This window comes from Nelusetta ayraudi, unplaced genomic scaffold (assembly GCF_046127955.1).
Source record: "Nelusetta ayraudi isolate G7.1 ecotype Tasmania unplaced genomic scaffold, CSIRO-AGI_Nayr_v1 ptg000027l, whole genome shotgun sequence".
Classification (NCBI taxonomy): Eukaryota; Metazoa; Chordata; class Actinopteri; order Tetraodontiformes; family Monacanthidae; genus Nelusetta; species Nelusetta ayraudi.
Genome location: NW_027466077.1, coordinates 2,960,110 through 3,236,830, shown reverse-complemented (window position 1 = coordinate 3,236,830; position 276,721 = coordinate 2,960,110). Strand labels below are relative to the sequence as shown.

The window sequence follows — 276,721 nt, the reverse complement described above, 5'->3', positions numbered from 1 at the left end:
TAAAACGCCTCTTTTATTTACCTTGCTTCCTAAAAGCACTCTCGTCAAATATTCCCAGCTGCAGTTTGCAAGTGAAAATTGATGAAAATTATTATTATTATTATTGTTATTATTATTTACTTTTTCAGTTACCAAACGCAACATTAGCATCATCCTGTGTTCAAGTACGAGAAACCTGCTGTGTGTGGGGGGTCTCCCACAGTTCCACACTGGGAAGTCTTGTGCAGTTCCATGTTTACACCATGTTTAATTACGCTGCCGTGGTTCTGTGGCCTCATTGAGGCCAACTCTCCATTTCTCAGCCGCCATACCATGTGGTGCCTGTTTGCACTGCGTTGTCGCCATACAGGCCGGCTGTTTGCCTTTGATGCAGGACCCCTCTGCTTTGTTTCCCCCAGATTCTTGTAAATAATCTGGAGCAGCTCCTCCGGATGACTTACAAGACACCCTGCGAGTTCAGAGTCATCCGTCATTGTCACCCACTTTAGGAAAAAAGTAGAACGTTTTTGGAAGCTCTCCGGCTTTTTTTTTCTTTTTTTTCTGGGTCTCGGCGTGCCCCTCGGAGTCTGTCAGCCCTTTGTCTTCATCAGCTGCAGATGGGTGGCTCTCATTTCCTGCAAGTGTCCCGCACATCAGATTGCAGAAAAACTGAGAATTGCGTGCTGCAGTCGGAGGTCGCAAACGTCTGTGTATACCCGCGAGGCAGAGCTTGAAGCATCTGGACGTCTGACTTTCTCACACGGCTTCAGAGGTCGCTTTAAATCACACGCGTCCAACTTAACGGAGGGCTGATAATTCAGTGGCACCGAGCAGGATGTGGTCCGAGAACGCATGTTGCAATCTTGTCTGTGGACGCGGAGTTGCATGTGCAGAGGGAATGTCTCTGAAATAAACACGATACCAGTGGAGCTTTTATTAAATACAAGTTGTCTGGTAGCTGCAGCACCGTTTGAATCGTAGGTCACAACAGTTTTTGCACTGTTGTAAAATTTAATTCTGACTGTATTCAAGGTCCTGCTAGATGCTCACTTTCCTCTTGAAATTTCTGGTAACTGACCTTTTGTGACATCACAAAGAGCATTCATTTCTCTTCCTGGCCAGGTTATTGTTGTTTGCACGACACCTACATTTGCTTCTGTACCAAAGAAGTGGAAGGTGCAACAAAGCTTTGACTTTTGACAGATAGCTATCGCCCAGCAATTTTTTTTTTTTGTTTGTTTTGCAGGCGGCTGTAAACACAGGGCTTAATGTGCTATTTGCTGGAGATTTCTGGCGTGATAAATTATGCTCCACTGGAATGAAAGATCAGAGTGGAATGAAAATGAAAGATCCAAAAATGGGTTTAAGTGTATGTGAGACCTTTTCCTTTAACAACTTGGAAGGTCCTCGCAGTTACAAACACTGCTGATGTAAAGGCTGGGTGGGATTATGTTGAGTCTGTTTGCACTTGTGTGTCATTAGAGAGTCTGATTGGCAAAACTGTTTTTATAAACAATCTGCAGGTGCACACAGTCCCAGAAACCAGACCCAAAATGATGCAACACTTGAAAAACTGTTGCATAAACGCAAACGAAGAGCATGTGAAGGAGAAACCGTCCTTTTCACTAAAACTGAACAAATTCTGTGGGAGATTTGGTCCAGATCAGACCGGACACGGTCTGCGTGTGTAGACGCCATACCGTACCTCCTTCCCATCTTCTGGCTCTGACTCACCTCTCGATACACCGGCCTGCAACACATTAAGCACGAGCCGAAAGTGTGTTTGGCAGGTTTCTCCCATTATCAAAGGCGTGGGGAAGGCTCATGGCGTGTGTGGAGCTTGGCTGTGGACGTCAGAGCCCAAGGGGCAGCATGCCAACCGGTTGAAACCCAATATTGTTGTTGAAAGAAGGGGAAAAAAGCGAAATGTTTCAGATACAGCAGCAATATGGAAGCCATCGTCCTCCAGGTGTGCGGGTTTTTTTTTTTCATATCCTTGTGGATTTTGTTCTTTTGAAGACCTTTTGGCTTCAGTTTTCCCTGTAAATGAATCTAATTTTAGAATCCTCCCTTCAGAATATCAATCCTGACCTTCCTGTCTGTTCCAACAACAGGTTGAGAGGAAATGGAAAGAACAGTTTGTCTGAATTCTTGAATAACTCAAACAACTAAGCGAGCCACCCTTCACTTGTTTATAGGAATGTGATAGATGTGAATCAGCTGTTGGTGACATTGAAATCAAACCCGGCTCGGACATAATGCAAAAAATAGTTTGCTCCCCCAGCTGTTTTCAGCCGTTTTGTGGCAGTGTCGGCTGTTTTCAGCCTGCTGGTGCCACGTCTGATAAGCCCGATGTTTCAACAGCGGCGTGATTGACGGCATGTTATGGTGCTGATACACAAATACTCGGGCCCTCTGTTGTTGGAATTGAGGCCTTGGGAGTCCGCCGGGACCCCTCTGTGTTTCTCACTGGCTTCCCACTCTTCCCCACAGTTGAGATTACTGCGGTTGTGCGAGGTATGCGCGTTCCTCGTCAACAGTGGCGTGTGGGAGGGTTCTTTTGTTCGTGGGAAAAAGGGGCCGAGATGAAAACAAGAAACTATCGGTGGGGGGGGGAAAGTGTTTCAAGACGGCGCCTCGCAAACACAGTCTCGCGGGCTGATAATGATGATGATGATGATGAGTGTCGCGTTGGCGAGGGCGCCGACTGATGCCGAACAGATGGACCCCCTCGTGATGTACCGCGCTTCCCGGGTGCAGGTAGCAGAGTGGCAACTGGAGAAGGTCTGACGGAGCAGGAGTTTGGATGGGGGTGGTGTTGCTGTAGAACAACCAACTTCAACACAAACCCCGTTGCCGTCTGAATCCTGTACAGACTGTTGGCAATCTTCCCAGAATTGTCCCATATTCAACAGCGAAATGGTGCTTCCCATCTTGAATCAATACGGGAAGGGGGTTTTGTCCGGTATTTTTGAGTTGTCTTGGACAGAAAAAATTATTTTCGATGCAAATTCACGTTCGTTTTGATAGAGTTTGCGTTCAAAACTGTAATCTACGTAGCTGCAGGCAAAACAATTGCGCAACCCATTCACAACAACTGCGTACTGGCTGCGTTGCTTGCGTAGAGTAGGCTATGAATCAGGATCACTTGTTATTTTCAGCTTTATTCATTTAATTGCTTTGTAAAAAGCCATCCATTATAAACAACTAAAAGACCATAACTGAAAAATGTACAATTGCAAGATTTGATATGAATCACTTTTCAGGTCACAGTCGTCCTGTCAGCCATTTTAAGGGCATTTATTTTTGTAATACAGTCCATGGGAAAAATGCTTTTTGGGCCCATGGGAATTTTTTTGCTGCAGTACCTCGAGTTGTCACTGGGAAAAATCAGCTCGTCGCCGTATTGCCAATCTGGTATCCAATTCTTATAATGTATCCACAGAGGCAGATTGGCCAGCTGAGGTCTGAGGGGCCCTAAATTGGACGGAAAATGTTACTGCATTTTCTCCGAAGGAAAATGCATTTTTAAAAATGTCAAACTATTACGCACCCAATTGGGCAGACGTGTGCTACATTTAGCCAGTGGGGTTAATTGTTTACTTTTCTCCGGGTTTGTCAGTGTGAGCACACTTCACGCACTTGTGCACTCAAAACATTCTGTGTTCTGGCGCAAGAAAAAAAAAAGAAAAAGCGTCTCGCCTGGAAACACGGCATCAGAGTGTGGGCCGATTTCCTTTTTGTGCATTTGATCAGCAATGGGCCGCTTTGATGGATCCCGACGGCTGAACTCGGCATGCTTACACAAAGTCAGGCCTCGTGTTTATCGCTGTGTTTGTGTTTCTGCTCGATATATCACCGTGCCCGTGATTTGTGGTCCGCGATCATATTTGCTTACTTTATTCCGCCCAGTCTGAGTCAGAGCGGGGAAAGATGTGACTCTCAGGTTTGAGGAATGCACCTCCGAGCGATGGACGACTCGTTTTGGGTCTTTCTTTCCTTTTTTTTGACTGCTGGGGTTCTACAGGGCCAGTTCGCAACAAAGGTGATGCTCCTCGCTGGCATTCGCCGACGGGCGGTCGTTACCCCGTCGTTTATAGAAGTGTTGCGTCCATTTAAAGCCGGCGAAGTGGAGTCTGTAAACTTTTACAAGGTGGCTGCAGTCAGTCTTTGCCGCCAGTGGACCGTTCTGTTAGTCAGCTGGCGTGCGCAAAGTCGAACAAGTGTGCAACTTTGTGGAGTGTTGCGCGTTTAAAAGATAAAAAAAAAAAATAGCAACCACTCACCCCTGAAAATAAACTGCGGAGAGAGTTTTACGCTAGGCGTGCGTCTTGCGCACCTGACGCACACATGAGGCCTTGAGCTTGCGGGAGAAGCGCATGTGATTTCGATCACATGCGTGCACCTTCCCGGGTAACGCAAAACACGACACAAAAGTTTATTGTTGTTTTCTTCTTCTTCTTCGAGCAATCGAGATAAAGAGGCTCAGCGTTTGATGGGATGTGAGGTTCTGTGTATGAAATGATCGCTCACGTCGACCCGTGTTTGCTTGTTATCTTCTGGCGGACGCACACGGCAGCAGCAGCAGAAAGCGGATGTGATATCTGGAAGGACGTCGTATTCATCATCTGCGTTGGGATTGGGCGGCGGAAAACGCATCGCGTGAGACGCAGGAAGTTTCTGCTCTCCCCCCACCCCGCCCCTGAGATTGATGGCACGGAGGAGAGCATGGGAGCGACCTTGACCTCGGTCCGTGAGAGTGGCTCGGCGAGCTTTGCGGAGGGAGAAGGAGATGGAGAGAAAAAGGGGGAGATTTGAGCAATCAGTAAACAGGCTCTCTGGCGCCCTCCGGGAAGTAAACAGTGAAACAAAGAGGCGCTGTGGCCCGCCCGCGGCTCTCGGTCGGCCTTGAGAGGTGGAGGAGAAAGAAGGGGAGGCAGATGGCAAATGGCCCCCTTCGGAAGGGCGGGTGAGGGAGGAGCGGGGAGGAAAGATGGAGCGGCTTTTTGAAATGTGCAAAATCCATTAGAGGATTTTTTTTTTTTTTTTTAGTGAGAAAGACGAGCAGAGGCGTCAAACTGGGAGGCGGAGAGGAAGCTCGTCTGCCGGGTGGCTAACGAGTCGACAAAGATCCTCTGTTCCTGCTTCAACGCGCAAACTCCAGCTGATGGTTGTTTGAGCGATCCTGCGAGATGCTTCCTAAAGGTCAAAGGTCACGTTCACGTTACAGCAGAGCTTCCCCTGCTCATTAAGGACAGCATCTGTGATCTTGCTCTTTGAAAAATATCAGAAAAAAGGCCCCGTGATCTAAGGCTCCATGTTTTTCCAGATTTCAACCTTTTTTTGTGCGTCGGACTCCAGCGAAGGAGCCTGATACGATAAATCACCCAAAAAAATCTCCCTACATTTCCAGAAAACGTCATATTTAACCCCCTGTTTACAGCCTCCTGATAGAACAGGCTATCTGTTGGACTTGCGCACTGAGCGGCTGAACTGAAGGGTGGTAATCTCAGCCGCCTCTCGGCGCTCTGCCCTAATACAGATGTTAGCGGCGACGTTGCAGCGTTGAGACACATCTATTTCGTTTCCCTCTTTTCCGGCATCTGTCGTCGCTCATCTCACTCATCTCTGCGGAACTGATCCTTTTAGCCCGCGCAGCCGTGAGTGCCGCCGCAGTCAACGGAATGTAAACCGGGTGGACAGATCTGCTCACGCCACGGCTCACCAAGAAACCGTGTGTTTACAGGAACTAATGCCATAATTGCCGCTGCCGTTCTCTCCATCTCGGCCCTTGATGCCGCCGTAGATTTTGACTTCCTGTGGACCTGCGAGGCAGATTTTGGAACCACGAAAGGCCTTTTGTTGCGAGATGTTTATGCATCGAGCCTGATTCGTTTTTTTTTTGTGCTCCGCGGGCAGGAAGGTGCATGTCTGGCCTCAAGGTGCGCAGCTGTGGGAGCTTTGTGGTGGCTGAGCTGTAATGTGTTGCTCCGACTTGCTATTTATCCAATAATGGTGTTTTTTTTTTCTTCTAACGCTGTGGTCCATCTGTTAAATGTCTGCAAATAAACGGATCACAGCTGGACGCGTCTCGCAAACAAAGACGGCTTATTGTTTTAGTTCCAGAATGGAAATATTGTGCAAAAAAATGACTAGTTTACATCTGTCCGGAAACTTTGTTTGGTAATTAAATCCTCCGAATGTGCAACATCACACTTCCTGCAGGTGAGTTCAATCGGCAGTGAAGTGAAAAAAAAGAGGCAATTTGGGCTGCCTGTTGTTCGCAGTCGCAGACAAGCTGTTCGTCGTTAAGAGTTTTGTTAATTTTTTTCCGCAGTTTTTATAGTTTATCATAAAATGTCCACCTGCTAACTCGGTTTGAATGGAAGAAGAGGCAGCGAGGACACTAGCAGCAGCTAATCCGCTCTGTGTGGCTGTGCTGAAAGGTTTCTTTTCTCTCTGTGGATTGTTGTTATTATATTATTTTACATGTGCTGATTTTTTTCCCCCTGACTTGCTCTGCGGTCTGTGTTTGCAAACCAAACAGTCTTTTTAGCTGGTTTCGATTCATTTAATGGACTGATTTGCAGGGTTTTCTACAGGCTCGACGTCTCTGCTGTTGGTTGAAGATTGCGCGTAATTCAAACACCTTGTTCTTTGTTTTTCTAGTGCAATTGAAGTCGGCAAACCAAATTCGAACTTCATTCTTGTGTGTTGTGCCCGTTTGTACGTGAAACACTCACGCTTTGACAATGTGTACATTTATAGTCTTGTTTTGAAATATGCACCTTACATTATCTTAAGCACTTACCTCACCTTTAAAGTTGATAGTATTCTGCTGACATGAGTTAGATTTAAAAAAAAAAAGAAAAATTGTTTGAATTATAGTTGGTGTAAAATGATGAAAATCTGGCCAAATTAGCAGCAAATGTAACCTGCATGCAGTTCTTCTTTCCCTCCACCGGATGGAGTCAGTGCTCCAAACGACCTCTTTGGTCACGGGCCAACTGGTTCTCTGTCTTCGCCACAAAACCTTCAACTTGGACTGATGACTGTTATTTTTCCCAATACAAGTGATAGGTTTGAGGTTTTCCTCGGTTCTTAGCGAGAAGGGGATGAGCACAAAACATTCTTTTTTACATTTTTTATTCCCCTTCGCGCCAACGCCTCGTGCGACTGTGACCAGTTGGTCCTTTATTGGGAAACGTGTGGAAGAATGCCGTCGACTGACTGACTGGCTGGTTATGAAAGAGCCATTTTTTTTTTAATGTCATTGTTCTTTGCTTCACCTCGGGGTAACAAACAGAGACAGATGCAGGGGGTGCAAGTTCACACGGGCACTAAAACAATCACCATGGAGACCAGGATTCAAGTGTGTGTGTGTGTGTGTGTGTGTGTGTGTGTGTGTGTGTGTGTGTGTGTGTGTGTGTGTGTGTGTGTGTGTGTGTGTGTGTGTGTGTGTGAGAGGGCCCAAACATGCCTCCATTTGGCGAGCTCCATCCAAGCATGTCCATCTCTGGCCAACTGGTGCTGAGTGGCGACGGAGCAGAGGAGAAGCAGGGAAGGTGTTACCGGCGGAAATCTCTCTGTCATTAGCAACCCGCATCCCCTATCACTCTCCCCCCCCAAGTCCTCCAGGACCTCTGGCCCGGCCCGGCCTGGCCCGGACACCTTTAACTTGATACGAGCCCTGAAGAGCTCTCTCTGCCGGCGGCGTCATTACGCAATCCTGAGCTTTGATAATCCCTCCGGTCGGCCGTTTAATTAGGAACACATGGCCTCAGCCAGGAGGAGCTGGGCGCTCCTGGTGTCTGCGCCGCCTGCGCCATGAGTAATTGTTTCTCCCTCACTAGTGCCGAGCCATTTTTTAACCTGCTGACAGCCCGCAAACAGGAGGGGGTGGAGGTGGTGGGGGAGGTGGAGGAGGTAGAGGAGGTGGAGGAGGAGGAGGAGGAGGAGGAGGAGGAGGAGGAAGGTCTGGAAAGATGTGGCTTTAATGAAGAGTCTGCGCTATTATCAAGCTTAAGTCAGGGGAAAGTATGAGAGGACAGGAATTTAAACGTGCAATATTATGCAAAGTCAACTTTCATGTCTATGGTCTGTTAATAATAAAGGGACTGGTTCCTTCTCTGGTGCTGCAATCAGTCACTGAACGCCCCACAAACAAACCGTCCTTCACCTCCTTCACTCGCTCTACTTTTCAGGGACTGTGCGTGGCGACGGTTGTGGGTCCACAGTTCCTCCGCAAGGCTCTAGAAATTACTTGTGGCTGTTTTCCAGCATTTGTTTTTTTTATCCTCGGATTAATAATAATTACTGTGAAGGCAGTTGTTGCGATGGAAATAAAGTTGCCAAAACCTCCAGCTCCACATTTCCTGGAATTATTAAACGGGAGAGAGCGGAGAGCGCTGGCTTTTTGTAGGGCAACGTCACTTTATCAGAGCTGCACAATTGTGCTTTATTGACAAATGTTGGAAAAATAGCTCAAGATTTGGGCTAAATCCATTAATCAAACCCAGCTTCGTGCAGCTCACTCACTCCCGCCTCGCCCTCGAAGTTGATTTTACCTCAGCCGCATCTTGCAGGAAGCTGCAAACAGAGGGCTAAGCATGTCTGTTTTCTGGAGATATTTAACTCTGCGAGGCTGGGGTAAATACCCCTCCCGCCCTTCTTCATTTATTCCCCATCCGCCAGTAGTAGTTACGTGCAGCGTGGGCGGTCCCAGGTGAGAGGTCGCAGAGCAGCGGAAGAGTGACCTCATGACAGGACACTTCATCACGGCCTCGCCAGTGCTGTTTGGACACCTGCCCGGCCGCAGGAAGAGCCTGTTACGGCTTCTGCTTCTCTGCTGCCTGGTGCTGTGCGAACTCCGTCCACCTCTGTGGCTCGTGCTGCCGTTTTCCTTTTATTATTTGACTGTGGATGACATCTCGCAGGCTTTTAATCTCTCCTCATCAGCCCGTTTGCATGGTTGTTCCCATGGCTGTGGTCTTGACTTTCCGTCCCGCTTTTCCTTTTACGTACTGCTCGTTCGGGGTATTGGCACACACACACACACACACACACACACACACACACACACACACACACACACACGGCAGTAGTCCTCCATAGTGAATGAAGAAGACTGATTTAGTGTGAGTTTTAAATCTTGTCAAAAAAGCAGCGCTTGAGTAAGACTTAAGATGAAAACATCTGTATTTCCGCAGCGCTCCTTGCGTTTGAAATTATGATAAACTGCCGTTTCAGCCATCCAAAATGAAAGATGGAGACATTTTTTTGTCTGAGGCTCGATTGATGGTTGGTTCAAAAGTGTTAAAACTTGAACCAGTTTATTGACAGAAAAGCTATAAGAATCCAATATATTCTGATTTTGGGATCCACACCATAGGGCCGAGGTTTTTATGGCACGTTCAAACGAGGCATTTCCACCTTCCAAGGGATCAAGTGACTCCTAACTTTCCCCTTCTCTCTGCCCCCCCGTTGGTCTCTCCGTCAGCTGTCAGCCGACCGGGGCGGTGGCGGTGGCGGCCCTGCAGCGCCAGCTGTTCTCACTCATGTTGGCCGGAAGGATGAAAGGAAGCCAAAAAAAAAGGGGGAAGACGGTGGCGAGTACGACTCCACAGAGTCGAGTCTGGACAAACGTTCCCGCCTCCCCCGACCCGACGCGGCGTCTCTCGAGAGAAAAAAACCCACCAGTCCGTGTCCCAGCTGGTCGTCACCTCTCAGCCGAGGGGTCGCCGACGTCACTGTTGGGGGGGGGGGGACCAGCCTCTCGTCAGGCGGACGCAGCTTTGACGGACAGCTTGGCGTGTTTACGTGGCACAGATGGCTCGGGGGCGGGGTTGGCTGCCAACGCTGAAGGTGGCGCCTTATCGCGGCGCGCCACATGCCGCCTCCGATGCGCCCGCGCCGACGGGACGCTTGCTCTCCTTTTATTCCCTCGCGCTCATTGTTGGACTCTCAGAAATCGCTAATTAATTTCTCAACCCTCTCTTTTTTTCCCTCCCTTTCATTCCTCACGCCCGCTCCCTCTTTGTCTCACCCTCCTTTTGTCCCGCCTCCCCGCGGCTCGCTATCTCTTCTCTATCTGTTTCAATTTGCTGGCTCTTTATCTGCCTCGCTCATCGCCGCTCTGTCCCGCGACCGCTGCATCCTCCTCCGCTTTCTAATTGGACAGCTCTCTAATCCCTCCTCTCCCTCTTCTCCTCTGTCCTTCCCTCCATCTATCCCCTTAATTCTTTCTTGGTTATTATGTCTTTTTTTTATTTTTTTTTCTTAGCCCTCCTTCCCCTTTTGTGCGCTCTGACAGGCCTCTTCCTCTCATTGATAGCTGGTGGCAGGCCGGACCCCCCGACTCTATAATGCCTCAGATATTTTTCCCACTGGAGACCCCGCTGCACTGCGTGCTTTAAAGAAAGGCGGATGGGGGTGGGAGAAAAAAAATGGACAGAGACGGCCCTTCTACCCTCCGTGCTCCTCTGTTTCCTCTGGCTCTGCCAAGTGGTGAAGGGGGGGCTTCAACAAGACCGGTTTGTTTTGGCCAGTGGTTGGGCCCCGGCCTCACAGAGATTAATGTTCAGATGGACTGGGATGACATTTATGAGGTATTGGCCGTAGTTTGGGGGGGATAGAAGAAGAAGAAGAAGAAGAAGAAGAAGAAAAAGAAGATGAAGGAGTTGGAGAAGTAGAGTAATGGGTGTTGGGTCAAATGTGACCTTTAGCCGACACTCAAGCCTTTGAGAGGAAGAACCAGCACCAGAATTGCGTTTGCAGTCCCAGAGAAGGAAGCCATAGAGAAGAAGAAGAAGAAGAAGAAGTCGCCGCCGGGCCGGTCGCTTGGTCCCAATCGATGGCAACAAACTCTGAGGCGGCCGAGCGTTGAAGCAACAGAATCAGATAACTCTCTCCTCAGCCGTTCAGCCTCGGAGTGACCATTAATACACGTATCGATGCAGCCTTCAGCTCGGTTGGAAGTGATCACTGCCCACAAAGGCGGTGGCGGCAGCAAGTGCATCTATAAGCATCATCCGCTGGCGTCACCCTCGTCCTGCTCGATACCTTCACACAGAGGTTTGCTCTCCCGCGGACCCTTTTGCAGTGCTTTGCTTGTGAAGGTTGTTGGGGGAGAGGAATTATCAATACGGGGCTAAATTAGAATGGATCCGAGAAAAATTAGAGGACGGCGGCATCGCTCTTTGCCGCCGCGTGATCAATGGGGACAAGGCGCCGCATCCGACCCGCTATCCATTCTCATTAATGACGTGGCTGCACAACACCACCACCACCACCACCGCCACTGCTGCTTCCTGTGTAGACTGCTGTAGAGGCAATGGAGAAGATTTGTTGTGTTGCACAGGCGAAGCTCTGCCCGCTGGCTCCTCTGCAGTGGATCGCCGTCTCACTGGTTTCACTTTCACTAATCGTTTAAGGTCCCATTAGTGAGCAGAATTCACTTTAGCATGTTCTCTAACAATAAAGTGTCCTTAGGCTTCCAGCGAAGTCCACAGGCAACAGACAAGTCCAGATGCTGCTTCTTCTGTTTGAATATTCTAAGTCAAAATGATTTGTGATGTCACAAAGGGCACTCTCAGGTCAGTGACATCCTCAGCCAGCTGTTGACCCCTCCCTCTGTGACCGCCTTCATTTTTGTCCCCTTCCCAACTTTCACGGGAGGTCCAACAAAGCAGCTTAAACCTGCTGTTTTAGCAGGAGGCTGTAAACGGAGGGCTAAGTATGCGGCTCTGTCTGGGGTAACTACATGTGCGAGGCCGACCCCAAAATGAAGTGTGAAAATGGACAGAATATGAGACTTGAGCCTCTGTCAAGATATTAATGTCTACTTTTACTTGATTTATTTTCTACCTCCTGTCTGCAAGAAAGTCTCCCTGTGTTAACGTCTGAATGAATGAATGAATGAATGAATGAATGAATGACTGAATGAATGGGTGCATGCATGCCTCCAAACTGGGTCGAGCGTGTTCCGTCCAATCCGTGCGTGAGAATGAATGCCGTGGCTTGGGTCTGCCGGCCGGCCCTTTTGTGCTTCTCTCCCGCGAAGTTCCGATTAGCATCAGCCCTTCCAGAACAAACATTCCTGCCTGCTAATCTGAGGCCGCCAGGGAGGCCGAGTCGCACCGATTAAACTCCGTTTAACAGATCCGGCAAAGTCACCTGTCTCACGTCGCAGGGTAATTGCTTCCTGAGCTTTCAGTAAAAAAACAAAAAAAAAACAAATGCTCTAAACGGAAGCACAGCAGGTTTTTGGTCCAAAGGAGTCAGTTTGTACCCGAGTTGTTCATCTGTAGATCAGACGCCAAGCGCCCGCTGTTTACCAGCTTGGATCCGTAAAAATTTTCAAGCAGCGGACAAAGCGAACATTGTCGTGTCGTAATTAGTTTAAATGAAAGAGGAACATCTTGAACAATCGCATCCGTTTGTCTTGGCTGACTGACTCGCTCTGTCTCTCCTCCATGAGCGGCCCCGTCGCGCGTCGCATGGCTTTGGAGATCAGGCGTAATTAGATTGAGCGGGTAAATTATTTTCCCCCGCAAACACATCAGAGTGCCGTCGTCATTTAGGGAAGCTAATTGCGCTGGGGGCTCGAGACCGGCGTGCTCGCTTACAAGAAGGGCCTTTTGTCGTTGAAGCCGGCGCTGATTAAAACAGCGACAACGACGACGTTTGATTTGACTGTGGAGCCGCCAGTGCGACATGAATCGCTATTGTTCAGGGTCTGTGGCTCATTCGGTCACGCTGGAGAGTTGCCGTTGACATACATTGTGTGTACAACCTATGTTTTTTAGTTTGGAAAGCAGCGGGCTGACCTTGCAAGCTCTGCTGAACTGGTGAGTCCAAGAGAAGAAAAAGAGGCGAATGAAAGTCCTCCATCTCGACTTTCTGTCTCAAAACAGAAAACGCTGCGCCCAACCTGGTGTTGTCACGTAAATATATATTTCCAAGAAACTCTCCACTGTCTACTTTATTGTTATGGCTCCCAGTCGAGTAGTTTTCCGACCAAGAACCCCGACAACGAGCAGCGTGCGCTAGCGAGGCGCTATCAATTCTGACCAACGCTAGAAAAGGAGCCTGCTGGAAGTGGGAGCAATTTCACCGCGGCTGAGGTCTCAGAGAGGAGGGAAGTGTTTCATTCCCTCAATTTGTCGTCTGGCAGACAGGCGCAGGTTAGCGATGGCGGCGGCGGCTGACAGGTGTGACAGTAATGCAGACTGTAGCCGCTAATGGGGCCGCCGGGACTGTGTGCCGTGTGTGACATCAATCAGGCTTCTTCGGCTCGGCTCGGCTCGCTTGCTCAAATGGCCCTCCTCGCTCACTCAACACGTAGCAGATGTGCCAGTCTGATCCTCCAGCCAGCCGCCACTGCCACCGCCGCCGTAAATAATGGCTGGTGCATGCTAATGATATTGTTCTGTTGCCCTGACAAAAACAAATTCCCCTTATGGCCCCACAGGGGGAGGGGTAGCAGCGTCGGTCTGCAGAGTCTTGCGTCCAGCTCGGGCTGCTGTTCATGAATAAGTGCATGTCTTTTATTGGTCTATTAAAATCATAGAAAAGAAAGAACTCTGCAAACTCCTCCTCACTGTTGGCTTTTGCGTGCTGCTGCAACGCTTGGGTTACTCCGATGGGATCTCGCTCATCCATCTTGCTCATGACCTAAAAAAAAGTGTTGGTTTGCCTGAATTCCTGAACCTATTGGATAAAGAGGCAGGTGGCACACAGAGGAAGATGCTGCCTGCTGGAGTTGCAAACTACAGCTGCTGCTGAAGACATTAGCATAGATGCTTCAATAACAGCATAAATTGTTACATTTTCAGATAAATTGCCACCGAAGGCACCAAGTCTTGCTCTACTATTGCTAGTGTTGTAGTCAAGACCGCACCAACCGAGACCAAGACATTATCAAGACTAGAGACTATCGAGATCGAGACCAAGACATTTGGGGTTCAAGACCAAGAATTTGTATATGAAAGAAAAATAACAAGAAAACAGGAAAAAATGACCAGTATCTTTTTTAAATTCAAGTTTGCTTCTAAATGGAACATCTCTTTTCAGAAAGGTATCTTTGAATAAATTTCTAACATTTTACTGCTTTGCCAACTATTTAGAACCCTTTTCAAAAAACATCTTCAGCTTCATGAAATTGAAAAATAAATTAAATAGGAATAAGGGGGCCGGGTGTCTGGGTGTCACAAGCGTAAAACGGCAGGAGCTGGATTTTTTTTCTCATTATCTGTCATTGTGAGTGAGACAAGAAATGTCTCAGAGACTGAGACCCTTGAACAGTGGTCTCCACACTGGTCTTGAGACCAAGAAACCAATCTCGAGTACTACAACACTACCTATTGCACGTTGAGACTAGATATGATCTGTTGATATGGTCATTGGTTACCAGTAAAAAGCTTTCAGCAATGACTTTGATTTGTCCACTTTAATTGAAATGGACCAATGCAACAGGGTCGTCAATCACCCTTGAGCAATAAATCCAACTGGAGTGCTGAGATTTTCCCATATGTCCTCTCCTGATCTGCATGGCAACAATAGCAGAAATTGTCGCCACGCAAAGTATGTAAAGCATCCCCCCTCTCCATTTGCAAGGGAGTGCGTTTCGCAGCCAGTCGTGGGGTTGGCGATGACGTCAACATCATTCCTGCATGCAGCTGCCGCCGAAACAAAACAAAAACAAAACCCCGCTGAAGTTCCCAGCGACATTCACAGCAGCTCCCCTTTGCTTCTTTCCCCTGCGACACATATCACCTTCCCTGCACTGCCCATATCCTCCCACACCACCCACCTCGGCGTCACTCGTCCCCCCTTGGGTCCACCTGAGCCCCACAATGACTCACCTTCCCTCACGGCAAAGTTCTCCAGAGGTAGTTGAGATGTCACTTTGCTCGTCTTCTCCCTCCCCGCGTCCCTGCGGCCGTGGGTGCTGAATCTGCTGGAGGCGAGCATCGATCAGAGTGATGTGCTTAGAGCAGCATCGCTGCTAGAAAAAAAGTGCTGAGACGGAGATTGAGGAGGCGCGCTGATGTGTGTAAGATACACTCCCGAGCCGAGCCGAATCGGAGAGCGTTTGGCAAAGTTTCAAGGTGCTGCGTGCGTCGGCGTGAGCGTCTGTCTCTTAGTGTGATCCCAATCAAGTCGCCCTTCCAGTGGCGTCGACCTTTGTTTACCAGGGTGCCACCGCCGAAGATCACATATTCTTTTCCTCCTTCACATTTTGACGCTGGATTACTAAAGGCCTACGATTTCAGACTGTGAGGGGAGTTGTTGCCGTCGGGCCCCCCCACCCCACCCCACCCCACCCCGCCCCCACAACCGTAGGCTGTAATGGCGCTGAGATTGGGGTAATTAGGGCCACTGTAAGGGTAATTACTGGAGCGCCAGTTGTTTAATTGCAGCCTTCTTCTCCGGCGCTGCCTGGTGACATTGACGGCGGCTGATGGAGTGATTTCATCCTCTTGACTGTGGGGAGGGAGGGCACGAGGCGGTTTAGAGGGGTGCGGTTTGATGGGAGAAGAAGTGTAGGAGATAAAAGAAAAATCTGCTGTGTATTGAGTAAAAGAAGGTGACAGATTGTAAAAAAAAAAAAAAAGATAAAGCCATGTAATTTTGAGGATGATTGGACCGATGGTGGGTAAAAATGAAAGCTGTGTTGATTCGGAAGGAGGTACAGTTTTTATAATATTTGTTCAATTACGTAGTTTTCTGTGATCCAGAAAAGAAACTGTCAGCCGTTCTTTTCTTTTCTACACAGTTATATATAGTTATAGACACTTCCAATGAGAAGAAATCCGACAGACAGATTGATCCCTGCCGTCCCTCACAGTGGCCATTAGAGGGCGACCTGACCAACAGGTGCTCCCACTGGCAGGTTACAGTTTAAATAACCCCTCGTGACCAAACCAGCGCCTCCCCCTTTTCGCCTCGTCTAATGGGTCGTAACGCCGTCAGAGGCCCCGACATGCCCCCCCGCCCCCGCTGCCGTTAAAGACCCGAGTCGCTGAAGATTTGTGGGGCAGGGTGCAAGGGGTGAGGAGAGGGGAGCAGGGGTGACGGGGAAGGAATTCACCCGGGCTGGTCCCGACATTCCCACCGCTGGGAAGACGACTCTGTCTGCCGGCGTCTGACACACTGATCTCAAAATAGTTTCCCGCCACCTACAGACATGCGTGTCCTCGTACGGCCAATCAGAGAGCGGCATCACTGCTTGCATTTATCTCAGTGTGATGGCGTAGGGGGGAGCCCATTTGCCTGCCTGCCTGATCGCTAATTGAAAGGGTACGGCTGGACATGTTTCGCGCACGTGTTTGCCAAACATCGGCGTTTTTCCAGCTTTCTGATGTCTGACGGCCAGTTTCAGTTGAGTCTCGGCCCTTTGTTCACCATCCAGAGGGCGTGCCTCTTGCGTTCCTTTGCTCTCTGTTTGTTATTGCCGTCGTGCCCGCCAGATGAAGACGTAAAGAGCGGGAATACTTGCACGCGGTGGAAGTGTCGACTGATGGCGTCCGTTCGCCCCCCCTACCCCTTTGAACCCTGACCTCCCTCATCCCGGAGTTTAGCACCGGCCGCTATTTTTGGCCCTCGGCTGCAAGAAGTGCTCGCAGAAGCGGCGTTTGAGCCCGACTGTAACTCACCTCCTCCTCCTCTCACGATCTCCTCTCGACAGACGTGCGGTTCATATTGCGATCTTCAAACGGACGACTTACGGTTGTTGTTAAACGCCGCAGATGTGGCGCCCGTTCCTTCTTCCACATATTGGCCGCTTTTGCTGCTTGACAGATGTTTGCAGCGAGCCGGTCTGTGCGGGGACGGGCCGGTGATGTATGGACTGAAACCCCTGCTCCCCAGCGCTCCCCCGCTGACGAGCCGTAGAATTGCAATGCAAGGCAATCAAGATGACTAACCATAGCCCCACATGCTGAGGACAAAGGAAGAAAATAAAAACAAAAAAAACGTAGAACACCCCCCCCCGAAAGGTCCACGACCGTTCAATACCTTGTTGGGACCTTTTATTTGTTTTTGGGGTTGAAGGCACATTAACAGGCTGCAGACGTCCGTCAGGTGGAACCATCTGTCAGACGAGTGTAAAGAGAGGAGACACCAAAGGCTTGTCGGAAAATGCTATTTCCAGATGGCCTCGCCTTCCTTGGTGGTAACGACCGCGGGGTCACATGGGCAGCGCCGAGCGCTCCGCTCCCTGCAACTCACTGCCTCTGTCACCAAGTCGACTAGTGTTTCCTCTCGGCTGCAGAGAACGTCACCGCTTGGCCCAGGTACGCTCGCTGGCCTTTTTTTAGTTCCTGCTTTTTTCAGGCTTCGGAAAGCGGCTCTTTCTTCCTATGACGGTGGAGAAGTTGTCTTTAAGTCAAACAATCCCAAGTGCCCAACAAAACAAGCACTTTGTTCGCTGTTAGTCTGCTTTTATGGGCTGACGACTGATCCCCCTCCCCACACCAACATTTGATCGCTCACTTCCAGCATAATTAATCTCTCGGTGTCAGAGTTCCGATACAGAAATAGCTACGTTTGGAACGTCTCGTTTCGCCAACGTGTTTACACCTTACGCGTTGGTCACCTGGCGCATTTCCTCCAGTCCGCTAATGCTTTTTGCTCCCCTCCCCCGGTGGGATTTATTTATATCCCGGCCTTCCCACCGCTTTTGAAATCCATTTCAAAGGCGCTCAAATGAAGAAGAGGAACTTTATATCAGTGACCTTCCCTCAGTTCCGAGCCATCTCCGGCATCCGCCTGTTAGTCTCCTCTCCAATTAGCGGGAGAAAAACAGCCTAACTCAGAGAACTGAGACAAATTTGCTCGCAGAGTGTGTGTGTGTTGGGGGGAGAAAGAGAAAAAAGAAGAAGAAAAAGCAGTGCCTGTGTTTGATCTCTGCAAGGCAAGTGTACAAAGGAAGCTCCCCCCCACCCCCGGAAACACTTTATATCTGAGAATAGGCTGCAGCCTCACCTCCTCCACCTCGCTGACCTCCTCATTCTGGTTATTCAGCATGTCGGAGGGCCGTTCGGCCATTCCTTCCTGCCAATGTAACGAAAGGGGGAGGGGAGGAAGAAATAAGTTAGAAATAATTAAAGAAGTCAAGGCTGTGCGAGATTTAGCAGGAGACCCCTGGATCGATACGAGCCTCTGGTGCCAAGGCTGGAGATACTGCTGAGGTTCGTGCGAGAGGTAAAACTAAAATAGGGAAGAAAAAAAATGTGTCTCCACGGATTCTGATGTGTTTCCAGCATCACATGAGGGTCGGCATGATGCAGTTTTGCTGCCAAAGTCTGTTTTTTAATTGGCTCCCTTGTGTTGATCATTGGACTGTTCTCCACTGGACTGCCGAGGCTGCAGCAGCAGCAGCAGCAGAAGCAGCATCGCTGCCGTTTCCCGTCTCGCTGCCTATTAGACCTGACAGTTTAGCATCCGTCACATAACAGCCACAATTTCTCAAATCCAGCCTCGTGGCGGAACTTTGGGCGCTTCTCTCTGTTGCTTTGTCGGCACTTTTGTTCAGGCTGCACGTTTTCACGCATAATAGTATTAAGCCGGTTCTCCGCCGTCTGTCAATCAGCGCAGTGGCTGTCCTTTGTGGGCTGCGTCACTTTTTTTCAACATCTGACCCCCCGCACTCTCTCCCCCTTTTTCTTTTTTTCAAACATGAAACTCTGCCTTCTGCCCCTGTGATCGGTCTACCATTTGCAGCCCCTCCCCACCGTTCACGTTTGCCTCCGCATTTCACGGCTGGAGACGCTCTTGCTGAGAGCAGTGACCCTGTTTGTGTCGGAGGAGGAGGAGGAGGAGGACGGAGGCTCTTCTTCCCCCGGACAACCCCGGCAAGACCTCTCCGACTTTCCCCTGATGGCTTTGCCACTTGTGCCTCACTTCAAAAAACCCTAAACTGCCTTAGAAGGGGGTGAAGGGCTGTTGAACTTTCACTGTAGGTCAGCGCGTTTGGTGGGAGCAGGGCAACAGACGAGGCCAACACCTGCTGGACTGGCTGAGGACACAAGTGCAGACGCGTCACAAAGCGTCACAAAGGTCCCGCTGTGTTCACATCAATGTTTTCTAGCCGTAATCTGTGGTCAAAATCCTGCAGGATTCCTTGTTCTGTACCTTGTTCAAGTGTGTGCGTAAATGCTTTTGGGACATCATGTAGGGCCCTTACACAGTCGACCATTCGGCCCGATTGTGTTTGTGTGCGTCCCCTTCCAAATATTTAAAAGGTCTGGCAAAACATCCAGGGTCATTGTTTTAACGGGAGGCTGTAAACAGAGGGCTAAATTTGTTCTCTAGAGATCTGCACAAAAAAGGGCAAGAAAACAGGACCTTTAAAACAGAATAAACATCAGGAGTTTAAGTTGTTGCGTTTTGTGGATAATAGATTGTGCAACGTCCCTCCAGGGGAGTCTGGAATTAAAAGTAAATCTGAAAATGACTGTAACATGGGACCTTTTTAATATTATTTTTTTATATACTCCACGGTATTTGATTTGGAAACTCCGCACTGTGGCAGTTTGATGCACCCGCAGGGACCTGAGCGCACTCGGTAGGAGGACTATTAAAAGTCAGTTGCTGGCTGCAAGTCCGATCCTCAACCTGAAAGTAAATCAAACGGCCGGGTGTAAATCCGCACTCAATCACAACACGACAAAAGAGCAGCTGCGTAATATCCATCTGGCTGCGCTTCAGTAACACGAGCAATGCGTGGAATCCGATATGGGAGCCGCAGGCCGGGGATCCGGTGTTTTGCAGCGATGCGTCTTTCCTCTGTGTCAGCGTTTGGGATCGCGACGAGAGAAAAAAAAAAAGACCATCTGATGCGCTGATGATGCTTCCTTGGGCGTGCACCAACTCTACATTATCCCCGGACCCGCCTCCTCCAGCTCTGGGTTTCAGATTACCACCAGCCCACAAAGTAATTTGTAGACAGATAATTTCAATGACCTCTGACAGCAACAAGACATTGTTGGCTGTTGTCCTTGTTTGGCTGAATTTACCCTTAAGGGCTCAGCTTGTTTCTGGTGTTCAGGAGGGGGAAAGAAAAGACAAACTGGCAACAGTGTCTGCGGGAGCCCAATTAGTGGTTTTGGCTAATGATACGGGGGATCAGTGTTAGTGGAACACAGTAATGTGCTTGGATGGATCAACATATTATAAAGACACAGGGAGAAGGTTTTGAAATTGAATGTATTTTACTAGACTTAAAGAAAAATAGATTTGTGGCACTTAAATCTTCTGGAATAAGAACAACAGCCCAGATTTAAAGGAAGAGTTCACTCAGAATTGGGGTTCTATCAATCTCTATTGAGGCCTTGGTGACACTTTTAAATCCACATAATCATTCTAGATTCACGGATAAAAGAAAACAAAAAAAACGACACCAGAGAACGAATAGCCCAAATGGTGAACTGAGCAAGCTATCCCTTTAAGACCATAATCCTCAGGGTCCGTGCAGTTCGCACTCCTTCAGTAAAACACATGTGGGCATCTTTCAAGGCCGCACTGTCAACTCTCAGCTCGGAGTGTAAAGGAAGTTTAAAGGGTTGTGACTGTAAAGGGCGTCAGGCACCCGGCTTTTCTCCGGTAATGGGAAAATCCAACCTTCACTGTGAATCGGCTGGTAGCGCATATGGTCACTATTATTTTTCAGTCGGTGTCACTGGAATGAATCTGCGCTATTCCCTTCAGGCTGTTTTTTTTTTTTTTTTAGCACTAAGTGCAGGTTTTTACGACAAGCCCTCTTTCTTGAGGTGCACTAATTCTTCTGAACACGGAGAATTCCAGAACAGGAAGAACTCGTCTGTCTTTAATTTTTATGACCACTCTGACAGTGATTTAAAAAAAAATAAAAATAAAAAGCGACACAGTGGTCTTATTGTTAGAGCAGATTCTAGGTGGAATTATGACACATCATTAGGCAGGAGGACTTGGAATCTGGAGGCTGTTTCCTCTAATTAGCTGATGCTGGTTTTTAAAATGCGAAATTGACAAAACCCAGAATTTATTCCACTTCAGTTGGATGATTCTTTGAGTTGCATCATGGTTCTTGGTGCAGCCAACTTTGCAATTGTGAGTTTTTGCTGACATTGTCATCACCGGCTGTTCATTTAATTGTGTATTTATTATTTTACACAGGATACATTCTTTTTTTTTTTAGTTAGAAGCCTAAACCAGAAGCAAACTGTTCACTCTTTTATTGTGATATATCTGAGACTTGATCGAAAGACGACCAGATCAATGAAACATCCTTCCATAAAATGACTCGCCTCACACTTTTGCAGGTATTTTTTTATGCGTGGGTCGAGCTGCTCTGGAAAAGTCATCTGTTTTTATTAGCTCTCCCTCGGCAGGGTGAAGTAGACACATTTCCATTCATTTCAACTTTGCTCAAGATGCACGAGCAGGCTTTATTCTATGCACAAACTTTAGATCAAGATAAATCAGAGGCCTTGTTCAACAACCTCAGCGGGGACTTCATTTCTCTGCCGCCACCTGTGAGAAAGCCGCTGACTCCCCAACTCTGATTAGTCTGAGGGATTTTGGGCTAAGAGCACTGGATGCTTGTGGGTTTTTCTTCCAATGTAAAGACTTGACAATCATCCAGAAAGTCTTCTGTGGTTGACGAGACCTCCAGCGGTTTATTTCATGCCCCTTGTACAATTAACTGACGAGCCATGGGTGGAAAAAACAAAAAACAAAAACAAATAATTGCTCTTCATGCAGTATGGAGACCATTGGGAGCCAAAGTTGTAGCTTTTTCCCTTGCTGTCAGGTTCTGCTTAGAGCGTCCCCTCACCATTTATTTTATGGTTGTACTACTACTGAGCTACCCAGATAGACTGTTAGTAGAAATAAAATAAACCCTCTTAGATATAAACAAAATGTGGACCTGCAAAGCAAAGTTCCCCAAATTAGTACAAATAGTCCACCATACTGTTGCATCGCTATGGATAATGGAGTAAATCTAACACAATAAGTCCCACTCTGGGTAGAGGTGTATCACAGCTGGATGGACATGCTTTCCTTCTCAATGCATGAATAGATGATCCCAGGCGCTACGGCACAGCGAGAAGGGCTGTAAAAGTGCCAGTGTTCTGTAATTACTCTTCAGGATGGGAAAAAAGGTGCCAGTGTAAAAAAAAAAAAAAAAATTGGTCACACTTGCCAGCCACCCGACGTGCTGGATTAACTGGTCAGTGATGTGCTTGTTCAGAACAAATCGCCCAAAGACTCAATTAATTAAAGACCTGATTCTCTTTGGTGAGTGACTCATATGAACTTGAGTCAGTAAAAAAAATTGTGCTGAGAGGCTTGGAAGTGGACAGCGGAGCTGCTAAACTGACCTTGCTGTACAGCATTTATAAAAGGGACCAACGTTTGATTTCTACTTGTCGGTGTCCCTGCTACTTGTTTTCGGTCTGAGATCCGTGCGCGCGGAAAAGAAAACGCATCAGCCGATTCTGAATCCGCGTTTGGCTCTGAGATGCTCTTTTTCCTCTCGTTTGCTATTATTCTTGATTAAAATCCAAAGAGGTTGAAGGATGATTACACAATGGGCCATTCGTCATTAACTCCCTTCCCCACATGTGCAGGCATGCGGGGGATGTTGTCAGAAAACATTTTTTTGGCTTTGGCCATCGGTGCTCAGTGCCACATATCTGTTTCGCAACAAGACGACGTCACAGTTCAAGTGTTTTTTCCCCCCCCCCTTTTTTTTGAAATAATGGAACCCGGCAACATGAGCGTGACGGCCAAGCGCAGCCACAGGAATCCATTACACTGGAGGAGAGGCTGATCTCAGACCCCGCTTCCACCACGCATGGAGAGAATGGGGGTGGGGGTGTGGGGGGTGGGAACCCTTTTCAGAGGCTGTGCATGTCATCCGCCGGATCCTCTGGGACCGACTCCAAGGCTCCCATTGTGCACATATGGGATATTGTTAGGTGAAAGGAATCAAAACTCAATTTTGTGCTTCACCGGACCCTTTCCTGGAGGTCCGGGCCTCCGCTCACTGCGAATCAAGTAGCCGTGCCATTGGTGCACGACAGTAAACTGTATCTCACAGGAGACGGTGATTGAACTTGAAGTGCGCCAGGATCAGACCTGATCAGAACAGCTTTAATAGACCTGCAGGATCCTCCCCTGAGGATCACGGGTCGCCCCGGGGTTGTGTTTATTTACTGCTCCGAGCTTCATGGTTCCTCTTTGTCCCTCTCGTTTGCCTGTTCTGTATTCAGGCCTGGTTGACCGTGAGCCAGACCCAGACTCAGGCCACATCTGGATGCAATTCCCCCGCTGAAGCCGATGCCAAAATACCCCTTTAGATATTCCTCAGCCTCGGGGAAGCGGGGGGGGGTTTAATACAACCTAAAATGAAAGAAGGATGAAATTGTAAAACGGAACTGCTGTTTTTATTTTCTTTCTTTTCTTTCACCCGCTGAAATATGCCATCTGTCAGCCCTAAACGATTGCTTAAACTGTAGGGGCCGACTGGTCCGCCCCATGTAGACAAACGTGACATATTTATATGGATATTCATGGCCTTGCGGGATTAGGCGGAGGAAAAACAGTTTCGAATTTGAGGCCTGGTTAAAATAGGCCGTCAGATTTCATTAAGTGCAACCAGGTTTTGGGGAGAAGCTGCCAATAGTCACCCCGGCTTTTTCTCAGGGAATGATGCAATGGGGGAAGCGGAGCGTGCATGTGACGAGTTGCGCATGGCACCGAGCGTCTGGCAGGTTTGATTGGTTTTCTCCCTGCAGCCCGAACAGTGGCTTCCTCACAATAAAAGCAGTGTGTGGCTCTCGGTAAAATGTTGGCACCCATCTGTTGTCAGGCACGTTGTGTTTTCATCAGTGGCTGAAGGAAAAGCTGGCGGAAAGACACGGGGATTGGCTTTGCCGTTGAAAACATTGGGGTCCAAACACAGTGGATGAAGTGGTAATTGGTAGAATAGTTGACCCTTCCCTTCCCTTCGGTCTATTTTATGTTCAGTGCAAACCGATTGGATTTGCCAATCCACATGGAAAAGAGTACAAAGGAAAACATTTTGACAGGAAAAGCAAAAAATAAATAAATAAATTCAGCTTTGAAAAGCACCATTTTAGCTTACTGTTACCGCCATGAGGCTACCTCCTATTGTTCAACAAAACTGTTGCCAAAGCCGGTTGGGTTTGAAAGTGAAACAGTTGTGTCCGCCGAGAAAAGTTTTCTGTGCTAATCTATTACTCTTTAGTTGCAGTCACTTTTAATCTTTTATGAAGAACCCTGAAACATTGTACTCGCTGTCTCATTGTCCATAAAGCTGGCCACAGAATCAGCTGTGTCTTGAGGAGCTGATTGAAAACGTTGTGTATTTGAGGTTGGCCAGATGGATGAGCTGATTTCCAGACTGAAATCTGAGCCACCCTGTTGTAAATCAGATGTTATTGCACAGCGCTATGATCGACCCTGTCAGCTTGATGGAATTATCCCACTAACTTGTTATTCTATGCTCAGAAACGGGTCAAACTGATTGGGCCAAGTTAGCTCGACTCCAGAAGCTTGTTTACAACTCCTCGTACTTTCATCCAAAGTCTTCTTCTGGCGGTTATGCTTTATGTAATCCACTCTTATTTTGAAACTGATGTGTTATTACACAAGGCTTAAGTCCCTGTCAAGTACACGGAATCATCCCCGCTAACGTGTTATTTTCTGCCCAGAAACGGGCCAAGCTGATTGTGCCAAATTAGCTGCAGTCCAGGAGCTCTGCGGCGAGGTGTAGGCTCGGTTCAAACTGGCTCCAGAGATCCTTTCAGTTGCATTGACGGGCCGTGAACTCCTCCTAACCCCCGGAACAGTAGAGCTTAGGAGTGTTACTCGCATTGGCCTCAAATCGAGCCACAGACTCAGGGGTGAAAATCCCTTGTATGTGCTAAAGAAAACACTCCGAACACCTGTCATGTCACGTAACGCAGAGCAACCAAAGTTACGATACGATTCTATTCCCCGACGACGTCGACTCTCCACGTTATGATTTTTTCGTCATTGCTCGTTTTAAGCCATCTGCTCATAATTACTTTCACTTTTGCCGCCGGGCCGTGAACGCGTGTGAGTGTTTTTGTGTGCATAGGTGCACACACACCAGCGGTCAAACCTCAGCGGTCTGCCGGGATTTGCAGAGGTATCATGTTCTGGTTTTGTGATCCGGTGTAAGATGCTGACTGACCCGACAGAAGGGAGGAAAAAAAAACCCAACCCCAAACCAGCTGGGAGACGTCACTCGCTGTTTACCCACGTTTATCTCTGCTTATGGCGATAGCTTTAGCGCTATCAAGACATCGCAAGCTGGTGATGGGAAAGGAGGGAAGGCGGGGAGTTTTGTGAAATAAACAGCGGAGGAGGACTGGATTGTGGCTAAAAATGAAAGGTAATGGGTTCAGGATGGTCATTTCATCCAAATTACCGATGCAGTTTTTGTTTTAGTAGTTTTCTTTTCTTTTTTTTGTTGCAATATTGCAACTTATTGACATGTGTGCCACAATCCAAATACAACTGAGGCAAATGACATGCCTGGGTGGCCTGGAACCAGCCAAGAATTGTACTTTTTAGAACTACTAAAATTTTATTGAGCATATCGAAGAAAATGTTTTCCCTCTTTGTTGTTTTTGGATTTTAGCAGAGTTTTTAAAATCCCCCACAAAAACTTTTTTTTTTCATTCGTTACAATTGATTGGAACACTCAGGTGTTGTATCATACCATCATTCAAATAATTTTGCCTCATTTTTAATGTTTCATACGACAAATCTGAGGTGTTTTTAAGCGTGAGAAACCCCTCAGATTTGTCTCTTGGTCTTGGAGAAACAAAGTAGCGACTGGACCGCCTCCTCGTTTTGACTTCTCAGCCTCACTTTGTCATCAGATCACAGGCACAAGGGTCAGGAGGTGTCTTGTATTTGAAAAGAAAGCCCCTCGTCCAGCCCACATCCCTTCCTTCTCCCCCGGTCCTGTCCAGACGTCAACCTTATCGGCTCTGTCAGATCCCAGACAGCGGAGGTCCTGGACCCTCTTCCTGACCTGCCCATCAGCTCCCGGAGGAATTCCGCTAATGAGTCACTATGGGGAACAGATGCAGCCAGGGCAGCCGGGAGGAAAACAACCTGCCACACTCACTTAATGATAACACACACAAAGGCAGTTATGTCACGCGGCGCTTTTGTTTGTGCCTGTTTGTGTATTCTGGAAAGTCACTGTGTCGGATACTGCAAAGGTTTCTAGTGAGTGTGTGGTTGGATCTCTAAACGGCGTTTACTCATACACGCATGTGCTGTTCTCGTTGACGACTCACGCGATTCACTGAACATTTCCAGCAGAAACGACTGTTTATTCCTCTTTTGGTCAAACCTCGTCTTTGTTTGAGACTATTTTAGGATGTTGGCAGGATCCAAACGTGTGTATATCGCAGCTAAATAGATAATGTCTTCAATAGGCGCGTGCACGAAATGCATTCAAAGCAGTACGAAAAAATTCACTCTGTCAATATAAACCACATTGGTAGTGTTTCAGGACTGGCATATTAGTGTTGGCATGCTGGGTAAAGCAACTGCCTCAATGGCACAGCTGACAAGTAGACATTAATGTTTGGTTTATATGTAAAATGTTGACTGTGCCTTAATCTACAAAATAAGATGCAACATTTCTGGTAATAGCAAAACACATTTTTTTTTTTTTCATTTTTTTCTTTTTCTTTTTTATACAACATGACATAATTGTACTGTGTTTTACTTTACCAACAGGAGAACATGATGTGGTGCGCTGTTCTTATCAGTCGATGCGTGAAGGAGAGAATATTCATTTTTTTATTGCCTTTAGCAGCCTGTTTATTCTTTGTTTACCAGGTAGGACGGGCGCCCTGCACACCTGGTGTTTAACTTGAAGAGCAGCTTTGCCTTTTAGAACACTCGCTCCGTCCGTCCGTCCGTCCGTCCACCCGTCCACCCGTCCTGCTCCGCTGTGGCAAGGCAGGTTTATTATTATAGTGCGGGAGTAATATTAGACGCACTGTGTCTCTACGCCAAGAATAATGCCTCGGCCGCGCCTGCCTCCAATCACACACAGTCCCACTGTTCAGCCCCGCACATATGCAACCCACCTGCCTCCTCTGCGAGGGTTGCACCCCCTCTTTTGTTGGTGTAACCACTGCGAACATTCTCCCGTACCCGCCAGTGCTCGCGTCACTTGCAGTTAGGTGGGTTTGTGAAAACAGGACAGGGCTGTGTGACTGAACAGCCGTTCTCACAGAGCCAAAGCCGCGTTTCTTCTGTTTTTTGTTCTCTTTGGTAACGAGATATGACAACACCCGTATCAATTGTGTTCCTAAAAAAAAGCTGAACATTTTAATGGAATCACTGTGCATCAGAAGGAATGTGGAAGAGGGAGAGGAGTCAGTTCGGTAACCGAGAGGAGGCGGCGTCTGCGCTCCAGATGTGTGCGTCGGCACTCTGTCAAGATGCTCCATCAGGTACCCGCAGGGCCCCGCCTCCCTTTGCATGCCGCTCCCTGATTGGTCCCCTCTCCCCTCCTGTCTGTATAATTCACCATCGGCCTTCACACTCAAACGACAAAGCGGTTTCGTCCGCCCTATTAGTCGCAATATTTCTCCCTCTGCCCGAGCCCAAAGAGAAAGGCGATCCAGACAATAGAAATGAGCGCACGCCAGCTGTTGGTAGCGATCAGCTCGCGCTTACCTCAGCTCCGGATCGGACCACAGAGTAAATACGGAGCAGGAAGCCATGCGCGCCGCATGTGGATGCCGAGACCCGATTGCTTTTGGCGAGGCAGAAGCAGTGGGCCCCTCTTTCATGTGCACATGGAGATTTATGAAGCTCGAAAACACGCTAAAGGCTGATATATGGACTTGTGCAGGTATAGCTTGTGGGCAGAGGAGAGTTACCATCAGAAAACGGTTTTGCATTTTGTCTCCTCGACAGTCCACTCGTAAGAAGATATATGTAGCTGACCGCATGTGTAGCACCTCATCCTCTCTTGTATTGACTTTCAATACAATATCGCACTACAATATGAATGAGAAAAGTCTGCAACAAAGCATCGTAAAGCTAACGGCTGGTAATTTTGCTGGATGCTCCAAACAGAAGGCTAAACAGATTTTTTTCTGGAGGTTATAAAGTTTGTTTGATAATATACAACCTTGAACTAGAATTTTTTTGGACTTTGTCTCCCTTGTTACAATATTCCTTTTTGTCTTGCATAGCTCTTTCACACTTTCAACTTTTTCACACTCTTTCAACTGCAACGGAAAACTCATTCAACTCACCCAGTACATCACAGGCTTGAATTTCTCATGTTTGCACAGCCATGCGTTTTCTGCCTCAACGGCCCACTTTATGTGTCTGGACACATTCTGGACAGGCAGTGAAAGTCTCCTGGCAGGAAAACACAAGTCCAAATGCCCTCCAGTCCACCCGAAACAACTGGGTCCCACCCCGAAGCCGGGCCAGTTTTTAACGACGCGTGAATTAGAACGTAACGCGATATCGGAGTGTGAGTGTGACAACTGCTTCTCAATGTCTCGTGGGAAAACAACGATTGTGAGTTACTGGAGTCGACTCTTTTGGAAGGATTTTTTTTTTTTCTGGTTCAACATGGACGTTACGACAAGATCTTCATGACTGACAGCCTTCCCTAGCGGCCCCGTCAGCACTATTGAAAGTGAACTTGACCCGTCTTTACGGCTCCGTAATTATATTGATTGCCCCTCCAGGTCCTAGCGGGTGAATTGATTGAGCCGTAAACAAGAGGTATGTTTTGACTGAAGAGGTATTATCCGACAAAACGTCAGACGCTTTGAAATTGGTGCGGCGGGTTCCGACCCGGGGCTAGAAGTTAAGCGTCTGAAATCAGAAACTCTAATCTTCCTCGCCAGCCGCCGAGGGATTCGGAACCCTGACTGACACATTCGGAGATTCACTGAGAGGAAATGAGGGAACGTGATTGAGGGGATCAGCTTATCTGAGGAGAAAATTACACTATTGATTTTCATTATTGCTCTGCCACTTGTGAAAGCAAATTCATTAATGAGAAAATAAACTCCTCTAGTCAGTCTCTGGGCTCTGGCACTCTCTGCCTGTGCTGTCATATTTGTTTTTCTGTCTGGGCTTAGCAACGCTATCGGGAAATGTCATCATTTTTGCCCTTTATAATAATCCTTGCGGGAGGCCATTGACAAATTGTTTCGATCCTCGCCTGTCTTGAGCCACCATCAGCTCATTGTCCAGATGTATTAGCCTTGAGAAATCTGTGAGAGAGTTGGTGAAACTGCTGTCTGATGATGAATAGAAACAATTTGGTTGGACTTGCAGCAACCAAATTGTACCTGCTGTGATGCTCAAAGTTCAGTTTCAAGTCTTTGTTTCATAAAATGGGAGTAAATATCGGACAATGAGTAGAATATTTGATGACTTCACCTGTACACTTTCTATACCAACCTCTTTCTGGGAAGCAAGTCCTTGAGATCGACAGTGCGCAAAAGTGTGAAATTTCAGTTCTGCACAGCAAATAGGATTGCGAGAGTGTAAAAAAGGCCTTTAAAAAAGTCAACTCCTAATACCAGAGGGGATTATCAGCCGCTCCTGCGTGGTTTACTTTTCGAGATGCGGGGATAAAAGAGCCATCTATGCACTTCACCCCTCACCCCTCTAAGTGCTTCCTTACAAACACTGATAAGGCGAGTCGAGCCCCAGTGATGGATCCCCTTGGCGAGGTTGATGAAACAGCAACCTGGTGACCTACGGAACTCTTCAAGCTGCTCTCTGTTTTGACCGAGGCAGCAGGGTGTAAGTCAAGATGTCAGCCGCTCCACCCCACCCTTTTCGGCCCATGCGTCCTCTGCCAGCTAATGAACTGTCTGATCTCCAACCCGTTGACCCCTGCTCCGATACAGGTAATACCGCCATGGATAGCTAGAGCGCTCGGGGTTAGCTGTGGTTGTTGGTATTGGGAAGAGAAGCAAACAGAGAGAGGGGGGAAAAAGTGCTTGGCTGGGTTTGTGGGAATCGATAGCGTGGCGGACAGGAGGCCAATGCAATCAGCGGAGCCGAATGAAGCGGACTGCGAAGCCTGCTGAGCCAGCACCGGCGAGGCCCACAGAGTCATTTGGAATCGGGTGCCTGGTCCTCCTCGTCCTCGGGGGCAACAAACACCGTCCCGCAACAACACGACCGGGCTACACAACATCACAGGCTGCTCGACAAGGCCTTTCATTTGCACAGGCCCTGCACTTAATCTCCTCCGCGCACGCACCTCAATGCAAGTGCAGGCTCAGACCCGGCAGGATGTATTAATAGGGGCCCCTCAGACAGAGATGGATGAATTCCATTTTGATTTCAGTGCAGTTTTTTTTATTTTTTTTATCTTAGAGCGAAGTGGGGGGAAAACGGCTGAAGAAGGAAAATAATTATTTTTTTTCCTTATATGAATGTTTATAGAGCTGCTGCTGTTGTTGCAGGTGGAGGTGACTCCACTCGGGCTGAGGTGCAGCGTCATCGTTTCTGTAAGTTGCGAGTGTGTTTGCTCGCGGATATGTCGCCTTCCTCTTTTGCACCTGCGCCGTGTTCTGCAAAGACTTGCTAAAAGTAATGACAGAACTGTGCAGGGCACTGTTTTTCTCACGGGTAAAGTTGGGTCAGGTCACACCCTGCTATTTTGCACTTACAAGAAGTGGCAAGTGTTTTTTAAATGCTGCTTTTTTTTTTAAATCAAAGGACGAAATGCAAACAGACAGAGAACGCAGGTTTGGGCTGTTGCAGATCATTGTGAGCTTGCTTATGCAAATGTTTCTTTTGCATCTGCGCAGCGTTCTGTGCGGACTTGTTGAAAGCAATGACAGAACTTGCACTGGATTCCCTACACCAGCAGCTGTGCAGCTTCCCCACCTTGACACGGAGGAAAGAGGGTAAAAAGTGTTGCGTTGTCGGGGGAAATCTCAACATTGGCTCCCGATGGGAAAATCTGACACTTTTCATTCTTTTGTCTCCGGGTTTCTGTTGCCAGGGTGGTCCAGCGGTGAGGTCATTGCTTTTTCATTCGGGTCCAACCAAAGTAATGGGCGATGCATGTGGTAGCCGAAGGCCGCAGACAGTAGTAGTTACAACAAAACACGGCAAAAGACAAAACAGAGCTCAGAACAGGCGGAGTGGCCAGCACTCGGGTGTTTTTCTTCCCGAGGGCTCCGCTGGGCTGGCCAGAGTCGCTGGCGTGCTGCTCTCTCACTTGAGTATCGCTCCTCTGGCTCCAGTGTGTACTCAACCCCGTGTGTGCACAGTGGGAGTTTTCTTTAAGCAATGTGTGCGCGCTGTGTAAGATCTCTGGAGCGCCGGTGGATGACCTTAAAAATGTACGACGTGAAGGGAAAAGTAGGCCGAGGCCCCGACCCCTGCCAAGGAAGAGCTATTGTTGTTCTGACATTTTGGCAGAAATTGTCAAATTAATGAGATACACTCTGAGCGCGATAACCTAGTGATATCAAGAGTCCCGGTCTAATTTTATCCTCAAGGGCGTTTCCCATCACTCTTGACACTTTGGTGGGAGGAAATCTGAGGTCAACGGCACATTCTTTTGATTATTCCCTTCCTGTAAGAGTTTCCTATTTCTGCAGTGCCTCATTGTCCTCACTGGGTTTTGTTGGCATTTATGCTAAAGAAAAAGGTTCTTTTAACATTCTGCTGAGTCAACAAATTGCAGAAATTTAAAATGCCGTGTGGCGAAGGAGGACAATTGTTTTGTCAAAATGAATAATTGCCCTTTGTAGAGTCGTGCTTGTATCTCGGGCACGTGAGGCTAACTGTGCACTGGTTTGACTCTCTGTGTGGCCCTGCGATAAACTTGCGACTTGTCTTGGGGTGTAACCCCGCCTTCAGCCCATGATAACCGTGATAGGCTCCACTGGTCTGCGGCCCTGAAATAGATTAGTCTCTGCAAGATATTTTCTGCTTTAACAACCTTCCCAAGTCTTTAAAACTCAAGTTTTGTGAGTTTAAGCCCAACATGAGCCGAATTTTCTTCATTCTCTTGTAAAGCTGCGTCCCGAGACACATTCTTTTCTCAGTTGACCCAAATCACTCTGCACCTACAGGAAGTGTTAAGTCCTCAGTCCTTTGAGTTCTGCTTCTGTTCTTTTATATGATGCAATGAAAACAGATGGTAAAGGCAGCAGAAATGACATCTTATTACCAACTCAAAAAATGGGCCATTATCGGTAATTAGTATGTGCCGTTATAGGTATTTTTTAAATTTTTTTTTGCAAACACTATTTCTAAAAATCGCAAATTCTTTGATTTTCGGATATGTCTTCTAATTAATCATATCAATGTTAAACTGATTCAGGTTCAGAGCAGTTGGTGTATGTGTGTCTGCGCTTGCTTCTGTGTTTGTCATACGGAGCGGCGAGTGCGACCGCGAGGGGCCTGAATGACCGAGTCGTCAGGCGTGAGAGCACATTGCGGTAACTCCACTCGGGTCAAGCGGTCTCCGGGGACCGCAAGTGGAAAGTGAATGCTGCCAGTTTGGACGTCAGGCTCTGACAACTGCTCTCAGCGGCAGCTCGTCTGACAGACCTATTAGCTCCGACGCCAAACCCCGCGCGCACAGAAACTGCAAAGCGAAGCCGCGGCGGAGAGGCCGAGCTTCTTCAAACAAAGGCTGGAAGCGAGGCACCTCCTCTGTATCACCCCAATGGGCAGCATGGAGCTCGTTTCATTGCATTCCTCTTTGAACACGAAAGGCCAAAAGACATTTGCCTTTCATATCCGCCCCATTCCTGTTTTCCAGCAGCTGTGTCTCGTCCGCAAAGAGGAAATTGAAGCATCAAACTCTTTTGATTATGCGACGTGGACTTGTTGTTTTCTTTTTTCGACGGATGTTCGGCATGGAGCGAGCGGTCTTGCCTCGGCTGAAAGATCTCTCAAGTTTTGAAAACAAGGCAAACAGGATTTAGTTACGTACAAAGAGAAGCTAAGAAAACAGAAAACAACTTTTTGGCCTGTCGCTGTGTTTGCACAGGGAGCCTTGAAACCCTTGTTTTTCCAAAACCCACCTCTTGTCGCATAAATATTTAATTTGCCAGTGTTCGATTGTTTTAAATATTGGGGAAAAAGACTTTTACTTAGGAGCCCGCTGGTGCTTCAAGCATCTTGTGTTGTGTTGTGTTTGTTTGCGTTGCGGAGCAGAAAGTGGATCTTGGTATGTCCGCGGTCTCTCGGTTGTTTATTACAGTTTATTGACAGTCGTGTCGTCGTTGATTGTGTTCGCTGTGTCACCGCTGGTATTTAGTTTTAGCCGTGTTTAGAATTTCTCAGTTTTGATTGCTGTTTAATGTTCTTGATTTGCGCTGCCTCCACCCACCAAATTGTCTATTTTTTGCTTTGATTCATCAGACTGATGTCGTTGCTCAGACACCCAGGTGTTTCTCATCAGGACGGTAGGCGGTGGCGGAAGGGAATTTACTGCTCACCTAAACCTTTCCATACGCAGCGGTGCCCTTTTCCCTCCGCTCGGGTTTCAGCTGGCTGGCGCTGATGAGGCCTTGACGCGAAAGATCATTTGCTCAGAGACGCAGAGTTTCACGCTGCTTTTATATAGAAAAGCAACGGAAAAGAAGGAGTGGTGGTGATCTATTGGCTTCCAATACGTCAGGTCCTGCCCTGCCTGAACTGCTCGGCTAGACCCTCACGCAGGGTGGTGGCTGGTTTGAGGTTCGAGTCGCAGCTAGCCACTGTAGCAACAGGCTGTGTTTGTTAATAGAAAAAAGCCCTTGTTGTATATCCAAAGCTGACCTGGTTTATGACTTCTCCAGAACAACGCCGGCAGTAGAGCGCGTTACTGCCACATCCACACAACCAAAACGGACAGAAAATCAAGTGTGTGATTAAAAAGCTCAATCCGGCTCGACCTTTCTGGGATCGTTCAGTCGACGGTCTGGTGCCACTCTGGCCGTTTGATGGATCGTTCACTGATTGCACTCAGAGCGGTCCTGAATCAATCCACTCCTGACGTGTAGCTTGCAGTAGCCTCCAGCTTCCCTTCTTCAAGTCAAAGGAACAGTTTGCCATTTCTCAAAAAATTAATTGTAGTGTCACCCATTTTCTACTGAACACTTTCTCGGTGGATTCTCATATGACATGTTCTGATCCATGACAGCATTCTCATAGCAACTAAGTAGGAACCACATTCATGTGAGTGAAAAGGCAACACAGTGAGCATCCCTCCTCCATGCTCAGGAGGTTTGTTCCCCGTTTTTGCCTGGGTGGGTTACGCCCTCTCCACCTTGCCACATTCTGGCGTTGTCGGCATGATCCATGTAGCACTGGCAGTGGGTCCTTGGATTCCTCATGTGTGACAGCCTGTGCGAAACACGAGGACGTGCTTGTGAAAAGAGGGAGAGAGATGTGACAGTTGAGGGTCCCGTCACTATGCCTCCAATTGATCGTGCGGCCTGGCTACTTGGCCAAGGGGATGTCCCTTTGGCTGACTGGTTAGTGCGGATGACTATTACCCTGGAGTCTGGGGTTCGAAGCTCCTCTGGGCCCTCTCCACCAAACACAGGCAGCCTTCCATCTCCGTCTACCTCCATCAACCTCTGGGAGCATGTTAACAACAGGCAGCTGCGTCAGGCGAAATTTATTCTTTCTGTGAAACTCCAGAACTGTTGCATGGATTTGAAAATGTTGCCAAATTTAAATTTTTGCACTCCTTTTAAACTTAATAGCCCACCTCTTTGTACCCCCAAAGCTATCTTTACACTTATAATAGCATCATTTTTATTTTTAATAATTCACTGTGACAAGTTTGAAATAAGATCCTGGCATACATCACAGCATTAAGTCAATAAACACCCTTATTTTTCCTCATGTGTCATGGGGCTATATCACTCTGCCATGTGGCGTAATGGTTAACAGACACCTGTCAGTATAACACGACTCTGCTTTATGAGCGAGGACACCCGACCCTGACAGGGGTTGGGGAGAGAGTGTTGGGAGGGGGGTGCTGTGAAGCCATTACAAAGGCCCGGCTGGATTCACGCCTCTCAGTTTTTTTTTAAAAGGCGCTTGGCCACACTTTTAGGAAATCGGGCCGGTCGTTTTCATTGGCGCACCTGGAACGGTTTTATTTGGCGTGGCTGGAAGTGTTCAACATTCAAGTCAAGGGGACATTTGTTCCACGGTGTGGAATGAGTCTCTTGGCTTACATTGTCCCAGCCAGTGCCAGAGCCTTTCCCTCAACCAGAATTTCGTCTTTTTTTTCCCTGGGTTTGGCTGTAACACTGACAACGCACACAGAGCAGGTAGACAGTAGCTTCGTTTGGCCAAGTCCAGATAGTGTTCTTGCATTGATTCTCAACCTTCTTACCCGATACAGCAAACCTTTGACCTTTCAAATACGCATTGCTGTGCTATCCGTTTTATTCTTTCATTTAATGGTATCCAAAAAACTTTATCGAAACCATAAAGTCTTAAAAACATCGCCGGGTAAAGAGTAGCATGCATGGTAGTCTCCAGCCAAATTACACACGCACACACACACACACACACACACACACACACACACACACAAAGTCACTCACATACATCTGGTTCCAGTTTCACATGCCTTTCTTTATATATATTCCTGAGTCCATCCTCACATACACACACTCATACTCACACAATAGTCTTCTTATCCCTTCTAAATGTGGCCCTTTGCTTTTGACCACAGTCACCGTCTCCAAATAGGATCTCAACATGTCATCAGGCTAATTAAACCATTTAGCACTAAACGTGTCGGTCGTTTTATTTGCTGCAAACCGAGCTTCCACATTTAGATCAAATGAAGTATTTTAGCTGTTCTTATAAAAAAAAAAATCAGAGGGAACAAACTAACAAAAAAACAGTCAGAGCAGCCGCCGCATTTCACACGGGACAATGGCTATCAATCATGCAGGATTCTTGCTTGTGCGGTGGGGGGTGGAGGGGTTTATTTTCGAACTGTGGCGAGAGATTTTTGACAATGACACAGGATCCACTCGTATCTGCAATGAGCTGAAATGTCCAAGGTGAAAGATCCCATTGACCCTAATGTGTTGGGTAGTTACGGTCTGAAATGTAACGTGTCCATTTGGCCCAATTATACTCTTGAAAAGCCAATAAAGCATTTGTAGGACAGAGTCCATTAGGCGCCATTACAGCCAAACAGATGAGAATGCATACGGCAAATAGCAGGGAGTATTTCAGATCGTATTGGAGCTTGTTCAGTAAAAAACGTAGCGACTGTATTAACGCACGTATACAGTACATGCTAAATGTAAATGTCTGATATTATGTAAAACAAACTTTGTGAAAACAATCCTCCCTTGACATCGTCATAGCTCGCTAAACACCTAAAACATCCGGTGCCATTCCCATTATCAGTCTTCCGTGTTTGCAGCAGGCTGTAAACAGAGGGCTACATAGGGAGCTTATTGGATAATTAACAATGCAAGACTTCTCAGCTGGAGGGTCTGGGATTAAAAATAAAATGAAAATAACTGGCTTGACCATTAACCTTTGACCGGACTTCATTCCTGTCCTGTCATCTTCCTCGCACCTTCGCTCTACTGGTACACAGTAAGGATGATTGGGCACATGCAGTAATCCGCCGTGTACCTGGGATCCCTAAGAAAACCAATCATCAGATCCCGTCCTGTGCCTCTTCCTGCCCCTCGGAATGCAGCATTCCAAAGCTCCGCAGAGGTGTCAGCTAATTAGCCACGTGACCTCTGGGGTCGAAGGTCGGCCGTGCACCCAGCCTCGGGGGAGCCCGCTGATATTTTAAGGAGTTTTCACTGTGGCCACTTGAAACAGAGAATAAAAGAATATCCTCGAGGCTAGAATGGCCACTTTAAGAGCATGCCAGGGTGATACAGTGACAGGTGACGGCTCTGCAGCATCTCTTGACCCTTTCTTTTCATCTCCTGCTGAGCTGTAGGGTTAAAAACAGGGAGATGTTGCAGTGGATGGAGATGCTAGGAGACTTGAGGCCGTCCTTTTAAAGGCTGTAGAGTTCCTTGTTTTTGAGCGCGACCTTATTTTTTTCCCCAATTGCTTGGTGAAAATGTGCATATTTGATGATTCGGCACTAAACTGACTTACAACCGGGTAGCTGCATGCGACAGTTTTGCCACGGCTGCACTGTGGTTGTGGCAAATAAATGAGTTATGGGTTGGTTTTGGCGAGTGGAGGTCACAACTCTCATTACCGACAGCAGTTCCTTCGCTGAGCGAGAGGCAGATTTTGACGTGAATGGTGGGAGCTCAAACACACTGTGGGGTAAATCCGAGCAGTCTCCCAAGTTCTACCAAGTGCAGACATTAAATACTGGTTTGTGAGCACTTTCCAGTTTCTCTTAATGGCTGCTACTGCTGGAAAAACAAACAGCAGAAGAAGAAAAGAACAAAAAGTCAATTCTGGTGTGCACAAAACACCATTTTTGCGCACACGTGCCAAGTTTGTGCACCGCAACATAAGTTTGCTGTATTATGAGATTTGGAACATCGTTGATGAGTAAAACGCAGCTTTTCCAACAACCTTAACGCTAGACAAGAGGACGGAAGGAGTAATCAACCACCTACAATGTCCTTCCAAGGTGTTGAAAGTATCCAAATTTATCATTGAAAAAGCAGGGGGAAAACAACAACAGAATGCTGCAGGTGAGGTCTTGGGGTTCAAGCGCAGGCAGTGACAAAGTGAACGGGCAAACAGGTGAGGCGGAACAAGAGCAAAGCGCTTTAGCCCACAAACCTGGAAACCTCGTTTACAAACTCCGGCCTCTTGACGATAAATCTCCCGCCTGTATATCTTCACCTCCTCTTGACAGGTGATGCCTGACGTGTGTAAATCCACACACATTCCTTCCCACTGTAAACTCTCTCTCTCTCTCTCTCCCTCTCGCTCGCTCACTCTCCGGCTTGCCACCCAGGTGGAACGCATGGCCGCGCATATTGGAGGTCTTTGATGAGGGCTCTGCTGGGGCCCCTCGAGGGGGATTTGAACACAGTGCAGATGACCTGCCGCGCTGTTACAGTCAGCGGTGGGGGGAAAAAAAACAAAAAAAAAACAGTGTTCTGGTGCGAGAGGTGATTTACTGGAGCCTGTCGGATGGATGTGGCTTTTGAGGCGTTAACTGCCTGCAGAATAATTTAGTTATTTTCCATGTCACTTGCGGAATTTGCTGCTGTTTTTCCTGCTTCCACCCCTCCGTGATTTAATAACGTAGTTTCTTGCTCTTGAGTTTCTTGTTTGGAGAGGAAGAGGAAAAAGAAAAGCCTGAGCGAGTGCGGGGTCCTCGCGTGCAGCGGACGCTGTTGTTTTCCCCCGTTCGCACAATTTGTTTGCCCGCCGACCTCCGGCTCGATTTTGTTTTTTTTTCATCCAACTTAAAATGAAATCGGTGCAAAGCGGAGGAGTTGCGCCCTGCGGACGAGGTCTCGACTCAATTCATCGCTGCCTTCATTATTAATGAGTCTATAAAAGTTAAACACGGCACCGAAGCCTCCATTTTTTTCTTAACTTTCGCTTTTTAATATCTTTCGCCGCCTCTGCAATTTAAAAAAAAATTGTCGCCACCAGCTGCTCTCCCATAAATAAGTTTACCTCCCCCGGTGCGTGTGGCGGGGGGGCGGGGTCGCCTCCCTCCGTCCGTCTTCCCAGCCAGGGTGTTATTGCACAGTGAGCGCGAGCAGCGGGAGGTTTACAGGGTGTGCGGAGCCTCGGCGAGGCCACACAGATTGTAATAAGTCAGTGGCGCTCCTGACTGATGGCTGCCGTTTATTACGAGAGACCCCCCCCCCACACACACACACACACACACACACACACACACACACACACACACACACACACCCCACCGCTCCTCACCCCGGAGGGACGCATACCTATCGGCGTGATGGATGGAGATCGGGATAGCTGCAGGAGAGTCCCCCTTCGTTTCAGAAAGGGCGTGGGGTAAGGGAAGGGGGGGCTGAGTTTCTCACTTTTTTTTTTTAACATGTGCTAGAGTTGGGGAGGTCAAGCCGATAAGATATAAAGGATCATGCTGCTGTGGAGGAGGAGGAGGAGGAGGAGGAGGGAAGACGGGCTTTTCTGCCGAGGATTCGAGCGAATGAGCTGGACAGCCGTGGGGGAGGGTTGGTAGGTGTTGGGGGGGTGGGGGACAGGGGTGGGGGGCAGTGGTGGGGACTTTAGAAAGTTTGGGAAGTGTGAAAGTTAGTGGAGGGTGCTAAGTTGTCAAGCAGCCATCAGGCAGCACTGTGGATGTAATGAGCTCAGTGTGTGTGTGTGTGTGTTGTGTGTGTGTGTGTGTGTGTGTGTGTGTCTGTCTGGATGCTACAGAAAGATCTTTTTTTTTCCTGTTTCTCTTCGACACGCTTTTCACTCCACCGCCGATTCTAATGAGAAGGCGGCACAGACAAATCCCCTGCACGTCCCATGTTTGGTTTGCCCAGTTTCAATCTCAACACCCGCAAGCACCGTTTCTGGATTTCATTTTCGTTTGCCAGAATTTTGCACGGTTTTAAGCACAATAGTTTTTTTGTGTATTTTTTTTTTGTTTGTTTGTTTGTTTTCCCCCTGAATTGAGGCCACGGTCAGCATCCGGATGCAGCGTTCTGCATTGCAAAGGGGAAAAAAAACATGAGTTATTGATTCATTTTAGGTCATTAGGTTTATGAAAGTCAGCCGCTGATGGATGGCAGCGCCGGCCTCAGAAACGTTTCAAGCCGCCCCTGATGGATGTTGGGCCCCGTGTAACATGTCAGTATTGACAAGGAGGCCGTGGAGGGACTCTGGGCTGGAACTCGCGTGCCTATCGATCGGTTTATGCAGATGTGAGGGTCAGCGCGTACCCGGCGGCGGCGGGGTGGGACAGCGGATGTGTTGATGTGAATGTCAACCAAGGTTGGATCCTGGTCGGCAACATGTGGATCCGCTCTGGCCTCGTTCAGCCGTGCAAAACAGTGGGGGAGCATAATTCAACAGTTGTTTTTGCTTAAAAGTGATTTGAAATAGACAAAATAATGCATTTCATTCTTCTGTCTTGAGTTTGAGTCCAACAAAGGGGTTTTTCTCTTTTGCACGACGCTGAAATCCAACTAAAGTCACGCGCAAATCTGCAGCCACCAATTGGCTTCCTTTTTGAAGCATCTGCAGTTAGTGTAAAAACAAGTGCTGATCTGCTCTTTAAATGCTTGTTATTAACAAATAGGGGGCCAGTTGTTAATTTGAAGGGACTATTTGATCAAAAAACATGCTCTTCACAGCTTACAGCAGTTTAAGAAGATAAACAGGAAGTGTTAGCTGTTTTAGGCTTTTATATTGTTTTTTTATCGTAATGTTTCATATTGAAAGAAAACAACTTTTTGAAAACAACTGTTGCCCGGCACACGCAGCGTGTGAACGTCGACACTGGGAACACGCATCAGCTCTTGTCGTCCCTTATTAGTATTTCTGCTGCATGCACACATTTCCCTGCTGCCCTTGAGAAACTCCGACCACCGCACGCTGCGGAGGTTCTGCCGCTCCGGAGCCAGTGCTGCGCTGAAAATGTAGCCGCATCGGTGGGATGGCTCGCAGCCACACCAACGTGGACTTGCGGCGAGATGTTTTTCATATGGTTCCACTCAGTTGTATCTGCAACGCGGCTGGAGTGCAGCCGCCAAAGGCCCGACTGCTTTCGCTTTATTTTTCACACAACCCAATACGAAACAAGACCAAAAAAAAGAAAAAATATTTATTTGAGATAGCGGTTAGCCTCGCGGAGTCTTTTTTTAATTTGCTTATGCTGGGAGAAAAATAGAAAACAGAAACAAATAAACGATCAGCAGGGCAGAAGATGATTGATGGTGACGGAGAAAACGGAAGCAGAAGGAAGGGCTTTGTGGGCGTTGAGAGGCATTTCCTCTCTGCCGAGACCTCGGTTTTCATTCCTCTAGACTACATTATACTACATAAATGGACTACTCACACTGGTCAGGAAAAAAACATTTGTTAGTGTGTATAACTGTGACAACCTTCTTCTTCATTCCCATCCTTTGAACTGTTTGCCAAAGCTCTTATGCACGATGAAAATCCAGACGTTGCTCATCAGACGATTAGATTTCAACAGTTATCGTTGTCGGTCCCACTGAAATGCCTTTTCTTGTTTTCCCAAAGAGCCCACTTGTGCTTTGGCGACAGCGACACCTGCGTCCTTGTTCCAGCACTATCAGTGTCTGACCATCTCGGGCGTGGTGCCGATGCCCTCGGATATCGCCATGCTAATTGAGAACAGTCGCCTTCGCCCTCGATAGCATCTTTCCAGTGAGACGGCGTCCTGTTTGGTTTACCCAGGTGATCCGGATCATATTGTCACTGTCTGTGCTAGTAAATTGGTGTGGGGGTTGGGGAGGTCAGGGGGTGAATTTTTACACCACTCCAAAGCTCACACACTTCAGAGAGCAGCCTCTCCAGGGTGCATTCTGGGGCTACATCCTGGACCGTGTCATTTCCTCTCCACGCTAAGTTAACCCTTCAACTTTAGCACCGTTGCATGCCCTTTCGTTTTTTCCCATCCCACTAAAAGAGATAAAGCTTCTGTCTCTGTCATCCCCACACCTGCGCCAGCGGCAGGGATGGAAGGCGGCCGCAGCGGCAGATCACGTGTCTTCACGGCTGTCCAGCACCAAATTAAAAACGAGGAGCAATTTCCTGAGGCCCAATTAGCAGAAAATTGGTCCTGTCTGTTGAAGTGGCTCTCCTGGGAGGGGGAGGGGGAGGGGGCTGGGGGAGGAGCGGGAGGAGGCCAGTGGGTAGGGGGAGAGAGGTTGGCGGGGGAGGGAGGGGAGCCTGTTGCTGAGAGGAACCAAGAGGGAGAGAAAGGGTGTAAACTGTAAATGTGGTGTGAACCAGAGATAAGTCTCTCATTAAGGACACAAGGCGATGATAGGAGGGTGAAACACCTGAGGAGTGTGTGTTAGTGTGTGTGTGTGTGTCGCCGCAGGAGGATCAGTGAGCTGCCATGAATGAATAAATGAATGCATGGCCAAATATTTCTTCTTTTTTATCTTTATTCACTTTGTTTTCAAACTACAGTGTCTGAACTGCAAAGGTCTCGTGAAAGAAACAAAATATATATATGAGAGGTAATTATTTTCTAAGGGGATCTTAACTGAAAATGTCACGTCTAGTTTTTACTGTTATCTACAGTATGTTCCTGTCTATTTTTTTTAAAGGGCCAGTGAGATTAATTGGATCTGCTCCTTAACTGCTTATTTTTAAGAAATGGAAACACAGCAGTTGTTTGAAATGACTGTATTCAAACTAAAAACAGTTGCAGCAGTGAGTTTCCTTCTTTCTCCGCTTTTTGTATCAGTGAAAGCGCTGGCTCCTCATTTTGCAGTCAGTGGTTTGGAATCTTGTCATGTTCGTAATGGATGAAATGGTGACCGAGTTTATTTCTACCTCGACAGACGCTTCTTTCCCTGCCGTTTTTTACGTCGGCGCTGCTGTACTGTTGTTCTCCAGATTTCCCTCAATCACGAAGCGGCCACACAGTTTGTGCAGCCTTTCAGCAGGAATCTGCTGAGCTTCAGCTAAGCCATGATGGAGGATTGATAACACAGGCAGGGGCGTGATGGATGAGTGTGTGTGTGTGTGTGTGTGTGTGTGTGTGTTGGATGAGGTCCACCGCCCCTGCAGCTAACACTCTGCATGTGCCTCTCTGCGATCAATTCACACACATTTGGCTCCCCTGCAGGGTCGGGGTGGTATTGATGGCGGCGATGATGGACTTTGAGAGGGGTGTTGTGGGGGATGGGAGGCCAGCGGGGGGCCGTGCACGAGGAGGGGCCGGGGCCGGGGGAGGTGGGGAGGAACTGGGTCAATATCGTCCTGGCTGGGGATCGACCCGTCCCAGTTGACAGTCGCTCGTTAATCAAAGTGTCCTGCATCGATTGTGTGGCTAAAACTTATCAAGCTGCTATCGCCCACCGTCATTGGGGCCTTGTTAAAACATCGTCTCTTGGTGTGTGTTAATTCCGTCAGCACGTCCTCGGGGTCGATAAGGAGAATTTGGGCTTTGATTGTTGTGATTAATCTCCTCCTGTTTGTTGTAAAAACACATCTTAATGAGTTTGTTGTCAACAGAGTCGCAAGACCTGGGTGGTAATAACCCGTACGTTGACTTTTCAACCAGGTGTTTGCAACTCAGAGGTCGTGTTTTACATCGACCTTCAGAACTTCATGCAAAACAACTGTAAAAATCTTGCTAAAACTGCGTATTTAGCCCTCTGTTTGCCTCCCTTCAGAGAAAGGCAAAAACAAAAGGGACCCGTGTCGCGCACATTTCAGACATTCTGCCGAGTCCTAGTTAACAGCGAGAGATGGGACGGAGCAGAGCAGCTTCGGCTGCGCGACGATGAGTCACCGCCTCCTGTTTCATTCATCCCCTTTAAATTAAACAGAAGGACGGCGTGTCCCTGTTAATATGAGTTTCAGCATTCATCCAAGAAGTCATCCCGGTCCGCTCCACTTTCAATTCATTCACCGCCTCCCACGTTCAGGCGTCGGCAGCAGAACAAAACAAAACAAAAAAAAAAAGCAAACAACTTAAGAAAGACAAGAAAGTCGTCAATAATTGAGGTCCTGTTGTGTGCAAATACTGTATTATGCATGGCTGAGAGAGCAAAACAAGAAGCACCCCTGTAGTCGTGTGTGTCTGTGCATGCGTGTGTGTGTGTGGCTTTTTTGTTTTCAGTCACGACAACACAAAGTTCCGACATCTGCAGCCAAGCTCACTTCACACACGCACACACACACACACACACACACACACACTGAGCACATTTTGCTTTCTGCCTCCTTCTTTTCTCCGCCGTCAACTGTTCGGTCCCCACCGCGCCGGAAATCTGGGACAAAACTTTTTTTTTTTTTTAACGAGCCCCGACAAAAGAGACTCGGCCCCCGCCATTGCTCCGGGCTGAACCGCCCACCCCCACCCACAGCCGGCTCGTCCATCTAATGATCCGTCTACCTGCCGGCCGCTCCGTCCGTCGCCGCCCTCCTCTGTTGTCTTTCACTCCAGGCAGCGCAAACACGGCTCGCATGACCTCCCGGCCATTAGAGACCTTTGCAGTGAAGAAAAGAAGCCGTGACCCCCCTGTTTTTGTTTTTTTGCCCCCCCCCCCCACACACACACACCCTCCCTCCTCTTGTTTTTACCTGCGAGGCTGCGGGTCATCGGTCGCCACAGTTGCGCTGCCACATGCCATTACAGCTCTTGATTAGCAGATAAAGGCCTGTTTGCTTTTGTTCCGCCGCCGCGGCCGGCTGAAATATGGCCTCTAAGTGGGTGCGGGGTAGGGTGGTGGTGGTGGTGGGGGCGGTGTGGGAGGGGGGGGGGGGCACCCAGCACTGCCACGGAGCTCCTCTTGCACTTGGAGGAGGTGTTAATGTATAATCACTCGCTCAAAGGCGGCTTCAGAGGATCCCTGGAGACACAAAGGGAGCCTGGTTACCTGGATTTCTTCTTATGTTTTTATTCCGTGGACACCACCACCCCCACCCCCGGCCACCCCACCCTCACCACCACCCCCGACCACCTATTGCCAACTATGGGCCTTAGTTCTCTCTCGGGGGGGTTGAGGTGCGAGGCTTTAAGCGGCGGCGCTAATTTCACGGCTGCTTCCCCGCAGACAAGAATCAGACACGAGAGCTCCTCCATTATGGAGCCCCGGATGATATGAGGCAGGTAGGGGAGGTGGAGGGGCTGGTGGGTGGGTTGGGGGGCTGGGGGGGGTTGGCGGTATTAAAGTGCTGCAAAAGAAATGTGTGTGCACGTTCAGGGGGAGCGTATGTGGTCTTCATAAAGCGGGGAGGCTGAGTGGGGGGTGGGGGGGTCATGGTGTATCGAGTTGCCCGCTGGCTGCTGCCGCCGTCGCATCAGAGAACAAAAGGAGTGTTTAAGTCAAGCCTGACTGATTTAGTTTTTATTAATGTCACACCACCGACCCCCCCCTGCCACACACACACACACACACACAACCTCCCCGAGAGCATTCGGCCTCCATACATCACTGACCTCCCCCCTACACACACACACACACACACACACACACACACACACACACACACACTCACGTACATATTAACTCCAAAAAGGTGCTTTTCCCCCCAGACCACACACTTCTCATTTCTTTTTCACCCCCCACCACCATCACCTCTCCCCCCGCCCCCCACCCCCCACCTCCCACTCACACACACACACCACCACCACAATTTCTGACTTTGGCCTTCCTCCCATGCACATGCGTGCAGTGTGCGGCGTCGTTGTTTTCCGCCCCAAGTGGTTCGAAAAAATCAGACGTCCCTGTTTCCGCCCCCTCCCCACCTCCATGTGTGTGCGCCAGCGGTGGAGAAAAAGGTTAATTGCTGGCGAGGCCGGCGGTGTTATTTCCAGCAGAATCCAGAAGCACCAGGCTTGACATTAAACAGGACGGGAGTTTTTACTCATTAATTTATTTATTTGCAGTCAGATTGTCTCACTTTTCAAGTGCACGTCCCCAGGACTTGTTCAGGATGGCCAATAATGAAGCTGTAGCTCTGCCCAGATGGCTCAAGTTTCTCTCCCAAGTGTGGGAGAGAAAATTGTAGGTGTTCAAATAATTCAAATTTAACTGTGAAACATTCCTCCTTCTCATTGCCACATTCATCTCTCAGGAATATCTCTCTTCCATGAACAATCATCAGTTCAACTCAGTTTTCTTTTTTAGTTTTCAGTTTTTCTTCTTCTGTGTGACACAGTAGCGGTAACAGGGGTATCGGGAAGAGCCTCGGCCATTTTCGTTTGCTGTTGAACAGAACAAGCAATCCCGATTCATAGCGTACTCTACGGAAGCTATATCCAGGACGTGGTTGTTGTGAATGGGTTGTGCAATGCTGTTGCCTACTGCTATGTAGATTATGGTTCCGAACACAAACTCGAACTTGAGTTTGCGTCGAAAATAAATTTCCGTTCAAGACAACTCAGAAATATGAGACAAACCCCATCCCGTATCCTTTCAAAATGGGACGCACCATTTCATTGTCAAATACGGGACAATTCTGTTTTTTAAGGGACGGTTGGCGACTCTGTATCTGGCCGTCAACTGACGCTCATAGTTCAAATGATGTAATGCTGTTTATGCATTGCTTGGACGCATTTAAAAGGAAATGGCCAAGCTAATTAGCTCTGTTTTGAATCAACTTCACCAAGTACCACCACACACAACATGTTGTCCACTGAAGTGCATTGAATTGGAAAGTATAATGACAGAATGGCTTAGCTGGTTAGTTTGCTCGATACTAAACACTTTTGACAGCGTAGCCACTTTTTTTCTTGTTGCTGGGCTGAGAACAAAACCAAGAGCTAAAAGTGAACCTTTGGACCACGTCATATATCTTTTTTTTTTTTTTTTTTAAATATCCGCCATACTTCAGTGAAACCACGTACCACCGAAAATAGACAGCGTCGACTTTTCCCCAACGTTGTTTAATGGTTTTTCAGCCAACGCGGCCTTCTACTCCCAGCTGTCCTCGCGCCTGACTGATGGCTCCATGTGCAGAGCGCCGAGCTAATCCCACCCGTGAGCATAACGTGCACAGTGTCGCTGGCCCTTGAAGGCCATTAGCATCATAGCAGTGGGTGGTACCCTTTCTGAAAAAGAAAAAAAAAAAAGAAAAGAAAAGAAAAACAGCTCGAGGTCAGCGTTTGGTTTACTTTGACGTCGAACCAGAAGAAAGAAGGACGCGGATCAAAGTCGCCAGGATTTTCCAGGAGACAGACGGACAGACTGAGACAGCGGGAGTGGGGTGGGGGGGAGCTGGTTGGGGTGAGCGAGAGACACATCTGATTTGACAAAGCGGAAAAATGTTGTCAAGAAGGATCTGACCCACAAAACACACAACTGTGATCTGGCCCAAAAACCAATTAGTCGACTTATCAGCTGTGTATTTACGACTCGGGTCCCGAGTTCCACCTCCGCGTACTGGGGTTTCTCATTCCATCCCCAATGGGCTGTGGATTATTTATGCAAGAAAAAAAAGTTTATGTCTCAAGAAAACAGCACATTTAGCCCTTTGTTTACAGCCAAGTGGAAAAAATTGCAGTTTTAGCGAAGTTTTCGAGTTTTTTAATATCTTTATGCCGGAACTTCTGTCAGTCGGTGTCATGTTGTCAGTGATCCAGGAATATTAAAATAGCATATTTAGCCCTCTGTTTACAGCCTCATGTAAAAAGAAAAACCAACGATTTGTCGGAGCTTTTACGTGTTTGCGACGAGAAGAAAAATGAAACGTGTGTTTAAAAAACAAAACAAAAAAAAAAACATGCACACATTAAAAGCTTGTAAGTGGCGTCGCTGAGGCTGCCAACGTCAAACAAAAGAGACGGAGGAGAGCCGGGACCTGTGGCGGTGATTGAGCTGCGCAGCCACAGTGTGCCATTCTTTAAAGAGGCGGCTGTTCGGGGGATGGGTGGCGGGGGGGGGGGGGTGAGCGAAGTGCATTACAGCGTCAGGGAAGTTGAGAGAGTGCAACGTTTTGTAAACACATTATGGCCGTGGCAGCGTGCTGCAGGCTTCACCCGCGACTGTTGATGGAGGGAGAGGGGGAATGGTGGGGGTGGCGGTGGGCGGGGGACGGCGGAGTTTCTGTTTTATTTCGTCGAGCTGCGTCGCACTTCAGCCCCCCGCCCCCCCTCGCCCCAGCGCTGATGGAGGTTTTGACAGCCTGGATACACAGACGGGGCCGAGGCGGCTCGGCTCGCTGCAGGGTGCGTCGGCCACTTCGCACGGACAGCACGGGTCGGTTTAAGAAGAAAAAAAAAAAGATAGAAAAAAAGCTGGAATGCGTGCGAGCACACACACACACACACACACACACACACGCACACACACACACACACACACACACACACACACACAGCGCGTCTTTGTTTCCCCCGCCCCCCCCGACCTCTCTGGATAGGGGCCCGTCATGAAAGATTAACCTCCAGATGCAGCAAAACACTCGAGGACGCCGCCCCCACCCTTCCACCTCCCCCCTCCCTCGCCCTCCGCCTTGGCACCGAGTCCGAGGCCCAATTAACCTTACAAGCAGCGCCTCCTCTCCTCTCCTCGAACCCTGGCAACGGCGGCAGAAACCCCGGGATGCGGGGGGCAAAAAACAAACAAACCGGAAAAAAGAAAAAAAAAATGCTCCTTCCACTCCTCCGCCCCGATCTTTTCAATTAGCCAGGTTGACTCTGCCAGGCTAATTAAGTCCTCATCCTCCATGAGCTGTCTGACTTCTCCTCCAAGCCTCTTACGGGGGGCTTACAGCCCAGGCGGGGGCCACCGGCCAGACGGCTTGTTGTCCAGCTGGAATGGGATTAGCAGAGCACCCCCCCACCCCCCCAAACCCCCAAAGCCTTTTGTTTGACTCTCAAGTGTCGATTGGGTTGGGATGAAGCAGGCAGAGGGGATTGAGGTAATCCCTCCCCCTCGCCCCTCCAGCTTCCCCTTACAGGAGAGGATCCCTGTGCAGACCACCAACCGAACCTCTACCAGAGCCACCATTTGCTCTGCCGCAGGTTGAGCGCCTGTGATCAAAACACGACCCCCCGACACGGCGGGAAATACGGCAGTTTTGTAGTTCTCTAGAGGGATCAGAGGAGTCCCACTGTGGGCCGGCAGATTGAGATACACACCAATGACAATGACCAAGAACAAAAACTAAAAGTAGCCTGTAACACAATAATTAAAGGTCCCACATTCAAGAAAAATCCCTCACATCAGTGGATGAATGAGAAGATCTCATCCCTTCCTTTTGCTTGCACCGCCCCCCCGATCAGTGAAACACACAGGTCTGGATGTGATGTCACAAAGGGTGATGAACCCCCTCCCAGCCAGGTGTTGGCCCCACCCTCTTAGACGGTCTTGTCCCCCTGGTCCGACAAAGCGTCATTGAGCTTTAGCCAAAGTCTCAAGCTGGGCTTTTTCAAACCGGGGGCTGCAAACAGAGGGCTAAACATGCTGTTTCCTGAAGATCAACAGGTTTTTGATGTTTTTTGTTGTTGTTTTTTTCACCATACACAGGACTGTAAAGGAATAGCACAGACATCATTGTGCTGGTTGTGAAAAGCACTGACGGCGTGCAGGTGTGTCTGCGTGTGATTCGTGATTAGAATTAGAGTCCGCGATTCAAAAGGTCCCGTCAAAAGGACGCAGAGCGTCTCTGTGCGTGCGATGACAGCCTTTTACCTGTTTCCCACCGAGGGCTGTTGTGTTAAGATAATCCCAGGCGCAGAACAAAAACAAAAAAAAACGAAGACGAGGCTTTACCTGCCGAGGCTGAACTTCAGGTGCGCTGAAGAAAAAGAGAACGACCGAGCAGTTTGTGTTTTTTCAAGAAAAAGAAAAGACGGGGGGGGGGGGTGAGAGAAGAGCAGATGTCAGGTGGGTTCGACAAGTTCAAACGGGTGTGTGTGTGTGTGTGTGTGTGTGTGTGTGTGTGTGTGTGTGTGTGTGGCCCCAGGATCTTCCTTTTATCGGTTTGTTCCCTGCGTCATCTTTGGATGGATTCGGTTCATCAGTTTGCAGATTTTTTTTTTTTCCTACATTTCGGAACGATTCGACCAAGAACTCGGATCACGCCGCAGGGGCTCAGCCGGTCGCACCTGTGGCCCCGCTGCCTCGGCCCAACGCCAGCGGGCCGCCTTTCATCACGGCGGCGTCAGAAGCCCGGCCAGATTAGAGCAGCGGAATCCACCCAAAACAAGCGCGCCGTGGGCGGAGGGATAATCCCGAGCACCAAAACATCAGAGGAGCACGGTGGAGGACGACCACTCGGCCCATCATCCGACAAGAATCCACCCCGGAGAAAAACGCGGAGGGGAGGCGGGGAGGGGGGGGCAGCATCATTGTCCGACCTCTTTCTGGCACACGGAAAAAAACAGGATGTGATGACTTTTGTGACCGCCTTTGAAACTTGTGGAGCAAACAGTGGCCGCATTTGTTTCAAAGTCCTCGGCCGCGGCCGCCACTTTTGGTTTTGCCGGCTTTGTCGAAGCTGGGAGCTCCGGGCTCGAGGGCATCTGGCAAAAACACGGCAGTCCAGTCCGGGAAGGGAGAAGTGCTCGTCTGACACAGAGCTCGGCTTTGTGTTCGTTCAGGTGACTGATGTGGTTTGTCGCCGCGTCACGAAAGATCCTGTTTCAATACACAACTGGGCCACCTTAAAGCAGTGGTTCTCAGACTTTGTCTGTCATGGCCCCCTTAGGAGAAAGAACATTTTTCAACTTTATTGAAACGACATTAAAAACATTTCTCTCACCTGCTTTCGTCATTTCTTTCAACATTTATTTCACTTTTCTCTTCGTCATTTAGGTTGTGCAAATAAACAACAGCAAACCCCACCTCATGTTTCGCGCCTCCCCCGACATGACTCTGCGCCCCCCGGTGGGGGGTGGGGGGTCGGGGGCGGGGAGCCCGCCACCCACTTTTAGAAACACTGCCTTAAAGGAAAACAAGGATCCAGATTTCAGATTATTTGCAGCAAAAACCGAAGCAAACCTAACCGGCGCTGACTCGCCCACAATGCAGATGAAGGTAGAAAAAGATCTAAGGAATATATTTTCAAAATACTATTATGAGTGTCCAGAAGATACACACGAAGTCTAATGTGATTTACACCTGTGATGCTAGCACCATGTTTTTCATCCAAAGTTAGTATTGGCTTACACACCTGCCACAAACGCAGGAGAGAAACATGAACGTGCTCCTCGCCAAGAGGTTACAGTGGCCACGACTGCAGCGTTTGGTCTCTTGTCACGCTAGCTGCATTCACACTACCGTTAGAATGGCACAAAACCTAAATATCGCAATAAAGAAACTGGAAACACCTTAACTTCGAAAGACCTCTCATATGTCGCTGAAAGGTTTTGACGCTCTCATGAGGTGGTTTTTCAGACGTATCCATATGGAGGTGTATTGCAAAAGTGTCACTTTATTTACACATCCACGGACGTGACGTACGGGGTCACGTGACCAGTTCACTTCAAGTGAAAATGGCCGGTCGGAGGAGGAGATGGAATACATACTACAAGTTATCAAAAAGAAAAATTTAACAACCATTCTTGAATTACAGCTTATCCACTTCACACATTCAGCGCAAACACCTGCAAATCGCAATTGTTCTTTGTCAAATTTTTAGAAATAGCGCTTTCATTTTGCAAAAACACAGCTACTGTCGCACAAGGACTTAACACAAGGATCCTGTAATTTTCCTTTTATCATCAACAACGAACCAATTCACCGCACAGACACCCTCCTCCTCCTCTTCCTCCTCTCCCTCCTCCCTCTCCTCCTCGACTCATGCGCGCCATCGGGCCACCGCGGCACAATGCACGTGTCATTCCGAGGCGCAGGCCGTGAGTGTCAGAAGAATGCATGCCGCCCTGCCACCCCCCCACTCCCCCACCCAGTTCTCACCAGCAGGACCAGAGGCTGTTTTCATAGCTGCAGCTCTGTTGCGTCACTTCCCCCCCGAGACATGACTGACGGGTCAGAGGGAGAAGAATGAGACTGATCCTGTGCCAGACAGTCTCAGCTGGAGGCCACCATCCAACCATCCATCCAGGCCATTTATTTATTTATTAATAGTCCTCCACCCTCCTTCTTCTCCTTCTCCTCCTCCTCACACCGTCCGCACTGCCGGCATTTATTTCTGGACGTGCGCTGATAACAGAATTTTCGGGGGAAAGAGTCCAAGCAGGCTGCCCGTCCGTCAGCGAGTGCCGTTTTCCATAGAAATAAATCCTCATTTGTGAAGACGAGTGATGGAACAAACCACAGCTTGATAATTTCCCCCCGCCCCCTTTTTTTTTTGTTTTGCTGTCTGGTTTGTTTGCTTGTCTCCTAATTTGCCAGATGCCAGGCGGCTTTTCAGAATCCCGCTCCCGATTTTCTCTGCAAAAGGCCCCAGATGGACTGTGGCGTGCCGGTCGAGCGCTGCGCACAAATGACACACTGACTTATTTATTTTTAACAAGGCTGCTGACATTTATATTCTCCTCCTCCTCTTTCTTGCTCTGTGGAGGAGGAGGAAGAGGAGGAGAGGAGAGGAGAGGAAAAAAAAAAAAGCTTCACAGTCATTCTTCTTGATCTTTCGTCTTGTCCTCGAAGCTCGGTCTTTTACGGGCATTTATTAAAATACGGTAAAGAGTAATGGGGTGTTTCATTTGCCATAATGAAACCTAGTCGCCCTGCGGACGACGCTTTGACTCCATCTGTTTGGTGGTTTAACGGACCGGGCCGAGCGGCAGGGGGAGGAGTTTCTTTTTTTTTTACGTTTCGCTGGATGAAAGTTGGTGGAGTTTGACGGGTAGCTGCAAGTTCAAAGGTGGATTCGGTCTCTACGACCTTTGTTGCTTTGGGGACATAAAAGTTTAATCAGAAACCACGGGAAGGAATGGTCCGAATGCATGGAATACGCAGGACTTGCAAATGTTGCGAAAATATAATATCTAATATCTGAATAATTTATGTTTTGTACTTTAGGTAATGTTAGATGGAAAATCTAAGCCTGATCTGTCCTGGTTTCTGCCAACCCTCTTATTTCCATCCACTCGTTTCCCTGCTAACTGACCTAGAAGAGAAAACTATAGATTGCCGTTGTAGTAGTAGTACTAGTAGTAGTAGTAGACCAGAGGACTTGCAAACATATTACATGCGTAGATTTTATCGAACTTGTGCTAAGCGTACACCAACTTTAAAATGTCGATTATACACCTTAGCTGGCCTGCTAATGCAATAATTCTGCTACAGTGCCAGGAGTGGGTTTTGTTAAGGGCATCGAGTGTAAAACACTTGAATTTGCAGTTACCCCAATCATATTTTCACCTCCTCAGTGCAAAAGCACACTCAAAACACAAAGTAGTTTTTGCAGAGATATGCAGTTTCATCTCATAAGAAACACATTTACCAGGGAATCCTTCCTGCCATGAGATTATTCACTAGAAACTAACGGGAGCTGTTTTTTCCCCCTCTGTTCTGTTTTATCCCTGTTTTTTACCCGCTGTCATGCCCGCCGCTAATAGCCGGCCAAGTCTGGGAGATAATTGGTCGCCTCTCAGGAGTTTTTAATGGAGCCGCTCTGATGGAGTCATTTAGTCGCACCTCCCCGGATTTCATCACCTCCGTCCGTCAATTACGGCTGATTTACAAGGCAGTCTGAGGCAGAGGGAATGTGAGGCATCAATTTGAGAGCGGGCGATTACGCCGGGACGTATCACTCGCCCTCGTGGCAGGATGCCCTTCAATTATCCCCCCGCCGTTGGAGTGGAGTGAAACCGTTCCAGTCATTCACTCACTCACTCACTCACTCACTCACTCACCTCACTCCCCTTGCCGGGGGCGACCAAGTAACACGCACGGGCAGGGTAGGTTACCAAACTTCTATACATTTGAAGCACCAACTGAAATTCTTCGATCCTGTGGAATATCGAAAAATGAATTATTTTTCGGTGCTGAACATCAATATCCAAAACAGTAAATCTTAACGTCTGAGAGTCTGGTTTGAATGACCAGTAAAATGTAAAATGAAAGTTTTATAAGGGCTCTAATTGCAATGCAACTTTAGCGTTCAAATCGGTTTTAAAGTATTTGGTATGAAAAAAAAAAAGTATGGTCCAGGAACCAATATCGAAACTGGCTTCAAATCAAATCAAAAGATTTTGAATAGTACCCAGCCCTTGTGTGCGTGTGTTTTGTGTTGTTGTTTTTTTTTGTTGCTCTGGGGCCATTGTGCCATCGCACAGGTGCGGCTCATCGCTCAGCGAGCCCCGCCCCTTTTCAGGAGCCCTGTTGACACAGATGGTTTGTGTTCACCCAAGGCCTTATATGAAACACCGTAAAGCTGCGAGCGCTCTGTCCGAGTGAACCCAGTACATTACGGCATTTTTTCTCCCCTCGAGGTTGCGTGACGGACGCCGGGGGTCTCGTAAAATAAAGTTGTGGTGCAACAGACGCCCCCTCGGAGGTTCGGGAGGTTGCCGGGAGTTCACCGAGGTTGCGACACGAGCTTGGATCGTTTTAAACTGATAATATTATGCTAATGGCTTGGAGACGGGGCCAGGAAAATAAATAAGAGGGGTAATGATGTTGTTGAAGAGGGCCGGCACCGCCCGCTCCGTTACTCTCTTGATGACTTTTCTGGGTCTTTTATCTGAAAGGAAAACAGCGTCCGGTAATGAGAGGTGATGAGTTTTCTCTTTTTTTTTCTTTGTTTTTTTTTTTTTTTCTTTCTCGGTGCCAGTCGAGTTAGGGCCCGCCGCATATCAGCGATGAGTTTGGCCCTGATAAAACACAGGAGGGTTTTCTGCCTGGCCGTATTCGCACAGCTGGGCCCAATCACGGCGGCGGCCCGCATGAGTCACCCGCCACGCCACAACCCATCCAGTACATTGAGGAGACATTTACCAACCGGGGCTCGCCCTTAAGGAAAAAAAAAAAAAAAAGGAAAAAAAAACAACAAAAAGCAAAAGTGCGCTTTCGGCTCGGTCGACCCGGTAGCTCACGTTTGCGAATCACATGGTTGCCATCAATGTTGGTTCCACTTTGAAAAAAAATAAAACCGCTCATTCATCGTCCTTGTATCACTTTACCTGGTGAGCTTCATGTTATTTTTAGAGATGTTTCATAAAACGTCCTCTTCCACACCCCGGACGCCGCAATAACGCCGCCTGCCCTCCCCTCTTTTCCCGGTAAAACGCTGCAAATAATAAAAGAGATGAAAGGCGATAGTGCGGTGTTGTGTTTAGCCAATATTCCAGGAATGACGAGTGGCCGAGGAGCGTTTTCCCTCCCCGCTGCTAAAGATAAAGCCTCTCTTTTTTCTTTTTTCTGAATGTGAGGACACCTGATAGCTGTGAAGGTTTAGGACTTTGTCTCATCGTCGGCGAACAGTGAAGCAGCGTCAACACAGAATTTATTTAGCCCTCTGTTTGCAGTCTGCTGACACACAAAACCATCAACGATGAAGTACCTAATAACTGATTTTTGGCAGTTGAGGCGCTATTCAAAGCTCATCACATTTTTATTACTATGTTTTTGTCCTGTCACTAGTGCTGCAGCATTATAAATAAATGGAACAAAGCTCTGCAGAAAACAGTCTGTTAAGCCCTCTGTTTACAGCCTGCAGGGGAAAAAAAATTGTTTCACTTCTTGCTCACACCAACGCCTTGGTTGGACCAAACAGAAGTATAAAAGGAATCATATCAGGGCGGAGCTCACACCTGACCGGTGTTGTCGCCAATCTGGGGTAGACCTTGGTGCCTTCAGTGACATCACAAAGGGCTTTTTTTTCTCCATAGCTTTCTGTAAAAAATTGTCAAATGAGTAATATTTTTTTTAGATTGGATTTTGCACAATATCTTGGGATCTTGCAAAGTTTTTCTCATCTAATCTTAGCAAGCAGTGGAAGACAATGAGTGTGAGTCAGTGTGAAACGACACAATAATCATGTGTCCAGCTGTGCAGCTCCTCCCTGAACAACATTGCTGTGTATTCTGTTACATCTCCACCCTAAAAGCCGACGCCCATCAGGAGATAGAGTTGAGTTCCTCTGCTGACATCTTTGCCTCCATTTCAATAGATGGAGGAGAAAATTAGCAGTTTTTTTTTTCAGGGCCTCACAGATTTTTGGAAGTCGGCGGGTTAGTTTTACACGTTTCACAAGTGTGTAAATATTTAGGAGGAGAGCGCGAGGCCACGTCGCTGCTCCTGTTCCCTCTGTCGGTCGCAGAAACATTGCGAGGGAACGTCTTCCCTGCCAGCGGTGATTTACGGAGAGCGTCCCTCCGTCTGCAGCCTGGATCGTGTGACACAGACACGGCCGACGTACACGATGTTTGCCGCCACGAGCGGGAGGTGTCACTGTGCATTGAGGCTCGGGCATAACTTGATCTGTGTGGAACATGACGGCGACAAACGGCCTCCCAGCCCGTCTTTGAGGTGCCCGTCCCGGATCTCCGGTTACCGCAGACGTCCGGGATGTGAGCAGGAGCAGAAACCTCCTCTGACACTGCGGCTTGAGCAGATTATGGATAATTTCAACGGATGAACAGCAGTGCAAACTGCCTTTCATCAGTCGTCACTCTCATGGCAAAAATCTAAACTTAAACTCAAAATCACAATTTATGCCTGTATGAACAAAAATAAATTACAGTTGAAGGACTGAAATAATGGAAAGACAGAAAGAGGTACGAAGCAAAATAGTGACCTTTGTTTCCAGCGATATGTCATGCAGCAGTCGGTCGTGTTTTATTTTAAGCAACCGCTGTCAACAGGGTGTGTAAAACTTTATTGCTCTTTATGGCCGTAAATACCGCCTGTCATCACGGCCGACGGAAAAAAAATTCTCCCTTCGATCTCGCGAGATATTGAGCTGTTTGGTTTTGTTTATCACCGCTTATGCTAACAAGGGTTAAAACCCGCCGAATGCATTCATGAGGGAGATTCCAGGAAGTGGTTCCTCCATTTTCAGCTCCTTGTCCTTGAATCAGATGATCCATTAGCCCCAAAGTCCACGATGTGAAAATAAAAAGAAATTTGCTCGTATTTAGACAACATTAAAGGTGTCGTTTTATGCAAAGTTAACTTAATTAGTGTCTCTGGCCTGTGAAACAAAGAAAGTCGACACTTTAATTCTTTTGCTTGGTTCACTTTTCTAGAAAATTAGCAAAACCACTCAGTGCTATAACAAAAAAAGATCCCTTTATGATGTCATGAAAAGTGCTGCCACTTCATCCTCGTTTTCTTTTAGCCGTCACCCAAAAAAGCAAATGTTTTTCCTGCAGGCTGTGAACAGAGGGCTAAATGTGTTGCGAGAGATTTATGTGGTGCGAGCTTTGAGAAGTTCAGACACAACGATGAGGTAGAACATTGATCTCCATCCCAGCAAGGCCCTACGTAACTCCCTCTCTCTTTCTGATTCCCCCTCCCCCCGCTAACAGATCCTCATTTTAAGGCTCCACCTTGTTTCTGTGATATGTTAATGGCCTTTGAGGGATCACTCGGAGCTCCCTTTCAACATGGTCTGGGGGAGAAGGATGAGAGGGAAATCAGATTTCTTGGGGGGGGGGGGGTAATGAGCCCCGGCATTTACATATACATGCTATTCGCAAAAGCCAATCCTCCGGCTCCGGGGATTAGATCACGCCCCCTTCCAGCTTGTTTCATGCTCTCTATTGGCTCTTTTTACGCCTGAGCGGTACCCCACGACGTGCTGGTCCAACCCTCCTCCCCCCCAAAAAAGAAAACCCAAACTCGTTTGGGAAGCTTTCATCTCAAAGCTGGGAGTCGCTCGGCCGTTCATCTAGAACTACAATATTCCCACAAAGTCTCCTACGGGGAGCAGATGACACCTCCCCCGTTGGCGCCGTTGGGCAACAGTTGCTGGTCAGCCGGGCCGTCCTCGGCCTCCTCCGCTCGGACGTCAGTGGCGAGTCACTGCGGGAAAAGCGTCAGATTTGATGAATCACCGTTTTTTTGCGTGTCGCTCGGACTTCCTCCTCTTCCTGTAAACTGCCTCTCCTCTCTCTCGACACATCTGCGCGTGCAAACGTCATCAGCGATGATGAATACATACACACCACTTCCCATCATCACGACAGATGTTCCAGTGCTCCCATGTGTGTGACTGTTTTTCTTTTTTTTTTGCCTTTTCTCCCATGGTGCAATTTGCTTCCACTTTTGTTTATTTACCCTCCTGCTGCTTCGAGTGGATCAGGAAGCTGCGTGCACGGAGCCGGCGGGTGCACGCAGGTGGAAGGTCCTTGGCTAAAAGAGATTAACCCCCCCCCCCCGTCCCCGTCCCCAACCTCCGCTGTTCTGTCATGCACACGATGGGGTCCTTTTACCCTCCCATTGTAAGGCCGGAGGATGACCCCTGACCTTTAGAGAAGTGATGAAACAGAGGGAAACCTCCCATTTCCCTTCGACCGGAGCCTTGATGGCCCTTCGTCTGCTGCAGGGGGACCGTTTTTTAATGAGTTCAGAGGTTGTTTTTTTTTTTCTAAAACGCCATTTGTTTTTGAAGAGGGAAACTCAGGGCAAAAAGAGCAAAGTGGAAACAGAAACAGGTGGAACTGAACTGGACATGTGACCAAATCCAGCGGGGGTGGGGCGTTCTATCACTAGCTGCATTTCCATGACAGTTTTTCCTAAAATAAAAGCGATAGTTCTAAAATTTCAACAAAGTGCAATTGTGATTTGCAGGTGTTTCCATTGAGTGATGTAAAGCGCAAAAGCCGTAATTCTCGGAAAATCTTGTCCCGCAAAAATTCTCATGATTCCCCTAAAATTGCGCAAAACCTAAATATCGCCATAAAAAACGGGTAATGAAAACATCAAAACTTCAAAAAACCACTGGACATGACATAGGGGGTCTCGTGACCACTTCACTTCAAGGGAAAAAGGCGCGTCATGTTTGGACGGAGGAGGAGATGGAATATTTTTTACAAGTAATCAAAGGGAAAAATAAAACAACCGTTCTTGACAGCAAACAAATGTAAACAAACAAAAGCAAACGTAATTCTCGTAAATCTTGGGGGACGAGATTTTACGTGAATTACATCTTATGCGCTTCACACCATTCAATGGAAACCCCTGATATCGCTTTTGTTTTTACGAAAAACTGTAATGACACGCAGCTACTGTGACATATTACAGTTGCATAACTGGTGACACATTAGCTGCTCGTCCCCTATTTTTTTTTTTCTTTTTACAGCCGTCAGTGTCTTGTGAAAAAGTCCAGCGTTGCGCCGTTAACACTCCCACAACTCATTGGCCTCCTCTGTCACGCCCACTGGCAGTGAATGTTGTCATTACTGCGTCATACCGGTGTACCTTTGGCTTCTGAAAAACCTCTGCCCGGCCTGGTTCAGCAGACAAAGCCCACTACCTGCTACCGTTCTCCCCCCTAACCGCCCCCCCGCCCCGCCAAACTCCCATTTCCTCCCTGCTCGTCCACTTGCTGAGTAAGAAGACCAAGCCCTGACCTGACCTCCTGTCACCGGCAGCAGGAAGGGGCGTTTTGGCTGCTGAGGAACCGGCGAGGAAAGAAGGAAGTGATGATGGCTGTTCCCTGCCTTGAACTTTTCCTGTGTCATTTTCTGCAGAGTTTCGCTGCTGCCGGATCGGCGTTTGGTGGCGGCTGCGTCAAAAGGCGGAGGTGGGGAAGTTGGAAGGGCATCGTGGGTGAAGTCCGGCAGGGTGGGACGTTTTCCGATGTTCCCCGTAAAACAGACGTGTGTCACGTTACCGTAATCATTTTCTGGCCCTTACGCATGCACGCGCACACACACTCACACAGGACGTTAACAGCACCTCCCATAGCGCCGGGATGAAGACACACTGTCATATCAGTAACAGCACATTGACACTTATGCCACAAAACCACACACACACATGCGGTGTGCTCATAAGCAGGGTGTCCTGTGTCCCTACCGTCCTCTATTTTTACCTCCAGGCGCTGAAAGCTCCTCGTCAATGTGCGTCTCACTCGTCCGGCCAGCTCCGTGTCACCGTTTATTAAGCTGTCGTTACTCAGAGCCGCCCGCCCGCCGCCGCCTGCCGCCCTCGGTCCTCTGCCCGTAGGTGTCACAAATAGATCGGGCCGGACCTGCCTTAAAAGAGGTGCGAGAGTGAGATCGATGCCGCCGAGGACACCATTAGTTTGGCTGATGCAGATAAATGCCTGTGGCAGGAGGTGGGGGCGGAGGGGTCAGAGGGTGGGTGTGTAGGGGTCGATGGAGAGTGCTGCGGATGAGAGGAAGGAAGGCCACTCTCATGTCCGTCCGCACATCTTTTTGTTTGGGGTAAATAGCCAAAAAGGCTTCTCTCGCTCTTTCTCTCTCTCCTTGTCTCTCTCTCTCTCCCTCTCTCTCTCTCTTTAGTGTGGCAGCAGGGTTGATGAGATACGAGGAGGTGTTGGCCGATATGGTGCTGCTAGTGAATGTCTGCGGTGAAGCAGACGTGTCGGACAGATGTAGGCCGGGCTGCAGATTTACAAAAGGTTCTGGTGGAGAGGCTGCAGGTGGAAAGACGGAGGACTAAAGGTTAAACTTGGCAAAAAGACTCAGAGTGACGTGACACAGTAAGCAGGGCTCTTTTGAATATTATTTTGTTTTACTGCAACAGTTTTAAATCAATAAGTGGCCTCGGGAATCAGTCAAAGCGCTGACAAAAACATGTTTTTCATGGAGGTGACTTGAGAGGAGTTACAGAGAGAAAGTGTATATTATTTGCCACACTCCTCTTCGCTCGATGCCCATGTCTCACCAAACGTTTTCAGTTTTAAGATTTTTATTTTTCATTCAGGACTCTTCAGTAATTTGGTCATAAGTCGTTATGTGTTTTGTGTGACAAAAAAAACAAACATGAATACATTTAAATTAAGATGTAATTATTCTTAGGAGAATCTTTGAAAGTGCGTTGCAGGCTGAGTGGAGGTGCCAGGCTGAGAGCCGCTCCGCTGGCGGCCAGTCCTCTCAGGATGTTGTCTTTAGTGTCCCGAGGTGTGTGAGTCCACACATCAGCACCCGTGTTTATCAAAGCTTTTATCACCTCGCCGCCGCTGTGTCACCCTCTGGAAAGAGGAAGCAGGACGCGGCGCGCTCGCACACAAACACCTGCAGGGGTCCTGGAAGGTGGGTGGTGGCGGGGGTGAACGATTTAAGCAGATCCAGGATCCGTCCCAGACTGTAAAAGGTTCAATTTCAGCAGATGTTTTCCTGCAGTTTCTGCTCTGCAAAAGAGATGCAGCGTGGGAAAGAAAAAAAACTAAACAAAAACAAAAAGAAACACTTTACGTATTTTGCAGGGAATATTGCTCATATCTGGAAAAAAAACACTTTCTGGATAAATATCCTGCTGGCTAAAGACAACAAATATGTGAAATGAGTATCGGGGCTATTTTAACTGGAGGCAGACGTCCTCGTGGAGGAGCTGCTCAGTCTATATGATACGGCTGTTATGGAAATCAGACACTGTTGTTCCGTCTTTTTCCAGCCCTGATTTATCTCTCCCAAAACTTTTTTTTTTCCCCCAGTGGAATGTGAATGTTTTTCCTCACCCGCTTACATCCGGCCCACCTTGTTTCCATCTCTTTTCCGTCCCTGACACACCAATGAAATATCATTAATGCCTTTCAGATTTGTATGAAGAAACAGTTCTTTATTCTTGGGAAAAATAATCCAAAATGTCTTCAGGGTTTTTCTTGCTTGCTTTGAAATTACATAAACGCCCCTTCTGATCATTGGGAGCAGACTCAGCTGCAGCTTGAGTGATTAAATGAGGCGAAATAGTATAACTTTGTTGCTTTTATCAAACTGCCAAATAAAAACAAGAAAGCATATACCATATGAACTAAAAGTTAACGATAACAGAGAATTAGAATCTATTTGAAAGCAACTTAAAACAGATTCCAATAACTCTGGATTTGTCTTTTTTTTCAACATTAAAGGGCCAGTGTGTGGGGATTAGCACCCTCTAATGGTCAGAAGGCATACTGCAAACAACATTGCACCAGTGAAAATTAGCAAATGAAAACACAGCTGTTGTTTTTTTTTAAGTGACATTAACTAAAAATATCAGATGTATTTTTTGATGCTATTTTATGTCAGTAGATTCCTTCAAATGTTCCACAGTGGCCATTCAAATATCATATTGTTATTCAATTTAACTTAATTTGAACGAAAATGATCATTTGATTTGAGTTCTATAAACTTTTCAGACAACAACCTGCTCATCAGCTCATTTTGTCTTTTCTCCTTGCGGAGTCAAAGTGAAAGATACATGTTTTTTTTTTGTTTTGTTTTTTAAAAGGTTTTTATTGTCATTATTGGTAAAGTTTCATATAAAAGGGGATGCAGGCAGCAGTGAAGTCCGACGATCTGCTGCTCTCACGTCCTCGCGCTTCCCCTCCCACCCTCCCTCTCTCTTTCTCTCTCTCTCTCTCTCTCTCTCCCTCCTCGCTCGCTCGCTCACTCAGCTGCTCTCTCTCCCCTCCCCGCTCTTCCCATGGCTGTCGTATCTCTCTCTTTCTCTCTCTCTCTCTCTCTCTCTCTCTCTCCCACTCGCGCTCCCTCTGTCTCTCCCAGCCGCCTCTCGCAGTCTGGTGGAGCCGCACGCGGGGATTAGAGGGTTTGCCGTGAGTTGTCTTGCTCACACAGGAGGAAGAGGAAGAAGCTGGAGGAGACGCCCACAGAAAGAGATATAAAACCTGCTGGGAGGTCGGATGAGATGCACCTTTGATTTAAAAAAAAGGGGGGGGGAAAGGAGCTTGAGGTTGCTGCGGCGGCTTCACCTGAGCCGGAGCTGAGAGCAGAGCAGGGAGCAGCTGGGACCTCGGAGAGCCATGTGAGCGGCAGAAGTCCACCTCACAGTCTGGACTGAAGAGCACAACTAGGATTTATAACCCTCCTCTCTCTCTCATACACACACACACACACACACACACACACACACTCACACTCACACTCACACTCGCACACACACTCACACGCTGCCCGGACCGTCTACTTTGCTTGGAGTGGGACCCTCTGGCTGGCTGGGCTGGCTGGCCGCTGCCCCCAGCCGCCCGCAGGTCGCAGCAGCTCCGCCATGGATTACCTGTTTGGGATTGTAGTGCTGCTGTGCGGGACGGTGGCGCCGTGCAGGGGCGGCCCACCGCGCCACGACGTTCCCAGGCTGAAGCTGACCTACAGAGGTGAGTCCACTCTAACCCCCACCACCATCACCACCACCACCACTCCAACCCCACCGCCTGCCCTGGGTTAGAAGGAGAGAAAAGACACGGCAGCGCCGGTGCTTTTAGCCGAGCTCGTCCTGCCCGGAGCTGCTTCTCCCTCTTTTATGCCCACCATCTCTTTTCTTTTTTTTTTTCTATTTCTTTGAATTCATTCATTTCTGTATTTATTCATTCATTTATTTATTTATTTCCCCCGGCCTCTCTCTGCTGTCCCCTTCTGCATCCCGCATCGGCGGGCAGCATCTGACTGCACCTTCGTGCCCGTCTCTCTCTCTCTCTCTCTCTCTCTCTCACTCTCTCTCTCTCGCAGTTCACTCTTCCTCTGCCAGATTGGTTCCATATGCCAAGCTGAAGGGCCCTTTCGCCCCGGAGTTAAATGTATACATTGGCCCTCGTGCCCGTTTTTTTCCCCTTCCTCCCACTGCCTGTGCTGTACCTTTCCCCTCTGCTCTGCTAAGTGCTTTAAACTGGCACTGCCTCTGTTTTAATGGCTCCCGGCCCAACAGAGAGAGAGAGAGGGAAAAAAAGAAAGAAAATGAAAAAGAAATTCACTTTGGGTCATGACATGGAACGTTTAATTTTTTTGAGTTTTTCTGCAGACTTCTCATTAGCATGTCCCGACTGGGGGAGTTTTGCCGTAGATTCCGTGAGTGTGCGGGGCAGTTGAGTGCGCTGGCACCGGCGGTGGGAGTCTCGTGGCCTTTTTTAAACGTGCCCGTGTAAGTTTTTCGACGTGCACGGCAAACATGTTATTCTCCCTCCCTGTGTGTTATTTTGAGGGGAGACTGCGGAGCGCCGTTTCTATCCTCCTCCTCCTCTTCGCCTCGCTCTCTGTCTGGTCTCCTCTCTCACACCCGGCACTAAATCAGGCTCTTTGTAATAGCAGACTTTTCATCTTGGCTCAAAATAACCGGCAACATTTTTCTCATATTTTGAGGGATGTGTTTTCTCTCTCGCTCCCTCCTTCCTTCTTTTTAATGTGAGTGAAGGAGGCTATTATGGTTCTTTGTCCTCCAACATGACTTAAAGTACATGCCTGGGAACGAATGCGGTGCGTGACCCTCTTCTGCCTTCTCCCGACTGTCAAACGTGTCCCTGGGAACGAGGATGACTTGGCGTCAACTGAGAAGACGAAGGTGTGGCCGGCGGCCTGCCAGTGCGCCTCTCCTCCTCTTCCTCCTCCTCCTCCTCTTCCTCCACCCCGACTCTGTGCCGAGCGAGAGCCTGGGAGTCCTGGCGAAAGGAGGGGGGTGGGCGACAGCGGCGGCAATGTTTGTCACTCTCATTCATTTTCTATCTATAGCCCAGACGCCGGCCGCAGCGTGTGTTTAGAGGGCGGACCATGTGACGTCCTTCATTCTATAGACGGAGGTGCAACTTGTAATTTCAGACTGTATTTTGCTTTTATCGCCCCGGGCCGTCCGTCCGGCCAGCCGAGCCTGAAGCATCGGCTGAGTCGCTTTATGTTGTTTGCGTGGCCCCCATCGTGCCCCCCCCACACACACACACACACACACACACACACACACACACACACGCACCGACCACCAGCAGGACTGGAGAGAAAATCTGGAAGGGATCATGCTTGAACTTACCTGCTTCCCCGCCGTCCCCGGGGCTCCATCATGTCAGCTCACACCGCCCCTCCACCGAGGCCCGGTGGGAAAACGACCCCCCCCCTCCTCCATCCAAGGCTGACAAGTGAGCAACACGCTGCCGGCCAACAGCACGAGACGGGAGACGCGGCAGTGGGAATACGCCGAGGGCGCCTGAGCGCCTCCTTTGTTGCTCGCTTTGCGCCGAACCTTCCTCGCCACCACCACGTTTCTCTGGCGTGAGGACCCGCACGCCTTCCTCCGTCTCTCGGGGATTGGACTGTAAACGCGGCGTCGCGCTGTGTGGAGTAATTAGACACCTGGGTGGCGCGACGTCGCAGGCGCACGCACACGGCGCCAAGTCATTGTTCGCCTCTTAATTTATGTGCGATGGCAAAATGAGGTGCGCGCCCGCTGCATTTTTGTGTTTCACGCGCACGTCTGGAGGTGTGAAGGAAGCCGAGGGTGCCATCGTTTGTCTCTCAGGCGCCAAAGTGAAATTTGAAGATTGTTTGCCTGATGGAGTTTTGTCAATTTTTGAAATAACGCTACATAAAGTGCAAGAGTTTTCGATGCTAGCATCTGTAAAGGTGGTTTGTAAAGGTAGTGGTAACAGTTTCATTGCAATTGCATGTCACAGAGTTGTGTGGGTGGTCAATGAGGAAGCTGAGATATTTTTTCTATTTACTGGATTATTTGACTTGAAACAGCAGAGAACTACAGTTTTGTGTGTGTGTGTGTGTGTGTGTGTGTGTGTGTGTGTGTGTGTGTTTGTGCGGGTGGAGGGGGGGGGGGGCTTCCAAAATATTAAACCTGAAATATTGGGAAAATCCCCCACAGACAGACGAGCGAGAGAAAAGAAACCCCTGTAAGAGTGTCGACAGCTCGATGACGGCGAGCGCAGTTGTTACAGTGGAAAACGAAGCTGCCAAAATTCAGAACATCCACCGCAGCGCTTCATGCTTCCTGGAAAGGCTCAACACAAGAGGAGAAAACACTTTTTTTTTGGTCAGTCAGTCAAGAAACGCAGCCGGGTTTCATCAAGCTTGATTTTTTTTTTTGTTTTAGCACAAATGTGCCGAGGAAGCCGGTGTGTCCCAGTCCCGCAGGTGCCTCATGGCCCTCTGGATGCCTGTCGGTGGAAGGAGGGGTAAAATTTCCACTTAACAGCCACTCTGCCGTGGACGGAGGGGCAAAGAGGAGGAGGAGGAGGAGGAGGAGGAGGAGGAGGAGGAGGAGGAGGCTGGCAAGTGGTGAAGCACATTTGTGGTTAATGAAGGAAAAAATCTGGCAGACGAGGCAAAAGGAAGGAAGGAAGGACACTTGTTAAGTGACGCGTCAGTCAATCCTCCCCCTCCCCTGTCCTCCCCCCGCACCCGCTCCTTCCACCCAGCGCGGGATAGTAATTAAGACAAATAAACGACATGTAGGAATCCTCCGGGGAAGGACACTCAAAGGAGCTGCTTACTGGCGACGTCCGGGGCCTCCAGTGACCGACCGGCTGCAAGTCGAGTAATTATGAAGCGTACGAGCGAGAGTTTCTGTCAAATCATCACGAAAAACGGATGACGCACCTAACGGCAGTCCTGAGTGGTGGCGGTGGTGGCGCGGGGGGGGGGGCGAAGGATGTTCTTCTGGCGGAAAGGACGAGCGAACGACCTCGCAGCCGAGGCCGTTTGAGAGGCTGAGAAATGGCGGCAGGTAGATAAAATGACCTCTCGCGGGACGGGCGGCGCGGCGAGCGCCGGGTAAATCATTTCCCCAATGGGCCCCCGTCAGACGTCGAGCTGAAAGGATCCGGCGTTGATGGGTGGGGGCAAGGTGGGGGTGCTGCGATCACAGGAGTTAATGATTTTCTCCTCCTTGAGCACTGGAATAGCTCTCACTTTCCTGGTCGGCACTCGTAACTTTAGAAGTGAAGACGCCCGGAGGAAACTCAAGCTCTGCCCCAAGTTAAAATAATCTTGCTGAGCAAGGCTGCGACGGCTCTTGATATCGCAATAGGGTGATTTGGCATCGACGGGGCATCATCGTGAGTAATGTGAAACTTGCAGAGTCATGTCGCCAGAAAAAAGCAGCAAGATGACGTTGACTAGTTTAGAATATAACAAAACTAGAAATATTGTTCCACCTGACCCCACGGATCAATGCGTAGCTCTCACATTCCCTCTTTCATCGCATCCATCAGGAGGAACACTGACCCCTACAGGTCACTTGATGCGCACGCATCCTGCAGGGATGCACAATCTTTGCCACTGCGTGGTTGTCGGAGAATCTGCGCCGTCGCCTCTGCAGCAAAACGTGACCCTGTCGTCGTCGGTCCCTTTACGAGTCCTGAAACATCCAACATCTGGTGGAACAACCCGCTAATTAAGTGCATGGCGCCGCAATTACGGAGCTGATGCCACGGTGGCCGCCCCACGCTGGCTGCTTGGCCGGGTGGGCGGAGCCGAGCCTCCTGAGAAAGAGGCGAAGGATCCGAAAAAACGGGGCTCACAACAAGTCTTCAAAATAGACGCTTGTCTGGGGCACATGATGAAGCTCCGGTACGTGTGAGGGTGCCCAACCTCTTGTCCATCGGTGTCCCTTCCTTCTGCAGGGTGGAGCTGACCCATAAATTCAATGCCATCATGACAATTCGAGGCACGGTACAATTGTATCGCGATACTCCGTTATCCTCAGGATCACAATACGCTGAATATCTTAACGATGTTCACCCTGTTTCACCTCCACAGAGTTGCAGATTTTATCAGTGCAAAGACGCTAGCATGAGATGATGTCTCTTGTAATTACAGGTCGCATGACAGATAAATGCAGCTGTGTGTCAAGACCTTCAAGTGTAATTGAAATTTCCCACAACTTTTCACCTCATTTCTTCCAACTTCCTGCCCCATATCTCTCAGCCAACCAGAACTACTGTAGATGGCAAAGCGTGAGACTCTATGTTACTCGCGAAATTTTCATGCCCTCCTCCTTTGCTTGGTACCTTTCCAGTTCCAACAAACCTCCGGGTGAGTTGTGCCCTCACGCTTTCCTCGCTGCCACGTTCCAAAAGGTGAAAGCCGGAGTTCCGCAGCGGTTTGCCCCCCATGCGACGTCCGAGAGCACGGCATTGCTTCACGCTGACTCACACACCTGACCACATCTAGTGTGTCAAGCTCATATCATCACCAAGGGTGTGTGTGTGTGTGTTTTAATGCCTTGCAAATTGCGCAATGGCTTCAACTGCACACCACAAAGGATCCATTTATAAAGATCTAACAAAATGTTTGCGCAACATTTGCATCCAATGACGCGCGGTGGGCAGCGTGATGATCCGTCTTGCGCTTTATCTGACCTGTCTGTGCACAATATGTGTGCGTATGTTGCGTTTAGTTGTCGCATCGCCCCTGTTTGCGCAGAGATTTTAAGAATGTGCGCGCATTCAACAATTGTGCCCCTTTTTTTTCTCCATATGTGTGCATGAGAAGTGCACGGACACGCACGCGCCTCATTGTGCGTCTGTGTTTGGGGCCTGGGGGTTTGGGTTACAACGCGCCGTGGATCGGCGGACGGCGGGTATGAACGGGTCACTGCCACCTGCTAAGTCTCGTCAGTCACACAGAGGAAGGTTTGCTGCGTTCGGTCCGAGGGAGGAGTCGAGTTACCAACGGCGGGGAACATCTCTGCGGACAGACAGACAGACAGACAGACAGACAGACAGGAAGTGACAAAAGTCGGGAGAGTTGAGCGGGCGATGAGTTTCAGCGGTGTTTTCCCGCCGGGGTTTGTCAATTCCAGCGATTTCGTCCCGACTTCAGCTCGTCGTCGGGCGTCTCGCCTCCTCTCAAAATCCCACGTTTCCATTTTGCCAAATGTGGGAATTTGCAAACGTGAATAAATCCCCCTAAATTAAAAAAAAAAAAACATAATTGCAGCAGCACAAAATCGACTTCCTGAAATACAGTGGCTGCTTTCATTTATCTCGCAGCAGCAGCAGCGACGACGACGACACAACAACAACAAAAAAAACAACTTGTTTCCTCGACAAATAATTGTGTGCCGCTGAGCTCAATCCGTGCATCTGTGCTCCGGCTCATTCCAGCATTTGTCTTTTTTTTTTTCTTTTTCCTCCCTCCCTGCATTGTGGCATCGGTGCGTTGTGGTTTTTTTTTATTTATTTTTTTCCGTCTCGCTGTCACTGTTTGTCCTGGGTGTGCAAGCGCGCTCAGATCTGCTGTGAGCCGTGCCTCATTAATTCCTAATAAAAATCGGCCGCGGCGGCGACGCTCGCTCGCTCGCTGCCGCCTTTGACAGGCGGCGCTAACAGGCGGCGGCTCCAGACACGACCGCGGTAACCACAGCCCGGTCGGTTCTTCCCAGAGTCCATCCATCAGAGCTGCCTGGCCGCCTCGCTGGGTCACCATTGCTGCGATTTGGTGCGCGCCCGGGCTGCACGAGGCCCCGTTTCTGCAACGTTTGCGCGTCTCAAGTTCACGCCCACACGTTTTGCACGTGTATTTGCATTTTTTTTTTTTTTTTTGCATTTTTTTTTTTCTCTGTTCTCCACAGCCTGGTTGCACATATATACGCACACACTTTTAGCAGCAGTGGTGTGTGCCCGTGTGTCTGAGTGTCTGTGTGTATCTGTGTCTGTGTCTGTGTGTGTGTGAGGCCCTTCAGTCGTCTGTGGCGGAAAACCGCTCTCCTGCGGTCCAGCCGTCCAATGGCGGGAGGAGGAGACGCGCGCTAATCAAACGGTTCCGACCGCTCTTTGCTGCTACTCGATTCGCTCTCGTTTTCCGCACCCGGCTTTTTTGCGGTGCGCGTCTCCATTTCCTGTCTCCTCTTTCTCTCTCTTTCACAGCTCTCCTCCTCCCATTGAGCCCTTCCAGCCTCCCGCGCTCCCGCTGCTCTCCCTCCGACTTCCTCTCTTTCTCTCTCTCTCTCTCTCTCTCTCTCTCTCTCTCTCTCTCTCTCTCTCGGGCGAGCAGGAATGCCGCGGCGGTGACAAGTCTAGCATTTGGGTCGGGGAGGAGCGACTGGTGCCGGCCGGCGGGGTTCAACACATACTTAGGCTACTTATATAGATTTGGTGTGGCTGGGCGTGCGGTCACGTTCTGCTTGTTAGGCCCTCTGATACACTCACTGTGGTCGGGCGCGCTCGCATTCATGGGAAAAGTAATATGGCATTTAAATGTCCCGTATGATACAGCACTTGGCTATGAATTATAGGTGTGAGTCACCTCAGCTGAGAAATGGAATATTCACTTTCGACTGTATTAGAAAGTGTGTCATCTGTGTTTGTGTGTGTGTGTGTGTGTGTGTGTGTGTGTGTGTGTGTGCGTGCGTGTGCGTGTGCGTTTGCGAGAGAAGCAGAAAAGCCACATTTCTTTACAACTTCCACTGGGTGAGATTTAGCCCCATCGCGTGGGCAGAAAGGGAGGCTTTTAATGTCAATCCCTGTTTTCGTGAAAACAGAAAAGGCTCTTGAGCAACTTCACTGGACGCGCCTCACACATTAAAGGGAGATTTAGTGCCATCAAAACAACGTCGACGCCGTTGATGCTTTGCTTTTGTGATGCAGCTCTTGACCTCACGTCGGGATGTCAAGGTGGAATCACTGAGCCTGAGGCTGATCAAGGCTGCTGAACAATACAAGCTTAAAGAGTAGACCCGCCCACTATGTTAATTCATTCATTCATTCATTCATTGTCTATACCCGCTTTCTCCTGCACTCAGGCTGGTGGGGGTCTGCTGGAGCCTTACATACTGGTTGCACACTGGACAAGTCCCATTGTGCAAATATAAATGCTAATTGTTAGCAAATGAAAGCACAGAAGCATTTTGCCATTGTTTTTCAGTGTTTATCTGAATAGAAGCATAGATCCCTTTGATGTTTTTTTTACACATGGGTCCTTTAAATTCCACTCCCCGATTCACAAAACGCACAAAAGCTTTCTAATTAACACTAGCGCGCTTCAAGCACGCTCTGTCACTCGGCCGCACCTGAGAGAGTGTAGTTCGACTGTCGCCATGGAAACCAACCCACACCTGCCTGTGTGCTCAGCGCTGAGGAGGAAAAAGAAGAAGAGAGGGGAGGTTAACTTTTCAGGCGGCGCATCGTTGATATCCTTGAGCTTAAGATAATATTTAAAGGCGCTTTGTTAAGCAAAGCGCTGCGCAAATTCCCAACTGCCGCTTCTCCCATTTATTCGGTCCTCTCCTCCTCCTCCTCCTCCTCCTCCTCCACCTCTTCGTCCACCTCCACCGCCTCCTTCCCTCAGCACCTGTGTTTTGTGACCGCAGCTAAAAGGAGACCTCGGCACGCCACACACGCTCAGAAGGGCGGAACAAAAAGGAAAGTATTCACATGTAGGCCAGGTTCATTTTCTCAAGTCGACCTTGTGTGTCAAAAGATAAACATGTGTAATTTCACCTCCTGACACACTGACGAACCGCAGAAACTGCACCTCCAAGTCCTGAATCATGGCAAACGGGCGGGTAACAAAAAAAAAAAACACTTGAGCCAATTCCAGGAAATTAACAACCAAAATGTGTCATTCATGACATTTTTTCCCTGTTTTTTCCTTCCACATTAAATTAAAACCCCCTTTCAAGCCCTCGCTGTAAATGTGTTAACATCACGAGTGCTGCATTAGTTTAGTGGAATATTACACATCTGTTGAGTCTCAGTCAAGTGTTTTCCTCTGTCGGGCTTTTTGTGTTTAATGTCACTCAAGCGCACACGCACGCACGCACGCACGCACACACACACACACACACACACACACACTGGGATAAACATCACTTTAATGCCCTGTCGTCTTCCTTTCACGCCGTTTCATTATTCTGCTTTTGCGGGCTGCGTGGGCGTCTGCGAACGCCTGGCTGTTCCCGAGGACGGGGGAGTGAAGGGTGCTCCACACACAATTGTGCGCTTGAGTTTTGAATGTAACGCGCATGTTTTGTTTGTTTTTTTTTTTGGTTTTTTTGGGGTTTTTTTTATCCTTGGCTTTTAAAAACAGGATGCAGGTTATTTTTCATAATGGAAAGTGGCAGAGGAACTGAAAACAATTGTTTTCAATGAATTACTTTAAAGAGCCGCCGTCGAGTGCGCAGTATTCCTGCACGCAGCGGCTGTGGCAGCCAAGCATTAGACAAGCAGTGTAGCCATTAATTATACACATTATCAGAAATTCCCTGTGTTGCATTATGATGAATCCCTTCATTAACATGCATTCACATTTTTAACACTGTGTTAAACTAAAACTACATACTGAGCAGACAAAACGTTTTTTTTAATCAATATACTCGTGCGTGCTTGTGTTTCTCTGTGAGCTTTGTGTGTGCGTGTGTGTGTGCGCGTGCGTGTGTGTGCATGCGTGGGCGTGCACGCCAGCATGACCACAGTCTTTGAAGTGTAAAAGCCAGAATGTGTGAGTGAAAAAAAAAAAAAAATTAGGAAGTGTGTAACAAGAGAAAGTGGTATAGAATAAGTGGGCAGCGACTGCGCACGTGTGTGCGCATGTGTGTGTCTGCCATATGTGCGACCACACGGTGGTTTGCGTCGTGACCGTGAGTCGAGACGCCGGTGCAGGCCGACCGTGTGCGGTCAACGGAGGAAGAGGGGCGCTCACAGTGATACATTGTAATAAGTGTGTGTGTGTGTGTGTGTGTGTGTGTGTGTGTGTGTGTGTGTGTGTGTGTGTTGGCATTGTGTTTGAAGAAGAAGCTGCTGACTGTTCCACTGGTTGTTGCTGCATAAGCAAAAAATACTGTTTTAGCTGTGCGTGCATGTGTGTGTGCGTGCGTGCGTGCGTGCTTTGCGAGAATCAATGCAGTGTAAACACGCAGGTCACTGTGGGAACATCACACGCATGTCATGTCTTGTGTTAAAGGGTGTGTGTACATGTACATGTTGAAAGGCCCTGCGTGCGTGCATTTCAGCCAAGTGTGTGCACGGTTTTGCATGCTCTCGCTCCCATCAGGCGTGTGTGTGTGCGTGTGTGCGTGTGTGTGTGTGTGTGTGCTTAGGATGGAAGGTCCCGAGAAAATTTCAGCCCAATTCCTTCACTTCACTTCTTCTAACAAGCACAGAACTCAGCTAAGATATGGAAATAAAATAAAAACAAAAATGTGTGTGTGCGTGTGAGCGTGTGTGTATGTTTTCTTTTTTCTCCGACCTTTTTGGACCTTTGGTAGTGAAGCTGGCAGGTTGCCTGGGTGGATCCACTGGCCCTGGCCCAGTCCAAGTCCCAGTCCAAGTCGCAGCTGAAACAACCCAACCACCACCCAAAGCCAAGGTGGCCGTAATAAAGTCATTCTTTTATGGCCAAAACATTTATGGACTCATTTTCTTCCCCGCCTGCTTCCCCCCAACCACACTTTGTTTTTTTCCTTCCTCGGAACATAAGACGACCTTCGCGCTGCTGCCTTCCTGGCTGACCGGCTCCCACATGCTCACATCTGGGTTTGTGAACTGGGGAAAACCGAGCCTGTCTGCTCAGCGGACGCCTCCTGCATTGCAAAGTCGAACGTGTATGTGCACCAGAGCTCTGCGTCTAACTAAAAATAACACAATGCGAAAATGAAACGGGCACGCATGCTGGTCCAGCCAAGGCGCGGCACGCCACCAATCCTCACAGCCGTCCTCGGCCACGCCCATCTCGGCCCTCGGACCCCGACGCAGATGAGCTGCGAGCGTCTTTATTGGGTGGCGGCCACTCCCTCTGGCCAACCCTCGCCATCCACCGCGCCGGTACTCGGCACACAGACGTGGTCCACACACGCACACACACACACACACACACACACACACACACACACACACACACACAAGTGGAGTTCCTCCACCTCCCCTTCCATCAATCCCCTCTTTTATGTAGACACAGATGTCCAAGATCTTACACAGTGTGAGTGGGCGCAGATGGCTCCTATAGCAGCCCGTCAATCACAGCTTTTGTGCCGAGAGCAGCGAGATCACAATCCATCCCAGTGGCTGCCTGCATGTGTGTACACATGTACGCCGTATATATCTGTGTGTGTGTGTGTGTGTGTGTGTGTGCGTGTGTAGAGGCATATACAAATATGTGCTGGCTGCATATGTGCATTGGCTTGTGTACATTGCAGAAGTATCCCTCCACAATGTGATGATGATGATGATGATGATGATGAAGATGTGATGGTGATGGTAATGGTGATGGTGATGGGTACGGGGTTGATTTTTACAAAAACAGGCCGAGGCAAAATGAGGCAGAGTCTGGAGTTATTCCTTGAAGCTGGATCACATGTGTAGTTTCTGTTTCATGAGCAGCTGCTAAAGTTTGACTCTCATCATCATTGAATAATTATTGTACAAAAACATTTGTAGAAGTGACTTTCTTCTTACACACTAATATCAAATATGTCCATTGAATTGTAAATCACAGATTAGTTTAGTTTGAGTGTTAGTTTGAAGAAATGTGTTGCCTATTCTTTTAAATACTCCTACATTCTGCAGAGCGTTTACAAAGGCGAATAACTTGTGCAAATAGAGAGCAAAGCCTCTCTTTTAAAATATTCTACTAATTCTCAGCTTTGGCACTCAACCTTTTTTCGCCGATTAATCATTTGGACATTTTCTGTTGATGATTTGACCTGTAGGAAAAACCAGTCAGGTGGTCACAGTGGTCTGCGGGAGCAGACTGTGTGACTCCTTGTTAATAAAGAACTTTTATTTTGAAAGTCCATGTCAGAGGTGGTGGAAATGATCAACCCCGGTCCCAGGTGTGTGTGTGTGTGTGTGTGTGTGTGTGTGTGTGTGTGTGTGTGTGTGTGTGTGTGTGTGTGTTCCAGTTTTAATTTAACGACACTGTCAGCACGCCGGGCCGGTTCAGGCCGGACGGGCCGGTGGCGGGAAGGTGCAGGTGCTGCTGTGCAGTCCCGCTTTTGTGTGGCGCTGCTGATTTAATAACCCACTTAAAGGTTACACACTCGCCAGGACTCGCCTGCTAGCACACACACACACACACAGCGCCTCCCCCTGGCCCTCGAGTCGGCATGAATTATTCAACCAATCACACGGCTGAACAGCCTGAACCGTATCCCTGATTGGGACATGCTGTGCTCACTTCACAATGCCTCACGCTACACCTGACTGATGCCTTCCCGAGTGTGTGTGTGTGTGTATGTGTGTGTGTATGTATATGCGTGTGTGCGTGTGTGGAAAAGCAATTAAGGGAAACACGCAAAAGTGCCTAATTCAAGACAAGAAGGTCGGATCGGGATAGCTGTGGGCACCGTCTGAAATGCTTCCGTGTTCGACCGATTTTCAGATCTTGAATGTCACGGTGGACTCCAGCGGAGCAGTCTGGCATGATTAATTAACCGCCCCCAAAACACTTCACCTCTCCAGGAATCATAACATCATATTTAGCCCTTTGTTTGCAGCCTCCTGCTCAAACTGAAGCTTTGTTTGCGCGCACTGAGAAGCGGAGGAAAAGCTGGCAGCTGTAGGGGGCGGGGTCAATACACTGTGTAGGAGGGTGGGGACGGTGGTCACTGAGGTGGGAGCAGTGGTGGTTGAGGTGGTGGTGCCCTTGGTGATGTCACAAAGCGTGTCTAAAATTGAGTGTGTGCAAGAAGTCCGTTCGTGTTTGGATTTATTTACTGTAGGAAACATCAGTAAAGTGACTCGAGGAAATATGGCCATCGCTTACACTTCCGATATACACCGAAAGTTTGAACACATAATTCTGATTTAATGGTTTTTCTTTCATCTTCATGACTGTTTACATTGTAGATTGTCACTCAATCATTATCAAAACTATGAATGAACACATATGGAATATGTAATAAACAAAAAAGTGTGAAATAACTCAAACAAGTTTCATATTTTAGATTATATAGAACAGCCACCCTTTTTTTCTTTTGTCACATTAATCCACATATCTTGGTCACATTTGATGTCTTCAGTCTGTATCTACAGAGTAGAAAGTAGTAAAGATAAAGAAGAAACAGGTGTGTCCAAACTTTTGACTGGCAGTGTATGATGCAAGTTTTTTCCCACGTGTTAAATTTTTCTTTGCCCTGTGGGTGTTTTCACGACCTGTCCGGACTGACTCTTTGTCCCATTTCCCCCGCCTCCTCCCAGAAATGTTGGACTCGAGTAACCTGGTCACCTTCGACGGCGTGGCCAACAGCTCCAGCTACGACGCCTTCCTGCTGGACGAGGAGCGGGGGCGGCTGCTGGTGGGGGCCGAGGACCACATCTTCTCCTTCGACCTCGTCAACATCAACAGAGACCAGAAGCAGGTAGAAGTGATATCCGAGCTCTCTCCCTTCATCCCGCCCCCTGCCCAGACGGGGCCGTCAGTAATTCCATTACAGCACCTGGACTAGGTTAGCCGTTACCTTTTATCTGATTCTGACTGCTGCCGTGGCCGACGCAGACGGAGCTGCGGGCTGCAGAAAGCCGAGCAGGGCTGGAAAAAATGCAAAGTCAATGCAGACGGAGAGAGAGAGAGAGAGAGAGAGAGAGAGAGAGAGAGAGAGAGAGAGAGAGAGAGAGAGCGTAATTTTTTCCCCTCCTTGTTTGGATTTTTTCTTTTTTCTTTTTCGCTCACGTCATAATGAGATAAAATGTGGAAGCAATTCTTATCTAATTACCCTGAAAGGCGCAAGTAAGGAAAACTAACAGAAAGAGGAGATAAGATCTAGCAACAGTGCGTGTGTGTGTGTGAGACGTGAAAATGCATGCACATACATTTCCTTTGTCTGTCCATATCTGTTGAAAAGAATTAAGCGTAATCAGTAGTGTATTGTCTAGCCACTTACATGTCCCCAGAGCGACTGATCCTCTGTTTCCTCAGATAAAGGCTGTGTTTAAAATATCCACACATTGTATTATTTAAAATTTCACCTTAAAAGTCCTGTTTTAAAAACCCAGTTTCAGAGCTTCACAATCTCTGTGAAATAGCATATTTAGCCCTCTGTTTGCACCCGCCTGCTGCGAACACGTCTGGGTTTAAGCTTTGGCCCAGTCCTTTGTTTTACCCTTTGTGACATCACAACGCATTAGCGCGGAGCAAGCCAAGAAATTAAAAGTTGGACTTTTTGGACGATGCAAATTGTACTTACTGTTTCCAAACATACTTATTAATGGTTGCTGGAGGCTTGCCTTGCTTAATTTCCCCCTTAAATACAATACAGCAAAGAAAATATCCCGGCATTAAATGCATCATTTGATTTAATGACTCCTTTTTTCCACCGGTTTTCCTGTCCAGTTATGAAACAGTTTCACGCTAATTTATGACCGGTGCGCGCGACACCTCAGAGCGCACCGGTGGGGCAGAATAAGAAGAAAGAAAAAAAAAAGGGGAACTTGGAGTTGTGAGAGTAAAGAAAGAAAAAAAAAAAAATCCCGACCAGCCCTGCAGTCGGATCTGGCCGCGGTCTGACTGAATCACCGCGCTGACTCCCCAGACGGCATCTCTCCTCTCGCCACCTCCGGCGCTGCCTGACTGTGTCGTGTTTCTCTCTGTCATCCCTCTGCGCAGATCTCCTGGCCCGCCACGCTGTCCAAGAGGGACGAGTGCAAGTGGGCTGGCAAGGACTTTGTGGTGAGTAATAACCGTTGAAGCTCCTTCGCTCTCCCGGCGTTGAAGTTACGGACGTGAAGCCTCGGCCTGGTTGGTGCTTTGCGTGTCCGTGTGACACAGCCAAGGTCACCTGAGTCTGTTTGAGTTTGCGATTTATTATCTGCACCGTCCCTTGTTGGCTCACAAGTGCCAGCCTGTGCAAATTTTTTTTGTGTTTGCTTGTTAGTTTTTCACGGCAACGGAAAAGGGTTTTATTTTTTTTCATTTTTTTTACACGTCGCTATTTGGATAGTCCCACTCTGCGTATCTGATCCCAATTTCACGGCCGGCTGAGCCTGGGCCGCTGCGGCAGGAGGGTTTTAAGGATTATCCAGGCTAGGCTGCATCCCTTTTGCGGACCACATGGGTTGCGCCACGGCGGGAAATAACACACACACACACACACACACACACACACACACACACACACACACACACACACACACACACACACACACACAACAATGATGATGAGCTATTTGCGTGCGGCTGGAAGGTTTTGCGCTCGCGAGGGGGAGCGAGGCGGCCGAGGACGGATCTTGATTAGGACATTACGGAAGCATTTGGAGCTCCCAGAGTGAGCGATGCATTTCACTGGAGCGCATTTTTACAGCTGCGGAGCAAATGTAGCAGCTGCCCCTGTGAAAATGCCTGGCGGCCATATCACTCTGCTTGGCAGTCGACTGTAACTCTGCCCAGGTTGTTGCATCTTGAATCGCTCAGTCAAGGGCTTCAGATTCCCCTTTGTGTGCTTTTCCGGGGCCCAGTTTATGGAGGCAGGATGTCTTGAGCCGCTCGTAATCCGAAACTATTCCAAACGGCATTTTTTTGGTTACTTTTCAGCCGGTCACAGCTTCATCTCAGAGCCTGACTCAATTCCTCCAAAAGCGCCGCGGCCTTTCAATGCGTTGTGCCCGCTGGAAAGTCACCACCAAAGAACGATTCTTCATTTCACCCAATAACGACTCATTTGTCCTCGCCGGCTGTCGCGGCTTTTGGTGTAATCACGCGGTTTTGCAATCGGGGGCGTCCCGTATTTCACCTGGAGGCAGGACGCGGCCTGATGCCTTTAAGCGACTGGCAATAGATACTTCTGTGAGTGCCAAACGAGCGACCCACCGCAGAGCTTTGCTGCTCCGTCTGAACAGAGCCAGCTCAGGAGTCGCTGAGAGGGGCAAAATCAAACACAAACAAAGACACACAGACTTGTACGGTTGAAAGTGTTTGCAAAGAGGAAGCAAAACTTGGAGAAAATAACTGAATTCTTGCCCAAACTGCTCTGAAGAGACATCAAATCTTGTTCGAAAAAGCCTTCAGCGCGGTCTGCTGTTCTCCTTTTCAATGTGAAAGTGCTGCTCCATTCAGAGAAACAGCCGCTGCTGCTACATTTACAATGCGCTAGTCTTGTTAGCGTTAGCTCTGCGTGGCTTCCTCTTCTTCCTCTATGTCTTCTTTTTATTGGCGACGAGTTTCATCACCGCTAAATGGAAGCAGACTGGTTGCGGAGTCTAATGTTTTGGGTTTGTTTTGGGTTTGTTTTTTTATTACAGACAAATGAAAGAAAGAAAAACACTTGCAGTGGGATTTTGGCAGGATGGATAATTGAGGTTTCCATGCTGAAATCTTAATGATCCTGGCTTGCGAGGTGGCCAAATTTAAAAAAAATAAAAAAAAATAAAAAAGATTCAGTGTTTCTTTCTTGAGAACAAGACAAAATGAATTTTAAATGATATGTCTAAAGGCTAGTTAGCGTAGTTCAGCAACGTCATTTTAACCGTGAAGAATAAGTAATTTGTCTTTCTTCAGATTTTGGACAGATGCTTAACTCTCTTTAATCATGCCCAAAAAAAATAGGTTAGAGGCTCCATCACCAGGCAAAATATCCGTTCTGTCTTTGGAATAAATGACAAATGTTTATATTAAATCAAGGCGGGGCCGTGACAGCGGATTACTGCCGGTCAAGAATCAAAAACGTCTTCATTGCTGGAAAATGGAAACTCTGAACGGCTCTTTGGCAGTGGCCCACTGAGCGCCGTCCCAGAATGTGTCTGCGTGAGTCTGCGGAAGTGCAAAATGTCATCGCTCGCAGCCGAACCCAGCCTCCTCCTTCTAATTCGTGACTCATGGAGAGGACATCCCCACATGTCAGCGAGGTTTTTTTCTGAAGCCTTGAGAGACACACGCGTCGCCGGGAGCCTCACTTGGCCGCTCCTGCTCGCGATGAGACATGGCCGGCGCTTCGCTCACTCCCCCAAATCCCCGAGGGCCAGCGCGCAACTAAATTGCGAGGTGGATATCCAAGCGTGTATTTACAATAAGGGCGAAATCCCAGGCTAATCTTTTAAACACATGTGTCCTCGAGTCGAGTCCTCTGGGCCGCTAATAAGCTCCTACGTTAGCCTATGCTGTTGATTAGCGCTCTAATGAACAGTATCACGCCGCCGGGATTGTAAACCGCAGATGGAGAGGCCAAGGTAAACCTGAACGCACGGATCATTAAAAATCCAAGATCTTTTTTTTTTTTTTGCACGAGTCTCGCAGGTGGGATTTCCTTCAAGTGGTCTCGTTTCCCTCCTGGAAGCCTCTCCGGACTGGAAAGTCCCTCCGCGCTAAAGAGAATTCCAGTGGAGGGTTTTTTTTTTTTCTTTTGTTCCGCCCTTCTCTCTGCGATAAAGGCTTGTCTCTGGTTAAAGAAAAAAAAAAAAAGGACAATTTTGAAAAGGAAGAGTTCTAAGTTAATTTAAACTTTATGAAATGGATGGAGTCTATGGTAACACGTGGCGGCTCCATTAAGAGCCTAGTCGGACCCCTTTTTACAAGGCCGCGTAACGAGCGGCAGTGGCATGGTTTCAGTGTAAACAGAGCTGGAAGTCGCTCGCTCCGTTGCGGCTCCGCATATAAAAAAAAAAAAAGTCCTAATAGCGGTGGCTGACTGGTGGTTTTGTTTTAATGCTCGCTGTTTCCCCTTTTTCATTTTTTCAGAAAGAGTGTAATAACTTTGTCCGGGTGCTGCAACCGTACAACCAGACCCACATTTACATCTGCGGCACAGGAGCCTTCCACCCCATCTGCGCCTTCCTGGAAATGGGCAAAAGGGCAGAGGTGAGGATTTTTATTTATTTATTTATTTTTGTAAAATGGGCAAACCGTTTGTTTTTTTGTTGTTGTTGTTTTTTAAATAAACAAAATTATGCAAAGTTACAACTCTTAGTGATGATTGGCGGATGGGGGTGGAAGACAGTCTGAGGGTCTGCTCAGCTTTCCTCCTCCTCCTCCTCCTCCTCCTCCTCTGTCATCCCTGTTATTGTGTACAATTACAGATGGTTTTCGCTGCTCTTTAATCAATGTAGAAAAGGAAAAAAGAAAAAGAAAACACGTTTTATTGCTTCTGTCTGGCCTGAGCTCGCGGTGCGGTGCGTCCCCATCGCGGCGCTCTGTAATCAGTATCGTCTGTAATTCGAAACAGAGCCTCTCGAACGCCACTTCTGCTTTTTTTTGAGCCCCTCAGCCCCTGTTTGAACTGCTGTTGACCTTTGACCCCACAGGAGAACGTCTTCCGACTCGGCCCGCACTTCGAGAACGGCCGCGGGAAGAGCCCCTACGACCCCAAGATGCTGTCAGCGTCGCTCCTGCTCGGTGAGTCGGACGAGTCGCGGGAAGTTGTCGCGTTCAGCCAGCAGGGGGCAGCGGTGGCGGCGGCCTCTGAACGTTTGTTTCCCTCGCAACAACAGCCACAGAAACAACCCTCTCCTCTCTCTCTCTCTCTCGCTCTCCCTCTCTCTCTCTCTCCTCCCTGGCAGACGGAGAGCTTTACTCTGGCACGTCGGCTGATTTCATGGGGAGGGACTTTGCTATTTTCCGTACGCTGGGGGACCATCATCCAATCAGGACGGAGCAGCATGACTCAAGATGGCTGAACGGTAAGAAACATTTTGTGAAAAAAAACAAAAAAAACACAAAACTGGTCCAAGGATTGATTATCATTTCCTGTCTCTTTTTTTTCCTCAATGGAAAGGTCTCATTCTGTGTTGCACTTTTTCAGTTTGCGGAGTTCCGACTGTAAAAACGAGATTAAATCCAATTCCCAAACCTCACAAGCACAGACTCAAAACTCACCCTTCGGAGAAAATTGGCCTCCTGCAGCCCGCGAGCTGCTCTCTTCCCATCACTGGACTGCTGGCCGATCTTTTCATCGGACGTGGCGGCGCTAAGCCTCGAGCCGCCGATCGCTTCCATTCGCGCTCGGACATCAGATACGTTGCGGCCGTTCACAGAGCGGGAGGATTAGTCTGACTGGCTGCCCGGGTCCGTCCGGCTGTCTTTCTCCACGTCCACCGAGGACTTTGGGGAGCCACAAAAGGTCAACTTGAACCTTCGCCACGCCCCTCCACCCCCAACCCTCCCACTCAAGCTGTGCCATCCCTGTTTTCCCACAGAGCTAATCCGCTCTCAGCTGTTTTCCTGTCCTGGAGTCAAATTCCTCCCAGTTTCCCCTTTAAACCAAAAACCACCGCCAAGCCCCCAATTGCCCACCGCCCTCCACCCCCGTCGAAAACACCGCCCTCCAGCGCTGCGCTGATTAACGTGACATATTAATAGAGACTGACTTAAAAGGGAGAGGTCGTTAATCCCCATCGATCTTTCACCTTGTTCAAACAAACACGCCACGAGGGGCGAAGGGGTGGTGATGGTGGGGGTGGGGGTGGGGGTGGGGGGTGTCCATCCGGTTGCCGCCGCAGAATCTGACTCTCTTTCTCCTCCACAATGGAGGGGATTGTAATTGCATGGATTACTGGTTACGGTGGGGGGATTCTAAAAATTGAGCCTTTATCAGCAAGGTTACACGCCACTCCAGTGTAACGAGAGAGAATTTTGGGGACGCTTAGATCCACCGCTCTACTTGATTTTTTTTTTTTTTTTTTCTTTAAAAAGGATTTAGGGTCAACTGGTGGTGGGGCTTTCAGCTCGGCGGGGCCCTTACCTCACTCTCAACGCTGATTGAGTGCCGGGTCGAGCAAGAGCCTCCTCTTCCTCCTGCTGGATTTCACCAGTCGGATGAGCTCACTTGGGGGCCCCGTCTGATTGGTCGAGTGCACAAACCGTTGGATTTGCGCCGAACCCGCGGTGGTGGCGTCGGCCGTGGTGGCGGTGGGACGCCTGCACACACCATCCGCACCGGCAGCCTCACACCCTCGCAACTGCTTATAAATCTGCTGGCCACTTTGGCCGCGCTCGGCTTTTTCACAGCTACTCTATATCCCTGAACGGCCGGGGGAGGCGTAACACGGCACTGCTTGTTGCTTCCCCCCCTTGAGCGACTTGGCGTCTGGCTCCTCCCACCAGCCGCTCCTCGACAAAGAGGCACACTCAGCGCTCGAGTGGGACAATCGGAGCCATGTGTGTGTGTGTGTTTTTGCGAGGATGTGGTCTGGAGACGGGGGTTTATGTGGGATTTGGACTGGGAGCGCTGAAGTCAGATACTGTAGCGGCAGTGCGTAAAAGTGAAGGGGCTGTCGCTGCCGAGCCGTGACTGCAGAATATGGGGGCAAGAGGGAGGGTTTGGTTTCAGAGGTGTAAAATAGAGGTGAAAGGATTGCCATGGAAGCAGAGTACGGCTGTTAAATAGGCGGGGAGAAAGTAGTGTGGAGGTGTGGGTGATCCAATTAGGTTAAAGCTACATTTTGCAGCTTTTATTTGTTTTAAAATTAGATTCACTTTACTTGAAACAGAAAGAATGATATCGCCAGTCCACTCCTCCTTCCTGCTCCTCTCCTTTTTTCATCCTCTGCTGTGGCAAATACACAGACTTTTTGTGCGAAACGTGAAAGGCCGACCAACCGGCAGGCGACTGAAGCCGCGTGTTCCTCCACCCGGCCTGCAGGGGGCGCTGTGTCAGGGCCAAAGGCTCTGAAACGCTGCGTTTCGAGTCAATAAATTGTAAACACGACGAAAACAAATCTAGAGAGCAGTGCCGTAACTTGTTGTTGTTTCTCTGCAGACCCCAGGTTCCTGGGAATACACCTGATCCCAGAGAGTGACAACCCCGAAGACGACAAGATCTTCCTCTTCTTCAAGGAGAACGCCATGGATGGGGAGCACACGGGCAAGGCTACCATCTCCAGGATAGGACAGCTCTGTAAGGTAACAACACTCACAGAAGCTTTTCCTTCCTGTCTAAAAAAATTTATTATTTTTTTTTCTTTTATTATCTAGTGCAAATATTTCCGACTCTGAGCTTCTTTTTGTTCGTTCTGCATCTTCAGAACGACATGGGAGGCCACAGGAGTCTGGTGAACAAGTGGACCACTTTCCTCAAGGCCCGCCTCCTGTGCTCGGTCCCCGGGGTCAACGGCATCGACACGCACTTCGATGAGCTGCGTGAGTTGTCGAAGACGGCAGAAAGACCCACAAAAAAAACCTGGATGCCAACTCACCTTTTTTTCTCCCCTTTTGTGTTTTTGCAGAGGACGTGTTCCTCATGAGCTCCAAGGACCCCAAGAATCCCCTCATCTACGCCATCTTCACCACATCCAGGTATACACACACACACACACACACACACACACACACACACACACACACACACACACACACACACATGCACGCCCCGTCCACCTGCGCCGGCTCCAGTAGCTAAAATAGCTCAGCAGACCAAGCAGGCGGTATCACATTTTGTCTTTTGATTTGCTGCCCAGGACATGTGAAGGAGCCGGTCGCTGTCTGTGCTCCTGGACAAGTTATTTCCTCCACAAGTGGTGAAAAAAAACAAAAAAACAACCTGCACGTTTTATATTTCACAGCCATTTTCACTCCCCTTCATCTACAATTTCCACAACCACTGGACGCAAGCAGCCGAGCGTGGCCTCCCCGCTTCTCAGAATTCCCAGACAGGGCGCCCCCCCATTTCCCATAATCCACTTACAGGTGTCCGACCCCCGCCACCCCCCTAAATTTGCCACATTTCACACTGTAGATTGCTTTTAGCCGATACACTCCGCCTGCTGCGCTACCTGTCCCCCTCAAACCCTGCCAGGGGATTGTGGGGGAAATCAGATTACTGGGTATCAGGGAGGCGAGAGAAACATGATATTCCCCGAATGCAGACGCCTTAGCCTTTGGAATAAGGTCGGGGGAGGGGGGTTGGTGTGTGTTCGTAGGGACTGGGGTGTGGCACTATCGGTGTATGCACGTGGCCAGAGCAGATAAGTGATTGGAAATAGCCCAGGTGGCGCCGCTTAGCGTGATTACAATGAATTTGCATTTTGGAGAAGAAGAAGAAGAAGAAGAAGGAGGAGCTAGCTAGCGGTGCTAGCTGATAGCTAGCCGATAGCATCAACATACAGCCTCAGAAAGTGTTGAGACTCTACGGCCGCTCACTTCTAGGTTGCAATGTTCAGATTTCACAGCTTGATTAGTGTGTGTATATTTCGCACACTTCAATTTTGCAGCTTGTGCAGATGTGCAATGCTAAAGTAGAACATACACATACCGATATGTCGGTTTGCTTCCACTCACACACTCTCTCTCTCTCTCTCTCTCTCTCTCACACACACACACACACACACACACACACACACACACACACACACACACACACAAACTGGCTTTAAGAATTTCATTATTGGGCACTGAGGTTTCAGAGTGGTGTAATTGGTTTTGTAAGTGGTCGCTTCTCTGGGAGATGAATCGGGGCAAAGCGCCACAAAGGCCGACTTCTAATATTGCTGCCTAATGGGGCACAAAAGAAGAAGCTGCCGGCGCTGTTTTTTCACATACATTACTGCGGGACACACGTTTCGCTCGTCATCCTTTTTTCTTTTTTTTTTTATTCGACCGTTGATTCTTCTACCCCTCTTAATTGAATTTCTCCGTAATTAACATTTTCAAATGTTAATCCATTCATCTTCAACGCTTCAATGAGCGCCTCCGCCAGCAAGCCAGCCATAGCCACGTCCATAATTAGCCGGGTGCAACTTCCTGTCACAGTCAGCAAAGACACAAAAAAGGCGGGGGGGCGTCAGCGTCGACTCGCTGAAGCGTTTTGGTTCCGGCGAACGCAAAGTGAGCTGCTGTCCAAATTCTAATCTGCCATCTGTAGGACAGTGATAAAGCTGGCGGAGGACAAACAATTCAAAACCTTCCGAACACTGAAGCTGTTTAGTTTTTTTTCGGTCGGTTTCTCAAAGTCAGTGTTCAATTTTACACAACCGGTCGTGTGTACTTTGGATGGCTTCTTGTGAGATCCCTCCATTTCTCCTCATTAAATGAGCCGCAGTCTAAACTGCTGTCTTCTGGATGACCTCGAGGGGAATTGGAATAAAAATTCCCCCATCTGATTTTTAAAAAAAAAACATTTTCCGTACTTGCATTCGCCTGCCACCGAGCTGAAAATCCACCCATCTGGCCCCGGTGAGAGCTGCGAAAATATTGAAGAGAGATTTTCCATTTTTAAAAAAGAAATATGTTTTCTGAAGCAGGTCATGTGCTGTTGCTGCCGTTGCGTTGGTGTGCGTAGCCCAAATTCCTGTCTGTTCTCATGAGGCTGGAGGCAATCGAGTGAACTCCCTGTCTGTCATTGCTGCACTCAGGCAGTGACGGCCCCGCCCCCTCGCCGTCTTTGTGTGATGAGGGGTCATTTTGTCGTCTGTCTTCGGTAATTCTCCGGCTCCTAATCCCCCTCATGTTTGTCTCTGTTCTCACTCTTTCCTCACGTCGCCGCCCGCGAAAACTCCTGGAGCTTCGCTCACCTCCTGCCCTTTTTTTTCCTTCTTCTTCCCTTCGCAGCAACATCTTTAAGGGCTCGGCGGTGTGTATGTACAACATGGCAGACATCCGCAGGGTCTTCCTGGGACCCTACGCCCACAGAGACGGACCCAACTACCAGTGGGTGCCCTTCCAGGGGAGGGTGCCCTACCCCAGACCGGGCACTGTGAGTCCCCCCGTCCAGGGAGCCGTGCAAGTGTGCGCTAGAATAATAAGAAAAAAAAACACCCAGCGTCGGCCTTTACCTTTGGGAATTTTCACCCACAGTGCCCCAGCAAGACGTTCGGAGGCTTCGACTCCACCAAGGACCTCCCCGATGATGTCATCACCTTCGCCAGGGGACACCCAGCCATGTACAACCCGGTGCACCCGATAGGCGGCCGTCCCATCATGGTGCGGACCGACGTGGATTACCAGTTCTCCCAGCTGGTGGTGGACAGGGTGGAGGCGGAGGACGGCCAGTACGACGTCATGTTCATCGGGACAGGTGGGGACAGCTGCGGGTTAGCCCCGCCCACAGAAAGCACAGCGCAATGATGATCAGTTTTAGTTCGATTATTTTTGCTGGAGGGTGTAAACAGAGGGCTAAATATGCAGTTTTGGGCTGATGTGTCGTGCATTTGCAACACTTAAAGTCTTAAGAATGAACTAAAGACGTGAAACCAGCTAGAAGATAAGGCCGTAATTACGAGTTCGCTCGTTAAAAAGTGATGCGTGAGTTACAGATTGAGCCTGTTTGTTTAGGCTGATGTTGAGTGTAAATGTGTGTGTGTGTGTGTGTGTGTGTGTGTGTGTCTTCAGATGTGGGCACGGTGCTGAAGGTGGTGATGATCCCCAGAGAGAGCTGGCACGACCTGGAGGAAGTGGTGCTGGAGGAAATGACCGTCTTCAGGGTAAGGAAGGAAAAAAAAAAAACTCACAAAACTCGGCACCTATAAAAACACAACACAATGCACAGTGAGCCGCGGTCTGACGGCAGCTGCACTCTGTTTGCCTTTGCGCAGGAGCCCACTCCCATCACTGCCATGGAGCTCTCCACCAAACAGGTACAGACTCGTTTTCCACACTCAACCTCCCGCCAAACGTCGTTAACGGGGGGGGGGGGCTGAGAGTTTAACTCCGATATCCAGTGTCGCCCCGACTAAGTGCCGGGGCCATAAACCGCCTCGGCCTCCACGCCAGGGCCGTATTAATTTTTTTTTTTTTTAACGCTCCCACAGCAACAGCTGTACCTCGGCTCGGCCCTGGGCGTCTCGCAGATGCCGCTGCACCGCTGCGAGGTCTACGGGAAGGCCTGCGCCGAGTGCTGCCTGGCCCGGGACCCCTACTGCGCCTGGGACGGCACCGAGTGCTCCCGCTACTTCCCCACCGCCAAGAGGTACGAGCCCGCCGAAGATATCCCTTCATATCCTTTGTTTGGCCTCGGCGTTTGTTGCGTGTTTGCCGAGCTTTGTGCGAACGCCGTCGCACACCTGCAGTGGGGGAGCGTGGGGAGGGGGGGGGGGCGAAGGGGGGGGTTTATCTGTGCACCTGCAGCAGCGCTCCGTGGGAGAATGCATGGCTCAAGGGAGTCTCGGGGGAGGAGCGGCATTGTTTCCCTGACCTCCACAAGCCCAAGAGCGAGTTTGCAAAAGTAAATCTCGAACAGACTAAAAATATAGCAAATAAACAAAATTGCTCCAGTGCAGAAATACATGGATTGGGAAATGACCTCATAATGCAGCTGACCAGCCCCAACTTTTTAATTCAATCTTTTGTTTAACTGGCTTCAACAAGCACACATTCTAAAGTGTGTCCTAAATTGAATATTTATAGGACTAATAGGACTTTGGTACACTTCATTTTGAGTGTGCGAGGTGCGTTGAAGAAGGAATGGAGTGACTTTGAAGACGGCAGAAGAAAGCAAAGAACAAGAAGAAAAGGAGGTCGCTGTGGGCTGCAGGGCTGCAGTGCTGCTCATGAGCGTGGGTGCTGTTTTCACATTGAAACAAACAAAAATGACACCAAAGTTCTGTCCCTTATTTATTTTGTTGTTTTTTTCTTTTTTTTTGCAAGAGCTCAGAGTCACTTTTGTTAATTAGCCTTAATTAAAGGGAAAACAGGGGAAAACAAACCACCTTCCAAATTTTGTTTTCATGCAAAAAAAAACAACAAAGTGCTTTCAACAAATGATTTTTTTCCGTGAGCTCTTCCCCGGAAAGACGTGACACAAACAAACTAAACCGCTGCTCGCTGCGCATCAGCTTGACATGGTGGCACTTTCTGAAGAGCTGTAATCCAGCAAAGCTGAGCGACAACCTGCTGTCAGAAACAGTGGTTGCGAGTTTGGCCCTACCGCGAAGACGCACACACGTGCGCACACACACACACACACACACACACACATACACTAAATTATAGCCAGCATGTCTTGTCTGACCACCTCACCCAGCAGCCTGGAGGTATGAACATACACACCCTCAAATTACCCTCTGCTGCATCCAGCGGGATCAGCCTGACCGCTACACACACACACACACACACACACACACACACACACACACACACACACACACACACACACACACATACACACACACACACACACACACACACAGGCAGAAGTGGGCCAGTGGGTCTCAGGCTTGGCGGGCTTACAGTGGAGGTGGCACACCCGGCGGTTAAGATCACGACGGCTCTCCTCCTACGCTCTTTCAAAAAAAAAGGAGGGGAGGAAAAACCAGAGCCGCTCTCACGGTTGTGCACGTGCACGTGCTCTCACCGGGCAGGAAAGACGCAGAAATGGCCAGCGAGTCGTAACGAACTAGGCACGTGAGCAAAGAGCGGGCGACGGAGGCGATACGTCGAGCTCTCGCACACGTACATCTGTTTCCTTTTTACTGCCACTTTTTCTTAATCCCCCTCCTTTACATCCGTCCATCCATTTATCGCCAGCCCCTTCGAGGCCTCACTGTAAATACATCTGATGTCTGGTAGTTAGTAGTAGTTAGTGTTGAAGAGCAACTTTACTTTGGCAAAAAAAAAGCAAAAAAAAAACCCGCAGCAGACTTTGAGATGGAAAGTGCAATGAAACCAAGGCCGCTTTTCTGATGCCTTTCAGGGGCCAAGTTGTGTGTGTGTGTGTGTGTGTGTGTGTGTGTGTGCGCACGCGCGCTTGACGATACGGCCTCGTCAGACTGAAATGAGCTGTGTCCTTTCATTCCTCGCCAGGTTTATGTTTCTTCTGCTCTTTTCGCTCGCACAGTTTTGCCAGTAGCACCGGGTCAGATAAATAAACCCTCTCGTCTGTAAACCCTCTCCTGTCGCTTAAAAAAAAAAAAAAAAAATGTATGCTGGCTAACATTGCCCCCTTGTGGTCAACCGTCAGCACCGCAGAAAGATTTTAAATTCCAGCCAATCCAGGGATTTAAACTGTCGTTGTTTGTGTTTCTTTTCAGGCGAACCCGGCGTCAGGACATCAGGAACGGAGATCCGCTCTCGCAGTGCTCGGACCTTCAGCATCACGGTACCTCGACGCACACAAACACACTCTCTCTCTCACACACACACACACACACACACACACACACACACACTTGTGTCACTCCTCTTCTAACTTCTCTCTTTCCCTCGGGCCGGCCGCAGACGACGTGGACGGACTGGGAGGCAGCGTGGACGACCGCAGCGTGTACGGCGTGGAGAACAGCTCCATGTTCCTGGAGTGCAGCCCCAAGTCGCAGCGAGCGCTCATCTACTGGCAGCTGCAGAGGCCCAACGACGAGCGCAAGCACGAGGTGCGTACGGCCAGAAAAAGGACAGGGAGGACGACAAAATAAATAAATAAAAAAAAAACACACAATACAACACAACACAACACAACTCCTCCGCTGAAACTTTGCCGCTATTGTCCGCAAAGAGCACCGTCTGCGTGGATGTTTGGCTTGGCTGACGCCTGAACCATTAAGCCTGACTGACCAGCAGGGGGTGTAATATATTATATTATCTTGAGGCTCAAGTCCAGTGCTGCGAATGAAACAGAATCTGGGAGAAATCCTTTTGAGACAGGGAGAAAAACAAACCGCTGCACCGCAGGTTCCCCGACGCGACGTGGAAAGCCGAGCTTGAGTTTGTCTTGCAGGACACGTCGCTATAAATAAAGCTTTTTATGGAACCCGCTGAGTTTACAACCACCCAACAATTAATCACACTGGGACACTGAAACGTTCGTTTCCCCCCCCTTGAAAAGTTTCTCCTGGCGATTCCATCGTTTTTCCCTCCAGGTTCAGGGAGTCGGGGAGTCTGGGGAGGCGAATAGTTTGGCAAAGAAGGCAGAGCTCAGCATGTATCATGTTTGGGAAGGGATTATAACAGGAATTTGATATTTCTACAACGCTTTCGTCCAATCAGCTCCATTCTCCCCCTCCCCACTTCTGTGTTTCCAGATCAAGCTGGACGAGCGGCTGCTCCGGACGGACCAGGGCCTCCTCATCCGCAGCCTGAGCCAATCGGACACGGGCGTCTACCACTGCCAGGCGGTGGAACACGGCTTCATCCAGCCATTGCTCCGCCTCCACCTGCAGGTCATCCCCGCACAGAAGCTGGGCGACATCCTGCCGGGGGCGTCCCCAGCAGGGGGCGGCGTGGGCCACTCGGCAAAGCACCGGCTGTGGTACCGAGACTTCCTGTCCCTCCTGGACCACCCGGACCTCCACAGCGTAGAGGAGTTCTGCGACCGGGTCTGGAAGAAGGACCGCAAGCCTAAGAAGGGCAAGCAGGTGGTGGGCGGGGCTGGAGCAGGCAAGCAGGTGGGGTCGGGCGGCGCTCAGCCCAGAGCCCCCAACCCCCAGAGGCAGCAGTCCGGCCCTCCGCAGGGCAAACTGTGGCTGCAGGCCGGGTCGCCGGTGGCGGACGGGCAGGGACGAGGCCAGAGCAGCCAGAAGGCTCCGCAGAACCCGGCTCTGCAGAACCCGACTCTGCTGAACGGCCCGGCGGCGAAAAACAACCCCAAGACACAAAGCGGCCCGAAGGCGGTGGCGGGCGGCGTGGTGGGCGGAGCCAGGGGAGGCAGCCAGCATGCCGCCAAGTGGAGGCGGCTGCAGGAGAACAAGAAGGGACGCAACCGGAGGACCCACGAGCTGCAGAGACCCCCGCGGAGCGTCTGAGAGCGCGAGTCAGGAAAGAGAAGAAGAAGAAGAAGAAGAAGAAGATGGAGAAGAAGGAGGAGAAGAAGAAAAGCACAGGGACGTGAAAAAAAACATGCAACCGGACCTGCACAAAGCACAAACCCATGCATCCGAAACATATGCGCGCACACACACATGTACACGCATCCTCCCAAGATGGTCTACGATTCAGTGACCTCGCCCATGCAGACTAAACCACATTAGCGTCTATAAACAAACCAACAACACTTTCAGATGGATCCACACAAACTCGGAGGAGCTGAAGCAAAAAAATCAAATAAAAACAGGACTGGACTGCGTACTGTAAATGTGTGAGGATTGTGGCTGGTTGCCTGGAAAGCGGCCTGGCAGACACTTCAACCTCCCTGTACATAAGCTTCTAAAAAATACGACCAGGAGAAAGAGAATAAAAAGAGAGAGAGGGTGGTGTCGGCGAGGTGTGTGTCAGCAGGCAGACGGACCTGACAGAGACACTGAGGGGTTTTCAGACATTTGTTCGAGCTCCCTGGACCTGACTGGACCGAACTGCCAGTTGATGGGACCCTGGTCACGCAACACCGCCCTTTGCTGGAGGAAACAGCAAGGGACGGCTGGCACCAGCTGGGGCAGTGGGAGCCCCCGGACAGTGTTTCAAAATAAGAGCAGCAGCAGCAGCTTCATCACATGCACAAAGCGCGCGGCCGTGCGGCGGCTGGAGACTCCGCCCACCGTAGCTGCTCCACCCGCGCGCGCTTCCCGCCCTGCTGCATGACGTCGACGTTGTAATAAGCTTGTTATTTTAAATCCTAGAGGCTTTTTTCTTTGGTTTTCTACATCCTACCTTTTAGAAAAGTAAAAAAAGAAAACTAAAGAAACATTTTATTTTATATTTACCCTTCCCTTGCAGACCTGTGCTCCTTTATGAGGGGCAAACAAGCTAAACATGCTAAAACATAAAAAAAAAAAAAAAAAAAAAAAAAAAATAGTCTTCGTGGCGCATTTTTCCACATTCTCCAGAACTCTGTGTAAGTTATTTCGTCTCTGATATATGATTTTGTCTGGAATTGATAGAATCCGAGCCAGCGATTCTGGCCCAGTCTGACCAAGACTGCCAGTTGTTTTGTGTACATATATACAACAAACCTAACTCTCTGTGTATATACAGTACATATACAGTGCGAGAACACCACTTTATTATTTATTGCTCATTGTTTTTGTGAAAAGGGTCGCATTTATTTTTGATATTGCTGCATTTGATTTCTCTGGCTCATCGCGGACAGACGACGACGGCGACGGAAACTCTGATGGACCAACTTGACTAGAATGTCCCGGGATTCCCCTTTTCGTGGGAAGCGTATGAGTGGAAAAAAACACAAAGACGAGGAGTTCATCGCAAACTTCCTCCCATTTATAAGCACAATTTTGTTACTTTTTTGTCAGATGATGTTTGTTTGATTTCTCCAGCCAAACCTCTTCCTCTTCATCCACTCGACGTTACGTGTAAAGATAATTCCCAGAAATTTAAAAAGAAAAAAAATACTTTAGCTGTGAATCTCTGTAAAGAAATAGTGGCGAAAAATGGAGAAAAAAAATAGTCTGAAGGAGAAGACACGTTATACTGCATGTGAATGCTACCTTCAGTCAGTGCATCTTTTTTTAAAAAAATAAATAAAATAAAATTTTACGTGTTTGTGTGAGAGGAAAAAAAAAAAAGTTCCCTACAAGCAAAGTGTGAATCTTCTTCTGTCTTTTTAATTTGTTTTGTTTTGCCAAAACAGTGATAGCAGCAAGTCATGGATGGTGAACTTCTGTAAACTTCTGGACAAAGCTGTGCGAGATCTGACGATGGTCCTATTTCCTGCCCTATTCCCCCATCCCCACCCCCCCTGCCCCTGCCCCTCCACGGTCATACGTGAAGAGACTTGGTGTGTCGAGGCAATAAAGTAGAGCAGACCGCATTCTCTACCAAACCTGTGTTCCCTCTGCCAAGGTGAAAATGTTACTGCTGCTGTAACACACTTCTTTCTGGCATGCATTCAGTTGTCCAAATAAAACATCTCTGTTAAGAAAAAAATTAAAGGTTGGCCATCATTTCTTCCTTCTTTCGTTTTGTTTTGTGTTGGTGTTCAATCACAAAATAGTGAAGCCTATTTTATGATAAAATGTCTTTTTTTCTCAAAACAAATATCTAAAACTAAAATGTCATATTTAATTTGAAGATTCATGCGCAGATTGAAAGGAAACGCTCCCACAGAAGGCCTCGGTTCCGCCAGCACAGACAAATGCAGCTCTTGTTGTTTTCCCTTATAACCACCGGGGGTCACTGTTGTGCAGCCACCTGCTCTTCGAGGCACAGCAGAGGCCTCGAGGGGAGGCTGCAGGCGCCTGTTCCTGTTGTGTTTTCCCTCGGATGCTCTCATCACTGCCACTCTAAACGCACACACTGTGTGCGCGTGTGTGTGTGTGTGTGTGTATGTAATCTGTCTGTAATTGCACATGTCAACTGCAGTGACTAGAGCACCGCAATCATGTTCCTTGCCCTCGAGTTTCATACTTGTTATGAACAGGCTGTCTTGTTGCCATGGCGACTGTCCTTGAACGTCCTGTGCGTCTGTCTGAGTCTTGAAAGTGTGCTGCTTTTTTCCCCCTTTTCTTTCTTTCTTTCTTTTTTTTTTTGCCATGATTGTACTCGGTGTACAGCCTTTTTATTTGACTGTGTGCACTCGCCTCAGGACTCCGAAACGAAAAGTGACTAATTCCGTCTCGCGCCCGGCAGCTAACCCGAGGGATTGCGAATGGGGGGGGAGTGAGTCTGTGGTGTGAAATAGAAAGTAAGGGGAGGTTCAGATTAATTAAAACTACAGGTTAGTGCAACAAACTCCTTTGTGGGTCTTGTGCTTTTGAAGCGTCGTCGGATCCGTCATCGCTCTTGATTTCTCTCGGCGTGGACTTCCCGCCGCGGCTCTCGTCTCTCCCTCCCTTGGGGAGAAGCGGCTGTCAAGGGTTCCCGTCACAAGGAGCCCGGCAGGTGAGTGTCAGCTGCCTCGGGAACCATGGCAACCGGGCAGCTCGCTCCGATGATCGATGACCAACGGGTGCGGAAACCCCGCTGAACCTCTTTTCCCTCCTGCTCCGCAAAATGCCTTTCACCAGTGGTCAAATCAACGCTCGCTTCCGTTTTTTTGGGGGGTGGTTGTAGAGTGTTTGCCGCTCCTTTACGTTATGATTAAGCTGTATCATTTCTGGCCCCGCCCACATGTCTAACCATTTTTTGTTAGTAAAAGTAAAAGCGATTTTGCAAAAATTTTTGACAAAGTACAATTGCGATTTGCAGGTGTTCCCATTGAATGGTGTGAAGCGCATAAACCGTAATTCGCCGTAATTACGTTTGCTGTCAAGAATCATTATCATATTTTTCTCTTTGATTACTTATATAAAAAAAATTCCGTCTCCTCATCCATCCAATCGTAACGCGCCATTTTCACTTGAACTGGTCACGTGATCTCGTACATCACGTCCAGTGACGTGTAAATGCAAAAAAAGTGTTTCCATGACACTTCTGCGATGTACCTCGATATTGATACGTCTGAAAAACCACATCATGAGAGCGTCAAACCTTTTAGCCATATTTGAGAGGTTTTTCAAAGCTTAGCTGTTTCCATTACCAGTTTTTTATTGCGATGTTTTGGTTTGCACAATTCTAGGGGTAATGGAAACGCAGCTATTGACAGGAAACTGTGAGCAGGTGCAGGTGCAGCTGATCAAACCAATCAGGCCGAACGGAGCAGAACCTCTTTTCCTTCTTTGCTGAACTGTTGCTGGTATGACACACTGCATTCACTACTTTTGAAGTACACACAGTGCTGCATGTTGTAAATCGCAAAAGTTTGTTTGTTGACCATAACCCAGTTTTCCTTTTTTTTTAAACTATTTATCATTCCAACCAGCATATTCACAAGACTTCCTTATTGTTTCCCAGCATGTGATTTTTTATTCATGAATCTCAGTTGACGTGAGTCACGGCCCTTACAGCAGCACCTCCTCGCCATGGCGCCACCCCCGAGGTCACAGAGTCACCTTACTCAAAAGCGGCCGGGGCAACAGGTGAGGCCAGGCCACTTTGACCTCTCCTTGGGCTGATTTGTTTGGGGGATTCGACCAGGTGATCCATGACCTATTCCTGTCCGCTCCTGGGAGGAATGGCAACGCATGCTGGGACTACGGCAGAGGTTAAGCTGAAGGCCTGGCAACCGGTTGGTGAGAACACCTCACGGATTTGACTCAAGGGGGAGGGGCCTTCCGGTGTGATTATATAGACCTGCCCTCCTCCTCCCTCCACCCTTTGTTTACCTGTGTGTGTGTGTGTCTGTGTGTCTGTGTGTGTGTGTGCGCGCGCACGCACGCGCGCATTCTGAATTCCAAAGTGTGTGACTCATCTGTGTTTGGGCTCAGGGGACAACCCCCGACCCCTCCCCCTAGTTGCAAGGCAATGATGTCACCAGCTGTGACGCACTACCTTGACAACAGGTGTGTGCGTGTGCCTGTGTGTGTGTGTGTGTGCGTTAATGACTCACGAACTGTGGGGGCGTGTGTGTGTGCGTGACGCGATTCACACTCGCACCTCAACGACTTTGACATTTATCTCCTCAACCCTCCGACTCCCTGAAATGAGACTTTTCAGGCACTTTTACTATTATTGTTCCGGCTGGTGTTTCTCTCCCGGTGCTGATGAATCCATGATGAAGCCCATTAGATTCAGGAGCGGCATTAGTTAAGATGTCAGCTGCTGTCGAGCTCTCGAGGACAAATGAACATGAGCGGTGAGTGAGAGTGAAGGAGGAGGAAGAGGAGGAGGAGGAGGAGGGGGAGGCGGCGAAGACACGGATCCATTACTGTGGGGAACTTCTGCTGGGATGCCGCTGAATCTGGCTCAGATTAAGACAAAGACATTTGATTCACGCCGACAAGAGCTAAGGAGGTTTGTTAGCTTCGACTTAGTATTCAATAGTAATCTGAAGGTTGAAAGATAAATTAAAGGATTTTCCAACCACTGGCAACATTTGCACAGTGAATTATCCCCCCAAAAAACATTGAGATCGCCAGGAGACGGCATATTGAGCCCGCTGTTTGCAGCCCCCCCCTGACGCTGATGAATTGTTGGACCATCTACACATTCAAGGTTTGGGTTGGGGGCCATAAGCGAGGTGGTCTCAAAAGGCATAGCCAGCAATTATCCGGGTGTTGTTGCCCGCCCAACCTGGCAGATATACCGGTGCCCTTTGTGACATCATAAAGAGTCCGACCTCAGAACCGCCGCCTCTGCCACGTTGCGTTCACGCGGCCTCGGAATCAGACTCCCTTTGTGCGTCTTTGCGCATCAGACCTGCGATGCGAGGCCCGTTTCTCACATGCAGGCTCACCGCGGGCAAAAGTCATGTATGTTTTCTTCAAGCGTGTTTACCCAGATCAACAGATGGCGCCGTTACGGCGTTGTTGTCTTTTTCTCGCTGCAGCTTTTCGGGGGTGGGGTGGGGTGGGGTGGGTGCATCGCAAGGGCCGCCGCGAGTGAAAGTACGCCGCGGGGTAGAAGAGGCAGTTCAGCAGGGTGTGAATAATTCACTTTGCATCGCTGAGGAGAGGCTCCGTGCGCGGTGCCCGCTGTGCACAAGAACGGGCTTAGGGCGCACGGCGGCCTGCGATTGGCCCGTCCCTCGGCAGGGAAAGAGGATTACAGGGGCCTCTCAGGTAGTAAGATTGTGTTGTGGAGGAGGGGGGTGGGGAAGGTGGAGGGAAGGGGCGGTGCTCCGTGACTTTAAGATGTTATTTTTAGCCCTCACCCACGTCTTACCGGTGAGGAGATAGCGGCCTTGTGGGCGGAGTTAAGACGTGTGCCAGACTGCTAATAGGGATGAGGACGGCTCAGCGCTAATATAGAGGAAATGAAACATCAGTGTGCGGGACGGTCACCCGAGAGCCAAGCACGACCAGCAGCAGGAGCAGCAGCAGCTCCACTTCGCAGCTTTTAATCATGAAGGTATGTGACTTTGTCTTCTTCCTCCTCCTCTGCTCATAAACAAAAGGTTCCACTCCCCAGTGTTCGAGTCCAAGGCTAAAAACTAGAAACTCTTTTTGTCTTTCGCCACACAAATCCCGACTCACGTTTCATGGCGACGGGGCCGAGTGAGCGTGCTCTGGTTACATGGCTCCAGTTACTTACGCTGGGTCACACTGCACAGTGACCGCGTGTGGTAGCAAACTGAAAAACCTGTTGACACTCACAGAGAAGTTCTGCTTGTGGGTTTATAGCAATATTTTGGATTCACCAGCAGACACAGAAAAAATTTAAACTCAATAAAATGAGCAGCAAATGATGACCAAGGTTTAATTAACTGTGCCTGACTGACCTTTAAGTTAAACATAATTATGTTCAAAACCCTTCGTAGTACGTCACAAACATTTAGGTTTGAACTTTTCATCACACTTTTATTTATTTATTTATTTATTTATTTGTACTATCTAATGTCCCTCTTTAAACTTGTCCCCACTTCAAAGTCTTAAAGTTTTGCATTTTGATGAGAAGTGAGGGCATTTTGGCCAAGACCTCAACTCTTCTCACTGCTTGTTTTCCTAAATTTTAGAGCAGACTTCTGATGCAAGGTGAGAATCGAGGTTTGCTTGTACAGAAGTTAAGTTTAAAAAGTGTGAACAAGTCCTTGCAGAAATCGTCAAACGTGTGTGTGTGTGTGTGTGTGTGTGTGTGTGTGTGTGTGTGTGTGTGTGTGTGTGTGTTGGTATCGCACATGCCCAGGAACACCCTGTGCCCAGGGCACTGTGTTCTGATCTTGCGTTTGCCCATCAGCGTCTGTCTGTCCATCTCATTGGTGTGTGTGCATGCATGCGTGCATGTGTGTACGTGCGTGTGCAGACCTGGTGTGCAGTGCATCCCGCCGTGTTTACCACCCATGTGCGGGTGAGCCAGCAGGAGGTTGATTGGGAGCTGCGTGCACGCATGCATGCATGCATGCGGCGTGCAGCAGCATCCAGCTCGCGGCGATGATGAGGCCACGCTCGGCTGACCAGTGAGGAAGAAGATGGGGGCGGAGCCTCAGCGTTGACTCCACTACAGAGGGGTAGCGGTTCACTGCTGACGGCAGATGGAAGCGGAGAGAACCACGGAGATAAAAACCAAAGGCAGCAACTTGTGTCGAGCCCTGCTGGGAGCAGGGGGGAGCTTTTGGTGGGGGGGACACATGCACGCGCTGGTGGCGCTGACGTGCACGTGAGATGGCACTCTGTGTTGCCCCGCGACAGATGGCGTGTGGAGGAACTGTGTCATTCTGTGTCAGGCTCGAGGTGTCTGTGACTCAGCGGTGTCAGAGGGCCTAAAGGTCAATTTGTCTCTGTGAAATGCACTGTTGCCCTCTGTGATGTCACAGAGGGCACCAGCGCCTCTCCCAGGCTGTAAACACGGGGCTAAATTCTAATTCCTGCAGAGATGTGCTTCTGTTTTTTTTTGTAAACCCACTGCTCCACTGGAATAAGCTGCTCAAAACGGCCTCTTTTCCTGCAAAACTGTCACTGTTACCTCCTTAAAAGCCACAAACTGTGGCCTTGATTGGCCCTTGAATTCAAATCTGACTCACCCGGTGCTCGTCTGCGGCCCCCTGACCAGGTTTGCATGGGGCTCTGAGCTGCGCGCACAGAGGACACATCTGCCCTCCAGAGCTGCGCGGGCAACACGGCAAATGAGCACTCGCTGTCGTACATACGCACATCTGCTTGATGTAAAGCCAAGGCGACGTATTTTAATATCCTGCTCGCGCATATTCTGAGCGCAGCGGCGGCGGCTAAGGCGGCAAAAATGCACCGTCAGTCTGCAATCTCTTTGCAGCCCATCGGGGGGAAAAAGCCAGTTGTCTGGCATAATTTTGTTTCGCGTGCCGTGTGAGGCGACCTCGTCTCTTTTGTTTTGTCTTTTCATTTGTGCCGCTTTCCATAAGAAAGCACTCAAATCAGACGCTATCTGTTAGCGACGGTAGCGGCAGCAATCGATTCTTATCAAGACCGAAGGAGATAAAGAATTTGCGATTCGTGATTTATGGAGGGCTGGCGAGCGTCCCGCTGATCTCTCCCCGCACGCCGCCGCCACCGTCGTCGCTGCCAGCCTCCTGTTCTTCCACACTACCGTGGCTGAGATATGAGAGGAGACGCAGGAACAGGCCTGAGTCATGACGGGTTGATGAGCGATCGCTGCTGATGTCTTATCTGCGTTTTCAATATTTCAACCCTGGCAATTTCCCCCCTTTTTGAAGATTCAGTCATAATCTCAACTGGTGCCATAACAAATTGATTTATTTTTCACAACTGTCTGAAAAAAATAATGGATGTTTAATGCCAGCAACACTAAACAGCAAAAATATTTCAATACATTTTTTAAGGGCCTGCATTCTGCTCATAGAACAGGCCTTAATGTTTTATCCCAGACTCCACTGGAGCATCCTGAGACAATAAACCTTAATAGATCTCCAGAAACAGCATACTTGGCCTTCTGTTTACTGCCCAATGCTAAAACACATGCTATGTTGAACCTTCAGCCGACGGAGAGATTTAAATTAAGAGATAATGTTGCCCTTTGTGACGTCATAAGGGGGGGTGTTCCAAACGGCAGAATTTGGTGTTTCAGCAGCACAAATTGAAGGATGGACTTTGGTCACTAACACGTCATTGTCGCTGTATTCTAAATACAAAAAATAAACTTCTTGTGTATTTATGACCCACGGTCGCACCAAACGCATCAGGTCGAAGTTTGTCCCCTTTAAAGGCACATCTTCCTACGTTGGCGTCTTCCGATCACCTGTCAGAGGCGGCACATGCGCGCTGGGCAGAGCGGGGAGAGAGGAGAGAGCGGCCGAGGACGAGTGGCGCGTCGTGGAGAAGAGCGGAAACGGGGCTGCGCTTACTTTCAAAATAAAAGCCTCGTAATTGTGAATTGGAGGATGCAGTGGCCTCTAATTAAAGGCGTGTAATCTGGGTTTAATCTGTCATAGGCGCCTTAAATTGCGCGCCTTGTGGGGCGCGGATTTGTGTGGCCTTTTGACCACAATGACGAACCCCCACCGTGGTTCACCGGGGTTTTACGTTGCAAGAGCGCCCGGAACCGGGCCTCCGTGACGGTAAGCGTCAGCAAAACGGAGACCCACCTCACGGAAAACTGTGGTAGCGGTGATGTGCAGCTGCGGGGATGCGCGACACAGAAAAAAGCACGCGCACACACTCATACACACATATACACACACACGCACACAGTCAAGGAGGACCTACGGAAATGGCGAGGCGGAAAATAAGCGAGTGTCATAAGCAATAAGCGAACCGCCTGAGATGCACCGAGGCACCGAGGGAGGACGCCTTCTTCGCCGCGCTCTGCTGCTGGACACGAGCATCCGCGCACGGGAGTAGCGGTGGGGGCGCCGACCGGGAGGGGTCCGTCGTCATGGGGAACGAAGCGAGCCTGGAAGGCGGCGAAGGGCCGCTGTCCGGGCTTCCGGAGGGGCTGGCGCCCGACGGCAAGGGCGGCTTCGTGCGGCTCCCCGAGGGGACCCCCGTCAACCTGAGCGAACTCAGCCCGGAGCAGAGGAGCCAACTGGCCGCGGCGATGTCCAGGGCGCAGGGCAGGCAGCCCGGAGGCGCAGCGGCCGCACGAAGGCAGGGGATAGTTATTCTTATTATTATTATCACCATTAATATCATTTAGATTATTTGCAAATCCAGTTTTGTGTGTATTTAACAGGCTTAAATGTCCTATGGTGGGAGTGGATTTGAAAAGCATCTGTAATCGGGCAGGGATCATGTTCACGCCCTATTTTATTTAATCCAGCCAATTTCACCCCCACTAAAAAAAAAAACTAAAAAAAAACCCGTGTAAAACATGAAGATTATCCTCCGCGTCTGATAATGTGCACGACACATTTCTCCTCCCGTGTGCCGCAACCTTGCCTTGAGCGCGTTATTACTGTATGTGTCATTTTAGACGCAATTTTGGCGTCTCGTAACGTTGCTTGTCAAACGACGTTTTACTCGACGGTGCGTTGAAAAGCGCCGTTTTATTTACAATTCTGGGATATTTCGATTGCCCCGGATTGGTGTTCGAGTCCGCAGTTCGCTTCAGTGAGATCACAGCGTAGGAGACACACCTCCAGTATTTGTGCGAAATTTCCGAAATGCCTGCTGGGTAAGAGAATCTGTCGTGCCCAGTGTGTGTGTGTGTGTGTGTGTGTGTGTGTGTGTGTGTGTGTGTGTGTGTGTGTGTGTGTGTGTGTGTGTGTGTGTGTGTGTCCTCCTTCGCCATCCAAACGAAGATTTGACACCGAAATAAAGCAAAAAAAGAAAAAGAAAAAAGATGCACCTCTGTCCGCTGCGCACAGACGCTCTAATTTTGCCAATTACGCCATCTGCATGTGCTGAACTGGGTTTTAATCGCGCTGTGTTGTGGTGATGGGGAGGAAGAGGAGGACGAGGAGGAGGCAGAGAGCAGCCAATGAAAACAATACGCTGGCGCCTCCCCAAACGCTTCATATTTTCAAATGATTATTTTTTTCATCTATGAAAAGCGTCGCAAAAGAATGTGCTATTGAAATTTAAGATGTGCGAGTGGCAGCTAATTTGCGGCAAATAGGGAGGGGGGTGGTTATTTATATCCAAGCAAGCGATGCTAAAGGTTGGGGGAGGGGTGCATCAATATTAATATGACTAAAAATAGACCGGCAGTGTTAATGTCATCATTCCCAGACTCTCAGCCTCCTTCTTTCTGATTGTTTTTAAAAGGAAAAGTCGAACCCCCCGCCCCCGCCTTCTTCCCTTTTCAGGGAGGTGGTCGCTGTCCGTGGTGCTGAAACACACAGTACAGCCAAGTAGCCAATGACCAGCTGTGCACTTCACCCGATTGAATTGTTTTGCTGGTCTCTGACTCTGTGTTTACCCAGTGTGCATTGTGCATTTCAATATAGACATTACAGATATTTTTCAGAGTGTGTTTTGATTTGAGAATTTGAACCCTGGCAACCTAGCCTGCACAATGTATTTTTCTACCTTAGCGTGAGAGTTTTGGTTTCATTTTTAGAATTCGCTCATTTGTCACAGAGAGAGTCGGCCACCGAGCTATTTTCTGCTCGCCTCCTCTGCCTCCTTTGCCTCTGTGCGATTGTAAACAGCACAGAGATGAGTGGGCTAGCCACTGTAGCTTCTCGGTCAAGATGTGCTGATATTGGTGTGTCGAGTGTTGCCCTCAAGCGAGGCGCGCTCTTGTGAGAGGCTGTCTGGCCTGCAATTCCTTCCATTACTAGGAAGGGAATCATAAGAGTGGAACTGACTTTTTTATAATAATGATGAAAATAAAAATGTAAAGGGCGTCTTTCATATGGAAATACCATCTGATTGTGTTCAAATTGGCACTGCTGCACCATCAACATGAGTCTCTTTGACAGCAGCAGCAGCAATAAGGCTGTCAGTCACCTCCTGCTTTTTCTCTCTCATCCTCCTCTAACGCTTTAAAGGGCAGCTTTTTGCAGCAGTTGCTTCCTGGTTTCGTCACGAATGAAAGGGAGCCAGTCGTTCGTGGAGGCCGAGGCATTGAGAACACTTTCGAGGGGAAGCTCGTGCTTGCATGAGCAACATTACAGAATTGAAATCCCGGCCAACCAGCTGCCAGGATGGGGTGGGAGGGAAGAGGGGGCGTTAAGGGCATGTGCAGCCTCGGCAACACTGCAACAAAAGAAAGAAAACACAATCCAATCAGCCAACAACGACTTTAACGCAACTGTGCTCGACGGTGTGAACGTGTTTGTGTGTACAAAGCTCGGCCTGAGCTAACAAAATGCCCCCCCCCCCTCGGCTTCTATCTCAGCGATCTACCCACCGTGTCACTCAGCTGCATTCACTCTCCTGTCAGATCTAGCCGAGGGCTGCTGGCTACACATTCTGTGCTCGCTGATGTGTCGAAAGGGGCTGCGATTGTGCCCACCACCCCCCACCCCTTCCCATGGTCTTAACCTTTTATTATTAGCTCAATAAAGCTACAGTTGAGTAAGTCACACTGTATGCGCTGGATGTGGCTAAATGGATTTGAAAGGGCTATATTTAGCACAGTCAGCACAGTGACTGACATCCAATGGTTCAAGACAGTAGTTGAAGGAGAAGCTATCGCGTGGCTCCTTTTATTCTTCTGTAGCTCAAAATGAATGTCGATGTAATGCTTTTTCTTTTCTTAATCCGATTCTGTTTTGTTTTCTCCTGTTGAATTCTGTTTAGCCTTAAAGCTAATTCGCTAAGTAACATTGTTTGTAACCAAAGAGATTAGAGTAATAGATTGACTCTGAAAGCGGTCGCTCTGTTGATAAGAACACTCCTCTTTGCTTGCACAAGTCAAGTAAGAATAATCTGGTTTCATACTCTAGGGAACAATGAGCTCTCTCATAAGTTCTCCTGGCACTTGCTGAGTCGAGAGCTGGCGCGGACTCCACTTTAAAGTTTTTCTTGCTTGTTATCAAAGACTGTTTGTGTTCTTTCTTTTTTGCCCCCCCTCCAGACCTTCTCAATCTGATGCCCAGCAGCGTTCCCCTCAGGCAGGGGCCTCCAGGGGCCAGGCAGGTCTCAGTAAGAGCCGCACTGTAGACGCCTTCAACCAGGGTCCGACCGGGAAGCCCTCGCCGGGCCGAAGCCCCTCCTCCCTCAGCTTATTTGAATCCCGATTTCGGCAGGAGCCAAAAGACCCCGAGACTAAATCCAGCGGCATGTTTGGCTCCAGCTTCCTCAGCGGGGCCAACCCGCTGAGCGCCGTGTCATCCATGACCTCCTCGGTCTCCTCCTCCCTGTCCTCAATGGGCGACACGGTCAACATGCCCAAGTTTGGACTGTTTGGGGAGGAGGACGAGGAGGACGCATCTGCGACACCGGAGTCCAAGCAGCAGCCGGGGAAACCTCCTGGTAAGGGCCCTCAGCAAGGACCAAGTCCTAAAGGCCCACAGCAAGGAGGGCCTCAGAAACAGGGTCAAGGTCCTCCTGGACAGGGGTCAAAGCCAGGACAGGGACCGCCTGGTCAAGGACCCAGACAAGGTCAGGGACCTCCAGGACAGGGTCCCCCTGGCCAGGGACCCAGACAAGGTCAGGGACCACCAGGCCAAGGACCACAGGGGCAGGGGCCCAAACCAGGCCAAGGCCCACCAGGGCAGGGTCCCCCTGGCCAGGGACCCAGACAAGGTCAGGGACCACCAGGACAGGGTCCCCCTGGCCAAGGACCCCGACAAGGTCAGGGACCACCAGGACAAGGACCACAGGGGCAGGGGCCCAAACCAGGCCAAGGCCCACCAGGGCAGGGTCCCCCTGGCCAGGGACCCAGGCAAGGTCAGGGACTACCAGGACAGGGTCCCCCTGGCCAAGGAACCCGACAAGGTCAGGGACCACCAGGACAAGGACCGCAGGGGCAGGGGCCCAAACCAGGCCAAGGCCCACCAGGACAGGGGCCCAAGCAAACCCAGGGACCCCCAGGCCAGGGACCTCAAGGTCAAGCACAGAGGCAAGGCCAGGGGCCTCCTGGACAGGGGTCGAAACCAGGACAGGGGCCGCCTGGGCAGGGACCAAGGCAAGGTCAGGGCCCACCAGGTCAAGGACCTAGACAGGGAGGCCCTCCTCAGCAAGAACCAGGGAAGCCTGGACCCAAGCAGCAAGGGCCACCCGGGTCGGGAGTAGCTGCAGGGCCTCCCAGTCAGGGAGCTGGTGGACTCTGCCCGCTGTGTAAGACCACCCAGCTGAACATCGGATCCAAGGACCCACCCAACTTCAGTAACTGCACTGAGTGTAAAAACCAGGTGTGCAGCCTCTGTGGTTTCAGCCCCCCAGACTCAGCGGTAAGACAGCAACTGTTTTTCTCTTGCGTGTGTGTGTGTGTGTGTGTGTGTGTGTGTGTGTGTGTGTGTGTGTGTGTGTGTGTGTGTGTGTGTGTGTGTGTGTGTAATATATGTATTAAAAAAAAAGGTGAGACCGGGTTTAGCCCTTTTTCTGGGCTAGCGGGAGGAACACAGGAAGCATATGTACCCGAGGAATGTTGATCAAGGTGACTCATGGCCCGGCCACCAGGAGGCAGCGTGCCAGACCCCCAGGGACGCCTGGCAGATCGGGATCGCCGGCCAGAATTTTAACAGCAGAACCAGTTTCCTCCGGCTGAGCTTCTTTTTCAATGTGCGGACTGTTTGCTCGCGCTTGAGAGTCGTCTTTAGAGACGTACTGAAATGACTTTATGATTTTTATATTGTTTGAAAAGGCCTCAACACATACAGCCACCCATAAAAAAGGCACGTGCAGCCCTGCTTCATGATGCTGATCTGATCGCAAATAGGAGGCCTCTGTTGTTTGCAGACAGTTAAAGTTGGGCGTACAAAGAGAGTGCGCTGTTGTGTGAGGCGAGGGAAATGACGTGCTCGTTGGGAGATAATGACTCCCTCAAATGGCCCCACGTAAAAAGGAAACTTTAGAGAGCAGAGCAAACGTTATTTCTTAATCGCTGCGTAACAGTTTTTCGCTAAATAAAAGCAATATTTCTGAAATTTCGACAAAGTATAATTGGGATTTGCAGGTGTTTCCACTGAATGGTGTGAAGCGCATAAGCATTAATTCTCGTAAAATCTCGTCGTTTATGAGAATTACGTTTGCTTTTATTTGTTTACTATTCTTTGCTGTTAAGAATGGTTGTTGTATTTTTCGCTTTGATTACTTGTATTCTATATTATATTGTAAAAAATATTCAGCCTCCTCCTCCGTCCAAACATAACACACCATTTTCACTTGAAGGGATCTTGTCACGTGACCCCGTATGTCACGTCCGCTGACGTGAAAATGAGGGAAAAAAAAGTGTTTCCATTACAATTTTGCGATACAGCTCTACATCGATACATCTGAAAAACCACCTCGTGAGAGCGTCAAAACCTTTCAGCCATATTTGAGTGTTTTTTTTTTGAAGTTTAGGTGTTTCCATTACCATTTTTTTTATTGCGATATTTACGTTTTGCGCAATTCTAGGGTGATGGCAATGCAACTATCGAAGCAAACAATTCTGTTTGCTCCATTAACAAAACAAAAAACAGATTTTTGTAATTAGAATCAATCTATGTTTTTTTTATTTTAAGGAAATGTTTTGAAAGGTTTTGGCCTTGGACAAGGTTGTTTTTGTTTTGTATTTTTGACTGATTAGCGCTTTTGACGCTGTTGCCAGATTTAAATTCTCTCATCCTGGAGGAAGCAATTTGGCGTAAATAATGCGATTCTGTGTCATTTGTAACGCTAATTAACGGCTGCGTCTCTGATTTTTTTGCCTTTTCTTTCAGGACAAACGCTAATGTAACTGCTTTTTATGGATTTAATTGGCTGCGGTTTTCACAAGTGTGTCACTCTGCTTTGCTGTCTCTTGACTCTGTCCCCCTATGTTTGCTTCTAGGGCAAGGAGTGGCTGTGCCTCAACTGTCAGATGCAGCGGGCGATGGGCGGCATGGACCCCCCTGGCGCCACCAGGCCCAAACAGGGCTCGGCCCCGCCCTCGCCGCAGAGACAGGCGTCCGGGAAGCCCGGCAAGCTGCTGATAAAGCAGCAGAGCACCAGCGAGCAGCAGGGGCTGACTCCGCCCACCACGCCCAGGCAAAAGTCCCCGGGCTCAGCCTCCCCGGGGCCCCTCTCTCCGGCGGGCTCCCCAAAGATTGACCCTAAGACGGGTCGCCCCCTCCAGGCCAAGTCCAGCCCGCAGCAGTCTCCAGCCAAGGCCAAGCAGGAGTCCAGTTTCTTCGGTGGCTTCGGGGGGATCAGCCTGGGGGGCCTGACCGAGGTGGCCAAGCCCTCGGGGGGGTCGCAGCCCGCCGCTGAGTCCGTCACGGGGAAGCTGTTTGGCGGTTTTGGGGGCCTGATGGACTCCTCACCCAAGCCGCAGGCGCAGGCGGCGTCCAAACAGGAGGAGTCAGTGGCGGGGAAGCTGTTCGGGGGCCTCGGCGGGCTGACGGAGTCGGCCAAGCCGCCGGCCGCCGCCTCGCAAATGTTCAGCTTCGGCTCGTCCCTCTTGAGCTCGGCCACCAACATCGTCTCCGGCGAGGGCGAAAAGGCGGATGACTCGCCGCCCGGGTCGCCCCCGGACTCACCCGTCGACTCCGGACCGGGTTCCCTTCCCGACTCGGGCCCGGGTTCGCCGCCCGACTCGCCCTTCTCCCCGCCGGGCTCCCCTCCTGACTCCGACTCTGCGCCCGACACCCCGCCGGCAAAGTCCAAGAGACCCCCCAGGACTGTTTCCCTGGAGCGGGATGAGAAAGCGGAGACCTCGGCCGCCCGGGAAAGCTGTCCGCTCTGCAGCGTGGAGCTGACCCGGAGCCCGGCCGACACGCCCAATTACAGCCTCTGCACCCAGTGCAAGAAGAACGTGTGCAACCTGTGTGGATTTAACCCTGCGCCCCACCTTGGAGAGGTAAGAGGAGCTTTCGCGACATCTTCCCGCTGCCTCCGTCGCTAATTTATGCACTCTGCCTTTTTATAAATAGACGGCAAACATCCACTGTGGTGGCGTTTCATTGAAATAGGTCACTGTGGAGATAGCATCAGGAGCTGCATCACGCGGTAGAGTTTTCAGCGCTGCGTCCCCACCACGTCCCTCCACCACTCCCCCCTCCCCCTTCCAGCCTCTATCAAAGCTCTGCGAAAAGGACGGGAGTGTAATTAGATTTGTAATCGTGAATGGTGTGTATTGCATTCTTGACCGCCGAATGAATGAATAAATGAATGAATGAATAAGTGAGTGAATGGAGGCGGTCAATATTGGTGCATTTTTAAAATGCCCATTTCGGAGTGGGTTGGGGCGGGTGCCGCACCCCGCACCTATCCCCAACCCACTCCACCCTGCAGGAATAAAATCGTGCTGTTTCTTTTAAATGGAAGGTCTTACCACCAAAGAGCACTTGTAACAATTGACACTTGACTCTGAAACCAAATAGTATGCGGTGTAGAGCGCACTCTGTTGTGTGTGTGTGTGTGTGTGTGTGTATACGTGTGCATGCGCGTGTATTTGTGTGTGTGCTGCATATACAGTATGTGCAATTAACTCGCCACGTTCTTCCTTTCAGTGTAACGCAATTCTTCTAGCGTTCCTGCGCGTCTCTTCATCGGCCTGATTCGCTTATCGATGCCAGGCGAAGCAAATGATTTCATTTCGGGGTTTTGCTTCTCGTGTGCGTGTGCGTGTGCGTGCGTGTGTGTGTGTGTGTGTGTGTATCTGTGTTTCCATTACCCCCAGAATTGCGCAAAATCTTAATTATTGCAATGAAGAGCTGGTAATGGAAACACCTGAACTGCAGTAAACCTCTCAAATATGGCTAAAAGGTTTTGACGCTCTCATGGGGTGGTTTTTCAGATGTATCGATATACAGGTACATCGCAAAAGTGGCATGGAAACACTTTTTTCGCATTTACACGTTAACGGACGTGACATACGGGTTTGTGTGACCAGTTCACTTCAAGTGAAAATGGCGCGTTATGTTTGGACGGAGGAGGAGACGGAATACTTTTTACAAGTAATCATAGAGAAAAATATAACAACCACTCTAGGCAGCAAACAAAGGTAAACAAACAAAAGCAAATGTAATTCTCGTAAATGTCGCGGGACAAGATTTTACGAGAATAACGGTTTATGCGTTTCACACCGTTCAATGGAAACACCTGCAATTGTAGTTTGTCGAAGTTTTAGAAATAATGCTTTTATTTTGCGAAAAACTGTAATGGAACCTCAGCTAGAGTGTATGTGTGTGTGTGTGAGTGTGTGGGGGGGGTCCCTCCACAGAGCAGATGGCGCTCTGCGGTGGCGGGTCGTATATTATGGCTATGGAGGCCAAAAAAAATAAAAAAAATAGTGCCTTCGGTCGAGTGCTTCCTCAGCATGCAGGCAAAACATATTCACATATTCCAGACCCACTTAATATTTGATGCAAAGTCTCCTAGTTACCGTCTTCAACGTCACTCGCGAGAGCAGCCGTCCTATATTGTCGACCCGCTCTGACGTCATCCTCCTCGGCGCCCTCGCAGTCGTGTGATTCAAAATCACGTTTGTCCGATCCCGGCCTTCACGTGTTGGCTCGCTTTGTTAGCCGCTAGCTTAGCCCGAGCTGCCGCTAATCTGCGGTGTATTTCTGGCTCTCTGAGCGCCCGCTGCTTCCGCAGCACGTGACAGAGGCATGCTGGGCAAGGCTCCCACACCGTAATTCCCGCAGGAAAACGTGCAAAAAGACCCGACTGGCGCCTTCATTTATTCATCTAGCGGCGTTTGAGGACGTTTCAGTTGTTGTTTTTGTTTTGTTTTTTCGCGTCAGCGGAATTTCAAGATGGCCACCGTCTGCTGTTGACACAGACGCCATTACAGAGTCCATTAGGTGTCTTGTCCATTCCTGCAGGTCCTGATTGCACCGGCTGGGGCTGAATAATGATGAGCTGAATTACGCGGTTAATTGAGAGTCAGGCATGGAGAAAAAAAATCTAATTAGGTTCGTAGTGGAGCGATGGATGGATGGATGGATGGATGGATGGATGGATGGATGACTGAATCGTTTATAGATCTGTCTTCTGCACGCTGTCTCGGCTCCGGACTCAGAGCTTTGTTTTGTCCTTGTTTTTTTTTGTTTTTTTTTATAAAGGTAATAAACGCAATAAGCTTGTGTCCAATAAAATACTGTGCCACACTCTTTATAATCCCCTTGAGGGAACTTGTCTTGGACTCCAGTCCTGGCACGTATAGATGTAATTATGAGTGGAAAATAAACAAAACAATACACAATACATGGCAATAAAAAACAACCCCTGCATCGACAAAGTGGATTTGAATACACAGACTGTCTGATTTCACAGGATCCGATACAAAGAAATACTGTGCAGCACCGAGTAGAGCGGAGCGCTGTGACATGAGAAAGAAAACCCCACTTGTCAAACAGTCAGTTGTAATCTAATCAAAAGCAGTCACAGAACGGAGCTTTATGAATAAATCCGGAAGCAGGAAAGAAGCACAGAAGGTCTCACCTTCTTGCCCTGCGCTGTGCCACTATTGTCTGCCGTGACGTCAGCCGCCAGCGGGGGTCCAACTGCTGACTCACAGGAGTGGCTCACAGGATGCATACCTGATTTGTATGTGTGTGTGTGTGTGTGTGTGTGTGTGTGTGTGTGTGTGTGTGTGTGTGTGTGTTTAAAGACCGTGCTGCATATTTTATATTGGAGGCCGTTGAGTAACCCCTTCTGTGACGCAGGCGGGCGGTTGGAAATCCACCCACCGCCGCCGCCGCTGCTGCTGCTCCTCCCCCTTTAACGGGCTCCTAAAGTGACGGCGTCCACACGTGTGCATGCGCAACATTAATCCGTCTCCCCCTAAAGGGATTGAAAGGGCGACGGGTTGTTGTTTGGTTTCCCTCCGCGGCTCGACCCCGGCGTCGCTCCGCCACTCCGCTCGCCCTCCTCCCTCCTCCCCCTCCCCCCACCTGTTTCCTCTTTTTTTCTCACTTATTTTTCCTGCCCCCCTGTAACTTCCTCCAGCCTCGTATCCTTTAATCTTTTCCTGTCTTCCCGCCGGCTTAGAGGAGACGGGCTTAATGCCGGTGCTTTCCCTGCGCTCATCCTGCCTTAAACACTGTGTCCTCGGCCGCGTCGCCCTCGCCCCGTTGCTCAGACTGCTGCTGCTGCTGCTGCTGCTGCAGGCTGACTGGCTTTGATGTCGGAGGGAGGGAAGTCTGTAAACGTGCGTCCGTGTCGAGCGCTACTCGGCGGTATTCTGTCTTTTTTTTTTTTTCCTTCGCTGCGGCACAGTCTCCGTGTCATGTCGCCCTTATTCACTAATGAGTGTTCCCGTCGGAAGGGGCCTTCCGCGAAAAGGGGGTCAGAGTTAGCAGCTGAACAGGGGTGAAGTCCAGAGAGGAAGCGGGTCCTTTAATATCTCGATTAAACGACCCACTGCATGTCGTTCCTCGGAGCTTTCAGTCCCATGCTCTTGGTAGCAGACCTGTGCTACGTTCAGAAACATGTTGGATTTAGCCCTCTGTTTACAGCTTGCTGCAGGAAAGAAAAGCTTTGTTGGACCGACCTTCCACGTGTTTGCAAAGGACGGCCTCAGGTGGGCGGAGCCAACACATGGCTGGGCTGCAGTGCTACTAACCCCGTGCCATTTGTGACATCACAATGGGCTGATTTCTGGAAAGTGCAGCAGGCGATAGATGTCACTGACCTGGGAGAGACTTGTCAGTGCCCTTTATGAGGTCACAAAGATATATTTTTTTAAATTCCAGGAATATCCAGAACTTCGATTTTATTTGATTTTGTGTTTGTCACGCGTTTGTGCGTGTGCGTGTGCGTGTGCGTGTGCGTGTGCGTGTGTGTGTGTGTGTGTTATTCTTTTGGTAGTGTGGCTGCATCCTGCTTTTACTGCTTTACTCGTGTCCTCCGTCCTTAGTTGATATTCTGTGGACCTCCACACCAAATGGCAGCGGTCGGCCACAGTTTTGCACCCTGCTGTGGCTGCGGCTGCTGCTGCGCCCCGATAAAACGCTTCCCCTCACAGTCGTACACACGCAGCACCAGGCATGGGCACGTTGCAAGCAGGAAGCCGGCCTGGTGGGCGCTGGTTCTCTTATTTACATAGTCGTCGCATTGTGGATTCAAACATATTTTTTGCATCCCCGAATTCCGTTTTTCTGTGTTTTTTTACCATTTACATCCCGTAGAATGTTGCTCATCCTGGTATTTCACACCTGTTTTAGACCTGCAGGTGGTCTTGAGCAGAACTTGTACATTTCTAGTGCACAGTATGTTGGAAGATACTGCAAAACCGATCACCCGGTGTCCAGAATTTGTTAGGAAGCTGCTCAACTCTTGTTATTTCCAGCCCTGGGAATGGGAAAGGGTTTTATTTGGACCTCTGTTTCCTGATACTCCAAATTCCATGGCGATAAGTTCCGGGTCACCGTGTATCGGGCGCTTCGCATCTCTGCCGCCACTCTCTCGCCCAGCTGGCTGAAAACATACAAGAATAGCCGCCCAACCGATCCACAAAAGGGGGGAGAACAGGAGCCACTGCGGGGCAGCTCTCCGTCTCCTTTGTGTCTTTTGTGTGCTTCCGCCTTTTTAAAAAGCTTCTCTCGGCAATGCGTCGCTCGCCCGGTGGCCGCCCCGGAGAGGGAGGACGCTGGTATTTTTAGATGTTAAGGTGTTTTTGCGCTTGCGCTGTGCGTTGCTGGGGAGGCTTCCTCGCTGCCTCAGGGGTCTCTCTCTCTCTCTCTTACACACACACACACACACACACACACACACACACACAGCCCTAATTTCCTTCTCTCTGCCAGCTCCTGAAGCGTCTTCAAGCAATGACAAGTGGTTTGTCATTGTTTTGGAAAGCACCATAATTGAAATGAAGCGTCCGCCGGCTCCCCCTGCAGCCCTTCAGCAGAATCATCTCCAGTTCTCTCCTTTTTAGCCTTTAATGCCAAGAAGAGGGGGGCAGGTTTGAGGGGAGTGAGAGAAGGAGAGAGGAGGATATGGAGCCAAGACAACGTGTGTGTGTTTGTGTGTGTGTGTGTGTGTGAGTGTCTGTGTGTGTGTGTGTGTGTGTGTGTGTGTGTATGTGGTATGCGTGCGTGCCAGCATTGAACACTGATGATGACGAGCAGGCAGGCTGGGACGCACAGACGCCCGGGAGAAGACAAACACACACATTCTGGCGCAGGATCCATGTAGTTAGCAGAGGCTGTTCCACCCCCAACCACCCCTCCCCCCTCTGCCGCCGCCCCCCCCCCCCCCCCCCCAGGTTGACGACGGTGACTTTTGCTGAATTATGTTGACTTAATGAGGTCCAAGATCACAGATTAAAAGAAATGTGAAAACAGGCTGTACAGTACAGCCCCAATTTCTCTGCGTTAAGAAATCCTTGAAATAAGGCAGATTTACCCAGCAGAGAAGACATTCAATGTGCGTATACATGGAAACTGCCATTGTTAATTCCTGCAGATTTAATCGGTAAAGGTGCAAAAAAAGAAAAAACTTGAGTTTAAATTGAGAGGGGAAAAAACGGCAGCCGCCTCCTGATCCAAAGCACACAGAGCCGTGATGGAAGTGAGGCGCCCACGACGGGCAGATGAAATGTGGGCTGCTGCAGGAGGACAGAAGAGACTCAGGCAGACACTCTGGAGAAGCTCCGGCAGGAAGTCGGAGCCCGAAGGCGGAGGAGAGGTGGTGTCACATGATCCGCACTCCCCTCCGGGCGCTGCGGACCGTGACTATCTGACTGTTACGTTTTGCTTTAGCTCTGGTGACTCACAACTCTGAGTCACTGCAGTGGCACCTACAGGCTGGAGAAATATCTGGAATAGTACAAATTTTAACATCCTGCAAGAATGAACCAGGGTTTTTTGACATTAGTTTGCACATTTTCGGATGGGAGTGGATGGGATTTAAAGGTCTCTCTTCCAGACACTGGAAACACTGTTTCTGTCCAACAACAAACCTCGAGATCGGTTTCTAAAACGCAGTTTCGTGTCAGTTTGTCAACCCTGCGGCGGACGCACGGGCGAGCGTGACGAGCCTTCACCATCCTAAATGTCAGCACTCTTGCTGGCTGAGGCCCTGCCGCCGTTTCCGACCCATCGGCCCGTATCGTTGTGGAGCTCCTGTGGCTGCGAGCTTCGAGTCATAAAAGTGAAGAGCAGGAAATTAAGGAGATTAATCGAGTTCTTTTTTTTTCTTTTTATTTGGCTCGTCATCACGACCGCAGCTTCTTCTTCTTCTTCTTCTTCTTCTTCTTCTTCTTCTTCTTCTTCTTCTACTACTACTTCTTTCCATCTCCCCTTCCTGGCAGTCGATCAACAGATTTGCGGGCCGCTGACTTTAAGCCTGTTGGCACGTCAAGCTGTTTGCGTCACATTCAGTGACAACGGAACACATTCCTCCTTCTTCCTCTTCTTCTTCTTCTTCTTTTTCATCCACTTTTTGGTTTTGCTGCCTCACCGTGTTCCCCTCTCAGACGCCTCCTCCTGTTTCCTCTCCCCTTCCTCTCACCCCCTGGTTATCCATCCATCCCTCCCGCTTCTTCTCCTCCTCTATCCCTTGTTCTTCCGCCCTCCGTGCCAGCCGCTTTCTAAAATTAGATGGGTAAAACCTTTTGAAGGATTCCCTTTGTCTTAATCGAAGAGCCTCGGCCGACCTTCGCTCCCCTCCCCTCCCCCGCCCCTCCCGTGTCCTTGGAGGGAGGGAAGTTTTTCGGAGAGGAGGTGGAAACGCCTCGGCCCGTCCTCATTGGTCGTCGCAGCGGCAGCTCGTGTTTGAGGAACGCTCGCGTGGGAGGAGACAGCGACTTGTCACTTCCTTTCCCTCGGGCCTCGTGACTTTTCTCCGCCGCCGCCGCCGCCGCCGCCACTCTGTGTCACTTCGTCGGCGGCTTCGGCGCATGTGACGCCAGAAAACGTGCCCATAAGACGGCGATCCAAGCAGAACTATCCCCCCCCCCACACACACACACACACACACACACATCCCTCCTCTTCCCTCCACCACCATCATCACCGCCCTGCTTTTATGAATCATCTTCGCTGCTCTGGCTGTCAGACAGAAATACACAATAGGCTGCTTTTTTTTTTTTAAAAAAGCTCGCAGCTGGATAGATTTGCTCTGTGTTTAATAAAATACAAAATACACAAGGCAAGTTTGCCAAGTCACCTGGCACAGATTTTAACTTCGGCCTCCAGCTCTAAGCAACGGTAGGTGGCTTTTTCAATTTGAAAGTGCAGTGAATTCCATTAGCCAATCAGCTTCCTTCCTTGACTTGACTTTGGCTGATGAGCGACTTTGTCAGTTAGTCTTTTTGTGAGGACGTCCATAGCGGTCGTTCATCACGCCGGCCGCTCGCTCGACCCGCCTCATTTTTTAGGGTTTCACAGCCTAAACAGTATGATGGATTAAAGTCAGAACTGGCACTTTGGGGCGTTGGCGCGCAGCAGCTCTTTACTTTTTCTCTTGAGTTTGAAGGTAAAAGTGCAAGTGATGGACGCTTGTGGGTGGCAAAGCTGCCAGAGTCCCGTCAGCGAGCGAGCGGCGGGGCAGGAAGTCGTTTAATACACCTGATGGGAATTTTTAGGGTAATTGATGTCAGACACGGTGGTCACTCTGGTCACCCTGGTCACTCTGCCGCGGCGCCGTGGATGGGCCGGCCCCTCTGGAGGTGCTGACAGACCATCTGACTCACAGTTTTCTTCCAGCAATTCTCCGTTCTTCGGGTGCCAACACGCGCACACACACACACACACACACACACACACACACACACACACACACACACACACACATTGATGGCCGGCTTTCTTCTCAATTCATCCTTTTAGAGAATTTTGGTTCCTTTTCGTTCCTAAAGACACTTCAGTATTTTTTTGGTAAAATATCCCAAAGCAAAACACAGCCAGTTCTGCAAGGCTCTTCCTCATCAGGTGAGCGCACGCCGGCGTGTCATTTCTCTCTGGTCTGCCTTCCTGATGGGAACACGGCTGCTCATGCCTTATTTATCCAGCGCCCCTCCTCTCCCCCACTCTCCTTCTGTCTCCTCCCCTGACTTGTCTGCTGCACGACTTAACGTGCAGGCAGCCGAATCTCCCGCCGCCGCCGCCGCCGCCGCCGCCGCCGCCGCCGGAAAACAGAGTTTTAGCATAAACCCTCCTGTCGAGCCTCAGTGGGCGGGGAGTGGGTGTCGCAGGCGTCGGTGCGATGGTGTGTGTGTGTATGTGTGTGTGAATACGGCTTGAAACACGCTGACAACAGCCTTCCTCCACTCCACCCCGGATGATGACCTGTGTGCGTTTTACGCCTCATTGCTCTACATCGGCTGGGTTGTGCGTTTGTGTTTGTTTTGTTTGCTGCGCCACAACATGCATAAACAATTCCGCAATTGACTGACTCGGCCCTTAATTTCCTCACCAGGCGAACGTGCAGCATCACTGGCTGAAAGAAGCTGCGTCGGCAGCACGTTTGTTTTTCCCGTATCGTCGCAATCCGCTGCACCGTTAGCAGGGGGAGCTAACGGCCGCGTCCCCGGGTGTAGTTTGTGCAGCTTTTACATTGAGAGGTGCAGAAAACCGTCCTTCAGCTTTTCCCCCTCCTGCACTTCAGTACGTCAGTAGAAGAGCTGCCAACGCCGAGGCGTGCTCTCTGTGTGCACCGCCGTTATGTTTTAAACATGCCACAGACACGGCCATCGATCATTGACGCAGACATGCGCTCAGAAATAATGTCTCCGCCAAAGTCGGCTCCATGAAATGTCTGCGCCAGCCACCCAACCCACGCTGACATGCACCGGAAAGCCCCTGTCCCATTACCATGCATTATGCATGGGCCCCGTCTCTCTCTCTCTGCCTCTCTGTCCCAAATGCAAGAGCTTATTTTGAAATAGAAGACAAAGTCATTGCTAGTTGCCTGGTTCCACATATGTGTGTCAAATTCTGGGGGCTAGGAGTGAGGTACATTCGGTCAAATGTTTTCATAGGCTCTTTATGTTCAATTAAAGGAGCTGTATGCAAAAGAACTAGCAGTGCGCAGTAGAAAGGGATGTCGCACTGTCACGCCTTCAGCCGCAAGGGCAGCGCACAATGAATAGCCATGAGTGAAGCACAAAGGTCCGTGCTAACATTAGCATAGGTAGCCAAAGTGGTCGAGCCTGAATTGTATTTTACAGTAATCATCCAGTCCGATTCAATCGGTGCTTCCTCACAGGAGGGTTGTGGAGAACTTGCAGGGTGCCAGTTTGTGTTGGTGCATATGCTGTGCAAAAACTACAACGTCTTGATGCAAATGTGACAAGGAAAGTGCAATTTAACTCTAGTTAAGAGTAATGCACAAGTAGTTGGTATTTCCATGATGGGCACCAAAATTCAGATGGAGCGTCTATGATTTTACGCGTGCTTGCAAATTTAGGAACTTTGGAAGTTTTTTTTTTTTTTTTTTTTTAATCAACTTTATAAATTAAACACATATCGTTTACAGTTTGAGTTAAGCTAGCTGTGCATCCTAATCCCAAACAACCCCTGCATGTTGTTCTGAGAGTTTATAATCATTCAGCATGCCTTCTCCTTCTCTTTGCCTTGCAGAAGGAATGGCTTTGCCTCAACTGTCAGACCCAGCGAGCCACGTCTGGCCAACTTGGAGCCGCACCACCTCCTGCCGGAGTTGCTTCCCCGAAGAAGCAACCCCCTGCTCCCGTTCCCGCTCCCTCCTCCGCCCCTGCCCCAGCCGCTGTAGATAGCAAACCTGTAGTCGAAGCAGCTGACCCGACCCCAAGGGCCCCTGATGCCAAGGTAGTGCCCACACCAGACACTCCCACACCCGCCTTACACACACCCGAACATCCACTTCCCATACCTGAACCTACCCCTCAGGAAACACCTGGCGATAGTGAGCGCGCAGAACCATTACCTCAACCCAAGTCTGGGTCTGAGGCTCCAAATTCAGAGAGCAAATCCCAGAGTAGCGCTGAGATCCCGGTGGAGCAACAGCTGAGCAGCACTGAGAAAGCAGCGCCAGAGCAGCCAGAGCAGCCTGAGTCTGTGCCTGTTGACACTGATCAGCAGACACAAGGTGCAACTGCCGCTGAAATCCCCAAAGTCCAACAACAGATTGGCTGTGAGGAGGAGGTAGAAAAACAAACTTGCTCCAAGGCAGAGTCTTCTGATGTCAAGCAGCAGGAACATAGTGACTCTGTCGCGAACTCCCCAGCAGGTCAACAAGAAGAGAGTCACTCCGAGAAGCCTTTGCCGGCTGTGGAGAGTGAACCGCAAAATGCGACAACTGATACGGATTCAGGGCCTGCCAAGCCAGAAATAGAGCCAAAGATTGAGGCTGTGTCTCATCCGACAGGTGATGTCAAAGTGGACCCCTGTCCGGATAAGCTTCCAGACCAGACGGAAAATTCAATAGAACCAAAACAAAAGTTGAGCCCCGAAATGGACTCGCAGGAACTTCCTGCTGAACTCGATCCAAAGCCAGACACAGCAGCCACAATGGAAAAAGAGCAGACAGCAGCAGAAGTGGAAGTTGGGGGGTCAAACCAGAATTCTCAGTTAGAAGAATGTAAAAGTCCAACAGTGGGAGAAACACAACAAGATTTAGAAGACACAGCAGTTACTTCAAGACAGGTAGACGCTCCTGCTGAGAGTGATGCTTGTGATGTTCCCGCTCCTGATGTGAAAGGTGAAGTCACTGTTGTAAAAGAGGTTGATTCAGGAGAAAAAGTACAAGAGCAAAAAAGCATAGAGGGCGCTGTGCCTCCTCTGGCTGATGCTGATGGAGATAAAGCACCTACTGCTGACGGTGAAGTCGCTGTTCTCCAGCAAGAGGAGGTGGCTAAGTGTGAGCAATCTGAAAGTTCATCAGCAGTGTCAGAAATCCATCATCCTAGCTCAGGACCAGCAAAGGAGATTGAATTCAATGTTGGAGGAGAGGAACCGCTTTGTCCACCCGCTGCCCCAGCAGAAAAACTACTTCCTGTTTCGCAAACGGAGGACACCAGTGTGCCGGAGCAAACAGAGCAGCACGCCACAGCTGAATGTGAAATTCCGATCGAGGAAGTTCCCCCCGCAGGTGAAGTGGCCCAGCAGGAAATACCTCAGAGGGCCCCAGACATGGGAACATCAGCTGAAATGAAAGCAACAACGTCAGCCGTTGAAGAAAGGGATGCCAAGGAGAAAACCGCTGAAGAACAAGAAATTATTGAAGAGAGTGCTGTTCAGGAGGCAGCAGCCGAGAATGAATCATCTAATGGCAATGCGTGTGATGAAGACAAAGCTGGAAGTAATGGAGCCGTGGAGGATGCAGCTGAGGGACTGGAAGCTGACAAAGAAAAAGCTTTGACAAAAGAAGCAACTGAAGAGAAAACGGCAGTGAAGGCGAGTGACCAGAAACCTCCAAGGGAGGAAGAGGAGGAGGAGGTTAATAGAGTTGAATCAGGTCCGAAACCTTCTACTGAAGCAGAGAGATTCGGTCACGAGACGGAGAAAAAAGAATCGGAAAAAACAGAAGAGCTTGCTTCGGCTGTTGCTGGAGCGATCCCCGAAGATGAGACACAGATACGAGAAACAGTAGGAGAAAAAGCGCAGTCAGACATTTCAGGAGAGGCAGACAGGAAGGAGGGCGTGGGCCAGAGAGAGGAACAGCAGACGAGTGCAGGCGGAACGTTGAGAGCAGGTGACGAATGTGACAAGTCACCGGCAACATCCGAAGAAAAGGTCAGTGGGAGGCAGTTGGCGCCGAGTGGACAGATGGCATCAGGCGTCGGCACCGCCGAGGAGACGTGCTGTCCGCAGGAAACGGCGCCTGTCCCTGAAAATGGCGACGAAAAGAAGAAGGAGACGGTTGCAGATCACAGCAAGAGAGAACCCGAGGAACAAAGAGAGACTGCTACTGGAGGGGATAAAAAAGTCCACAAAGAAGAGTCACAACCTGTCGACAGTCAAATCCAGACACCTGTGTCGTCGTTAGCGGAATGTAATGCGGTGTCTGCTGCCGCCGCCACTGATGTCCAGGTTGACGTAAGCCCAGAATCGAGGGAGGGCGCCGGCGTGTCAGAGGCGGCTGGCGGAAATAAATCTGTATCTGTCATTGAAGTAGCTGTAGCAGAAGCTGAGCTCCCCCTAGTCCCTGTAGCTAGCCAGCAGGAAAAAGGCCCACAGGAGGAGAACACGCAGAGCCCACAGCCCGCTGATGGTGGTGGTGGAGTCGATGAGGTGACCGTAGCAAATAGCATTGTGTTGTCGAACCACAAAATTCAAACATTGCACAACAAGTTCCATTCAATCCGAATTGTCTAAACTCTTTAAATAAAACAGTTACTACTTCTCCTTAACACTTATTGTGCATCTCCTTAACACTATTTATTTGCAATTTACAGTGCACACAGTTTGTGTGTGTGTGTGTGTGTGTGTGTGTGTGTGTGTGTGTGTGTGTACTAGTTTTAGGTTGCTTTCACATCTGGACAGATGATTTGTTCCAAAGCAATGTGCATACTTATTTATTTTTTTCAGTTGTTTTGCATTTGGCTTGCTCCGAGTCGTGAGTGAAGGTGCGGCGAGGAGCTGAAAAAGCCTTCATCTTCTGCATTTGGATGGATGAACGCAACATTTTTCACATATTTAGCACGTTGCAAACAAAACAGCAAACTTTATATAATTGTGAGTAGTTAATAAAAGAGAGGGGCTGTATGCTGGCTGTCAAACAGTGACATGCGACGCATAAAGGTACAAGAAAACATTGTTTGTGCTGACAATCATTTGGCTACTGTTGCTAGGCAGCACACATAAAGGCCCTTTGTTGCCTGTTGTGTCAGAGGAACATCTCAAGTCTATCCAGATTTGAAAGCACCCTTTTTTATTCTTACTCAAGTACTTTCTTTGAAAAATAACCAAAGTAACTCTGTCTGTCTGATTTTTAAACCCACAGGTGAAAACGGTGCAAAGCTTAAAGGAGCTTAAAGAAACCGAGAGGGCTGCTAAGGAGGGCAGTCCCACCAGCCCATCAGACCTTGCCAAGCTGGAAAGCACAGTCCTTCCCATCCTGGAGGCCAAGTCAAGCACAAAGCAAGCAGACGAAGAGAAGCTTACAGACACTTTAAAGGCCAGACGCAAACTAGAGGTACTTCCCCTCTCGCCGGACTCGCCGAGTTCAGAAGAGGACCGGGAACTCTCTGAGAAGAATGCCAAAGCTGCAGCGAAGAAGAAGCTCCTTGTGCCGATGGACATCAGAGCTGATTCCCTGGACGACAGCAGTGAAAGCTTTGGCAAAGAGAGTCCGATGTCGGGTGATGATGAAGACTTCATTCGAAAACAGATCATGGAAATGAGTGAAAATGAGGACGTCTCCCCATCGGATGAGGAAAATCTTATAAGGCGAAAGATCAGAGAGGATGAGAAGAAACAAAAGGAGCAGAAGACAGCGGTTGAGAGGAGCACATCAGGGAAAGCAAGAAAGCTCTCCAAGGGAAGTACTATCAGCCCAGATGATGACGAGGATAAGGTCCTAAAGGGCTGTCTTGATAAGCCTGACATAGACAAACAACTGGAGAAAGACCTAAAAGAAGAGAAAACTGGCACTGCAGTTCGGAAGTTCGAAACTATGGAGCTTAATGCAACAAGCAGTCCTATTCGAATTCCTAATGACGATGGAGAGCCTGAGATGGAGTGCCTCACCGACTCTCCAGATGATCGATCCAGAGGTGAGGGCTCATCCAGTCTGCACGCATCCAGTTTTACTCCAGGGACATCGCCAACATCTCTTTCATCACTCGATGAAGACAGTGATAGTAGTAGTCCCAGCCATATTCGTGCTGGAGAGGGTAAACAGCATCGGAAAGCCAAACATAGACAGCCAGGTCAAATGCTGCCAACTATTGAAGATTCCTCTGAGGAAGAAGAGTTGAGGGAAGAAGAGGAGCTCCTTAAGGAACAAGAAAAGCAAAAGGGCTCAGGGAAAAAATCAAAGAAAGACAAAGAGGAGATGCGAGCCCAACGAAGGCGGGATCACTCAAAAACCACACCGAGTAACCTGTCTCCAATTGAAGATGCCTCCCCGACTGAGGAATTGCGACAAGAGGCAGAAATGGAGGAGATCAGACGATCATCTTGCTCTGATTTCTCTCCCAGTATTGAATCAGATCCAGAAGGATTTGAAATTAATGCAGAAAAGATTGCAGCTGTCCAGAAAACCTATCGGCTGCCCACGTCAGTGTCTCTCCACTCTCCAACAGATGAACAAAACACAAACAAACAACAGAAAAAGCCTCTAAAATCAGCCGATGAGGCCTATGAGGAAATTATGCTGAGGGCTACTTCTCCTACGTTTGACACAGGCAAGACTGAGCCTGGAAAAGAGACCCTGTATGGAGGCATGCTCATTGAAGACTATGCCTACGCCTCTCTTATTGACAATTCAGTACCTGATGTGGGCGAGCGAGAGAAGATTGTTGTTCCAGCAGAGCCAAAGAAGCTAAGATCCCCAGATGAAGTATATGAAGACATGATCAAGAAGCGAAAAGAATTTCAGAAGCTCGAGCAGGAATATCAGAATATGCAGCCTAAGAAAGAAGTCTCAAGCCCTGAAATTGTGCTGCATCCTGCTGAGAATACCGTTACCAAGAGCAGTGCAGTAACAATAGGCAAAGATGGAAAACCATTGTTGGACGCGGACACTGCCTATGAAGAGTTGATGAAGAGAGTTCTAACTCCTGGAACAAGCCCAACTCAACAGGAGCCTGAGGCTGAAGGTACTGCTGTGAGAAGGGCACTTCACCCGATCCCTGACCTTAGAGTGACCCAGTGCTCTTCCGGAGAATTGTCATCAGATGAGGAAAATATGAACAAGAAGGAAGAAGAAACATCTGCAGTATCGGAAACAGAAACTACACCTGTGACTGTGGTTTCTGAGCAAGAAACCACCATAATCACGTCATCCCAGACTGATGTTGTTGATTTATCAGGTGCACCCCAAAGAACACAGGCGCATGTTATTGCCAGTGTGACACCCTTGCCAACAGTTCCTCAGTACACACCCGGTATTCCTAGTGTAGTGTCGACTGCCCCACCTGTGCCTCCTAAACCAAGCATTCTGATGAGGGCTAATTCTCAGGAAAAGGCAGACGCACCTGTTGTGCCAACACTGCCTCCTCCAACCCCTCCAAAACCAAGTGTTTTTCCAAGGAAACCTCCAGTCCCACTTCCATCTCAGGCACCAGCTACTCAAATGAGACAAGAGGCTTTCACTGCAGACCAGGGACCATCAGCAAGACAGGCAATCACTCCCATGTACAAACCTCATGTCCCCCCACCTGTTCCTCCAAAGCCATCTCTTCCCATTGCTGTTGGGGATACCAGACCAGGGCACGGTCCTAAACCACCAATTGCACCAAAGCCTGGCTCACAACCCTCTTCACCAGCCCGTGCCCCACATCCACAAAGACCAACGGCACTTCCCACAGGTCCAACTGATACATCACTCAATTTGAGTCCCTCCTCTGAGATCAAGCCTGCTCATCCCTCACCAAAGTCTCCTTCTTCTCCAAGATATGCCCGCAATCTTCGTGACACATACGTGGTCATCACTCTTCCATCTCAGCCCAGCTCCCCAGTTGAAACAATTTCAACTCAAGCCCCTTCCAGCCCTGAGCCGTCATCTCCCCTACACCAGCCTCATCCACAAAGTTATTACCAATCGCAGCCTCAACCTCAGCAATATCCACAGCAGTATTCACAATCAACTCCTCCTCAAACATCCAGGGTCCCTCTGGCATACACTCGTGTAACAGAATCAATTGAAAGTCAAGAGATTTGTGGCCCAGAAAAACATGTTTCAAGTTCTTGTCACATAATTGAAGCTATATCTGCATCAGCTGAGCCCCCTGTTGTCATGCCTAATGTCATTTCCCAAGTGGTCACCACAGAGGTCCAGAGGACAACAGTCTCTGTTGTTCACGAAAGGACAGCTCCACCAGTGCCAGCACCTAGAGCGAATGGTGTCCCAATCTCGCAGGAGAAACCCAAAGTTCAAGTGCCAGCACAAAATGCGCAGGTCTTCCAACCTTTTGAGGTTGTCGATCTTCGGACTATGAAGGTAGATTCAGAATCAGGCAAGAATGGTGTCGATCTATCTGCCAGCCCTGACTCAAGATGTGAGTCTCTCACAACAGATGCAAATCGTCTGAGCAGTGCGGTGCAGTCCCCTGTTGTAAACCTCAGTGCCGAATCATCCACCGTGTCTATTGTAACTGATAGCATTACCATTGTGACCTGTGCTGCCACAATCCAGCAAAGTAACAATTTAGAGACCTCTCAAATGTCATCTGTGCCCCTTCAGCTCACAAAAAACAAAACATTTGAGCCTGTTTCTCAGATTATATATCGACCCATTGATTCTCAGCCCTCTCTTCATGCCGGTGCAGAAATCCCTATCAACCTCTCTGTTAGCTCAAGTACAGGTGGAGGAAGCTTCCAGACAGCCCCTGTCACTATTGCGCCTACTTCAGTTGCAAGTGCTGCAAATGGATTAACAACGGGAACATCCACAGTTGCAGGAGCTGTGGACCTTAGCACCACAAAACCATTCAATACCGTAGTATCAATTGATACAGCCTCTGCAGAAGTGGCCACAGCTGTAGTCACAGATGATGATGGCAAACCTGTTGACCTGACTGCTGGGAAAAGAGCTGTATGTTGTGATGTTGTGTACCAGCTCCCATTTGCAGGAAGCTGCACAAGTCAACAGCCTACCACACCACTGCCTGAAGACCGTTTTGGATATCGTGATGATCATTATCAGTATGACCGCTCACCATATGGCATGAGAGGATTTGGTGGAATCAAACCATCGATGTCTGACACCAACCTGGCAGAGGCAGGCTTGTTCTTTTACAAAAGTAAGAACAGCTATGATTTCAGTGGCACCACAGATGGTGCAGTAGATCTTACTTCTGGAAAGATTTCAGATGCAGGTCAGTGGAGTGACATCGCCGACCTGTCACTTAAATGTCACTATGAATTGCCACCACTCATTCATGGCTAATGTGACATTTTGGTTTTGTTTTGCTTTTTTTATTATTTTTGCATGCAACTTTTTAATTTCCCTTTGGATATTTTTGCACGTGCCTGCATGCTGTCACCATACATGTGTATGCTTATTGCACTCAAAAAGATTTTTGTTCACCTTTTTTCCGCCGTTTTCAAAACCTGGACGCACATGGCTTGCTTTACATTGAATAAGTCTCAATTATTTGGATTCAACTGATATTTTTGACTTTTGACAGGTGAAGCTGTTGACTACTCCAAGAAAGGGACCTACTCGGGAATGAAAATCCCACCCTTTTCCCAAACGAGAGTCACGGGTACCACTGGGACACTTTTTGGCACAAGCAGTGTCTTGAGGTCATCAAATGGGGTGGTGTATTCATCGGTTGCTGCACCCATACCTTCTACGTATGCCATTACAACCCAGCCTGGCTCAATATTTAGCACATCATACAACACCCTGTCGGGTATGCATACCAGTGACACAATGCCGTCCCTGTCCAACCTTGAGAACTTGCCTCTCACACGATCACACAGTTACCTGTCCATTGCTGCAACAGAAGAGCAGGAGGATTCTCCACTCAATCTAGAAATCTCTAGGGGAGACACTACTACTGCTCTGGCTGTATCCAGAGCTGCAACCTCTTTATCCCTTGATTCTTACACAGATGCATCCTTGGAGGCCATAGCTGCGTCACTGGAGGCATTGTCTTCACCCATGGTTCCTGGGGATGGCCAGTATCAGGCGGAGCGTGAGAGGTTAGAGATGGAGAAGCTCAAGCAACAGCGCCTAGCTGAGGAATTAGAGTGGGAGCGCCATGAGATTCAGCGGTTCCGAGAACAAGAGCAGCTACTAGTACAGAAGGAACTAGAGGAACTGCAGTCTATGAAGCAACAAATCCTGACCCAACAAGAAGAGGAAAGACAGGCACACCTTATGATGCAGAAAGAGACATATGCTCAACAGCAGCAGCAGCTTGAACAGATTCAGAGACTTCAGGAGCAACTTAGACAGCAACTGGAAGAACAAAAGCTTCGTCAGATGTACCCAGGAGGAGACATGCCAGGACATGGCTTGCAAGAGGCGATTGTGTTAGGCCCTGATGGCACAGTGCTGGCGAGAAAAATCACAGATAGTGGCTGCCAGACAGATGAAGAAGATGAGACAGTCAGCAAAGCATATGCATCAGGCAGAAAAAAGAGAAGTGTTAAAAAGAGTGTTGACAGTTGTGTGCAGACTGATGATGAAGATCAAGACGAATGGGAAGCTCAGACTAGAAGCAGACAAAGCCGGCCACGCACTGCAAGAGGTGATCGGGGAGGGCAGTCAGATATGGCACTTCAAGCCCACACTGAGATATCTATTCAAACAGACACAGAGGGAAACCTTAGAATGGATACCAGGATGGAGTTTTCAGATTCTGAATTGACTTCACCGATAAAACGACCTACTCCCTTAGAAATAAGCCAGTCTAGTAGCACCAAAGGTGATTCGTCAACTCTTCAAGCCCCCAAATCTCCTAAAGTGCTCTATTCTCCTGTATCCCCCTGTATATCCCCTAGCAAATCCCTTGAGTTTGTGTCCTATGAGAAATCCCTTGGTGATACTAGCCCACAGAGGTTAAGAGGAAGTGAGGATCCCTCAAAACCTTCCGCAGGAAGTCCTAAGGGACCAAAAGCCATGCAAAGATCTATGTCTGACCCGAAGCCCATGAGTCCAACAGGTGAAGAAAGGCCAAGCACCCAGCAAGGCGAGAACTACACTGTAAGTAGCTAATCAAACACTAGCGGTTTACTTCTATACTGTCATTAAAGCAAAAACAATGCCTTTCTTTTAAGTATGACAACAGTTTTCAAAGCAGACCTTAATATTGTTTATAATATGATAATATGTGGTTCTTTGGCTCTAAGATTTTTTTTTCTTGTTGTCAATCAATTACAAACAGGGGAAAGGCTCAGGTGGTACACCAACAGGCACTCAAAAGAAGGTTAAGAGGACACTTCCCAATCCACCATCAGAAGAAGAGTCAACAACCAGCCAAACAGCATACAGCACTGGTTCTGCCCGCCGAAGAATGTGCCGCAATTCAAATATGGCACGTGCTAAGATTCTACAAGACATTGATCGAGAGCTAGATCTGGTGGAACGTGAGTCTTCCAAGCTCCGCAAGAGGCAGGCAGAGCTAGATGAGGAAGAGAAAGAAATTGATGCCAAGCTTAGGTATTTGGAGATGGGCATTAATCGTAGAAAAGACATGCTGCTGAAGGAAAGGGAGAAGAGGGAAAGGGCCTATTTACAGAGTGTTGCTGAGGATAGGGACTATATGTCAGACAGCGAGGTCAGTAATATTAGAGAGACTAGAGGTGTCCATGGAGGTGGTGATGATGAGGAGATTGAAGATCACGGTCTTGAGCGTCCAAGAACTGCTCCCCAGTCAGATCTGGATGACTTTGTTCCACCTCAGACCAAGCATGACTATGGAAAATATCCCCAGTACCAGTACCCTCAAAGCCAGTACCAGCAATCCCTTTATCAGACTCCACAGTCCTACGCATCTCATTCTATGTACTCTTCCGTCCCCTCTCTGACAAGCTCCCAACAGCAGAGTTACCACCAGATGCTCCTATTGCAACAGAAAGCTGCTCGACAGGCAGCTCTCCTCTCAGAGCTGGACGCAACTAAATATGATGTCATTAGCCGCCAGCCTGATTCTACATCCTCAGCTTACCTGGGAGTCAAGTATGACAAATATGGCAATCACCTTGACCTCAGGGCCTTAGAGGTGGGAAGTCTGCCGCGTAGTCCAGTGTCTGCTGTCTCTGACTCCTATTACACAGATGTAGATCACCATACACCTCGAAGTTACATGCTGCTGGAGGATGCTGCGGAAATGGCTAAGGGTTCAACAGGTCTTTCTTCCTCTTATAGTCTGGCTGAGAGGGAGCTGGCAAAGGCAGAGAAGTTGCTCCGCAGGAGTGCTGCAGATCTAGGGTCAACTGACTATCTGGGGTCCACCTCCAGGCTCCATACTTTTGGCAAGACTCCCGATGAGGAGGATACAATGGAGGAGCCCTATGAACTGAAACTCCTAAAGCAGCAGCTAAAGCAAGAATTTAGAAGGAGTACTTGCGGCACGGAAAGCCTAGAACAGCTAACGGGTCTCTCACAGCACTATTATACCCCTAGCTCCAGCATGTCCAGCTACTCCCAAAGACACTATCCAAAGTCAGATAAATACAGCATCAGCCGTCTTACTCTAGAAAAGCAGGCAGCTAAACAACTCCCAGCATCCATGATGTACCAAAAACACAAGACTCCAGTGTTAGATCCTAAGATATCCTCCAAGTACTCCTCTATTACAGACAGTAGAGGTTTAGACACAGACTATACCAGCTATCTTGGATCCACCAGCGCATCTCCAAGGTCCAGTCGGCTTTTACAAGACGAAATCACCTTTGGGCTTCGTAAGAACATTGCAGAGCAGCAAAAATACCTTGGGTCCACTCTTGGCGCCAACTTGGCCGGGTCACTGAACCTGGGCCAGAGTTTAGGACTGGACTCTGCCTATCCAAGTGGTAGCCGCTCAAGGCCCGCATCCCGGCCCACTTCATGCTACGGCCTGGACTTGTCTATCAAAAGAGACCCTTCCAGCTCTTCACTAAGGCTTAAAGGAGACGGTGAAACTGGAGATGGGCCGAGCTATCAAACCCCCTCAGGTCGCACCAAACCAACCAGCCTCCCCATTGTGCAAAGCGGTCGTGGACGCATACCCATAGTTGCCCAGAACTCTGAAGAGGAGAGTCCATTGAGCCCAGTTGGGCAGCCTATGGGCATGGCTCGTGCCTCTGCAGGGCCTCTTCCACCCATCTCAGCTGATTCCAGGGACCAGTTTGGTTCCTGTTTGTCATTGCAGGACTCCCAGCAGCAGCAACAACATATCAGGGAAGAACCAACGAGGGGTAGGGGTTATGTGCTGATGGATGATTTGCAGGGAACCATGTCAGATAGCGAAGGTAAACACAAGATTTGTCGCATTTCATCATTTTTCCTATCCCACATTTCATCGTTGACCATGCGTGACTGTGGTTTCTCTTGCTTGAATTTAGTGTACTTGTGTAAAATATTTACTATGTGTTTATTTAATGAAGAGTTGCATGTGTCTGTTTTTTATGTTTCAATTTCCAACGTATGTTTTCTTTTCTTTTCTTCTGGGTGTCAGTTGTGGTTGACCATCATTTTAAACCTTGTATGCATGGATGCCTTTTTTCTCTTTTTTCCCCCTGCATGTCGTGTAGATTGTGGTCCAGCGTCTCTTTCTGCATGCACTGTGTTTGTCTGCGTTCCAGATATTGTGTAACAGTTGTCCATTTCATCGACTGCATGGCAACGCTCAGCACAGTCACATTGTGTGGGAGGTTCCCCTCTTCAAATAGCAATTTCTCACTTGTGGCAGTCAGAATTTTAATCAGAACTGTGTGCGGCTGGTAGCTGTATAAATGGTAAAACATTTCATTGGCTTCAAACAGAGCAATCCTCCAGGGCTTTGTGTATTTCTCACAGAACAGCACATTTGTAAAATTAGATCTAGTGTATAAATCTCACATAAAATACATGTCCAGTTTATCATTATATTTATGAGGGCCGCATTTTTTTTTTTTTTTTTTTGATTAATGAAAGTACAGACAGCACTGAAATATTTTCAAATAACAATGTAAATGTAAAAGTAGCTCATGATTGTATGCTTTAAAATATGATCTCAGGCTGAAAACTGAGAGTATGTAATAAATATAAGACGTTAACGTGCATGTCTTGCTGTGAGTATTTGATTGTTTGTATTGTGATGCATCTGTGATGTTATGTTGCATGAATATTTATGGTCCAACTGATATTTAATGTGCAGTCCCTTTCTACTCCTTGAGACCACTGTGGCCAGACAGATACAAATCAGCCCACAGCCACAATGCTTTGAAATCTTGAAAGTAGAAGAAACAAGAAATAATGTGAAAATAATGTGATAAGTGCTGAATTTAATCTGCATTATACATATCAGATATGTCATATAATTGGCTCCTTTGCTGAAACAGACTGAACCGCATTTGCAAACAAGTAAAGTTTTAACTCATGTGTTTTTGCAGTTTAAAGAAGCATAGATTATAAGACCTGTGCTTGTGCGTTAGGCCTAGCTTGAAGGAAACCTCACTGCTTGTCAATAATAATTGTTTATGGACCCCAATCCTTTTGCAATGTAAACCGCTTTGCCTTGATTCCAGCCCTAAGTGGTTCCCAGATGCCTATGAACAGAGACGATGCAGCCAATGGTAGAGTACCAGTTCAATGTTCCAGTCATCCATCAGCTAACATATTAACCCGCATCCCAACTAAAATGCACACTACCTTGGTCACGTATATCTTGTCAGGCCTCACTAGTAAGGTGATACTTAACAATGCTTCAAACAATGCTTCCAATAAAGCACATGATAAATTAGAACCATGCCATCTTTTTTAAAACATAAAGGGACAGTTTTTCAACCCTCAAGCAGCTTAATTTTTCTGGTATTCTCTACCCCTGTCACATTGAACAAGGAAAAAAAACTAATTCTTTAATCCTAGATCCTAGATCCTTGTTTACCTCCATTTTTTTTGGTTATCTCAGTCATACACAAGTGGCTTTCTGGCCTATAAAACCCCTTTATGTGAACCAGTGAAACCCAGCAAATTTCTTAAAGAGGAGAATCTCCGAAGTCCGCGATCGATTTTTCAAGCAGTGCGTGTCTCTCTGTCCCTGAAGCCTACCACCTGAGACGAGAAGAGACTGACTGGTTTGACAAACCCCGGGACGGGCGGTCGGAGACGGGACCAGAGAAGAGACAGGTGAAAATCGGGGAAGGGATCCAAAGGAATTCCCACAGATTTGTGTGTGTTTAGTCACTCATTTTTAAACATGACCGTGTCTTACTGCTATTTCCAGGGTAAAGGCCCATACTACCCCTTCCCTCACCTCAGGGTCAAACTACAGAGGGATCCCAAAGACCGTAGTGTCTCAGGTAAAGTGCAAGACGTTGTCGTAAACCGTTGAATTCCAGGCAAGCCATCTGGCGGGGAAGACAGGCGTGTATTCTCGGCCACGAGCAATCATCATAGGGTGATGCATGCGTCAGATTTGTATTGACCCCGATGCTTACTGACTGCATCAAACACGCAACCAGGGACAGAAGCGCTGTTTTCCCATTTTATTGAGTGTATTCTAAATGGCACAGAAAGGATGAAGTGTTGTGAAGGTGCATCAGTATGACTCGCATCGCCTTTACAGAGCATTTTATTTACCCGCCAGATCTCGGGAAGAAGAAAAAAAACTGGCACGTCATCGTTCCTGCCATCACGTTCCATCGCACTCCTTCCTCCAGGCGGGCAGACATTTCATTTCCTGGCTTTATTCCTTTTGATTTGGCTCCTCTCCACACTCATCAGTCATCACCGTGCTCAAAATGGCGCATCCCTCGCGCTGAGGATTATCTTGTGCAATTAACAGGCGGGCCCCACAAAGGAGGATTTGTTTATGAGCCGGCACCGAACTAAATCGTTTCGCTGCCGTTTCTCCGTCGACTTTTTTGCCTTGCCGAGTCGTTCAAAAGTCTGTGCAAGAGAATTACAAATTTCATTTAGATGTTGCAAAAGAGTTGTGCGCCGTGTAGCAGAACAAATAACAAGGATCGTTATATTCTGTTGTACGAAGCCAAGAAATGATTGAATCCATTTATCTCAAGGAATTAACAAATGGAGGATAAACCCAACAAACAAGAAGAATTTGGAATTTGCAGTCATCAGTGTTTGCCCTGCTAGACTCGTAACCCTTTGAGTTTATATCACATCAAATTAACAACATTAACGAATTACATCAGCATCAAATTAGTTTGAGTTGGCAATTTTGGGGTACCTTGTCTTTGGCCTTGGCCTGAAAAATCTCTCTTCACTCACTTACTAAGCCAGCAAGACAAGCGATAACTGGGAAATTCCAGATATGCCGCTAAACGTCTAATTCCCTGTCTAGTTAAATACGAGATCCACATCTTTAAATCATGTTTGTTTTCATTTGCTTGCTTTTAACAGGAAATGGGCTTGGTATCCGTGTGGTAGGAGGAAAAGAGGTCCCCCGCTCTAACGGGGAAATTGGAGCTTATGTTGCCAAAGTCCTTCCAGGTGGAGCCGCTGAACAAACGGGAAAGATTCTTGAAGGTAATTTATTATTATTCTTTTTAATCATGAATTTTGGCCTGGCTAAATACCAACTGTTCATGGAAATGGTCCGGCCAATTGGGAACCTTATTTAGCAGGTACAGGTGGAACAACTCCCTGGCGAACACCGGGCCGCCAGAATAGTTTTCCAGTAAATCTTGCTAAGTACATAAATAAGGCAGAGACTAGTTGTTCTTCAAAACGCTGAAGGCGGGAACGTCAACAGCAGCATTGAGCTACATCGGCGGCTCACCATTATGCCCAGATATACGACCTGAGTTTTCACCCTTACGCACCTCTCGCTGACACCGCGCCGGGATATATTGCTGTGTGGTTTATGAACAGGGACACATTTCATGAGGTGATATTGATTTCACAAGGACGGAGGGGGCGCTGAGGAATGGTGTGGCGCAGTCAGTCTGGGATCTGTTAACCCTCTCAGCCCATCTGTCTGCTCGCAGTGGCCACTTAATCTGGGCACATGGAGGTAGCCTGGAAATAAGTCAGACCGGAGCCTGAGCGGTTATATATAAATCTTTGGGATGAATTATTGAATGTTTTGTTTGTTTGTTTGTTTTTTTACTTTATCTCAGAAAAAATAAATGGGACTTAAAGAATATGCCAAATTAAATAAGATGGCACAGAGCCACTTTAGCCAGATGCTAAGATGATGTGTGGTCGGAATTTTGTTGATGGTTCCCAAATGGAAATGCAAACTGCTAGCTTGAAATACTAATTAGACAGACTGTTAGCATCATTAGGATTCTGCATCTGTGGCACTGCTTTAAAACAATGGATAAAAATTATTTTTTGTATTTTATCGTTGTTTTTGTTTTTTGTTTTTTGCAAAAAAGGCTTTAAACACTACTAAAGTATTGAACAGTTTTATTCCTTCCTGCTTTGCTGCGTCGAACACAAAGTGCCACCATTATTTATCGCGAGCTCGCTCTGCCCGGGCCGTCACAGATGAGCCGTTTACCGACACTAGTCTTACGCATGACAGAACAGAGTCTGTTGACGACGGCTCCTGGGGCCCCGGGAGTCGAGATGCATCTGCGCCGTTTGTTAGCCGCGGCGACACGTCGGCCATGATAACGACCCATAACCCTGTCATCTACGCCGAGCAGAAGCACTTTGTCTCCTGCCTGCCGGGAACATGGCGCCTCGCCCCCTGTGCTGATAGGGCCCGATGTGACAGAGGGGGACAGAAACAGCGTGTACCATTACGTGCACGTACGCATTGACGTTTACACTGACTGATATGGAGGCTTCCCTCCACACCCTCCCCTGCTTCACTCTCGCAGCTTCAGAGTATCGCCGCAAACAGAGGACGCTCCTGATGAGCTGCTTCAAACGGTGTAAGTTCCCGTCCGGCCCGCTAGGCTGTGGCCCGAGGTTGCGGTGGGTTTTTGCTGTGCCGTGTGGTCTCGTTAGGCTTTCACTGCTGCATTAAATATAAATAGTCCCCCCTTTTTCTTTGTCACTGCCGGACGAGGCTGGGTTCCCGTTTTTTTTATTTTTTTTCCTTTAATGCATCGCGTCGTCCTTGTGACTCTGAATCCAGCAAATGACGTGTCCCCACTTTCCATTTAACCCAGATTTGCTGCACAGCTGCTGTTTAGGCAGTCAGCAGATCTTCTCTCCTCCACCTCTGCCTTGCAGTGTAATGCTCGTCGTTTTGAGTGCAGTCACTCGGGTTTTTTGTTATGCTCTCTTCTCTAACTATGACAGCTGAAAGATGTATTTTGAAAACATTGTGTTTTTTGCATGCTGGGCAAATTCAGATCAAATCTCCTATGTGCAGGAATGCAAGTCCTGGAGTGGAACGGCGTTCTCCTGATGGGAAAAACCTACGAAGAGGTGCAAGGGCTCGTGGGGCAGCCGTGTAACGAAGCAGAAGTGTGCGTCAGACTGTGAGTATATGACCTATATTTCCCCCCTTTCTGTCTCTTTGTTCCTGACATAATACACTGGTCCTTTAAAGGCAATGAAAAAAGGGGGAAAAAAATTGTTCTTTTCACGAAGGACAGTAGTTAGTTCTTGGAGAAGGTCAATTTCCACCTGAAACATCCCTTGACCTTTAAGAATGTATTTAAACAGAATATTAGTGATGTGAGAAGACTTCTCCAGAGCTCCAGCACTTCCAGCCTCGGCGGTTTGACCGCTCCTGTTTATATGACTGTATGTGTCTGACGGCGTCTTCTCGTTCAGGGATCTCAACATGCTGGCAGAGTCCGAAGGCTCCAACCACTTGGATTTCCAGGAACACAGCAAAGGCAGGACAATGTTTTGTTCTGTTATCTTATCTTTCCTACCCACCATCGCAACCACACCAGTCTCCACACAATTCCAATTAGCCGACTCGCAATTCCCGTGACCTCCATCTGAAATCTGGTCACTGCTTCTTATTCACAACACACTGGCCACATGCGGTCGCTATTGGAACAGTTATTTTTTTTCATGTTTTCAAATTAAAGTATTAGCTTTTAGTTGGAAGGATGCATAAAGATCCATACTTTGGTGTCACATGGGTACATTTTAGACCTGCTCTGGTCTTCAGGTATGTTTTGCACCCTGTATGAACTGACTTATAGAAGATTCTCTCACCCTCTGACCAGGTGACAGACCTCCTCGGTCTCCAGGTGTTGACCCCAAGCAGCTGGCAGCAGAGTTGCAGAAGGTGTCCCAGCAGCAGGGCCCATCTTCGGGCTCCTCCTCCTCCGGCCTGCCTGCCACCACCTCTGCCACCTCCAGCCCGGCCCAGCCCGGGTCGCCCTCCGTGGGCAAGAAGCGCCACAGCAGCAAGGCAAGTTCAAGGGCCGCAAAAGAAAGAAAAAACACGTAGATGTATAGAGAGTAAGAAGTTTGACCCGCAGTTTAACCAGCCAGCGCTGCACGAATAAGTGCTCGGTACTGTCTGTGCGGCAGCACCACCCACAGCTGAACACGCAGAGGCTCCACCTACAGGCTTCCGCCAGCAGCATCTGAGCGATTTCTTCTGCTTTTATCCTCCGCAGACTGCAGAGGGAGCGAAGACCCAGTCACACCCGGTCTCAGGAGAAATACAGGTCTGGCAAACCAAACCAGCAGCTATTTTAAAACCTTGAATCAGAAACAGAAAGTACAGCACTGATTTTAAATGCCCTCGATGCCTTTTCACGCTCTCCAATTTTTTGTATATGTATTTTTTCATCTGCAGCTTCAGATCCACTACGACAAGCAGCTCGGCAACCTGATTGTCCACGTCCTGCAGGCCCGGAACCTCGCCCTGAGGGACAACAACGGCTACTCTGACCCCTTTGTTAAAGTTTACCTGCTCCCAGGCAGAGGGTGAGTCAAGGCAGGGCCAAGCTGCCAAACACAGCTGGCCAACGGATGGGGGCAGTTTAATGAAAAAACAATGAGACACGACTGCAACTCAGCAGCGTGTCGGCGGAGGCGCTGGCGAGCTGTTCTGATCCACGTAACCATTCCGGAGGTTCACAGAAGACTGAGTCTATGTTATGAACCAAATCACCCCCTGCAAGAAGTTCCTGTTCCTAGAGCTGTTGGTAACAGTGGCTGCTGTGTCATCGTGAGTGCATATTTTGGATTAAAACATTTCGGAAATCTCACCATAGTCACCAGGTCAAACTCTTACCATCCCTGAATCTCCAGAAGGGCTGTGTGAGTCAGAACAAAACGTCACCTAAACCTCCTGCAACTCAGCAAAGTCTAAGAAAACCATTGGAGCTGCCATTCTTTTTTGTCTGAACTTTCCTTTTAAAGATCAGGGCAAGAAGAAGAAACACTGGCAATGCGGTTGAGCAGATTTTGTTCTTCGAGAAAGAGAGAGAGAGAGAGAGAGAGAGAGAGAGATGCTGAACGTGAGCTCCAGACACGGGGTTTATGGGAAACACCCTCCGAGACATTCCCAGCATACATCTCACACCGCCTCAAACCCAATTTATCCATTCATCGGCCAAGGAGGAAAAAAAAGAAGATTGATTTTTTTTTGCTCGCCTTTGACATCCCCCAGCGTTCAGCGGCAGCAGCTCCGGTTCCACGACACCTTTTCCACTTGTTTTTTTTTTTTTTTTACAGCTCCCCTCCGAAAGCCTCATGCGGCCTCCTGCAGCTGACAAAATATTTCATAAAACGACAGCGAGTGGGGCGTCGCTCTCTCCTCCTCAACGACGACCACCGCCGTGCTCTGCACGATCGATAGCTCGCGTATTTATCCGTAATGTGATGTGCGGAGTCTGGCCCTCCTCCTCTCTCCGGCTGTGATTACACTCTAATGTAATGGAGTCTCCCTCACCCCTCTCTGCTGGATGATTTTTTTTCTCCTCTCCCCTCCGCTTCTCTCCCCCCGTCCCGTCCCGTACGATTGTTTTAGATAAAAGCCATCGCACGCAGCTCCACGGTGCTGCGCCAGCGATTCTGTTCCGGCCTTCAGCTTTGACAGCAGTCAGCTGCAAACATCAGCGAGCGTGAATGACTTGACAGGGGGTCATGATAAACGGGTCGCCAGATATCATCATGTTCTCCGACAGCCCGCTACGGCAACACCGCAGGGACAAACCACACATGTCACAGTCACAAGTTTAAATGAGAATAGCTTCAGAATTGTCTTTCTGCACCCTTCCACACACACCCTGCCTGCTGCTAATAGCAGCAGTAGAAAAACCTCAGCGCCTGTGTGTGTTTTAAAGGCAGGAGCCCTCAAGGCTCTCCGAGCTGCCGACTGCTTGGTCTGCGTCACATCTCATCTCCTGGCAACCGCACGGAGCGAAGCTCCCGCGGTCAAACGGACCACTTACTGCAAAAAGATTTCGATACCCGGAAGACGGAGCAGGTTCTCTGAGGTGACGTTTCCCTGGTTTGGATCAGGAAGGACGGGAAGGATTCCCAGCAACCGCCGAAACCTTGACATTGATAGTGTTGATAAATTGGATTTGGAATCAGTTAGTCAGCCAACTCGTTTCTTCCTCTCTTTCTGCGTCCTCCTCTAATTATAATTGATGATGATGAGGAGAAGAAGAAGAAGAATATTTATTTTATAGTGTCACCAGTGGAATCCCGAGTGGATCTTGCGCAGAGATGCTTTGCAGCCTATATTTCCGACTACATCACCCAAGATATAAAACACAATTTAGAAAAAAACACTTTTAAAAAATGGTGATCATGAAAATACATGCAGGTTGTTCTGGTTTCTGTCCAATCTACAGATCTAGACCTTCACACTGCAGTACACGCACACACAACACACACACACTCTCTCTCTCTCCCCTCCACTATTTCTTCCACCTATACACTCTCTCTCTCTCTCTCTCTCTCTCTCTCTCTCTCTCTCTCTCTCTGTCCTTCTCTCTCTCTCTCTCTCTTTCTCTTCCAACCCTCCCCGCCCTCCCTCTGACTATTCTTTCTGTATGTTGTGCTTTATATTTAATGCATGCTGGACCCCCCTCAGTCAGGTCATGGTTGTCCAGAACGCCAGGTATGTGACTTGCCCACTTTGGTTCTACTTTTTTGGTTGAAAAAAAAAAAAGAAAATAAGTAAAATTGTCCGTTTTGGTAAAGCAGGTAAAGTTTAAAGGTTTTTGTTTTCCAAGTGGTACCCCCTCTAATCCCCCATAATCACCCCTTAATATGAACATCTTCCCATCTCTTTGACATATCACATATAAACTTTTAGTTTTCCCAGGTAGAATGTGTTTTTATTGCTCCCAAACACACTGTTTCAGTGTCCTAACAACAAAAGTGATGCTCTTCAGTCCCCCCTCCCCCTCCCAGTTGTGCTAACTACTTCCTGTACCTTTTGACGGCCCACTGTGCCCACTCATCTACTTCCTCCTCCGCTGTCTGTTGTCATCCCATCGCTCCGACTGTTCCTCGTCTTGACCAAACTAACCCTTCGACGGACTCTTCCTGCAATCTGAAATCAAACCCTGCAAAAAACATCCATCTCAAAGAGTCGCATGTCTTTTCCGGCCAGTCTGTCGCAGCATCAGTACAACATGCTGAGCGTGTTTTCTTTTTTTCCTGTTTCTGGTTCAGCAGATTTGCTTTTCTGTAAAAAAAAAAATACATCAACCAACCTCCTAACTCTAATCTCCCAAATATCTAAACCGACTGGAGGAGAGACCGATTTCCAACAATTTGATGGACTTTTTTGCAGCAAACCCCCAACATTGTTCCCTGCTGCCCGTGCACGTGAATCTTAAAAAAACCAAAAAAAAACAACAACCCCAAAACAAACAAACATCCAAACAGTGTGCATCACATCCATTTTCTCCCCTTGACAGTCGCCCAGTCGTGTGCCCTGCTCCACTCTGTCGTTGCTCTCTCTGCATCGTGGTGGTGGTCCACTCGTCACCAGAAGCTCCGGCGCGTCTGTGAACAGCTGTTTCTCACTCTGGTGTCCCCCCACCTCCTCCCCTTCCTCCCTCCCCCAACTCTTCCCTCCTCCACCTCCCACCAGCGCTGAGAACAAGAGGAGGACCAAACACGGCGGCAAGAGCGCCAACCCAGAGTGGAACCAGACGGTCATCTACAAAAACATCCTGCTGGACCAGGTACATGGTTCTAAAACGCGTTTCTTTGGACGCGCGCGTGTGTGTGTGTGTGTGTGTGTGTGTGTGTGTGTGTGTGTGTGTGTGTTATATATCAAAATATTGTCCTTTAAGGAGTAGATCGCACGTTAAAGGATTTGCTCATCACCTATATTTCACCTGTTTCCTGTGATTCCTCTGACTCACAGAACAGTTCCAGAGTTTCACAGAGGGTGTACCTTTGTTTACGCTGGGAAGCCTTTTTAGAAATGTTTTAGAAAGATTAAAAGTTCATGACTTAAAGATAGACAATAGAAAGATGTATAGTGCACCATGATTTTGGTTGCTGGTGTCATGTTATATGGGTGTTATTGTTGTATTGCAGTGTATGGGGAAAATACTTTTTTGGATTTTTGACTGCAGTACTTCGAGTGGCCACTGGAAAGCCAGTCAAGGACAATTAATAATAACAGTCAGATCCTTGACTTGTGTGTGTTGTTTAGTTGAGGAAGAAGACCCTGGAGGTGAGTGTGTGGGACTACGACAAGGGCTCCTCCAACGATTTCCTCGGAGAGGTAAGCCACGGCCATAACTCCACCAGTGACCAATCAGGCGTCAGGTCACCCAAGGCGTCGCCTTTAAAACCTCTTTGTCCCTCCTCCTCCTCCTCTTCCTCCCCCTGCAGGTCTTGATCGACCTGTCCAACACGGCCCAGCTGGACAACGTCCCTCGCTGGCTCCCCCTGAAGGAGCAGAGCGAGGCCGAGCACTACCGCCGCCAGGGCCGCCACGGCACCGCCAAGCCCGCCTCGCAGCACTCCTCCCCCAAGGCCGCCGCCAGCTCCTCCTCCTCCGCCAACGACGGCGGCCAGGACTCGCCCAAGTCGTCGGTCATCAAGAGCCGCAGCCACGGGATCTTTCCAGATCCGGCCAAGGGTAGGACACCTCCTTGCCGCCGACCGCTCCACCTCTTTCTCTTATCGCCTGGCACTTCCTGTCACTTCCTGTCACTTCCTCTCTGCCTCTGTCTGCACTCTCTCCACCCCTCTGCCCATTTTCGGCTCACCAGTCAGAGCTTAAGCTTCATGCCTTTTTTTTTTTTTGCTTTTTGCTTCTCTCATGGTCTGTTTTCGTTTTTAGTCGCCATGCTCACCCAGCTCAGAGGCTTCGCCGTAGATCCCCTCTATTCACCTGGCTAGCATAGAAGGCTAAGGTGGCCGTGGAAGGCTTTGACAGCTCCTCCCCTCACCCTTCAGTAACCTTTGGAAATGAAAGCAAAATCAAATTAAACCCGGATGCTTAAAGATAAGATAAGCTAAGGCTCGAGTTTAGATAAAACTGTTGGTAATTTGGTGAATGTGGTTGTTTTAGACACGCAGGAGCCCACTATCGAGAAATCTCACAGTAGCCCCGGCCCGTCGAAGCCTTCCCTGTCTGAGGGCCACAGCCACAGCCACGGACACAGCCAACACTCTCGCTCACACGGCGCTTCACGCTCTGGCAAAAGTGCTGCGCGGCAGCAGCAGCAGCAGCAACAGCAGCAGCAGCAGCATCAGGACGGCAGCAGCAGCACCGGGAGCAGCCGAGGCGAAGCCCTAGCGGCGGGTGACGCCCCCCAGCAGTCGCCGCAACGCCTCCAGCCAAGTAAACCCAGACGCAGAGAAAGCCCACGCAGCATGGCCTCCTAGTCGCACTCATCCGCTCCACCTTCTCTTCAGTTTTTTTCCTCTATTATATTTGATTTTTTTTTTCCCTCAGTTTTTCAGTTTCCTTTCCTGTCCTTGGTCCCGCCCCCCTCCTTGACACCACCACCCCTCACTCCCCCAGTCTTCACCATCACAGTGTCTTGGAGTTTCTCACTGCTTCTCTCCGTCTGTGTGCAACCACCAGTGTGTCGCACCGACTTCTCACCTGTACGATGGCCTGTGGCCCTCTCGGCCATCTCCAACTACCTAAAAAATAAAATCTATTTAACCATAAACTACAACTGTGTAGGCTAGAAATAAATAGCGCTAACCCAGTTTCCCAGTATGATAAGTTGTCTAAATATTTAATGAGTGAATATTTAATGAGTTAATTACTGAGTAAATGAGTTGAAACCTAAAAAAACACAAGTCTCCCGTGAGGACAAGATTAAACTCTAAGGCCTGAAAAATAATAAGATCCTAAACAGTGAAACAGTCCTGCCTTCTGTCCCTAATTCCTTTAATTATTTTAGTTTCTTTCTTTTTTTAATTATTAATTTCATTTTCATGAACAACCAGCTTTTTTCGAGGCTCCTCCACTGGGATGGCTGTGCATGCTGTCCACTAACACTCTCCCTTTTTGTTTGGAAATCAAACAAAACAAACAACAAACAAACAAAAAACTACCGGACCCACAATGCACCTCAGTGCACGCCGCACCCCCGTGCAACACTGTGGCTGCATGTGATTGACAAGTCAAGCTGTTTCTTCTTTTTCTTGCCACTGGTGAAGATGAACGGCTCTCTGAATCTCCATCTCCTTCCATCCCCCCCGCCAACGGCGACCCCCCCCCCATTCCCCCAATGATCTGTGTTTTCCTGCCCCCACCCCCCTTCAAACCCCGCCACCGCCGCCGCCACCACCACCTGACGGGAAACAAACAAACCCCCCCTCATCCCCCCCCTCCAAAAAAAAATCAACAACAACCGACAACCGACCCAAACACATCCAGGCCAAAGAGGCCGCCTCTCGCTGAGGCACCAGCGGCACAGCGTGGTGGGCGTGCTCACCATTCAGAGGGCCCAGTCTGATTGGCTGCCTGCCTTGCCATCGCTCGCCTCGGCCAAAGGGAGCAGAGCGGACGGCCGACACCTGACTCTCAGGAAGGCGGTGTCGGAAGAGAGGCCGCAGAGCGTCGGAGGTGAGCCTTCGCCCCCGGGGAAGAAAAAATAAAAAGATTCCCTCCCTTCCTCCACCTCCCTCCTCCCTCCCTCCCTCCCTCCCCCGTGGTGTGACTGACGCACAGGTGGACTTGGGAGAGATAGAGAGAGAGTGTGAGAGAGAGAGAGAAAGGGAAAGAGGATGCTACTAACGCACATATGCAGGTAGGGGAGGGGAGGATGGGTGGGGGTTCTAACAGGAAGTCATAGGGAGAGAGATAGGGAGGGGAGGGGGCGGTGCCACATCATGAGAGACTCATGAGCACGCACATACACACACGCACACACTCTTCCTTCACGGCCGCAGACGCCGCTCACTAATGCCAGCCAATGAACGCCTCCGGACTGTGACTCACTGGGAAGTCACGCCCCTCCCCCCCCGCCCTGACTTCATTGAGCTGGGATTAGTGAGCTCCCCCCAACTCTCCCCCTGTCACGGCGTCGACGGGCCTGACAGGAAAATGTGGCGCAAGCGGAGAAGGTGCGGACACGGATCGTGTTTTTCCACCACCGCCGCGCATCCCTCATCACTCACCTTCACACAAACTCATCACCGGCTCATCAGAGGCCTAAACAGGTTTTCTTGCGTAGGTAAAATAGTTGAAAATGTTTTTAAAGGTCCCCTATTAGATGCCTTTTTTGCAGTTATCTAATAATTCCCTAATAAGTAAGTAAATGGTCCTGTTGGCTGTAAACAAAGGGCTAGAAATGCCACGTAGATCTCTGAGGGGTTTCTTTTTCAGGTGATTGAAGGAGTTTGCAAGTCCAGCATGGCCAAAAAAAAAAGGAGTGAAAATTGGAATAACATGGGACCTTTTAAGAATAGTACATTTAATCAAAGTCCTCTACGTAAAAAAAAATGACTTAAGTAGATGTTGTGGCTATATAAAAATATTATACTATAAAATCATACACTTGAACTAACAATGTCGGAAGAGTGCACGTGCCTCTCTCTTGTTTTCGGTCTACATCTGCATTTACATATAAATGTGCGTTTATTGTGAAGCTCTTTTGTGTGACTGTCTCGTCTCTGTTGTCTGGAAGGTAAAAACAAAAATCTGTGTTTCAGCCCGTCTGCCTGTTCACATGCTTCTCAGTCCTCAGTCGTCCTCCCGTGCTCTCACCCCTCTCCGGCTCTTTGATTTAAACTGGTTTCCCTCTCGACTGCGACGTTAATTATTTTAAGTATGAAATTGGCCCTGATGGATTTTTTTCTTTGCTGCAGATTTGTGTCTGATCCCTCTTGGCTCCTCCCAACTCTGCAGCTTTTTTGTTTTTAACGCTGTGGGACTGAGCCAAGTTGTCGCACTTCATCCTGTGTGTGTCTGTGTGTGTGTGTGTGTGTGTGTATGATGGCTGTGTATCTGCGCAGCTCGCTCTAGCTACAGATCCGGCGACGCACCGGTCACGGCAGCCTCGCTGGACAGCGGCCTGAGCGGCAGCGCCTACAGCCTGCTGGATGAGGAAGCAGAGACCAACGAGGTGGACAGCGCCATCTTCCAGGTGCCCAGATTGTAAGTCTGTCATGTTCTTCAAGCCTCGCACCTTCCCTTCCTTTACACCGCAGATTCTGCGTCCAGTCACGGTTTGCTTCCTCCACAGCGGGAAGATCCCGAATGGCACAGACGCGATGAAGCCGATGGGACACGGTGACATGGAAGGTAACATGTCAAGAGTCACACCTGTGTCTCTTTTTTGTCTTCAGGCCCTGTGCTGTTCAAAAAGATATCCAACTGTTTGATCAAGTCCTCTGCCGGTTTTACTGTGTTAAAAGACACACAACATTAAATACAAACCCATTTTGAGCCCACTATGATCCAAGATCTAGCAGAGCTTGACAGCATTCTCTCTTAATAACGTGACCTTGATGCACATCTTCTCTGGACAACCTTTTTTGTTGTGGCAGTACCACTAATGTCCAGCAGAGGTCAGTCAGACACAAAAGTGGCTTCATTTTCAAGACTCCCCACCTTGGTACGTTTTTATTTTTCATCTCAGTCCCAATGGAGAAGCTTCAGTTAGTTTGTTATACAAAACTTACCATTGCTGTACAAAAACAGTGTATTTAGCCCTCTGTTTACAACCTGCTGCAAAAAGCTGAAGCTCAAACGTTTTGAAGGTGGTCTCATGTGGGTGGCTCCAACACTTGTTTGTCGGGGTGTTGGGGAGGGTGCTGGGGGAGGTGTTGTGCCCCAAGGGACATCACAAAGGGCCTCAAATCCAGAAATGTAAAAAATATTCTGCACAAAAAAATGATCTTGCAAGTCCAATTCTAGTTACCAAGACAGAAAAAAAGAGAATGAGATGCAGTGTTTCTAAGCATTCGCCCCCTTTTTCTTTTTTTCTTTTTCTTTGAACTTCGTCCATGTCTCAGGCAAGTCTCAGGTGATGGGGGAGATAAAGATCGCGCTGAAGAAGGAGATGAAGACGGAGGGCGAGCACCTGGTCCTGGAGATCCTTCAGTGTCGCAACATCACCTACAAGTTCAAGAGCCCCGACCACCTGCCTGGTAAAGGGAGAGAAAAAATAAATCTGCACATTCACACGCACATAGAAATGATATCATAACTCAGCACGGCTGCAGTACAGTCACTGAGTGATCAAGGACTCAAAGCTTTGAGTCTGTAGACGGTCGTGTGTGTCTCAGCCAAACTTGTTTGGGTGTTTTCGGGGGATCTTTGGATTTTCTCCTCCTTGTGTCAGGTCGATTTGACTTTCTGTACAAAGCCCTTATGGATCTACCATACCTTTGCCACCACCTAGTGGTCAACCGCTGATTGTCATTGCTTAAAAAATAAATGATTTTGAAGAAACTTCCCCTCTTTGCAAAAAACACATTTTTTTGTCATGTGTGAGCAGACACATAAAAATACTGGATGTGTGTGTGTGTGTGTGTGTGTGTGTGCGTGCCAGCAGATCTTTATGTGAAGCTCTACGTGGTGAACGTGGCCACTCAGAAGAGGATCATCAAGAAGAAGACAAGAGTGTGTCGTCACGACCGCGAGCCGTCCTTCAACGAAACCTTCCGCTTCTGTATGAACCCCACCGGACACTCGCTTCAGGTAGCCACCGATGTTGTGTGTTTCACATCACAGTGCCTAAAACAATATCAGAAAAACGCCTTTGATTCTCTTAAAGGGACAGCTCAGCCACTTGCTGCTCTGCATTCAGTGGTCATTTTAGCTGTAATTGTTAGTTGCACAGTAGGTGTGACATCAGGTCTCTCTGTGTTGTCGTGCCAGCTGTTCCTGGTGTCCAACGGCGGCAAGTTTGTCAAGAAAACGCTGATCGGCGAGGCCTACGTGTGGCTGGACAAGGTGGACCTGCGCAAGCGCGTGGTCAGCTGGCACAAGCTGCTCGCCAGCACCGCCCAGATCCACTCGTAGAAAGGAGGGACGAGTCCGTCTGTGATGCACGGGACCTGAGGGGGGCGCCGAATGCTCTATCTGAGCACAGGATGGGTCTCTGTTCTTTCCTCTCTTTTTTTATATCTAACCTTTGAGTCAGGACACGAGGAGGACAGGGGGAGACGACTGACTCTGTTTATCAAAAGGTCGCGCAAAGGCGGCCGGAAAGGTCACAGTGGGAACACAAGTTTACAGGACGTTCAGTGTACAGTGGTGTAGCCCCGCCCCCAGACAGGAGGCCTGGGCCAGAATCAACCAGGTATTACACACTGTCACAAACACAGAGACACACACACACACACACACACACACACACACACACACACACACACACACACACACACACACAGGACACGTATGCACGCAGTCATTCACACTCAAGCGGAACTTTAATTCTACAGGGAAGAGACAGATTTTATTCAGATGATTTATCCATAAAAAAAAAAAAAGATTCTCCTCATTGCTTTTTTTTTTTTAATTTGCAAAGCATTTTGGGAAAGAAATATTGCAGAGATGTCTTACTTATTTTTGTATTGTGATACTAGAGCTCTATCATTTTTCTCCTCCTCAGCTCTCTGATGATTTAAACTCTATCCTGGGAATTGACTAGAGTATATTTTATAGCACACTGTGGAGCATTTCAAGTGATCAGGCGTGGTTTTGTTCACCTTTGACCTCACCCATTCCTTTTCTGTGCAAAACCATCAGCTGAGTTCTAATAAAGAATTATAGATGCCGAACAAAAGATTATTACTAATATCTAAAATTATATACATATACAAACTGAGAGAGATATATAATTGGACACTATATATATAGTGTGCATGAGTATATTTGGTAACCAGCGCACACACACACACACACACATGCACAGTCACTGTATATAGAGTGAAATGTCCTTGATGGAAATTGATTTTAATTTATAACATATATAGATAGATATATGAATATAGATTTATTATCACAGACAATCAAGTCTTGATGATTGTGACATAGAAGTTTTATTTACCCATGATGCCCCTCTCCCCCAAAACACCGCCCACCCTTAGAATGTGACACACACATGAGAAATTAGGCACGTCTTTTTTTGTTTTTTGCGTGAAAACCGGATGAGTCCTGCTGCTTTTCCCTTCAGAAAACTCTCACCACTTTTGTGGGGTTTTGCACTCCCCTCCACCCTCCCACCCCGCCGGAATGTAAATGTGACATCATCACTTTACATGAAGTGTGATTTTATTTATGCCAATAAAACGGACGGCAGTAGAAAGGGAGAGATGAGAGATTCAGACTGCAGAAGCACTCGGATACACCAGAGGGCGTGCCGCTGTGTTATTCCAACTTCTTTTTTTTCTTTTTTTCTTAGCGCACGTCAGCAGTTGAACCTTGCAGAGAAACAACACCTAACAAATAAGGGATTTCTATGCAACATCTACTTCCTTAAACTGCTTTCTTTTTTTCATTTATTTTTTAATTTGACAGTCACAAATAGAAAAAAAAAATCACTTTCCTTTTGCACTAGTTTCATTTTACACCTCTGTCTATTTATTTATTTAATTTCATTGCTTGTTTCCATTTGATGTCCAATTTTGTACCGTGAAAAGAATCCTTATTTATTGCCTGTAAGACTGACCTCTTTATGTTTTCTTATATTTGTTTACAGTACATATCAGTTGTACATACAAAGAGACTGCGGCGATTTTGTTGTTGTTTTCTCTTTTCTTTTTGCTTTTATATAATCACAATGTAGTGCTTGTTTACAAGGCCTGAAACTCAGAGAACCAACTGTTATTGCCCCCGTGCAATAAACGCAGACATAAATTTCACATAGTTCTAAGTCTATATATAGAAAATATATATATATCATTCCCATTTAATGGACATTTTTTTATGCACTTCCCTACATGGAATAGCTTTTTTTCCCTAAGTGTTGATGAAAGTACCAAAAAAACAAACAAACAAACAGACAAAAAACACTCTCACAATTATGCCTAAACATGATTTAGGGTTTACCTGTGTTTTTATTTGCATTTGCCTTATTTTTATACCCATGCGCTTTTGTGTGTAGCATCAAATCAAGCGGACGCATGTCATTGGCTGTAAATGCACATCTTATTTTTGGGTGTCGTCTGTCTAAAAATAATAATAATAACAAAAAAAACAAAAACAATAACTCATAAAAAACACATTCACACTTCCTGTCATACACGCACACACACACGCACACACACACACACACACACACACACACACACACACACACACACACACACACATCTCTATTTCCAAGCCTTGTAAATACATATCTTTTTTATACTGGGTTTCGGGGAGCAATAGGTCTTTTAGGAGGCACAGAACAGGTGTGTGTGATTCTAGAAATTCAAGGATGTGTTTCTCTCGTGCTCAGTGTACAGCGGACAGCCTGAGAAAATGGCCCCACATCTGTCCACAGAGACCCGGACACACCCAAACCCTTTACACCAAAACACTCGAAAAGTTTACCGCAGTCCGATTACACTGACGTCCGTCTCGAGAAGTGCAGGAGAATTTAAATGTGCTCACACTGGATGTTGCATGTTTCTTTGGTGGTTCATACATATTTTTTGTGTCCAGATATTATTGAAGAAAAAAAAAAGAAAATACAAATAAATAAATCAATGAAAATAATTACAAGAATGAGGTAGAGGATGATATAGAACAAAAACTGTTGTAGAGGGAGAAGATGTGAAGAAAACCTATTCAGATTATTGCGGATGTATGCTGACTGTACAAAGATTATGCTTGTAAAACCTGTCTGGTTTTTCACTTGTAAGTAACCAGAGTTAAAAAAGAAAAAATATATATATAATGTCATGGTTTTGTGATTGTATACAGGAGGTATTGATAAATTATGCAAAATGTGCTGTAAAAATGGCTGTTGCCCCATGTCTAAATATTAAATATGAGTACAAATGAAGGGCTGTTTCGCACTGAATTTTATTTTATTTTATTTTATTTTATTTTATTTTATTTTATTTTATTAACAAAATAGGATCTTCTGCAGATTATTTTCAATAACCACATTTAGCCACTAGATGGAGCCACAAACTAAACTTCCGGTTTAATCGGCGCCTGCTGTGTTAGTAGTGACACCGACTCTCGTACGTTTGCGCTTTTGTCAAAATATGTTCGCTCTGTCTTGCTTCCATATCTGCGTGCGTTTTTTCCTTAATGTAAGTATTTGTGTGTTTCACGTTTGCTGAAGTTGTTTCAAAGTGGCACCATGTTTTTGTTTGTTTTTAAATAAGGCCGTGGAAGCTTTAACTGGCAGCCCTTCATATCGAATAGAATAGAAAGTGGGATGATAAGGCTGGTACTGATGTTTCTGGGAAACAATAAAATGAACCTTTATTGAGCCTTTGTTACTGAGCAAATGTATTGAAGTTCAACTCATTAATGACAATGAACCCCCGCGACGCGGAGAACAGGAATAAGCGGGAAGAGAAGCTGAGTGTATGGGGTTGGGGTGGGGGCTCTAGAGACGCAAGGGTTTAAAAAAAATACTCACGTTAGTGTGGTAGGGGAAAAGATAATATAATGCTGCCAGTAGGGGGAGGCATATATCTTCTTTTTAAAATAGCACTCCGAATTCCTTTTTGTTTTTATTTTGGAGTTGTCTGCTTTTTGCTCACCAAATTTTGGATGATGTTTTAGATTTTGTTTGTTTTTAGCGGGGAAACCCCTCCAGTATCAATGGTGTGGACGGGATCATGACTAATAGTGGTCATCATGATCTTGAGTAATTATAGTCTTTACATCTGCACCTGTTGCGCAGACCATAAAGTGCCACGGCAGCAGCACAAGGAGCAGCTCTGGGTCTTAACTGATCTTTAAAATAGAAATGTCTGCACACACTATATTCAGAATCTATTTGTGTGCACAGAGTCGCCTTGCACCTGGAATCCAAATTATGTTGTGACATAATTCCAGTGTTATTTTGAGATATTTACTAAATGAGTGTGTTCCCTACCACCAATGAGACTATACCATAAAAGCCTGTCAAACTAACCAGTTTTTTTTTTGTGTGTGTGTGTGTGTGTGTGTGTTTTTCCGCTGTAAGACAATATCATAATTTGCTTCTGTTCTCTATTTGAAAGATTTGCTTCTCGTTGGACTCGGATCTCGTCTCCCTGTCTCCATGCTCCCTGGGGGTTTCCTGTGTGTTCACCCTCGTCTTCTACCTCTTTCGACGGGGCTTCAGATCCACTCATCCAACGACACATTTGTTCGTCCGTCCTCGTTTACCTTCAAAGACGTTTGCCTGCGTCAGACGACGGGCTCCTGAATAGCCCCGGCATCTTTGATTCGCCGGACATCCACACTGATCAAAACGGCGGTGATCCGTCTCGGGCCGCATCAGGCGACGTCGCATCAGCATATCCAAGGTCAGACCCGGCGTACAACCCAATCAAACACTTCTTGATCTTTGAAGATTTAATGGTATGCTGTAGACAAAAACAAAATAACCTAGTCCAACTGATCATACGGTTCAGTATTGGTTTGAAAATAAATGGACAAATACATTGCCACTGGTGGTAATAATAAAACAGTTTGTGCTAAATAGGAATATCAAAAATGGGGGATAAGAGAGGTAATGAGGCCCTAAAGAAATTGTCAGTATAGAATCATATAGGCATTTAAAACATTACTTGATATATATTAACAGAAAATGAGATATTTTATCATACCATAGAAAGTGTCCTATCTAGTGTAGTCATAATAATTTGGATGAGTTTGACTTTCTCCTTGGTTCTCAACAATCTATTATTACAAGATCCACCACGCTGTGATATGAAGCTAGTACCTTTCCCTCTCGAACTCCAAGAGGAGCCTGGCAGGTCTTGAAGATGACCAGACTTGCGTGTCCATTTAGAGTCCGATGATTTATGCCCCTGTCTCTGTCTGCTGAATGTCAAAAGACAAAACCACAGGTTGTTAATCTTGCCTTATTGTTGCCTAAGTGACATTAAAATTGATACAATTGATACAATACTGATATTGTATTTTACTGGCCTTATGTAAGGTTTTATCCATCAATTGATCCTATCGATATGATTTTATAGGACAGAAATAAGATTTTTAAACGGGGAAAGGACGGGACAGCTGAACCCTTCACATCCGATCACCTTCGGATTGGCCCCGCCCTCCCTGAAGCCCGCTTCCTGTCACCGGGTTCCCGTTACACCCGGCGGCTCTCCCTCACTGGGCCATAACTTCTCCTGGCCCTGACAGAACGGCTTCCACTTATCCTAATGTGATCAGTCAGTGCACAGAGGGGACTGAGGCCGGGCCCAGGCCTCATATCACACACATGGGCCGTCACTTCTCCCTCACTGAGTCAACACGGCACGCAGAGGCTGTGGTGCAAGGTGTGTGTGTGTGTGTCTGTGCGTGTGTGTCGGTGTGTTTGGTGACCTAAAAAAGCTTACTCGTCATGACCGGTCAAAGGCAAAAATCTAAAAAAACACTAATGAAGTAGCGTCAGAGACGTTAGTTGGTATTTGTATTTTATTAATTTATTCTTTCATTCTGAGGGATGAGTGAACTTTATTTTTCTTGCTAGATTGACAGAATCTGCAGTGGAATAAAGTCTAAACAGCTGGACACGTGGGACAAAACTTGTTAAAACTTTTAAATACTCAAAGCTCAGAAAGGTCTCTCGCCACCAAGCTCAGTCTCAAAATCAACACCTTTGTGATGTCACAAAGGGCCCTGTGACATAACAACCAGGCTGTACCGTTGGAGACCGCTTTTGCCCAAACGTGTGGAAGCTCCAATGGAACAGTGTCAGCAAGGAGCTAAAATACAGTTGTTGGTTTTTATTATGTTTTTTGCTTTCTTGCAGTTACCTGTAGACAAAGGGCTAAAACACTAACACATGCTGTCACATCTCATCAAACTTTAATGACTAAAATAAAAACCTTGTGCTGCTCCCCTTAGAGTCTTTGAAGTGAGGCCACAGTGTAGAACTAAAATCCAGCCAAGAAGCAAAACTACGAATTTCTTGTAAAACATTTTTTCTTCATTCTGTCTTAGACCATGTTTACCTTTCACGATGAGTTGAATTTGACAATGAGGAACGTCTGGTTGAAGCAAAAATAATAATCATAAAAAAGACAACCTCATGTCTGACCGTGGCTGCCAAGAAGCAAGTGTGCAGGGGGAGATGGCCATTAAAATTTAAACTGGGAAGATAATTTGTTGCCAGGGCAACACTTTCTGTGAAGGATTAATAAGTGTGTGTGTGTGTGTGTGTGTGTGTGTGCGAGTTACCTCCGCCGTGTCGATGTCTCTGCAGGACAGCCGTCAATATGTTCCTCGTGCGAGGTGCGGGAAGTGACAGCGACGTCTTAACTTCTCAGACAGATCTGACAGATGCTTCATGGCCGTGAGGCTTCTTGCCAGCTTCCATCTCTGCAATTTCTTTTTTTTTTTCCTCCCCGTCCACCCCCTCCTCTCCAGTGACGTCAGGATTAAGAAAACCCAGCTTTTAAAATCCAGACTAACCACAAAGCAGGAAGTTTGCGGCGTTGGTGATGAGAACACTGCGGCTTCCTCACTCTAAAGTGCGATTTGACGTAAAGAAATGGCTGCGGGTGCACCTCAGACTGCATTTGAATAAAATGAAGAAAAAAAGATTCACTTGCCCCGCAAGTGTGTTTTAATGAGCTTCATTATTTTTTAGAAAATACAGCAGCTTGTCGTCGAGTACGCTGTTCAGATTTTTGCCCTCTTCTTTGCAAATGAGAATAGAGAAAAGCTGCCAGGGACTGATTACTACTTTAATAAGTTGCAATTAAACAAAGCACACAAAAACTGTGCGTTTTAAAACTCAAAAAAGGACTTCGTCAGTTTTGAAGCGTTGATTCTCCCCGCGGCATTCTGGGAAACTGCTGCTGTTTGTCTTGAGTGCGGCTGCTTGTTTGGCCGTGCAGCCGCTAGTCAGGGGAGCGGGAGGCTCGGCTGCGAGGAGGTTGCCATGCGACGGCAGCTGGGCAATTCCCTGGACAGGTGGGCGGGGTCGCAGGCAGGTGACAGAGGCCACACCTGCTGCCAGCCAGCCACACGCGCGCGCACACACACACACACACGCACACAGTCCTCTTTCTTTCAGAAACACAACCTTTCTGAAAGATCTTCTCTCAATGATTGAACTTTAGACTTTTTTTCTTTCTTTCTTTTGTCCTCTTTCACGACTTTTTCTCATCTGGAAATGTGATTGGGAGCACAATGCAGTGGCCAACAGGTTCAAACTATAAAGAGCCCTGAACCACGCTGGCCTGGAAACCGCAACAACATTTTTTAAAACATTGTCGTTCTGAAAAGACAAAAACTTTTTTTTATTAGTTTAGCCTCAGCCATCATAACAAATGATATGGAACGAGTGAGATGTAATCCAGCATTTTGCAAACGTATTTACCGTCTGCAGATGCAATATTGAAACTGACATCAAATTGGAAATTAAATTTTTCTTTTGTGTTCGCTGCCTCTGCTGCAGCGTTCCGGCCGTCTTGTTTCCATCTTCTTGCTGCTGTTGGGAAAACTTTGCTACAGGCCTTAAGTGTGGCAAACTGTCATAAACCCTCCAAAGGCTGACAATCACGTCTGCAGTCACAGCGCTCTCCCATATCTACGTGTGATTTGACACTTTTTGTTAAACAAACTGATTCCCGCCATGAATCACGCATAATCCTCTGGAAGAGCGTGTAGCGTTCAGTCGGAAAAACACTGGCAGCAGGAAGGATCAGCGCTGGATTATTTTGCGTTTCAACGCACAAGTCCACAAGCTTTTTTTTCCTTTTTTTTTTTCGTGTGTGTGCGTTTCGCCATCTTCATAATATTTTCAGAAAGAGGCATTTAATTATTCATAAGCTGTTAATTTCCTCCCCAAAGCGTTGTGGCGTTGCCCCCCTTTTCAGGATGAACTCACACTTCTCACGCCCGAACTGCAGTGGACACTCATCCATATTCAAAATTGCTGTTGTTTTTGTAGCTGTGGTTTTTTTTTGTTTGTTTTGTTTTTTTGCACCGCAGTCCACGGGGCAAGTGGAATACATTAGCACATTTCATATTGCATAAACTGGCGGGCATATGAAAATTAAACAGCAGTAGTTTGTGGTTGATTTGGTAGCTGGTAGTTTTGTAGTTGATTTCACCTCCTCAAAGACTTCTGGTGCCTCTTTGGACAGCACTAATAATGCTTGTCGTCTCACCGTTAGGATCACATGCACCAAGTGCGTGCGAAAGGGTGGCTGGAGTGACGTCCTTTCTCTTGTGAACCCCCCCTGGATGGACACTCCCTTTTTCGACCGGTGAGCGGAAGGGGCGGTGCCTGCGCCATGTGTCCGGGGCTACCGCTGTACAGTCAGCTTCGAGACAGACTTCGTTTAACTCTTTGTCAGTGACTTGCACGCGCATATATACTGTCGCAATATTTAGTCATCGGCGTTTCGTTCAACTCAGACGCAACACAGACTGGACGGACTGAGCCCCGCCCACTTTTTTTGCCCCTCTCCCGCCCCCTCGCAGATCTCTCCTAAATCAGTCCAACGCACTTTGAGAGCCCCCCGACACACACACACACACACACTAAAAAAAGACCCACTCCTCTGCTCAGCTCTCTCTCTCTCTCTCTCTCTCTCTCTCTCTCTCTCTCTCTCTCTCTCTCTCTCTCTCTCTCTCTCTCCCCCCCCCCCCGGACTCACGCGTGCACGGACAACCAGATGAGATTTGTTTCCAAGCGCGCACCGATGGCGGCGTGAGGAGACTTACGCACGGCGCAGCGGATCCAGCAAGTCCATCTTTAAAAAAAAAAAAAAAAAAAATCCCCGAACAACAACAACAGACTGAGCGGCGCTCTGGAATCCCCAGACCCGCCTATTCACCCACCGACTCTTGTTTTGTTTTCTATTAATCGGCGGAGAAGAAAACACGCAGGAACACCCAGCACGCCATGGATTATTCGCTCTGCCTACTTTTAGTCCTGTCAAGCCTGTCGTGCGTGTCGCTCGGACAGTTTCCCACCGCGCAGACGTGAGTAGCTCCAGCCTGTTGGCTTCCGCCACTAGTTCTTCTCAGATCGCCGCGGTTTCCAGTTGTCATTCAGTTGTCAGTGTTTTAGCATGGATCTATAAGGGTTTTTTGTTTGTCGTAGCACCGAGCTGTGCAAGTTCAGCTGTTCAGCTTCAAGTCCGACCGGAAGCGAGAAGCGACTTTCTGTGCGAGTGTTCAAATGCCATGTGATGATGATGATGGATGATGACGATTGCACATTATTGCGACGCAATTTCAACTTGGCAAGCGTGCTATTTAAAGCTTCTCCCCACAGCTCATCCCTTCTGTGTGCAGATTGCTGTCAAATGCATGTGGTGGCATAACGTGGTGGTGCCCAACTTTTTTCTTTTTTTTTTTTCATTCAACTCACATATTATGGCTCGTCTATTTGGAAATATTGCTTGGCACTTATTATGTTGCCACTCATCTATCAGATGAGGCACTGTGAAGCTGAACTAATGTGTTGATCTCCAGTTTGATTCCACTCATTTGCTTAGAAAACCCCCAAATGCTGCAAAATTTCCCAGACTGTTCTGATTATTTAACAAGTGTATTTTCCAAGAAGGTTTCCTGCTTCAGTTTTTCTTTCTTAGCTCTAAAAATTCATCTGCTCCCTGACGTCTCTGCAAGCTCTGCTCTCTCTGGCTGCGTCGACCAATCACTGGGCTTGAAATCGACCCCCCGGGGCCTCTGTGTTTGGCGCTGCTCGCATTAATAGATGTAACAGGTGATGCAGGCCACAGCGTCGCAAGTTTCTATAATAAACGCTGATGAGGCACCTCGCACTTTGAAATCAACAGGTTTCAGACGCTCCGTACGGCCGGCGAGAAGATCAGGGCGACGTTCAAGTTTTATTTAATTTTTTTTATTGTTTTGTACGCAGCCCAGGACTGGGTCCCGGAGAGATGTGGCCCGCCGTGATGGCACTCAGCCTAATGGCCGAGTGCAATGATGTCAGACTAGCAGAGTGGCCCTGCCCACTCCCTATATTTCACGGGCACTAAGTGGATTGATCCGTTGCTTTGCCTACATGATGTTCGCGCGGCGATGCTCGGCAAGCTGAGCGGCCCAGCGTTACCAGGCAGCAGCAGCAGACAGAGGATGAGGAGGAGGAACAGGTGTAACTCAGCATGATTGGCAGGAAGGGACTCTTTGGACTTTTGGCAACTTAATTGATGCGAGAAGACGATGTGGAAAACTGTTGTTTTGGCTCTTCTGCATTTTGACACCTCAGCCAGCAGTGATTGCAGTTTAGCAGGAGAAAGATTGTAACGATGACATAGTGGACATAGCTCATTCTTGCAGCGTGCTACCTGTGGCCAGTGCTGCCACTCCAGGCTAACTCCAGTGATGCTGATGCTGAGTGATGAGGCTCAAGGTGAAAGTTGCCCAAAGAAGAAAGACGGCAATGCAGCGAGTGACCCAGATTGTTTTCCTGAAAGAAATCCAGCGACGTTGATACGCAGCTCTGTGCATGTAAAGGCCCCATATTGTGCGAAATCGACTTCCCCTTCGTACTCCATCAATCATCTGTGTTTCTGTCCCGTCGTTGAACTCTGCAGAAAGGAGTAAAGACTCTGTTGCTCACTTTTGGAAGAAGGCACTAAAACACATGTTTCTTTGGAAATCAGCCCCGCATGACATCACTAAGAGTTTAGAGGTAGTTTCTGCACCCCAAGATGACTGGCTCAAAGCTGCCTTCCGACCATGTGGACGTTCCGATAAAGCGCCAGTTTTAAGATGAGGCCGTAAACGGGGTTAAACTTGCTGTTTTTTCAGGAGATCTTGAGAGCTTTTTTAGCGATATGTTATCATGCATGGCTGCTCCACTGGAGTCCAGGATAAAATGCAAAGTTCCAGAAGATCTCTAGGGCCTATAGCTAATCTTTGTATGTTGCTAGAAGCTAAATAATAATAATAATAATAATAATAACAATAATAATAATAATAATAATAATAATAAGAAAAATAATAATAATAATAATAATAACAATAATAATAATAATAATAATAATTTTAAAAAAAATCCCGAAAATTTGCCCGTATGTTTTATTGGACTGTGAGGAGGTGAACTATGAGAACCTGCTCACTGTCCATGAGAAATGTGCTTGATTCCTCCTTGATTATTTATCCATTTAACCAGGTTTCTAACAATTACTGTTACCAGCATCCACTGCAAATGCCATTAGAGCTTGAAGGGGTTCTAATCATGTTGAAAACTGGAGGCCAGATTGTTGGAAATTTTGCATCAGGGTTGCAGGCGCTGACCTGGGCTGGTTGGTTGGTAAATTGGTCGGAGGTGGATCCTCAGCGCTCCACCTCAAAATGCTCGATTGCAAGTTGTTTTGGAGTTTTAAGTTTAACCGGACTGGTCGCCATCCTTTTGAGCAGGAAGAGGCAGGGGCACGTGGTGCAAAACAGGAAGTTACTTTGCGATCGTACACAACAGTAGGACGAGCAGTTTTAGCAGAACTGGAGGACATTTGCTCATGAAAATGCAAGCGGGGGGGAACAATGCTAAAGGCTTTTTTCTGCTCCCGAGTTCTTTTGAATTGCAAACAGACAGTGCAGGCGACATTTTAGCCCACATTAGCTGAACACTCTCCGTGACGATGGCGCCCAAACCTGCTGCCTTAAGCTAATAGTGTGTAGCCTCGCTATCGAAAAAAAAACTATTGTTTGCCAGGTTCTGATCTCCTCACCTACACGTCTCCACTGTGGGCGATCTCAGGCATCTCCATCTCTAACCTCACACGCCAGCGTCTGTCTGCCTCAGATCTCTACCGTCCCGCCTCTCCATCCCTCTATCCCTCGCTCCCTCGTCCCTTTCAGTCCCACTCATTCCCCCGTCCGTCCATCTCCGTCTCCATCTGCCTCCCTGTGCATCTCTTTATCTCTGCCTCCTTCTCCTTCTCCTTCTCCTTTTGCCCTCGAGGCGGATGATTAACATCATCGAATCTGAAATGCAAAGTCTGATGTCATAGACTTTTTTTTTTTTGCCCCCAGAGATCTCGGTGCCAGCAACTCACGCTGCTAAGGGACCGAGGAGGACAAAAAAGAAAATGTTGCGACAGCGAGAAAAGCCGGGTCGCTCGGTCTTGAGGAAGCTCCGCTGCAGCTCCGATAATTCGGCTTGTGTGCTGTGTTGTTTACTCGCGCCGCCAAACGAGGAGACGCGTCCTGATTTTCGTGTCATCTCGTGCCAGCGCTTTGTTGTGAGTTCAGCCAGGCCCAGAATGTATCATCAGCCCCGCACTGGCTTTTCCCCTTAGTCACCAGAAAATTTTTTTGGAAAAAAACATATTTTCTCTCCCCCTTCCTCCTCTCCCTCCAAACTTGCTGTCATCCTCTGCTCCCTTCCTTCTTTCTGCCACTTGCTTTTTTTTTCTTGCAAAAGGCCTAACTAGATTTCATGCTCAACCAGCTAAAGAGCCGCGGCGCTCATGTTTGTCGCCTAGTCTCCAGCGATCCGTCTGCATAATGTCGAGGAGCCACTCGATGCTAAAAGAAGACAAGGTGGGCAGTTGTTGAAATAAATTGATAAATAGAGGATGAGTTCTAAACATTTAGACTTGTATGTAAGTAAGTGTGCATGTGTTGTTGTTGTGTTGTTTTTTTAGGAAAAGCTTAGCCTGCATGCAGCTCGCCCCTTTTCCAGTCGCCGGGAAGGGTGGTGGTTTTCTTTAAAGCTCTGCTTTACTGCTAGAGCGCAGACGAGAAACTGTGATTTTATTGTCTGAACGGCAGATGGAACCAGGACGGTGCCAGTTCTAAAGGTCAAGTGTGTAATATTTGGAGATTTTGAGAGGAAACAGCGACATGAAGTGGTTACATTTCAGATTGAAGCGCTCTTTCACTCCCTCTCCCTCTCCCAAGCTTGCCAGTGAACTATTCGTTTGTACAGTTTTGCATTCTTGCCTCACATTCCAGAATGCAAAAACCTTCTTCTCCTCCGCCTTCGTCTTGGAGAGTCTTCTGAAGTCTGACCGCAGTTCAGTTTCTTGTCTGGCTTCTTGTCCCTCCTGACGTCTTCCTCTCCGTCTGCAGCTCCCACCAGCACTCGAGGCCACCGGTTCGCCCTCGTTCCTCGTGGTTGTCGTTGGGGGCGGGGCTGCAGCAGCATGTGTTGCGGCATCGGGAGGACAAAGAACTTCAATGTGCATAAAAGTATAGAATTAAAAAGTTGCCTCACAACCACAAAGCCGTTCCTGCTTTTTCACCCATGTGCGTTTTTGTGTCCTGAACCAGGAAATGCAGCCGTAGCCCCGGAAAATCGCACTGGCCAACATAATCCTGTTTTTGCAACTCTCCTGACTTTGGGTGTGTGTGTGTGTGTGCGCACGCTTTGCTAATTCAGTTTTATTAGTTTCTGGGAAATGGAAGAGATGGGGGAGGAGGGGGGGGGGGGTGGCTCGCTGCTACAGGCTTTGTGTGTTTTTGATTGAATCATGCAGCCTTGTTAGAGAGAAGCAGGGATTTAAAGTGTCCAGTCTGATATCAAGGAAATATGCACGGCGGCGAGGTAATAAATGAGATTTTTTCGCTTCAACTTTTTTTGACGCTGTCAAGTCGTAGTTGGAGTATGACACCGATAATACTCTGGAGTCTGAATGAATCAAATGCGACGAGCAGATGGGAACGACGGGCTCTGTCTACAGTTTCCTTGGCCGCTGCTCGCTCCGAAGCAGCTGCAACTGTATATTCGCTCTCTATATATACTGCGTATTTCTGTCTTGAGAGACATACAAGGACACGGAGGCTGCGTCCGGGGGGCTCCGGTGGAGCTGCTTTGCGCAGAACAATAATTATCCACAAAGACTTTCGAGATCTTCATAAAACAGCATGTTTAGCCATCTGGTCACAGCCTCCTGCTGAGAAACGCTGGCTTTTAGCCTCCTGTTGCAGACGATAATTTGTCGGACCTTTCACATGTTTGGAAGCATGGTCTCACTGGGTGGAGCCAGCACCTTTGTTTCTCCGTTTCCTCCGATGTATTTTTCTTTCATTATATATATATATATGTCATTTTTTTTTTTGGCTTGGTGAGGGCTTTAATGATGACCTACCTGGGTTTTCTCCAGCCAAGGATGTTTATTGCAGAAATGCATTTTTTTTTTAACCAGCAAAAGAACTGAAGGAGGTTTCTGAACAGTTCAGTGAAAAGATAATGTGATTTTTATTTCATTTTATTTTATTTTTTAAAGTTTAGGACCTTGGATTCTTCCATACAATCCGTTTCTTCCTCTTATCGTTCTTCTTCCAAGTTCTTTTGCTTTGCCCCCATCTCAACCCTGGCTATATTTAGCCAAGCCTCCCCTCTCTTTTTTGGGGGAAGGGAGGATGGTGCTGAGCGTCTCAGATGGAGGTAAAGATATACCAGGGAAGAGTGGCGGCTGAGGGGCTTCCCATAAATCCACACTCCCTCTTTGGCCTCCCAGTGTCGCCTCGGTCTCTGGCTCTGGTTTTGGGAAAGTTGAAGGAGGCGAGCTTGGCGCTGGATCAGCTCCACGCAAAACCCCTCTGGCACATGGAAATTTCCGAGACTTTTTTCCATTGCAACGTTTCCCGGGCAACCTTGGGAATAGCTAACAGCTGTTTGGTGCGGGAGGCTGGTCCTGTGCAGGAAGTCTTTGTGTGTGTGTGTGTGTGTGTGTGTGTGTGTGTGTGTGTGTGTGTGTGGGTCTTGACAGGCCATAAACACACGCCTTTAAAAATGTACACCGAAGCAAAACAGAACTTCAGCTGAGACCTTTAAGAAAGTGGTCTTGGCTTCTTTCAGTCATTTATTGAGGTGCTCTCTATTTCCAAACAGGATCCCTCTGATACAGACCATTCAAATGAAAACAGGATTTACTCTAAGAATTTTTTTTTTTTTTTCAAATGTAAATATTTGCACGGTTGCAAAGAGGCAAGCAGAGACAGATGTGGACGTGATGCTCCTCGTTTCAAGCCATTTCATTCTTTAGTCCTTACATTCTTTGGCAGAACATTTACTGTTTTTACTCTTTTATGTGAGTGATAATTTTGTACACATTCCTAGTGCTCATCTTAATGACGTAAAGTTTAAAGAAAATTGAACCCCCAGACTTCTTACAAAGCAGCGTGACCACCAGCCAATCTGAAATAAAAAAAACCCTCCTCTACCTCGTCTAGCGCGTTAACACAATAAGCCAGCGTGACCTGATCAGACACGAGAGCCCAGTAGGTGTTTAAAAATACCCGGAGTGACCCGCTAACATTTTCAGGCAGACCCCAGGAAAAAAAAGCGCTCGCACTCGTGATGGCCCGTAATGACTTCGCTCTCGAGTACCTTTAATAGAGTCGTACTATGTGAGAGGAGGAGCTCAGTGGCAGACTGGACCGGACAGTGAGTCCAGCCATCAGGGAGAGTGCGGCGCTAACTCTAGTCTGGCTGCGTGGGCGCCTGGATTGACGCTAATTGGGGCATTTTGGCCAGCGGGGCTCTCTAATCTCTCTATTTATACCCGTCAGCCCGTGTTGTCGTTGCTGTTGTTGTCTTCGTCGGTGTGTGCGCGCACGTGTTTGTGCAGAAAAGTGTGAAGGTGACGCCGACGTGGGGGGTTGTTTAGTCACCGCAGCCGAGGCTGAAATGACTGTGTAGCAGGGAGGAGGACGGCCGGAGGGGACGGCGAAGAGATGAGCCAGAGGAAGGAGAGCGTTAAGGTCTTCGGTTAGAACACAACATCAGTCAACACTCTGTTACCATCCCGGGGAATTGTGTGTTCAAGTTTCTGATTCTGGGACGTTGGTTGCGTTTTTGCTTTTCCCATGGCAGCAGCGGCGGCGGCGGCAGTAGCCTGGTGTTGCCCTGCTGCTCTCGTCCCTCTGTTTTAACGCGCGCGGACACTTGCTGGGAGAGGCGACGCTGTCGGCGTGCTCAATTATGCCTGACGTGGAGCCTGCAGCGGAGGAGGAGGAGGCTGAATGGACCCTGCAGGCTGGGCGGGGGGTGCACAACTCTACTGTACTTACTGTCATACAAAGGCACAAACATGCCGTATTTAATAATAATGGATTGGATTTATGCTTGTTTGGTGCTTTTCAAGGCACCCAAAGCGCTTTAAATTGAACCCATTCATCATTCACACTGGTGGTGGTGGAGCTACATGTGTAGCCACAGCTGCCCTGGGGCAGCCTGACGGAAGCGTGGCAGCCAATCTACGCCAAACGGCCCCTCCCACCAACACCACCACCCAACATCCACTCTCATTCATATGAGGCAATGTGGGTAAAGTGTCTTGCCCAAGGACACAACAACAGATTAGCATGGAGCAGGATTTGAACCGCCAACCTTTCAGTCATTGGACAACCAGCTCTACCTCCTGAGCTACAGTTGCCCCTATTTTCCTGCACCTCCATTTTTTTAGGCTTCACCCCAAACGGCAGGCTCGTGCAGCATGATCAGCAGAAGTCAGTCAACAAAAAGTGGCGGTGTGTCTTTGTTTGTGTGTTGCTGTTGGGATGGTCGCGGGACGCCTTGAATTTGTATCGCCTGTGCTTCTTCCAGTGCCAACATCCAGCAGTTTCAACAAGTCAACCCCGTGTAGATCCGCGTCCTGCGTCCCAAACCTGCCCCACCGGTGCCTCCTAGGCAGCCCGCCGGCTGCACCTGTCGTTAGGTGATGATCTGACGCGACGTCTCTCTCCTCTCGTCTCGTCTTGTTGGCCTCTTCCGCCGCCGTGATATCAACCCCGAGTGCTCGATTATTGAGCGCCGCTGTTGTCAGGGCCTCGCTTAAACAACCGCTCCTCACAGCCAGGCAAGTTGGGGGTGGGGGGAGGCAGTGGCTGGCGAGCTAAGGAGGGCGGGCGGAAACATCAATAACTGCGGCGTCTTTTGACTTCCGCCACGACGACGACGAGAGAGGACCAAGAATTTCACAGAATAATTTGGGGACCAAGTGAGAGTCAGCAGAGAACAAATACAGCACTTTGTTACGTTGATTTCTCCTTCTGGAAAAATGAAAGAAGGGAAAAACATTTGCGACATCAAGAGGTGAAAAAGTCAGCAGGGGGCGTTGAGAGTACTAGGACACAACAGAGGCAGACAGGAAGTGGAGCAGGAAGTGAGTGTTTGCCTTGCACAGAGCGCCGCCGGGCTCGCAGCTTCCGAGACGTCTTGCCTCGTAGCCGAAGCTCTTTAAACTGTTCCCAAGTGGCTCAATTACATCCACGCTGCAGCTCTTTATTTTTCTTCCTTTTTGCAGCAGTACCCTGGTTTCCCGTCGCAACGTCCGGCCTTTTGCTCTCTTTCCAGGAACAGATTAAGATCACTTCAAGATCACATCAACTTCGATCACATGAGGATTTAAAAATTAAAAAATTAAAAAAATTTGTTGAGAATAAAAAATATAACTAACCCTGATACTGACTTACTGCCAGGGTGACTGACTATCTTGTTGAAATTGTGTAACCTCTGACTTTGTTCACCTCTACGCGCACAGACAAGACTGGCAGTTTATCTACTGAAACCGCTTGATGGAAACATCCATGATTTGCATGCGTCCTTTCCTCCCTTTTTTTTCTTTTGGCTACATTTCAGAAGATGAAACCGGGTTACTCAAAGATTTCAGCGCGCAGTGAGGCAAAAGTCGTCTTTTGATCAGAACCCTCTCTTGTACTCTTCTGATCAAGGAGTCGGTGTGATTGCTGTTGGAAGCGGAGAGACTTGTGCGTGACGTACTTGATGATGACGATGACGACAACAAAAAAAAACTAAAACAAGAAGCGCCGTCTTACAAAGCGCTCCAAGGTTCCTTGTGGCCTGCACGGCGCTCACCTCACCTCAGAGCCCCTCGCAGGCTTTCTTTCTAGTGATGACACAGAGATACTTTTGGCACAGGCAGGCGTAGGCAGTCGTCTGCAGAACAGAGTTAGAGGAAAGTAAAATATCCCCCCAGCTTAACCCTCTACCCCCCGTCCCTCCCTCCCTTTTCTCCGCGTGACTGGAAAACCACCTCTCAAAGTTTGCATTCAAACTCTGGAGAACCTTCTTCAGCAGTTTTTTTTTTCTCCCTAAACTTTGAACAAAAGGGAAAAGTACAAACAGTGTTTCATGCCAACACAATTTCTTACCCGTTTATATGCTTTTAAATCAACAACAAAGCTGATTGAAAGCTTTTTCTTTTGTCTGTTTCAACCTACTGTGACGTCACTGGTCGTGACTGAAGCAAATATCCAACCTTTTGTGTCGGAGCGCGACTCGTCGGAGAAGCCAGCGCGCCAACCATCGCCCCCTGTGGGCGCTGACGGTTTGGTGTAACACCAGCTGACGCCAGAGGTCACCCCCCCGCTTCTGGACATGGACAAGACATCAGAGCGGGATGTAAAAACACGTTGCTGATTAGATGAGGACAACTGACTTTTTTTCCTTCCAGTTAAACCTGATTCATCCTGCATTTCTTTTAAAACCAGCTGAATGTTCAAAGTGACAGGTTGCAGTTTTACCAGGCAACAACAAAAAAGGCGAACCACACAAACTGCAAGGCGCCCGCCGGAGGCCTCATTAATGGTTTCGGACGTGGGACTGGCGCTGACTCACGCTCCTCACTCCAGGATTGCGCCCACTCTCCGCCGGCGTCGCTCAGATGGAAGCGTCTTCCCCCGACCGACGAGATGTTTTTCCCTCTAATGATGTCGTGCGTTCCCTCTCTCCCGTCTCTCTCCGTCTCTGAGAGGCGACAAATGACAAAGTGTTGCATGGCCGTTTCTATTCTAGTGGAACGACACAGTCGGATAAATTTGGTTTGTTTTCTGTGCAATTAGCAGTTGTTGTTTTTTGTAATATTCCAGTAACAATGCAGAAGCCAATGAGTTTGCCAACTGAAAGGCAGCACCGGAGGTGTGTGTGGGGGGGTACTACTTCTTCTCGGTTGCTGTCCGAGGGAGGAATCGTTGCCTTATCACTCACTTGCGCGACAATCATTAACCGATATTTCCGGTTAAAGCCATGATTTGCCAACAAACAACAGATGGCAGGAGCCCAGAAAGCTCCCTGCTAGAAAGTCAGTCAGTTCTTTTTGACAGAAGAGCTTCCTAGCAGGGAATTTTTTTTTTCTTCTTCTAAGAGGTGGATCTAAATAATTTGGGCACATTTTGTATTGTCTCTTGTCACTTGAGTTGGATTTGGCACCACAATTACCTTGAAACTAATTTTGCTAGTAAAAAAACAAAACAAAACATACACTTGTCATCATCCAGTGTCATCAACTCTAAAGCCTCGGGTCGTATAACATGACATGACGTGCCAGCGGGTGACGCCCACCTCATTACATTAAGAGCGGGAGATATGCACCTGTCCTGGTGACCTTTGACCCGCCTGCCCTCTGGGAGACCCGTTTCCTCACTCGCTCCGGTTACACGCAGAGACTCGCACACACGAGTGACAGCTGGGGCAACACGGCCAGCTTCTCTTCCAGCCATTAGACTGATGAAGACTGGTCGGAGAGGGAACGGGTGGGGGGGCAGAGAGGGGTCAGGGGGTGGGGGGGTGGGGGGGGGGTCATCCACTTTATCCAGGATGCTAATTTAGCCATCGGAGATTTTGACGTACTGTGTTTGGTCTTCAGACTCACTTTTTAAGACCTCATGAGCTTGACCCCTGTCCATACAGTGTGTGTGTGTGTGTGTGTGTGTGTGTGTGTGTGTGTGTGTGTGTGTGTGACCCAGGTCTCACGTTCAGCTTAGTGCTGGAAAATGTGCGTATGATATTACAAAGTTGCGACCTGCTCAACCTGAGCCAGCCACTGACTGATAGCTTCACCTCCAGAGACTCTACTTCACACCTCCAGGTGGCCCAGAGTGTCTGAACTGCACCTTCCCTCCCACCGAGTCGTTTCTTGGGAAAAAAAAAAAGTGTGATCCTCCAACGCAGAGCGGCTTTGTTTAAGTTCACAGGAAGGTTGCGTCGCCGCAATAGAGGGAAAATAAAACGCAGCTCAGCATTATCGCTGCGATGAATTGGAGGCATATTAATATCTAAAGTCGCTGCCGTCGTCGCCGCAGTTATCTTCGCAGCGCCGTTCTACCTTCCTCTGAAAATGTGACCAGAGAGGAGTGGGAGGATGAGAGTCCACCAGCCTGAAAGATGTCTTTTTAAATTCTTTGGATTTGTTTCAGTCTCCGGTCTGTTGCCGAGAACAAGCTGTGATTGAAGGAAGATTAATAGGAGAAGGGAGGCGAATTAGGTAAAAGTTTGGCCACATATTTCTGAGTTAATGATTTGTCTTTATTTTTTTAGGACAATTTACATTGTAGATCGTCACTCAAGTCATCAAAACTATGAATGAACACATATGGAATGTATTAAACAAAGAAAGTGTGAAATAACTCAAATAAGTTTTGTATTTCAGATGATCTAGAATAGCCACCATTCATTTTTTATTCCTTTGCCACATTCATCCACATGTCTTGGTCGTATATTTGACGTCTTCAGTGTGTATTTACAATGTAGAAAGTAGTCAAGATAAAGAAGAAACAGGTGTGTTCAAACTTTTGACTGGTAGTTAGTTTCGCTAAACATTTGCTGACCCACTCGACCTTTTCAAAATTTCGTGGGCGGGACTAATGAGCGGCCAGCAGTGCCAGCAGGTCTCACACTCGGCCGCGCCCGGCCTGCCTGGTCTCCAGCCCGTCTCGTTTGGCGGTGCACCGGCGGCTCACCAGCAGACCCCCCCCCACACACACACACACACACACACACACACACACATACACCCTCTGCACTGGCAGCCCTCTCCAGTTTCCTCGGGGTGGGGGTGGGTGGGGCGCGGGGGAGGGAGGGGCAAATGGGAGCAGCGCATGAGAGGCGATAATGATGCTATTTCTATTTTTTTTTCCATGACTCGCTTTGAGTTTCCATTCTCTCACTGTTGTGTTTATGTATACTCCTATTTATGTCTCCTGGTACGGCTGAATATCTGTCCGCTGCCGCTGGTAGTTGACCTGTGGCAAGCTCCCATTGTCACCCAAGTGGAGCAGCCAAACATCCTGACGTTAGGCAGTGGCCGTGTGTCTTTTTTTTTTTTTTAACTGATAAGAGCCGGGCAGGGCGGCCTTATTTATTAGAGTAGCTAATCAATCCCCTCCTCTGCCTTTTAGCCGAGGCCCTGGAGACTTTTATCAGCAGAGATCTGAGAGAGCTCAATATTGTGGATCAAATGATCTAGCAATTAGCTGCATGGCTGCTTTTTTGTTTGCTTGTTTCTTTTGCATTATGACATCATGTGGAGGCCACCCAAGTGTCTGGTAGGGCTGTGCGATTAGTCGATTTTAAAGAGAAATCAGATTTATTAGTCAAGACGAAAAAAAAGGAAAATCTTAAAATTTGATTTTCTTCTTGCATGCTTCCGGACTGTGCTCCTCTTTACAAAATGTGAAGGTTTTGCACTTTATTTATTCATCGTTGTTCAAGATGATAGAAAAGCCATTTATTTTTTAAAGTGATGTTTGGTGGAAGACAAAGTTCAGGTTGGCACTTTATGCACAGGGGGATTCATTAGTGTTTGGTTGTTAAGTTTTCACTTTATTCCCAAAAAAGGAAACTTCATCTTTGTTTATGAAGAACTTGTTCATTTTCGAGTGAAGTTTGGCGTCAGTGATCTCACTTCATTAATCCCAATGGATTCATCTTTGTTTCGTCAAGAATACTATAAATGTTGTCACCTTACTAAACCCAAGGACAGTATCTTTCAGTGGCACTTCATTCCTGATAGGGAAATTTGTTGGCTATTTTTCTTTAAAAAATAAAGATAAAATATTTGAAATAATTTATTCCATTGTCTTTTGAAGTTTTACCAAAAAAAAATCTAAATTGAAAATCGAGTTTTCCAAGAAAAAAAATCTGAATTTTATTTTTGTCTGAAATCGCCCAGCCCTAGCGCTGGTGACCGAAACGGCTTGTTTTAACTATAAGGCAGTGCAACTCAGCTGCATAGTAGTATCAACCAATGTACTAAATGTCCATACAGTCGCCTGGTGTGTTTCACAACAGTAAACGCTAAGGTTGCATCTGTTTTGCGGCAAACCAATCTAGAATTTGCTCGAGAAAATAAGGAACTTTTGCTGCTAAAGTGATTAGCATGGACGCTGCTGTGGTGGCAGTCTTTGTCAGCGGTGGGCAGCAGTTTTTCAAGTTAAAAAAAAAACAACCCCGCAACGACTGTATTGGTTGGCAACATGTCTCACTCGACACCCGACTGGTTTGTGAATTCAGAGAAACGCCGCGGTGCGTAGCAGCCAGCCACAAGGCAGTGATGCGCAGCTAATCTGATTAGCCCACTTGAACGGGATCTCTGAATTCATTTCCTCATACAGTATAATGTGTCGGCATAAAATTCCCTTTTCAAGTCATTTGTAAGATGCTAATAGACGTAGAGGGCGCTACACTTCGGGGCCCCGCCCTCAGCTTGTCTCCCTCTCTGAGGTCTAAATATATGTGGCGCTGCTATGCTAACACACCTACCAGCACGGAGCCGGCGTGCTCGCGTTACACTGTGTTTTTTAAGTAAGATAACACAGACGGGGTTCACATGTCAGAAGACCCTGTCACTGAAGGTGCGAGGGGGGGACAGGTTACAGAGGTTATTTCACACGCAGCGGGTGGACGGTGTCTCCGAGGGCTCATTATCTTTATGGGTGATGTCATGTATTTTTAATTGGTGTGCTGTACGGGAGCCTCGAATAGAGAGAAGGTGGAAGCTGTCGACGCGTTCGCCAATCTTCAGACAGGATCGGTGTCATAGGCAGCGTGCAGCAAGGCGTTAATTACCCATCATGCCCTGCATCACGGTGGTGTTTTTAGATTGTAGTATTTCATCCTGAAGAGGAGAAGCCGCCCGACAGAAGCTTAATACATTTCAGGACAAGGCTGATTCAAAGAAGTCGCAAACGGGATGAAAGAAGAAGGATAGACTTGTTTCACTGATGGACCAGAGACTTGCTGCTGTTAGAAAACATCAATAAAGTCTTTGCTGTTATTTATTGAAAATTTTTTTGGTGCTCTGCAGATTGTGAGCTCAAAGTCTCGCACGTTTTCATATCTGCCTGTGATGTCTGGGCTCGTCGTCTCAACCCATTACAGAGAGTGGAAAAGCATTTGGGAAACGAGTGGCAGTAGCTCGCCGGTGCATCTCGCTTCCCATGATTCATTAGTGTTTTGACTGCCGTGAGGGGATACGGTTTCACATGCGCACACACGCCTGCATGCATACGCGCGCACGTAACCCGACATTAGGAGAATGTCAAGGCTCCCGTATAAGGAAGCTGCGTCCTTAAAATTCCTCCGGCGACGTCCGAGTCCACAGCAGTGATTTGTTATGTATAGACAAGCAGCAAACTGCAGTTTGTGGGGGATTTGATTACAGACGCGGGTGGGGGGGGGGCGCTTTCGTATCTGGGTCTTGGACCAGGAAATCGAGTGGTGGTCCTGAAACGGTCCTGAGTCCGGTCGGGCTGTGAAGTGTAGTAGTAGCAGTGGTAATAGTGTGTTGATTAACTTTATTCATTTATTTATTTATTAAGGCTGATCAGATTTTTTTGACATGAGTCTTGTGTATTTACCCATTAAGGAATCAATCAAGCAAAGCGCTCTCGATCTTTTCCCCTCCCATTTTTATTCCTCAGGCAGAATACATTAACCGGCAGCTCACCCCTGAGGATGTGACACTCATGTAGGCAAAACTATGAATAGCTCTCGCCCTAATGCACAGCGTGGCGTACAGCGGAGCGGCCACTGCACTCGGCTGACCATTAACATTATTATGACCATGCCTCCCTCCTCCCCCATCCTTCCCGTACAGCTGTTCCTTCTTTTTCTTCTTCTTTTTTATTGGAAAAAAACAAACATATTGTGGCTGTGAGCAGCTAAATTTCAGCTGGGGCTCATTTGCAGCTTGGTTGTGACTGTGACTGGCGGTTGAATTGGCCTTTTTATTGATTGATTGATTGATTGATTTATTAATTGATTGTCTGTGTGTTTTGTAGAGTCAAGGAATGGGTGGACCAGATGCAGAAGGACTTGATCACACTCACAGACAAAGCCAGCGGCCTGAAGAGCCTGACGGAGGTAAGCGTGGCCTCTCAAGCACGCACAGAAAACACACACACACACACACACACACACACACACACACACACACACAAGTCTTTTTTTTTTTTCGCAATAAACCATAAACGCTTGTGTTGCACACACAATGGCGTCCTTTCTCAACAACTTCCGTCTTGCTTTGCATTGGGTTGCAGTTGGAGCATCGTTTCAATGCATACAGATCATACATACTTGGTTGTATACATCCAGTGCAGTATTGTTTCTGAACGTACAGCTAAACCTGAACACGCCTGAGGGTTTACGTCCACTACACACACACACACACAGATACGCACGCCACAGATCTGTAGTTCTCATGTCGGACAGCGACGATCCCTCCAGGCTGCTAAATAATTGGCTGCTTGGCATTTGTGTTTCTTGTTGCTTTTTTTTAATTTTATTTTTTTATTGCCCCTGCAGTAAATGGTCCTTTTACATAACCTGACGTGGCAGTTTAGTCAACAGACACAGACCCTCTCTCTTTTTTTCATTATTATTTGTTTGGTTGTTGTTGCTTAGGTCCCTTTGTGCTGTGCGGCGATGAGGTGTGACAGGCACGTCGGTCAGCTGGAAATATTATTGGACCGCTTTTAAGGATAACCTGACCACAATGCAAGAGAGAGTCTTATAACTGAGATGAGCGACTGGGGCACTTTCAGATCTTTATTATTTTATTTTTTTTCTTGTACTCCAAAAATAGAACAGTTATACTTCCAGGTGTTAGAAACCTGCTAAAGCTGCTTTGTTGGACCTTCCACATGTTTGGTGAGGGTTTCCTTCTGAGGTGGGGGGCCCCAACACCTGGCTAGGGGTGTGGTCACTCACCTGCGAGAGGTATTTGCGCCCTTTGTGACATCACTGACGGGCACACATTTTAGCACGTATTTGCAAGAAACAAATGGACTGGTCTTAGCGAGTTCACTGACTGTTTGACGTCACATTTTTTTTTGGTAATGCCTCGACTTGTTAACCTTAAGTTCTGCTAATCTTTTCCTTCTCTGATTGTTTTAGATATACATTAAGTACAGTGTGCACTACACCGTGGAGTCCAACGATGCACAGGAGCTGGTGGTGACGGCAGCTGGCAACATCGAGGGACTCCTGGCCAACCGCTCCAAAGCCCTGAAGGTGAGCGTGACGCTCGTCTCGTCTCGCCGTCGTTAGACGTGTAACTCGACCACAACGGGCTGCTGTTTTCATGTTTTTTTTTCCCCTCTCACGTTGTTCTGTGATCTCCGGCCTGGTGTCTCTCTCTGAGCGGCAGGGCCCGAGGGGCCGAAGCCACCGAGTCGGTCTGCTTCCCCTCATGTAATGACAGAAACACACTGTGGAACACGGCTGCAGGCTGCGCGCTGATACAACACAAGCAGACATCCTGCAGCCAGTTGACCTTATTTGATGTCAGCCGTGTGGGATGCTGCTTGGGCTCTGGTTTGGCTGCAAGTGTACGTACCTGTTTGAAACTGGAAAGGCAGTGAAAAAACTACACAAACAACACACATCAGTCGTCCTGTCTGCATTTAATTACAGAGGACACTGAGTCGCATCGATCCGGCCAACCTTTGGCTGTGCCTTAAGACCTTGACAGTATCTGGCCAACTGAATTAGGTTCTGCCGGCCCTCCTGGTCTCGATCAATCCGGCCTCCCACTGCCCGAAATATCCAATTAGAGCCAGACGGCCCGTTGCCATAGTTACCCTCTCATTGATTAGCACATCAATCTGGCCCGGCATTTTATTTTCCGTGCCAAAAGGCGGATTTGGGGGGGGGGGAGTGATTAGTTTAAGTTGTTTGCATGGCACCTTTGGGGGTGAAAGGAAACTGCGTTTTCTTCCTCCCCTGCGTGTGTCGCCCACACGAGTCGAACTGAGGCGGAGGCCAAACGTGTGAAAAGTGCGAGGGAGTCGGGATTGTAGTGACGCCGTATGTTCTTTGTTCCCACTCGGTATACTTATAAATATATAAATGCGCAGAACCTGTTGCTGCGGCGGCGCTGTAACAGGAGACGGCGACGCTCACTGTAATGAAGTGGAGTGCAGCCAGCGCCTCCACTCATTAATTTACGTGGGGGGGCCGTAAAAAAATTAAATGGTCACGGGGTGAGAAGGAGGAGAGGTGGAGGGAGGGGCGGAGTGGGCGGAGTAAAGGATGACTGCGGCTCGTCTGATGCTCTTGAAGTGACCTAATAACTCTCTGCGCTGGTTTTTAATCTATGCAGGAGAGAATCCCTCCCTCCCTCTGACTCACCCACTGTAGCGTCCTGCTTCTCCCTCCCTCCTTCCTCTTCTCTGACTTTGCTTTGTTTCATTCGGGGGTAACAAAACATGCTGCTGGCATTAGACGGCTAAAATATCCCTGTAGTGTGATTGAGCGGCATCAGGCCGCGACCAATTTATTCTTGCAGCTTCCCAGTCACTTTCATATGAATGACACATATTATTGTAATGACGTTGCTGTTATGGGATAAAGGAAACTCCCGCCCACTTTTATGGGGCGTCTAGTCGGTGGTTTGTTTGTTTGTCTGTTTGCACGTGAGTTTGGCCGTCCAAGCATTTGCCCCCGCGGTCCCCAGGGGAGCGCCACCTCTCCAGAGTGATGGCTCCCATCATTGAGTTAATCACCGGCACGCTTTACAGCGCCGTCTGTCAATCAGACTTTAACATAAACCAAAATCCTCGACACGCAAGCTCTCAAGAGTCGAGATCTTGTATTTTACGCTGGTAGTTCAAGTTTCTTTCTTCCTGCTTTGTCTCCCCCCCACCCCCGAGACCTCCTTGTTTTTTGTCGGATTTAGCAGGCGGCTGTAAACAGGGGGCTAAATGTGTGCTGGTACACAAGAAGTAAAGTTGCAAGCCATGCACAATTTAGCACCTGCTTACAAAATAAGACCATGCGTACAGCGCCTATAATACACCCCTCCTGGCATTGAGTTAATCACCGGCACGCTTTGAAGCGCCATCTATCAATCAGACTTTAACAGCGCCAAGTCCCCCGACACACAACCTCTTGAGACTTTATTTCTCTGGCTGCTTCAATTAACGGCTAGTTTGCTACTATTTACGTTTGTGTTTTACAATTGTATATCTTTGATTTGGTTGCCAAGTTTCTTTCTTCCTGCTTCGTCCCTCACCCCGAGACCTCCTTGTTTTTTGTCCCCTACGAAATGTGGCAGGTAAAGCATCACTTTTGGCTGGCGGCTGTAAACGGAGGGCCAAATGTGTGCTGGTACACGAGAAGTAAAGCTGCAAGCTATGCCCAAGACAGCACCTGCTTACAAAATAAGACCATGAGCCCATGGGTTCCCCTTTTAATATACAGCGCCTAGAATATACACCTAGCCTCCAAAATAAAATTTTGAAGCTCGTTGGATCTATCAGAGAAACTTGAGTGACCGTAACATCCATTTTTCTTTTTTTTTTTACATAGTATTTCCTCTTAAACCCAAATAAATGTCTGCCCAAGGTCAAAGGTTCTCTGTTGTCAGACTATTCCGCACTTGCACATACAACAGCGAGAAATTGGACTCAGTTTCCGCCTTCTCTTATTTTGAAAGCAGAGTTTTGGATTTCATCAATACATAGACTGGCGATGTCCCACAATCTCCAACTCTCGATCTTGCGACTGTCCGTTGCAGAGACTAAAGTGATTTGCTGGGCCGACGCTGATGTCTGCAGAGCCCAGAGATCTGAGTGCTCATTTTCCAGCCATCATACATTTGGATTATTTGACAGAAGTGCTTACTGTGAGCTCTGTCTCCTCTCTCCAGCCCAGACGGATGTCCCAGAAACATACATTTGTATCTGCCATCTTGCAGATGTTAACGTCACCGGGTTCAGATCTGCACGGTCGGCAATAAAAGGGCAAAACACAAGAAAAGATAGATACATCATTTTTTTGTGCGTGCGTGCATGGGTGTATGTTTTTCATGAGGGAAGCATAAAAATTCCGCGAGTGTACATCCGCCTTAATTTCACTCTTCTGTCATCTGTCTCCCACCGCCGCAGTCGGCCTCCCCGTAGATCCCGCTTCCGATTGACTCGGGAAATAATCTTGTTTCCAAAGCGCTCATGGCCGATCAAAGAATCCGACTCTTTCATGTCGCGCCGCCGCCATATTTTAGAATTCGTCTCGCGTGTGAAAAGTGCGAGAGAGAACCGCTGCGGAGAGGGAAAAGCAAAAACGGCGGCCGTGCTGCCTGAGAGCTGCAGAACTTTTTCGTAAAAAAAGAAAAAAAAACCCGCTAGTCTCGCTAGTTTTTTTCACACGGGGGGGGGGGGGAATCGACGCGTGCGTCGAGTCGTCCCAGATCTGTTATGCGCTGAACCTTTTGGCGGCGCCGCTGACACGACTCAGGAGATTAGCGCAGTCGCCGCAGCAAAAAACAAAAAACCTCTTCGAGCTCTTGGCGCTCGCACACGCAGGGTCGGCCGCCTTCTCTTTGCCTACCTTTGTGGCCATTGGCAGCTTTTTAACATTTCCTCTCCTCCCTTCTTCTCCATCCTTGTCACATACGGTCTTCTGCACCCTCCCCCCACTTTTTTTGGAAGCCCCTCCCACCCCCCAACCCCGTCCTTCCATGCTCATCGCTCGCAACTTTGCTCCCAACTTCCTCTCCCATAACTTCACTGTGGCTATGTGTCACTCTTCATTCCGATTCCCCTGTTTCCCCCTCCCCCCTCCCCCCTCCTGTTTCTGTCCCCTCGCGTTTCCCTCCCTCTGCCGCCGCCGATTGCGGACGTGCTTCGCGTTCCTTTCGGTTTGTTTGGGGTCGCCCGCGTTTGAATATGGATGGTAAAGAAGTCTTTTGGAAAAACAAGGGGACATTACACTTTAAAATGCGGCCTCGCTGCGTCCCCCCCACCCTGCACCCCCCCTGCCCCCACCATCGCCTTCTGTCGGCCGACCGCTCGTCTCTCTCTGCGCTCTCCGGCTCTCTGTGATGACTCCAATGTTTTTGCCTGTTAAAAATAAAGCCGGCATATCATGTTTTTTTGAACCGTGCACTGTGCATGTAAACATCCAACTTGATGGGACAGAGTCTGTCCTGTATTAAAAGCCGAGGGAGGAGGAATGTGACCCTGCAGTCGTAGGGTCAACCAAGAGGATTCTAGGAATAATCAACATTTCTAATAAAAATACATGGGCACTTCATTTATTTATTTCTATTTTTATAATAACTTTATCTTGAATAACTTGAATTACAAATAAATGAGTTAGTCTTTACATGTTCAGCTTTTTAAAACACCCACCCACCCCAACCACCCCCGAAAATCATCATCTCAAATTAGCTGCAGTCTCAGTAGCATCGGCTCAATTTAAATTTGTTGTCGGGGAAGGAAATTTGTGTTTTCCGTGGCAACAGGATGGAAAGTGAGACATGGAGACAACATTTTTACCTTTCGGAGGACCAACGGCACCTTCTACCCCAACTCCTTTATTTTTCATGACCCAGCTCTCTGTATTTGTGCAGTGCCACACTGTTGCAGGTGCGCCGTGTTGTTGTGACGTGGCTCCGTCTCTCTCTCATGGCCGCTGCACACAGTTCAGGCAAGTCAGGCCGCATCTTCTCGCATGTCCTTTCGAATGACATTAAAAAGTCGGGTTGGGAAGGGAGGAGGGGGGATTACATTATTGGATGGCTGGCCTCCCGGTGGCCTAAAAAGTTTTCGGGGACGAGTGGAAGGTTATTGCGCTCCCTTAAGGAACACTGACGGTCTGGCCCCACCTCCAGCGACGCTTGTTGTCGCAAAAAAAATAGAAAAACGTCAGTTCCGGGGGCTACGGTGGCCTGCCAAGACACCCTCCCACCCCCCCCCCTCCCACCCCCTGCCCGCACCCTCCCAGACAGACGGCCGTCACAGAGATCAGACTGACCTGCAGACATGGTGCTTGTGATTAAAATCAAAGGCAGGCAGTGCGACGGAGACAAAGTCAGCTATGAAAGAAGAGTAATTATCTTTGTTTGAAGGAGCCAAGAATCCGAAAAAAGACCAAAAGAAGACAAGAAAAAAAGTGACGGCCCAAGGAGGTAGAGAGACGGGAGGGAGGATGAGACGGAGAAGAGCTGACAGCTGAGGACTGTGCCATCTGAATATTGATCGGGACTTATCTCAGACTTCAGATCGCATTAGCGCAGCCAGAAAGGCTTCGGCCGCCCACTGCTACTCTGGCCGCAGTCTCTGGCCACGTCCACATCAAAAACAACAGTTGTTTTTCCAACCTCGGTCTCACTCATGCTGTTTTTTTCTCCTCTCCTTCTTCCTCTTCCCATCGGCAGGAAATCAAGTCTTTCTAATTGGAAGTGGGCTGTTGGCTTCAGCTGAGAGAGGGAAGGAGGAAGAGAGAGGGCGGCAGCTTATTAATGCTCATTATTGCTCCCTTGACGTATGAAGATGGAGGTGCAAGTTTAGAAAAAGTGATAATAAGTAGTCAGCCACTAGATGGCACTGTTCAGATCTCCACTTCTTCTTTGGTGCGTTTTACTCAGGGCTAGAGATTAAACTTTCCACCAAATCCTGTTTCTCACAACACTATCAGGTAAAAAAAAAAAAAAGCCCCATCATAAAAGCTCTGGCCTTTTTTGGCCAGGCGAGAATTCTGAAAGGTGATTGGACAGAGCTTCAGTCACAGCCATTCAGGCATCAGTGCCATTTTTCTGTAAAACTTTGCAACTCAGGTAAACGGTTACGCAGGGTACGCGTTGCTTGGAAACATTTTCACCATGGACGTTTGCAGGATGATTTCAGACTCCAACTTTACAACTTTCAAACATGCCGCCACTTTGCAAACTTGAATCCTCTGCTGAGCTTTTTTCGGAGATACACTGTTGCTCAACTCTTGCCACCACTATACTATTCTACTTCGATATGCGCTATTTTGCAGGATGCGCACAAGTGACCAAATGGTACAAGGCGACGGTTCCTACGCGGTGCTTGAACCTTCACAGTGGTCGTGGTACAGGAAGTTGACCTCAACTTAAGACTGCAAGATCGGCAACAGGACGGCAACAGTGGGTCGCTGACGTCACCGGCAAACCAAACCGGGGAGGGGGGTAGATGAGGTGGGGATAGGATAGGCTTCGGCTCTCCTCGGTGTTTGGCCACAAATGTTGCAGGTTGCCATGACACCCTGGTCGCTAGGCAGCGCCAGCAACGCTTGACAAGATTCCCACCGACTCCAATCCCATCTTAGTCTCTGTCATGAAGCTCCTCTGGCCTGACCCCCCCCCCCCCCCTGGTAGTTTTGTGGACAGAGGGAAGGGGGAGGAGGTTCCGCGGGCCCGCCTTAAACTCCCACCGGGCGTCGTCCGCGATTGTTTGCGCTCGTTGCATCGTCCAGAGTGAGACGCTGCGCCGCGGGCTGGCGAACGCAGCCTCGTGCTAAAACGCGGCGTCGCGTGTCAGGCTGTAATTAGAAGGAAGTCGGCGATCTCCGCCGTTTCCCAGTGCGTTATTAGAGCGAAAGCCGGGTGACACACAGTGTGAGTCATTAGAGGCTGCTGTTAAAGTCCTGATGGCTGAGTAGACACACGTACACGCCCGCATACACACACACAAGGTTGATTTATTAAGACGTTGCAATATAGCGGAAAACCGATATACGCCCACACACACTTGAGTGCCAACATCATTCACTTTTAGGAATTACGTTCCTGGGGCCCTGTTGTGCAGTTCTGTCACTCCGCACAAAGACGACCCCACCCTAAAGGAGTTTTGATTCGATTGAGATTCACGACTGCAAATAAAACCCAAACCATGTCATGTGACCGTGTCTTAGAATGGTCTGCAGGGGGTGATCACACAAACGGAGGTAAAAAAAAAAAAAAAAAAAAACATATATAAAAATATATATATAATTACAGATAAATTGTTTTGTATTTTCAGAAATACACATTACATGTGCACTTTTTGTTGCTGGTGATATAACTTTTCTCGACCACCGTTCTGCACGATGGGACACACGTCTGCATTGCGATTGCATTTCGACTACTTTTATGATTGGTTTATATTTTCCCAGTTCAGCTTCAAAGCTTAAATTGTTCAGTATTGGGTCTGTGTATTAAAGGATAATAACTATATTTTCCAAGTAAAATCACGAGAGGCCCTCAACCGCGCCACTGGCATCTGGAGTGGAATTCATTTTCCATTTTTATTATTATGCGCTGTTGGGCCTTGCTTGCCTTTAACTTGCACAAAATCTTTTCCATGCAAATTAAATGATTATGTATGATTTAGGGCTGTACAATGGTGAGAAAGCATATTGCAGACAACGTTCATGTTGGTCCCTTTTACCTGTTACCTGATGTTACCTCTTTCATCAGTCGGGCTCCTGTCACTGACCACGCCCCGTTGAAGCAGCAAGCTTTGCTTTCAGTCAATTAAATAGAAATGTTTTTAAATGAAATAAATTCCTCTCCTCTCTCGATGTGAGAACGCAGCAGGCTTTTAGTCTAATAGCTTCTACCTTGCCGCTGCATTCCTTTGGATGTCGCACACGGACCGGGCCTTTAGAAGTTTTTCAGGGAGGACTTTGAAAGTTCTTGACTCTGTGCCAGGTAGAGATGCTGAAACATAATTTCGCAGACTGCTGGGCGTTGATCCAGAGCGGCTGCGTTCCTGCTCTACTTTCCTGAGCCACAGGGCTATAAATTGCGTTGATGCCATTAGGAGGTAATATATTATTATTTATACACGCAGTCAGCCGCGGGAGGTCTCCTGGAGGCCTGGAATGGCTTTGTCAATCTGTGTGAAGGATATAAGAACCTTTCTAAATACCCGATTGTCATTAATATACATATTTTTTTGGTTAATGCAATACAATACACACCACCTATTTCTGTATCTGTCAACAGAAACTGGTCATATTTCATGTCCAGAAATGTTGACTCGGAAGGACAGAGTTGGTGTGCATGCATGTGTGTGTGTGTGTGGGCGCATGTTCATGCGCGTGCACGCATGCTCATGTGCGCGCATGCTCATGCGCGTGCACGCAACGCGTCATTAGCTAAATTCAGCTACCAGTGACTCACTACTCGTCGCAGTGTGTCGATGTGCACGTATTGTGTGCACGCCACTGCTTCCCTTTTTGTCAGCCCAGCGGTCGCGCTCCCTGTGCGTCCTCACGGCCGCCCCCCCACCCCCACCATAACCCCCTCAAATCAGATTCCCAGACGTACAGTACGGGACAAGCGGTGAGCGGCGTGCACGTTTTTGGGAATGCGTGCATGCTGCTCGCTCCCATCCAGCCGCCCCGTGCCGCAGGACTGATGTGTCATTGTCAGACTTGCAAAACGACTGTTGCCGCTGTTGTCTTTTTATTGTGTGTGTGTGTGTGTGTGTGTGTGTGTGTGTGTGTGTGTGTAGAATCCCTTTTGTTTGGTTGGTTTTTTTGCAGCTTGAAATATCAAAGACAGCTCAGCTTGTTTTTAAGCGATGAAACTGAACGAAATTGGCTCACAATGAATCGTCTGGGCTCAGTCGCACTTTAAAGGTCCGTTGTGTCACATTCGCCGGGGTTCTGGCATAAGAACTCAGGAAGAAAATAACCACTCGCGCATTCAGTCATATGTTTTAGCGGCGGGAAACGAGGGAAGCGACCGTCAATTCCTGTGAGGCCGCTCCGTCGTTGGGAACGACTTCCTGTCCCGACTCTTAAAACTTTTGTTTGCCGCAAAACTTTATTTATCCTCCCTTGATTTTTAGGCAACATGTTTGTGCGTGTGTTTGTGCGTGGGTGTGTCTCACTCTCCTGGCTCCCCGCGCAGGCTGTGCGGAGAAGATCTGACTCAAGTGCTGCCAGTCACAACAGCAGATGCTCATGTTTCCTCCGCTGTCCCGACACATGTGTGAGAGATTGCAGGTGTTTGCGCGTGTCTGCGCATATGTGAACGTGCGCGCACGTGCTCGCTGCTCTTTGGCAGGACTCGACGCTCCCGTCAGGTCGCCGGGAACACGAGTAATGTGCGCGAGCGTGTTTTGCGCGGCAGCCCGGCTGCGTCGTTCCAAGTAAATTAACTGTTCTTCTCCGGCCAAACACGTAAAAGATGCCAAGTGAAAGTGCTTCATTGACTGATCTCTGTCTTTCCTGCTCCTGATCTTATCTTAATGTGTTGAGACAGCGTCTGTCTCCTAAAACCTATTTTGGACGTGTTGCAACATTAGGTTTAAAAAACGCACACACACAACTAAACAGTTGAGGCACAACATTTCTCATTGTTCTTCATTTTCTTGTGTTTCTTTTCCTTCCTGTCGCTCATCGCTGCCTCTTTCATTCACGCTGCCCGTTTCTGAAATTGTGCGGCAGGCAGAACAATTTGTCGGTGTCTATGTCGTATCCTTACGCAACTTTTTGCAAATTGCAGCACGTCTCCGGCTGCAAGAAGCTGCAGCAGCTGTCTGCTTTTGACCCTTTGACCCCCTTTGATCTGCACTCATTAAACCAGCGCTGTTGCTGCCGCTGCTGTGTGCGACTGCGTTTACAGGCCAGCGTAGAGTGTTGGTGTGTGTGTGCATGCAGCTGCTGGAAATCCGTCCTGAGACCAGCGACTGTGGGCTGAGAGGAGCCAAAGACCAGGTCGGCACATCTCAGCGGCAGAATCGGTAGAAGGAAGCAGCGCTCGGCGTGTCGATCAGCGCGAAGGCTTCGTCGTCATCTCCACTCTGTGCCAGAATCACCGCCAGTCTGGTGCCATTTAGCAGCCTTTCTTTCAGAGGCATAAACGCATCACAGCTGGGAATGATCAGCTCAGCGGTCTAGTGGTAGAGTGTCCGCCCTGAGACTTGTAGGTTGTGGGTTCGATCCCTGGCCGGGTCATACCAAAGACTGTAGAAATGGTCCCCATTGCCTCCCTGCTTGGCACTCAGTATTCAGGGTTGGAATTGGGGGGTTGGATCACCCAATGATTCCTGGGCGGGGCACCGCTGCTGCCCACCGCTCCCTCAGGGAATGATGGATCAAATGCGGGCAAATTTCGCATCCTTTGGGGTAAATAACTGGTACTTCAACTTAAATTTTGTAGCTTTCAACAATTTTTAGTGTTGCAGTTTTTTTCCTAAAACATATGAAGCCTTGGAAACGACAAGCTTGGATTCACACGGGATTAATAGACAATCTCTGCACAGTCCATCAAGTAATCCACAGAAACTGCCAAATGTCATCGACATACACCGCAAGCAGTTTTTTTTTCCCCTCATCAGCTTGAGATGGGGTGTGTGTGTGTGTGTGTGTGTGTGTGTGAGGGAGCCGACACCTGCATCTGCATCTCTGCCTCCTGCAGCCATCCAGTTTTCACATCACCGCAGCCCCCTCATCCTCCTCTTCCTCTTTTTGCTCTTTTCATCAATTAATTTACTCTTCTGCCCCCTCCCTTGTCAAATATTGTCTCTCTTTCCTTTTCTTCTCGTGACTTGACACCCAGGAATGAGACGGATTTCGATATTTCCCAGGGGAAATTAATAGTATGCCGCCTTTCTGGACCAGGTACAGATTAAAAGCCAGTCTCATTATAAACCCATTAACCTAGTCATCAGGACCAGATCTAGCCAAAGATTGAGTGGGTGGCGGTCTAATTTTAGTGCTGGCAGTGTTCACACCTGTGGAAGGCCTGGAGGCTCCTGAACCAGCGCCGCTCTTTTTCAGCTGAGCCTGAAGTGAAACCGTCTATTGTTTTTGTCGTGTTTTTTTTATTTTCCCCATCAACCCCCTCCCTCACCTCCACGCTGCAGATGTTCCATTTCCTGGTCGTCTTGCTTTTTGCACAAAACAAAATTCCAGTCTTTAGCGAAGCTATTATGATGATTTTAACCGAAATGGAGCCAATAGGCTAAATATACTTTGTCCAGAATGTAAAACATAATCCAACACATTATCTTTAATGTTATCTTTTGTTTTTGTCTTCTTCTGCAGACCCTGGTGGCTGAAGCCGAGAAGTTCCAGAAGCAGTACGCCTGGATGGACGACAGCGAGGTGAGCCATCGGATGTTTTGATTTACGTGCTGCAGATCAAGCGGGGGTCCACGAAAACGTGTCGGCTTGCCATCCAATACGAAGGCGGTAATTGGATGGCGTCGCGTGTCCCACTACGCCGACGACCGGCGGCCTGATGGTGACACTGAGGGCAGATTGGGTTTCATTATTTGAGACGACGCGTCGCGCAAAAAAGATGAAGAAATAATTGGGAATGAGACGCGCACACGCACAAATTGGCCATTAATCCCGCCGCTAACAGGTAATTAGAGGACAGCGTACTGTTATTCGACGCGTTCAATTATTCCGCATGATTGCCGCGGCCCCCGAACGCACCGCCGTGGTCCCGTGCGGGGAGTCTGCGCTGCGTTTGAGTGGAGGCTGCTTTCCTAATGAATGCAAATTGCACATTTCCGTCCCCCCTGCTTGTTGCTCTGTGGCCTGAAAAGCCTCTCGCTCTTGGCAGCCACTTAACAAAATGACAAATTGCTTTGTTTATTGATATGGTGGCTCTGGAAGGAAGAAAGAGAGCAAGAAAGAAGGAAAGAAAGAATGAAAGAAAGAAAGAAGGGCAGAAAAAAAACACCCATCACTTAAAGTCAGAAACTCTGCATCTGCGGTCGTTCTATTAAAAAAGTTTCCCCTTATTTATTTTTTGCTTCACGCTTCCTTTCCGCAAAGTAAACAGCCAAGGAAAACACGCGTCCTCTCCGGGCCTGAGTTCATTCATCCACTGTATTTCAAAATGAGTTTTCTATTCCGTCGGCTCGGGGTTGCTTGGCTTAGCGACCGTAATTAATTTTTTTCTTTTTGTTGGGGGGGGGGGATTGGCGTTCTGGGAATTCCTGCAATATCGAAACCAATTAAAGCAACTTGAAGAAAATTTTCACTGGTCGTGACACAGTTTTGGTTCACACCAGTGCCTCTGCACGACCTACATTGGCAAACATCCTCACTGTCGCCGTTTTCTGCCACAGCATTTTAAAATTCCCAATGAACTCTGGCAAATCTTATCCAGCAACATATCTCTTAAAAGTTCACATTTTCTCCCATTTGCCTCTTTGCCTGCCAGAAATTGGGTGCTTAACAGTCACATTTCTGAAAATCAGCCCTTTGTGATGTCACTGAAGGGTCTAACCTGGACTAGGCTAGTGACCACACCTAGGCCCAGCTGGGCAGGGAGTTTGCTGTGATTTTTTTCGCCAGCTTGACTAACAAAGTACATCTTTTCTTTTTTTTTGACTGCACAAACTGTCAAAACCCATCACGTCCTGCAACTTTTAGCACCGCTTTCACACTCGCTGTTTGCAGCTGGCGGGGACACAATAACCAGTTCTCAGGTAATAGTTGCCTTTAGTATTATTTTTCAGTTTATTTTTTTTTAACAACTGCAAAAACACCTGCCGCAGACTGGATGGTGCCACTTTGATGAATACGCCTCCACTCGAGCACCCACTCGAGCGACTTGACTCTTGCTGCCCTCCTTCCTCCCTCCCTCCCTCACTTTCCACCACTTTAGTTGTGGCTGCAGTGGCAGCGGTGGCAGCGGCAGCTATTCTGTAAAGGGTGTGATGATGCCAGCGCTGTGTTATCGTCACCTCGCTAGGTTGTCGGTGCGGAAAACGACTTGGCAGGAAACATCAGGGAAGAGTGTTAGTGTAACTTTTTTTTTAAACTTTGTTTTAACAGTTTTTTCTCTGTAAAGACCAATACACTGAAATGCATCTATAGAATGTAAACATCAGACAGGGTCATCTGCAGCTAAATAATATGCCAGACATTGTTCAAAATGGAAGACAGACTGAGAATAAGCTGACAAATGTGGGTGTAGGAGGGTTCTACATGCTCACAGCAGATGTCCTTAGCGGTACCACCATCCTCCTTTTTGGTCCATAGTAACACAAAATACTACCAGAAGGGAGTGTTCCACCATAGTCACAGGAGGTGCAAAGTTCTCCACCTGAATACAATTTCAATTTCTGTCTTTTACTGAGAGTAAATGAGTAATAAAAAATATAATCCAGAGTTCACCATACAGACCAAAGGTTCAGTGTTCTTTTGTGGAAGGAAAAGATTACATTTCTCCCTTCAGAACAAATATTCAATGTATCTCTTAACAAAGAAAAAATATATTCATTTATTTATTTATTTTTGGGGAGTTCTCCACTAAGCATGTGATTATTGATTGGATAAGACAGCAGCTTTTTAAAACAACTTCATTCACTTTATATGAAGCCATGTAGCCTCATGAGGATAACAAGAGATCATGCAAACTCGCTGTGAGGCCATAGCTTGCCTTTTGCACAAACGGGCGGAAAATATAAAGGCCCCTTGCAGCAGCTCGTCCACGCAGCTGCAGCCAAGGTGCAGATGATCACAAGCAATTTATGCACAGGCAATAGAGAGGAGGGTCAAAGGTCGCCCTCGGTTGCTCGGTTGCAGCAGCGTGCAGGTGGTGGGAATCAAGCGAGCGCGCTCGGCCCCGCCGCGGGGGGGCGGGGGAGCATCGTTGTGTCAGGCTAAGTCGTTAGCGCCCTGCTAGCGCCATGCGCAGACAGGACAGCCAGCAGTGTGAAAGCAAGGTGGCACCACTTACGTCAGACAGACAAAGAGCCGCTGGTCCTGCAGTGGACCAGGGCGGGACTCGGTGGTAGGACCGTGGTGGTGGCTCACGTTTATTATTTTAAACCAGGGGTCACCAACACGGTGCCCTTGGGGAACAGGTAGCCCCCAAGGACCACATGAGTTGCCCGCAGGCCTGTTGGAAAAATCGCCTAACTTGGTGAGCTGCGTCTAAGATTTAATGGTATTGCGTTGAAATTCTTTTGTTGTCACACTTGATTTATTTAGATTCGAAAATGAAGTGAAGTGGGTTTTTTATTTTATTCATCTGAAAATGATTTTTTTTTTTTTCAATAAGACGCTCTAGATCAACTGTGAAATTGTGTTTGGATTTCCAGTATTACTTTTGGTGATGTCTTTGCTTGAACATCCAAAGTCAAAGTTTGAACATCCAAGTTAAACCGCTGTGGTGATGTCTCACCGACACCATGCACCTTGATATTGCGGGAGGGTTTTTTTGGGGGGGGGCCACAGGTCACCTAAACTCATCCTTACCCATCTCTCCCTCTCCCTCTCTTTCTTTCTCCTTCACCCGCAGTTCGACAAGATCGTCTACTACAACGCCAAAGACGATGTAAGTACATCCCGGTTGCACTTTTCCGGTCTGTCTGTTTCTCTCCCCCTCTGTCGCTCTGTTGATGCACTTATGTTGTCAGGATAGCTTGACAAAAACGATCAATAATGGCATTTGTTACTGAGTAGTGAATACATGAACCATCTTTTTGGGGGAGGTGAACTGTCCCTTTAAAAGGATCAGAACACATTTGAGGCTCACACTCCCACAAAAATAAAAAACATACACACACAAAAAAAACAAAAAAAAAACACGAGTGAGACATTGAACGCATCCCCGGGCTACAAACGTCATGTGTCTGCCCCTATAAATGTGGATCACCGTCTAATTCCCTCCCGCGCTCCCAGCGGGAGAGAGCCGCAGCGCCGTGATGTCGCTCTGTATTTGACTGACAGCCCCTCCACCGCCTTCCCTCCCTCCCTCCCTCGCTCCCTCTCTCCATCTGGCGGCGCGGCTTCATGTCTCACCGCCTAAAAGGAAAAAAAAAAAATCCAGCTCCTCGTGTCCGTAGCCGTCAGGGCTCGGAATTTGCACCTCGTCAGTCCGGGTAACAAGAAACTGCAGGCACGTTATGTTTTTACACACCGATGGTTCCCTTCACACACACACACACACGCGCACGCACGCACGCACGCACGCACGCACGCACAGGCACACACAGAGAGGGAGACCAAAAATATCTTTGCACTAAACTCAAAAGCTTCTTCTTCTTCTCCTTCATCTTCTTCTACTTCGTGCAGATAAACCAGACAGAGGATGTGAAGAAGACGTCGAGCCGGATCCGCTACATTCCGGACGACTTCGAGGTCGACCCGGACTTCAGGCGGCTCGTCTCGTACAACACCACCGCCGTGCACATCCCCACCGACATATATGAAGGATGTAAGTCCGTGATAACACACACGAGCCTTCGAGTGTCTGCGATGACGTCTCTCTTCCTTGACCTGGACCCTCGCGGTCCCTTTGCCGGGCCCGTTCCGCTCTAAATATAGCCAGCGTGCTAACAAGCTAAAGGGCCGCTACAGTGAGGCTCCTCCCTCTCTGGCCCCCGAGTGGACGCCAGCTGCTCCCCGAACCCCACTGACCTCTGGTGACGCTTCTGTCGGTGCTGCCACTCTTGACTGGCTCCCCCTGCAGGACGTATGGGTTAGCAAAAGGATTGTTATTATTATAAGTTTTATTTCATTTACACTACCAGTGTAACGTTTGGACACACCTTTCTACACTGCAGATAGATACTGAAGACATCAAAATATATGAGCAAGACATGTAATAATGCAGCAAAGAAAAACACATTTAATAACTAAATATGCTTTTTATGAAAGGTGGCTATTTTGAAGAATTGAAATAGAGTTATTTTACACTTTTATTGTTTCCTACATAATTCCATGTGTGTTTTGATGCTGTCAGTGAAAAACTGCAATGTCAGTGGTCATGAGAATGAAAGAAAAGACATTAAATTCATAGGGTGTGTCCACACTTTTGACTGGCAGTGTATATATTTATTTTGTTCACTCCATTAAGCAACGCAGGAGCCTGGGCAGATGAATCACCTCCCTCTGCTGTACAAGGTCCGCGAGCCAGCAGCCGTCTGGCTATCGATCCATAACTCAGCATCAATTTCCCTAATGGTCGTCATGGGCACGTGCAGAAAGACTGGATGTATATAATTTGGAGGAGTGCGCAGACTTTTTAATTCATTTCCTGGGAAACGGCCTCATTCCTTCTCGGGAAGGTTAAAAACATGGAGGAGCCGCTAGATGAGCTCAATGACAGGAAACCAGGACGTCCGTGCAAAGGTTGCCAGATCCATTCACGAGACTAATTGCTGCGTTGCTATTTATTTATTTATTTATTTTTCAACATGTTCTTTCATTTGCTGCGCCGAGCAGCCGCAACAAAGTGTCACCAGCTTTGACTTTGCTTTGTTTATTTTTCAGATTGACATTGACACAATTACAGCACATTTAGCCCCGTGTTAACAGCCTCCGAAAGGGGGGTTAGAAACCGGAACGGGGCGTGGTGTTGGGGCGGAGCCAACACCGGACGTTTTGGGGGGAGGGGGGGGGGTCGCCAAACATGTCGTGACTTCAAAAGGGGCAGAAGAGTTTTTTACTTACCTTTGCTGAAACCTTTGCATACCTTTGCTGAAAAGTGCATCAAGCAGAAGAATGGTTGCAAGTTGGTGCATTTTTTATTTATTTTTTTTCAAATCTCTACCGCATCAATGCCACCGTCGGCGTTGCCATGACGATGCCTATTCAAGTGTGTTTTGTGGGTCTTTGTGCGGGAGGGACACATGTTGAGACACGCCCCCGGCGCAGAGGCGGAAGCATCTTCCTGCAGCCGGCCTCACTTTCATTCATCACTAAAGTCCCTTTTTCTCCCCTCCTGAGTTGGACTTCTTCACTCCATCCCTCATGCTTTTCATCCTCTTCCTCCGCCCGCCTGCCCTTCCTTCCCTCCTTCCCTCCTCCGCCAGCCCCTCCCTCCCTCGCTTCACTCTTATTAGGAATATTAATAGCGGCGCGTGCTGAGGAAATAAAGAGCTCCTCTTTCTGCTGCTGCTGCCTGCTTCTTTTCCCCCCCTGTTAGTCCGACCATCGGAATCTATTTCCTCCCTGCTGATCCGGTGTGGGTGGTTGGACTGGGAGTCCTCGTGGTGTTCACAAACGAGTGCGTGTGTGTGTGTGTGTGTGTGTGTGTGTGTGTGTGTGTGTGTGTGTGTGTGTGTGTGTGTGTGTGCGCGCATGCTGGAGATGAATCAGAGTTTTATTTACGAGAGCGATTTGAGCGAAAGGGAGAAGATGAGCAGCCTTGAAGAAACACTGAGTGAGAGCCGTGTGTGCGTGCGTCTCCATGTGTCGCATGGCGTGCACCTACTGTACACACGCGCACGGATCTCATGGCCGCGAAGGCATGCCTTCCCGCTCATTAGGCAGATCGGCGTGGCCGCGATGAGGGGAGATGAGAGGACGAGCGGCGGCGGCCGATCCAGAGCTCGTCTGATGCCCGTTTGCATGGACGCTGTGTGGCACCTGTCATCCCGGGACACACACACGCTGTGACGCGCTGAGGCACTCTGACACAGTGTGTGTGCGGAGGGGGAGTGTTTGTGTGTGTGTGTGTGTGTGTGTGTGTGTGTGTGTGTGTGTTTGGGCCCATGTCTCAACGCCTGCAGCAAAGCAAGAAAAGCTCACGGCATGTAAATGATGTATTTTTTCTCCCGTTTTTTCTCACTCTTGCGCAACTTCTCTCACTTTTTTTTTTTTTTTTCGTATCTCGGGAGTCGACGACAAACAGCCAAAAGTCTTGAACGCCCTTCCTCTCCTTCTCACACCTCGTCATCACGTCTGGCCGCCTGCTGGATGCCTTCCCAGGCCGTCGCTTCCCCAGTATTCAAATTATAAGTCTCCTCAGCACGGGAACGGCGATATTTCAAACAGTCGTTTAGCTGCGAGGAAAGTTGTACATTATCTCTGCATGCAGAGGCATCACTGCAGTTTAATCATGTTCTGATAGAAGGCACTGGAAGCAGATGACAAGACAAAAAAAGTTCCTTTAAGTCGTATGAGCAAATTTAAAGTCCCATATAAGACCCACTTTGTTTCACTGTCCTGGACTCCTCTGCTTTTCGTCTCTCTAAACTGGCACTGAAGATTCTGATTGGTCCGCTCGGAACGATCGATCGATGTTGCGTCCAATCACGAAGGGGCCGTCCTCACTCTAAACAATTTGTTTTGTTTTTGCCAGGAATGCTGAAAAATTCTAGTGATGTTGGGAAATGTTGTGTTTCTCTGTGTGTGTCTGTGTATGTGTATGTGTGTGTTATGTTGTGTTGTGTTGTGTGCAGTGAGTAATCCTGTGTCCCCCCTGGCTGTTATAATGACCAACGTGGCTTCTGCCAACTTTATGGCCTTGACACCTTTTTAATACAAAGTGTCTGTGCGTGTGTGTGTGTGTGTGTGTGTGTTACAAAGTCTCCCCTATGGCCGCAGAACACCCACAGTCTGTTGCGTGTCCCTCCTCACGCGCAGAGTTCCGACTCATCGCGAAGCCGTTGGCTCCCGCGGCGCCGCTGGACCGTCACCTCTGTGTCAGACGGCGCCGCCACGTGTCGGCGCACGACGCTCAGATTAAGACGCGACTTCGCTCTTTCTCTTCCGCTGTGCTGGGAACCAAAGCTGGTAGTTCCCTCCATCGCGCTGAGTTGAAGCCAGTAGCCGATGGACTGCTGGCCGCACGGACGTGTCTCTCTCCTGACATTCTGATGTGTTTTGGCCTTGTCACGCCCAGCACGGTCTTTCTCCAAACGGTCTTGGTTGCAAAACTCCTCTGGGAGAGACGCAGCGCAGCAGTCAGGCCGGGCGAGGACACGCTCGTTCATTTTGCATCTCCCTCTTGGCTAACGAGCCAACTCCTCACGAGCTCCTCCCGCCGAGGTGTCTGACGGCCAGACAGAACACCCCATGCTTGTCTGAAAAGTGTTTTTTTTCCTCCACCTCCTCCTTCAGTTGCGAGGTCTTGTTACTGACGGCGTGCGTGGAAACGGGCAGGACTCGTCCATTACGGCTGGTCCTCGGGGAGCCCCGGAGATCAGGTCCGCTGCAAATTGTCGGCACTTATCATCGAGACACGACGGAGCCATTTAAGGCCTGAACTCTTCTGGTCTTTATCCCACAGAGGACCAGATCAGGTCTCTGGTGAGGGGATGGAGGTGGAGAGGGGAAGGGAAGGGGCAGGACGTTGAGTGCACAAGTCAAACTGGGTAAAAGATTTTTTTCTTCCATTTCGTTGGATGGGTTCGCTCTTTCAATCCATCTCCAGCTTTGCCTCAGTCGCTTCAAACAAACGGAATCGACGGATGATTTTTTTTTTTTTTTTCATTCATCAATGCATTCTGTCTTGCAGTCAAAAGGCCAAAAGCCCAAAACGCCATCTTGGAAGCCTCATAAATTCAAAAGCCTCAAAATTCCATTCTCGTGCCGGCGAGAATGGAACTCCTGTCCTTGATGCTTCATGCAAGGTGAAGCAAGCTACAGTAAAGTGGTACTATGCCAGCCCAGCAGGGGGCGTTGTGTCAAGTCAGTGAGTCTGACTGAAACTGCCATTCTGATGCATCTATCTAGCTATAATAATAATAATAATAATAATAATAATAATAATAATAATAATAATTATACATTTTATTAAAACATTAAACATTAACATGGAAAAATCTCGTTGAGGCATAGGCAAACGTGAGGCTTTTTAATCCTGCCGCCAAACTTGAAGAAATTAATTTAATAGGAAGTCATAAAATAGCTGTTTTTTTTTATCATTGTTTTAAAAGCTAAATACCGTGGGGCTTCAAAGACAGATATTTTGTTGCACACTCCATCCATCTGCTCCTGCTCCGGCCCCCTCTGGCAAGTTTTAGAAGCCATTGTTGCCCACGAGCCAAAAAGTTTGCCCACCCCTGGTCTAGTTCATTATGTAGCGTGTAGCTTCTGATTGGACTCAAGTTGAAAACAGTCAAGCTGTCTCAGTTTTGAACCCAGCAGAACTTCCTCCTCCTCTTCCTCTTCCTCTTCCTCTCCTCCGCCTGCCGCTCCGCCACCACAAATCCCAACCAGCGTCGCCGACTCCTGGCGCTGCACATTAATCAGCTGTAACTAACTTCCAGCCAGGCGCCTGGTCTGCGTCTCCTTTCATGTGCGCCTCGCCCTCGGTGAAGCCCCCGCGGAGCCCCTGTCTCCCATCCGCCCATCTCGCCGCCCACGCCTCTCCTCCTCCTCCTTCTTCTTTTTACGTCTTTGTTGTCCTTGTTAATCCAGGTGTTCTCACAGACCCCACACACACACACACACACACACATGCTCGCTAGTATGAGTCATGCCCAGCGCCTCCTGGACGTGCGGCCCACTCTCCCAGGCTGAGCGCCGCCGTGTTTCCACCAAACCAGATTGTGGGAGCGCCGGAGGTGGGCGGAGCTCCCCGCAGACAAACAAACGGGTGCACAAGACGTTTACTGTTCGTCCGTCCCCCACGGAGCGACCGCAGCAGGATTCCATCCAACCCCCCCGGAAGGATCGAGTTGTATCGCTCTGCTCCCTTAGCCTTTGCTTCCCTCCCTCACTCCCTCCCTCCCCCGCCTTGAATCTTTATTTTTTCTGTTTTTCTGTTTTTTCTTTTTGAAGATGTTTTGGAAGGAAAAAAAGAGCGACATGTTGGCATCTTATCGCAGCAGATTGACGTCAGTTGCAGTTTCTCTCAGGAGTTCTTTGCGCTGGCAGTCAACGTCAGAGGCTCGTGTGTGTGTGTGTTGTTTGTGTGCGTGCGTGCGTGCGTGCGCGCGCGTGCGTGTGATCTTCCTTTCAAAAAAGCTTTTTTTCAACTTAATGGTTCTCAAAAAGCCTTGACATTTGTCTCTTCAGTGATTTCTCTCTTTTACAATTCAGTGTTTTGTAAGAAACATGACTCAATTCACTAATTCATTCTGTATGTGTGTGTGTGTGTGTGTGTGTGTATTGTCTGTCCTCCCCAGCCAACATTATTTTGAATGAGCTCAACTGGACGGACGCCTTGGAGGACGTCTTCCGGAAGAACAAAGAGGAAGATCCGTCGCTCCTCTGGCAGGTGTTCGGCTCCGCCACCGGATTGGCTCGCTACTACCCAGGTGAGCAGGCACCGCCAGCCAGCCAGCTGGTGGCGCCGCTGGGATGTCCCGCAGGATTTTTTTTTTATTATTTTGTACGAAAAAGATCGACAGTGTAGCTTCCTAGCATAGCTTCCAGACCAAAAGCACCACGTTGCCAAGATTTTGCCCAGGCTCAAACAAACCGTTTAAATCTTAACTAATCCAAAGTAGAGACACGAGTAGTTCCACTTACGTACTGTGATTATTTTTCGCCCCTTCCTGCCCACCACCAGCATCTCCCTGGATAAATACAAGCAACTTGGCAACCAAGATCGACCTCTACGATGTGCGCAGACGTCCGTGGTGAGTTGCTCCTCTTCTCAGCCAGAGACTGTGAAGAAAGACACCAGAGTTTTGTTTATGAAGGAAATGGAACGAGGGGCCTCGTTAGAGAATATTACATTCTGGTTGGTAACAAATGCCATCGCAGAGACAGATGAGGGCCACTAGGGGCTAGTGTTGTAGTCCTGGAGATTGGTCTCAGTCCCTAGACCACTTTTTAAGGGTCTCAGTGTCGTCTCAGACTCTGAGGCATTTTCTCTCGGCCTCGTCTCGGTCTCAGACTGGACGGACTCAGGATTTTTGATCAAGACCGGTCAGGATTCTGTAGCCAACGCTGCAATGACACGACAATAACGGAAAAGAATCCAGCCGCTGCCCTTCAGTGCTCTGTTTGTGACACCCTGAGTGACACAGCCCCCGACTCCTTGTTCATTTATTTTTTAATTTTATGAGTCTTGATAATGTCTTGCTCTCGATTGGTGCGGTCTTGACCACAGCACCACTAGGGGCTGCCGTATTACACAGCCTGACAACAACTGGCGTAACCATCTTTAATACTTTACGTCTCAACGTCCTTGTTCGATGTTGTTTATGTACAAACTGATATTAAGAGAGGATTTTCTACTTGCTAAAAGTGCTTCTTCTATTTGTGTGTGTTCCCTCTTTTGTCTTCGACCGTCCTCGACCTCTGCTTCTGGTCTTACTCACCAGGTACATCCAGGGTGCAGCGTCGCCCAAAGACATGATGATCCTGGTGGACGGGTGAGTGACGACCTCGTGACTCACATCACACTCACTTTTCTATTTTCTTTTGTGCTGACTCGTGGCTGCTCTCCGGCCATCCGTCCGTCCGTCCATCCGTCCATCCGGCAGGCACTTTTCTTTTTTTTTCTTTTTTTTTACTTTACGATTTTTTCAGCTCATTTGCTGAGATCCGGTGATCAGATTGACTCTCTGGGTTTGCGGTTCAGCCTGCAGGGCAGAAGATTTCAGTGTCACACTGACCTCGACCGTCCATCTGAGGCCTGATCACGCAAGAAGGAGCGTCTCTGTTTTCTTGAAATATCGAAAGGGCAAAACTGACAGAACACAGTTCGGTGCTGTCTGTTTTTTTGTCCTTTTGTTTTTTTGTTAATCTCTGGTCTGGTTGCTGCAACCGGAAAGCAGAGAGAGTCGCCAACCGCATCTTCATCTTCTTAAGTTTTTATATTTTCTAAATATATTTGTATTAAATTTCATTTGTATATATATTTTATTATATTACATTATTGTGTTTTTATTATTGGATTTTTTTTGTTGCTCCCATCGTGCAGGAGCGGCAGTGTTTCAGGCCTCACCCTCCGACTCATCCAGATGTCGGTCAACACGATGCTGGAGACGCTTTCCGACGACGACTACGTCAACGTGATCTATGTGAGTTTTTATTTTTATTGATTTATTTCTTTATTTTGCACAACTAACCTTTTCTTCTTTGTTCCGACCATCGTCCAGTGTTGAGGCTTCTGCATCCCGCAATATCCGTCCCCGGATACAGTTTTTCGAACACGGCAGTGACCTTGCACTGACGCAATGCACATGGATGAATCCTCATTGTGGCTCCGTGTGTGCAGGCATGCGTGCACGCTGGGGCTGTCCACTTGTCTGACTCAAACCGGTGTTTTTATTCATTCATTTATTTATTTATTTTCTTTCCTGATCATCGGAGCTGAATCCGAGCCGATGACACGGCGCCAGTAAAACCCTGAAATGTCACATGATAAGTTTGACAAATGGACGCTTTGACTCAGCGGCCCGTAATGGAAGAAGCCCCGACCGGCACTAAGTGAAAATCCTGAGGATTTACTGACGTCTGTCAGAGGGGTGGGCGTCCATTCGTCATTGTTTAAAGTGCCGCTGCTGCTTCCACGGCAGTGAGTCGTTCAGGCGGTCTGCAGTGGTCTCCCTCCTTTGGCTCGACGATGATGGAGTGATGGAAGAGGAGGAGGAGGAGGAGGAGGAGGAGGAGGAGGAGGCTGCAGGAGCATTTTGTTCCTTTCGAGCAAATGTCTCAGGAACAGCTGGTACATCTGCTAATATCTCTTTGTGATACTTTTGCACTTTGGACTTGATCTGGCCTGATTGATTCAGAGGTCAAAGGTCAAAATCAGCCCCCCACCCCCTCCCATGGCGGTAATCTGTCCCTCCCTCACCGTCTGTCGCCAGCAATCTCGGGCGGCCAGTGAAAATGACCTCCCGGCTTTTCAAGTGTTTGTTTTTTTTAATATCCGCTGTGGGAAAAGACACTGGCCTCTGCGCTCTGAGTAATGAAAAGCAGCGACTCCAGTTTGCCGGAATGTCAGCGTTTCACCCTCTCACTAAATCACATTTGTCCTTTCCGGGAAATTAGATTGCGCAGGACCAGAGTGACGCGTCTCTTTTTAGAATCGAGTTAAAAAAAAACAAAAAAAAAAACAACTCTGCCCGCAGTCACCACTAGGAGTAAAACCATCCAGGTCGCCTTCAGTCTGAGAGCAAACGGAGACCGTGTGTTGTTACAGTAGCTTGATGTTGTTTTTGCTTGTTTTTTGTGTAATGCAATGAAAACAGTGTAAAATAATGATGGTATGAGTTAGAAGAAACTGCCGCAAAACACACTGTGTGTGTGTGTGTGTGTGTATGTATGCGCACGCGCGCGCGAGCGTGTGTGTGTGTGTGTGTGTGTGTGTGTGTTTTGAGCATGATTGGGATTGCAGTCAAGTCCAAAACAGATGCTGCGTAGTAATGAGCCTGGTCCCAGTCATGCTTAGACGCGTGTGTGAGTGTGTGCGCGCGCCTCTCTTTCCATCTGTTCCTCCACATTAACTATTCACTAATATTAATCTTGTGCAACTTTAAGGCTTGGACTCTGTAAACAGGTTTGAGAAGAACACTGACTCTGTTTCCTCATTAATCGAGCTCTGTTTTTTGCTCTTTGTTTGTACTGTTGTTTGTTTTGTTTTGTTTTGTTTTTTGTACCTTCTTACTCCTCCGTCTTCACATCCCTCCCGTCTCTTCCTGCCAATCCTTCCTTCTGCTCCTCCTCCAGCTCCCTTCGGTCTGTGCAGATTTGATTAAAACTGATTTCATTTCATGCGCGGCAGGTTTTTGCAGCAGCAAAGCCGAGAAGTTGAACAGCATCTTCTTTTTTTGTTTGTTTTTTTTCGTAAACATGTGTCGTCGTATTTTTTTTATTATTATTCTTGGCTATAATGTCAAATGGAATCGGTTGAGATCTGTATTCAGGGGACCCTGCATGACCTCCGTTGCACGACGGGCCACATATTTGACAGAGAGAAATATGTGCAAGTTCCTCCCCTTCCACTTCCCAACGCCCCGACTTCCCTCCTCTGCCCCCTCCAGTTCAACAACACGGCGATGTACGCCTCCTGCTTCCAGAACCTGGTGCAGGCCAACGTCCGCAACAAGCGGGTGCTGAAGGATGCCGTGAGGAAGATCGAAGCCAAGGGCACCACCAACTACAAGGCCGGCTTCAAGCTTGCCTTTGATCAGCTGGCACAGGTGACAATGACGACGACGACGACATTGTTGTTGTTGTTGTTGTTGTTGCTGCTGCTGCTGCGGACGTGAACGATGCGTCTGCCACCCGAGTGTGGGCAGGGTAACGTTGTTCTCGGAAACGCGGAGCCAGAGGCATGATGAGATCCTGTGAAATCCACTTAACAGCCTGATATAATTTGTCTTCATCTCATCTTTTTATTTTTTTATTTTTTTTGCAACTTCTTCAAATGGAGACGTAGAGTTACAGCAAAGCGTTTGAATATAGTGACCTCTGCTGGTCATTTGTAGAGACATATCGATCCCCCCCTCCTTACAACAAAGCTTGTTCATATACTGACCTCTGCTGGTCATTTGTAGAGATTACAGATTTTTTTCCCGCTTTTTTCCTTATTGTAAAGCATGTGCTCATACTGACCTCTGCTGGTCGTTTGTAGACTATCGACTTTTTTTTTCTCCATTACAATGAAACGTGCACCTTTGCTAGTCATTTGTAGAGATTACAGCTGTCTTTTTTCTTCTTCAGAGGTATTTTTGTGTTAATCAGATCGATGCTCCCCCACACCATTACAGTCAGCTCGTTTTATGTATTTGCTTATTTTTTAAGGAAATATACTTTTCACTCCCAGTTCCTCAACTTTTTACCCTTTGCGCACAACGCGATGCAAATCCCCCCCCCCAGATGAACGTGTCAAGGGCCAACTGCAACAAGATCATCATGCTGTTCACCGACGGAGGGGAGGAGAAGGCCGAGGAGATCTTCAAGGATTCCAACCTCGACCAAGCGGTAGCACCGTGCAGACAGCAGAGAGCGCACTTCTCGTTTCTCTCCCCGCTCTCCGGACCTGCTTCCTCTAACCTCGCCGTCTCTCCTCCCGCCGACAGGTGCGCATCTTTACGTTTTCCGTGGGCCAGCACAACTACGACAAAGGGCCGATCAAGTCGATGGCCTGCACCAACAAAGGTGAGCGTTTTAGGAATGTACAGAATTTTAGATTCTTTGCGCCCCTTTGTTGCCGTGAGACGTTGGAAATCTATGGAAGTCCATTTCAATGCAACATTTTAATATATTTAGTTCTGTTTGCTGTGTGTGCGGCTTCAGGCTCTGTTGTGCATGTTGACCTTCGTTTGTTTGATCAGCGGCTCTGAATGTGTCGACTCCACAATCTGATTGGCTGTTTCTGCCTCAGGTTACTACTATGAGATCCCATCAATAGGCGCCATCAGGATCAACACACAGGTCTTTGCTCTTACTTCTTTTATGTATCCTGCCCTCTAGCGGTGGCCTGACTCCTGTGCAGGGGTTCAACTTTTTTTTTTTTCTTCTTTTTTTTTTTACCTCCTTTTCCTTTCCCGCAGGAGTACCTGGACGTCTTAGGCCGACCCATGGTCAAGGATCACAGGAAGGCCAAGCAGGTTCAGTGGACCAACGTCTACATGGACGCGCTGGTACGTCACACGCTTCCATTGAAAAAACAAGAACGGCGCTTTCACAGCTTCTCCCCATCACGGATGGGAAAATGACTTTATTAATGGAGGCCAGGCGTATCGCTCCGCAAGAAGGAAATCTGTTTTCTGTCCTCATAAACTCAACTTCAACTTTGTCGCAGTTTGTTTTTTAAGGAGGCTGAGTCAGTTTGTTTGCCAAAGGAACGTCGCTTCACTGAGTGTTTTGGGGTTTTTTTTTTGCCTCCAACTCTGCCTGGATGAGCTTGAAGCCAGCAGCAGAGATAAGAGAAGTGGTCTGCAGAGTCCAGCCAGAGTGGGTTTTTTTTGTGTGGATAATATCATGCGTGTGCCGATAAGATGGTCGTCCACTCTTTGCGACCGCCGGCGACCTCCAGAAACGTCTCTGCCTTTCGTTAAAAGAGTTTGGGGGGCCGGAACGGGGGCCGGAAAAAGTTTTCTTCCTGCCGCGGCCATCGGTTTTCTTTTGACCCCGTGACGCTTCCAGAGAGACATGTGCCGGACAGCTGCGATGTGCTTCTAGTGGGGTGGCTTGACTGGATCAACAGCAGCGCTCGTGCCAGCGTGACTGATTTTCCACATGGATGTTGTGTTTATTCCGTGGATGTCCTTGATTGTTTGTTTGTTTGTTTTCCAGCAACTGGGCCTGGTGATCACTGGAACTCTGCCGGTGTTCAACAAGACCTTCACCGGCACAAAGGTGGGTCAATCAGTTCTCCTCTCATTGTCAAAGGTGCCTAGTGAAGCAGAAGCCTCTCGAGGTTAGAAGGAAAGCAGCATGTTTAGCCCTCTGTTTACAGCCTCCTACCCAAACTGACGCTTTGTCGCACCTTCCCGCGTGTTTGGAAGGGGACAAAAACAAGGCTGGGTCGGAGGGCGGAGCCAACACCTTGCTGGGTGTGAGCTGTTACCCTCCTGGAAGAGTTATCACAGCCCTCTGTGATGTCATAAAGAGCAAGTTTCCAACTACAATGCTAAACATATATATTTTCTTAAAAAAGAAGCAAAGGTGGTGGCAGCAAAAGAAGAGAAAAATATTTATCTCTAGATTGTTGATGGACAGTGTGGAGACTCATGTTATGATTAGAAACGAAGTGACATTTGCGTAATAAGGGGCCTCAAAATAACTTTGTCGACTTGAGACACTAACTTGATTAATAATGTTTTCATTAGTGCAACCGAAAGACAAATAAATTGTTATTTCTTTGCAATAAAACTTTGAGAATCTTTGATTCTTTTTCCACTGGGGTCACGAAGCCTGCACGGTGCAAAGCCCACGCGACCCAGTAGCTTAAGTGCTTCAAGATGAGTTTACGTGTCCGGCTCTGAGGATGCCGGGTCGCCACCGCTGCGGCTCGGCTCGGAGCGAGCAAAGGCTTTGGAAATACCTCCTCCGTGACTCATGGCGGCACGCACGCAGGCTTGAAACTGGACTGAGACTGTCCAGGTTTCTCTCTGTTTGGCCTCCGTTTCCCCTGAAAATGAAGCCGGAGCGTCTTGTCTTGTCTTTTCAGAAAGCTGACGCGAAGAAGTACCAGAGCCAGCTCATCCTGGGCGTGATGGCCATCGACGTCTCCCTGGAGGACATCAAGAGGCTCACGCCTCGCTTCACTGTAAACACACACACACACACACACACACACACACACACACACACACACACACCGCAGCTGGTCAATGAAACGCACGCAAGTTTTACACTGTCATGATTCTTTGTTCCGCTGCAGTTCGGACCAAACGGCTACTACTTTGCCATCGACCCCAATGGATACGTCCTCCTGCATCCCAACCTGCAGCCGCCGGTAGGCCAACGTCAGGCAGTCTCTTATTTTAAAGTTTGCTCATTAAGGGGGTTGGAAAGTGATTGTGAGGCGAAAAATTATTTTTTTAGTGTTTTGCAACCAACATGAACTTTTTGGAACCCACTTTTCTTGTTGTCATTTTAAAACTTTTTTTTTTTTTTTTACTTTAAAGGCCCATGTTATGTTGACAGGGCGTTACAAATGAGTGCGCTGCTGTTTATTTGTTTTCCTACATGTTTTGACATGATGCCTGCAAAGGCGCTGACTGTTCTTTTTATGGTGAAAAACAGGTTTGTGTTTACTTGCCTGTGATTTGTCATTGAATTATTATTATTATCATTTTTGAGGTTCTAAATCAAGCAGTCAATGAGCCACGTTGGTCTATTTATTTTACACCTTCTATTCTAGTTTATGAAATATGTTTTTTGTGATGTGAACTAGCTGACATTTATTTATTTATGCATTCATTTATTCTTTTTTCGTAGACGGCCAAGTTCCAAGAGCCTGTGACGCTGGACTTCCTGGACGCAGAGCTTGAGAACGACATCAAAGTGGAGGTTTGCACTGGGAATCGGTCAGATTACCGATTAGAAACAGTTTGTTTTTCCTATTTTAATTCTCTCTTTTTTCCCTACATCTAATTTTCTTTCTCACACTTGCCCGACAGATAAGGAAAAGAATGATCGACGCCGAGACAGGCAGTTACACATTATCCACGCTGGTGAAATCCCAGGATGAGGTAATTCAGAATTTTATTTTATTTTATTTTCCCCCCGTTGGAAGAATTTTGGACCGTTTTGCGATCGTTTTCGTGGGAAGTTTGCAACTTTGTGCTGACCAGAGTGTCGTCCCCTAAGCGCTACATCTACCAGGGCCAGAGGACCTACAGCTATGCGCCGGTGAAGGGCACCGACTACAGGTAAAACCTCACCAGCACTTCTTTGAGTTCATCTAAATGCCGGACGAAAAATGAAAAAAAGTCTGTTGATGTCAGGGTGGATGGCGGCGTCGAAGCCACAACAAAGCCAGCGGAACGTGTTTATTTAGTACTTTCTTTCCTTTTTTCAAAAAGCCATAAAAGGCCTTCATGTGCAAACTCGGCTACGATGCTAATTTGGTGAAATTTTAGCCTCTGCTGAGAAACGCTGTGCAGGCCTCGCTGACAGAGCGGCCGGGCTTTGAGAGCAAAGAGGGTAATAAGTGCGACGTTTTTATTGTGTGTTGTTTTTTGTGTGCTAGACGGCGAGATTGAGCAATGTAGGGTGCGTGTGTGTGTGTGTGTGTGTGTGTGTGCAGCCAGTGAGTCAGACGACGAAACGCTCGTTTGACTCCAGGCTTATTTGGAGCCAGATTGCAGATAAAAGATTGCAGAACAATAAAGATCTCAGTGAAGTCAACACACCAGCCTAATTTGACTTAATGTGTTTTTTTCTATTTGTGTGTCTGTGTGTGTGTGTGTGTGTATGTACTAGCCTGGCCCTGGTCCTTCCTGACTACAGCATGCACTACCTCAAGGCCAAGATCGGCGACACCATCACTCAGGCCAAATGTAAGTGTTGTCGTCTCCCTTCCTGCTTGCTTACATTCGTTGCTCTGCAGTTTGTTTTTCCAGTCCATCACCTCACGGAGGATGTGCAGACCTTCCTGTTGCCTGTGTTTGTGTGTGTGTGTGTGTGTGTGTGTATTTGTATGTGCTAGAGTTGCCAATTGTCCCGTATTTGACAATGAAATGGTGCGCCCACTTTTGTCCCGTGTTTCTGAGTTGTCTTGACCGTAACTTTACTTTGGAAGCAAACTCGCGTTCGTTTCCATAGAGTTTGCATTAAAAAGAAAAACTGGCTGCGTAGCTTGCGTAGAGTAGGCTATGAATCCGGATCACTTGTTCTTTTCAGCTTTATTCATTCAATTCCTTTGTAAAAGTCATCCATCCGGCACTTTATTGGTTGTTGTGTAAAAATATCTTCTATTGAAAGATTTCAATCCAGTTGAAAGATTATTTCTAATGTCTATTGGGAACAAAGCAGTTCAAACTATGTGAACCCTGTACTTTTTGGAAACACTATTTTAAGTCGTGATTTACCACCACTGGCAAGCCACTGGCCTGTGAAGGTCATGACCCCGAACACTGCTGGAGGCCTCCTCTATTTTTCTGAATGGATGTTGGCAACACAAGTGTGCGCACGCGCCAGAGCGACTGGCAGGGCTAAAATGCCAAGCTGAAATCTTTTTTTCACCTTGGACTGCAGTGAAAACCTCTTCAGATTATGGGGACGCAGCGTCAGCATGCTTTTTAGCGATTTGTTTACAGCCTCCTTCTGAAAAAAAAAACAAAAAAAACACAACACTTCAGCGACGATTACAGCACCGAGACCGAGTGACAGCCAAGAGGATAAGCCGGATGGGGGGGTGGGGGGGGGGTTATCTGCAGTCGGGGATGATCGCTGTTATCACGCTGGCTGTCGGCAGCAGGTCCCTGAAAGTTTAGATTTTCCCAGCCTGCCCAACATTTGGTAGAACAAAATGCAGCGACGGCCATGCAAGTTCATTTGGTGCACAGACTCTTGTTTTTGTCAGAAGGCAGAAAATTGTTTTGCGGAGAGTCGCTTCATTATCGTGATGGATGTTGCCTGAGCGCACTGGGACACATGTTCTGTTATCGTCACACACACACACACGCACACGCACACACGCGGGCTCCGGCAACACAAACACGACGTCCGATCCAAAAGTCTTTCATACTTTTTTCGGTTCAATATTCTTATTCAATGTCCACTTGAATAAAATATTGTGTAACTCTGTTGGTTTTCTTTTCTTTTTGTTGTTGCTCTTCTTTTACTTCCTCCTCCTCCTCCTGTTCACCTGTCCTCCTCCTCAACTCCTCCTGATATGTCGGACCCTCACCCCTCACCACCACCTCCACCTCCACCTCCCTGCAGCGTTCATGGGCAAGTATTCTCCTCCTCCTCCTGCTCCACCTCCTCCTCTTCCTCTACCCTCCTCCCCCCTTCTTTTTGGATGTAACCGCACCTCTAACGAGCTCCATCGGCACCGTTTTTTGTTTTCGTCTGCTTTCCCTCCTTGTGGACCCCTCTGATTAATAATGACAATGCTGTTTCTCTGTGAACCAAACCCGGCGGCGGCGGCGGAGGCGGTGGCTTTCTCTCTTTCGCAAGCGCCCACACAGGGCGTTGCGTATTGAGCCCCCCCCCCCCCCCCCCCCACCTGCTCCGCCGGCCCTCAGATGTGGTTTTGGCAGCAGGCGGCAGCAAAGGATGTTTTTGCATTGTTTAGAGGTGAAGCCACGGAGGAGACGACCGCAAGTTCGCTGACACACAAACTCCGGTGTCTGCCCTTCTTTCCTCGAATGTTACAACGTGAAGTGACGGACGGTTTGCTTATCACCTCAGTTTCCCTGGAAAGATTCGCAAAAAAGAAAACCGGGAAATTCAATTCAGTTTTTCCCAAAACTGGATTTTTATTTCTTTTTTTTTCTTCTTTTTTTTTTCACCAGTGAGATCAACTCACATTTGACGATTTTGGCTTCATTCTTCTGTCAGTTGTTGCTCAACCCTACCCGTTCTTTGATATTAGTCACTTTCATTGCAACAATCGTGCTCACAATCCTCTTGCTAAAAATCCATTTTCAGTGCCGTTTTGCTCCGTCTTTGCACAAACTCAAACTGAGTAAAAGACTTCCCGACAGGACATTCAAAACTTTGATGCACTGTTAAATCCAAACGTAATCCTTTAATCCCCTTTGTGTCCGTTCAAACTGTCTCAAACACTAAAGATCAACATCAGTTTGTCCCTTATCTGTTTTTCTTGCGTGTTGACGTGATGCAAAGATCATCACTGAGTCTAGCGCCAATTTACCAACCTAGTTATTCTGCATAATCCAAGGAACCTCATCGTCAGTGTCGTTGAAAAAAATAAAATAAGAAGGCGTGTGAAAGTGCAGCCGGAGCGAGCGCCGGTCACTCCCCAGATCTCCCTGCCATCCATCATCAGCAGATACTGTGGTGGATAAGCTTTGCATATCAAAGTTTTTTTTTCTTTAAGAAGACACATGGGTGCAATTATCCTCCAATCATAAGCGTCGAGGAGGACGAGGAGTCGCCCATGCCGTCATGAGAAACTCCTCTCGTTGCACAACCGGAGGACGCGGCGGCGCTCTGACTTGTGGTCAATGTTTTCCTCGGTTCGTCATCATCATCATCTCTCACACACACACACACACACACACAAACCGGCTAGATTTACTGAGAGGCTAATGCAAAGAATCCGCCTGAATGGCAACATTGAAATCCAAGAGTCACTCAGTCAGACCACAATTTCAGTGCAGCGAGTCTCCGTTTACATCCAGAGGCCCTGAAAGCTTTTTTCCCTCCCCACTCTTCCCAATATTTCTATTCAGGACTCGCTCTGTGAATAAAATATTGTGCCGCCTCTGACCCCTGTGGTTTTCACCCTCTTCTGTGTTTTTTTTTTCCCCTGCCCTCCTGTCTTTTCCTTCCCGGGGGGACGGTGTGCGTGTTCTGTCTCCGCTGGGATTTTTTTCCACTCCAGGGAAACGTGGCAAGTACCTTCTCTCTATTTTTTTTTGTATCATCTTCTCTCCTCTGTCTGCCTGTTTTTTTTTCACCCAGCACATGGAACCAGGTCTCTTCCCAAAGTTTCATCTTCTGTATATCTGACTGTGTCTCTGTTGTAGGGGTAGTTTCGTCAGCATTGACATCTTTACCCCTTGTTTTCTTTTCCGTGTAACCTCTATGGAGTTTCACAGAAAAGAAAACTACAGAAGTAAATCTTTAACCACCCTCCTCCTGATAAACACTCGGCAGGTTTTACTTTCTGCCCACCGCAGCGTCGTCTCATCTGCATACTGAACTCGCTTGTCGTAGCCTGGGGAGTTAAAAAGGGGAAATAGGATTTTTTTTAAAAATCCCCTTTGTCATAAAAAGTTTTTCTTAAATACTTTTTTATCTTTCCCCAGTTTCCGAAAGCCTGCTGGCGACTAAGTTTGATGAGTACGGATACACTTTTATTGCACCCAGGTGAGACTGTGTGTGTGTGTGTGCGTGTGTGTGTGTGCCTATGTAAAAAAAGAAAAAAGATCTTCAGCATCGCAGTCGGAAGTTCAGGCGTAATTCTTCTGCTACCTGGTGCCTTGCAGAGCTTACTGTAAGGACCTGAAGCCACCTGAAAAGAACAAAAACAACATTGAGTTCCTGATGGAGTTCAACGAATACGTCGACACCAAGACCCCAAACCATCCGTTATGTGAGTATTGGCGGAAAAAAAGTTGAAAGTGGCTGATTTTGTTGTATTGAATCCGTTTGAAACGTTCCCATCGATTATTTGTAAATTGAGCCTCGTAACAGTAGCTGCATTACCATTGCCCCTAGAATTGCGCAAAACTGATATATCGCAATAAAGAACTGAAAAAAACTGGCCTAAATTTGGTAAAACCTCTAAAATATGGCTAAAAGTTTTGACGCTCTCATGAGGTGGTTTTTCAGACGTATCGATATCGAGGTGTCGTTAAGTATATAGGTCGCAAGTGCCATATAAAACACTTTATTTGCATTTACACGTCAACGGACGCAACGTACAAGGTCATGTGACCAATTCACTTCAAGTGAAAATGGCGCGTTGTGTTTGGACGGAGGAGGAGACGGGAATTTTTTTTACGTGACGAGATTTTAGGAGAATTACGGCTTCTGCGTTTCACACCATTCAATGGAAACACCTGCAAATCACAATTGTACTTTGTCGAAATTTTAGAAATATCGCTTTTATTTTGCCAAAAGCTGCAATGGAAACGCAGCTTGTGACACAAGGTCAATGTAAAGCAGCTTTATCGTGATTAGGGACAACCTACTGTCAAACTGCGCAACGACAAATTGATGTTTAGTCCCCGTGCTGCGCCACCACTTTAGGGCCCTAATGGAAATACAGATTTTCTTGCACGGCCACGATGAGCACCTGCGCTGAGGGGACCTCGGACCTGCGAGGCCCGACAGCGTCAGAATCTCCAGGAACCTCCACCATCTGGAGTGGCACCGAGGATTTTATAACGGAGGAATGTCGGCAGAATCCCCCCGAGGTCTCCCCCCCCCCGGTCGGCTCGTCAAATAAAAGTCCGGCCTGTTTTGGGTGTGTGCATGAGCGGGCATAGCTGTGTGATGTTGGTGGCGGGAAGCCCCCCCCCCCAACCCCCCCCACTACCCTCCCACCCCCGGCACCTCTTAACCTCTCATTTGATGCTAACTCCAAAAAGTCTGACCATCACACGCCCGAGTGCACATGTGTGAGGCCCGTCGGCTTGAGATGTGCGTCGCGCCGAGCGCGGCGCTCCCCGCTCTCCACACCCCCGCACCTCTGCAGCCGCTCGACCTCGTCCAATTACCGTGTGTTGGTGAGAAAGAGCAGGACACGTCAGGCCGGGCGAGCAATAAAAGCCCAATCACTCCGAGAAAAGAAAAGGAACAAAAAAAAAAAAACATCTGAGCAACGCATTAACATCTCGCGCCGGCTTGCTCGCGCGCATGCGCTCATTGATATGCACGGCCGTCGTTGCCCCCCACTACCACCACCCCATCCCCCCCCCCCCCCCCCCCCCCCCCCCACCTCCCCCACCCCCCGTGGACGCCTGTGAAAAAAAAAGCCTCTCCTGGGTTTCAGCCGCTAGTCGGTCGGCAGCGTGATCGAGCCAATAAAAGCTTTTCGAGCGATTTGAAATATTGCTCCCCGCGTTATTAGCCGCCAGTTTAATGGAGTCTGCGGGGAGTTCGTAGAGGCGGCGAGGGCGAGTTAGAGGGAGAGACAGAGAGAGAGAGAGCTGGGAGTCGGGGCAGCGGGGCGGCCCGCTACACGTTTTTTTTTGCTTTGGTTGAGCCACTGCTCGGTGGCAAAAAACAAAAAAAGACGCGGGAGTACAGGAGGAATTCCTGGGCTGCCTTCAATAAAGGAGCGCTAATGAAAACCACCGCAGCGCAGAGAGTGAGGGAGAGAGAGAGAGAGAGAGAGAGATAGAATGTTTGGTGGCGTGGGGATAAAGCGTTCCACCAGCTGTTGTCTCTGATGTGTGTGGCGTGTCATAAAGGTTTGCCCAAGGCGGGACAAGCCCCGGACATTAATGGACTCAAGTGGGAGTTCAAAGTGTGCGAGTGTGCGAGCGAGCAAGTGAGCGAGAGAGAGAGAGAGTCGCACAACCCCCCTCTACCCTGTCAACCCCCCCAACCCACCACCACCACCCACTTCTTCTGTGGTTTGGTCGGGCGTTTGTTCCACCTGCGCCAGCCGACCGCTGACAACTTGTCGGCAGACCTTGACGTTTGGAAACTGATATACATACATGCTTTTTTTCTTGTTGTTTTGAGGCCACAGTAGGGATTTTGGTTTGCCTTGTTTCTTTCAATACACACACACACACACACACACACAATTGTGTCCGTCTCCTGAGTTTGTCTCCTCTCGGCACGTCGAACACGGAGCGACTGACGCGGCAAGTTTATCTTTCGAAACCGCTGAGAAAAGTTCCTGTCGTTCCAGAGCTTCTGCTCCGTTTTTGCAGATTTAAAAAATGGCCTTAGGGGAAAAAAGTTTGAATTTTACTCCGGCCGTAACAAAGCTCATCATCGCCATTATCATCATCACCATCACCATATATCCTCCACTTATAAAAGTGCAGAGGTGGAAAAGTTTGCGCAGATTGTCCAGTGAGTTTATTTAATCACCAAATCTGTCAATCTTCCAAGGAAGGTCAAAGGTCAAGGATGATCTCATCTCCTTTTGTTTTTGGTAAATAACTAGAAATAATAAAATGGGCAGCAAGTCTTACTGTCAAACTTTCCTCCTACAAACTTTCCTCCTACAAACTTTCCTTCGTACAAACTTTCAATACTGATTTAATGCAAAAATTAAGCGCAGCCGTGGCTGATGCCCGATGTCGTCCCTGAAGGCAACGTGGACTTGGTGAACCGACTGCTTCTGGACGCCGGCATCACCACGGAACTGGTCGTGCACTGGAGGAAGGACGACGAGCTGTGAGTGCAGCGTGACGTTTTGTGCGGTCGTTTCGGCTTTGTTGTTTCGCGTCGAGCTGTTTTTTCTTTAGTTTTCTTTTCCCTCCTGCCGAACAACACCAGCCTGTAGGGGAGATGAAAGAAAGCGAAAACAAAACCACTGAACGCAGATGGTTGGAGGATTCGAACCATCGTCGCAGCACATTCCACCATTTTCTCCCCCTGCTCCTGTTGCAGCCGCTCTGATCCACGGCTTCATCTTCTCTCCCTGTCAGGGCCGGTGTCTTGGCCAGATTTGTTGCCACCGATGGAGGGATCACCAGGGTCTTCCCCAAAAGGTACTTGCAGGGGAAAAAAAGAGGGTGGTGGTGCACAGGGTGGTGGGGCTCTGGAACTTGATTTAGGAGCGCGAGGTGGAGCAGACGTGGAGCTTCATCCCACCAAGAGTAACGACGTGGTCGGCCGAGAGAGCCAGGCAGCGGCCCGTATTTCACCAGAGGCATCGCAGCCTTCGTCTGTTTCGTCCTCGCCAGCTGATTCATGGCTGTGAGGAGCAGGTTTGGCCCATGATCCCCCCCCCCCATCGACACGTCTCCGGCGGCTGTGGTCGGGTAGCGCTGGCCGATCCCAAGGGTCCCTGGCCGGCCGTAACTCTGATCCTTTTCATCGAGCCCCCCGGAGTCTGCAACAGTAGCTGCAACAGGCCCACAGAGAGACTGAAGACCCTAGGATTGCAGGATTTTTCACCTAAACATCAAAAAAACCTCTCAAATATCTGTAAAAGGTTTTCGGGCTCTCATCAGGTGGTTTTTCAGACGTATCGATATGGAGGTATAACCCCAGAGTGTCGTGGAAACACTTGAAGCGAAACAAACAAAAGAAAACGTAATTCTCGTAAATCTTGCAGGACGAGATTTTGCGCTTCGTGCCATTCAATGGAAACGCCTGCAAATCACAATTATGCTCTGTCGAAATTTTAGAGATGTCTTTTATTTGGTGAAAAACTGTTATGGAGTAACTTTATTGTTGTTGCACATTATGAGGTACAACAATATTGAAAGTGTCATTCTTGAGGCACCCAATGCAATTAAAAAATATATATATCCTCATACAAACCATGCATAATAAATAACAAGCATCTGCAGCTCAAATACGTTTAATAAACGTATTCAGAAATGATCCCTACAACTTTTTTTTTTTTTTTTTTTTTCTTAGCAAATTAAAATTATGCTTTCCGACTGAAAAACGAGAAGCACAGCACCCCCTGCTGGCCTGGTACAGGACTGGTCGCCTGCCCAGTACCCCCTTGCAAGAACGCGGTGGCGCAGTGCGGACAGACGGCAGCTGCCGTGGCCCCACGTCGGGCCAATTACCGTGTTACACGGATTATTTATGTATTATTCCTGTGTTTTGAGGTTGAAAACACGCACGGTGTGGCTTTTAAAGCGGCCACAGCGAGCCGCCAGCCAAACCTTATTGGAAGTTTTTGAGGTTGAAAAAGCCAAGACGACGATCGCCGCAGGGGGGCGAGTGGGGTGAGGAGGGGGTCCCGCTCGCAGGGAAAAAGCGGCACGAGGATCGAATGGCAACGTAACAAGGTTGAAATTCCTGAAATTGGGGCTGCAGATGCAACCTAATATTCGCACACGGCCCCCGTGAGATCCTGCACGAATATTATGTTACATTACAGTCGGGAGTTTTCTCGGAGGAGATGATGTCAGACCCACTTGCAGCCGGCGGTGGTGGAGAGAAAGGAGGAGAGAGCGGGGTTGGGAGGCAAAAAACAAAGTTTCGCAGACATTCCTGATGACAGCGTGGCTCCCCCCCGCACCCCCCCACCCCCCCAAAAAAAAAAAAATCTGAGGTGATGCAAAAAATATGCAACGATGAGTGTGAGCCGGACCACGTTCAGCACGTTGTTAGACGTCTGCTGAGCGATGCTGCGATGAAAACCCCATCCCTGTGTGTCTGTGTGCGTGTGTGTGTCTGTGTGTGTGTGCGTGTGCGTGTGCGTGTGCTCAGCGCCGGCCTGTCCTGGGAAGAAAACGCCGAGACGTACGAGTCGAGTTTGTACAAGCGCAGCCTGGACAACAACCTTTACATCTTCACCCCGACGCCCTACTCCAGGGAGAACGGTGAGTCACAGCCGCCACCGCCGCTGCCTTCTGATTGGCCAGACAGGTCAGAAGAGGTCAAGGAGCTTGTAAACAGAATCCAGTGACGCCATTGTTAGCGTCACTCTTTTATATGCTTTGTCTGGTGCTATGCGTCATACGATGGACAAATAAATGAGCCAAAATCAATTTTTAAAAATTGCCATTTTTGGTTTGGTTTTTTGGGGTTTTTCACACTCTAGCATGTAAAGTTGTTGGACTCAATGAATTCTAAAATGAAAGTGTCCAGTAAGTAAAGGAGATTTGGCTCAACCTGTTACCTAATTAGCCCTGTGTTTGAGATTGTTTCACGCTACCTATACAGACCCCTGGTGACCACCTCAACTGGTATCGTATTCTAGTTTTTAAGAACAGATTTTTATTTTTTTATTTTTTTGCTGCCCAGCACAAAAAGGTTTTTCCTACCTCAACTCTCTCAGAGGAGGTTCTCTTCACCAGAAGAGGTGGCGTTCTGCTCCTTAACTCTCCAGCACTTTGTGCTCTATCCGTTTCTATCTCCCCGCAGCCACCGAGAGCTCCGTCCTGGTGAGCCGAGCCGTGACCCTCAACATCAGCGGCCGAGTCATCGTCAAGCCGGCTGGTGAGCGGCCTGCATGCACGCACACACACACACACACACACACACACACACACACACACACACACATACACACACACACACACACACACACACACACACACACACACACCCTCTAGTAAGTCAAGCTGTGTTACTCACCACTGCACACACTCAAACTGCCATGTGTCATATTTACACACCTACTTTTGCAGCCAGTGTGTAGCGCTGGTCCTAGTTGGGCCTCTTCATCTGCTCACACACACACTCACAAACAACTCACACACACACACGCACACATACACGCGCATGCACAGGCAGACAGACTCACACTGACTGGCTGGCTGCTCCCTATTTGTCTTTTTCTCTCCCTTTGGCTCTGACACACACAAGCACACACACGCACACAGCAAGCACACACACGTCAAGTCGTCCTCTCTCCTGTGATCATTGGCCAAGTTTGCGTTACCCCCCCCCCCCCGAGTTCAAAGAGTTAAAGTTGACACAGAGGTCCGATGTGATGGAGGGTGTCTGCCTTTGTGTGTGTGTGTGTGTGTGTGTGTGCGTGTGTGTGTGTGTATGATTGCCAGTGGTCGGCATCAAGCTGGACATCAACGCCTGGATGTGGAGCTTCATCAACGCCACGCAAAAGGCGAACGTGAGTGGAGCGTCTCTGACAAGTGAACCCGAACCGGCTCAGTTTTTAGCGATTCACTTCCTTTTTTTTCTCTTCTTTTCTGCAGTGCAAAGATGAGATATGTGGCTGTCAAAGAAACAATGATGTAAGAAACTGGGGTTTTATCAATATCTATATATATATACATATATATGTGTGTGTGTGTGTGTGTGTATATATACATATCTTAGCATTTCAAGCCGGCTGTGATATTTCTCAGGTAGTGAAAAAACTTTTTCTTAGAAATTCTCCACTCCTGTGGCAGCCGTATTGAAATGATTCTCCCTGAACTTCCAGGACGTAGATTGTGTCCTGCTGGATGACGGCGGCTTCCTGGTCATGACCAATCGGGAGGAGGACATTCCCAAGGTAGGCCGCCGATCTGCACCATCGCTTCCAAACACAAGTAAAATTTAAATAAAGACTGCAAGAATTAGAGTAATTCTGATATTAATTGAGTCAAATGATGCATGTGTTGCCGGGCAGAACGGATGATGGATGACTTCGTAAATGATGGATGGACTGGAGTTACAAAAGCCTCAGCGAATGTTTAAATAATCATTAAGTTGTTGAGTGCAAATGATGCCTAGTTGTGTTTGCTTTACAAATACGCTGCCTGATTAGTTATTGATGCAAGTGGGTCAAAGAGCCAAAGTAATTTTGAAACCATTTTTTTTTTTCAACTGGGATAAAACACTTCTGAGGCAGCTGATAGATTTTTCATGCAGTCTATTGACGTTTAGTGCTTTAAAGTCAGAGATGACGAACCGATGAATCGACCAACAGACAAACAAAGCCACGTGTCGCAGGTCACATGATGTCGACAGAGAGCCGTTGAAAGTGAATTGAAGGAGCCCTGACGAGGTTGTTGGGTTAAGTGGCCATGGCTCGGCCGGACCTGCCACCTCTTATTTAATTTTTTTTTTTTTTTTTTAATATTCCGAACCTCGACCACACCTCCCTACCTCTATCTCTCTCTCTCTCTCACTCTCTCTCTCTCCCCCCCTCCCTCCCTCTCTCTTCCCAATGAGCCTCCGGCCCGTCATCTGAGTAAATGTTTTCCTTCGCAGGCCCCGCCTCCTTCCTAATCAGCGCTGGGTGTGCGGCGGATAAATCAGTCGCACCCTTGAAGTTTGGCAGCGGCGTTTTAAAAAAAAAAAACAGGAGGAACCCCCCCCCCCCCCGTCTTCCCCTCCTCGCCTCCCTCAGCCCACTGTGTGATTGTTTGGAGAAGGCCCTCGCTTCTCCCTCGAGCCCCCCAGGAAGTCTGCAGCCCAGCGGCCCGCCACTGTTAATTCATTCTTTGCGTTATTGCGCAGGGGGCGCCTGGGAAGGGGGTTTGGTGGGGAGGCGGAGAAACAGGAGAAGGCCGCCGCCGCCGCCGCCGCTGCCGTTGTTCACCTCGAAGGCTGCGGAGATTTATACTGGCTGCGGCCGTTTAAAGAGGAATGGATACACGGACGCCGGCTTGTTAACGACGACCTTACACAGTGCAGGGAAAGGGAGCGTTTGCATGCGCGCGCACCTACACACGCACACGCGCGCCAGTGAGGACAGCACTCGTGTGCGTGAGCTCCGGCGTGCACACGCACGTCTCGCACCTTTGTGACGCCGAGACAGGAAAAAAAAACTGCTTCCTGTGCGAGTCCGAAACTCACGGCTGCTCAGTTTGACCGCGTTAATCAGATTAAATCAAAATCCCTCAGCCGGCTCTCTGGGTTTTACGGGGGTTGATTTACTGTGTGTGTGTGTGTGTGTGTGTGTGTGTGTGTGTGTGTGTGTGTGTGTGTGGGCGAGCGGGCTCGCGTGTGCCTGTAATTCCACGGAACTTTCTTGGCGGGCTCCGCCGACGCTTTTGCTTGCGTGCGTTTTTTTTTTGTTTGGGTTAGGGTTAGTTTGTTTTGTTTTTACGTTGATTTTACAGTCGTGAGTCAAAAGCATTCAAAAAAAGTTTGAGAGCCACGTAAACGAAAAGGCCGAGTCAGCAGCAGCAGCAGCAGCAGCAGCAGCAGCAGCAGCAGCAGCAGCAGCATCGTCTGGACCAGGACTAGTAGTCTCGACTCACGCTGTGAGAAATTAAGAAGAAAATGAAACAACGGTCTGGTTATTATTATTTTTCCATGAAAAACAAAAATCCAATTCATTAATTAAAAGCTTGCGAGGGACTTTCCGAGCTTTTCGACGGCCATGGAAATCCAGCAGATTTGAGCGATCCTTTGCACCGTGTTTACTTCACCAGGACTTATTATTATTTGGGGCCGACGTTCCACCTCGCTGGCCGAATAATAAACCAAACGTCCGCCAGCCGATCACAAACCTGAGCGTTTGTTTCATGGGAAGATGCCCTGCGTGCGTTTATGTCGCTCCTAAATGGAATTGCGGGGCGTGCAGTGTGACGGCAGCAGCGGTGGGAAACTTTTATTTATTTTATTGAGAAAATAAAATCAGTCGTTCTGAAGGTCCTTACACACCAGGAGTGAATTTATGAAAAAAAAAATTTTTTTCAACCTTCTTGAAGCCAATGCAACCTTCCACTCCGGCAGTGAATTTTCCACAGAGCGAAAAAGCGGCTGTTGTTTTTTCACTCTTGTGTCGAATTTTGTGGAGGTGAAAAGTCAGGCAACGGCTGGACCTCTGACCAATCAAAATGACCCTGGCATGCCAATGAGGTAACGTCAAAACTTTTCGGATGAATCGGCCCTCAGTAATTTGTTCTCTCCCTCTGCAAACTTTATTCACTTTTATACGCGTATTCGCCTCACGCTAGGTGTGTACAGGAAAAATGTGCATTTTTGCGTCGCTTATTTTATTTGCATCGCTTTGCCCCGTGTGTAAGGACCTTAAGGCTTCCAAGTGGCTCCTTGTTTACCACTTTTGACTTTTCGGATCACAACGTTTCATTGAAAAGGTTATTCATTAAAAAAAAAAAATTTTTTAAGGAATAAACAGAAATATTTCCATTGGCCGCCTCATTAGCTTAGCAGCACTACACTTACCTAACTACGTTATCCCCAGAACGTGAATCTTCTCGAGGTCATGTGACTTAATCACAAGGAAGTCATTATCACAACTGAGATTAACCTGAATATTATTTGCAGTATGTTTTGAAGGTGCTAAATCTCACAGCGCGGCTCTTTAAAGGAGCATTTAGCAGCCGTTATCCTGTGGCAGCTAAAGGCTCCTGTTGAAACCAGGGCTGAAAAATGAAACATGATCACACTGAGGAACTCTCTGATATCTACCATTTTCTTTTTCCCCTCCCAGATCGGAAGCTTCTTCGGCACCATCGACTCCATCCTGATGAGAACGCTGGTCAACTCGTCACTGTTCACCTTCAAGAAGACCTTTGACTACCAGTCACTGTGTTACCCCCCGACTGAAGACAGGGCGGCGGCGGGCCCGCGCTCCGTCTACGTGGTGAGTTACATAAGCCAGATGGCGGCAACCTTTAAAAAAAATATATATATATATATATATTTTTTTTTTAAAACAAGGGGGAACTCATATGCTCATATGTTCGCACGTCTCGATATCTGCGCCTCACATATTTGCTAATTTCTCCCCACAGGATCGCACTGACAAATGAAATACAGACACACACACACACACACACACACACACACACACACACACATGCAGCTTCCCTCGCTGGGGAGCCATAAATCTGGGCGGGAAGCAGAGGGAATGCTGAAAGCGGTCGAGTGGGAGTCACAGTTACAGTAACAGGATTAGGAGGTCCGGCGTGCGCTGCGTCCGTGCTGATGTAGAAACAGGCGCTGCATTTTCTCACTCACTTTTTCCTTTTTAAACAATTCGTATAAACATACAGTCGCTGCAGAATGAAGTGCATCTCAACTGACTATGGACAAACCATGTTGGCTCAGATCAGCAGAAATGCGTCTCGCAGACGAACCAGAATCACACGTACCATATACGAACTGTCGGAAGGAATGGCCTTCGCTCAACGTGTCCAACTGACTGCTGAGTGATGTGACAAAGTGAAAAGATGAGCTCAAGGTTGAAAGAGAGACTTTTCTTTGAACCCTCTGAGATGAGAGCTGAACTTCCGACAACATTGTGGAAACTAATAAACAAGTGCGCGCAAATCTCACTAGCGAGTGTGCTCGCGAATAACAAGATGCAGAAACAACTGCATGGAAAAATAAACAAATTGCCTCGTTAATTAAAAGCCAAAAATAAGATCCGAAATAAAACGGAACATTAAAAAAATACATGAAAGAAGATTGAGTTTTGGTCACAAACAAGTCACAGTAGCTGTGTTTCCATTACAGTTTTATGTGACAAAATAAAAGCAATATTTCAAAAATTTCGAGCCCCACTGTGAGGAGGATGGAGGCACAGAATTTCTTGTATAAATCTGCATTTCGATGTTGTTTGCTGTCAAGACTGGTTGCTATATTTTTGTCTTTGGTGACTTGTAAAAAAAAAAAATAGTCTGTCTATTAAATTCTCTTTAAAAGACCCTTACAAGGGTCGCCAATGACAGACTTTGGACTATGGATGTACAAAACAGAAAGCCGCTGATTGCCGGCGGGGGTGTGCATGACACGCTCCAGCAACCCTGAGGTGCAGATCTCTCTCCCCCTCATCAAAGGCTCAGGGAGATTTACTGCAGGTCGGTGACTCAACACGGCGCCGGTGGCTGTGATTCAGCAACTAAAAAAACAAACAGAAAAACAACAACAACAACGAGCGCCTCGCATGCTAGGCCCTAATCAAAGCAGCATGTCGAGGCTGCGGGCCGTGATTCAAACCGTGTGCCCCGCTCTGTTTTCTCGCCGGCTCCCTGTTTACATATTTATGGCGGCATCTGCCGAGGAGGATTGCGTTCTAATTTCCTCTGAGAAGGAAAGAAAGAAAAGAAAAGAAAAGAAAAGAAAAATCTTTCTCTGGGACCTCTGGGGTCGCTCCTCTGCCGGACACAAACCGGAACGTGTGTGTGTGTGTGTGTGTGTGTGTGTGCGTGTGCGTGTGTGTGCGCGCGCGCGCGTGTGTGTGCACACGCACACGCACCCTTGCATAGCCACTGTAAACACCAGCAGGATGTTGCCTTCAGTCCAGGAGGGGCTGAAAGAATGAAAACAATTCTCTGATGGTGAATGTTTTAATGTCTCTGTCTCTGTCTCTCTCTCTCTCCCTCTCTCTCTCTCTCTCTCTCTCTCTCTCTCTGTGCAGCCAACCATCGCAGATATCTTGAGCGTGGGTTGGTGGGCGACGGCGGCGGCCTGGTGAGTTTTTTTTTTGCCGAAAAGCAAAGTGGACGTTTGAGCCCCCTAATGGGCTGCAAAGTCTTGATGTATGGAGGCCTTTGTTGAGGTGCATTCAATCACAGTGGATTATGTCCCGACGAGGCTCAACTCATTTCTCATCCATGCTGGGTTGTTTTTTTTTTTTGTTTTTTTTTAATTAATTCCCCAGGTCAATATTGCAGCAGCTTCTGGTCAGCATCACCTTCCCCAACTTCATGGAGGCCGGTGAGTCCCGACTGTTGTCGCTGGCAGAAAATTAGATACATTTTTTTCAAAAGTGTTCTCTTGGTCGCGCTGTTTTTTTTTCCCGGCTCTTTCTTTATCTGGGAACTCCTGCGAAAACCGCCAAACCCAAGAATGTTAAGCCTGTTACTGCGGCTTCGTTTTGTCTTCAGACAATTTGATTTGTGTCAGCCTGAAGTCGTGCACGTCTGAGCACTTCTGTGTTTAAAAAAAAAAAGAAAAATCTGCCCCCTTGCTGTGACGTGCGATAAGTCACACATGAAAGACCTGAGCAGAGCTTTCAAATGATGAAACAAGAACCTCCTGAACCTCTTCTTACTAATCGTGATCCGTCCGAATAAATCCTACAATGCCATACAACACAAATGCTACAGCGATCCCTCATCTGGAGCTCAAGAATCCAGCACATTTAACCCTCTGTTTGCAGTCCGCCGTGCGCTTTTGGCTTCCCACTAAATGCGCTGCTTCGTTTTGACCTTCCACTTGTACGAAAGGGGTCGAAAACAGCGGGAGGTCTCCGAGTCACTCCCACGGGAGAAGCGCCAGTGTCCTTTTGTGACATCACAGAGGGCAGGTTGTATTTCAGCACTCGCACGCATAGAAATAAAACAATGGACTTTCTCCTGAGAGGTTCAGATGCACTGATCTTTGCTGGAAAAACAGTCAATCTTACATCGTACCGGACCTTTTCTCAATATGCCTTTAATTTGATAACCAGATAAGCTGGTGCATGAGGTGAAAGCATGAAGTTGAATTGTGATCTAGTTCTCCTGCCACCTCCCCACGCTCCCCTGCAGCCGAGATGGAGGAGGAGGTGTCGGACGACATGCGGAAGGAGGTGTGCATCACGGAGCAGACCCAGTACTACTTTGAGTCCAGTGAGCTGACCTTCAGAGGCTCCATCGACTGCGGAAACTGCACCAGGTAAGACCCTCCACCCACCACCACCCCCACTACCTCCTATACACCCCATCCCTCAAAAAAAATAAATAAATAAATCAAGAGTTTCCTCAGCTGCTGTGATTGGTTTGCATCCTACAAGGTGAAGCCGAGTCAAGTGGACCTGAGTGGACCACCGTCTCAGCAGTACGCGCGTGTGTGTGTGTGTGTGTGTGTGTGTGTGTGTGTGTGTGCGTGTGCGTGTGCGCGTGCGCGTGCGTGTGCGTGTGTCCCGGCACACATGCGCGTGTGTTCAGTGTGCCATTTTTAAGGCCCCCTCGTGCCGCCTAATGGAGTGCCTGCCCGCCCGCCCGGTCGCATGCCGCGTGCAGTTCCTGCACATTAGCCTGCGCACACGTTCCCCCTTTTAACGACGGCCATAAAACAGCAGAGAAAATCATTTGTGCGCCGGCGACATGTGGTTCACTCGGCAGAGGTCTCACAGAGGCCGGGAGTGGCGAGGGGGCGGGGGCGGGGGGGGGGGGGGGGGCGGTGGGGGGCGTGGCAGGCGCAGCAGGTTCTCGCCGCACCCCCTCCCCCTGTCGGAGTAGCAGCAGGTTGCACTGAAGGCTCCGTCACTTGCTTCTTATTGCGTGTACGATTTCTTTAGCGGGGCTGAACAATTTACCTGCTAAATTTGAAGGCCGCCGCTGCTGCTCGTCTGCTGCTGGTCCTTCCTACGCTCTCATCAACTTGACCCCTCACACCGTCGATGTAGCGCCACCATCAGGCGCCCCGGACGACGCTTCTGACCCCTTCACTTGCACCACTTGTGCCAGCCTGCACGTCTGGAAAGACCGAGGCAGCGATGTTCTAACGTCGCGTTAGCTGCCAAGTTACCGACAGCCCTTCAAAATTCCAGTCCTCTTGTTTTTAGAGGGTATAGTGGACGTTGTCTGTGTTCCAGAATTCCAATGTGGTGGCCCACTCATGTCAGTGGCCTTGCTCACCTACAGTAGCAAATAGGCCAAAAAAATGTTGTAGCTTCCTCGTTGTTTGGCCCATTGAGCAGTAGTGTCACTTCCCATCGTGCCTCTGTAACTCCCACAATGCATCAGCACAGATCAGCCATTTGGACCGAGTCGAGACACAGCACGTCTTTTCTGGGGATTTATTTCTGGTCTTGAAGGTTAAGTGAGCAATATTTGGAGATTTTGAAGTACTCTCTCCCGCCCCCGCCCCCCCCCCGCCCCCCCCTCCTGAGCTTGCCTGTGAGCTACGGTGGCCTGTGCACCCAAACCTGGATACCTCATCCACCTTCTTCTGTGTTGGTTTATTTGAAGACGCGGACAGCCAACCTCATAACAAAACGCGTTGTCAGGCAGCTGGATTGGCCACACTGGGCTTCCCTAGAAATACAGCGGCGCAAGATGGCAGCTAACTATGAGCAAGACCCTTGATCTGTGTACATTCTTATATATAAATAAGAACCGTTCTAAGGGGTGGAAAACCAAATTACTTTTATTGTAGTGGGATTATACACTTTGATTAATGTATTGATGGGCAGTATATTGACTTTTTACCAATACAAATATCATAAATCAAGCCAAATATTACACATTGGACCTTTAAGAATGTTTTGAGACAAATGAAATGTCCATGACTTAAAAATGTACAATAGAAAGTCACAATAGAATGTCACCTTCCGTCCGTTACCCCTTCCTGTGCCCCCCACCCAGGATGTACCACGCTGAAAAGCTCCCCGAGACGAACCTGGTCTTCATCATCGCCGATGCGAAGAGAACCTACACCACCTGCGCCTCCACCGTGCTCATCCAGGACGAGCAGGAGTGTATCCTTGAGCAGATGCGCTGCACTTAACGCTCCGCCGGTTATGACGCGCAGGTGTTTTTCCCCACCTGAGAACAAGAGACTTTTTCGGTGTTTTCCAAGCCGAGCTCCGACTCCACGTCCGGCGTCCCAGGGAGAAAACGTGCAGATCGTCACCCGTCACCCGGTCGGCCCCGGCCGAGTGTCTGGAGGGCAGATGCTCGCGCTCGTCCCCTGATTAGTTTACAAACAAATCTGCGACGCTCTTCCAAACACACATGGACGCGATGGAATTAAAGGTTAAGCCTCTCGGAAAACACGTTGCCCCCAAAAAGTGACTTCGTAATGGAGGCGTTGTGCAACCGACTGCAAACCACAAGAGAAAGAAAAGGGAATGTTTTTATTGTTTTTTTATTTGTTTCACCCCCACTGCAATTTCACTTTATTGGAAAACAAAGTCTTTCTCGCTCAGGCGTGGGCAAACTACGGCTTGTGGGGCTTCAAAGACACTTTTTTCTAACTTTGCTTTGGTTCTTTTTTTAATTGACATTAAAGCACGTGTTCTCTACATATCCCATGATCATTTTTTTTCCTCCTATGAGGTGGGTCACCGAAACACTCCATCCATCTGCTCCTGTTCCGGCCCCCCCGCACCCCCTGACAAATTTTCAAAGTCATTGTGGCCCAGCAGTGAAAAAGTTTGCCCACCCTCTGGTTCTAAGCTGCTGCTATCAGTGCTCTTCCTGACCTTGGCCGTCCAGCTAAAGGTCCTGACCCCTGCGAAATGGCTCAGAGTCCTCGCTACCGGAAGGGGCCGGCCGCCTGCTTCGACAACACCCAGAACGTAAGTTGTCGTCGCCATTGTTGCGTCGTCGTCGTCGTTGTTGTTGTTGTCGTCGTCATCTTCATTTTACCCCCAATGAGGTGGACTAAAACTTGACAGGAACAACCCTGAAAAGGTGTTTCAAGATAAAAAAATAAATTAAAAAAAACATGGTGTAAATGTAACTGTGTCCCTAAAGGAAAAGTTATTTTCATCATTACTAGAAATCAAGCCAATGTTCTGATTTTGAGCATCAACATAGCGACTTTTAAACCACAATTGTGTCAAAAGAATTTTGAATATGACTCGAACACATACAAAGAAAGTGTCCACGAGCCCAAAATCCACTGATGTCTTTTGCATTTTTTCCTCCCCTGCTTCTTTTTTTTACCAAATGTAAACACCAGATGAAAAACAACCTGATCTGTTTTACCATTTTTGTGTTGGAAAACGGAGGAGCAGCAGCAGCAGTGGCGGCAGCTGCGTCGCCGTACACTGTGGGGGACCAATAAAGAGCCCGAGGAAGGATTTCAAGTTGGCTGAACCTCCTGATAGGAAAACTGTCAATCAGCCAGCGTGAAATCCGACCCGTCGCCCTGTTTTCCACCGCTAAAGTCTTTACACGCCACATGTCCTGCAAAAACCTCATGTTTGTTCATTTATTGATTTTACGGAAAGGTTGTTTTCCAACATCGAATCATTCAATTCACTTCGGACGCCTGCGCTGCCGCGCTAACACACCCACACACTGCGCTGTTTTCTCTCACTGTTTCTGCTGCCGTGAAAGCTTCTTCTTTGTCTTCTTCTCCTTCTGCTTCTACTCCTTTTCTTTTTATTCTTCTGCTTGTACTTCTCCTCCTTGTTCTTCTGCTTCCACTTCTTTTTCTTCTTCTTCTTCCAATTCTTCTTCTTCTTCTTCTTCTTCCTCCTCCTCCTTTTTTATTTTTTTTATCGCTGCATGACTCCTCTTCCTCTCTCCCCATCTCTCTTGCTTCCCGCTCCGTCGGCGCTCAGGATGAGGCCGCGTGCCAACGGAGCGCCGGCTCCCCATTGGCTGCCTCGCCCCTGATGCTGCTGCTGCCGCTGTTCTTGTGCTCTCTGGGGTCAGTCGCACTGCTGCAGCTCCTGGATGCCGCTCGCGTCCCTGTCCTGCTTCCTTGTCTTCGATTTTTTGTTTTTGCCAAGCCCGCCTCCTCCTCCCGCAGCATCCGTCCTTCCTTCCGACCACCAGCCTGCCACTTCCTCCCTTTCCCACGGCGGCATTCCCTCGGTGTTGCGTGGTGTTGAACTTCCAGCTGCTCGTGTTTGTGTTTGGCGACCTCCTCTCTCTCTCTGTCTGTTTGGCTGGCTGGCTGGCTGGCTGGCTGTCTCACGAGCTGCATTTCTACAGTTTTTCTCAAAGTAAAGGCGATATCTCTAAGATTTTGACAAAGTACAACTGCAATTTGCAGTTTGCCCCTAAGTCACGTCTGCTGACGTGTAAATGCAAAAAAAGTGTTTCCGTGACACTTTTGTGATGTATCTCTATATCGATACGTCTTCAAAAACCACCTCATGAGAGTGTGAAAACCTTTTAGCCATATGCCATAACGCGGCTAGTGTCTGTCTCAGGAAATCAACCCATTGTAATGTCACAAGGGGGCCCTGATGCCTCCCTCTTGTCTCCATCCAAACATGTGGGAGGTCCGACAGAGTGTTAATGGCAAAAGGGCTAAACGTGACGTTTTTCGTGATGGTCGCGAGCTAGCCGAGCATGAAAAACCCCGCCCGCCTCAACCAGTCGCTAACTCCGCCCCTCTCCCTCCCGTCTCCCCCACCGCCGGCCCTCCAGGAGAAGGACTCGGACTGCGGCGGGACGTCCGGACTGAGCCCCTCGCTGGCGCTGACGGCGGCCCTTCAGCTGGTCCTCCTCTGGGTTCTGACCGGTTCCAGGCACCCGGCCATCCTGTCATGACCTCACCTCCTCCACCCCTCCGCCTCCACGCCCCCCCCCCGCTTCTCTTCCCCCCCCCCCTCCTCCATCCCACCTGGCAGCCCCGAACTCCCTCCATCGTCTCCGTAACGGCGACCAGCACGTGGAGCTGCCACCTGAGTCAGGAGCGCCGCTGACGAGGAAGAGGAAGAGGAAGAGGAAGAAGACCTCTACTGCTACTACTACTACTACTACTGCTACTACTACCACTAATACTACCACTACTGCTACTGTTGATTTTCAGCGACTGCTCAAAGGAGATTTCAACACAAGTGACTTATGAGTTACGATTCGTCCAGTGGGAGGCGTCGGTTTGGAAAAAGGGAAAAAAGAAAAAGTTCAGAACTTCCTCTGACTGAAGAGAGACCTTGTTGGAGCCGGTTTTGTTTTTTTGGTTTTTTTTTTTAATCACCACTGCCAGACACGGCGCTGACCTTTCAAAATAAAGCGCACCCTTTTATTTCTTAGTTTTTATTTCACCCTCGGTTTGAAGTGGCTCGTTTTTAGGTCATTAACTGTTTTCATGGTTTTTGTTTTTTTTTTAAAAAAGAAAAAAGAAATCGTGGCAGCGAGAACAGCGCTTTCTCACGCCAAAATGTCCGGGAAAAAAATCATTGGGCTACTGCTGAACAACAAGTCCATTTTTTTTGTTTTGTTTTGTTTTGTTTTGTTTTTTTCACCAGTCGTAAGTTGTTACGAGGTGCTGGAGTTGAAAATAAATGCTGCCATAGTGCGTATTATCCAATCAGGGCGATCCTGGCTGGTTGTCCTCTGCATGCTCATTGGACAGAGATTCTTAGTGCCATGTGGACTGTGTGTGACCCAGACAAATCTCCAATTTTGTTTTTACCCTTTATTGGGGGGGTAGAGGAGGGTGCTGTCAGACCCCAGCAGGACCCCCGCCAACGGTTTCATCCTCTCTTTCTTTTACTTCCTCCTCTGACGTTTGCGAGTCCCGTTTCAGTTTGCCTCAGTTTACCTTCTCTTCACCGTCAGATGCGAAAACCCCACGGTTCCACGTTGTGACGAGCGGTTTCCCTTGCGAAAGAGTGTCACTCGGTGGGGGGTAGAGGGAGTGAAAAAGAAAAAATCTCTGTGACGGGACAGTGATGCTGAAGGAGCTCAAACAAATCTGCCATAACAACCGAGTTGTGACGCAATTGGCTGGAACAGGTCGTGACAAATAAACCGACGCACAAGCCGTTGGTTATTTTGGAGCCTAATAAACAAATTCGGCCAGATGCAAGTAAAAAAAAAAAAACGGGGGGAAAAGCGGTGAATTTACACGTTCACGGTAGAATTTGCACAAGAAGCAAGATGATTATTTTTTTCGCCAATGGTGACAGATTTCTGACGAACAATTAATCACAACTGTTTATAAAAAAGAAAAAGCTGAAAAAAAAGATCCTATCAAGTTGACCAGCTCTCGCTCCGACTCCCTTGCCGTCACGCTCAACCGTTTGCTCAGAAAGACAACACTGATCCTCTTCAAAGGAAGTGGTGGGATTTACTGGACATGATGAACACCAAACAGAACCACAGGCGGACGGGGGGGGGGGTGCTTTTCCTTTTATCCCCCCCTCCCCCCGCAACCCGCCCCGGAAAGATCTGTAAACAGTGACACATGTTTTGGGGGAAAGCTAAAGAGAAGCGAAAGCGTTGAAAACTGCGACGTTTGTGCCACAAACAAACATCACGGCGTTGTTTTCGTTACCTTTTAGTTTTGTAAATTGTAAGCGTCTCCCGCCTCCCCTCCCCCGCACCCCAACCCCCGACTCTGAGGAGAAGATGGAAAGCTTGTTTGTTCTCGCCTGCCATCACTTTCTCTTCGGGATGCGCCGTTTTTCCTCCTCTCAGCGTTTTTTCAATTTCATTTTAGTCCCTTTCATCTTATTTTTAAACCTCTTTCTGGAGTGAAATGGCGCGCGGCGGCGACACGCACTCAAGGTGTTTTTACGCTTTCCCTCACTTTTACTAACGCTCGACAATACCAAGTGCCATATAGGACTCGGTGAAGCCTTGTCACTATTCTGAAATATCAAGTTTATGCAATTCAACCAAGGCAAGATGTAAGTCTCGTGAGTCGTTTCTCCCCTGTGCTGCATGGTAGTGACAAAACAGAACATATCCAACGTGCTCCTGCTTTCGTGTGTAATGTTGGGGGTTAAAAAAAACAAACAAACAAACAAAAAAAAAAACATAATACTCTGGGTGTTTATGATAAAGGAAAAAGTATGATCAGCTTTTACTGCCTTTCTCTTGGGGGGACAGCATTTGGCCCCACACTGACTGAGTGAGGAGGTGAGAAGGAGCCCGATTAGCCCACGTGACGTCTGAATGCGCCGCTCTGCCTGATTGGTTGGAGACCTGTGTGACCTGCCGAGGACCATGGCAGTGTTTTAGCATTTTTCCCATACCTAAAAAACACTACAATCACTAAAAATTGGATCGCAAGTTGGCTGGCAGCTCTTTTTATCTTTGCAAAAAAAACATTATACAGAGACAAACATTGAAATGTTGCATTTAAAAAAAACGGGGGAAAAAAGGCACAGAATAATACAGATATTAAGCTGTTTTTGTTTTAAAAAAAAATTGTATATGTGCCTTTTTTTGCTTGACCAGTAATGAAAGGCCTGTTATTTGCACATACACAATGTATGGGGAAATACATTGGCTACTTCAATTTCATTGGAGCCTCATTCGGCCCTGAACCAATACCAAGCAGTTTGCATCTTGTTTTTTTTTTTTCCTTTTGTTTTAGTTTGTTCGCTTGAAACAGGAGTTTTCCCAGGCAGTCTTTAGTCTGTATATAATCCCATCAGTTTGCGGATACCAAAGGCCTCTCAGCAGTGTCAGGAGGGGCCTGATGATTGTCTGCTGAAAAGATTCTCAAATATTTAGTCATTGTTTTGAACAGTTTAGCTTCACAATGCGAAGAAACTCCTGATCCCCCCCCAACCAGCCAAAAACCGCTGACATGGTCCTCGAACTCTCCGACTGCATAGTGCTGGCGTGAGAAGTTTAAGAAAAATTCACAGCCTCTAAAAGTCGGGCAGGTTCGTCTCCAGAGCGAAAAAACAAAATTCTCATCAGAAACCATGCACAAGCTCCACAGTCGTCCAGGTTTTTCTACTCGCAAGTGCTAAAATCAGATGCTGTCACCTCAGGAACGATTTTCTCTCCGTGTGATATCAAGTGTTTTCCATTCTGTGGACGCTCTCTGTACGGATCGTGTGGGTAGGCCTTTCAATGATTTTATTACTTATGGTTTCTGGAATCTTTCTGGATTGCTAAATTTGTGTGTGTGTGTTTTGTGTGCGTGTGTGTGTGTGTGTCAGTTAACCTTGCTGCGGCGTTCTGGCAGACGACTCGCTGGACTATCAGTCGATCCGTCTCTGCCTTTCCTGTCTTTTTTTTCTTGACGGCAAGACGGAGGAAGCGTCCACCGAGAGTCGCGTCGTATTTCAGGAGGTTCTTGGTGGGCCCCCTGCGGACCACTGCGGCCTCCCCAGATTGTGCTTAAATACGCCGAGAGAGAGAGAAAAAAATGATTCTCCAGAATCAGCCGTGTACAAATTTGTATCAAAAGAAAAGCTGATGTTGTTCTCAACAGAAAAAAAGGAAAAATGAACAATGTTTATAATGATGCAGAGGACTTAAAAAAAAAAAGATGTGTTTATTCATGTGCAAATAAGTTCTATTCAGAATAAAAGTCTATGATTACTATCTGTTGTGAGGTTATTTTTTTTCTAACTGTCTGAGATTTTGCAGAATCTTCTCCTTCACTCCCCCCACACAGTGGATCAGATTTCTGTTACTAACTCTTGACGCTCAGCCAACACACATTTCCCATCCAAGTGTGTGTGTGTGTATGAGAACGAGGAGGAAGCACCCTCAGATTTGCTCCCTGTGGTGCCTCACCGACATCAAGCGAACCCGCCGGCCAGCCAACATCAACACCGTCCAGGAAAAGAACTGGCGGAGGCGTCGGCCCGGCCTCGTCTCTCGGCAGCGTCCGAGTTTGGCCAGGCGACGTGTCTGCATTAACGGCGGCCCCCGTAACGTTCTCTGCTCATAAATTTGGACTAATTCCTACTTCCCTGCCTCCCCTCCCCTCCCCACTGACCAAAGGAGCGAGCGACTGTCTCGTTAGCGCCCGCTCCTCACTTCGGGGAGGCCTGAACCTGAAAACCAGCTGTGAGATTCACAGAGCCCCGAAAGACAAACTACAGGCTCATTTTGCTCTTTTATTAGAGACGCTGTTGGGGGAAAAAATAGTCCTGCAGAGTAAATTGGTCTTGGCAAGAAAGAAAGAAAACTGTTTGAGGTACTTGGCGACGGTTTCAGGAGGATCAAATACCAAGTGTCAGTATGACTCTTTATAATAATAAAAATAATGAGGATACAAACGAAAGGCCAGGGTTGTTGGTAGCACAGCGGGTTGAAAGCTCTGTATTTTAGGTAAATTATTCCTTTAAATCTGAAAATGTCCTCCGCATGCAATGCAGCAGCAGCGCTAATCTCTTTAGCAGCAATGTGCATTGTTGACAACTAGCGGTAGCTTCTTCATGTGTGTGTGTGTGTGTGTGTGTGTGTGAGAGAGATTATTTGTGTTTTACCCCATTATTTATAAAAAAAAACAAAAAAAAAACAGCTGATTATCTGGGGAATCCACTGATCCACTGAAAAGCGTCTCTTGACAGAGGATGTAAAGATGGACGTGCTAGATTTCCCAGCCGAGAGCAGGGTGAGCAGGGTGACCGGGGCGTGCATCTAACAAGATGACCCTTTCACACGTTCAGAGTATGCAAAGCGATACAGCGTAGAAAGAAATTGTGGCACATTCTTGATCCGCCACGTTCTGACTAATGAGGCCTGGGTTGCGTTTTGAAATATTGCATATATTTTTTTTCCCTTTCTCAGCGTATGTTTTTTCTAAATGCATTCTCTTCCCAGGAGCGCTCGTCCCTTGAAAGATTTATCACCATGCTAAAAGGAAAAAAAAGGGAGAGTGAAAACAGGTTTTCCAGGGACGGCACCCTGTCCGTCTCTCCAACTCCTCCCGAAAAGTGTTATTCCTTCTCTGTCACGGACGAGTTGCAACGTCAACAGCGCAGTGTGAACTTCCTGTCAGCTGGGGGGGGACTGGTGGTGTTGGTGGTGGTGGTGTTGGTGGTGGTGGTCGGGGGGGGGGGGGGGGGGGGGTTACGGGTGTCCTGCGTTCCAGGCTGACCTTGGTGGGTTTACGCTGCGAGGTCGCCCCCGTTGTGTCTCTGATTGTTATCCCAAGTCGGCCCTCCGTCACTGATTGATATCTGGGCCGGCCGGCCAGCAAACGTTCCTCTTGTGTAAATACCCCCCCCAAAAAAAGTTTATTATGTAGGCGATTACATTTGTAAGTATTAACGGTCTCATTACGGCAGCTGATTTATTTTTTCAAGCAGGCGTCGGCGGGGTTGTCGGGTGCGGGGACGGTGTCGCATGTCGTCGGTGCACCGGAGTAAACCTCCAAAAGTGCTTAAAAATAAAATGGGCCCACACGTGTGCGGAGCAGGATCGGCTGTGTGCCCCTTCAGAATGCGACGCACTGTAGGATTTCTGGGCCGTCTTGCAAAATGTTTCGATCAGGGCTGAAAGACGGCTTGCGATAAATTTCTGAACGTAAAAACCTTTTAGCCATATTTGAGAGATTTTTCCCGGGTTTCCCGCTGCCGCCGTCCCCGTCGCACGCCTCCTCCTAGCGGAGGGGATTCGTCTTCTTGACAGAAGCGACGCTGGTCGAGGTGAAAAAAAGACCGTGGACCACCGCGGCGGCTCCTCGGGTCGGAGCCTTGAAACGTGTCACCCCCGGCCTCCCCGGCAATCACCCCGGGTCTCGCGCGGGATCTCCCCCGACTCCCACCCACCGCTATTTCAAACACCTCACGGCCGCCGTTTGTTTGACCTGGACTTTGGTGCCAATCAGCAGCCGTCGTGACCGACGCCTTGTGATGCTTGGAGGGGGACAAGGGCGACCTGTGTCAAGGTAGCCGACACCCGTCAGCCGTCCTGCGGGAGGTTCCTCCGGTTGCCTGTGGCCGTGATTGACTGGCAGTCTGTGCCGGATCCAGCTCCCCCAGCGTGACCTCTGAAGTGTAAGCAGCCTGGATTGATGTCCTGCGCTTTCCATTGGTTCAAGTACGCACCATGAGTGGGGCAGCAGGCCACTGTGTGCAACCACTTCTTTTCCCCTGCTTTCTGGCTCGCTATTATCCTGGAAAATTTTCAAAAGCAAAAGTACTCACTAAGAAAACACTTGAAAGCTCCTTAAACCATCATGTTGTAGATCACTTTTGCTTCTGTCTTTCTTCTTCTACAAGGGCGGCTGTGGCTCAGCTGGTAGAGGGAGTTGTCCAATGATACATGTGTCAGCGCTTCAAAACTCCAACTGTCCACGTATTGATGTATTGTGTCATTGGGGCAAGAGATTGAACATTGACGGTACTCCCAATGGGACTGGCAGCAGCTACCAATTGGTGCATTATTGGGTGAATGAGAGGCCATTGTTAAGCGCTTTGTGGTACCATGATGGTGTTGGAAAGTGCTGCATGAGTGCAGTCCATTTACCATCACAAACCCCTAACAGAGAAAGAGCCCACCTTTTGTTTGTGGGCTTCGGTAGGTTCTTCTTTTTCTTCTTCTGCGGTTTTGCCCTGCCGCTCCTTCACGTCTCTATTTACAAAGACCAAAGCTCGCTTGAAAAATTCTGGATACTGGAGTTTGGCACGATGGATTCCAGAGCTGTGAAGGATCCCGCGTCTGAACAACCTGCTTGCTCCCTTTGCCACAACACGGCAGTCATTCTAACATTTCTGGGCAGCTTCACATGAACACGCCAGTGCAGAAGTGACAGAAAGAGAGTTGCCAAAAAACTTGAAACTCTGCCTCGGCCCCCAAAATCGGACATACCTCAGCAGTCGCCGTGTGACAACGCAGAGCTTTCTGGGTTTTTGGCCCCGTGAAGAAATAAATAAACTGGAAGGCCTCGATTCGATGTGTCAGCACTTCTTTTACGACAAGTTTTGAGCATTGAGACCTTACGACACATTTTGAGCGTTGAGACCTTTTGTTTACTTCTGAGAGCCTCCGTCCTCCCAGGAGCTCCGCGACATTCTGGGTTGGTGGGATCCAGGCAGAACCCGGCTGAGCTCCCCTGGCTGCCTGTGGGTTCGGCTGGAGGTGAACCCAGGTGTGAAGCCCAGCGGATAGTGTTGTAGTCAAGACCGCGCAAATCGAGACCAAGACATTACCAAGACTACAGAGTATCAAGATCGAGACAAAACCAAGACATTTGAAAAAATGACTAGTATCTTTTTTAAATTCAAGTTTGCTTGAAAAACAGCAACATCTCTTTTCAGCAAGGTAACCTTTTAGAATTTTCTTTGGCATTTGGCTGCTTTGTCAACTATTTTGAAACAACTTTGCTTCATAAAATGAAAACTAAATCAACTTGGAATAAGGGGCTTTGTCACTCTGGGTGTCCCAAACAGAGCGTGAAACGGCAGCAGCTGGATTCTTTTCCATTATTATCGTGTCATTACAGTGTTGGCTGAGTCTTGACTGGTCTTGATCAGAAATCCTGAGTCCATCGAGTCCGACACCGAGACAAGACCCCATAAAAATGCCTCCGAGACGAGACCGAGACCCTTAAAAAATGGTCTAGAGACTGGCCTTAAGACCAAGACCAATCTCTACCAGCGGCCAAGACGACGTTCTCTCCCGTGGGACTGCAGCACTGCAAGTTAGAACTCACATAAGGTGCTGGCCTTTGACCTTAAACCACATGAAAGCTTGTGGATCACAGAGTATCTTGGAAAATCAGACCCTCCTGATTTTCCAAGCTTTTTTCTCGGCATAGTCAACTTTCCCGCAAACTCCCGATATCGACTCCGACACTAAACTGCTTCCCGCCGTTCCACCGTCTCGTCTGGGCTGCATTCTTCCCGCTGGGAGCCGCGTTACTCTGTGACTCATCCGCCGGTCACTTCCTCATTCACTCTGTAGTAATTGCTGCAGCCTGGTAGCCTTTGCTGTTTTTTTTGTTATTTTCTTTTTGGCCTGAGAGGCCTGAGAGAAAGTGAAGATCAAGAGGAGTGTGTGGAGGGAGGGGTGCCCGAATGTTTCTGACTCACCATCATCAAGCAGGGACTGGTGGTTGATCTTCTCCCCAAAAAATAATCAAAATAAAAACCGTGAGGGGTCTCTGCCTCAGTGGTGGAGGATAGAAGTCAGAAAACAAAGAAAGTTCGTCTGATTTGAGAGAAGGCCCTATTTGTTTTTGTTGAAAAAGAGGATCTTTTAAAAACTAGCAAACTTTTTTTTTTTTAAGTTGGACAGGGAAAGTAAAAATATTTTATTTTCTTCCGCATTTGAGTAATTAAAGCCTCCTGCAGCCTCTTAAACACTCTCACGGCTCCAGCTGAATTGACCAATAGATTTTCTGTCCTTCTGGACATTTAAAGACCGAAGAAGTCATGTGGACCTGTGACTGCTGGATCAGTCGCAGACAGATTGTTATCTGGCACAAGCTGACCGGCTGACTTGCTGACTGGCTGCTCCACCGAGACCAAACGATTCGTTCGCGCTCAGTCACGCTCGTCGATGACTCACCCGCCAGCCGGAGTCTTTAATGAGTCTTTAATGGGACTTGTTGTTTGACGGCAGATACGGAGATCAGACGCGAGTCATTTACATATCACCCACTCACTCACACGCACAAACACACACGTGGGGTCTGGCTTCCTGCTGGAGTGTGTGTGTGCGTGTGGTATATCCTGCTCTGCAGCCTCCTGCAAGTGGCCAGTCAGCATTTTTTTGTTGTGTGTGTGTGCGTGTGTGTGTGTTGTGTGTAACAGCCATGATTCAGCACCGCAGTCGCGATTAAAAGACAAAGAAAACAACTTTCCTTTGAAAGGGCCGAAGGGCCGCTGATTCGTCTACCTGCCTGGACCCCCCGCCCCCCCACCCAACAAACACACACACTGAACGAAAACACAGCTGCAAGCTGCAACCACTAACAACAGGCAGACGTGCCGGAGAAATTGCAAGCACACAGACTGGCAAGTGCAGCGACTCCTCTGCTGCGCTTATCAAAGGGCCTAGCGTGCGGCGGAGCTGTGTGTGTCGGTGTGTCAGCGTGTGTGTGTGTGTGTGTGTGTGTGTGTGTGTGTGTGTGTGTGTGTGTGTCGGTGGGTGGCACGCTGGCAGCGAGATGCTGAGTAAGGGAGTCTGTAAAGTGAGACGGTGAGTCTGTAAATGTGTCATTAGTGCAGAGGAAGCGGGTGAAGGGGCCAAGTTTTGACATGTTGATTCATCTTCCTGGTCCAGGTGTGGGGAGTGGGGGGGGGGTATTCAAAGGTCTCACATTAGTCTGTTTTTTTGCTTTTGTTGTGCAATTAGTAAATTACAATGATTTCTACTTTTCAAACAGGCCCTGACCCTCTGGGGTCCTGGCACTCGCACACTCTGGCTGATGTTGCGCGACCCGTGACGGCCGAGCGAATGTTATTTCAGACAGAGTGAACCCCCTGTCAGCCAGCGGCTCTGTGAGAACCGCTGCAATTTGTCAGCCACTTCCCGTGCAGCATGACAACATTTGGAAGTGTGGATGTTTTTTTGGTTGTTTTTTTTTTTTTTACCCGCTATTCACGCCAGGTGGAGGCCTTCAGCCAGTTCTGGGTCCTGGTCCTGAGCTCCGTCCTGCCGGAGGGTCTGTGCTTCGTCCTGCAGGTGTGTTCAAGCTGCAATTGTAGTTTTATATTTTATTTTAGCTTGAGAAGTGTTTTTTTTTTTTTATTATTATCATTATTGTTATTATTGCAGCTATCACATCTACGCGTTGGCTGTTTGGTACTGTATGAAAGGTGACCTTCAAAGAAGATGTGAAATTTTGCTGAACCTTTCCAACTGTTGCAAAACAGCCATTTTCACTGGAATGAAAACTTGGTCAACTTTTTCAGTTTTTTTGTTGTTTTTTTGTTTTCCCATCAAGTTGGCAAATATAATTTCTCCTTTTCTAGCATTTTCTTTCAACTGCTCACTCTTGACAATCTTGTCCGTGTGAATGCGCGGGTGTGCGCGCACTGGCGCCCCCCGCGGCCCCGTCCCGCTGGCATGTGTGTCGCAGGCGTGTGTCTGAGGTGTGTGTTGAAGGCGAGGTCAATCCTCGGTCCGGGTAATTTGCCACAGATGAAACTCGACTCCGTTCCAGGGGAGCGGCGCGAGCAAACCTTTCAAAGCTGCAGGAAATCTATTAGCACCTGGTGGGGCTCCCCTGCCCCTCCCCCCATCCTCCTCTCCCTCCCCCACTGCCACCATTATGCCCTCTCTCTCTCTCCTCACCCCTCCACCGCCTTCTCCTCTGTCTGTCCATACCTCGCTCTACCTTCTCACCTCTGGCTGCCCCGCCCCAGTTAATAAAGCCACACAGGACCACCGAACCCCCGCTGTGCCACTAAAGCCAGGGGGGATTAGTTAGAGTGTGTGTGTGTGTGTGTGTGTGTGTGTGTGTGTGTGTGTGTAATGTATCTGAACCTGTCCGTTAACACACACGTGGAGCCAGTTAGCAGAGAATGAGGTGCCAGACGAGGCCGCAGCAGCTGCCCGGCCGGACTGCTAGAAACAATAGCTCACCGTCCAGACGCGGCCAAGGGCCCTGATTGGTCTGTTCAAATCGGTGGGGATGACGATGATGACGATGATGATGATGATGATTGTAGGGGAGGAAATGTTTAGAAATGAATTATAATATCTCCCCAAATATATAGTCTTTTAGGTATTAAGATAAACATTTCAAAGTAAAGTAAATAATTATTGATTTAATCTGACTCCATTTAAAATAACTTCAGTTTTTGGGATTGATTAAAAATAAATTATTAACTAATAATTAAGAATATACACCCTTTAAGAATCAATCTCCACTGTTAAAGAGATCTGACGTCAGTCTTCAGTTCAGGGATGGCCTACATAAATGAACAAAACCACTCAGTGACCTTAATAAGATGAAAGAATAACCCTGATGCCTGATTTGGAGTATTCAGATTTATTAAACATCATACTCAATCTTGTCTGTCCAACTCAGAGGTTAGGGGTTTGAATAGTGCCCAGTGAAACTTAACATACAACTAAGGTCTTTGGGATATGAACTCGTCCCCATCTTGGTTCAGGGATGGCAGGCATAGAGAAAAATCATTCAGTGACCTTCTAACGACTGTTGGTTTGGTTCCTTTATCTAATATCATGCTACCAAACCACGTGTTCGTTTAATGAAGAAAAGGAGACAAGTAAATCTTAATCAATTTTATCTGAAACAAAGACATTTGTTACAGAGATCTGATGGAGAGATCTCTGGAGTCGAGTCCTGGCCGTCGCCGGAGTCAGACTGACTCCTTTCTCCTAAGAAAGTCCTTAAGTACAAAGACAAACAAGCTGACTCCTGATTTGAATGTCTTCTCCTGTGTCGTCCTTTGATTGGCTGTCCATTCTTCCCCCTTCAGTTCCTGGGTGTTACTGTCATTGTTTGTGAGTAAGCAGGTCCTTATTTGGCCGTCCAGTGTGACCTGTTGAAACAATTTGCTGCAAGACAAGCCAGAGGTGACAAGTTCCCATCCCTGTGACTGGATGGATCGCAAACTTTATGAGGGCCGCAAAAGCAGTTCCTTCAGCTGACCACTCTCTGGTCACCCAGGGTCACTGTGTATGAGGCTTACGGCGTGTTTTCATTGCCTCGGTACGGTGTTTGCACTGGCCGCTACACGGTTGTAGGGGGTCGACACCAACCCCTTCCTCGCAGCGTTCCGTGTCAGGTACATTTTACCGTGAATAGAAGTAGCTACTATTGATGTTGTACAAATACATTTATATGTGTATACATTTTTTGAAAGCAGCTATTTCAATACATGTTTGGTTTTTTTTGTCTTTTGGGGAGGGGCAGGCGAGCCGGGAATGCCCTCGACGTCGCGGGTGTGTTCAACCATATTCGCGAAAAGCGAATATGGTTGAAGCGACGAGCGGCAAATGGTGCAGCGCTCGGAACAAATGGAGTTGCTCCTGCGTTGAGGCGCAGCAAGCTAGAGAATCCGAGAAGGCCTTGAGGCGAGAGGAAATACTGATTCGTCGAGAGGACGTGGCTCTTTCCCCGCGAGGAAGGAGGATAGGAGGCTCTATGTTGGCCGTGTTTACGGTCTGTTTTTCTATTGTTCTTTAATAAATGCTGTTTTCCCGTTATATCTGTCTCGCGTTTACTTTTGGTGAAAATATAAAGGTTGCGGCAGGTATGAAACAACCTCTACTTTGTCCATTGCTGCGCTGTTGTGTGTCGTACAGAATTGATGCTGACGGAAACATTGTCCCGCTTTACCGCGTCGACTCTGCCCACGGTCTCGTGATCACAGAGACAATGAAAACACGTACACATAGTGTAGTGTTAAATGTAATGTTACCAATATAAAAGCACAATATGCTATGATGCATGATGTTAAATGTCTGATTCCAACACTACAGAAGAACAGCCCGAATACCTAGGCTGAGATATTCACAGGTTATAAAATATAACTTAATAGTTAAAGAACATAACTCAATCTTTTCTATTCGACTCAGAGGTTAGGGTACGAATGTTACTCAGAAAAACTTACCATATGACTAGAGACCAAATCAATATCTGATGTCTCAACCAGTCAATACTAAAATTAAGTAGTTGACATACCAATTTATTGTGATGTCTAAAGTGAAAATGCAGCAAATAACTAATGTGTCAGACTGGTTGTGTGGGGCCGCTGGTAAGCAGATCAACTTTTTTGAGGTTCTTGCTCCTTCCCTTCAATATCTCCACCAGAACAGAGACACTTCTCAATTACATATCAAACAAATTTACAAGGATTCTTGTCTGGACACCTTTTGGCCATCAGGGGTTCTTTTCCCGTGACAATAAACCACCTTGCCTCTTAATACGACTTACACTGAGAAACACAACATTTCAAAGGGAAGACAGGTAAACAAAAGGTGTTCATTTTGGGTGATGAGAGACACTCCCCAAATGGTGACGTGTGTAGTTAGTTAATTACAAAAAAAAACTTCCTTACAATGATGGTGGTGATGATGATGATGGTCCCAAATTGTGCTCGCCGCATACAAAAAGAAAAAAAGAGGCCTCGGATTCTCAGGGAGGTCAAGCCCAAATGTGGACAAAGTATGTAGCGACAAACTCTTTTTAAGACCTGGCCAACGTTGTGTTTCCACAGTGAAGCATCGCAAAGAGAGCTTTGCCTGCATGAGCGACGTCTCCATAGCTCTCGCCAAGATGCACCGTGCCAAACAAAATACTTCACCCTGTCCCTCTGTACATACATATACTGTATATATATATATATATATATATATAAATATATATATATACTGTACATACTTACCACTGCCGACTTTGCATCAAACTTTGTTTTCCCGACTCGCTGTGAGCTGCAGGTGTTCCTGGAAAATAACATGGAAAAGAAAAAAAAAAGAGATCTCTCATCGAGGTCAGAGAGCGAATTTGTCGAATAAATTCAATGACAAAAACAAGATTTGATCTTGCAGCCTGGAAAACGTTCACTCGGCTTGGGCCGACAGCTGGAGGCCAGATGAAGTTCAGGCCCCGCTTCACCTGCCCTCCCGCCTGTCGTCGTCTGAAGCGCGGAGCTCCTTTATTACGATTGCATCATTTATTCCACCGCGGCAGTGGAATTTGGCAGGAGAAATTAAAGACGTGGCAGAAGGAGCAAATTTCATTACGCGGGCATGAAAGGCATTGTGATGTGATTTTTTTTTTGTTTTGTTTTGTTAAGGCAACAGCCCTAACCGTAACCAATGCGTTCTCTGGAAGCTGAGTGCTTTTCTTGAGAAAGTGTTTTATGTGTGAAAAATGCAACCTGACAGGCTGAGCTGCTGCTGGCTGAAAGAGTAGCAGCAACTCAATCAAGTTCAGTCATGAATGAAGCAGATCAGAGCTTCTGCCGTTTTCTTGGGAAAGCCATTGTGAAACCCCTTGCAGTATCCAAAAATAACAGAAAATGAACCCAGCCTGTCTGTTTGGTTTCTTTTATTAACTGTATCTGTTTTTCTGCTACAGCCGCGCGAGTGTTGCGAACGGCTACATGTGACATAACCACGGCGACAGAGCCGTACAATTCAATGCTTAACGATCGTGTTGTTTGCTAAAATGTCAGCCTTGAAATTGCCAATTTTATGGGAAAGATGAAAAACCTCTGGTAAAAATGGTTGTTCTATTTTTCTCTTTGATTACTCTTTGAATAAAAAATATTCTGTCGCGTCCCCGTCCAAACATAACACACCCGGTCACGTGTAAATGCACAAAAAAGTGTTCCCATGACACTTTGCGATATATCTCTAAATCGATAGGTCTGAAAAACCACCTCATGAGAGTGTCAAAACCTTTTAGTCATATTTGAGAGGTTTTTCCAAGTTTAGGTGTTTCCATTACCAGTTTTTTATTGCGATATTTAGGATTGTGCAATTCTGGGGGTAAAGGTAACGCAGCTGCTATGACAGAAGCCTCAGTAAGCGCTCAGTAGACTGGAGGTGCAGAGGTGTTTGTTTTGGTGCAAAACTGCAACTAATTAACGTGTTAATGTGTTGACATGCTGCTTTAGGCTTAATTTCATGACAAACCTGTTACTCCGATACTACTTTACACTTTGCACAGGTTGAAAGCGGGCTTGTTTGTCTCCCCGCAATGACATTTGTAGTTTTATAGCAGGCCCTGCGATGAACTGGCGACTTGTCCAGGGTGTCACCCTGCCTTCGCCCTAAGACAGCTGGGATAGGCTCCAGCAGACCCCCGTGACCCTGAATAGGAATAAGTGGGTATAGAAGATGAATGAATGAGTTTTATAGCAGATCACAGGGAGCAGAAGTCGCTTTACCATACGCTCCAGGCAGAAATTTGTTACTTCTGAAACAAATAACCGACTTTGATGGAGTGTCAATTTAATTTTTTTTCCTTCAGCGGAACAGCTCCCACAAGAAACCTCATTATCTGTACGTTGACATTTCGCTGCCTCCGGATATAATAGCTTGGCACAGTAAATAGAGGAGCGCTTGTACAACGACTTTTAATCACCCTAGATTGACAGGAATGGACTAGAACGGCACTCGCTACTGACAGCAACACTTGTATTCAAACTGTTGCAGGGTGTCATGAACCATCGCTCCACTCAAGTCGAGCAGCTCCCTCGGAACACCTGCATGGAGAAAATAGCCGACAGCAAACGCGTAGCTGTCAGAACCCATCGCCTCTCCGCGGCGCCGACCCCCAGACGAACACTCAAAATTGCCCGAAATCCCGAATTAGGACATCGGTTTACTCAAGCTTTAGGGCGTCTTTAGCCATTAGTGAGGGCTAAATCTTTGTCTACCTGTGGCCTGAAATCTGATTATTTGAGTCAACTGCGGCGGCGGCGCTGGCACCGGTTTGGGCGGTCGCAAACATGCCGCCACTCGTGCGCAGGGTCCCCGTGACCTAATTGGATTTATGCGGGGGGAATGTTTTTCCAAAGCCACACTTGTGAAATAGCCCCACATCTGCTGGCCATTAGCAGTGGACATAACACACAACAGAGAGAGCAAAAACCCTGTCCACCCCGACCCCTCCCCCAACCTGTGCCTTGATTCATTGGACTGTAGCTCGGCTTTTATTGCAGTGAGGGTGGGAAGGGGGGGTCTAGCTGGAGCATTGAGCGCCGCCGCATCTCGCTCTGTCACGTTCTCCTTTTCTTTTTCTCTCATCTCCACACCTCCAATCACCTGCATCGCTTCGGTCTTGCGTCAAGCAGTCGTCTTTCATTTCCCACTTCTCAACTTTTTCTCGGATTTCCTTCCATCTCAACTCGTCCAGCGAGCGACTCTTGTGAGCCATCTGTTGCCGGACCGGGTCTCCCCCTCCTCACTCAGACACTCATTCATCTATGTCACCACGACTTGCATCTCGAAACCTTTTCCCTCGAGCGAGGAGGTCCTCCTGTTTCGTCCCTCGGCGGGCACAAGGGGGGAAACTCACAAGGCGGTCCGACAACCCCCTGACCCACCCCCATCTGTCATGCGTAAGGGGAAATTCACCCACCTAATTGGGGGGGAAAGCATTTTGGGTACTGGGGGTGTCGCGGGGGGCGGGGCAGGTATGAAGGTTGTTATTCTAGTGTCGGGAGGGTCAGAGGTGAAAAGGGGGAGATCACACCAGTGATTAGCCGTCTTCATGTGCAAGGATGGAGGGAAGTGGGGACAGTGGGAGTGTTTGTTGGCCAGCCGGGGTGCAAAGTAATTAGAGGGAAAAGGTTAAAATTCTCTGCGGTTAAAGTCCAGCACCGTTAATGCTAATATACATGGACACCTGGGCCACAATCATGAGAGTCCAAGTAAGATTACTGCAATGACAATAAAGAACATTATTCAAGATCCTGCAGAAATGTCTGGAACCACTCAATAATGTAGACGATCTGGGCCCTCGATGGGAAGTTGTTCCTGAACCTCAAAGACTGTGAAAGTCTGAGACTCCTCACGAGCCTTAAGCGCATAAACAGGTTCATCTCAGAATGACAAGTGTTGAAAGGCAATAGACAGACAATAGACACGACCGACAGGTTAAAGGCTGTTGCCGCTCATTGAAGTGGAGCGGCAACAATTTTCATTTCATTGCTGCATGAATAACACCTAATCGCAATTCCAATCATTTAAAAATGAGCCTTTACTGTGGCATGTCATGCTCTTAGCATGTCGGTATGTGTCTATATATATATACATATGTATATTGACTGACTGACAGCTTGGAATACTCATAGGCTCACAGGCCTGGGGGATACAAGTGCAGGGATCTTGGAAGACAATATCTCTCTTTCTGCAGACGCTCCCACGACACCTCCTCGTCGTCGGCTGTCAGGCTGACTTTTTTCGCCCGGAGGCTTGCATAGCGCGATCAGGAGCGGCACTCGCCCCACATTCGGCAGGTACCAGTCATTTTCGGCTTTTTTCAAAGCATCTGGTCTCTCTTTCTCTGAGCTCGTCACACTTTGCCCCGGGTTGCTGTGTGCGGCACGCACACGTAGTTTCCTACACCTGCTGGAAGCCCTGTGCGTGCACACACAGGCAGACCAAAGAGAGAAACAGGGGAGCAAAGAAACAGTAAATGACCTGCACGCGTCCTAATGAGGGACGACCGGCCGTCTGGCATTCTTTTCTTCTCCATTTTCTTTTTTTTTCCCTCCTCCTCCGCCTCCTCAAATCATTTGGTACCCCTGCTGCTCTCACAGAGGGCTTTAAGTCTGCCGCCCGTTAACGGTTGAAGTGTGGATTTCCTGTCACATACGGGTTAGGGCCCAACAAAAGTTCTGTACGCTGGTACTTAAACGGGATCACTTCCAGCTGCCCCATCTAAACACAGACACTCTCTCTCTCTCTCTCTCTCTCTCTCTCTCACACACACACACACACACACACACACACACACACACACACACTCGCGCTCACTTCTTACTTCATACTACGCCTGTAGAGATTTATACTGTGTCCGCGGCGCTCAGTGTTGTCTTTACACACTGACCTTGTTGCATTTTTATGGCGCTTTTAAACCCCCAAGAATCACTGCAGTATTTCTTTAATAAAGATTTAGGACAGTATAAAGCTACATGCTTTAGTGCTCTCTATCCATTATTATCCTTGTTTAAAACGAGGTTTAGGTCTTTATGGGGAGCTACAGAAGTTCCAGTCTCAAATGTGCCGTTGGATCTAAAAAGTCATGAACGGAGTCTTGGCACCGAGCTCCCACCCGTAGCGCCGTCCGTCCCTCAGCGGGATTGTTTGAAAGGCGGGACAAATACTCCCCTCCAGTGCCTGACAGATATTTTTCATCGCTGTCACGACGTGACTTTCATGGCTCCCAGCTCAACGCACATGCCTCTGCGAACAGCGATTCGATCCATGGGCGCTTTTGTAGAACCGTCCAAAGTTTTGGATTCATCAGTCAGCGAGCTAACTCAGCGTCAACAGGATCGATGGGCGTCCTGGTTAGCGATTCTTCAACGGGCTCTTGTCTTTCTTCTCTCGTCTTGTTTGCATGCTTTATGGCTTTGCGACTGGGCCTTTCGCTGCATTACACGCTCTGCAACGAGGGTCACCGCTCCCCCGAGAACGCGGGTACCACTTTGCGCCAAGTGTTCTGCGGTGCGGCGCGTAAAGAATCCCATCTGCCTTTTCAATTGAGTGGAGCGAGGCAAGTCGACAGCCCGGGCTGAAGAACATGATGACAACGTCACTGTGTTTGTCATTTCCAAAGCAAAAAAAAAAAAAAAAAAACCTTTCATGTTGGGTTTCTGAACTGTATGCCTTCGCTTGTCTTACTATAGAAACCACAGTAGACTTTGCATGTTGAAATGCAAAAGAAAACCTTTGCAGTCTCATTGTAAAGCTCCACTGAACAATTAAGCCATTATTCTGTCACTGCTGGATTATTCAGGCTCACTTGCTCGATTCACAAAATTGTAATTCTTATTAAGCCTTCATGCTTATGGAAATATGCTAGTAATGCGTTTGATGATGGGGAAAGAAAAAACAACTTGCCTTTTTTGCACTTCTGCACAAATTATTTCCCAATACGCTCTCTTCGTATTTGAAGATGTTAAACATTGTAAACATTCAAAAATGATTTAAAACTAGTAAAGTTCTGACTTGTCTCATTGGACAGCTGCTTGTGGGGAAGCTTCCTCAGGTGTTGATGTGGGGGTTTTGTAATGATTTAATCTCCCAACGTGTGCATGGGCAGTTCTAGAGACTTTACGGGCTCTGGCTAGAAGGGACCTGCCCACCCCAAAACAGCTTTTTCATCCATTTCATCTTTGATGCCTACATCAATACACTTTTTAAAATCAATTCATAGATTTACTCCAGAGCAATATATTCATTAAGACTTCTTGGCAAATAATTGAAAAATAACACAGTATGTGGTGTAGTAAGTGCAAGTCTGCAGTATCTTTGCACATCTGGATTAAAAGTGTTTAATGTTGTGGGGATGTTGTTAGGTTTGCCTCTCAATGGTTGGATAGCAATATTACAGACTATGACTTTATTATTATTATTATTATTATTATTATTATTATTATTATTATTATTATTATTATTATTATTATTATTGTTATTGTTATTATTATTGAGGCTGAGCATGACAAAAGACGGTGCTAGAGAATGGCTTCGAGCCACGTTTTCCGCAAGGATGAAAGACCTGTTGTTTTGTTAGGCCTGGTTCATTAGTATTAGTTTTAGTATTAGTATTAATATTAGTATTATTGCTGCTTCTGTGTTTGACATCATACTTCTGTGGTTGGAAATAGAGGAGACGTTCTTATGAGTCACATCCTATTTTATTTTGAAAACTAATAACCGGAAGTTGTCCTCACTTTTTTCTTCTTCTTTTTTTTTTATTTCAGAAGACCTGAGTGCAGCAGCGAGGGGAGAGACGCTGCTGACAGGGAGCGCAGAGTGAAGCAGGCAGGGGGATCAGGGGGGGAGTTGAATCGAGGACGTCCGTCTACTTGGAGCTGCGGCAATCGCTGCGTGTGTGAAGTTGCGCTCGTCGTCGTCATCATCATCATCATCATCATCGTCGTCGTCATCATCATCATCATCATCATCATCATCATCATCACCACCACCATCATCAGTAACATCATCGTCATCGTCGTCTGCCACTCTGGACTTCCCAATAGCGAGCAGCGGGTCCGCCGCTTCTCTCATCCGGATACTAAAAGTTTTTTTTTTTTTAATGCTGTTTTTCCGCCTTTTCTTATTTTTACCATGAGGACAAACGTGTGGATTTACCAGGCTCTGCTGTGTCTCGTGCTCACTCTGATGGATGCAGGTATGATATGTGTGGAGAGCTCTGCGTCCAGGATTTGAATAACTTTTTTTCACTTCTCGGTGCGAAAAATAATGTTCATATGTTCTTTGGATTTTTTTTTTAACCCCCTTTCTTTCAAAAAAAAAAAGAAGAAGAAGAAGAAGAAGAAGAAGAATAAGAAGTTTTTAAATACCTGATGTACTTCACGTTTTGGACAGGCTGCGTGAATTCTAATTTTCACGCAATTCACCGTTCTAATTAATTGAGGGTTGCGGTGTAGGATCCAACGTTCAGAGGCAGAGGCGCGCTGATCTTAATCAACTTAATTAGACGTGCTTGGCACACAAATCAGTCGCGCAGACCCGCAGGGACGATTCGCTCACATGTGAACATTCCGTCAAACTGCGCCACCGCTGAACTCGCTGATCCTCCGTGATGCCGCGTCTCGGCACCCACCCCCCTCGGCGCATGAAAGGCACCGGCAGGTGGAGAGCCGAGCCGAGCCGAGCCGAGGGCGCGAGGTACGCAGCTCCTCAGTCAAACAGAGTGCGCGGTGACAGCGTCGGTGTCCCCCAGTCCTGCCACTGTGCACCGGGGCGCCCCGATTGGGGGGGGGGGGGGGGGGGGGGGGGGGGGTCGGCAGCCCGTGATCTTTGACCGCCCCTGCAGTTTGGGGCCCGCAATTGGCGCGCTGAACTCGGCTGTGCAGCAGGGAGATAGAAAGGTGGTGTGTGTGTGTGTGTGTGTGTGTGTGTGTGTGTGTGTGTGTGTGTGTGTGTGTGTGTGTGAGTGCAACATCTGGCCGCTGAACCCGGCTCCACATTGTGCACCCTGTGAAGTGGATGTAATGTCTGCCTAATTCCCAGACAGAGGCGAACCTTTAACCTGCTACCTTCCTGTTCGTCCACCGCGTTCACATTGTCGACATTGTGCGATGGTTAAGGTTGCCGGGTGTTTTTTTTCAAGCCTGGGCTACAACACTTAACCAGCTGATGCTTTGCACTCCTCGGCATCTGGACGTTTTTTGGGGGGTCCATACCCCCCCCCCCCCCCCCCCCCAAAGCCAAGGCGCTCTCAACCTGCTCCTGCCTCCTCTCGTTACTTCTCGCCTCCTTCCAAAAGCAGGGCGACACGACCCCCTCCTCCCCCACCTCCGTTCAGCCAAACGAACGTTCGGGATTTTGGAGATAGCGGTGAGCCCGGCGGCTCAGGGAGGAAGAGACTAAGTGAAATCTAATTGAGCGGCCTGGCCAGACATCAGGGCTTAGAACAACACATGTGATGAGTGCCAGATGTGGTCCGCCGGAGCCCAAACATTAATAACACGTTCTCCCTTAAGAAAAAAAAAAAAAAAATGGTTTTAGATCATGTGGAGCCTCTAAATGCTCCAGAGTTTACACTGTCCTAAGTGTGCGCCCAATGCCAGGCGTCCTGACTGCCGAGCCAGGCAGCGTGTGGCTGTAACTCAGTAGCTCTTGGTGATTTATATCACACTTTTTCCTAATTGTAAACGGAAAACTTTTGTACCAGCGGTCGTAATGCGGTGCGAGGATGGCGCTGAAAGGACAGGATTTACAGTTTAGCGCCATTTCATTGAAGGATGGGCTCTTTACTTTTTCTTTTTCTTTTTTTTCTTGGTTACCCCCCACGAGGTAAAATGAGTGATCAGCAACAAAGAGGATTCGGCCTTAAAATACGGTTTTGTCCCGCTTCTGAACCCCATCCAGGATCTCAGATGCATTTACATTGTGACTGAAATTTCCTCTGATTCCCACTTCTTTTCCTGAGAAAAAAAAGCTTTCCCAAAAATTTCTATTCCTAATTTACTTTCGTAAGTGTTGGATGTCGAAAGGACACCTGAACTCAAGGCTGAGGTTTGGGCTTCAGGGAAAGACACCAGAACCCTTTCTTTCCCGACTTCAGGAGAGGATGCAAGAAAAACCTTAATAATTGAGTCAAAACGTTGCTGTCCAACGTACTTTCAGTTATTTTGTTCCCAACTTTTCACATGTAATGTTCCCGTATCATTAAGTTGGAACGCAAAGTTCATAAATGGTGTGTTCTAACGCAGGGAAAAAGTTGACCGATGACGTAGTTTTTTTTGTCCCCTCGATAGTATCTGTCCCCATCGTTGTTTAGATATAAGGGGGGAAAAAACGAACTCAATGTGAGTTCTGTTTATGCTCTTGTGACTGTTGAGGAGTCGCGAACGCACGTTACGGAGACAAGGTTTTCTGCTTGGATCGCAAGCATCCATGAAATATAACTTGCAATAACATAAAACTCCAGCAGAACATAACATAACGGCCGGACAAGGGCGGGCGGTGAGGGAGGGTAGGCTTGTTTTTTGGCACTTCTTAAAAGGACCAAAAATCCAAGATTGTCTCGCATTAAATCTCCAAGCGAGTCACCGGAGCGCGTCGGCCTCACCGGACCAGTATCATCACTCTGTTCTCCTTGGCTGTGTTCTCGCTCCGCATTACTCAGAAAGCACTTCTCCAGCCGAGGCAGGCAGTCAGGGAGTTCTGGGCGACCTCCTCCTCTTCTTCCGCTTCTTCTTCTTCCTCCTCTTCTTCTTCTTCTTCTTCTTCTTCTGTTTTTTCAGCCAGGCTTTGATCCCTGGGCGCGCTGGGCACATTGGGCTTTTCCTCGTAGATAAACGGTGGTTGGTCTGGCGCACCTCGAGACGTATTCCTGGAAAACGCCTCTGGAGATTCTAAGAGTTCCGCTCTGCAACTTCCTCTGCACGCTGGGCGGAGGGAAAAAAACTGCAGCGGAAGGGTGCGTTCGCCGACAGGTGGCAAAGAGTTTATGTCAAAACGTAGCTCGCTGCTGCTGCGGCTGCTGCTGCTGCTCATCGCAAGTCCCTGTCCATGCCGGGACCCTAATGTCTTCAACAGCAGCCCACTTCTAAAGGTTCTTCCCCTCTTAATCAAGGACGTACCGTAAGCAGAATTTGAGCTTCAAGAGTTGGTATGCTGAGGAACCTCATTTAGATCGATTGGACTGAAAATAGTTGCATTCAATTTTTTGAGTGCCACTTGGCCTTCGTAGATCTCAAAACCGTCTCTACCCTCTCCCCCAGTGTTAAAAGGTGGTAGCTCAGAAACCAAAACCAAAGGACTGAATCTTCCAGTGGGACGGGTCAGCAGTCATGACTCTGACCTTCTGAGACCCATCTCCTCTGGGCTTCTTTCTTGCAGGGTTTTGCCAGAAGTCTCGCCGCTGCCTGCAGAAGTACGAGAAGACGGAGAAGCACGCGCTGCTCTGCGCCGACTGCCCTCAGCAGCCGCTGGTGCAGACCAGCCGATCGCAGGAGCACTGCGCCCGCAAGTGCAAGAAGGACAGGAAGAACTTCACCTGCAGGTGAGGAACAGGGTTTTCTTTTCCCAGGCTCGCCCCCAACTCCCCACCTTCCCCTCCCCCCCTTGGACTTCCTCAAAAACTTTTCTTGAGCCCCCCCTCACCCTGCTCCTCCTCCCCCTGCCTCTGCCGTGCCGACGCCGTATTTACATATTTTCCGTGTTTATCGTTTGCTCATCTCGCAAACTGCTTCCCGTGTGCCTCCCTCCAAACAGGGCTTTCAACTTTCATCGGCACAACAGGAAATGCCACTTGCTTCCCTTCGACCGCTTCAGCCACGGTGCCCAGAGGCAGCCCAGCGTCAACTTCACCTTGTACGAGAAAAAAGGTAAAGGCGCCTTTCGGAGGACTTGTCGGATCTCGGCGCGCCGTTTTGTTTTGTGTGTCCACAGCGCGACACGTATGTTTCAGGAGTGATTTCAAAGTTTTGTGTTATTAAGAATCTCTGTTGACAAATGTTGGTTTGGGTCCTTTTTCCTATATCCTGCTACCAAACCGCATGTTCGTTTAATGAAGAAAAGGAGACAAGGAAAATCTTATGAAGTTTTAGTGAAAAGAAGAACAAGACATTTGTTACAGAGATCTGATGGAGAGATCTCTGGAGTCGAGTCCTGGCCATCGCCGGAGTCAGACTGACAACTTTCTCCCAAGAAAGTCCTTAAATGCAAAGACAAACAATCTGACTCCTGATTTGAATGTCTTCTCCTGTGTCGTCCTTTGATTGGCTATCCAATTTTCACCCTTCGGTTGCTGGGCGTTAATGTCATTGTTTGTGAATCAGGAAGCAAGTCCTTATTTGGCCGTGAGCCAAATGGTCCAAATGGTCATTCCTTCTTCTGTTGAAACAATTTGCGGCAAGACAAGCTCGGGTCACAAGTTCCCATCCCTGTGACTGGATGGGTCGCAAACTTTATGAGGGTCGCAAAGGCAGTTCCTTCAGCTGACCACTCTCTGGTCACCCCAGGTCACTGTTTATGAGACTGAATGAGTTACACAGTCTGGTCACAAGGTTTTCAACACCCCCAGGGCACTGGTCATGATCAGCAAATATACACCAAAGCACTACATATAGTAACATTCAGTACATTTATACATTCAACTCAAGTTAATAATTCCAACATATAAATGTAATGTTACCAATATAATAGCACAATATGCTATGATGCACAATGTTATAATAGTCACCCACACCCCCACCACCACCACCACCAGCCTTCAGCACACGGCACAAGGTGACACGTTTCAATGACTAAGTTTCCATGCGCAACTTAATCGAGCTATCCTCAAAATTCAGTTTTCTCGTCTAATCAGATTTCTCTTCTGGCCTCAGTATACACGCAGCTGAGAAAATCGGATTATTGAAGGGAATGTACCTCCTCCCCAACAGTAGGGGGCGCTATGAGTCTATTCAGCGTGTTAATTTCCGGTTAACCTCTTTCGCCGCTTCACAGATTATATAAGGGAGTGTATGATGGATGCCACGGACAGCTACAGAGGCAGGAGGTCCTGGACCAAGTCCAACATCACCTGCCAGGCCTGGGCCGACGACAGCATCAACGAACACACGTGAGTACACACCACTCAGCAGTAAAAGTATCGGTAGGTACTTCAAATACTAGGTTGTGAAGAACCAACCTACTTCCTAGCTTGTGAAGATTCGCCTGGATTCAACAGTAGATTTAACGCTGACCTTTATTTTCAATGACAAATTGCAAACAACATTTTTTGTTGTTTTTTTTTTCTAATTTGCGCTGCTCGCACCAAAAATGTTGGTTCTACTTGTCCATGTCTGATTTTCTGTTGCAATATTTTTGGACTATAGTGAACTCAAAGTGAATCCTGTGTGTTTGTCACGCTGTACAGCCGCGACAACTTTCGTTTTTATGAAAACTCTTCAATGGCTTTGGATTGCTGCGTCTCAATGCGTTCTTATCCTAAGCGAATCAATCCAGCCTGGTCCGTATCACCCGCCCAACCTCCCACCCTAAAAAAATCAAAGCCGTCATCTTTCATAGCTGCTGATGGGAGAACACTGTGGATCAGAGGGTGGGAGGTGTTAATAATTCACTTCCTGCAGCGGCAGCAGAAGCCCGCTTGTCTAATCTAAAGGCTCCCACCACCAGCACCAGCACCACCCGGGATGCTCCCTCTCTGTCTGTCTGTCCCTCTCTGTGTCTGATGCTGTGCAGGCATCCGCCGCTGATTTATTGGCGCCCGCACCGCACCGCCCCCCCCCACCCACCCACCCACCTTCCCTCTGCACCTTCAGGGGGGCTGAGCGTTTAGCCAGCCAGAGTCAAGTCGGATTTCTCTCAACACATGGGCGGCAGGAGGGGGAGAGAATTCCCTTCCCGGTCGGGGGTTGTTTTCCCTCTCCGGAGCGTCAGGTGTATCCCGGAGTTGTTTTATCGCGACGGTGGTTTTTGTGCCAGAGCCTCATTAGTGGCGCTCATTAGTTGGCCCACGACTTTGACTGGTGGAGGGGATGGAGGAGGCCGAGCGGAGCTGCTGCCAGGTGGAAAAATAGACAAGACGGCGGAGCGGAGGAACAGAAAGCACTTAACAAACAGACTTTATAGACTGAAGTCATGTTCTGTCTGTTGTCCAGCTGAGCTCCGAGAAGCCGCAGAGTAAATGCGTGTTTGGTAATCCGCAATTAAAACCAAGTCCAGCGTTGGCGGTGCCCGTCTCTCTCTTCCTTCTCCTTCTTTTTTTTTTTTTCCAAAGCTGCCCTTCCGAGTACCAATACTCTATCACTCTTTATTTGACACCCGAATGACGAGTTCCGAGTTGCGATTCACAGCACAGCGACTTTGGCGTGTCTTGTTGGCAGCTTCTGGACCTTCAAAAGGGGGCGGGGTTTATAAAGGCAGCTTTTCTTCGGGATGATTTAGTGCCCCGGCGGAGTTACCCAACACCGGGCCTGGGTCCCAGGTCCCGCTGAGCCACAGTTACCGCCGTTAATGAACCACGCGCCATTTGATTTTGCAGGTAACTATTATTTTCACGCTTGGCCGGTCGGCCGGTGCAGAGCGAGGGTGATTTCTCCGGAGGTTCCCCCTCCAGGAATGGGACTTCCACCTGCTATCTATATTTAGCCCTTGAGGCAGCAGGCTTTACACCAAAGTGTGTGTGTGTGCATGCATGTGTTTGTGTGTGTGCGTGTTAGCGTCCAGCCAAGCGGGAGTGAGGACCAAATGGGATGGAAAATTTCTGCTGGTCATAACGATGATAGATAAACTCGCCGTCGTTACTCCCCTTCGTTCCCCCCGGGTTGGGGATTTTTCTTTTCTTTTTTTCTTAATATTTCCACACGTTTCCACTCGGCTCCGCTCCGCCTGTACGTGAGCCCGTTCAGCTGCGCGACCGCAAGCACTGAAGCCTCTTGTCGTCTCGCCGAGAGATTGATGCCACTCGCGCAAAGTTTCCACTAACAGCCGCGTTTCCACAAACCCGTCTCTCAGCGGTTCCCTGTTTTTTTTGTCTTTTGACACAAACTCTCCCAGTCTGCATTTTCAAATCTCCTGCTCGCAGCCACTGACGCACGACCGCGCTTCTTCCATCGTCAACGAGGCCTGGACGAGGCCTGGATGAGGCCCGTCGCAATGTCTTGATTGCATCATTCAGACCAGAGCCAAGGGAGTGAAGTGTGTGTGTGTGTGTGTGTGTGTTCCTGTGTGTGTCTGACTGGCTTCGCTCCGATGGGAAGGCGCTCTGCTGGCAGAGAGATGAAGAACTGGCCAACATCTGTTAGCACAACATCATTACGGCTAACTTGCTCCCATGCCGTGCCTCCTCACCGACTCTCACCAGATGCGACTTTCCCCAGTCAGGATCCCTTGTAATTTCATTTTTTAAAAAATGAAGGCATTATGATAGAAATGAATGTTGAGACCTTTGAGTTATGCGCGCAACCAGATGTGAGTCTTGGCACCCAGCAGGCCGCTGCGCTGTCTTCAGAGAGGCGCTGTTCAAACACCGTGTTGCTATTTGTAAGTTGGGACCGTGATCTGTTGCGCCTTTCTCGCTCTTTTTTTTGTTTAGTTTTTTTCTCAGCCCCGAGTGGGATGCCTGAGATTTACGGCACTTCTGGGCTTGAGTGATGTTGTACATTAGCGTGGAAGCCTTGTGGAAGCCCCGGGGCACGTAGAGGGGGAGCGCACCCCGGGAAGGGGTCACTGTCTGGGGCTGCTGCTTGTTGAGATGTTGGAGGCGGCTCTTCCTGCTGCTCCTGCACATGTTTCTCTCTACATCATCAATTAAACACGGGGCTCCCGCTTTTCTTTTCCTCTCGCTCAATCCATTTTGCTCACTTAAGCCAGTCGTTTTGCTTTTCAACCGCATGACCATTCCTCCAGTCTCCCTGTGTGGGAGCGGGTGGGAGGTGACTGTGAACAGATTTTTGTTACACCGCGCTCCACCCGCCCAAAGATGAACATCTTGTACGTCGTTCCCCTTGTGTTACAGGTGTTATGTCTGGACTATTGCATAGTTTATGGCTTGCTGGTCATCACTGTCGTGCTGCATCAGCTAGCAGAGGCTTAGCTGGGTTGAAACATCTAAAGGCGGGTACACACAACAGGATAATCAGGCCAATTTCTGTCCTGATCTCTCTCTTTCTCATCAAAACAAGCAAAGTCCTGTTTGTCTGATGTTTGCAGATGACATGGTGGTTTCCCTCCAGTGTGGGGTGTGTTTAGAGTAAATCTGTCTAGTCCGATTTGCTGAAAAGGTCACGGAAGGAGGGATATTGAATAATGAATGTCTAATATTTGTAGCGTGTGGGCTGTTCTGAGAGGAGCCGAGGGCGCACAGTGTGTAATGTCATGCGTAACAGCCAATCAAGACATGAGCTGTCAGCTGAGTCGGCTGACTGACAGAAGAGGAAGTAAAAATAAACGTAACACATGGCACCGGGTGAAGAGGAAAGGCTCTTGGAACCTCGGAAATGGAACAACTTAATTTGTGGCAACAGCATGAGTGCCGATATAAAGTTTCGCCCAATTGCTTCTTCCTTCCTTCATTGACTATGCAAGTTTTGGAATATTGAGCGTAAAAAAACCTGATACTCTGCTGAAGAATTGGTTGGTGTGCGGTCTTCTCCCCAGATCACGTCTCGCTGTACAAGTTCAGAAGAGAGAAACAGAATCTCAGGCAATTTTGCAGGATCCTGTGATGTGTGCCAGACCTTTTACGGGGCCGCCGGTGAAAAAAGACCTGCATGAGCTGCTCCCAATGGCTCGTGGCGTTGTTCTGTGCTGTTGGCACCCACTGTGTCGTGACAGGAGTAGGGGACCCTCGGAGAACCAGGAGTCAATCGTGCATAAGGTGCAAATGCACAAGAGAGGAAATGCATCAACGACTTTAGCTTGCGTCAGATTTGTTCCGCAGGGTTCTTCTCAAGTGTCGGAGGTGTTTCAGTCTTGCTGCTGATTTGGCTTCTTACTTGCGAATGTGTGCGATGCTCTATGCACGACAGCGGAGTGTGCAATTACTGTTTTGTTTTTTTGCAGTATTGGGTAACACTCATACATGGCGTTTGTCTTCTCGTCTGCAGTTTTTATCCCGACAGGTACCCAAGAGATGACCTGAGGGAGAACTTTTGCCGGAATCCCAACAACGATCCTGGCGGACCGTGGTGTTACACCACGGACCCTAACGTAAGAGCGGAGGAGTGCGGCATACCGCAGTGTTCGGAGGGTAAGGCAATCAAATTGTCCCCGCTATTTGGCATCTACTGCTAGTGTGTTTTGAAGTTTACGTTTTTTCAACATTTGTCATCACTTCTAAGCTTTTGTATATCTCGTCGCGGCAGACACATGCATGGTGTGCAATGGTGAAGATTACCGGGGCCAAATGGACCATACGGAGAGCGGCAAGGAGTGCCAGAGGTGGGACTCCAAGAGTCCGCACAAACACCCCTTCCAGCCCAAGAAGTAAGGAAAACAGCTGTTCTGGACAGTTAATAATAACAATGATGACAAAGGACTGGAATTATATACCAATTTTCTGAGCACTCAAAGCTTCACATTCTACCCATTATTCATTCACACCGCATTCACAATGGTGATGGTAAGCAACATTTGTAGCTGCAGCTACCCTGGAGCAGACTGACGGTGGCTACCAATCTTCCCCTCGACCACACCCCAACATTCACTCACATCCATACAAGGCAATGTGTTTTGCGGAAGGACACAGCAGAGACTGGGATGGAGTGGGAATTGAAACGGTCATTGGACAACCCACTCTACCTGCTGAGATGCAGTTGCCACCCAGTTGTTCTGACCCACTCGTTCCCCCCTCTTCCTCGCCCTCTCAGGTATCGAGATAAAGATTTAAAGGACAACTACTGCCGTAACCCCGATAACCGCCTGCGTCCCTGGTGCTACACCATGGATCCCAAGACTCCCTGGGAGTACTGCAACATTACCAAGTGTGGTAAGGGTGTCTGTCTTCTTATTCGCATCAACTCAAATTGTTTGGCTGTGGTTTTTGCGGTGTGTCGTCAACGACTCAGTCCGGGAGCAAACGAGTGTCTAATCGCTGTCTTAATATGAAGTATCAATCATCAGATACCGTGGTACCGCGCTACTTCAGGGCTCTCTGGCTTGATTTCTGCAGCACATGGGGAGTGCGGTCAGTTTTCTAACCAAGTTGTGAATTTCAGGGATGCCTCAAGGTCTGTTCTGTGTATAATATGGGCTCCACATATATTATATGCGCAGCCCGAGCGCTCTGTGGTGGGTGCGGTCGCCGGCAGGAACGTGGAAGAGCGCCGCTCTCCCCCCTCCGAGTGTCAGTGAGACGGCTGTTTACCCGAACCGAGCGTTTCATGTGGCGGTCGGGTTTAAACATTTCCACCTCCACCAGGAAGAGTAAATACGGCTGTTTGCAACGGGGAGGCTCCGGTTTCATCCAGTGTTTTACTGAGGCCCGTGCTGCGGCGACTGCCGAGCCACGTGTGCATCCTGCGGCGTGGTTCTGAGGAATGTTCGGTGGTATGACAAGCACGACGTGCACAAACAAGCGACAAACGTGTGTGCATTTGCATTTTTGCAGCTGCAGCCTTGACATTCTTTGGAATCCCAACCTGAGTGTAAAGGTGTTATGCAAAGGCATTTGTCGGCGCATTTACAGGAGTCAAGAATGTCTTGTCCCTGGTCTCAGGTCCCATCTCGAGTGAATGACTGAAAGAACTTTATTCATTTTCTTTCAATTTCGCTCAATTTACTTTTCCAGTAAAGCTCAATAAAACATAAGCAAATTACCTGCGGCACACGGAAAGAAACCTTTTCCGCATAAGCAAACCTCGTCCAATCTAAAGCCTCCAGGGGAACCTGCTCGTCAAAGGCCTCACCTCCAGCAACTGCAGGCATGTCTTAAGAAAAAAAAATGTTAGGTTTCTATTTCACTGGAAATAATCTGGGATAGAATATAATATTTTCCATAATTTTATAGACAAATGGTTTGCTTTACCATTATGAAAGAGTAATTTCGAATTGCAGCCCCGATCACCTCCTAATGTGCTATTAAACATATGTTAAAGGGATAAGCAATATATTTTTGCTGGACAAGTATGTCTTATGGCAGCCTCTGACAGAGCTGTAATTTTCAATAACTTTGGCCTTCGTGTAAAATAACAAAGACAAGAGGCGGAGGGTGGAGGTTGGGGGGTGGGGGGCGTCAGGCAGAGGTTACACCATGTGAGGATTTGTTTCTCCTCTTTTGTCTTTGAAAGCGCAGTGAAATATTCCCACATGCACGGTCGCAAAAAGACACGGAGTGCTCTGCAGAACACGATATGATTTACAAGCAGGGCGTTCGGATCCGCATTTGTCCAGATGTGTGCATCCCTCACTGCTTGCCCTCAGAAAGATAAAAACCGCTGACCTGTACCGTGTGGTGCGCGCACACACACACACACACACACACACACACACACACACAAGGCCCTGGCATGCCTTACATCAAGCCCAAGAATCCCTCTTTTCCATCCGTCCGTCCGCCGTCCCATCCCTGCCCCAAAACATTCCCCCTTCCTCCTCCGTTCTCCTCCTCCTCCTCCTCTCCAACTCATTTGTCAAAGGCTAAAGAAACAGAGACAGAAATCCAGCGGGGAGAAGTCGCTCAACGTGTTTCTGCATTCCCCCTGGCACGCTGCTGAAAAGCAGAATTCCTCCTGAGCGTGTTTGGAATAGTTTTCCACTGGATGAAGTTGCCCCACTTTGACTTTTGGTTTGATCTCACGTCTTTCTCTGGTTTGGCTGTATTGGACGAATAAGCAAGAATCAGGTTTGAGCATTTAAGAGTGTGAATTGAGCAACATTACGAAGAAGACTACATTTTTGTTGTTTTTATTTAGATTAATTTTTTTTGCTGGAATGTCCCTGTGAGCTAAATCAGCACTGGTTGTTGTGGAAGTTCCTCGGTAAAAGAATGTGGCAAAGCGTTGTTGTGAACACACGGCCAGTTTCCTATCGCTGCTGGGACGAAGGGCGGGAGTGCTACCGTTTTTGATCATCTGTCTCTGGGTTAAACATGACACATTCTTCAAGGGATTAATATTTCCCTCCCTCACTCTCTTGCCCTGCCTCCTCCCCCTCCTCGAAGCCTCCTCACTTCCTTCGGGCCAAAAATGTTTTGTTTTTTTTCTCCTCTTTCTTCTCGGCCTTTTGCTCAAGAAAAATCACCACCGTGTCTGTCCTCCTTCTTCCCTCCCCACCACTCTGCTTTTGCCAGACTTTGAACCGAAGGGCGAGGACACAGACGTCAATGTCACCACGTCATGTGTTTGGGGAAAAGGCGCAGATTACCGCAGCACCATGAATGTCACTCCAGAGGGTGTGATTTGCCAGCGCTGGGACTCCCAGTTCCCGCACAACCACTCCTTCCTTCCACACAACTTCAAATGCAAGTGAGTGACGCCTCCTCTGCGATATGACTTTGAAATGCCAACGGTGATAAAGAGTTGAAGCCCCTTTGTGTGTTTGTTGCAGAGACCTCCGGGAGAACTACTGCCGCAACCCTGACGGCGCCGACTACCCATGGTGCTTCACAACAGACCCCAATCAGAGGATCGCCAAGTGCACGCACATCCCCAGGTGTGACGCTGAGTCGACACAGAAAATAGGTAACCCCACAGTACAGCCTGAGTGTGTCGACAAAACGGTTCAGGGTTTGTTTCAGCACCAAGAGAGTCGCATAAATCAATAATTTGCCCCCAAAAAATCAAACCCGTTTTAAAAACTAGCGCAGCAATTATCCAGTCCCGCTCCTATCAAGGCAGAAGGTTTGCAGATCTCCTCCAGTCTACTGGCCGTAGTAGTATTACCTTTCTTTCTTACTTTCTTTTTTTTTTTTTTTAAGTTACAGTTTCAAAATGACTGCGCAACGTCCAGGTTGCTAAAAATGCAGCCCGCCAAATACCCCCCACCCCCGCAAGAAAAAGTCATGTCGTGTGTTTTCCCAAAGCAAAATTTCCGCAGACGCTCTCCTCATTGCTCCTGCAGGACTGGGATAGTTGGCAGCTCGCTGACAAATGAATTCCAATTTCGTGGAGTAATAAAAAACCCACCCAACTCTGGCCAAAGTCTCGGCTGTCATTTCCCATGTTCCACCGCTTCTTCCACTTTGCACAGAGAAGACCCGCAGGTGTTGCAATTGGCCAATTTGTCGGTCTGTTTAAGATCCGACATCCGCAGCTTTCGCGTCTCAATTGAGTTGAAGAGCCGGCAGTTGCAGGGAGGGACCTTTTTTTTTTTTTTTTGTCGCTCAACTCATCCAAACCACAACTTCTGAACTGCACTGTTTCAGTTCCTGCTGACTGCACATAGTTGGGTGTTTGAGGAATGCCTCCGTGATGAAACGTAATTTCTGCTAGTAACAAGAAAACTTCTACCCCTACAGAGTGTTATGAAGAGGACGGGAAGACATACCAGGGCACTCTATCGATAACCCGATCAGGCATCCCCTGCGCCGACTGGTCGCATCACATAAAAAGGTAAAACCGAAACATGACTTTGCACGTTAATTGCCGCGTCCTGCACCCCCTTCCTGCCGCTTAAGCGGCAACGTGGAGGTTTCCTAGAGAGAACCCCACATTCTTTTTCGGCGGGGTTGATGAGTGTTTGTTGACAGCTTAGCTCCCCTTGCCTTGTGAAAATCCCTCTCAGACGAAATGAAGCTCAGCAGCGAAAACAAACAGCGAGGGGAAACCAGGGGTTCCTCAGGGGTCAGTACCAGGCCCAATTATTATTCATCTAACTGACGAGAGGGCGCTCTCCGGGGGCGACCTATCCCAAGGAGAGGGCCGCCCCAACTCGGGGGGGGGGGTTTCAGGGGGTGCTGCTGCCGCTGCCGCCTCACGCTGAAGTCAGCCTGTTGGAATTACTTAATTTACAGGAATTTTAAAAGCCAAAATGGCACAGACAGACGGACATGTTCCAGAGACGACCCCTGACCCCAGGAAGTGCTTTCCGAGGAAAAGTAGATCAAAGCCAATCAGCTCCCTTTGCGTCGACTGTAGCCAGCGAGTCTACCCCTGCTCAAGGTCAAGGGTCGTCACCGGGAGGGGAAGAAAAAAACTGCAGAGAGTCACAGCTTGTTCAACGTCCTCCTGGGAAGAGGAAGAAATGATCTTTTGCTGTGTCAGTGTGAGGTGTGAGCGTCCAAGCTCCTTCCTCGTGCTTCTTTCGGGGTCTGCGACGAATTGCTTGTGGGATAATAATAAATAAAGAAGAAGAAGAAGAAGAAGAAGAAGAAGAAGAAGAAGAAGAAGAAGGGGGAGCGCAGCACAAAGTGTTCCACAGGCTCCTGCTGCTAAATGCCTAGAGTGCATATTTTTGTACTCCCATGAGTAGAAATCTGTGTTTCCTTCTAGGGGCTGTGAGCGATAAATGCATAGGACTCGGTGTGCAGTAAGAGAGCCAGACTTTACACACACACACACACACACACACACACACACGCACACACACACGCACACACACACACATGCTGCATATGTGTGCGACGCCACGCTGTGTATGTTTTTAGAGCAGTCAGAGTGTGTGTGAATCTTGGTGATCGTCAGCTCGCACACGCACACACACACACATATACTGTATCTATATATGTATATACGGTGTGCGCAATAACGGCTGGAACATGAGAACCTGTATTTGTGTGTCTTACAGTGGGGATTCTCACTCTGCAGAATCCCACCAGGGCCTGCAGAGGAACTACTGCCGCAACCCGGATAGCGACAAGCACGGCGCCTGGTGCTACACCGACCCAAACACGCAGCTAGTGTGGGACTATTGCAGAGTCAAGCACTGTGAGTGTCTTTGGAGGTCGTCGATTGGTGCACGATTCGCCCAGTACTCTCGTTTTCGGCCTTTGTTTTTTTGTTCGAATCCCCGCAATTTTTCTCAGAAATTATCTATTTACTTTGCCATGAATTGTCCCCTCCAGCATCCCGTCCATTTAGTCATGCCAGTCTGGTTGGTTCCATTTAAAGGGGCTGGCAGGTGTTTTTCCCCTTCCACCTTCTTCTTCAAGTCAGCATCAGCTTGTTGTTTTTCCGCTGCACTGCGGTGCTCTGCCTTTGTCACTCCTGCCAGATGTTTTACGTCATTCCTCAGGCAGGTGTGAACGCTTGCCGCCCTCCGTGCCTCTGATCCAAATGGCGTCATCTCTCTTTTAGAGCGGAATTTTAAAAAGTTAAAAAAAAAAAAAAAAAAGGCGTCTGATTGTGATGACATGTAATGTCAGACGTTAAGAGGATCAGGTTCGGTTGGTGTTGAAGTTGTGCAAAAAAATCAAAGGAGGACAACTCGAGGTGTCAGCTGGGTATAACTTGGAAAGTGTCCCAAAGACTTTGATACATGAATTCGAGGCAGGTATGAGAGTTAAACGAATTAATGAGCTTCTAGCAAAACATCATGACACAGGTCAATTGGCATCCTGTGCAGGCTTTGTTGGTTCCTGCATCAGCACTGCTTGTTTTCGTAGCTGGTTCTGCTGGTTTGTGTAATCTGCTCAGCGTTGTGTTTGCACATCCCCGCTGCCCGTCCCTCAGCCCAGCGGATGGAAGCAGCTTTTTTCTTTCTTGGCCTCCTCAGCTCTGAAATCTGAAGAAGGGCCTCCATCAATTGGCCGCGCGATGATTTCCATAATGTGAAACATCTTCCCTGAAAATTTTCAGCCGTCTTGAGCAAATTTATTTGCTGCGGTTTCACCGCCGTTGTGAGACGCAAAAACAATGATTCAAGCGCTCAGATAAGTTTTCACAAAGAGAGTCGTCTTTTTTTTCTCTCTCTTTCTTTTCTCCCCAGGACCTTTCATGCTTTTTGCGCTCCAGCGTGCAGTCAGTGGTCTGAATTATTTACCGCCACTACGTCGTCTCTTCTTACTCTTGTGCTTCTCCCCCTCTTCTTCTATCAGGTGAATCAGCCCCAGCGACTCCCGGACCAAACAGTGAGTATCGTTTTTACCCATCTGACTTTTTTTTTGTCCGTCTGGTCCTCTTCCTCTGCCTCTTATCTCTAATTCTTTCCTTTTGCCTTCCTCCTCTTTATATTACATCCCTCTGGTGCCTTACGCCGGACTAGACAAATGTTGCGGTGACCCTTTTTGGGGATATTATAAACATTTTCCCCTCCGTCTCTGCTGTAATGAAAATGTATGGAAAGGTGCTTGCTTGAAAGGGCGTCTTTGTGCTCAGATACCAGGACGTCGTGCTTTGTGCACATCAACACCAGAATAGTTGGGGGGCACCAGGTGCGCGGCATGGACGGCAGCTGGGTCGTCAGCATCCAAAGAGAGTGAGTCACCTTTAGCGCCCCAACCTTATTTAACCGTTGCGTTTCTGTTTTTTTATATGACAAAACACCTCTTAATGTTCCCAGGAACGTCCACTTGTGCGGAGGCTCGCTGATCCGAGAAAACTGGGTTCTGACCGACCAGCAGTGCTTCACTTCCTGGTAAAGTTCAAACTAAAGTACTTGACACATACCTCCTTCTTCCCATGGTTGCCACTTTTATTAAGACTATAGAGGATGCCAGCGACATCCCGTCCTGCAACTTGACATTGGAAACCTTGATCTTTTCGGCCTTTACATCTGTTTAACTTTCAAGACGTTGGAATGCCAGGATCAGTCGCGTACTGTATGTCCAATATCTCCACATCTGAAGACGTAGCTTTGAAAGGAAGTGCCCGGCCCTGCTCAATGCGCGGCTGCCGTCTGTCATGCATATGGAGCGCATCAGTAGCTTTTAGCTGATAATTTGAGGCCCAGTGCAGGTTTGCTGTAAATCCATGCTTTGCTTTGATTCGGCGGAACTCGCATTTGTCTCCACATGCTGCGCATTTCTTACATGTCGATATTTTAATATTAAGCTGCATCTAGAACGCATCAGCCGAGTCATTCATTCATTTTGAGCAATAAAACATGCACTTTTAATCTGCTGTAAGATGTTTAAAGCATAATCAAGCCGGCACGATTCCTAGTGAAGGGCAGCTCGAAAACTCTTGCAAACAGCGCAACTCTGTGGTCAACTTGCATCTCGCTTGCACTCTCTGTGCTTTGCCAGCGTTCCAGATTTGAAGGACTACAGCGTACAGGTTGGTCTGCAGCACCTCAGCGACTCGTCCAGACACCCGAGGCTGCGCATCTCTCGGCTGATCTGCGGCCCCGAAGGTTCCAACCTGGTCATGTTGAAGCTGGAGGAGTGAGTTCCCCGGCGAGGCCACATCTGAGTTTGCTTTATCAGAGAGAAACTGACCCCGTTGGAATCAATTGTGTTTTGCTTTTTTGTTTTTTGGTGCAGTCCCGCCCCCATGTCCGAAGGCGCCTCCACGATCCACCTGCCAATCAAAGACTGCCACATGCCCGAGGGCACCAACTGCACCATGTATGGATGGGGGGAAACCAAAAGTACTGCCTTCCTTCTCCCATTAAGCCATGACCATATATTTTCCCATTTACTGCCATTATCACTAATTCAGTTTATTAATTTGGGAAAGAAAAAAAAAACCCTGCATTACAACATCATTTAACAACTCGCGTACAATCTGCCCAGACACAGGACAGGATGAGTCGCTCAACGCCGTTGTCATGCCGATGGTCAACAACGACATGTGCTCGCAGATCAAAGGGGACGCCGGCCAGAGCAGGATCTGCGCTGGCGGCAGGAGCGGCGAAGGCGTGTGCGACGTAAGGCCATCGGCACAAACTGGGAGGAGGAGTCTTTTTTTCTGGCCGGCTGCGTCTCACTAACAGTTTGTTCTCAACCCCGCTGCAGAAGGACAACGGCGGCCCGCTGGTCTGCCAGGAACACGGGCACAAGGTGGTGATCGGCGTGAGCATCCAGCGGACCAAGTGCGCCTCCTCGCAGCCGGCACTCTTCGTCAATGTGGCCTTCTACTCCGAGTGGATTTACAAAGTCTTCCGGCTCTACGCCAGTCCGGAGAGGAACTGACGGCTCGGCAGGCGTGGAAATCGGTTATGCGCGCAGGAAGAATCCAACCGGCCCGTCCCCCACCCCTCATCTCTCCACCCTTGGCCAGCGGATTCCAGGATCTCCCCGGAGTGACCGGCGCAGGAGAAGAACGAGGGGGGAAATCACCTTGTGGAAAAAAGCCGCAGTGGGATTCTTCCAGCTGAAGAAGAGGAAGAAGAAGAAGAAGAAGAAGAAGAAGAAGAAGAAGAAGAAGAAGAAGAAGAAGAAGAAGAGGAAGAGGAAGAAGAGGAAGAGATAGTTCAATCCTCCAAGACGAGACCAACCCAAAGGACTCTTCTTCCACTTTGCCAGTGAAGACATACATACATTTGTTCACTTCTCGACGTTTTGTGGCACTTCAGCTGCGTTTGACCGGCTTAGATATCCTGAGCCCACAAATGACTGCTCCAACTCAGTATTATCTCCTGGAGTTTACTTGAACACGGACTCGACCCAGTTCTCCGGGAACTGACCCCGTGAGGGACTGGGATTTCCTATTTTTTTCCCCTCACTCGTTGAGCTCAGTCGTGAAAAAAACAAAAAAACAAATATATTCCTTCACCCTCCTAAAAACGCTGGACCAATGTTTGGTTTGATGCTATGTGAAAACATTTGCCCAGAGAGGCATGAAGTCGTGGTTTGCCAGCGTTTTACCGGTTCTGCATCATCGTCACCATCATCTCATCCATCTCCAATTGCTCACAACGCAGGCTGCGCATAGAGGCGACGTGCACAGGCGACGTCAAAGGGCGCAGAGAGTTGAGCCACAGCAGAGGCGTAAATCAGCCAACGCTGTTTGCTGCGTACAGCTGATATATAAGCCAAAAATTGGTAAATCTCTTAAAAATCGCTTAGTAGTGGTAGTGTAGTACTGTCAAGTAGTCCAGACGCTACAAGTCCGCCTGGGCACGTTGGAACTGCTTCCATCCAGTCTGTAAGTGGGGATCTTCACCTTCGGGTGCAGACGGCAGAACTTGGCCCAACCGCACAGCCGCTCACTGTGTGCAGTAGCTGGACTACCGCACCCTTGCTCCCCTTCTTCCCCCCTTTGCTCTAACTTGTTAGCAGACCCGTGAGAAGGGTTTTAGTGGGACTGAGAAAACCACTTCCAAAATCTTGCGCTTGTATTTGTAGCGTGAGAGAGAGCGGGAGTGAGAGAGTGAAGAGCCATGCCAAATATAACATGGCTATTTGGTCTCCGCTTGTGGAGGGAACTGTGGCCCCCGGTGGGCTGTGAGCAGTCCGTCGGATATTATATTGATTTTTTTTCTCTCTCTGTTGTGACTCTATATGTACATAGCTAGCAGATTTATTTCTGTATGTTTCTGCTCGTGCTGTAAGATTTTTTTTTTATAGGTCTTATAGATCTGAAATATTTTTGGGGATTGCATTCATTGTGCCTTAGCTTTGCCTGGTTGCTTGTCAGCAGCAGTCAGGGTGTATTTATTGTTATTTCTTTTTAAACAAGCAAAAGACGTTCAAAATCTTAGTTTGAGCTACATGCCAAAAAAAAACAACAACATTAAAACAAAATGTTGCAGGCTAAAAATGAAATTCGTCCGGGGCCAATCGCTGATTCGCTGATGATCCTTTTCAAAAGACAAACACAGATTCAAGTCTTTTCTTTTTTATATGCACGTGACAGCATCTCAGAGTGATTTACCTCCGATGCTAAAAGCACGAATAAAAACACGGATTACTTAATATCCAATAAAGATTTATCTTCAGATTTCAGCCGAGACGTCTGTCGTCAAATGTCTTGCCATCAGCGCAGCCAAAATAAATGGCAGTAAGTGAACAGACTGATGTGTTGCATCAGGAAAGAAGGATTTGAGGTTTTGGCCGACGGATATAAAATCTTCCTCCGACATGTGTCTCTGATTACGACCGTTTCAAAGGCCCCGTCTCATAATTCAAAATTCACCAGGCGTGTTCATTTAATAATGTCTGTGTGTTGTGCACGGACCGTGCAAAATGACTCTTTTAAACATCACATGGAGGGCACTTGAGACGGACCACACTGTGCATCCTATAAGAATACATGCGTATTTTAAGCGTTTTTCTATCTTTTTTTGACCACCAAACCTGTGCACAGCTCTGGTGATCAGCCTGTACCTGCAGACCGCCCATGACAGCTCGGCCAATGAAGGAGTCGTGACTGAACCGCCGGTGGAAACCAAATGTTGCACCTTCTCGACTGCTAAACCGTTATTTAATTTTACCCTCCTGTAAATACCTCCAACCCCCCCCCCCCCCCCCCTGCCTTCACCCTGAGCTCCCGGTGCATTTTGTACAAAATCCAGCCTGTAATTTTCTTGTAAATATATGCCACTGCTATATATAAATATATAAATATGTACATGTATATTTTACATAACAATCCCCTCTGTCTGTACGTTTTGTATAGACTTCAATAACAGCTGCTACTTTGTTGTTTTTTTTAAGTCGCTGACCTTTATATCGGTGATATTTTTCCACATTTCTGTAGCCTTTGTACCATTCATATTTTATTAATAAACAACAAGTTGACATCATCTCCACCCTGCGCGCTTGTGTGTGTGTGTGTGTGTCTGTCTGTCTTCAGGCCTTGAACTCGTAATGTTGCGATAAACGCCGCGGCAGCAGCTCGAGGTGGCGGGCGTGGTCCTTTTGTCTTGCGTCACGCGGGGCCTGCGGCGGCAGGATGGACATTATTCTTCTCGAGTGGCGAGTCGGCGCTGCGCGGCTCCTCGCCGTTTGGGTTGAAATTATGCCGGCTCGCGCTCGGATGACCCCCGGACGAGCAACAATTGCTCAATGTGACATTAAGATGAACTTTGAAGCTGAGATTGAGGTCGTATTTTTTTGCTTTTGTTTTGTTTTGTTTTGTTTTTTCGCAAGCGGCCATGACCCTTGTCCTCGCCGCTGACGCCACGCTTTTTGAGAGACGCTCTTGAAATCGGCGGAGCTGTCAAGAGTTTGTGTGCCTCGTGTTTACCGCGACCTTTTGATTATGGTAACTGTCGGTCATTTGATGACGCGCCGCCGCCGCTCAACGAGTCAGGAATCTCGGTGACGTCAGCGGGTCAGATTCCTCCCAAAGAGCAAGATGATAAATTTAGGCGGTCATAAAAGATTAATGGGCACAAGGAATCTGCATTTACTCCTCTTAAAAAAAACACACACAACAATCTGGATTCACTCTTGATCTTGTCTCTAATCTTACTTTTATTTTCTGTTGTGGGGGGGAAACGTTGACTAATGTTATCTCTTGGAACCTCTTGCTGGTTATGAAATCATGAGGCCAACTGGCCTCACTCACAAGATGGAAACACAATATATTTGGGTTGTTTTTTTTTTTTCTTCCTGTTTTGTATGTCAGCTTTTTTGTCAATTTATTGGGGTAGAAATATGGTGCTGGGAGAAAATGGAAAATGAAAAGGCATTATTCTCTCCCTGACTTGGCCCATTGTTGAAAACTAAAAGGGATCAATTCCCCTTTGGACCGCTTCCCTTCAGCCACTCATTTGCTTCCATCTAACCCTGCGATCCTCTGCAGCTTGTGGGGTCAAGCAGGACGTCAGACAAACGGAGAGTGGCAATAATTTTATTGACCATCGGGTGCCGCTAGATCTTCCACGCCGGGCCTTTTAATGCTTGCGCTCGTTAGCCATCAGAGCTAACCAGTGCGTTTCTTTCAACGGGGCCTCTGCAATACTAGCTCAACATCTGAAATAGACATCACAAGGCAACGCACGCAGCGTCATGTGGAGATGTCGTTTATCTGCAGTGTCCCTCTCCAGCAGGCCAGGTTTGCCAACGAGGCAGCTTCCACATCGCTGACCAAGCTTCTTTCTTTTTTTTCTACCCCCTCCCCCTCCATCTCCTCCCTTACCACCCCGGTTGTCCAGTTATCAAGAAACTTAGACGCTTACCACCTTCACTGACAGTGACGTGAAGGAATTCCATGCTTCTCCCCCTTTTGCGGCTGTAAGGGGAAAAAAAGTGATAGGGAGCAGAGCTGATACGGTGTCATGTTTAGAATTTCCGAGGCTTTATTTTTATGGATTTCCCTGCAGGAAAGAATCCTGGATGAACCCACCTTTCTGAAATCAGGCCAGATATATGAGATACAGCATCTACAATCATGCAGCTGCTACTTTGCATGACGTGTGGACCTGGGACTTTGACTTACCAGCCCTGAATCCAGTCTTACTCCTGGATTCTGCTACAAATGAGACATTTTGAATGAGTTTTCAACAAAAATCTTAAACAGAGCTCTCAAAATATTGATTGGATACATCCCCGATGACTTGCTTCCAGCAAAGGCGATGGGTGCAGTGACTTTTATTTATTTGTTTTTTCTTTTTTTAAAAACCGGTCCTCTGGCGCCCTCTGCAGGATATAAATCGTCATTTAAGTCTAGAAACTCATTGTGAGACATGTCGTGGTCTGGTTTCAACTGTCACGAGGTCACAAGGTCAAAATCTGGCACAGCTAACAGTGTGGGTTCACCTGCCAGCTTTGATGGGAAGAAAATAGGTATTTGTCCTCCGTTTCAAATTGGTTCCAAGTTACTGAAATCCCCTGCTGGCTCCAGCACTGATTTGCCAGCACATCTCTTCTTGCAGCCTTGGCTGCCAGGCGGAAGGGTGTCCTCGCGTGATGGTGCTCTAAGGAGAAAGCGGATCTGTCCCCGAGGGGATCCAGCACAGTTGGGGCTGCCCCAGTCCGGGTCACCATGAGATTTGAGTGACGGTGGGATGAGTGTGGCACCGAGAAGGATGATAGACTTTCTGCAAAACACAAAAAAATCCCAAAATGCATCAAAGTTAAATTGGTGTGCCAAAATGCATTGGTATCATTATAGACATTTAGCAAATTCCATCTCTGGAACGAAATAAAATAGGTTTGTTTTTTTGTAAGGTAGCCAGACCACCTTCACCTAGAAAACATCTTTCTGAAGACAAATGAGTCTGTTTTACTACTCATCTTCCAACAGAGGGAGCTGTCCAATTATATTGAGATAAAGACCTCAAGTTAAGAGGGGTGAAAGGCCCAAAGAGCAGCACTACTTGCTGCAACTCTTGCTGACCAGAAAATAAAATCACAATTTAAAATGTTTGACATTGATCCAAACAAAATAAACGTATATACCGCCATAATAAAATATCCTGTCTTACACCTTGGAATGAATTAAAATATCTCTGCAGTAACATTTAAAAAAAAAAAAAATCTCTACAAAGACTGACCTGTTTCTACTGGGAGGAAGTAGTCATTCCTCAACATCCTGTCCACTGAACTGTACGATGGGAACGTGGCTGAGTTTTCACAGGACACCCTGGAAACTGCTGTTGCCTTCAGGTCAGCAACACACACACACACACACACACACACACACACACACACACACACACACACACACACACACACACAGGCAGGGCAAGAGAGTGACTAATGTGTCATTTTCTTTCTTTAGACACCGAATAAATTTATTTTTATTTTTTATTGCACTTCCTTTATAAATAAATGCAAATGTCAGAGGTGTACTTCAATCCTTCATTTGTTACTTTTCCACCTCGAAGAGCTGACCTGGAAATGCAGTAACTGGAGGATGTGAAACAAAGCCCCGCACTGGAGCTCTTACCTGTTGAGACGGAAATCTTTGGGCCTCTGCCGAACCCATTTCTCTGGGCCTCGTAGTGCCCCCTGAAGGTGCAAGTGCAGACACATACAGCCAGGTAAGATCGTGCGCAAGGCGAAAACTGGTCGCCCCCAGCGCGGACAGCTCACCGTGCGTGTCGCTCCTGTGCTTGGCTTCCCGCCTCCATTTGGCCCTCCGGTTTGAGAACCAGACCTTCGGCAGACAGACATTGGCTGCGGTTAGCGGAGGGACGAAGCCGTTCAGTTGCAGCAGTCGATGTGTTTGACGAGAACGAACGAGGCCAAACCTTGATCGTCTCCTCGGGAAGTTTGATCTGCGCTGACAACTTCTCTCTGGTGTACATGTCCGCGTACCGGCTGTTGCAGAACTCTGGAAAGGTGCAGAAAGGTGCAGTTGAGAATTTATTTGAGCAGGAGAGATGCATTTGAGTAATGCACCGGTGTTTGTTTGTTTGTTTGTTTGTTTGTTTGTTTGTTTTTAAATGCACCTTGCTCCAGTGCTTTGCTCTGCTCCTGGGTGAAGGTGGTGCGGCTGCGGTGCTGAGCACCATTAGGTTTCTGCTCATCTGTCTGGTCGCTGCACCCAGTGTCCGACTGTGTCCTCTGACTCGTTTCTTCTTGAATCAGAGATTCCAGATCTGCAGAATACACATGAACTTTACTGGTCAGTGGTACCTGAACGCAGCTCTTTGAGAGCTGCAGCGGGTTAATGAAAGGTCGTGCACAACATTCCTCCCTTATTCATTTGTCATCTGTCATGAGTGCATCATTTGTCATCTGTCATGAGTGCATCATTTGGAATTCGTGCATTGAGATGATTTGGCTATTTCCCCTCATCTTGGTGAACTTAATGTAAGGTCTTACCCTGGTTGGCCCCGCTGTGCGCACTGATCTCCATGCACATCGGTCCATGGTCCGTATGGATCTTTCTTAAAATCCGATTGATAGACGAAACCTTGTCAATTGGACAAACAAAATAATCAATATTTTAAATAAATGATGAACGGTGTAATGGAGCTGTGGGTTTTTGTCTTCCTTTTTTAACTTACGCTGGGAACTTTGGAGGTCTTGCATATGCGCGCTGCCGTGAGCACTTTGCGAATTTCCCAGGCAAAGATCGTCGGTTTCTCCCTTTTGCACTTGACGATAGTGGAGATGACGCCTGGTGTGAGCAGCCGAGGTCGGCTTCCACCGATGGCCCTCGGCTCCAGGAGCCCCGTGCGGCGGTAGCGGTTCAGGATCTTACTGACGCAGCCGTTGGACACCTGAGAGGCGCAGTGATCTCCTTAGAATATTGGTTTAAATGTATTTATGTTCTTTAACAAAGCCTTATGGTGATTGTGGGCACGTTGTAGGCATTTCCTGTCACAAAATCTAAGCAAAAATGAGATCATGTGGAAGAAGGAGAGGTGCGTACTCGCAGGATCCTGGAGATCTGGCTCGGACGGACCCCCTCCGTGGCCAGCTCGATCATTTTCTTCCTCTTGGACTCTGGCAGAGGTCTGCCGTTGAGGAACATCCCCCCGAGCTGGTTGACACTTCCACCACCTTATTATGTCAGAATAAGATTTACATTCAGTCTGGAATGTATGTACCCCCCCAAAAGGGTTAAATTACATCACTGTGCGCAATGTGATCGATGAATTCGGCGCCAATTCTGACGTGCACACATGAAAAAAGTGTTGAAACTGACCTGTAGTCATCCGATCAGCGTTTGCTCCGCACATCTTTACTCGCTCCCAGGACTTGTAAAATAAGTGCACTTAGTATCGTTCCAAAAACGGTGCCTTCAGAATAAAATTTGCTGGCGTCGCTCTGCGCGTCTCCGCTCGATGAAAGTGAGATGTTGACCGCCTTGCAGCCAAACTTTATGGCGCTTCAAACCTCAGAGTGACGTATTGCCCTGTCACCTGAAAAGTCAACATTGGCTGAAAGAGACGCTGCTGAACCAAACAAGAGCTTGCAACACTTGTATGATGGAGTCACCGGTGAGGAGGGCGGGGGTACTGCTTATTCTGGTTCTTGTCATCCAGGTTTGCTTCGGGGATTTAAAGGGACACGAATTTGTGCAATTATTCACTATTTAAGTTAGATTTTATTTTCTTTCAGATCAAAATAGAATAATTGAGAAATAATCATGTCAAGGTCAAATTGATGACCAATACAAGTGATGCAATTATGTCAGAGTCGATGTTGCAGCATTTTTGAGGCACGTGATGATTGCCCTCATATTTATGCAACCAAAACCTGGCATTTCAGCTCCTTTGTTTGTTTTATGAAATAACTGTTTTTATTCACAGAATGCATTGCTGCAAACCTTGGAACAGACTTTTTGCGCAGCAGCTGCTTTCAGTCTCAGCAGGTGAAGAAAAGAAAAAGAAAAAAACAAACAAAATAACAATTCCGATTTTAAGGTTTCTACCTTTATGTAGTGAATTGGAAAACCACGTTTAGGCTTTCAGAATTAGAAAAAATAAGTGTGTAATCCTTACTGGCTTCATTTGTCCGCCTCCGGGGGGGGGGGGGGTCCAACCGTGGCCATGTGACTTGAGCATCCTTTTCCCCGCGGCTGAAGTGGCTCGGATTAAAAGGATCTCTGGCCTCCTTTCATAAAGTAAACATTTGGAAATCTGCGCCAATGTCGACTGCCATATGGTAAGGTGCTTTTGATAAATCATAAATCTATCAGCCGGGGTCTCTCTCTCTCTTTATTACATTTTCTTTCAAAACGTGAACAAATAAACCGGTGCCCAGGCGCAAGGACAGGGCCAATTGGGGGAACCTCGTTTACCCAGAAGAGGGAGACTAAAATAACCCTCACAGATGTTCCCTGGGCAGCCAGTAGATAAAAATGCGTTGTAAACGTTTCAAAGGGAAATATTTGACGAGCAAATATTAGCCCATGTAAAAAAAAAAAAAAAAAAAAAAAAAAAAAAAAGCCTACACAAGCCTCGTCTTTGGGTCTGTTTAATGACTAATTGAATATCATTAGTTGGGTCCACAGAAATCGAAGTGGCACCGAAATAAAGGCCCACATTTTAAAAAGCCATATGGCCCAAATTATACATTAACCACGAGTTAGGGGGGGCCAATAATAACCCCCTGCCCTGTATACAATCAGCAGGCTGAGATAGAGGAGAGCCAGATTTGGACACCAGCATCTCCTTGCCAACTGAGACAAAGGGCGTGTGAGGTCGCCTTTTCTCTGTATTAACGGGCAGCCCGTATGGTTATTGATTAATAGTCTCTTTATTGCTCGTACAGTTCGTGCCAAACCAGGTCTGTCACGGTGCTTCGCTACTGTTCTCCAGGCAGCGTCACATATTCGTGGTGCGTAAATCTTTAATTCTGATTCGCCGGGGAAAGAGGCTGCGATCAATGGGCCCAAACAAAGCAAAAAATAAAGGAGGATTTTAATATGATGGGCTCCCTGTGATTGTTCCGTGCGCAAAGCACACGTATGGATGTTTTTCTGCGTTTCTACGCGAAGGCAAATGTGTGCAATTCTTCCGCGTAAAAGGCGGTACTGGGGCTCTCCAAAGCGCGCAGAGGTGCCTGGTGCGCAATTGAGCAGCTGCCGCCCTCGCATGTTCCTGCACTGTTTTCACCCAGCAATGGGAAGTACGTCGCTGTGTTTTATTATCTATCGTGCTTGTTCAACAAAAGCTTTTAGATTCGGTGTTTTTGTGATGTCGATTTTACAGCTGTACTTTTTTGTGTTGTTGTTTTTTTTTTTTTTTTTTTTTTTTTTTTTAAAGAGCTACCGTTTCGCTGTGGAGTCCGGGGCCAAACGGATCGATTTACGGCACAGACAACACAGGTGTGAGACTTTGCAACTTTCGTACCACTTTGAACGGGATTACCACTGTATTACTTATACATTAAAAACTACACGCTAATGAAACCGATTGTAAATTTACTCGTTAATGTCTGATGCGTTTTATTATACGAAAATAGAGAAATGCGTAATTCTTACTCAATGTTCCACATTAGCAGATTTTCCTCAGCTCAACATTGTTCTGTCAAAAGAGGAAAGCGCTTTAAATTTTTGCTATATATTAGACCTTGACTCTGGCAAGCTCTTGCTTTGCTTCATAACTTCATGTAAAAGAGGCGCAATAGTCTTTGCACAGCATAGATCATTTGATGAAATTGTCTAATCGAGAGTGTTTGGACATTTTCAACATGCAAGTTTATTTTTTCCATGAGTCTGGAGTCGTGCACTCTGTGCCATTGCGCATTTACACCGCAAATGTTAAAGTGACTGCACGTATTACAGTGTTCCCCCCGCCCCGGTTCTTTGCGCACTCAAAGCCCGTGGCACGTCACTTTACATCCACCACTTAATATGGGTACATGCATACTCATATTTAGACGCTGTGTTTGAAAATCGTTTGAAAATCGTTTCAAACACATTGCTGTACCTACCGGACGATTTCAAATAATTGTCTCTTGCAAATGTTTGGACATGATGTTTAAGCGTATGCCGCGTAAAGGTGGTGCAAGACTCATACGTTAAAGTGCAGCATTGCATCTGCCGTATAAAGCGAATAGATTCATCTAAGTTATTTGCATCATACTTTTAATCTGTGGATTATTCTGTTGCATAACGAGACATGCAAAAGGAAAATATTGGGAACTTTACAGATTGTATTGCTAGCAGATAGTCGGTGACCTGAAGTCATCTCTCCATATTCCTCTGTACAGTAAAAAAAAATAAATATATATATTCATGGGTTTTCTTTATACAGCATTTTTTGGTTAATCACAACTTTTTTGTAATTACAACTCATTCCCACTTAAGTGCATTCGGAAATGCACCTTTCTGCAATAACTAGCATGCACAACTGTGCATAATATAATACATGTGAGTTTATTGTCTTTTTCTTGTTTTGTTTTTTTTTGTTTTTCAGCAAAAACATTTTTGTTTCCATAAACATACCTGCAAATGTACATACAACTTGAGGACTTTTTATTTTATTTTATTTTATTCTATTTTATTTTTTTAAACAGACATAAACGTTGTTCTATCATTTGCTTATCCCACCAGTATCGTTGTAACGGAGAGAATAGCAACATCGCATTACACTTTTATGACTCTTCCCCACGTGGATTCACCGGCAAAGGACGAAAGATTCCCACGCACCCTGAAGGCAACATCGGTCCAGAGTCTTCGGGTTAAGAGTATGCTGACGTGTCGCAGCTCTCGCCCCGGAAGTACCTCATCAGGTTTCTTCAGCGTGTACGCGAAGCCGCCCTATTCACTACCATTCAAGCCGCCGCTCGTACCCGGAAAGAGTTTTCGGACGCGTGCGTCTACACGGCCACTGTGTGCTTCCGGTATAGCGTGTGTGTTGATCTGCGCTCAGTCTTTCTCTCTCGGCTCTCAGTAGATACAGTCAGCCACTTCAGGACCCCTCTGGCACGGTTACCTGGTCAAGCAAGCCCCCCTCGAACGGCATCGTTACCTCCAAGCGTTGGACATGGCATCTGTTTCGGCACAATCCCAAGCAGCCTCTGCTCCTCTGCAGAGAGGAATTGTGAAGATGGTAGGAAACCCTGCCATTTGAATGTGTGCGCTTACTGTGTGTATTATGTAGAGGCACTGCTAATTAGCTCAGTTAGCCCAGAGCTTGAGTTCTGTGCAAAACCAGCTGCCACCTCTCCTGCAACTTTAACCGATCTCGGGCAAGAGTTATTATCACGGCATGGTGTGACGATCGCCAGAGTTGCCATTGTGTAACTTGGAAGTGTCTCTTAACTTGCAGCTCACTTACTGGCTGCTGTAGCATGCGAGCTAACGCTAGCCGCCGCTAACAAGCTGGAGCTACCTGGTGTTAGCACGTGTGCTATGCTGCTGCTGCTGCTGCTGCTGCTCCAGGCAACTTTATAACTAAACGCGCGTGATTAAAAATACAGAGTTGTCAGCATGGCGAGCAAACTTGGATTTCCACCTGGTGACAAAAAAGCTTAGCCAGATACTTAGTGACGTTTGGCAACTTGTTAAGTGCAACGTAAACAGATGTTTAGTTTCCCAGCTAAGTGGCTGGCTAACTAACGGCTCAGTGGTGTTGATTGGAGAACTAGGTATTGTGACGTTTAAAAAAAAAAAAAAAAAAAAAAAAAAAGTTGTGAGCTCTGTGACCAGCGTAAAGTTACCAAAGTTGGCAGCGTTTGGCCAAATTGCATTGACACAAGATGACACTTGTAGCTGCTTTTTGGGAGTCGCAGTAACGCAACCTAGCTGTTAGCATTGAAGCCAATAGTAACTTATAGTGTACTCCAATTTTTTGTTTTACTTTTAGTTTGTGTACACATTCTGTCGCGTTTCGTCGGTTGCGATGGCGCTGTTTACGCAAACACAGAGACTCTGTCGGAAGCTGGGCAGTGTTTCGCTCGTTTCCTTCACCGAGCTGCCCCGAAACCAACCACGGGGAAATGACACGTAGCTTTTTAAACCCCAGTAACCTCTCAGCCAGCCCGACTGGCCCTGAGTGGTCTGCGCCCGGCTTCTTACTCTAACTGCGTCTTCTGTGATTTCTGCTTTTTATATATATATATATATATATATATATATATATATATATATATATATATATATATGTATGTATGTAATAAAAAAAGTTTGGATTGGACACGTTTTTCAAACAGGAAGTTGGAATTTTTGGCACCGCTATAAATTTATTTGACAGTTTGGGTTAACATGGTCTGATTAAATGATATTATATACATTAAAGAAAGTTGTTGCTCTTCCAGAAACATGTTCATTTTTTCATTACACTTACGTTTCTTAGCCAGATCTAGTTTTAGTGTCGCCCAATTTGCGTTCTTGTTTTGTTTTCCAATGAAAGTTTCAGATTTTTCTAATACTTTAGAGTCAGCAAATACGGAGTAATGCTTTTGTGATAAACTTAAAGACGGCATAAAATGAATTTTGGCCTTCATTTGAAAATGAGTACCAGAGATTTAAGTGATGCCGCGCACTGCTATATTTGAGTTGCCCTCTTGTAAACAGTTGTTGGCGGGGGGGGGGTGTTTTCCCCTCCCCACCACTTGTGTAGCTGGCGTGTAGAAGTTGTAACTGCCAGGCGGCCTGATGCTCCATTGAGCCATTACTCGGAGTAGTGGCGGCAGTGATCAGATGAAAGACTTTTATCTGGATCCACATCTTAGATCAACAGTCCCGCGGTGATGCTCCCCACAGTCGGGCAGGAGGCTCCGCAGATAAAAGGTGTTTACTCAGATTCACATAAATGCCACGGTTGTTAGACCCCAACATTAGTTTAGCTGACTTTTTTTTTTCTCTTTTTCCTGCCACGTTATCAGCCGACCTGATCTCACAACACATTCACCATGACAACATGCGGTGAAGTTGAGTTTCAGCCGCCGTCTCCTCAGTTGCATGTAGCCGGTTGAGTGGATTTAACATTGATGTAATTCTCTCAGTCTTGATAGCCCACTGTTTACCCTGGATCCCCTCGCCAGAGGGGCCTTGGGCATTCACAGTTTCTCATTGCATCACAAAGCTTCATTCATTGTCTTGAGATGAACGAAACTTGGTGCTGCTCTGGTGCTTTATCCCCGAGTTCCAGCCTCGTCTGTTTACTGATGCAGCTGTCGCAAGCAAACCAAAGACAAAGAGGAAAAAACGCGGCTGCCTCTGTCAATGTTTCAGTGGTCTCACTCTGTCGATTGTTTCGCCTCTCCAGGTGTTGTCAGGCTGCGCCATCATCGTCCGCGGCCAGCCTCGGGGCGGACCCCCTCCGGAGCGCCAGATCAACCTGAGCAACATCCGAGCCGGCGCCTTGGCCCGCCGAGCTGCGCAGAGCCAGCCTGACACCAAGGACGTCCCCGACGAGGTGAGCAACAGCAGCAGCAGCAGCATGGTCTGCGTTTGTTTGGACAAGGATGACGGTCGTGTTGCCCTGAACTCCTTCAGCACACAGCTTGTTGTTCTTGGGGGCTCCTCTGTTCATGTTGTGTGCCTTCCTGTTTCACACTGAGCCCAGTCTGCCTGTTGTTCTTTTAAGTTGCTGACTTACACCAAGATGTTGTTATGTCCGTGTCACAGAGGCAGTTTATAGTTTCGTAGTGACATCGTTTCTCATTAATGTGTTTTTAATGTGATATTAATGACTTTGTTCTCCCAACTTTACCGACTGTTTACTCTGTTTGGACGGCAGGCGGTGAAGAATTACATTTGCTTGCACTTGCTGTTTTTTTTTTCTTGCGCTACGCATCATTTGAAATACACGTCATGGATAAATTTGGTCAAGAGCCTTTTGATGACTTTTTCCTGTCTGTGCTGCAGCCTTGGGCCTTCCAAGCCAGAGAGTTCCTGCGGAAGAAGCTTATCGGCAAAGAGGTTTGCTTCACCGTGGAGATCAAGACCAACCTGGGCCGTGAATACGGAATGGTGTACCTGGGAAGGGGTGAGTGCATTATTCCGCTGGCCCTCTTGTCAGAATAGAAACACCTTTGCCCCAGTAATTATCCAGCAAAAGTTGTAGATGCCTAGAAAATGGCAAGTTTAGCCCTGCCTCCTGCTGAAAAAACCCCAAAACAAAACTGCGTTTTAACTTTCTGCCAACTTTACTGCTTTGCATTCAGATTGGTCGGTGTTTTCAGTGCTAATTTTCTTCTCTGACACTCCATCGCAGACACGTCAGGAGAGAGCATCGCCGAGTCTCTTGTGAACGAAGGTCTGGCCACAGTCCGCAGGGAAGGAATCAGAGGGAACAAGTAAGGCCGGATCACATCTATGTGGCGTTCGCGCTCACGCTGTAAATACCAAATACCCTGAGTGTGTCTGAAAGGGAAAAGGCCAATATTGAATGCTGCTCCCTACAAATGAGCTTATAGGATAGTAATGTAGTAATAATAATGATAATGATAATAATAATAATGATAATAATAATAATGATAATGATAATAATAATAATAATAATAATAATAATAATAATAATAATAATAATGATAATAACTTGGCTTTTCATTTTACATCTCAGCTCTCAGTAGGCACAAATCACTCTGGGCAGCGCAATATAATCTCCTGCTTGCTGATGCTCACAAGACAACGACACAGGGAAAATGTGTGGGGGAGATAATGCGCAAGTCCTCAGCTGGTCCAGAATAGAGATGGTGTCCCGTGTGGCCCAGATGGGGGCAGTATTACCCCACTGCTGCAGTAGCAACCATGCCTCTGAAGCCTTCTGCCACTTTGCCCTTCCGCCCTTGACTACCCCCATGCCCCAAACGCCACATGACAAAGTACCGTATAGCGCCCCCCCCACCCCCCAATCCCTCCAGCGGCAGAAGTTGCACATTACACACGTTACAAGCAATTTGACTCATGCTGATGCCCCGACGTGAGCGCAGATGAATATTTTGTCCCTAACGACCTGTTCACGGCGTCCTGTGCGATGGCCCGGAACCGCCGCTAATGTAAAAGATGCTTTAAGTGGGAGCCGCGCTGGAAGGATGTTGGGTGGGTGGGGAGCGTCGCATTAGTCCTAGTTTTTATCCAATGCCATTACCCCTCGTGTCCAGCCAGGCTCGTCGCGATGAACAAAGATGTCATCATAATTACAGGGGCGTTATAAAAATGGTGATGATGATGATGATGATGATGATGATGATGGTGGCGGTGCCGGGCAGCGTGGTAAATGTGTTGGGCAGCCAGAAGTGACTTTGGGAAATGAGAGGATCTCTAATTAAAAGGCCGCAGACGAGGTTTGTGGGTTGTAAAAGGAGCGATCCCATTGGTTCGCTTGAGCGCGAAAAGCTGCAGCCATTCAGGCAGCGACAGGTTTTGTCGCCGCATTTGGTTTGAAAAGCTTCATTTTGAACAGCGTCGGCCTTCACCCCCTCGCCCGCATTGCGCCCCTGACGTCTGTTGGTTTCAAGATTATTTTTTTAAGTCATTGAAATCCCACAGACGTGCTCATCCGGTTCTCTGCCGAAGACTTTCTTTAATATAATTTTTATTGAGTTTCAAAAACCTTTTCAGCACCTCTGAATGTCGTCCTTGGTGTCGAACTCCGATGGTGATGAGCACTGACGTGCATATCGATCTCTTTTCTTTTGACATCCTGTTGCTGAATCAGACTTGGTCTTCCTTAAAAAATAAAAATCTCCTCATCTTTCTGTGGTGACAGGAACTTGTACAATCATGCTGGCATGATTTTTTGGTTTTTGGTTTTTGTTGTTTGGGCCTTCCTGCCAACTATTAGCGGAGCTCTTCCAGTTGTGTCCACCAGGGGAGCAAGCTGCGCAACAGCTCGGCTAAAGTTCACCCTTTTTGCAGCCGAAGTATTTTGGGTTTTTTTCTTCTCTCGGCCTTTGTCTCTCCGGTTGGCCGGCTTCTCCTTCTCTTCCTCCACATATTCCTCCTCATCTTCCTCCTCTGCGTCGATATTGGCCTCGGTTGAAAGCAGCGTGTTGGCTGGAAGGAGTCGCCGACCTAAAAAAAGAAACCACGTCCACCACCGGGAGACACGGAGGATTCGTTCGCTATCGCCACCTCCACAAACATACACACCACACACACACACACACACACACACACACACACACACACACGAGGGGAGTGGGGGAGGCTATTTCTGTATCTCTATCCCATCTTTGCTCGGGAAGCTCTTCTCTGTTTATTCTGCAACTCGACAGCGTCTGCGCTCCTTGATTGTATTGTCGGCTTCCACGCTTCTATCTCTTTCTCAGCCGCTAAATTCTAAGTAGCTTAAAACCACAATTGAAATCTGACAGGGGAAAAAAAGTTGCGCCGTTGTCGCCCAGTAAGCAAGAAAGCTGTTTGCATTCCGTCTGAAGTCGGTGGCCTGGGAGGGGGGGGGGGTAAAGTGCTGGCCAGTGATGTGAGTCCAGCTGGAGGAAGCAGCTACGTGTGGGGCGTCTTATTACAAAAACCCACTTTTGTTGTGCCAGGCCGCTGCCTTATCAAGCTGCCAGTCCTCACTTCTCGCAGAAACAAAACGCCCCCTTCTGGCCATTCGAAGCGTCGAGTAATTGCGGTCGAAAAGCTCTAATAATCTTTGGCTTTTTGGTGAAGCCAGTAATCAGCGGCGCTTCCTTTCAGAGACAGCTGGCCACCAGTTGTTGTTGTTGCTGCTGTGATTGGTGGACTTCTTAAAATGCCGCGTTTCCCAGCTGGAATCAGGCCGTGGGTGGGTGTGCATAGATGACGCTGCTAAATGTGCTGCGCTCAGATTTGAGCAACCTGGTGTGAACTGGGCCTCATAGGCTGTGTTTGTTTGTTTGTTTGTTTGTTTGTTTTTAGTTTGGCGCAGTTACACATTTATCAAATCAAATCAAATCTTTCAGAATTGAAAGGCAACACCAAGGTACACTACTTATCACTCCCCCATGTGCGATATTTATTTTGCCATACCAAGTCAAACCCTTTTCTAGCTCTTAATCAACGCATTTTCCCTATGATTTTGTAATTTATTTAATGTAAATATGCATAGTGTATTTAGGAGTGTAGCCTTATGCACCGTTTGCACCTTTGCCGCATAGGCACTTTATTTGTTTTTAAGATGATTAGCATCTTTGCACTGACTCAGGGAAACGCACAATAATTCCAATGTAGTCCTACACCAAAAACAATAGTAAACACCTGCCCCCCACCATAATAACAAACAAAGGCCCTGGCACACTACACACAAATGAAAAAAGGCACACACACACACACACACACACACACACACACACACACACACACACACACACACACACACACACACACACACACGTGTAAAAAAAAAAAAAAAATTGAAATGTAAAAAAATTGTCAAGAGAATTGATGCAGTGTGCATAGTAGTAATGTGACTCCTGCACATGTTGTGTCATACCTCCTTTACCTCATGTTGTGTGTATGTGTGTGTGTGCGTGTGTTCCAGTCCAGACCAGGCCAGGCTCTGCGAGCTGGAGGACCAGGCCAAGGCGTCCAAGAAGGGCCAGTGGAGCGAGGTGAACGGCATGCACACCGTGCGTGACCTCAAGTACACCATCGAGAACCCGCGCAACTTTGTCGACTCCCTCCACCAGAAGCCCATCAACGGTAATCAGCCCGGCGGTGGCGACGGCGTCTTTTCCACTTGGCACCCCTCACACACTACCCTCCACTCCACTCCGACTGTAATGGGCCGCGCTCTTCATTTCCAGGCGGCTGCTGTTAAAGCGGGGGCTCAGCTCATTTCCCTGCTCTTTAATTGAATGGGGAAATGAACAGGGACGGGCCATTTTATTCCTTGTTTTTACCGTCGGTAAGAGACAGTCGGCGGCGTTTTTCTTTTTCTTTTTTCATCTTCTTTAGAAATGGAAGCAGCTATCCAAATCCCTTTTTAAATGTGCGGCGAGCGGCTGTGGTCGCAAACTGGAAAACCAATTTCTCTCTCCTCTGCTTATGCCGAGGCGCGCACGCACGCACGCACGCACGCACGCACGCACACTGTGGCGACGGGTTTTGCGCTGAAAGAGGAGACTGTCAGAAGCAAATATGAGAAAACCCTTCTGACGCAAAACACCTCCTGGAGCACAATCCTCATCCTGTCCAATTTTTCGTTTTTTTTCAAAAGTACTTCAGTCGACGGAAGGAAATGTATTTTTATTTTTATTCCTGGGGTAGAAAATAAAGTTGAATACCAAAAAAAAAAAAAAAAATCCCGTAAATTGACCCTTTTCTTAAGTGCAAGTGTTGCATGTGATGGCCAGAAACTTCAAAGTGCTACTTAAAATCCCATCAGTTTGGGATCCAGTCATTACCCCTGCAGGCTGGAAAGATGGTGAAGAAAATGGATATGGCTGCGATCAGTTTATGATGCTTCTATTAACAATTTCAAGCGGTAACAACCTCCTTGCACCTGTCTCCAACGTTTGCTTCCGATCTCCTGGAAACGATCTCTCGGCGTTCCTTGTTGATTCGGTGGATGTTACTTTCGGTCTTGTGATGTCCAGTCGGTCAGCTGTTTCCACTTTCATCCAGTCCCCGAAATAGAAGGTCAGCTACTTATTGCTACCTAGCTCACTGTGGCTTTGCCTACAGTATTTGAAACTGCCCTTCAACCCCCAAC

At 48.1% G+C, this 276,721-nt stretch overlaps 6 protein-coding genes across 9 annotated transcripts in view; 5 read left to right on the top strand and 1 right to left on the bottom strand.

The window, feature by feature from the left end:
• Positions 1-62,208: 62,208 nt before the first annotated feature.
• Positions 62,209-93,045, top strand: sema3aa (sema domain, immunoglobulin domain (Ig), short basic domain, secreted, (semaphorin) 3Aa). Its single transcript, XM_076030129.1, has 17 exons — positions 62,209-62,826; positions 75,577-75,737; positions 76,982-77,044; positions 80,045-80,164; positions 80,608-80,698; positions 80,863-80,982; positions 83,061-83,203; positions 83,326-83,440; positions 83,527-83,596; positions 85,847-85,991; positions 86,093-86,312; positions 86,627-86,718; positions 86,830-86,871; positions 87,046-87,203; positions 89,263-89,330; positions 89,450-89,598; positions 90,247-93,045. Exons 1-17 carry the CDS (start codon positions 62,721-62,723, stop codon positions 90,964-90,966), a joined length of 2,583 nt encoding a protein of 860 aa, XP_075886244.1. The 5' UTR covers positions 62,209-62,720; the 3' UTR covers positions 90,967-93,045.
• Positions 93,046-100,178: 7,133 nt separating this feature from the next.
• On the top strand, positions 100,179-147,617 carry pcloa (piccolo presynaptic cytomatrix protein a). The gene is made up of 26 exons (XM_076030130.1): positions 100,179-100,668; positions 103,547-104,864; positions 106,448-107,455; positions 117,132-117,338; positions 120,475-124,513; positions 124,826-126,351; positions 126,533-128,600; positions 129,858-129,905; positions 130,376-130,458; positions 130,556-130,631; positions 131,695-131,820; positions 133,625-133,733; positions 134,032-134,096; positions 134,439-134,626; positions 134,838-134,888; positions 135,020-135,150; positions 137,273-137,299; positions 138,284-138,377; positions 138,857-138,928; positions 139,039-139,288; positions 141,050-141,238; positions 142,630-142,771; positions 142,860-142,918; positions 143,632-143,766; positions 144,174-144,319; positions 144,500-147,617. Exons 1-26 carry the CDS (start codon positions 100,457-100,459, stop codon positions 144,641-144,643), a joined length of 12,513 nt encoding a protein of 4,170 aa, XP_075886245.1. The 5' UTR covers positions 100,179-100,456; the 3' UTR covers positions 144,644-147,617.
• Positions 147,618-148,960: 1,343 nt separating this feature from the next.
• cacna2d1a (calcium channel, voltage-dependent, alpha 2/delta subunit 1a) lies at positions 148,961-223,960 on the top strand. 3 transcript variants are annotated; one of them, XM_076030128.1, is made up of 38 exons: positions 148,961-149,085; positions 168,758-168,839; positions 169,872-169,988; positions 180,765-180,824; positions 183,985-184,020; positions 184,761-184,902; positions 190,547-190,678; positions 190,933-191,002; positions 191,693-191,743; positions 192,295-192,394; positions 194,360-194,518; positions 195,198-195,302; positions 195,401-195,479; positions 195,706-195,755; positions 195,875-195,964; positions 196,620-196,682; positions 197,497-197,595; positions 197,710-197,784; positions 198,270-198,341; positions 198,452-198,523; positions 198,642-198,703; positions 199,257-199,342; positions 202,778-202,838; positions 202,958-203,064; positions 205,748-205,832; positions 206,087-206,149; positions 207,834-207,946; positions 208,491-208,565; positions 209,132-209,199; positions 209,285-209,323; positions 209,515-209,586; positions 212,482-212,634; positions 214,414-214,466; positions 214,657-214,712; positions 215,528-215,654; positions 217,349-217,461; positions 218,201-218,283; positions 220,094-223,960. In XM_076030128.1, the coding sequence occupies exons 2-38, from the start codon at positions 168,780-168,782 to the stop codon at positions 220,214-220,216; spliced, it is 3,171 nt and encodes a 1,056-aa protein (XP_075886243.1). In that variant the 5' UTR covers positions 148,961-149,085; positions 168,758-168,779; the 3' UTR covers positions 220,217-223,960. The 3 variants fall into 3 exon arrangements, with proteins under 3 accessions (XP_075886243.1, XP_075886242.1, XP_075886241.1); XM_076030127.1 differs by lacking the exon at positions 148,961-149,085 and adding an exon at positions 153,401-153,733 and having other exon boundaries at positions 199,257-199,333; XM_076030126.1 differs by lacking the exon at positions 148,961-149,085 and adding an exon at positions 153,401-153,733.
• Positions 223,961-239,757: 15,797 nt separating this feature from the next.
• Positions 239,758-260,535, top strand: hgfa (hepatocyte growth factor a). Of its 2 annotated transcripts, none has more exons than XR_012927137.1 (18): positions 239,758-240,167; positions 243,350-243,512; positions 243,725-243,837; positions 244,961-245,075; positions 249,067-249,209; positions 249,325-249,445; positions 249,829-249,947; positions 252,249-252,423; positions 252,506-252,639; positions 253,416-253,509; positions 254,684-254,823; positions 255,933-255,965; positions 256,213-256,312; positions 256,397-256,471; positions 257,082-257,219; positions 257,319-257,402; positions 257,571-257,704; positions 257,793-257,933. XR_012927137.1 is itself a non-coding variant. In XM_076030125.1 (18 exons), exons 1-18 carry the CDS (start codon positions 240,104-240,106, stop codon positions 257,967-257,969), a joined length of 2,145 nt encoding a protein of 714 aa, XP_075886240.1. In that variant the 5' UTR covers positions 239,760-240,103; the 3' UTR covers positions 257,970-260,535. The 2 variants fall into 2 exon arrangements, 1 of the variants encoding a protein (XP_075886240.1); XM_076030125.1 differs by having other exon boundaries at positions 239,760-240,167; positions 257,319-257,425; positions 257,793-260,535.
• Positions 260,536-262,348: 1,813 nt separating this feature from the next.
• pax4 (paired box 4) lies at positions 262,349-265,360 on the bottom strand. The gene is made up of 9 exons (XM_076030383.1): positions 265,327-265,360; positions 265,051-265,181; positions 264,683-264,898; positions 264,498-264,588; positions 264,122-264,271; positions 263,921-264,003; positions 263,617-263,826; positions 263,222-263,327; positions 262,349-262,765 (listed from the first exon to the last, which is right to left on the bottom strand). Exons 1-9 carry the CDS (start codon positions 265,358-265,360, stop codon positions 262,467-262,469), a joined length of 1,320 nt encoding a protein of 439 aa, XP_075886498.1. The 3' UTR covers positions 262,349-262,466.
• A 3,536-nt stretch (positions 265,361-268,896) lies between these two features.
• Positions 268,897-276,721, top strand: part of snd1 (staphylococcal nuclease and tudor domain containing 1) — a 158,418-nt gene continuing 150,593 nt past the window's right edge. The window contains exons 1-5 of the mRNA XM_076030099.1: positions 268,897-269,182; positions 271,343-271,492; positions 271,945-272,065; positions 272,294-272,375; positions 275,549-275,709. Coding sequence (XP_075886214.1) covers positions 269,117-269,182; positions 271,343-271,492; positions 271,945-272,065; positions 272,294-272,375; positions 275,549-275,709 — 580 coding nt within the window. The 5' untranslated portion in view covers positions 268,897-269,116. The remainder of the gene's footprint in view (positions 269,183-271,342; positions 271,493-271,944; positions 272,066-272,293; positions 272,376-275,548; positions 275,710-276,721) is intronic.

Excerpts from the sequence above, each read along its gene's own strand:
- cacna2d1a (XM_076030126.1), top strand. The coding sequence starts at position 153,654 with ATGGATTATTCGCTCTGCCTACTTTTAGTCCTGTCAAGCCTGTCGTGC. Across the intron at positions 190,679-190,932 it reads ATTGGCTCGCTACTACCCAG|CATCTCCCTGGATAAATACA; the intron begins GTGAGCAGGCAC and ends GCCCACCACCAG. Across the intron at positions 218,284-220,093 it reads GCTTCGACAACACCCAGAAC|GAGAAGGACTCGGACTGCGG; the intron begins GTAAGTTGTCGT and ends CCGGCCCTCCAG.
- hgfa (XM_076030125.1), top strand. The coding sequence starts at position 240,104 with ATGAGGACAAACGTGTGGATTTACCAGGCTCTGCTGTGTCTCGTGCTC. Across the intron at positions 253,510-254,683 it reads TGGTCGCATCACATAAAAAG|TGGGGATTCTCACTCTGCAG; the intron begins GTAAAACCGAAA and ends TGTGTCTTACAG. Across the intron at positions 257,426-257,570 it reads TGGATGGGGGGAAACCAAAA|ACACAGGACAGGATGAGTCG; the intron begins GTACTGCCTTCC and ends CAATCTGCCCAG.
- sema3aa (XM_076030129.1), top strand. The coding sequence starts at position 62,721 with ATGGATTACCTGTTTGGGATTGTAGTGCTGCTGTGCGGGACGGTGGCG. Across the intron at positions 86,872-87,045 it reads TGGAGCTCTCCACCAAACAG|CAACAGCTGTACCTCGGCTC; the intron begins GTACAGACTCGT and ends ACGCTCCCACAG. Across the intron at positions 87,204-89,262 it reads TACTTCCCCACCGCCAAGAG|GCGAACCCGGCGTCAGGACA; the intron begins GTACGAGCCCGC and ends GTTTCTTTTCAG.
- pax4 (XM_076030383.1), bottom strand. The coding sequence starts at position 265,360 with ATGTGCGGAGCAAACGCTGATCGGATGACTACAG. Across the intron at positions 264,004-264,121 it reads GAGCAAAGCACTGGAGCAAG|AGTTCTGCAACAGCCGGTAC; the intron begins GTGCATTTAAAA and ends GCACCTTTCCAG. Across the intron at positions 262,766-263,221 it reads CTTCCTCCCAGTAGAAACAG|AAAGTCTATCATCCTTCTCG; the intron begins GTCAGTCTTTGT and ends TGTGTTTTGCAG.
- pcloa (XM_076030130.1), top strand. The coding sequence starts at position 100,457 with ATGGGGAACGAAGCGAGCCTGGAAGGCGGCGAAGGGCCGCTGTCCGGG. Across the intron at positions 130,632-131,694 it reads CAAAGACCGTAGTGTCTCAG|GAAATGGGCTTGGTATCCGT; the intron begins GTAAAGTGCAAG and ends TGCTTTTAACAG. Across the intron at positions 138,929-139,038 it reads CCAACGATTTCCTCGGAGAG|GTCTTGATCGACCTGTCCAA; the intron begins GTAAGCCACGGC and ends CTCCCCCTGCAG.